At 38.2% G+C, this 288,358-nt stretch overlaps 2 protein-coding genes across 8 annotated transcripts; one reads left to right on the plus strand and one right to left on the minus strand.

The window, feature by feature from the left end:
- Window positions 1-4,340: 4,340 nt before the first annotated feature.
- On the minus strand, window positions 4,341-79,067 carry Rb1cc1 (RB1 inducible coiled-coil 1). Of its 5 annotated transcripts, none has more exons than XM_046428613.2 (24): window positions 78,902-79,067; window positions 52,519-52,630; window positions 51,196-51,317; window positions 48,703-48,829; window positions 48,374-48,544; window positions 44,029-44,231; window positions 42,006-42,432; window positions 36,538-36,708; window positions 33,310-33,494; window positions 32,901-33,087; window positions 32,739-32,820; window positions 32,398-32,459; window positions 30,465-30,568; window positions 29,897-30,023; window positions 27,912-29,812; window positions 17,249-17,414; window positions 15,714-15,822; window positions 15,384-15,624; window positions 13,919-13,973; window positions 12,964-13,011; window positions 11,144-11,202; window positions 8,899-9,035; window positions 6,181-6,251; window positions 4,341-5,720 (listed from the first exon to the last, which is right to left on the minus strand). In XM_046428613.2, exons 3-24 carry the CDS (start codon window positions 51,264-51,266, stop codon window positions 5,643-5,645), a joined length of 4,782 nt encoding a protein of 1,593 aa, XP_046284569.1. In that variant the 5' UTR covers window positions 51,267-51,317; window positions 52,519-52,630; window positions 78,902-79,067; the 3' UTR covers window positions 4,341-5,642. The 5 variants fall into 5 exon arrangements, with proteins under 5 accessions (XP_046284569.1, XP_046284573.1, XP_046284572.1 ...); XM_046428617.2 differs by lacking the exon at window positions 78,902-79,067 and adding an exon at window positions 78,107-78,247 and having other exon boundaries at window positions 17,249-17,393; XM_046428616.2 differs by lacking the exon at window positions 78,902-79,067 and adding an exon at window positions 78,107-78,247 and having other exon boundaries at window positions 8,908-9,035.
- On the plus strand, window positions 77,735-147,922 carry LOC124082149 (translation initiation factor IF-2). 3 transcript variants are annotated; one of them, XM_058573998.1, is made up of 3 exons: window positions 77,735-78,696; window positions 107,456-107,629; window positions 146,104-147,922. In XM_058573998.1, exon 1 carries the CDS (start codon window positions 77,735-77,737, stop codon window positions 78,566-78,568), a length of 834 nt encoding a protein of 277 aa, XP_058429981.1. In that variant the 3' UTR covers window positions 78,569-78,696; window positions 107,456-107,629; window positions 146,104-147,922. The 3 variants fall into 3 exon arrangements, with proteins under 3 accessions (XP_058429981.1, XP_046284575.1, XP_046284574.1); XM_046428619.2 differs by lacking the exon at window positions 146,104-147,922 and adding an exon at window positions 133,321-134,721; XM_046428618.2 differs by lacking the exons at window positions 107,456-107,629; window positions 146,104-147,922 and adding an exon at window positions 84,035-84,444.
- Window positions 147,923-288,358: the final 140,436 nt, after the last annotated feature.

Below are 288,358 nucleotides of genomic sequence, written 5' to 3' on the forward strand. Positions count from 1 at the left end.
TTCTCAAACAGGTTGGGTGCAGACATAACTTCTAATATATGATGGCAGAAACTGCTGAGAATGTAGACATGGCTTATGCCTATAAGACTTTACACTTTTTGAGGAGTGAAGTTTAAGAACCCCTTTAAGAAACTAAGCATTCATGTTAGAAGCCTGAACTGGTTAAGGAAACACTGGCAGAACAGAATTCCAGAGAGATTACAAGTGACACCTACATTAACTTCTCACTGAGTAATATTGCTACTATGAATGTTCAAGGAATTAAAAATTATGACATTTCTAAAGCAGTGTAAAGGGAATTACAACATCAATTTGGAATTACACTATCAGAATTATCTTTGCCACTAGGTTCCACAAACCTAAACAAATAATTCTAAAACTGAACATTTGTAAAAATAGCTAAAAGTGTTGGGAATTCCTAAAACTATCAACACTAAATGTTAGTTTAATATAGTTGGAAGGATTCCTGTTTCTGACAGGCCTAGCACCCAACCCTGAACGAAAAGAAAAGGTTGCCATCCATTAAAATGGTTTAAGAGCCGGGTGTGGTGGTGCACATCTGTAATCCCAGTGGCTCGGAGGCTGAGGCAGGATGATTCCAAGTTCAAAGCCAGTTTTAGCAACTTAATGAGACCTCTCTGAATATAAAAAATAAAAAGGGCTAGGGCTGGGATATGCTCCATAGTTAAGCACCTCTCGGTTTAATCCCTGGTTTTAAAAAAAAAAATAGTAGTATTTCATCGTCCTAGGCAGACCTAGGGTGTATTCCTTTAAATAAATAAACAAACAAACAAACAGAATACTAGGTTTCATTGTGGCATACTAGTACATGCAAGTAACATATTTAGATCATACTGAATCTCATTTCTCCCCCTTATGTTCCCCTCCCTCTTCTCCAATAGTCTTCCTAGTATTCTTACACGTCTATTATTGCTTCTATTAAAGGAGTACATGGAACACTAAACTTGCATTTTATCTTGAGGGTTGCTAATCTTTCCTTCTAACATTAGAACTGGTATTGCCTCTAAGCTTTATTTTAAATTGGGAATGAAACAAACAGGTAGAGCTTACTCAAATGGTTTCCAAGTCTGAGACACCTAAAAAGTATGTAAACCAAATAGCTTAAAGCTTACCATTCAGTCTCATTACCACTGTTAGGATTGTTTGAAAAAATTTCCATCTTACCCATAAAGATTATAAATTATACAAATTTTTTTTTTAAAAATTTTGACTAAGGACAACTTGTTTATGTCCTAAGAGTATGACACAAGAGCTATCAATTAGTGGACTGAAGCAATTTTAACTGCTTCCTAGTAATCACTATCAAGATAAATTTGTGAAAATTTGATTTTCATTACCAACTTTGGTTGACATTAGACATCCTTACACCAAATACTTTTTTCTTTTAATCCCTGAGAACATCTATAAACCTGTATTTAAATCTTAAAGGATAATAGTCATTTTAGACCTTCATAAAGAAATGTGATGAATTTTAATCTGGCTTTTCTCTGTGATTTATTTTCACCAAAGCAAGGTAGAAGTGCTATGATTCCCAACCCCCTGATTTCTGTTGTCACTTTTTAGAATGCCCTTGCCATTGCATAAGAATTTTTTGGTGGCACTAGAGATTAAGCCCAGGGGTGTTTTACCACTGAGCCACAATTTAGCAAAAATATGGGAGTCGAGACTGGTTGGTTGGATTGGGTCTCTCCATCAAACATATGGAATTGAATCGGGGCCCCTAAAACAAAAACAACCTTGGAAAAGAACAAAGATGGGGGACTGTTACTCCCAGATTGATCATTATGAACAGATTTTAAAATTTATTACTAAACTCTAGTAATTAGGCACTGTAGTACTGTCTTCAGGTGGCACTGGAATTACTGAATATTTGCATGCAAAAGAATATGGACCTGTACCTCAAACCATATTAAAAAGAATTTACTCAAAAGGAACAAGCTGAATGTGTGCATATCACCCTGGTACATTCCTGTAATCACAGCTACTTGGAGGGCAAGGGAGAAAGATCACAAGCTCAGTGCTAGACTACCTAGTATGACCCCCATCTCTCAAAACAAAAGTTTGCAGAAACTCCCAGAAAGACTGCAATACCAATTAAATAAAAAATAGGAGATAACACAAGAAATGAAATTCTAAAAGCCTGCACTTTTAACAGAATTCTGAGTTTAAGAACAACAACAACAACAACAAAAAGAAAACATGAAATAAAAATAAATTCCCTTTGTTTTACAGGGTATGCATCCCTGGATAAAAAGGTTTCACTGATCACCTAGAAGGTATGATTAGGGTTGGGAACTACAGTGCGCTATCATGCAATTTCCTAGTTCAGGGACTAAAAAGAAACTCCTAAAAATTGCTGGGGAGAAAAGAGGAGGGGTAGAAAACAGTATGTCAAAGCGTACAAATGGAATGGCATCAGATTTCTCAATAACCTGGATGACAGAAGACAATGGAGTGACAACGGAGAAATGCCTGCAAAAAACTGTCCTGCTAATCAACCAATCAAATAAAAGCCTACTGTAATTACAGATTCAGAAAATTCTTTTTACTGATTCTTTCCTAAGAGAAGAGAGAGACCCCATGAAATTGTGTCTAACAAAAAATTTTAAGAAGGTCCTAAAATATAGGAAGCTACAAAGTGTTGGAAGTAGAACTAGTATTTTTCTAAAATGAAGTTCTTAGAGAAAAATGTGAGTTGATAAAATATGAGAAAGCATTTGAAAGTATTAAAGTTACAATAATTATAACAGCACAAGAAGGAAAAAGCAGAAAAACTTCAAATAAAATTCATAAGCTGTACAAGAAAGGAAATGTATTCATAGTTTGGTATTTTGCAGAGAATATTCATCATGTCATTCTTAGTAAACTAACTAGAAAAATAACACACCATATAGGAAAGATAAAAGTGCAGAGGATTGAGGCTATGAAAGAATTAAATTCTCATTATCATGTAAGAGAGTAAATTAAAATATAAACTGTCTTATAGTAGTATAGCCATGTAATTTAGCATACCACATAAAAGTGGTCCCCCCAAGTAAAATTACACTTTGGAAGCAAAACCAAGAAATAGAGGTTTTTTTTCTGGTATATACATATGTAATATGTATGTTTATATGTATACATATATATGTATATAGTTATATATGCATGTTTTTACATGTAGATTTTATACCTTGACAATTTTTTCACATCAATAATATAAGTCTATATGCTTTTTGTCCACTATATTTAGAATCCAATCTATATAATATACATACGCTTGAAAGTTTATTTGAAGTCAATGTGATTTAACATCAGTCATTTAATAAAGCTACACTTGGTGTATTAAGAATTATAATGCAAAAAAATAAATTAAAAAAATATATAACCTCCCCCCAAAAAAACACACACAAAAAAATAAAGCTACACTTGTATTTGAGACCACTTGTATTGTACACTTGTATTGTATAAATAGCCTACATGTACTGAGTGCTTAGTATATGCCTGAAACTGATAAAATTATTTAACATTTATAATTCTCATTGAATATGCAAAATGAACTCATGAAGTAGGTCCAATTATTACCTCCTTTTAAACATGAGACAAATGAGATTACAAAATTTATGCAACTCAGATTACACTACAATGCCTGTAATCCTAGTGACTTGAGAGGCTGAGGCAGGAGGATAGGAAGTTCAAGGCCAACACAGGTGACTCAGTGGGATGAATAAATAAAATTACATTTGAAACTCAAAGCCAGGCATTTGGATGTCAAAGCTCAAGGGGTTGCTTTTAATTTCCCAAAACTAACAACTCAATTCATGAATTAGATTCCTGTCTTACTCTTTTTAAACTAGTAAAATCATTTCAGCTTTTTTTTTTTTTTTTTTTGCAGGGGGGTATATATAAACATTGATATTATGTAAAACAGGACACTAGAAAAACAAGTAACAACATCCAACATTAATGGTACTGGAGGTTGAACCCAGAGGAGCTTAACTGAACCACATCTCCAGTCCTTTTTCAGGATCTAGATGAGGTGCTTAGGGCCTCACTAAGTTGCTGAGACTGGCTTTGAACTCATGATCCTCCTGCCTCAACCTCCCAAGCTGCTGGGATAACAGCTATGCACCATGGTGCCTGGCAAGAGTATTGCAATGACCTATTTTTACAGCATACCACAATGCTGCAGCACAATGGCGCACGTAAAAGAGGCCTACCTAGCAGATTCATTTAGATCCAACCAAACCTGCTTAACAAAAACCACTGTATACAAAGTAAATTTATTGCTTTAGTATTCTTTGCATAAAGATGTCATGGAAGGACTGAATAGAAACATATGAAATCATTTGTTCATTTATTCATTAATATGTTGTCAAATTCAGTTTTCTATACACTATGATGTTTATTCCATTTTTTGTACTATTAGATATACATACTTAAAAAAATATTTAACTTAAAAATTAAATATTTTCTGAAAAAGAATCATTTTGTTACTGTTCTCTAGCAACAAACCTGAAACAACTCTCATTCAACTCAACTAACTCATTTAAATACCTTTACTCAATGGCAACTCCTCTGAAGGTCTAGTTTACACAGTTCTAGTCTACATAACACTGTTTTACCCTGTTACACAGTAAAGAACATTTTCATAATAAACATGTTTCTCTTTGATATAATACATAACAATTTTTCACACTTCCCAACAATCACTCAAATATATTAAAAATGTATCCTTCTTTAAAAGGCACACACATTTACAGGTTCAAATCTTTATTGTTTTAAAATTGTACAGGTCTTTTACAATATGATATTTTGTTATTTAAATGACCTCTAAATGGTTAATGTACAATGAATATCTTTTTCTGAAACTCAACCATGAATTACGATTTCATCAATATGATTATTCCAAACAGTCCAAGACGTTGGGAAGGTTTGAGTGCTGCATTCAAAAATGTCAACGGCGCAGACCCCTCCCTTTAGAACCCAGATGACCTATCTGTTGAAAGTGCTTTTGAAGATTGCTGATTATTTATGGCTGATCTTAAAATCAGTCGAAATACAAAGTTCCTTTTTTGTTTTTGAAACATCAAAGGGCATTTAAAAAAATAAATGAAAGAATTTGCTTTAGTAATCTACTGAGGCAAACTCAAAATTATGATTATCTGCATGCAATAACACCCCTCTTTAAATAGTTTTTTAGAATTTATACATTTTATAAAGAATGTGTTAAAGAGTGCAAGTATTCTGATATTGATTTCACAAAAGGACAAATGCTGGTAATAATAACTAACATTTAACATCTAAGTTCAAGCTAATGTATATTTAACAGGCAATTAATATGGCTAATCATAAGCCACAATGCACAGGGTATGCCCTTTGAGAAAATGAACAGTTTGGTCCGCATTTCTAGAGTTATCCGGGTAAAAAACAAAAACCAAAACCATTTTAATTCAGCCAAGGGTTTTGATGAATTTATTGTTCCTAAAATGTAGCCAGTTAAAAAGTAAATGATGCACACCAATGAAGTATACTGTCATTATGACTTTTGTATCAAAAGATGACCTGCTGTTTCTGGAGTGATTAATGAGCACTGTAGGACAAATTAGAAATGACACAGAACGAAGTATTTCTTCCATAAGCTATACTTTCTTATTCCACGACACAGCTTTCACTCTGTAAAATTTTGTCCCCAAAGGAACTTTAAATCTGTTTTGTGCCTGAAAAGAAAAAAGGAAATCACTTGAATAATTAAACCAAATTACACAAGTACCCCAACATGCCTAGCCATAGATCTATTTTTAAGCCACCAAATACTTTACACTAGCTTTCCTCAATGGGAGTAGGGCATGAAAATAACTGAACATCAACTCCTATGTACAAACATAATTCATGGTTGTCAACAGTTATACAATGTGTAGAAGTAATATAGTGTAGAAGTAACATTAGTAATTTAATAGACACTATAGTAGTTTTCCTTTATAGGTTGGTAAGATTGTTGGTGGATCTACCTTTACCTAAAGACCAATAATATAAATACTTCTAAAATTGTTGTCTTAAGCTAAATCTAATTAAATTCAAGCTCTACTTGAAGTAAGTTAAAAGGTCAAGAACAGCACCATCAATAAATTTCTATATAAATAAAATTCCTAGTTTTATATTATAGAACATAGTTTTTACCTTTTTGGCTTGACAGTATTCCTTTTCCATTACTTTTCCAAGTACCCAGGGTCTTCTAGATGCACCTGAAGCTAATGAATCAAATTGTTATTCTCTTTTTGAAAGTACAGTTATAATTATTCATGAAAACAGAAATGCCAGAATCAAAAGCCTAATGAAGTTTGCATGACTAAAAGAATATGTAAGGTTTGAAAAGTACTGAAATCACTAAATGGTTAATAATCGATAAAACTGAATTCATGTTTCTTTTCAACCAATGACACATAGCTTTTTAAACTCATTTCCTAAATGAACATTCATGGCACATCAAATCACATAACTCACATAGTTTGGGGAACTGATAAATCTTAAGTATGAATAACGAACAAATAAATCTAAAAACTCTAGGCTAACTCAACACTGCCACCTATCAAAAGAACAAATATGATCTGGATCTTTGATCTTCCTAAGATCAAAGCAAAGAACTGCTTTTGAGGAGTATTAATTTTAATAGCATTGGCAGAAAGGGCAGAATCTACACCTTTCTCACACCTATAGTCACAATGTCTGACACAGCAGTGTGACTATAGTTTTTGCTCAATAAATAACTGTTAAAAAAACAAACTGAGTCTAGAAGGATAGTTCTTGTATAAGGGGATAAGTCTAGAAGGGTAGTTCTCATGTAAGGGGAGACTGAAAATGGTGACGGGATGAGAAAGGTATTCCTCATTTAGATAAAGCCAGAGAATCTAATTAATTTAATTCATTTCAAAAGTAGCTGTCACAGTAAAGTTGACATTAAAGGTATTCAGACAATAAAATATTTTATTTATGTTAAAGTCCTGTAATCCCCATCAGAGGACATAACTGTTACTTATTCCACGAAAATAATTTGGCAAGATATGCCTGAAAGATATCCTAAATAAATCATGAGAAATTGAACTATAAAAGGGTTCTATCACATGATAAGATGATAAAGTATCTGGAGAGCCGAATATGGAAAATATTTTGAAGAGTAAAATAGTGCTTCACATCTAATTCATAGCGTCATAGAAAAGAATCATCTAAAACTAAATCCCTTTGTGCCAGAAGAGTAATGAGTGCCACTATCACAGACGCAAAAATACTCTGGTAATCCATGCTCCCCTTCCACTCTTTTGCCAACCACACAGAGATAGTATGACACCAATTGGCATTCTCTGTCATGTATTTCTCAAAGGAAAAAGGTAGGGGGGCTGGGAATATAGTTTAGTTGGTAGAGGGCTTGCCTTCCAGCACAAGGCCCTGGGTTCAATCCCCAGTACCACAAAAGAATGTGGGAGGGGTGGGCTCATTATGACTTAATGTTGTTAAATTGTTTTCTGAAAGCCTTGTGAGAGTCTTTATAATATGGTAGTGTAAATTTTAAAAAAATGTAGTGTTTCCTAAATTTAAACACAGAAATATTTAATGGCAAAGAACCATCATGTAGCAATGTATGGTTCTGAGAATGAAACAAATGCATGTACACATTTTTGTGTATTTGCTTATTTGTATATTTAGAAATACACACATACAATGCAAATGGAGCAAAAATGTTAATATGTGAAATCTGGACAAATGCATACATGTTTGGCTATAACAAATTTTAGCAAATTTAAAATCACTTTCAAATACGAAGTTTAAAAAATGAAAAACAAAAGAATAACAACCAAAAAAACCACACACACATAAAGAAAAATCAACAAAATCATTATTTCAAAGTGAAAAAATAGAAAAATTGTAAGGTTATCTTCTCATTTTTCACGGTACATGACTATTTTAAGAGTGTACTATCAATAGCCATGATGGAGATGTCGATATTGGCTTAGTCCAGCGACTCAATTCACAGGTCTCTCCAAAGAGAAATACCAATTTACATGGGTACATTTTTGTTTTCTTTTCTAAATAATGCTTCTTTGACTAAGTGTACCAAGTTATCTATTTTCTTCTTTTTGAGTTCTTTTTTTTTTTTTTGAGAAAGAGAGAGAGAGAGAGAGAGAGAGAGAAAGAGAGAGAAATTTTTAATATTTATATTTTTAGTTTTTGGCAGACACAACATCTTTGTTTGTGTGTGGTGCTGAGGATCGAACCCGGGCCGCACGCATGCCAGGCGAGCGCGCTACCGCTTGAGCCACATCCCCAGCCCCTTTTTGACTTCTTTAAAGATCAAATAGATGATGGACATTGTTGTTTAGAATATCTTAACAAAGCTTAATGCCCTCTCCCCTTTCAAAAGTATTAACTAGTATAATAAAAAACAAGATAGGAAAAAAATCAAATGTAGCAAAAATGTTAATATGTGAAATCTGGACAAATATATATGTATGTGTGTGTGTAATATATATAATATATATATTATATATATATATATTGACTATAACAAATTTTTACAAAAAATTCAAGACAGAAAAGATAACTTATAAATTTAAGTAATATTTTTTTTGCCAAAAATTGGTAATGTCTTTGTAAACAAATGAACATGCATCAGCAATATAATTCTGCAATCACTAGGCTATGAAATGTGTGAATCCTCATATATTCTGATACTCCACAAGCTATATTGTAAAATATCTGGATACAGCAATTTTATAAAAAAACAAATGAGGTAGAGTTCCTCTAAGTGACAATTTTTATATGATTATATAATAGGGGAAAAATCTTTTAAAATTTATTTCCTCTACTATATACTATTATTTCAGTCATGGATGTGACACTTACCACCCTCACCTGGTTTGAGATCCAGGGCAGGCAAAGACTCTGAATGCAGAAAATATAAAGTAGGACTAACAGTAAATAATACATAATTGTCATGACGTTCATCTAGGATGATGAGTACCAAATCTCCCACCTGAAAACTAAATAAAGGAAAGTAATTTTACTGTCCCAAAGAGAGAGTTACCATCAAGCCTCTTATTTTGAATATTTCAGTATATACAATTAGACCTCTGCAATTGGGGGATTTTACATCCTCTGCAAATTCAACCAACCATGAACCAAAAATATTTGGTGAAAAAACTGCACATCTATTCAACATATAGACTTTTTTCCTTTTCATTATTCCATAAACATCACAGTACATTTTTTTTTACAAAGTATTTACATTGTATTAAGTATCATAAGCAATCTACAGATGACATTTACACATTCTTTTGTATTTTGCTCAGCTCCAAAAGGGAGGGTTGGTCATATACAGATGTTCAAACCATGATGCCAGCAACTATCAAAGACAAAAAATTTCCTTAAGATTTCTGTGATATGTTTATAGAAAGGAAAAAAAAAAAAACGACGACGCTCGGACAGGAGTACAAAAACACCCATCAGTTTATCCACTCATAGAAGGATTTTCCCCCTAATTATTTATTATATACCAAAAAACAAATTCAAAGAGAGAGATCTGTTATAGTCAGTGTCAAAGAACTGATCCAATTTCCAAGTGTAGTAGTCTCAATTTCAAATAAAAAGAAATTGAGCTAAGCCCAGGTACTGCTTACTTCAGTCAAAATAAGTCAAGGGATATTACTGGCTTGAGATACAGTCTGAAGAAATGGAACAAGGTAACAACAAAAAAGTAAGTACAACTGCCTATGTGCTTATTATGCGTCTGTCCCTTTAAAGCTTTTATAGATTTGCTGTTCAAAAACATCAATGTATTTTTTTTTCTTAATTATTTTTGGAACCAGGGAATGAATCCAGGGGTGCTTAATCACTGAGCAATATCGCCAGACCTTTTTTTATTTAGTTTTACTTTTTGGGTACCGGGAATTGAACTTAGGGGCACTAGACCACTGAGCCTCATCTCCATCCCTATTTTGTATTTTATTTAGAGACAGGGTCTCATTGAGTTGCTTAGCACCTCGCTTTTGCTGAGGCTGGCTTTCAACTCGCAATCCTCCTGCACCGGCCTCCTGAGCAGCTGGGATTACAGTTTTACACCAGCACACCAGGCTTAGTTTTTTTTATTTTTATAACTAAGGCTTCACTAAATTCCTTAGGGTCTCCCTAAGTTGTTGAGGCTGACCTCAAACTTGCTATCCTTCTGTCTCAGCCTCCCAAACCACTGGGATTATAGGTATATACTACCACATCCGGTATAACAGGTTTTTTGTACAGCTCATCTCTCTAATCTTCAAAAGACCATAAATAAACAATCCATTGATTTGATAAATAGTGAATAAAGTCAGTTACAATTCTGCTGTTTCAAATCACATGAAAAAAAACAAAAAACCTCAAATGAGACATGAAATGTCAGAAACACAAATATCTGACAACCAAAAATTTAGTAAACAGTTTAAATAAAGGGTCTTTAAAAATATTTAACTAAGTAATTTCTGCATTTATCCCATCAGCTATAAAAGACAGATCATTATACATGTGTTGCTACCAATGCACAGCTCCTTTCATATAGCTCAAGTAAAAGAACAATTATCGGGCTGGGCTCAGTGGCAGAGTGCTTGCCTAGCATGTGTGAGGCACTGGGTTCAATCCTCAGCATCATATAAAAATGAATAAATCAAATAAAGGTGCTGTGTCCATAAACTATTTCTCTGACTTATCTAGGAAAATTGTTACATTATTCAACTGAAATATTTTATAGTGTATTATGAATTTGTGGCATATCAATAAAAATAAAAATGAGGAAAATCAAGTCTTTCCAATATAAAATTAAAAGGACATATAGGAGATTTAAGAAGTGTAACCAGCTGAACTGCTAACTATAGCCAAACGGGCTTCAAGAATATTTGTGTGATTGAGGATACCATAATAGCAATAATTTGGGAAGTAATTCTAATGGTTCCAGGATAACAATTTAGAAAAACCTCGCTTTCTAATTTTCTTTTACTACCTTCAAGTACAAAGCATTTGGCTCAAAGAGCATAGACTGGAGTGACCATTAGGACTAAAATAAAATATAAATTTTTTTCACAGGAAAAAAAAAAACATGAAATAAAAATAAAATACTTACTCTCTAATTGCTATCTTTTCAGAGTGCCGTGAAGATACTGAAGACATGCTCTGTGACATCTAAAAAAAAAATAGTTTATGAACCCTTTATATTTACAGCATCAAATGTGTTCATTGCAAAAATGTTTCCAACATTAATCATATTTAAGTCTGTATCCCAGCTTGAAAGAATCCAAACTAGCACAGTACTCATGTTCAATAACACAATTATTTTATTAGTTTTATTAGGCAAATTTACCTTCATTTTTTAATTTATGTAGTTATTTTTACAAATTTGGTTGAATGAAAAAACTGATACTAGAATCACATATTTTTTACATTGGAGAGACATAGTTTTTAAGTTTTACAATTCTATTATGTTAGTTTTTAAATATTTCATTTTTGAAAAATCAAAATCCAAAATTATCTTTAAAAATATCTTACTCAAAATACTTAAACACAACTCTGATTGAAATGGGATGGGATGAGGAGGAACACAACATTCTAAGAGCTAGGAATTTCTCACACCTTTTGAGTCCTGAGATGCCTCAGTTTTTATTTTTTATTTTTTTTTATTGGTTGTTCAAAACATTACAAAGCTCATGACATATCATCTTTCATACATTTGATTCAAGTGGGTTATGAACTCCCATTATTTTTTTAAAACCCAGAGGCCGGCGGGGGAAAGATTGGGTCTTGCTAAGTTGCCGAGGCTAATCTTGAACTTGTGATGCTCTATCTCAGCCTCCTACTTGCACCACTGTGCAGAACCAGATGACTATTTTAAATAATCAACAAAAAATGAAACAAGTGGTAGCAACTCATTTTTTTCTTCTTCTGATGAAATAGAAATGGTACTTTCTAACTGATATGCAGATGCCATAGCTCAGCTGGGACTGTTCCACTCTTCAATTCATTTATTACATCATCTTGTGATAACCTCGGGCCTGTGTTCCAAGGTCTGTGGGCCTAAAGGAATTGCAAGAATGCCTCTCTTTTCTAAGCAAAGCAGGCCCAAAGCATAACCACAAAAACTAATTTTGATGCTATCACAATGGTATAAGAAAGAAAGCAGATATTTTTTTGTAAGATATTTAAAAAGCTTAATTCTGAAAAGTAACTCAAAACTTTTCAAAGTACTGAACCTAAGCCTTGAACTGTTTCTATTTCCTTATAAAAATCATAATTACTAGAATTTGAAAAAACGAAGCAAGTTCCTGGCTGTAAAGTACAAGTGACTGGCTGTAAAATGGGCAGCTGGAGTAACTGGTTAAAAACAACAACAAAAATCACAGGTTAGAGAATAGCCAAAGTAGGTCAAAAGACCATACAGAGAATTTTGTCTTTTAGACATCCGTATTTACAAGATTCAAGAAAAGATATAATGTATGAAAATTATGCACATCCGGGAAAATGGCATGTTAATTTTCAACAGGTTTATGAGGCATAGCTCTAATTTTTTACTTGCTGACTGAAATAAGAATCATTACTAAGATCCCAAACACAAATATTCATGAAATTCTAAAAAATTAGTTTTCATAAGAGTCAAATACTACTATTTTCAATTTTTTCAAAGTTATCTTAGGAAGGTAGTTCACTTGGTCAGTTCTAATCTTAATTTTCACCAATACATATTTGTCTTTAAGCCATGAAAAAGTATGAATCCACAGTTACAACTCTGACCTGACTTTATTACTCTAATCAATAGTAATCACTGACCAACATGGTTCATCAAATACTAATAGTAAAGTATATATTCTTCACATGGTATGTTTTTTTTAATGAAATATAATGTAAATAATTTTAAAATGTTAAGATCAAATCTTCTAAGAAAAAACTTACCAATCTTTGATTTAATCGCTTATTTTCTTCTTCCTTCAACTGCAGTGTCTACAGGTGGAAAAAAAAGAGACCTGTGGTTTACCCTTATAACTATTTAAATATAAATAGAATGATTGTCAAAAATCTCTTATATTCAAACAAATGTATGGTCCTGGTACAAAAAGTTAATGGGGATGTTATTTTTCATGAACTCTTTCCAACTGTTTTAATTTTATTTAGCACTTTAATGCAAATGAGAACAATTTTAGATACATTTACATAAGCCAAACACTATTCAACTTTATATATATTAGGCATGGAGTCTGGAAATAGGTAGTAATTGAGACCTATTCTCCAAAGAACTTGCTTAAGGTCTCATGTAGGTGGAGAATCTTGCATTTATATTATGTCTTTAATAACAAAAGCATAGAAGCTGTATTTGAACAAAGTTGTACGATTTTGACAATGGATTTTTACCAAACAAGCTTGTTGTAAGCAAAAGATATTGTTGAAGATCTTAAAGGATTGGCCAAATGTGTTCAATTTTGTATACAACTGGAGGAAACCCCTATTGCCAATTTTCTCCTGTTCATTTCAATTAATCTTTATTGAAAACATATTTCATTATCTTTCTTTATATTTTTGCAGATTTACAAACATTATTTTTGAAATAAATGTGTATAACTCATATTTATGTTATTTTGATGAATTCTGCACTGATGAGTAAAACCGTTATTTCATATATTTATTTTATTAAAACTACCTACCTTTTTCTTTTATACAGAAAAAATTCTTTGGAAAACTATGAAAATGAAAGGCCTGAAATACTGACAATTTTTAGCCAGTAGGATCACAAATGAGAAGACTTCTAAAAAAGAGGTAGTCTATAACCTATATTTCAAAATAAAGTTATTTAAATGCTTTCCCAAAGTGGACACATTCAACATGGTATTTCATGAAGAGAATTTTTACTTACTCGTTCTAAGAGCATTATCCTCTGTTTTTCTTCAGACAGCATAGGGACATTTTCTCTGTAAGTAAAAGAATAATTTGTTATTAGTTGTAGCCTTCTGAAATTTTGAACTTCACATTCTTCAATAAGGTTTTGGAAATGTAAATATAAATGCAGACCACATTTCAATATTGTCTATTCTGTATATTAGACCTAGATCTATAAATTTTTTGAAATTACAAGCAAAACTTGTTATATATATTTAGGGGCAATGTCTTCAAATTTCTGTTTTCCCCAGATAATAAGAACTGCTCTTTCTCCTACAAGAGTGAATTCATTTTTGAAATAAATGTACTTGAGGCTATATATTTTTCCCACACCATCACTTGTCACATTTATGTTTTTGACACTTTAGTTTGGAATAATTCAATACTAAAAAGAAATATCCATGTCTAGCCATTAGGTATTCAAATTTCCAAACATAAAGACTTTTACCTTATTGTTTCTTGTGAGAGAAGTACCCTAAACTGTCAATTTTGAAAGTTCACATTCTATTTTTAAAGTATTTTTGGCTTGTAGAAGTTTATCAAAGACACATTTAATGGCAGGTGTGGTGGAGCACACCTGTAACCCAGCGGCTTGGGAGGCTGAGACAGGAGAGTTCAAAGCCAGTCTCAGCAACAGCGAGGCGCTAAGCAACTCAGTGAGACCCTGTCTCTAAATAAAATACAAAATAGGGCTGGGGATGTGGCTCAGTGGTTGAGTGACCCAAGTTCAATCCCTGGTACTGAAAAGGAAAAAAAAAAAAAAAAAAACAACTTTTAATTAACAACTAACCACATTTTCGTGAAAACCTAGTCTTTAAAATCTCGTCCTTAGGTGCATGGGGGCAGGAAAAATGGTGGGATGAGATGGACATCATGTAAGACTGCACATATGGTATGACGCTACATTGTGTACAACCATAGAAATGTAAAGTTGTGCTGCAGTTGTGTACAATCAATCAAAATAATTCTGCTGTTATATATACCTAATTAAAATAAGTAAATTTTTTAAAAAGTATAGTAGTAATCAGCTACCCAGTTATTCAACAGGAAATAATAAAATCTCTTCCTTAGCTTTTTAAAGCTTTGTTTTTAAATTCTAAAATTTGTTTCATTATCACTTTTTTCGATATTTTTCTATCACATTATACTCACCTTTTTTGCATCATTTTGCTTTAGCTGCCTCTCTTACACACAGAATGTAGCTATCTTATATTTTTGCCCTGAGAGGTTTTTTTAATACGATTTATTTGTCATTCATATAGTAGTCTATTACAAGTTCTCCCGACATGTTTATGCTTTGCATTTTTGAATTACACTTTATATGGATTGTGAGCCATCAGTAAAGTTAAAAAATACTCCCTTTCCAAGTTTTATAACTTACAAAATGGCACTACAAACTTAAAAAGCCTTAAAATAATACTGTATAAGACTGACATACTTACTGAACAGACATCATGCTTGTCTCCATTGCTGAATCCACTCTTCCTTCATCTGTTGTTTCCATGGCTGACCTTTCAGTTTCACCTGGGAGTTCAGGGGCACAAGCTCCATAAAGTTCTGGGGCTGTTGTTACATACGGTGAAGGAACAAAACTGCTACTACGCAACTTACTGACTTCTTCTTCAAGCTTTTTCTTTTCCTCAAGCAAACGAGCTCGATCTTCAGAAAGTGACTCTATCAAATCTGAAAGACCCCCAAATTGAAATAAGCATTGAGAAAATACTTCACGTGAATTTTCATTAAAAAAACTCATATTACAAAACAGTACTGACCTTTATCCCGTTCTTGTTGCTGCATTGTAGTTTTTAACTTATCACTAAGATCATTTATTATGTTTTCTTTTCTCAATTTTTCTCTTGTTAAAACAGTATTAAAGTTGGTCTGAAATAATGAAATAATAGCTATTTAAATTATCTGAATACACTTAGCAACTACAGCTAAGAAACTAAACTTGCAAATATTTTTTCTATAACATCTGTGTATGAAAAAGATCATGGGATTCACTAATGTATATTTAAAAATAAAAATACAATGTAATCTGGTAAAAAATATATTTTCTTGGCCACAATTTAATAACTTGAAAGTGAATTCAATTTTTTCATTATTGTCCATATATTTACAATTAGAGGAAAAGCACTAGCAAATTATTTTTATATTTTGGAGAAAGAAGTAAAATGATCTATAATAAGAGTGTTGTTACACAAATTTTTTTTTTTTGCTTTGAGTAATCTTCCTGCCTCTGAATCTTCCTTTTGTTTTTAGCTAAGTCTTGATTATTATACAAACCTTTGAGAGCTAACTTTATTCGGTTTTTCTTAGTTGGATATTTGTAATAAGCATGGGATCTGTTTATTGGCTAGATTAATCACTACCCAACACTTTCACACTTTCTTACTACAACATTCATATATCCAAGTGCTTTGGTGGATCACATAGGTGGCAATTTAAACTGCAGAATTTCTTCTAAAAGGACTGAATTTATTAAGAATTTCATCTAAAAAATTTCAAATGTTCTTGAAGCACAACAGAAATAGATGACTTATGAAATGATCTAAAATAATTCTTTTCATCTGCCTAGTCTTTCCAGTTTCAAAAATCTAAGAGCTTTTTGTTTCTTGAATCAACAAATAATGACAATAATGTTGGCAGCAATAGGAAAACTTAACAGGAAAATAACTTAGTATTTTTAGATGAAGACCTAGTATAAACTCATTAATTAATTTATAATCAGTAAGCACACATGAGCTGTCAGAAAGGAATACTTATAAAACAGCTTTGTATGAAACCATTTGTTTTTATTATTTACATATAGAAAAGTAGTATACATTTATAAAAGCAGTTAAATGATTTTATTTTATGCACTTTCAAAAGAATATCATTAGGTACCTTAGAAGTCATCTCTCAATGCTATTTCATAAATATTTAAAGAAGTTTTAAAATATGAAGAAGTCAATTAGATGGCTGTCAATTTTATACTTCTGATTTTAATCAGTTAATTCATTTAATTCATTTTAGAAGTCCAAAATTATATATGTACTCACAAAACAACTTGGAGAATGCAAGAGAAAGCTCAATTGCATTTACAATGAATCATAAAAGAATCTATAAAGAATAAATTCTTAAAAACAGGAGTTGTCACTCAAGTAATAATTCTTACATAGAACTACTGGTTACTCATCTCCCTGAATACTTACTTTCCTTGGCTTGTCATGGGACATATTACTGTTTAAAATTATTAAATACAAGCCCTTTTCATAACATTTATCTTTATATTTCATATAAATGTAATGAAGACAGGGGCACATACTTGTTGTTCAGCAATCAAAGATGTTCGAACATTTTGCATTTCTTCATTTTTTCTTTTTTCTTGCTCTTCAAGTTGTTCTAGAAACTTAGCTTTTTCAACCTGAAGCTTTTCTTGAAGTTCAGCAACTAAGCTTGAAGAATCCTCTCTGGTAGAATCAATAGCAGGACTTAAAAATTGAATACAGCATTAATTTTAAAAAACTATGCAATCATAAATATAACAAATATCATATTGATGCTATTATTGACCATAAATGAATATAGCAAGAAAGATATCTGTATGAACTCTCTGCCTTTATGACTAAAAAGTTAATAGAAACTAGCAAGAGTTTAATACTGTCTTCCAGTAACATGGCTGATTATATCAGATAAATTCAGCATGCTCTATAGCTTTTATTGGAATATGAGAAATTCTATGAATTTCAAGGTCATCTTCAAATTTTAGTAGTCCTACAACTCTAATTTATGTGACAACTGAAGAAAAATTAAACACACACCTCAAGATTTCTTTTGTTGAAAAGCTCTAATATCTATTATGTAGATTTTAGTTAATTTTTCTAGGTGATGAATACTACAAAACTAAAATGGAACTTATGTGTTTTCACAAAGCAAGCCTACACATTATTGAACTCATTCATGTTTGTCAGAATCTCTTAGCAGTTGCCAAGATTCAGAGAAAAGGGAAAAAAACCACATTTTAATGATTATTTTCTGGTATATGTTAATTATTATTATTTACTTTTAACCTAATAATCCTTTTCATTAAAAAAAAAATCTGTCCAAGAAATAACAAATCAAAAGTGTTAAAATATGCTATATCAAAACAAAGGTGCTGCTGTGTTGTTAATTCCCTAGCTACTTTCATTACTAGTAACTTATTGTTTTCAATGTGCATTCACTTGGTTTTAAATGGTATTTTAATATTTTCAGAATCATGGTACATTTTATGATCAATGTATTTAAAATGTTTGTTTTTCCCCATGTAATCTCCTATCTAGTTACATAACAGAAATGTACAATCAGTAATGTTAACAACTGATAATCACATTGAAAATGGAGATTCTTTTATCCGTAGTTCCAAATTTTCTGACCAAATCTACTAACTTGAATAAACTTGATACTCAAATTTTGATCCTGAGGGACAGATTTAAATGGCCAAAGACAGACTATGTAATTTGAAATGATACCCATTTTCAAAGTATGAGACTTCTGAATGACAAATAGGCTGGAACAGAAAATCCCAATTCCATAACACAATTAAAAGGACAAGGTAAAAGATTTGTTTTCAAAGTTTCTCCTTTGGGGTATAGGAGAGGGAAATATCCAAGTTAAAAATCTATGGCAGGGCTAAAACATTGGCAGGCTACATAAATGGAAATGTTAATGAGAAATTAGAATTTCAAAAAGGACTAGTACTACTAATACTTAAGTGTTCCAGGTTAGAGTAGGCTTAAAAAATCCTGTTCAGCTAATGTCTTCCTTGAAGAATTATCCCTACAGGTAGAAAGTAAACTGGAAGTGTTGTAAGCACAAGGCAATAACAAAAGCTGAGCACTGTAAGAAATCAGACTGCAGAATTAGGAGGAAGACAGACCACAGTAAACGTTTGGAATTTTATTGTAAATGCAATGTAAAGGCATTAAATATTTTCATCTAGAAAGAATGAGTGTGAATTTAAATTTTTATTTGGGAGAGGGAGCAGGGATTGAATCTGGAGGTGTTTAACCATTGAGCCGCAGCCTCAGCCTTTTTTTTTTCTTTTTAAAATATATTATTTAGAGACAGGACCTCGATAAGTTGCTGAAGCTGGCTCTGAACTCAAGATCCATTAGGCTCCCAAGCTGCCGAGAGGACAGGCGTGCATCACTGTGCCCAGTGAATTAGGTTTTGAAAAGATTATACTATAAAGATGGATACTGGTAAGAAATCAGAGCAAAGCAAACAAGGCTGAAGGAGAGAAGGATGATATTAGGTTTATATTACAATGAAATGGTTTCGTTCAAATTGTGGGGGTATATGAATGGGGAGATGTAACAAGATGAGCACTCTATAATTTCTAGGAGTCTTGCATCTTTGAATTGCCTAGTGCATGCACGCACTCTATTCCAGGGTCAATGCTGTGCTGGGATGACATAGGTAGAAGAAATGGCTCCATGCACAGAAACAATTGTCTTCTTTGAAGACACCATATCAATCCTACTCCAACAAGAATAAGCCACACTAAATGATTAGCATAAGGTATATTATATGATTATTGGTAAGACAGCAAACTTTTGATTGTAAGAAATGCAAAGAAGGAGGGCTTAACGTGGAAAATCAGTAATCATCCACTGCTGGGGCCTGGAATTTCTTATTGGTTCTTCAGTCTGGCAAAAAGTATATCTCAGGGAATACTGTTTCAAGCCCTCATTAGAAAATGTTCAAAATGACTGTCAGCTAAGAATTCTTCCTTATTTTACATTACGCTAGGACCTAAAATGGCCTGGCTTCAGGAAGAATTAACTCTAGCAATGAACAGCTAAAAATTGTGGTCTTTACTAGCACCATGGCCTAGCTGTCTTTGGGGATCTAAGGAGGTGTATTTTGGGGCCAAGAAAGGCATGAAGAAAAGATTATATTACAATTTAGTTGTAAAAATATTTTGATTCAAATACCACAGAAATCTAAGAAATTTATCTTAAAAGTTGCACCACCATCCTATCAATATTCACATAATTCTTTTTTAATACATATATCCCCTAAACAAACCTTGAAATTAAAATCAAGGAAGAATAAACATTTGTTATCAGTTAGTAAGTGTAATACCGTTACACAGAACTTGACAGTGGGTTAGATAGTCCCACCCACTATCACTAATTAAATTCTAGCAAAAACTTCTGTTGTTGTATGCAAATATTTCTAGTAAGCAGAAAATGTGCATTGAATATGAAGTAGTCTAGATGTTTGAACACTCTCAACATGGATTACTGATTATATTAAATTCAGGTCTAATAAATTTAATATTATTTACTGGGTTTCTAAAAACCTTTGAGATTAAACAATGAAATTAAGACAAATTAAAATGCTCCCACCCATACTCACTGATATCCACATCACTATTTCCTGGAAGCAAGATAAGCTTCCAGACATAGCAAATTAACCTCACATGCATACTGCACTAATTTCTTTTTCCATAGGTATGTGAAAGCCCTTTCTCTTATAGTCTCAAAAACAATGTAAACTATTGATTTAATATTGCCCAATCTGATTTTAACTTTATATTTCCTCAATCCCAAGTAGACTGGACAGCTACTCCCTTACTGATCATTTGATATTTCCTCTTCAGACTACCTATTCATGTCCTCTGGCCATTTTTCTCATGAACTATATGTACCCTTTTCTTATTGACTTGTAGAAGATCTTTGACATAACAGGTAAAAAATACCCTTATTTATTTCTTGCAAATGTTTCTCCATGGAGGTTAGTTACTCTGTGTTGTTTCTGGCATATCTAGTAATCAAGTAGCAGAAGGCTTGGGAGAGGTGCTTGATCATGTGTCTTCACATTAGCATCATTCTACTTTTCAAAGGATATTAATGTAAAGGTTATGAAAAATAAATCCAAAATGCAAAAAAAAAAAAAAAAATCCACGGAGAGTTTCATATTCCACAAAAACTAACGCTTAAGGAATTACCACTTATAGAATTTTAATTTAGTAATAAAGAATATCCACAATTTTATGAAACAGCTATTTAAATATTCATCTTTTCTCAATTATACATCACTGTAAAGTTGGATTATTTTTTCCCTTATATTTCAATCAAAGAATGCTGTAATGGAGCAGATGCGGAGGCAAATAGGAAAACCCATAAGTCAAACACCAAAGTGATTTGCAAATATGTAAAATGTCACTCTTCTCACTAACTTTCATTTTAGAAAATAGTTCAAAAATCTTAATTTATGTTAACATGCTACTATACTACCTTTTAAATTTGTTTCGACTTTTAGTACAGAAAATACTGACAGATACAACCCATATAAATAAGATCACTTTTGAGTTCTCAATTCTATGACAGTAAAAGGACTCTTAAGACCAAAGTTAAGAGAACTAATGCTTTTGGTTTTCAAATATTCGGTTGAGGCAGGATGATTACCAAGTTCCAGGTCACCCGGGGAAACTTATTAAAACCTTGTATCAAAAACAAAATGGGGGGTGGAGGTATATATTCAAACAAAAGTAACACACAGAATATAACTGAGAGTGCATATGTCCTGCAAATTGTAAAATACCACCAGGTCCTTAAGAAAACAAGTTTTCCAACCCCTGATCAAAAGGCAGGCATCTAAAGGCTGGAATGGTGGAAAGGATATATCATATGCACCTTGAAAGTCCAGAATATATTCCTTCACCAATATTTTGAGAAAAACAAGTATAAATGGGCTCTACAATGGTGCTCTACAGGACAGGGATAAAATCTGACATTCAATGAATGTAATGGGAATGACAGGATTGTACTATGGCAGAGGCCAATGGGTGACACAAAACCATCATAAACATGATGAAGCTCCACCATTGTAGGCAGGAGAGCCAGAGCAGTAAGCAGAAAATCTGTCCCATAAAAATCTTCCCAAGTGGTTTTGTCCCTTAGGCTTTAATAAAATGGGCTGTTTAAAGGCTCATTAAGACCGTAAAAAAAAACAAAAACAACAACAACAACAACAACAAAAAAAAAACACAACTGACTCTAGTATTCAAAAAATGCTAACATAAGAGAATCTTCTAGCTCACTCTCCAAGGTCTGTGCCAGTAATCAACTATCTGTGAGAGGGATCTGTGGCCTTTTCCAGATGACTACTTTGGCTCATCCTAAAGCCACTCAGACCACCAGGAGAAGGACAATATTAATACTCAGGTATGAAGAGTCTGGGCCCTGTGGGTCTCTACAGGTATACCATTATGTCTGGAATCTGTAGTGCAATAAAAATAAAAGCAATCTGGCATAATCCCTACATTGGGAACATAAAGAAACCCTTTACTGAAGGAACCTCAAGTAATGAGGACTACTACTGGTATAAAAGTTCAAGTAAAATCTCTAAATTTCATAAGAGAAAGGGGAGATTTCTATCAAATTCTCACTTAACCTACACAGGTCCTAGCCAGAAGATAAATGGAGACTAGTAATGGATCATCATAAATTTAATCAGGGACTGACTCCAATTAGACTATTGTTTCAAATATGATCTCTTTGCTTGATCCAAACAAGGCCCCCACTACCTGAGAAACCTAGCTATTAACTTGGTAACCTACACCTCTACTGTAGGTCAAAATCCTATCATTATAGGAACAGGTGTAAACATTTTGTTTTAATGAGGCAGACAATGAAAATAGTACCCGAATGATCTCTAGTATAATTACTCAAGTATCAACAAAGGCAAACACAGGCAGCAGATAATCAATAGACATGGCTTATAGTCTAATAAAACTGTACCACATTCCTCCCCCCCTTATCTGTGGGAAATTTCAAAACTTCTTGGTATATACCTGAAACCAATACATACATACTCACCCACGACAAAGTTAAATGTATAAATTAGGCACAGTAAAGGGAACAATAAGATAATTAAAACAATAAAAAGGGATGTGAGTGGGGTCTCAAAATATCCTACTGTAGTGTACTCACCCTTCTTGTGATGAGCGATGATAATGTCTACGTGATGAGATGATGTGAGGTAAATGTAGTAGCCACTGTAATATAGCACCAAGCTACTAGTGACTTTGTGATGAAACATCAGAAGGTGAATCACAGAGCCTTAACAATGCTGGCTGACTACAGGTTAACAGGTTAAGTAAAGTCATGGATAAGGGGAGGGAATGGGACTACTACATTTACAAATTGTCTTTACATATTAAGGATGGCCTTGTAAGGTAGTTAGCAGTTTAGACATAAGTCTGATTGACATGAACAAATTCAATGCTTATACCTATTTATCTTGGAATATCACTAAAATGAATGTGAGAAAGATATTCATATTTATTAAAATATAATTCTTCTGGGGAAAAAACTGATGTTGTGAATCCTCAGGTCATCATACTGACCTAACACATTTGATAGTGATGTGCTGCTCAGAACTAGTACAAAGGAACTAGTGAATACCTGAACTATGGGGCTACATGCATGCCAAGTGGGCAATGAAGCCCATGAAAATTCAGTCAGGAAACACATTAAAATTTCTAAGTGTCCAGTGGTCCAGAGCATGTGATATCACCTCTAACATGAAAGAACAAGACACTGCTGGGTGATACTCTCTGAATCAGCATACAGCACATTTGTGCATGCTATTCTAAGCCACTTACCAATAACTTATAATACTGCCTATCTGTGTAGGACCCAGAATCAAGATGCCCTGAAACAGGCCCAGATAAACATGTTAGCTTCTCTAATATCACAATTCCTAGTAGTTGTTTAATGTGTTTGTAGCAGAAATGGATGGTATATAGATTCTTTTAACAGTTATAGGACAAATCACAATTTAAGACCCCTAGGATTTTGGCGCAGATAACTATTTTTCTTTCATAAAACAGCTTTAGGCTTGCTACTGGGTCCTTGTAGATACTGGAAAACAATGGGCTAAGTTACCATGAGACATTAGCTGCCCAATACAAAGTACTGTATCTACCCTATCAAGCCATGAAGATAGATATGCATAGCAGCACTGCTTTAGTAAGTAGATATGACATATATAAAACCTAGGTCAAACAAGTTGTGAAAGCTATAAGGAAGGTACAGGAGCTTCAGTGTCCTGCTACATTGCCTCTTTTATATATAACTATGGCACTCACTCTGAAGGGGAAAAAACGGCAGGCATAACTCCTGATGATTCTGCACAATGCTGAAATTCGTCAAAAGTGCAGGACAAGCCTTGGTGCCACACTGATGGGTACGCCCTGAAGAACAGGACCGAAGGGAAATCTTCCCAGGAGAACAGTGATAATATATATCTGAAATTGCCATAAAGAGAAATGGCCAGGGGTACAGATCTACAATGATTCACAGAGACTAGGTAAAAGGCTTACTTGGGCACTGCAGAAATGAAAAGAAAGTGAACTGAACTATTTAGTGAAGAAATTTGTGGAAAAGGAATATGGATGGACCTCTTAAAATGGGAATAAAATGTGAAGATCTTTGAGTCCTCTGATAACATTATACCCACTACAAGAAACCCATGTTACTAATCACATGATGAGGACGAATGTTTCAGTGGCTACCAATTAACTTCTTCCTCTACTCACATCTCTTGCACAGACCAATGAAAAATGTCCACAGAAGCAAACATGAGTTTATGCATGGACTCAGTACCATGTGATTGCCCACATCAAACAACAAAACAAACTCCTCGTATGCCAATATTCCCTAGGGAGACAGTCAGCCAGCCACTTGACAGCAGGCTGATTATATAGGACCGCAGGCTGTTTTCAAAAGATTAGTTTCTCTCTATGGAATGAAATGCCATGCTTCTAATATTTATGTCAAAACTATAATTCCAGAACTTAATGATTCAGTTACTAGAATTGCTTCTGAATAAGGTAGTTTACCATAAAAGATATAGAGCCATGATCTCATGCTCACAGAAGTCATCAGTTTTGCCACACATGCCACTGTCTATAGCAATTTGACCTGTTAAAGCTTTAGACCAATCTACTCAAGATACACAGTACCAGCTGTGACATTTCACACTCCAAAGTTAATGTCCGATGTAGTACACACTCTGTAACACATCTGATAGTGATGTGCTAGTCAGAACTAGTACAAACTCTGAACCAGAGACTACTATGCAATATCAATTTTTCCCACCGTCAGAAAGAAGTGGTTAGAGAAACAGAAAGGAAAATTGTAACAATCTAGTGACAGATAAGGGAAAATTTATGATTCTGGGTCATGCTGACTTAGAAAGATAATTTAAAGAAATTAACTAGGAGATAAAACCAGGGTCCCAATGAACTGGAAGAAGCTTACACTATTACTTGTCCACCTAGGGCTCCTCATGATACTGAACATGCAAAAAACAAACAAAAAAAGGCTGTCATTTTGATGACTGATCTTCATTATCAATGGAAATAAGTTATTCCTATACAATGAAGGCAGAGAAGAATATTAATGGAATCCTGGGGCATTTTCTTTGGGTGTTTCTTGGCACTACCATGCACTGAAAAGAAAAATAACGGAAAAACTACAGCAACTTTGTTATACAAGTATCATTAATGGCAGTATCTTCAGAAACAAAGATTAGAATCATACTATTAGGTAAAGAACTAAGATCAGAGGAGGCAATAGCTAAGGTAATAAGTGAAGTATTAATGGAAGGAAATAGCAAATACCTACTAAAGTTGCAAAACTGTTTAAAAATTTATAGCCTACACATATTAATCCAATTTTAATCTTTAACCCTTCTCCCACTTACTAATTTGTGAAATCAGGTTTGATGATGGTAGTTAATTTTATATGTCAGCATTTAACTGACAAAATACCAGACCTATGACAAGGCAGAAAACGAAATAAACATTAAGTCTTCATCCTAAAAGGGCTAGAGTGACATCAGTTGGAATCTTACCTTTTAAAGAGAAGGTAATGATATGTTACAAGGACATATGGTACATCATGTCAAACAAACAAGTTACTGAAGTGTCTTTATTTGGAAGTTCAATACCGGGCAAAAGAGATATATGCCTAAAAGGGTATACAGTGCTGGATTGTGGTGTCCCCTCAGCACTGCCCTTATCCCTTCTGTAATCTTTTAACATGCTACAAAGCACAGATTGTACATTTCCCAGAATCCCCTGTACAGTTCAAGTTTGCCATGGGAAAAAACACCCGCATGGTTTGGAAGGTGGAAGAAAAGCCCAGACTCATTTTCCAGAGGTGGTTGTAGTCATACTTTCATAGAAGGTTCCTGGCAAGTAACTGAAATGCCCAATTTATGCTGGACACCTGTGCTTTGAAGAGATTCTTGAACATTGCATCAGATTGTCAATGAGGCAGAAGAACCAACCATCAGTTTTGCTGAGTGCTTCAGTTTTTGTTTTCCTGATACTTCCCTTAGAGCTTGATAAAAAGACTCTCAAGAGTAAACTTCAGCCAGGCTCTTCTAGGCCCTCTAGGGTTCAACTTTGGTTGGCAACTGTTCTTGTCTGGTCTGTGTTGTCCAGTCGTAGCAAGAAGCTTGGTAGTCAGTTTAGACAGAACTCCTCACCCTTAATATCTATTTTTCCTCAATATCTAATCAAATTCCTCATTCCCTCAGCATCCTAGGCTGCCTTCAGTAAGAATCCTATTAGGTCAGTTTGGCCAGAATCCCCAACTCCTGATTTCTTCTTTATGAAACTGTGGATTGAATAAGAAGCCTTGCACATACAAGGTAAGCACTTTACCACTGTATCACACCCCCAAACTTTTAAAATTTTATTTTAAGAGAGCATCTCACTAAGTTGTTGGCCTCAAAACTTCTAATTCTCCTGCCTTAGCTTTCCAAGTAGCTGGGATTACAGGGTGACACCACTGAGCCTTGACCTGATGTTTTCTCTTAGTAATTGTCTATTCACTAATTCCCACCCTACTCCTTGGCTGTAAGCTTCAACTTGTTCATGTTGTATTCAGAATTATATCCAGTTGTATTCTGAGATCTCTTTTCCCCTACTGCAATAGGTCTGAAATATAATCTGTTCTTACCACTTTAATTACTGTCTAGCTCTGGTTCTTTGACAAGATTTCCCATTGGCTTTTTTGCCCCCAGCTCTGTTAACATTCATGCAAGCCCTAATTCTTTTGTTAATCCTTCTGATCTCCCTAGACTACATGAAGAGGTCCATTTTCAAACCAGAGAGGAGATTTAATTGTACAACACTAAAGAAGTATTACAAAGAAGTCAAATGGAGGTTGTTCAAAAAGTGCTAAGGCAAGAAACAGAGGTTAAAATATAAAATATATATCAATATATTTACCTTGAGAATCAATGATGGAACTAATTGTTACATTGATTATATTCTAGAAACTCTTTATTGGGCCACAAAATTCCATCACAAATTCTCAAAAGTACCAAAAACCATCCTCTGTGATCACAGGGCAGTAACAGACAGTAATAATAAGAAGAATGTAAAAACAAAAAACCAACCCACAACTATGGCATCAAATCTGAAATTTCAAAACATTATCTTTCCAACCAAAGAGAAAATAACATTGTAATATATCAAGAAATAACAACAAAAACATATTCAGTCTATGATTTAGCCTTTACTAGACAATTCTCAGATAAAATTAATACTCTCATACTAAACAGAAAGCCAAAATAAATGAAATGAAGAATTTAGTAAAAACCGAAAATAAAAATAAATAAAAAATGGTAAGAGAAGGGAAGCTCCTCAAAACATTTCAAATTTTCAAGAAAGCATCTCTGAAAAATCTGAAATACTAGGTTATTTTTTTAAAGCCACTAATGGATTTATATAGTCTGTTATGTATAATATTTGGAAGAAACCTATTTTTAAAGTATAAAATTTTACTTCATAAAAATATCCCAATTGCTACATTTTACCTATGGTAACAGGTAAATCAAGGTTCTATGATTACATGCACAATATCCGAATCACTGGTACTTTAATTTTATAATTACAGACTAAACTTAATTCTTACCTTTGTGCTATTTGATTCTCAAGATGTTTAACTTTTTCTAATAACTCTTTCTCAAGAACTTCTCTCTCCAATTTAAATTCTTTCAGGGCAGCCTGAATAGCTTCATCTTTTTCACAATTAAGCTTCTGAATTAACTGTTCTCTGTCTTGATCGTGGCTCATGACCAATCTCTCTTTGTCTTTCTCAAGGTTCTGGATAATAGCTTCATATTTCTCTTCTTGTTGGGTGATTTTTTCTTCTTTTTGTTTTTCAAGAGCACTCAATTCTGAGTCCAATTTACTCTGTAGTTCAACTATTTGTTCTTTTAAGTTTTTTTCTATTTCGAATGCTTGGTGATGCAAAGATGTTACTTTGGCTAATTCGGCTTTCAGAATATCAGATTCTTCTTCGTGTCTACTAATTAACTCTGAAATGCACTGATCTTTTTCAATTGTCATTAAAGTTCTTAGCTCAGCTAAGCCCACCTGATAATTTTCATTATTATCTTGAATCTTTTGGTTTAATTTGCTTATTTCTGTTCTCAAATTTTCTGTCTCTTGTTCAAGGAGAGATTTCAAGGTCTCCTTCTGCTGCGTTCTGCTTTCTTCCAGCAAAATTTTTATCTCATCAGTTTCTGCTTCCTTCAATGCAAGTTCAACCTCTAACTTGCATCTCATGTCTGACAAATCAGAAACCTTGACTTTTAATTCCTGCAGTTGCTGTTCTTTTTCCTGGATAATCATGGCATGAGACTCTTGTATCTGAACAATTCTTTGTTGATTTTCTTCTTTCAATTTCTCCAAAGAAACTCGGTGGTCTGTCATAACTTTCTCAAACTCTTGTGTATGCCTGACATGCAGTGTGTCCTCTAATTCTTTCAGATGACTTTGTTCTAAGCACTGAAGTTCTGTCCTCAATAACTGTATCTTCTCATCATTTTCAACATGGAGCTTTTTCAAGTCTTCTAAAACTACCTCTCGTGATTGTTTCAGCTCTCTGATTTCACAATTTTGTGTGTGCATTATATTTTCCATCTCCAACAACTTCTGATCCTTTTCATTCTGTAGGCAAATAACAGCTTCTTTTTCATGTTTAACCAAAGCAAATTCATTGTCTTTATTTTGTAAAACTTCCTCAAGGCATACTAGGTCTCCTTTCAATTTTTTTATTTTGTTTTCATTTTCTTCACTTTCCTTTATTAGTGCATTGAGCTTACCTTCATATTCACTTTTTAAAGACTGTAGTTCTTTTTGATGTTTTTCTTTTAGTGTTATTTCCAGGGAACATTTTACTTTTTCAATAATGTTTCTTATTTCCAAAGCTGTACATTTTAAAGAATTTGAGAAGTCACACTGTTCTTTTTGTACAAATGTTCGGAAGTGGCAAAGGTCTTCCTTGATGGTTTGTATACTGCAGTGAGAGTCCTGGGCAACAACTCTACATTTTTCCAGTTGAACATTCAGAGAAGCATGATCTCCAAAATCCTCTTTACCACATGTGTTTGTACCCTGCATACGTCTACTATCTATTGCATTGATAACTGATGAATAAAGTGATTCCACCATCATCTCTGGACTCTGAGGATCACTTATAGGATTAGGAGAAGATAAATTTTCTTCTATCACAAACTCATTCACCGCAGACATAAAATCTGATTCAGGACTCTCTGCCAATGAATCCAAGTCTAAAGAAACTTGGTGTATAGTCTGTTCTATGTTTGGATGGGGGATAGTTTCAAAATCAAATGTATGTGCATCAATGCTATCCGGAGATAATTCTTCCAAGGGACATACTGCAGGACATAAGGGGTCCTGAACAGCAAGTGGAGGAGGAGTTCTCGGTGAGGTAGTAGTTGCAATTCCTGTTGCACTTTCTATCCGTGGGGAAGAAGTAGACTGTGGGGATGCCTGACTCACAGATGCCTGGAAGACAAAGAGAAAGGCTTAAAGAGCTATAGCAACACAAACATTTACACTAAGAGAAGTATTTGAAAGAACTTCTTTTGCCTTTTGTTCATTCAGTAGATCTGTAATGGTCTGTGACATTTCATCCAAACTTTGTGCTGCCTTTACCAAATTATGTAGGGCAAGTACATGCTGGTGTAGAGGTTCAAAGTCACAAAGTAAAGGGACCCTGAAACAGAATGCAAGCAAATTAGAGTTCTGATTTCTTAACCAAATGATGGGTGACTGCATACAATTTATTTCATGTCAAAAAAAAAAACTATAACCTAATCATTCCTTTTTAATCAATACCAGGAGAATTGGCAGAACCCTGAGTTATTATCAGTAAAATGGTAAGTTACAAACCTCCTAACGTTATGACAAGTCAGAGTAACAGCAAGAAAGAAATAAACTGCATGTGAGAGGTAAAACTTTCATCTATTTTATCTTCATTTTCTGAATGTTTATTTTTTCTCCCAGAAATTTCCTAAGGAGTCATAGGAGAACCAAACTATCATAAAACATCTATTCTGGCACCTTCTTAAGAATACTGGTGCTATTTTCAACATTTCTAAATCAATGAAAACATTTTAAGGTTATAATTCAATTTAAAAATAGTAATGACATTTACCTGAGGAATGGCTGAACTTCTGAGGGACAAAATGATTGAAGAAACTGTAAATCTTTTAATGAAATATCTGGAAGTTCACAGTCAAACTTTCGAGGCTTCTGAGTCTGCATAAAAAAAAAAAAATTCTTTTTATCAAAAGTGGTTTCTTAGTGTATTTGAACTCAATAACAAACTGACCAAAAAAAAAAGTATACTCATATCCACAATGAAGAGGATAAAATAAAAATAAAAGACTAAAGAAGACATGGCACACTACTTTTAGGAATCTTTAATAGACTTGGCATACATATTAGCAATCAACTGATAAGGCCTATTCTTCCCATTTGCCTTAAATGGCAGTTTACAAGAATGCTAATACTCAAACCAATATTTTTTTTTTTTTAGTATTTATTTTTTTAGGTGTAGATGGACACAACACAATATTTTTACGTGGTGCTGAGGATCGAACCCGGGTCCCACCCATGCTAGGTGAGCGCTCTACAGCTGAGCCACAATCCCAGCCCTCCAGTCAATATTAAAGGAAACCACTCATGGTCCTAGTCATAGGCTATTCTCTACGTTTTACTATAGCTCTAGTATGATCATGAAAGACCAACCTAGCCCTCTATCTATTCTTATATCCTGTTATAATGCCTTTCTGCTATAATATAGTTTAAAAGTATTCTGTGTAATACCGCCTTGCTATTCCCTTGACCTTTCCATCACAATCTCTTTATAAACTCGTGGTCAATTTCAACTTAAAATCAAAACAAAACTGGAAAACCTACCATTTCTTTCTTTACAATATAGGTAAGAATGGAGTGTTTTAAAATAACCAGAATTGTTTTTCTGTCACTATTCAAACAAACTTAGGGATTTTAAGATGTTCTTTATTAAAAAGTATTTTGGGATAAGTGAGTGTGGCAATGCCTTCCTATTATTTCATCTATTTGTAGATATTTAAAAATATATACATTTTTAAGCTGAGTGGGGTGGTGCATGCCTATACTCTCAGCTACTTGAGAGGCTGACCCAGAAGGACTGCAAGTTTCAAGGTCAAAACAGTGAGACCCCGTCACAAAATAAAAGGGGCTAAGGATATATAGCCAAGTGGTAAAGCACCCTTGGGTTCATTCCCCAGTACCACAAGAAAGTTTTAAAGCCACAGGTATGTGCACTATAGAAACATGCTTAAAGCGAAGGGGTTAACATGGGAGTGGTGGGACCTAGCATCTTACAAATTTCATTGTTCAATCCAAATGTTCTTTTGTTTCTTATTAAAACAAAAAGACCTATGTGGGGCTGGGGTGGTGGCTCAGTGGTAGAGTGCTTCCCTAGCATATGTGAGGCACTGGGTTCTGTTCTCAGCACCGCATATAAATAAAGGTCTATTAACAACTAAAAAAAGTACATTTAAAAAAAAAAAAAGACCTTGGAACATGGGCTTGCTTAGTAATATACCAAACTAATTTTTCATGGGTTATTTTTCAGGAATTACTGAAGAGACAGTCCCTGTCCCCCATTCTGATTTGTCAAGGCACTAAAAGGGAGGAACTACAGGCGGAGAAAGGAGGAAGTAGATATCAGAAAAGGCAAAAAAAAAAAAAAAAGTTGGGGGAGGGAAAGAGGAGGGGAATGGAAGGGCAGAAGAAAGAAGGAAGACGAGGGGAGGGAAGAAAAGAAAGGAAAGAAAAAGTAACAATAATAAACAAGATTATTCTATTCCTACTAATTCTAACAGTATAATATGAGGTATCCTCCTATGTGATAAAAACTCTTAATCAAAATTATAAATATATCCTAAAGCTTTATGCTGACTTTCAAAGCCAAATACAATTTTACATTGATTATAAAAAATTGTAACAATTTCTGTTTCTGATAAGTGCTGCTACTTCTAGGAAAAAAAGATTTTAGAATGTACAACTGTACTCATGGTTAGAAAATAAATACATACACAAAAAGAAGGAGGCCAGGAGTCTAGTCCCCGAAACAGACGGTTTCTTAAAAAAGACTTCCCTGTAATAAAGAAATTATACAATATGGTTATTCTGGAGCATTAACTTAAGGTTTAAAAAAATCTAGTTTTTAAAATGGTAAATTAAAACTAGGTAATACTTCAGATTTAAAACTTTACAACGGATTCAACTCTACAAATAAAGGAGAATATTTCTCTAGATTTCAATAATATCACCTACATACAGGTCAATGCTACAGATAATTTATATCTATGAAATAAATTAAGACTTCCTTTTTCCTTTAAAAAAGTAAATAAAGTTGTGAATGAAGAACACTTACTAAATAATTTCCCAAAGGATTCCCTTTTAGACTTCTCAGCTTCATATAATCGCTTTCCATCTTTGACTAAAGCACCAGCCCACTGCAAGAGGAAAGCTAATGTCAATAACATAAATGCTTAAATAATATTAAATACAATTAAAAAGAAATCAAATTGCATACCTCCCTGTAGTGTTTAATGAACATTTTTCTCCTCACAACCTCAACAACAGCTAAGCAGTACATCTGAGGAACTGTACTAAGAGCTTCAACAATTTTGACTCTTTCTAACAGCTCTATTACAAGACGGAGCAAAGCTTGCAATTTCTCTCCATCTTGATCAGCATGTAGCATCACAAAGCAACACCACCTGGAGAATAAAATCCATTATTGTCAACAGCCACAAAAGTTTGCTAAAAATAATGTCTTTTTGGATGGGCTAAGGAAATCATGACAATGTGCTATAAAAACAGACTACCCCAAGACTAACCAATATTCAAAAACAGTGGTAGGGAAATAACTACTTTTATCTCTGGGGAGAAATACATTTCAACTCAAAAGATCCTAAATTAGTTATGACAGAATCACTTACTTTAGTCTGACATGCAGATTATTTGCTAGTTCTTGTTTGGCAGTGGTACACTTCTGTTTAATATCCAACAGTTTTCTATGATTTTGCAACATAATCATCAACTGATTTGCATGACTCAGGCACAAATCAGGTAATACAGATGCATCCTTCAAGTTTTCAGCTCTCATCTGATTAGCTAAAAATCCCTTTGAGAAAAGATATTTTAAAGGGCATTTTAATTTTGTTTCAAGAATGGTGTGAACATTCAGTTAAGAGAAAAATCTCTATTACTTATGAATTGCTCTAACTTCAAACAAAGTATTTGTTTTGGTGGTGCTAGGAATTGAACCCAGGACCTCACGAATGCCAGCAAATGCTTTACCACTAAGCTCTATTCAGTCCTCAAACAGGATTTTAAAAATCTGGCATTTTTCTGAATGTAATAAATGCATTCATAACAATACTTAGAATTAAGAAATTTTTGCCCAGTTAAGTTTGTTGCATTTTTCAAATCAGAAGAAAACAAGAAGATCCAGAAGATGTAATTTATCTAAGACATACTTAACAGCTGAATTGAAATACAACGGGGGGGCTGGGGATGTGACTCAAGCAGTAACATGCTCGCCTGGCATGCATGGGGTGCTGGGTTCGATCCTCAGCACCACATACAAATAAAAAAATAAAAATGTTGTGTCCACCGAAAACTAAATAATAAGTATTAAAAAATTCTTTCTCTCTCTCTTTAAAAAAAAAAAAGAAAAGAAGGAAAGAAATACAACCAATACAATAGACAAAGGATTATCCAGATATGACAAAATTCATTTTTTTCCTTTTGTTTAAACTGAGAATTGAATTCAAGGGCATTCTATCCCAGAGCTATATCCCAGCCTGTTTTTAACTTTTCTTTTAAGAAAGGATCCATCCAGGCACCATGGCACATGCCTGTAATCACAGCACCTTGAGAAACTGAGACAGGAGGATAGTGAGTTCAAAGCAAATCTCGGTAATTTAGTGAGGCCCTAAGCAACTCCGTGAGACCCTGTCCCTAAACAAAAATATTAAAAAGGGTTGGAGATGTGACTCAGTGGGTAAGTATCTCTGGGAGGGAGGGAGGGAAGGAGGTAAGGAGGGAGGGAAGGAGGGAGGGAGGAAGGAAGGATGGATGGATGGATAGATGGATGGATGGATCTCACTAAGTTGCCCAGGCTGGTATTGAACTTGCAAGCCTCCTGAGTAGTTGGGATTATAGATAGGTGTGCACCACCATGCCTGGCTCAGTTATGATAAAGTCTTATAAAAGTATTAACATAAAACAAAGTTTGCAAATGGCAATTCAAAGAAAATACATTGATAAAGAAAAATTACTTTTATTTACTGAATATGCTAACTGATTTTGGTTTTGCCTCTTTGCAAGGCATTACACATCATGAATATTTAAAAGGCACAAACACCTTAGTCTAGCCATTTTGAGACTGTGACTGAAAAAAATATTAGAATATGGACATAAAAATATATATTGGAATATTTAAACAATATTTGTAATAAGAAAAATTTACATAGCCCAAATGATCAAAGGAAGAATGGTTAAATAATGACTGATTCTAGGCAGGGTTAAAAATGAATGATCCAGGAGAAACAGTAAAAGATCAGGAATGTAAAGTTTTCTGTCCAGTAACAGTAGGCTATGACTATATGTATACAAGATCTAGGAGAACAAAAGAACATAATATTCTTTGGTTTTTCTTTAAAAAATAATCAAGAACATGAAAAGGCAAGACTCAGCAATCAAAACTAATAAACAAAAAATATAAACAGACACAGGTAATAAAGTTAACAGATAAAAAATTTTTTTAAATACTGTGTGCTAAAATGTGATCATAGAGATAATGGATAAGACAGATTATTTTCAAAGAAAATTTGAACAATATACACCTTTAGAATTGGAAAATGAACAACAAAAATAAGACATTAACAAATGGTTAACCAAAGCTAGTCATCATTCCAACAAAAACTTATAACTGGAATCACCGAAGGAAAAGGCAAAGTGAGTAAGGCAAAAAGCAAGAGAAACTGACTAGGAAATTTCCTAAATGACATAAGTCATTAAGCCAAAGGCAGATTAAAGAAGCTCTGCAAGCCCAATGCAGGATCAATAAGAAAAAAGCCACACCTTATTACATCATTGCAAAACTGCTAAAAACCAAACCAAATGCTGAGAAAGTCCCTATAACAAATAGTTAAACATCCTAGAATTCCATACCAAGTGAAACTATCCTTCAGAAATTAAGGTGACTTAGCCATATGTGGTGGCATATCCCTATAATCCCAGCTGCACAGGAAGCTAAGACAGATCCCAAGTTCCAGGCTGGCGTTGGCAGCTTAGTGAGATCCTGTCTCCAAAACAACAAACAAGTAAGCAAACAAACTGGGGTTGTAGCTCTGAGGCACTATGCTTCTGGTCTCAATTCCAAATAACCCCATGACCCCAGTCCTGGCCTATCAGCAAAAGGTAATTTAAAGAGATTTGAAAAGGACAAAATTAAATCTGACACTAAAAACTAGTAAAGGACAATCTAATTTCTGTCATACTGTACTACATCAGTATGTAGTACAAGTTTTACTTTGGGGGAAAAAAAAAGGAAAAAGCTAATATGGGGGATATGATTGTTTATATTTTTTAATCAAAGAGAATATCCAGAAAATACTAGCAAAGGAAAGTTAAGGTAGAAAAGAGCAAGCATTAGAATCTGATTACAAAATGCAACTATTTGGCTTGGGGCTGTGCTTGCCATAGTACTTGCTGTATTGGAGGACAGGCGGCCAAAAATGAAATATTAACCAATTCTTCAAGATTTCTTACTTTTCTTCTGTTCTTTTAAGAATTTCATTTCTTGCCCTTTTATTTATTTTTTTGTTTCTTTTTTTGGGGGGTGGGGGAGCCAGAGATACTCAAATGTTTATAATACAATGACTACTTTTATCATATTAAAAAATGTTGAACTTCTCCCTTTCCTCCAGCTGTGATAAGTACATTCATGGTTTATATTTCAACTTTCAACTAAAGTACACTAAAGTCAATTTATTTAATCAAAGACAGCCATTAGAAATATGCCTTGTTGTTTATTACATTGAAACAACAATAATACATTACCAATACTCAACGAAAGTGAAAATACGGTGCTCACCAAATTGATTCTACACAGAAACTAACTACAAAATCTTTTTTCCTAAGAAGTCAGAAATAGGTACCTGAGCGAGCTCTTTCTGTTCATTAACCAGCCGGCCACAGCTAGCAATCATCTGGTCCAGAGCATATAGCCGATCTTCAAGCCCTTTAATGGCTTTCATATTCTGATTATCAAGTTTGGCAATTGTTTGATGGCATTCAACTATAAATGGGCGAATAATCTTTGGATCAAGCTAAAGGACAAGGAAACATATGAATAAAAATTTTCAGCAAAAAACTTTAAATACATTTCTATTTTGATGTATAACCTCAGAGAAATAAAAGCGATACAGAAAGATAAAAGAAGAACAAAGCACTGGAAATCTAAGTTATTTATTCACAGAAATTCAACAGAATGCATATAATCCAAAACAAGTGATAAGGAATATACTATCATACTTAACTAAGAAAATACAGTTCTAAAAGTCACATATTTCAATTCAGTGCCATAGGTTCAATCAATTCTTAATATCCATAAGAAAATTTATTATTAAGCTTTTACAAGTATGGCAGGATTCAGGTCTCAAAAACTCATTGCTTGATCAATAATAACCCATTCCAACTTCTCTCCAATATATATTAATTTATTTAGTTAGTGTTACCTCTCCATCTTAGAAACAAAGTAAAACTTTATTCTTCTCTATCTCCTCAAGGATTTGGTTTGATATACTATACTTTTTTACTTTTTAATTTCTCCTGTTTTCTAGCTTAATTCTATAAATTTGATGGAATTCATGGAACCTTAAAAAAAAAATCTTCCCTGTTCCCTTTCCCCTGAAAGATTATTTTACTCTGGTTACCTTTTTGTCTGGATTTTCCATTAAAACTGCTTGGTTGAAGATCATCAAAAGACACTGCTTCTTTTGAGGCTCTTAAACATTCAGCATAGCAGGCAAACTTTTTTAAACTCTTCAAGTTTGGGAACATTTCCTCTGGTGGCTCCTTAATAGCATTTTTCATTAGTTACTTTTTCTCTGTCTAATCATTATATACGGGAGATCCATCTGGACACGGTCTTTACTCATTCTAACCCTTCTATGATTTTAACAATAAGCATAACTACTAATGAAGGTAACTCCTACAGCTATTTTAATCCCAATCTGGTCCATAAATTCTCAGATGACTTCTGAATGCCTACTAATATCTACATGTGGATATTAACCATGTTAATTATATTACTGACTTACCATAGTTTTCTTCCAATATAAACCACAATAAGCCTTTTTCTGCCCATAAATAACATGCAATAAATGTAGTATATAGTTAATGCTTCAGTGATCTGATAGTAGTAAATCTTCCTAGGCCTGTCACCATTTCAAACTAAATTACCTATTACTTCAAAAACAAAACAAACAAAAAGCCTAGGCTTTTCTACCTCTGACCTTTCTTAATATCACTTATATTAGCTCACTGTTTTACCCTATCTCTCCCTGTGGAAAGATCCTAGTCAAATATCAGCATCTCCTTCATGCTGTCTTTTGAGCTCTACAGTCAAAAGAACTGACTTCACAAGGCTCTGGTTCAATTCCCAGCACAACCAAAAAAAAAAAAAAAAAAAGACTATGAACTTTATTTTATGTATAGCATGCCCTATATACAAAGAGCAGACAAAAGTAGTTAAACCGAACAATTATTTCATTATTATCATTATCAGTAATGCAGCATATTAATAAGGGACTGCACTGTCGATGGTGGTACTAGGGTACTAGGGATTGAACCCATGGACAATCTACCACTGAGCTATGTCCCCACCCCTTTTTATTTATTTATTTTTGGTTTTGAGACAAGTTATCAAGATTAGTCTGGAGCTTGTAATACATCTGTCCTAGTCACCAAGACACCAAGATTATTTGTGTTTGCTATTGTAGCCAGCAAAGAGAGATATTTCTAATAACACTAAAAAGTTAACAGAACCATTGTTAATTAATACTGCACACTCACTTCACAATACTAGTATTTGTCCATGTTTTCTCAAACTTGTGATAATAACATCTTTCATTAGTACATATATTTCCATGCTGTGATATTAGGAAGACCAAAGACTAGCTATAGATTATTAGGGAGAGAAAAGAACTGAATATGATTAAATGAAAAAATGATTAAATTTGGTTCAAATTACAATTTGGACCAAATTATAGCTACAGGTAAATTATAACAGCAAAAACTTCAGGAAGATAAAGTAACTCAAAACCCAAGGTTACTCATGTTTCTATACTTCATAATTCACCTGAAAGTACAATATAACTACATTCAGAAATATGTAAGAGATTGATAGTTTATATAAAATAATTTTATTCCACTTGTTCATAGGTAATGATAATGAAAATAGTCTTTGGTGTACATTTAAACCACAGAATCATATTAATAATTAGCTAGCAAACTTTCAATACTTAACACTACTGCTACATTACACTGATTTTTACTCTTGGATTCTTTCTTGACATCTACATCATACACACTCAACATCACTGCCTTAAAAAAATTGTAAAAAATGAAAGTATCTCTACCCTCCCGATCCTCCCCTGTACTAGGATTTGAACACTGAACTATGCCTCAGCACCCACCTTTATATTTTTTTAAAATTTGTCCTATTTAGTTACACATGACAGTAGAATGTATTGGCAATTGATACATACATAGAGTATGACTTATAATTAGGATCTTATGCTTGGGGTCATATATGATGCAAAGTTACCCTAGTTGTATATTTAAATACAAGGCTAGGAAAATGTCTGATTAATTCTACTGTCCTTCCTATTCCTCCTCCCCTAATTCCCTTCACTTCCTTTTGTCTAATGCAATGAATTTCTATTCTGGCCCCCCCGCCCCGTCCCTTGTTGTGGTTTGCCATCCATATATCAGAAAGAACATTCAGACTTTGTTTTTTTAGAATTGCCTTTTTTTTACTTAGCGTGATATTCTCCAGTTCCACTTACTGTCAAATTTATTTATTTTGAGAGAAGGTCCCGCTTGATGAGCAGGTCTTGAATTTGTGGTCAGACCTTCCTGCCTCAGCTTCAAGTATTATAGGTGTGGGATTATAGCTGTGTACCACAGAATCTAGCCAAATAAGACAGTTTCCTACCCACTCTTATTCTTAACTATTCTGCCTTCAAATCTGCCTCCTCCATGAGGGCAAATAAACATATTCCCGAAGAGCTGGGCATGGTGGCGAAAGTCTACAATCCCAGAAACTCAGGATTCTGAGGCAGGAGGATCGCAAGTTCAAAGCCAGCCTCAGCAATTTAGTGATATGCTGTCTCAAAATAAAAAAAGTTGGGCGGGGGTGAGGTGGGGATGTGGCTCAGTGGTTAAGTGCAAGCATAAGATCACAAGTTTGCAGAAAGAAAGAAGAGACATTAATGTGGGCTGCTTACAAACAAGTTATGTGCACAATACTCCCAGGGATTACTTTTCCTGTTATGATATAATATGAAACAAAACATCTAACAGTCATTCTACTGACAACACAGTCTAAGATAACATGGATCTACAAAATAAAGGAACAATTATAAAATATTACTGATAGATGAAAATTGTGGGACAAATTAATAATTCACAAAACCTGCATCCATCAATACACATAAATATAAAACTGGAAATGCAAATTGTCAAGTGACTTACAATGGACGACAGGAGTAATAAATGAGTGCCAGAGCTGGGATGTGAGCCTCTGTGAATTCAAATTCTAAATTCCAAAACATCTATGTCTCAACTAATTTTCTAGGAAAGGTATACGAATTTGACAACTGAAAGTATACATCGAAAATACAGTTACAAACACTGTTGCAAATGGGATTGGTCTCTGAAACCGAAGGCAGAATTCGCTTTTAGAGGAAGAACTTTTTTTTCTAAAATTACTTCAGTAGCACAGTACTAGTGCTGCCATATATATCAAGTTAGTTAGTTTTTTTGAACAACTACTTTAAAAATGTGTATAAAATGGAAGCATCTCCAGTGAAGTGAAATCCTATATTCAGATCCATCTTATAGAAAAACGTCATTGATGATATCATGAAATTACTAAGAGAAAAATATTAAGTAAATAAAAACATCGTGGCAAAATGCCTTCTTTATGCAATATAGATCAGATGTTGTATAAAATACAAGAGATTATCATACAAAATGGGTTTTCACTGCTTGAGAACAAAAATTATTTTTATCCTAAAATGCATATTCGATTGAAGAGTGGTGCACTATAGCAAACTCATGTTAAATAATTTTACAGAAAACAAGTATAATTAAATGAAAATTTACTTTTGCTTTCACAGTAGTAAACTTTCATTTAATTATAATTATAAAATATCACAAAGACTTCAGTTTACAAGTAAGCACTAACCTGAGAAGTCAATAAGGTTAATATTTTTTGTTAATAACAGTATAGCTAATTTCCCATTTTCTGTAGATATCAGTAGATGTGACATTAAGAAAGAAGACTATCATTCCTTTTCTCATATAAAGTAAATAAAATCTATGACTACTAGATTTTGCACTGAAACATGGAAACTCAAAAGCCATTTTCAGGTTTTTCTCAGAGTCTATAGCATTGTTTTGACTTCTGGCACAGTTTTCTGTTTTTGCTTTTTTAAAATATATATTTCTTAGTTGTAGGTGGACACAATACCTAATTTTATTTTTATGTAGTGCTCAGGTTTGAGCCAGAGCCTCACACGTGCTAGGTGAGTGCTTTACTACTGAGCCACAACCCAGCCCCCTGGCACAGTTTTAATTATTAAAGAAAGGAAGAAAAAAAGACTTCAATTATCCAGATCACAATCATATGGTTGAGTGGTGGGGATGTAGCTCAGTGACAGAGTGCTTGCCCAGCATCCCCAGCCCCATAGAACCAACCAAACAAAACCACAAAACAAAGAAAAACAATCAAAGGTTGATTATCCATAATCATAAATAGAATATTTAGTTTACTAAGATGACAATAGTTCAAGCAGGAACATTAAATTAGCCTGTCCTTTGTTCATTTATGGCAGTAATCAATGCCAAATGTATTACAATATTGGCTGGATCATCTAACATCTTTTTTTAAAATACTATTTTTTTTAGTTGTAGATAAACACAATGCCTTTATTTATTTTATGTGGTGCTGAGGATCGAACCCAGTGCCTCATACATGTGAGGCAAGTACTCCATCACTGAACCAAAACCCTAGCCCTCATCTAACATCTTAATTGACTGAAATACCTACCCTACTGCATGTCATCAAGGAAACAGATACTGAAAAGAATTAGGAAACCTAGATGTTTAAGTCTTCCATTGTACTATGTCTTATAATTTCAATAAAAAATGCACGTGCTATTTTCTAGGCAACCTAGTCAATATAATAAAATTACAAGTGAAATAATTTTTTATTCAACCTAGGAAAATCCAATCTAAGGCACACTGTTTCCACTACAAGATAATACCCATTCTTCCATTACATAATAAGTAATATAAAGTTAATTGATATACAAAGTGTCAAGCTAACATTACTTACCCTGCTCATAGAATCAAAGCACTTCCTGACCAAAGATTCCACATCGTTAGGTCTATCTTGAACATTAATCCAGTCTAACAAAGAAACATTAAAAAAAGGCAGATCACCGTCTTTAGTATCTACTGAAGTTTCATCTTGCTGGACAGTACTTTGACAAGATTCCCTAATTTCTTTGCCACTTTCATCGTCTGTGGTATCTGGAGCTACATGCTCCACTGACTTGTGAAATGAGGTTAACAAGGATGTGTTAGTTGTTCTAGGCATATCAGGAGAAAGCACCAGTTCAGTGGATCTTTTCATCTCAGCCTTTTCTGAGCCTTCATTTTCATTTAAAGAATCCAGTCTTCCCAAACATTCCCTGTAACTATGTCTGGTTAGGCACTCCAACAGTGGAATCTTGGCCATTACTGAAACCGCAGTTCCTAAACTTAAAATACAAAAGATCTGTCAGTAAAACAATTAGATTGCTCTGATTAGCATATTTGAACAAAATCACATTTATTATCACACACAAATCTCAGTAACCCTTACATTATACATAAACTAGTTATAAGCTATCTGTCCACAATAAGAAGCCTAGCAGAGAGGTTATTATTAATGCTAATATTCCAATCTAAAGTAAAACAAGACGGAGTATACTACAAGTAGACATTTGGCTTTTATCAAACCTGAGGCCTACAAATTCAAATTTAGAGCTTTACCAGAGCAGTCCCTCAGAGTACAATAGTTTGTCTTTAAGTAAATCAGAAATATTTAAAATACTGAAAGCACAAACAAAAATTAACAAACGTAATCTCAAAATAACTCTTGTATCACACCTCCAAAAGACAGAGAGATTAATGCTATCAAAAGGAATGGGGAAAATGAAATCGTGATAACTTCACGAAACCATATGTAAAATAGTGCTGGTTCCTACACTAAATTAACAGTTAATACAACTTTCCAAAAATATAATTACTTGAAAAGGTTATTATATAAGCTTTTAAAAGATCTTCTAGTATTAATTTATTCATTCTCCTTCCACGATTTTCTTTCAAGTTAAGGCTGAAACCTGTCTAAAAACATTCATACCACAAAATAGAGACACCTAAGAGAAGATAAGGTGAGAGGTAGAAAGCAAGTAAGAGGAACATGCATGCTACTTGCCTCTAATTCAAGGTCAAGGCAATAAAAAAACTACCAGACCAACATGAACACAAAATCTTGAAAATGTACATATATGCCCCTGAACACAAGTGTTATGTTTCATTATTGTTCTAGTTTTACATTAATTATAGACCTTTTTTTAAAATAAAAAAAATCATATTGTATGTGCTTCTATGCAAAGAACAAGAAGGCTATCTAAATGAGAGTGAAAACAATGGCTTCTGTCTTAACTCTACACCAAGATGTCAATACTTAAAAAGGAACTTAACTTTTTCCTGGCTCCTTCATTTTCTACTAACTTTTGCATTTCTATTAGATGAACTACATCTTGACTTTTCTTTTTATTGGAAAGAAGAAATGAGCAAAGATTCTCCGCTTCATAAATGATTTCAAAAGTATTTTAAGCTTTTTAATAATTAAAATAACTCAAGAAAAATATGGGAGACTCTATATAGAGTAAAAGAAAATAAACCATAAATTTAAAATTATAAATTTATAAACCTATAAATATATAAAAACTATAATGTATAAAGCATTATCCAAAAAGATTCAAAACAGGCAGGCACAGTGGCACATGCCTGTAATTACAGAAGCTCAGGAGGTTGAGGCAGGAGGATCATAAGTTCAAGGCCAGCCTCAGCAACTTAGTGAGGTTCTAAGCAATTTGGTGAGACCCTGTCACTAAATAAAATATAAAAAGGGTTCAGGATGTGGCTCAGTGGTTAAGTGCCCCCTGGGTTCAATCCCAGGTACAAAAAAACCCTCAAAACAATGAACTTCAAATATATGGCATACAGAAAACATACAGTAATTAAATCTACTGATAAATTCTCAAAGCATTTTACATATTTTATTATCCATTTAATGGTAAACATACTGAGTAAGTTTTAACTTGATGTCTTCTATGGATTGCAGATAATTTGAATAAATACTTTCAAATTTGAAAAGTAGCTTTTGGTATGAATTTGAACAGTCCTCCAGATTGGCCATGATTGCAGCCCAGCCTTGGTGTTGAAGATGTTCATCATGGACAAGACCTTCGCAAAAAGAACAAAGTTTCTTGGCAACTTCATACATTTCCTATAATGAAGAAGAAAAAGAACACAATAAAAAAAGGTAATGGTTCACATGCACATATTTGCATGTCTATGAACATAGTTTCATGAATACATAAGCACATTTTAAAGAATTGTTTTAAAAAGCTGTTTTATTGTGTTTCTGAGCAGATATCCTAAGAAAAGGATTCCAGAAGATGTTGCTTCTGGAAAATAAAACACTGGGGGTCCCCAAAAATTTGATAACTAATGTGTATCATCTCTAACCTTACTGTCATCTTTAAAGATGCATACTTCTTAAAAATACATTATCAACTTCTAGAATAATGTAACATATTGCATAATTTAATGGGATTCCTAAAACTATTTTATGTAAATAGTACAATTAAAGAAGTCCTCTGTCCCTGAAGATTTTAGCTTACTAGGAAACAAAAGTGGCGTTTTTTCTAAGAAGACTGGTGACTTTCGTAAGAAGATATTGAAAAGTCAAGAGACACAGACAAATGAAAACATTCTGAAGATGAAAGCATTTTACGTAAGAATTGAGGTATGAAAAGAATATGAACAAAAGCAAGGAAAGAAGAATTTCAAAACTGGAAGAGAACATAGGGGCTAAGTAAAGAAAATAAACCCTTGTGGACAGGAATAAATAGTGTGGAGGAAAAGAAAATGGAGAGACCAAAAGGTGAAACATTTGGAAATACTAAGGGAAGAACAGAGTTGGACTTTCCTGAGAAAACAATGACCTTCTGAAGAGTTCTTTAACAGGGAAAAGCATAAATAAAGACTCAAACCTGGTATGGTATACAGCTATGATCCTAATCATTCTGGAGGTTGAGGGAGAAGGATCACTAATTCAAGTCTAGCCTCACTTAGAGAGGCACTAAGCAACTTCAAGAGGTGCTTTCTCAAAAAAAAAAAAAAGGGGGGGGGAGGGGCTGGGGATGCTGCTCAGTTGTAAAGTGCCCCTGGGTTCAATTCCCAGTACTCCACCCCCCGAAAAGACTGACAACTTGGGAAAAGCTTAAAAAGTAGAATGGGAAACAGATAAAGAATGGATATAAAATGATAACTTCAAATTGTCACAGGCAAATTGCTATAAATGTAGCCACAGTTCACTTGTATCAAAATAGACCAAAAAAATAACAATATCTCTTAGACAGTTTAGGATGTCAATAAAATGCTTTTGTGTCATGTCAGATGCCTGGCATAGTTTATAGAGAAATGCAAATAAATGTGCACTTAACAATGTACAAAGCATATTCACAGCAAATTTAGTCACATAAGTCCCAAATTCAAAACAATCTCACTATTCAACAGTAGTTAAATAAACTGTGAGGTGTCATTATTTGTATAATGGAATACTAGACAGCAATAAATATGTACTTAATAGTATGAATGAATCTCAGGAAGATAATGTTGAATAAAAGAAATCAGACATTAAAAAATGAAAAATGTATAGGATTCCAGCATGTTGCATTGGTGACACCTCTAATCTCAGCTACTTGAGAAGCTTCGGCAGGAGGATCACAAGTTTGAGGCCAGCCTGGACTACTTAGAGAAACCCAATCTCAAAAACTAGAAAGGGCCAACGATGTAACTCAGTTGCAAAGCATCCTGGGTTCAATCTGCAGGACTGCATTACCTCCCCAAAATAAATTATTCCATTTGCATAAAGTCCAATAAGAAGCAACAAATAGTTTAAAAGGAGAGATTTGTTAAATATTTTATATTTTATGTTTAATATTTAATTTATTGTTTCTATTATTTTATTTTAAATTTTGCTAGATTAATGAAATTGTTATTCCTAGTTCTTCTATCTTCTTTTACAAGCCTCAAGAGAATTAGGTCTTCCTACCACTCTGATCTTTTACTCTTCCTACATCCATGCCCAGATGAAATCCTTTTTTAATTTTGGTACTGGATTGAACTCAGCGGCGCTTAACCACTTAGCCATATCCTTAGGCTTTTTATTTTTCATTTTGAGACAGGGTCTTGCTAAGTTACTTCAAGGCTCATTAAATTGCTGTATTCAGCTTTGAACTTTCTGTCCTCCCGCCTTAGCCTCCCGAGTCACTGGGATTACAGGCATGAACCACTGTGCCTGGGACAAATGAAATCTTTAGAATGCTTCTTTACATGCAACTCTGTACCAACAAATGTTGTCAGGAGATAGTTTATGTCTGTGTTTTGTACTGCCACAACTCCTCCATTTCAATAATTCTTTTTATGAAGTATCTTACTATTCCCATTATTGTGTGTCCTGTGGAAAGGCTTTCATTAGACACTGATTTTTGGTACAAGATATCTCAGGTTTATCTTGTATTTTCCCTGCCCCAGATGTGCAATCAACTTCTTGAAGGAGTGATCTATTGTAATTAGGAAATGGTATTTAGAATACGTGGCACTTGTATGTATCTGTACCACATGAATCTCAGATAGACAAGAAAGTATTTTAGTAGCAATGTCCCTCTTACTTGTCTTTTCTGTTTAAGTTTTTCAGTTTAAAAATATCATGAATTGAGAAATCATGCCAGTTCCTATTTAAGGACTTCTGGATACATGAATATATTTCTGCCATTTTATCTTTTCTTTGTGTAATATTTTCTGGCTATTTCATGCCCTTGTTGACTTAAATTTTATTTGCTTTTTTCTCTAATCATTTGACAATTATATATCCACCCATATTTCATACTACATATTTTCTAGCAGAATGCTGTATCCATATTTTTCAACCAAATAAGCCTAACGAATGCTACTGTTTAGCTAGGTGTGGTGGTACATGCCTGTAATCCCAGCACCTTGGGAGGCTGAGACAAGAGGATTCAGTTCAAAGCTAACCCCAGCAATTTAGCAAAGCCCAGAGAAACTCAGTGAGACCCAGTCTCTAAATAAAATACAAAAAAGGGCTGGGGATGTGGTTCAGTGGTTCAGAGCTTAAATGCCCCTGAGTTCAATCCCCAATACCAAAGGGGGGCGGGTAACAGGATTCTAATGTATAAATTCAGCTTAGAGAATAGTTTTTTTTTTTTTTAAACATACTCTCCAAAGTACTTTTGGACTCTTTTGTTTATTTGAACATATTTGAGAAAGATGAGATTAGTTCCCTTTTTTATTGTACACTGTGTGGAAATGAGGTCATTTCACAAATGCATATACTACATTACCACAAGTTTCTATCAGTTTTACTAACTAAAGCAAACATCTAGTAAATGTTACCAGTTTATTTTTACAAAAGGTAGTACTGTTATTTCATTAGTTTTAAAGCATTTTTTTCATATCTGAAAGCAAAATATGACTAACAGTTTGGAATAAATAACTTCACTGAAGGTAAATATCAAATTAAAAAGGAAAATCAATGTCTGGTAAATACTCTCTAGAAACTTGCAAGTAGCAGTATAAAAGGTATATAATGGAAAGAATATCGTTTCTCTGGACACTAAACATGAAAAGTGAAAAAAGAATTATAATTTTATCAGACTATGGTGACATATGCCTGTAATCCAGCAACTTGGGAGGCCGAGGCAAAAGGATCACAAGTCCAAGGCTAGCCTCAGCAACTCAGTGAGACCCTGTCTCAAAATAAAATAAAAGGGCTGGGGATGTAGCTCAGCAATAATGTATCCCTGGCTTTAATCCCCAGTACATACCCCAACACCCGAAAAAAGGAACAAAAATCATTGCATTTTTAGAATTATTTGATGAGTTCTATCTATGTCTATTTTAACATAGGTACTTCATCAATTAAAGAATGTTCAAAAGAGGAGCTGAGAATGTGGCCCAGTAGTAAAGTGCTTGCCTAACATGAACAAGGCCCTAGGTTCAATCCTTAGTGCTCACTATCATCAAAAACAAAACAAACAAAATTAAACACAGATAAATATTCAATAACAATTATCTGTATATCATTATTACCCAGGAGAGAAGTTGGCCAAATCAATTTCAGACAGCTTATACACTCATTCTCATGTACATTAACTAGTGACTGACTAGGGGCCTGAAAATTAACAAATAGATTAACCACAAAACACGTTTTCATAAAACTTTGGTATTTTGCATGCTTGCCATCTAATTTAGACACTCTGTTCCTAAAAGCCTTCAGTCTAAATAGCCATCAGTTAAATCTTCGTACTTGTTTAAAAATCTTTGTACTTGTTTATATCTTACCACTGCAAGTTGTGTCCTTGAAGCAACAGTATGAAAAACTGCAGGCATCATAAGAGACTCTTCAACTTTTATTTCCATGTCATTTTCTGTTGAAAAGGTCGTTTTAGGAATAGCAGGTGCACGGTCACATAAGATCATTTCTTTGTTAAAAAGAAAAATTGGATTTGTGTCCTATGTTTAAAAAAATGCATAAAATGTTACATATAGGGAACTTGCACACCACCCTCAATAAATGAAGCAAATAAACCTTACTTTTCAATAATGCGTCCCAGCTTCCTTTCTGATGTGAAGGTGGACTATCCTGGTACAAAAGGGCCTTGGATACCTACCGTCCCAGCGCTGTAGGTGCATACTCTTCGATCTGCAGCCATGCATTCTCCTCCATTGACCACAAGTACCTGATGCTGAATAGCAATCTTGTATTTGCTTTGAATGGCATGTTTAAGGTCTGCCACACTTCCATGAAAAAAAAAAAAATTATATTTACTGAATGATTTTATCATTTAAGTATGACTTCATAAGTGTATGTGTGTATACACACACACACACACACACACACACACTAGATTAATGAATTTCATTTAAAAACTTTCCCCAAAAAACAGTAGTTAAAATTCATAAGTTTACCAATTTCTTGAACTGGACTCCAAAATCAATTGGTTGATGTTAAGTGAATAAATCATCCATTTTGTCTTAACAAAAAGTAAGTCTAAGAACTACAAGTAGTAACCACATTATTTCCTATAACAGGGAGCTGTATAAACATAGGAATATGCTCAAATTGGCATCAGTTCTATTAAATTCCTCTAAACCCAAGAGTTGTGTTAAAATCTTCATATCACATTACATAAACTAAATGAAGCCTAAACCGTAAAAAAAATTCCTTTCTTTTTTCAAATAATTATTTTCTTTCAATTTCCTTTCTTTCTTTCAAATAATTATTTTCTTTCAAATAATAATTAATAATTATTAAATACGGTACAGCTGCATTTAATAAAAAGTCTTATCTATTTGAAAATAACATAAACCCATTAAAACTACTATAAGATACCATCTCACTCCAATAAGAATGGCAGCCATTATGAAGTCAAACAACAATAAGTGCTGGCATCCTCGCCAGCGGGAAAAAGGTACACTCATACATTGCTGGTGGGACTGCAAATTGGTGCAGCCAATTTGGAAAGCAGTATGGAGATTCCTTGGAAAGCTGAGAATGGAACCACCATTTGACCCAGCTATTCCCCTTCTCGGACTATACCCAAAAGACCTAAAAAGAGCATACTACGGGGACACAGCCACATAAATGTTTATAGCAGCACAATTCACAATAGCTAGAATGTGGAACCAACCTAGATGCCCTTCAATAGATGAATGGATTAAAAAATGTGGCATTTATACACAATGGAATATTACTCAGCACTAAAAAATAACAAGATCATGGCATTTGCAGGGAAATGGATGGCATTAGAGCAGATTATGCTAAGTGAAGTTAGCCAATCCATAAAAAACAAATGCCGAACGTCTTCTCTGATATAAGGGGGGTGACTCAAAATGGGATAGGGAGGAAGAGCATGAGAAGAAGACTACCACTAAATAGGGAAGAGAGGTGGGAGGGAAAAAGAGGGAGAAGGGGAGTTGCACGGAAGATGGAAGGAGAACCTCATTGTTATACAGAATATATATATATACGATGTTGTGGAAAAAAAGAAGTGTGTCACATTAGATTGGATAGAGAGAAATGATGGGAGAGGAGGGAAGGAGTAGGGGGGATAGGAAGGGCAGCAGAATAGAATAGATATTATGATTGATGTATGTACATTCCATGTATGTATTATATGTCAAAATACATTCTGTCACGTATGACTAAAAAAAATAAAAATAAATCATATGGCAAAAAGAAAAAGAAAGAAAATAACATAAACCCTATATATAACCCTATATAAAGCAAAGATTATTATTGATCAAACAACTTATAATGATTTCTGTATCAGTCATGTATGGGGAGTTTGTAGTCTCAGCAACTTGGTAGGCTGGGACTAGAAGACTGCATATGCCCAGGAGTTCAAGGCCAGCTTGGACAGCACACTGAGTGTGACCCCGGCTCAAAAGAAAGAAAGAAAAACAAGCAATTTCAGTAGCAGATTCATTTATTCTTCATTGCAATCAAGTCTTTGCTATTATGGCCCTTACAGAAATATAAGCAGGTTTGGAAATCTTTACTACTTCTGTTTCCTTCCTGATTTGGCCTCAGAATATATTCTTCCTGCTCCGAAAACTCTCCCCATTTTTTGGTAAGCATTGGAGGGCATTCAGTCAAATATCTGAAACCGCTGCAAAGTTGGAAAATGATTACACAGGAACCACACTGATTTGACAACAAATTTTAAAACTTACTTTATTCTCTCTAAAACAAACCTATCAACTTTATTCACACAGGGGAATAAAAACCAATGACCTTTTTGTTCTTTCAACACTGACACAAAATCCTTTACAAAGCTAACAATAATTCTCTTAATGTCCTGTGAAACTGGTTAAAAGTACTTATAAAGATAGCATCAGTTTGAAATCAGATTGGTTGTGGTCAAGTTTGTTTATTGTGAATATTATATTCATGTAAATAGAACAAAATGTGATTTTAAAGAATTTAGTATTTCAGAGAATGACAATTATATATATATAATATGTTCAGGTAAAAGATTTCATAAGACTTACTATCTTGCTACTTATTTAAAAAATGGATTTCTCAAAATGAAAAAAGTTTTTAACTATTTGCATACAAACCAAAATGCAAAACTGAAAAGAATAAATGAAATAGAACTCACGTTTGTACTGTGAGTTCAGTATCAAATGTTAGAGTAGTTCCAGTATTAACCAGAAACACATATAACTTCATGATGATTTCTCCGGATTCTGTGAGCTTGCACCTCACCCTCTGATATGGTTTCTAAAAGAAACAAAGAACAGTGATCCATTTTACGAACACAAGTACAAATACTTTAATCATTAAGACATAGCATAGTCTTACTGTTTAAATAAAAATCAAAATATGTTTTCACGTCTACAATGATTACTTGGACAATTCAGTAAATTCTATGCTTAAAAATAAACAATGTGAGATTAGTGAAAAGGAAAGCATAACTGTTCTACCTTGAAAAAGCTTGTTTTTGGGAAAAAAATAGGGTAAAAGTTAGAAAAACGTTGACATATACATTTTATACTGTTTTCTACATTAAGAATAAGATATTCACCCAAGCAGGGTGGTGCACACTTATAATTCCAGCCACTCCAGGGGCTTACGGCTGGCGTATCTCAAGTTACAGGCTAGCCTGGGCAAATTAAGCCAAGACCCTGTATCAAAATAAAAACAGATGGGGCTGGGGATGCTAGAACACTTGCCTACCATGTATGAGGACCTGGGTTAAATTGCCAGGAAGGAAAGGAGAAAAGGAGGGGAGGGGAGAGAAGGAGAAGGGAGAAGACAAAGAAAATATCTAGACAAACATCCCCAAAAGTCCTTCTCCCACTAGTACTTCTCCCTTAAAACAATTAAAAATAGATTAGACTTTAGGTTAAAGTTAATAATGAATAGGAATAGCCATTACTAGCAGGTTAGGGAAAATAAGTCCCTATTCTGTCCACCAGCTGCCTCTTAATCTGTGTTCCACCTTCACACTGAGCTGAAAATACTCCAAGAAATTCTGGACCCCAAAAACTAAAAATGAAAAACCAAAACCAAACCAAACAAAAAACCTTCTGGCCTTAACCATTATGTCATTTTCTGCAACAGTACAAAGAGCACAGGTCTGGAAACCACAATACTTAAAACACTCTGACATTAACTTGTCCAAGTTACCTCATTTATAAAATAAAGCTTCCCCATGTATAAAAGAAACAGATTTCAAGATCTAGTAGTTTTATCAAATGGGAGGGAATAATACTATAGAATAATTAAGATGTTTAAATACAACTATAAATAATTTCTCAGAAATATGTAGGCACTCCCCCGTCCCAAACAGGCTCTTTCTGCAAGAACCGTAGAGTAAAATTATCAGCAGAAAAAAGCAAATAAAGCTTAAACTAGGGTTTCCAAAATCATTGTTTTAAATATATTATATAAAAAACTGAAGGTAAGAACAGTGACTTACCAACAGGCACTGGGAAAAGTACTACCACTCTTCTTAAGCAGATTAAAACTGGCTTATGTTTCCTTTGCTTGATATTGGCAACTGAATGGCATTACTGGTTAAACTCAGAGAACTGGAAAATAAAAAATTGAGTTAATATAGAAACAAGTCAATATATAACAACATATGGTCCTTTTCTCTTTTTCCCTTTAAAAATTATCTTTTGTTAAAAGTATTCTCTACTTAGTCCTTTTTCCTACCTGCATATTCACTGAAACCACAACCATGACCATGATGCACATCACTCCATTCAAAGACAAACAAGTCAGCAATGAATTCTTCCAAATTGTTGTTTCTACAGTAATTTCTCAGTCATAAAAGTATAATGGTAGAGTGTCCAGGCTGTGGAGTCAGACAGCTTGAGTTTGGGCCTGGATCTGCAACCAGGTCAAGTTACTTAACTGTTTTCAGTTTCCTCTTTTATAAAAAGGAATCAAAATACCTATCATAGACAACCTTTCAAGACAGCACCAATTATCTGTGCCACTTACACTTACTTCCTGGTATCTACTAGAGCAAAATTTCTTCCTGACCAAGTGTAGGCTGCACCTTTAATCTAGTTCTATTCAATAAAAACAGCAAAAGTGATAGGATGTCATGTCTGTCTGTGACTGTTACTTAAGATTATAACTTCCATTTTATCAGTTGGCTCTCTCCTTGCCAGCTTCGTTAAGTAAGTGGCCATATGGACAGTTACACTTGGTAAGAAACTCAAGGTGACCTCTGCTCAACAGCCAGCAAGAAGCTAAGAACCTCAGTCTGACAATCCTCAAGGAACTGATCTTGACAAAACTACAAGAGCCTGTAAGCAGATCCTTTCCAGGTTCAACCTCACAAGACAGCAGACCTGGATAGAACCTTGATGACAGTTTTGTGAGAGACCTTGAAGCAGATGATCCAACCACACCATGCCCAGAATCTGTGCAATAACACATTCATGTTGTTTTAAAGAGCCAGAGTATGATAATTTCTTACTTAGATAATTAATATAGTTCACCATCATTAGAGGGCTATTACAAGGATATGAAAGAAAAATGAGAGAATGGTGTTTGGCCAACTAAGCCAACTCAATGATGTTTGAATAAGATCTCAGACCTTTTTAAAGCTCACTTACTCACAGCTATAGATACCACCATGGTTGACTGCTGACTGAGCCTACTTCTCTCCATTTTACAATTATCCATCTAACCCCTCTAAACTCAACAAATCTAAATTAGTTTTCTATATACATTTCTTCAATATTGTTACTTCTAAAACTGTACTCCTTATTTTCTCTGTTCCCTGTACTCTGGCTTTTCATTTCTCTCTGTTGATCGAATCTACAATTATCATCACGTCACCCTAACTCTGACATAGAAACATCAGCAAATCTGTCTAGTCAAATCTAATATTTTCCAACAGCTTCTCAACCTGCTCCATATCTCAATCCCTAGTCTACCATCTTCCACATGGCCTTCAAAGAGATCATACTAAATGCTAGGCAAAATCAAGTTTTTCTGCTATTTAAATCTCAAAATTATATTGATTTGTATGGTACCAGGTATCATTTTGTTAATGTTTACTACTGCCTAGTAGACTATATAATTTCTTAAAGGAAATGTTTTCACTTGATCCTCACAATAAAAAAAGTCCTGTAATATAGATAAGCATCATCATTTTATGCTAAGGAAACTAAGAATTAAGGAGTTAGTGACACTGGTTATGACTCTTGTTATTATTCAAATCTGGGCAAACTGCTGTTTCTTGCCTTTAACCATTAGGATAACATCCAAGCCAACAAACAATATGGCTTCTTACTCTCCCCCCCACAATTTCCCACCCTCTTCCTTCCATCAGTTCCCAACTTTTTCAATCCTAAATACCAGACTGCTTAAAACCCCATAATAAAACAGTTGCTAAAAGTCTCAGCCTTTTTGAGGGCACTACTACTTCCTGCTTAGAATTCTCCCTCCCCTATTATCATCCTTTCTTCCCATCCTACCCTCACTCACATTTTCTTTCATATGGAACTAATCACTTCATTAGCTGTGCTAGGTACTCTACATGTGCTTGCATGCACATCAAAAAACTATGCATTCCTTGGTACTGGCTCTTATACTTTATAATAAAATAAACGAATAATCCAACACTAGCAAAGACTTATTCTACATCCCTAGTAAGCATGTGTGTGACATCTACTCCAGGATTTCTTCAGTTTGTTCTTTAAGGAAAATCTTTAGATTTCAGAATATCATCATCTCTATGACAACAGTAAGGCTCTACCTCATCCATCACCATCACATGTTGTCTTCCATTACTATTTATGGGTAATGTAGGGACTCTACAAATACAGCCCCCAGGGTTTGGGCTGACATAAACACATAATACAGTTCTACCTAAGAGAGACTAAAATTTATTTTCTATCATAATATAGAGTCGTACCAAATCTTTTAATAAAAGAAAGAATGTAACTAGGAAGCCAAGAAATTAAATTGACAAGTGGTTGGCAGAGCTTTCAAGTACAGAGCTGGGTTCCTGAGTTTAAGATGAACACGGTTCCCCAGTAATTCCTATAGACCATTAAGTGTGTGAAAGAAAAACACTTTAAATTGCTAAAATTCCAGGCACAGTGGCAGATTCCTGTAATCCAAATTACTTGGGAAGCAGAAGGAAGATTCCAAGTCAGCCTAAGCAATTTAGCAAGACCTGTCTCAAAAAAGAAAAAAAAAAACAGGGCTGGGCATTAGCTCAGAGGTTTGCTTGGCACGTGCAAGGTTTGATCCCTGTACAACAACCATAACAAAAATCTTAAAAATTTTCAGGACTTCACACCGCAGTATTATTATGTTTATTCTGGCTCATGTAATTACTTTTTCTTCATTTAATCGTGTTTTGCATTATTACAAATGCTTCATAATCATCAACATTAATAAAGGCTGAAAAAGCATTTCGACTTGTGAATTCACCATAGCTTATTTTCTCACTTGCTCCCTGGTTTTAGTCTGGTTGTATACAAAAATCATTCTAATATTTCAAAAATCATTCCAATATTTCAATTTTGTATGCTACTAAAGTGTATCTCTTTAACAATTTGTACTCCTCACCCAATATACCAGTAAACCAGAAACAAGGCCACTATATCCTTGCTAGTGCTGTATTATTATTATTATTAGTAGTAGTAATATGTAGTACCAGTGCTAATTCTAGTACTGGTGATTGAGCCCAGGAGTGCTTAATCATTGAGCCACATCCCCAGCCCTTTTTATTTTTGATTTTGAGAAGGGGTCCTGCTAAGTTTCTGAGGCTGGCATTGAATGTATGATCCTTCTGCCTCAGCCTACCAAGTTATGGGATTACAGGCATACAGCCACCATGCCCAGCCCAGCGCTGTATTTTTAAATGCTTGCCAAGAATACTTCACAATTTTATAACTGCATGATATCTTTGACTAGTAATGAATTTGTTGTTCATTTACAGATCATTATGTGCCAGACACTAGCTAGACATGAAATGTAGCAGTGAACAAGATAACACAGTCCCTAAACTACTATAAACCTCAATCACTAGAATAACTCATCTTATAGGACCAGCTTAAAGATTAGGCAAGATTATGCATGCACAAACACATGTAAGACACATAATGCCTAAGAAAAACTCAACTAATGTACTCAGATTTTATATACACAAGTGCCAGGCATTTGTCCTTCAGCTAATTTCTTACAGATCCTAAGAGATTTTAACAATAGTATCACTGCAACTCCTGACCTACTCTGATACAACATCCCATGTATTTATCCATTGTTTACAGCCTATAAAATCTGGCAGCTTTAATCAGAAGCTCCCATGTAAATCTTCACTTTTACATACTCATTAACTGCTAGCTACTATCAAAGACCTCACAAGAAAAGCACAAGAAAAACAGAAGTACATGGTAAGATCAGGTACCACTTCTCCAAGGGTCTACCTGCACTGTAATTCTGTGAGTCAATGTAAGATTCATGATTTTCACATCCACAAATGCTCTTTATTTATTCCACATATCTAAGTACATAGCATATAAAATTAATAATCATTGTTAACACTTGTTATTCATTATATACCAGTCACTACAATGAATAGTTTTATACGCATTACCTCATATACACAAGGCATTATTTCTGTTTCCATTTGCAGATGAGGAAAAAGATTCAGAAGTTATTCAACCCGCCTAAGGGCAGAAACTTAGTAAATAAAAAATCTAGGGGCTTGGGCTGGGGATGTGGCTCAAGCGGTAGCGAGCTCGCCTGGCATGTGTGCGGCCCGGGTTCGATCCTCAGCACCACATACAAAAAACAAAGATGTTGTGTCTGCCGAAAACTAAAAAATAAATATTAAAAAAAAAATCTCTCTCTCTCTCTCTCACTAAAAAAAAAAATCTAGGAGCTTGAACTCAGGAGAGTTTGCTATATTCGTTCAATAAAACAACACTTGAGAACCTAGTATGCAGTAGGCATTTTTTAGTTTTGTAAACATTAGTAAAACTTCCTACTTTTTGTAAAGTCTAATAGTTAGAAACACAAAAATTTTCCGTGTATACACATATAAACATCTACTCTCAGGAAACGTTATTTAAAGACATTTATTTTTAAGTACAAAAAAAAATTAAAGTCCAAAATATGTACCTTCTACTTTACTGTCTTTTTTTCTTTAGACATAATGATATTGCCGGCACAGCAATAGCGACCACAAATTAGAACCGTGAAGGAAAGACTACATGGAGTATATGGCTGCTTCACAACTATTGCTGTGAGAACGATTAGTCTTATTCATTATTCAAAAGACAAAATTGCAGCTCAAAGAAATTCAGTTATTTCCCCAAAGTCACATAGTAAGAACTATGGGCCAAAATCCATTGGCTAAATCAAGATGAAGAAAACAACATAAATGTACTATATTATAATTCCTTACACGAGATGTATTACATTCTATGCCTTAGCAATTTTCTGTTCCTTTAGAAATCCTTTTTGTCCCCAATTTTATCCCTCAATCATTTTTAAATACCAATTTTTCTAAAGCAAAATTAAAAAACCTTCTAACATTAAGTAGGAGTGGGATGGCATGACACTTGGAAATATGACAAGGTACAGTCTGACTGTAAGTCATCATCAAGAAATGAAATGGACCCGAGTTCTGAAAAAATAAGATTTCCATGGGTCCATAATCAAGAAGTGATTCTTGGCATGAGAGACTAAAATTATTATTAATTGGTCGTCCTGAAAATGTGAAATTCTGGGAGATTCTCTAGAATGTATACACTAAGCCATCATTATCAAAAGAAATAACAGAGGGATTGGAATACAGCTCAATGATAGAGTACTTTATCTGGCATGCATAAGACCCTGGGTTTGATGCCCAGTATCACACAAAAAAATTTTTTAAAAAAAAGGAAGAAAAGAAGAAAGAAATATACAAGGACTGGGATGTGGCTCAGAGGTAGAATGATTGTCTACCATGTAATGGACACCCTAGGTTCAATCCCTAGTACTTCAATAATAATGATGATGATGATGATAACAATAATAAGGAACCCTAGAGAATGGGGTTGAGGGTGAAACTGACCAAGGTCTCCCCTTTGCATCCTACTCCCAGTGCTACCTACTGCTCTCCAGGGCATACACTGACACCACCTACACATAAGTGACTCCACTGCTACTGTCAGCAACTGAAAGGTAGCAAAGACTAGAATTTGAGCCCCCAAGTGGAAGACCCAATAGGCCACCTGGCCTCACACCAGGCTTTTCGGAAGAAGAGAAGGGTGATTCCGTATCTGGAAGCCTCTGGGCAAAAAGTAAAACAGTAGTCCATTTTCTGTTACTATAAAGAAATACTTGAGGCTGGGTACTTTATAAAGAAGAGGGCATGACACTGGCATCAGCTTGGCTCTGCTAAAGGCCTCATGGTGGCTGGCACACAATGAGACAGGAGAGATTAAATAGAAGGACAGGAAGCCAGAGCAAGAGGAGGAGTCACATTTATTATATCTCAAGACAATACTAAGAACTATCTTAATCTTTCCCAGGGGTAGCATCCCCAATTGCCTACCGCTAGTCCACAACCAAAGGTTCCATCTCCTTAAACACACCATACTGAGGACCAAGCCTCCAACAGTTGAGCTTTTGGGAGATACACTCAAAATCATATCCAAACTGCAAAATCCTAGAATCACAGATTGCCAGGTCCATCCTCCTCAGGGAAAAGTCTCCAACTACTGACAACTGAGCAAAAAGCATGGACCATCCCAAACAAATGGGACAGAGCAGGTTTTTTCCCCTCATTATTCAGCCTCAGTTTTGCCTGTTGGCCAGTGAAGCCTAAAATACTTATCTGGTCCTTCACAGAGAAAGTATGCAAACTCCTGCTCTAAAACTTGAGCACCAGCAGCCATTCACAAGAGCTTCACAAGTATCAGTTACTACCAGGCATCTCACAGTCAAGAACTGAAGGTCCCGTAAACCCAACACATCTGCAACAATAATGGCAAATGCAAGTGACAGCAACAATAGCAACAGGACCAATTTCCTGGTTTTTGTTTTTTTTTTTGTTTTTTTTTTAAACAGATGGTAGATTCAAGAGTGATCACAGAAATAACTGGTTCTTACTTGTATGGAAAGGGGAAAGGAAAGAGAACAAACAATAAAGGGTAGTTGTTTCTATTGGCTCCTCAAAACTGATAATCATTTATGATAATATTGTCATATCTCATTAAGTATTGTAAGTCCCCCCACCCTTTATTTGGTGCTGAGGATTGAACAGGGATGGTTAACACTGAGCTACATACCCAGTCATTTATTTTGTAGTTGGACACAATATCTTTATTTATTTTTATGTAGTGCTGAGGATTGAACCCAGGGCCTCATATGTGCTAGGCGAGGGCTCTACCGCTGAGCCACAACCCCAGCCCCCCAGTCTTTTATTATTTATTATTTTAAAACAGTGTCTTCCTAACTTGCTTATAGTCTTGTTAATTGCTGAAGCTGGCCTTGAACTTGTGAATCTTCTTGCTTTAACTTCCTGAGATGCTGGGATTACAGGCATGTGCTATCATGCCCAGTTCTAATGAATTAATAAGACTGTCACGAAGCACCAAAAGAGTGGCTTGGGTGGCCTTGTATGGTCATGGAGTTGTGTGCTGCCTGGCAACAAGGGTGTCATTCCATAGACTATGGAGTGAGTGCCATTCTTTAGAACTGGGCAGTGCACAGTCCACATGGCACATGTGACAGGCTCAAGAGTAGCATTGTTCCAGTTTTGGTACACCCACACATTGACCCGATTTATTTATATATATATATACACTATGATAAAGATTAAAAACTGTAAAATATTTTGGAAATATTAGTATAAGCAAAGAATTTCTCCTTTCATAATATATATTTTCCATTTGTCCACTTGGAGGGGGGACAACCATTGAGCTAAAAATATCCACAGAATTTAGTATAAGTAAGATTTAACCTTACCCTAAACAGAATATATCCTTTGCCTTTGGTAACAGTGAGGTAATCTCTAGGTCCTTGGGATGTCCTGTCTGATAGGATTCCTTGTTTGCCTGGAGGCTTCAAGCTACCCAACAGTACAACAATGTAATTTATAATGGGGCTTTCTGACTACCATAGGAACTGGAGACTGAAGACATTAGTTGGAAGTCCAGATGGGGCTAAGTTCAGGCAAGTATACATTATATAACTAAGCCTGAATAAAAACTCTGGACAAAGACTCAGGTGAAATTTTTGTAATTAGCACAGTGTCACACACTAGGGCAAGGAGGTTACACTATTTGTGACTCCAATAGAAAAGATAACCAGAAGGTCTCAGTTTGGACTCCTTCCAGATTCTGCCCTCTGCATATCTTACTTCACCTGTCTTTAACTTCTACTCTTTTGTTATAATAATTTGGGGGGGGAAGGTTATTGGGGATTGAATCACTGGTTACTGGGTGCTTAATCACTGAGTCACATCCCCACCCCTTTTTATGTTTGATTTTGTGACAGGGTCTTGCTAAACTGCTTAGGACCTTGCTAAATTGCTGAGGCTGGCCTTGAACCTGCAATCCTCCTGCCTTAGCCTCCTGAGCTATTGGGATTATAGGTGTGTGCCATCACACCTGGCAAAACTTTTAATTTTAAGTAGTGTTTTCCTAAATTCTGTGAGCTGTTTCATAGTAACTGTAATTCTCCGACCTGAGGAATTCTCCAACATGAAGTTGATCATGAGGACCTAGCTGGTCTAAATGAGGGTAGTCTTGTGGAGACTATCAAATCACTGAATACCCATATTGTGGTTTCTAAAAGGAACATTTGGAACAATTACAAATAACTGAATAGCGTCCTAGCTTCCGGTCATAAAAATTCATGTGTTCATAATAGTACTCAAAAAAAATAAAATAAAATAAAAAGCCTCAGTGAGCTAGGTTTAGAATCTATTATAAAACCTGGGAAAAAGGTAAGAAACTAAGCACTTATTTTGTCTTCCTTACATGAGATGTACTTCAGGATAACCAAATCATTGAGGAAAAGTACATTTATATTTGAAAAATTCCAGCTAACAGTTTAGATGAAATACAGAAGATAATCATTTGCAATGAAATAATGGATCTAGGCATTAGTAGATGTTAAAAGATTTAGGAGAAATATACCAGATACATTTATAACAAATAAATTAGGCTAACATGAGCACAAACTGATCACTTGTGTCTCCACTCTAAGTAAGGCACTCTGACAATTATCTCCTTAAGTGATTCAACTGGACATAGTCCATCTGCTCCCCTCCACCCCAATTATTCAAACCTCTAAATTTATCCAAAATTTCCAGTTTACAGAAAATTTACAGCACAGAGAAAAACTTATCAATATTATAAGAAAAAAATTAGTGCCAGATGTGGTGGCAGACGCCTATAATTCCAGCAACTCCAGAGGCTGAGGCAAAAGAATCACCAAATTCAAGGCCACCTCAGCTACTTAGCTAGGCTCTAAGCAACTTAGTAAGACCTTATCCCAAAACAGGCTGGAGATGTGGCTCAGTATATAAGCACTCCTGGGTTTACTCCTTAGTACAAAAAAAAAAAAAAAAAAAAAGGCAAAATAGGGAATTATGAGCAATGGACAGAATAATAACCTGGTTTATTAAACAAATACATGTCTTCAAAACTACTACAAAAGACACCGAAATAAATGTGATAATCCTAATATGAACTAAGTTATAACAAATTATTATTTTTGTTTCGATCTAATATGTAAAATGATGCCTGATACTTGTTTTAAATTAGCCCAAGAAAAACAACTAAAAAAGGAAGACTGGAGGGAAGAATAAAATAAATCGGGTGGTAGATAATATAATCAACAGGATCCATGCAATGGTGCAAACTTGCAATCCCAGTGCCTCACCTGTAATCCCAGTGGTTCATGAGGCTGAAGCAGGAGGACTGCAAGTTTGAGGCCATCCTCAAGTTTGAGATACTGAGACCCTATCTCAAAACAAGAAATTAAAAGTGCCTGGGATGTAGTTCAGTGGTAGAGAGCCCCCTGGGCTCAATCCCTGAAATGGAGAGGGGGCAGGACCTACAAAATGTTGAACTATACTCCATGGCAAGTGAAGATGGGTTTATTAGTTTGTTTTAATATTCCCTCTACTTTATGTCTATAAATTTCCATAACAGAAAAATATAAAAATCATCATATTATTTTAATAATATTCAACATACTTCTTTTAGGTGAGAATGTGCTATAAATAATAAAGACTTTTCTATAAAGCAGAGTATTCATGGTGATAGGTAAGCAAAGGTTTTACAAATTTATATCTCCAGTAATCCAAGAACTATACCATAAAAACCCACCATAACAATTTTTGAAACACAGTTAAAATATACAGAAGATACTTCATTACATGTTTTTATATATATTTATATATTGGGGGGATCTGGGGATTGAATCCAGGGGTGTTTACCCACTGAGCTATATATCTCCAGCCCCTTTCATTTTCACCTAGGGCCACCCCTTAAGTTGCTGAGGCTGGCCTCAAACTTGTAATGCTCTTGACTTAACCTCCAGAGTCACTGGGATTACAGGCATGGGTCACTGAGTCCAATTTACTAATTAATTTTTGACTATTCATTCTTTTATTCATATTGAAAAACTGGATTTTAAACATTATGGAAGGGCATGGGAAGAATGGAGGAACTTTGGATTGGGCAAAAGGAAGGGTGGGGAGGGTTATGAGGGTAGGAAAGAAGGTGGAATGAGATGGACATCATTACCCTAGGTACACGTACGACTGCATGGATGGTATCTCTCTACACCATGTAAACTAGAGAATTGAAATGTTGCACTCCATTTGTGTATAATGAATGGAAATGTATTTCTGCTGTCATGTACAACTAAGTAAAACACATAATAAAAACCCACTATGGAACCATTTTTAATAAGGACTACAATGCTAAGTAAGAATAATACATACAATATGATCACAAATGTGTAAAAAGAATGTGGAGAAAAATGATTAGAGGAAAAATATGCAGAAATGTTCATAAGTACCGCCAGGTATTGGGTTAGTAATAATTTAGGAAAACATTGAGCTACTGCCAGAATACACCACTTCCTTGGGTTATAATCTGTCTTAAACAGAAGAAAAAACAATTGACTTTAAATTAAAAACAATTTACTTTAAATTAAGCTTAAAATATCTGGTTCACTTTGAATTCCAAGGAAACCCAGGCAGTATTCTTAGCCTGGGTACTTGACCATGCCTTTGCCTGCAAAAAAGTAACATGAGGGCAATTTCTAAGCACAGGGAAAACTGCATAATGTTTAACTCCACACCGACTCCATCTCTAGCCCAGCCCCCAGCATTGTCTCTCTATAAATATTAACACCACACACCAAGGTGTGGTTCTCTCCCCCTGGCAGGGGGAGCTATATTCTCCCTTGAGGTACATTCCTAGCTTTACCCCCTCACTCAAGATAGCAGGCATTCTCCCTTGAATGTGTGTTTCTGACTTTGCCCCAAGAGACTTTTTTCCCTTGAGATAGCCCAAATTTTCTCTAGAAAGTATTCTCTCCCTGAATGCTTTACTAAATAAATCTGTCTCTGGGAAGGGGAGGAAAAAAAAAAAAAGATCTGGTTGAAGTCCTTATTCTGCCTCTTAGCAGCTGGTGATTTGAGAAAAGAAACATTCTTAAAAATCAACCTTCTTCTCAAAAGTAGAAATAACATTTTCTTTACAAAGCTATTGTAGGGGTATCTAGCCTCAAAATTTACATGACAAGTCAGGCAAAGTAGTCCATGCCTGTAAAACCAGTGACTGGGGGGCTAAGACAGAAGGACTGCAAATTCAAGGCCAGTCTCAGCAAATTAGCTAGACTCTGTCTCAAAAAATAAAAAGAACTGGGTGGGGTCAGGTATGGTGGGTGCATGTCTATAATTCCCGCAACTCAGGAGGATGAGGCAAGAGGATCACAAGTTTGAGTCCAGCCTCAGCAATTTAGTGATAACCTAAGCAACTTATGGAGATCCTGCCTCAAAAAATAAAAAGGGCTGGAGATGTAGCTCAATGGGAAAGTGCCTGCCTGGAATGGGCAAGGCACTGTTTTCAATCCCCATTACCAGTACTAACAACAAAACATTATAGAACCAAAATAATAAAAGAAAGGGAGGTGGTTGGAAGTACAGTTAAAAGAAGACTGAATCTAGCATGCTACATACCTGTTATCCTAGCTACTTGGAAGGTTGAGACAGGAGAATCTTGCTTAAGGCCAGCTTTGGCAACTTAGCAAGAACTTGTCTTAAATAAAAAATAAAAAGGGTTGGAGATGTAGTAGATGTAGATGAAGAGCACCCCTGAGTTAAACCTCCACTAAAGTAAAACAAATGAATGAAGGAATGAATTAACAAATAAGACTGCCATGAGGTAACTACTAAAACAAAATCATAGGTTCTGACTCATTTTTCTCTTGCCCATTTCTGGTTTCTATAGGAAGAAATAATTATAAAAATATAAAAACAAAACATAAAGAACAATTCCAGAGGTTCCCCACACTTAGGGGACAAAGTCATATCAAGGTTTGATCAATAAACTGACTTTTCAGATTGCTTGACAATGCCAAAGAAGCTATTTCACAAAAGGGAGTCCATTTTATAAAAGACTGTTATAGAAAAATGCATCTACTGATACCTACCCTACTAGCACTGTATCTATAGAAGAACAAAAACATAAATAATGTATAGCCCCCTTCCATTATTCATACTGGACACAAATCGAATTTCCCCCCAAACCTATAGATTATCCTTTCTCATGTTAATGGATAGAATACTCTAAAAGTAGTCTTTCATGTCTGTAAGACCAGGTTATAAAATTCTTTGCCATAATATCTCAAAAACAATCATTAACATGCACTAAGCATATCATATCATTTCTCACCATGCTATTTGCCCCCAAATCATGAATGAGAATATGCAAAAAATGATAATACTGCATGATGTACATGACCACCCTGTTTTCACTGCAAGGCATAAATACTAAATATACTTTACTAAATAAAGATGAATAAATGAACATCAATATTTGAAGATATAATATAGTAAGGCACAGTGGTACACACTTGTCATCCCTCAGGAAGCTGAGGCAGAAGAATCACAAATTTGAGACCAACCTCAGCAACTTATCAAGACCCTCATCAAATCAGTGAGACCCTAACTGAAAATAAATAGACAAGTAAATAGGCTAGGGATGGAGATCAGTTGGTATAGTATCTTCAATCTCCAGTATCAAAAAAAAAAAAAAAAAAAAAAAGGAAAGAAAAAAGAAAAGTAAGAAAACTACTGAAAACATATATTTTAAAAAAATCACAGCTTTCTAAAAGTAAGCATATACAGAAATATATAGATCACAACTTCCATTGTATTCCAATACCTAACCAATATAAAGGATATTCAAGATTCTCATTTTCAGACTAACCATTCAGCCTTATGGTTCAATAAAAACTCTAAAATTAATGAAAAAATGAAATATTTACCTAAGTTTCCCTGGACCAATCCTTGCATTAAGAGGATAGCTGACTGAGATGACACCCAATGGGCCTACATAATTTAGATTCTATAAGGTAAACTGTATATATAAGGCACTCCAGCCACATATTTACAGAAACACACAAAACTCATTCTCTGTCTTGAAGATCTGTATTTTATTTTTTAACAGTACTAAGGATTGAACCCACTAGATTATACATGCTTAGTTCCCTGTACAATCTTATTTGGCCCACCTTCTGCTCCCATAGACACCACTTTTCCATCACCTGAATGTCTTCATAAAGCTGCCTAACTGCAATGCAAGTACTCTCTTTACCTTAGCTCTCAGACTCCTACAGTCTTCTTTACAAAAACTATTTCTGGGCTGGGATGTAGTTCAGTGGTAGAGAGCTTTGTTATCATGTGCAAGGCCCTGGGTTCAACCCCCAACACCAAAAAACATAAAACAAGACAAAACAAAAACTATCTCAACCTGTTATTTCACTCCAGAACACTAATTTTTAGGTGGTCACACCATAGCTTAGAAGCAAGGTTTTATGAGTTGTTTTTTCATATTTCACAGATTAGATACAATAAAGGAATGGGAATGGAAATATAAATTTTGTGTATGTAAAATAAAAACCTACAGGTTTTACTGAATACATTTATTCATGCTGATTTAAATTCTCCTACTAAAAGAAATGTTGGGTTGGGGATGTGGCCCAATGGCAGAGTGCTTGCTGAACATGAGCAAGACCTTGGATTCCATCCTTATAACCAAACACACACACACACAAAAATCATAAGACCTTCATAAAGGCCAATTCTGTATAATCTTAAGTCACAGCTATAAAATTTATTGATCTTCACCTTCCTCAGCTAGTCCATAACTTGCTTGGCTTTATTATTTGGAGAAAGGGGATGACAACCTTCCTCATTAGTACACACTGATTTAAATTTCTATTCCTTAATCTATAAACAGGAATGCTATAAAACCTACCTCATATAAGTAATGTAGAAAACAAGTACTTCATTTAATAGAGATTATTTAGCACAAACCAAACTTTTCAGTAAATAATCCAAAAATGTTATTTAGGGACAGGAAGTTAACTGTCACATAATACCAAGTGCTCAAAAGCATCTGTTGAAAGAAGAGACAACTGCACTCTTGGATAGTATTAGCAAACTCTACATAAAGAAAAAAGCTGAGTTAAAAAAAAAAAAAAAAGGTAAGTGGGGTACAACACTTATTTGCCTCCCATATGAGAGGCCATGGGTTCAATGCCAAGCACTGCAAAAAAATAACTGAGAAAGATCCATTTAATTAGCTGATCTCTGGCAGTTTATTTATTAGACAATGTGGTCCCAGGATCTTACAGTTTAAAAAAAAAAAAAGTAACCTACTTGTCTTAATATCATTATGTGAATAAATACTGCTTGGTTCCACCACTAACAATCCTGAATTTTATGTACCCTCTATTATACTTTATTACCATGAAGTTATCAAGGCATTGCTTAGTACTACATACCTGGGAGTTCTGACAATTACCTGAGCTGCTTCTACTTGCAGACCCCATTTGAAATCCATCCTAGAGGACAACACCAACAAAACAAACTTAGGTCCTATTTGGATGCCCCTTTACTTCTCCCCAAACTAAAGTGCTTCAGAACATCTATTCAAACACTCTTTAGACTGACATTCCACCATTACCTTTCTATGGCTCATTACATGGAGCACCACACCATTTAAAATGATCTCTTGACATGAGATGAATAAACCTTGATTTTCCATGCCTTTACTCATGTCATTCCACATCTTTCACACAGTCTCCTGGCTGTGAATGGTCTGTTCCTTAGGCACTTAAAGCCCAGCTTCAAATTCTAACATAAATGATGGCCCTGCAACACCTTTTGTGCTACTTGCCTAATACCTTACAATGTCCAAGCTGATTGTAAATGGTTGCAGGAAACACGGTCATACCTTACACCTTTCTTTAAACATTACAGTATATAATATAATACCTAGAAATGGTGGAAAATAAATAAATGTTTGAGGCAAACACCATGGATAAGAACTACAACAAGAACCCAAACAGAAATTAGAAAGCCAGTGGATCAAAGAGAATCCACAGTAGTTATTAAAAGATGATCCAACAAAGCTGAACTCCCTCCTTGTTAGAGGGAATTTAACTGTTAATGGCTCAGCAAAAAGGGATATATATAACCAAGCACATATCTGGTTACCCTAAAATAAAAGATACTCAGGCAGAAGGGTTTGAGTCCTGGTTTCAGAGCTTTACTCCCATGACCCTGACGGCAAATAACTTGATTTCTCCATATCTGTTTCTTCATCCAAAAAAGGCATGAGGTGAACTAGACGATTCCTCCAATGTTCCAAAAATGCCATACAATAAGATTATATTCTAAACCAGTACTAATGTATGGTCATTGAAAAAAAAATACTAAATTAAAAAAAAAAGTCTTCCAGTCAGAGATAAAAAGTACATTCTATCTACCTTCCAAAACTTCACTGCAGGAAATGAACAGCATAACATAGTGTAATATGAAATATTATGAAGGACAGTATACCAAAGTTTTATTAAGAAGGAATGGCCAGGCCCGGTGGTGCACACCTGTCATCCCAGCAGCTTGGGAGGGTGAGTCAGGAGGACTGCAAGTTCAAAGCCAGCCTCAGAAAAAAAGTGAGGTGCTAAGCAACTCAGTAAGACTCTCTCTCTAAATAAAATAGAAAATAGGGCTGGAGATGTAGCTCAGTGGTCAAGTGCCCCTGAGTTCAATCCCTGGTACCTACTCACCCCCCAAAAAGAAGGAATGGACAAAAATTTAAATAAAGAAGGTAACATTAAAAAAAGGGGGGGATTTGTGAAATCAAGATCCAATTAGAAAAACAATTTTCCCTCACTAATCATCACACATCACTAAAACTTAAGAGGATAAGTTTAAACCACTGGCTTCTTGACCCCCCCCCCCCAAACTGGCTTCTTTTTAAGAAAACACTCATTAAAAAGTGAATCCTCTTATAAACTTGTAACTTTGGGATTGTTCATTATGCACATTTTCATTAAGTAAAATCCATTAAATTCCATAAGTGGGTTAAATCTACATGATCTAGAAGTAATTTACTGTACATAATTATCAGGTATTAGCATAAAATCAACTTCAGATGAAGGAATAAAAAATTAAAACTCAAAATATACAAGACTAGTAGTTAAGTATTATATATTCAGTCATCCGATATTCCACAGGGCCTAGTCTCAGGATTCTCCAGATACCAAAATCTGCAGAAAGTCTCTTACAAAAAAAAAAAGGGGGGGGGGTAAGTATCATATCTCTAGAGTATGATACTTACCACAGTGTAAATAGCTGTTACACTGAATTGTTGATGGCTAGAAAAGTTTGTACGTTTAGTACAAACAATATTTTTTAAGTATTTTCAATACAAGGTTAGTTAAATCTGTCGATTTCGAACCCATGGGTATGGAGGGTCAGCTGAATTACTTTTCACCAACACTTTCCAAAATCTGAAATCATGCTGATTTTATATAAAAATTCTTTCTAATTTTTATAAAATTAAATCACATAATACTTGGCCTTCTGCCCACTGTCCTTAGTGTCTGTTCATTTAGGAACAATTATATTAAGTGTCTACTATATAAACTGTACTAAGACATCACAAGAGAGAACTGTCAAAATACATCTATTATATTCTTAAACTCACAACAATTAACTTTGTGAGATTGTGATAGATAACATACCAAACAGAACAGATCCAGTTAAATGTTTAGATACACACACAGAAATACACAATAAAGGTAAAATTTTCAAAAGGGTAAAAGAGTGGAGTTTTCAAGCAATAGTATTATGACCAGTGGCTATTCATAACATGGGGAAAAATATACTATCTAAATGTACATGCTCACTTAAAAATGAGAATAAAGTTACACAGTATACCATTTTTTATCCTTTGTAATATCAATATTGATTAAAATGCTACTAAGTGTTGACAAGATAACAGTGAGAGCACACGTGCACATCTCTGACAAGAATATAAATCTGTGTAACTTCTGAGGAAATCTAATCAGCAATGTGCATCAAAAATGTACAAACTGGAAATTCTGTGTAAATATACTGGAAGTAAATAAGACAAATGTACAAAGGTATATAAACCCATCGGTTTTCCTTACACCATTATTATCAACAATAAAAAATTAGGAAACGGACTACCATTAAAGTGTGGTTTACATAAATTATGACTCATATCACATGATTTCAGATTGTGAATTTTATTTTTATTTTATAACTAATGCAAAGGAGTGTGTGTGTGTTTGTATACAAGCATCAAAAAAGTCTGCAACTAGCCTGGTGCAGTGGTACATGCCTGTAGTCCCATAGGAAGCTGAGATGGAAAGATCACAGTTCAAAGCCAGATTCGGCCTCAGTGAGGCACTAAACAAGTCAGTGAGCCCCTGTCTCTAAATAAAATACGAAATAGGGCTGGGAATGTGGATCGTGGTTGAGTGTCCCTGAGTTCAATCCCCGGTACCAACCTCCCACACCAAAAAGTCTGCAACTATTTAGCCAGGAGTGGTAGCACACACCAGTAATCCCAACTTGGGAGGCTGAGGCAGAAGGATTGTGAGTTCAAAGTCTCAGCAATTTAGGGAGGCCCTAAGCAACTCACTGAGACTCTGTCTCTAAATAAAATGCAGAAAAGGGTTGCGGGTGTGGCTCAATGATTGGGTGTCCCTTGGTTCATTCCCCAGTACCAAAAAAAAAAAAACAGAGGCAGGGTGCTGGGGATGTGGCTCAGTGTTTAAGTGCCCTGCACCCTGGGTTCAATTCCTGGACACACACATCAAAAACAAAAACAACAACAACAACAAAAAAAAAACTGGAACTATTTACCACAAATCTTTTCAACACTGGCTATATCTCTAGGCCTTTCACTTTCTCCGATTTCTTTCTTTTTATGAAAAAAAAAAATCACATTTATAATCAATAGAATAAAACTTATTTCTGTTTTTAGAAAGAAAAAGAATACTCTATGTATTACACAGTAACCTTCACTTTTTGTCCTAGAACTAAGAGTGCAAGACAAAGTTCCCAGTTTTCCTCATTTCAGCATTCAATGTGAGATCCCAGTGGAGTTCTGCCCCACACCATTCTAAATTCCTGATCATTCCACCAATTATATAAAAAGAGAGAGACCAGAATTGTGAAAAGAATTGAGATGTGGAACCACAAGACCTACATTGAAGTAGTACTCCTACTAATTATGTACCTTTGATTGAATCCATCTTACAAGTTTTTATTTAATTACAAAAAGAAAGAAATGACTTATCTTACAGGGCATGGTGCACAAACCTATAATTCCAGGGACTGGAAAGGCTGAGGCAGGATGATCAGGTTCAAGGCCAGAAACTTAGTGAGGCCCTAAGCAACTTGGCAAGACTATTTCAGTTGCAAGACTATTTCCAAAGGGGCTGGAGATGTGGCTCAATGATTAAATGGCCATGGGTTCAATCCCTGAGGACATGCTTCCCTCCCCCGCAAAAAAAAAAAAAAAATTACTTATCTTAGGATAATTTTTGAGGCTTTAAGGAATAATGTTCACATATATGAGTTGTGCAAACTATAACGTACAATACAAGCATCAGCTAATGTCATTAATGAATCCAGAATTCTTGTCACGAGGTCAGGACTAGCACTACCTGATGTGAAATATTTCCAATTATAAATCCTATAATTAACTCTAACAATGTATCTAAACTTATGCCACACCTTGATGCTGAACTGAACACAGCATGCTAAGTAGAAGCTATACTCCCAACCCAACATGCCTAGATTTCAATTCAGTGCTTTTTGTTTAAAATTATTCCCAAACTTCATTGTACACAAAACTATCATTCTGCTACCCTCAACTTTTTCTGTCTAAATCCTATGTATTTTTTCCTTTATAACTAAACCCTTGTTTTCCCATGTCATACCCTTAACTAAAGTAGTAAGCCTGCAAATTCTCTCTGCCTTTTAAATCCCTATCCTCAGGGCTGGGGATGTAGCTCAGTAGTAACAGCATCCCTGGATTCAATTTTCAGCACTGAAGGAGAAAAATGATAATGTTGAAAGTAAAACTGAAATCAAGCCAGGGACAAACCAGTGATCCCAATGTCTTGGGAGGTGTCTCTGGAAGCTCAGGCATTTTGATTGCAAGTTCAAGGCCAACCTGGGCAACTTAGAAGATCTTGAACATAGCTCAGTGGTAGAGCACCACTGGGGGTTCAATCCACAGTAGTACAATCAATCATATAAATCTATTATAGTCAGGCTGCTTCCCTCCTCAGCTGTCTTCCCTAGAGAGCCTTCCAACTGCCTACAGAAAGGTACAAATGGCCCAACATGCTGTGGTTTATTTGCAGCTACCTTTCCTGTGACCTCTGGCTCAGTACCCAGATGATTTCATTTAATTTCATTATCTGCCAACCCCTTTAAGTATGTGAAGATATCAACTCTGATATAGGCTTAAGTAACTTTCAAATGGTAGTAGTCTTTGGAATAAGATTTATCTGTATTTAAATCCATCCATCCAGTGTCTGCATATCAATATGATCTATAAACTAAAAGCATACCTTTTATATTTTTTATATATATATTTTTTAATTTTTAATATTTATTTTTCAGTTTTCGGCGGACACAACATCTTTGTTTGTATGTGGTGCTGAGGATCGAACCCAGGCTGCACGCATGCCAGGCAAGCGCGCTACCGCTTGAGCCACATCCCCAGCCCAAAGCATACCTTTTATAGAGTAGGTGAGATAGGAATAATGTACTTCAGACTCAGTGCCAGGAAAATACTAAAAATTTCAAAAATAATGGCAATTATGGGTCTAGTTAAACTTCAGCATTCAATAGCTTCATAATTACCCATCTCTCTACAAGTAGTCTGTACATGAAACCTATTTTCACTCTACATATTCCTGCCAGGTAAAATTCCCATATCTGTTTTTCTAAAATTTAAAGTCCTATTGCAATTTCTGGTAAGTGTTACCTGGCCACAAGTGACCCAAGGTGTTATTTTTCCCTCTTCTCAATTTATAGAGCTCCTAACTAAGTATACATAATGTAGTATGAATTATGTAGGTTTAAAAAAAAATCACATCATGAAAGGACAATTTGTTCTTCTTAAATCCTTCCCCTTGGCTCTAAGTAAGAGGAAAAAGGGAAGGGATATTTAAAAAATTATGGACTCTACTACATTTATTTCCAGATGTGTCAGAGTAACAACTGAACTTATATGCCCACACATAAAAGAAGCAAAAGGCATCTCATAAAACACTGTCCATCCAATTTAACAACTGGAGATTAATATTGTGAGATTACAACCATGATGACTAGCCAATCATTCCAGCCCACTGCAAGTTTTAATGTAGTCAAAACTTAGAATTAGCACCTTTATATGAAGAGATGAAAAGGAGAAAATTGTGAAGATGAATTCTGACCTTCAATACTAAACATTCATTCATTATTCACCAAATAATTTGGGAGTTTCTAAGTATGCCAGATATTGTACCAGGGGCTAGGACTACAAATACTTTAAAGCTGCTTTCAAGCTGAATAGAACACATGAGATGTGGATGTTATCAGATAAGGCAAACTAAATGCTTTATAAAGAAAAGATAAATCAGAATAATTTTGCCAGTGTCCTAACTCTGCGAACTGCAATTCTTAGCAATTCGATGTAACTGAAGGTTTACCAGTTACAGAAGCAATGAAAATAATGCTTCTACAAATGGAGTGACTAGGTTGCCCAAGGACTGAAAACTGGGCACTAGCCTCTCCAAAAAAGATGTATTCCCTTTTCTCTGCCAAGAGGAAAAGAGGAGAAAAAAGGCAAGAAGAATAAATCATACATCTTCCTCACATTCTCCAAAAGAAAACTATCTTCATAAAGGTCTAGGGTCTCCCAAATGTATGTCTGCAACTAGCCAAGCTGCCTCATGTAAGGACAGCACCAAATTAGAAGGCAGCATTTGAAAGTTAGTGCCCAAAGACAGCAAACAGGAAAGCAAAAATTGCAGACCAAAAATGTATTTAACAACAAAAATGAAAAAGTTTAGAGTTTATATCCCAGACTTATTCCCTAAATATATAGGAGACATAGAGATACATATTTATTTGGTTTTATAAAAATGAGATGGTGCTATACATGAATCTATGTACCTTGCTTGAATCATATAAATCTATCTGCATCAGTACAAACACATCATCCATTTGTGTCCTATCATTCATTAAAAAAAAAAAAGATAAAGTGCATGACTTGAGTGAAAATAATCTGTTTGCATGTTTTTTAATATATATTTTAAAAGTAAAAGTTTTTTAAATTACCTATGACAAATATTAAAATTAGCTTGTATTAAACCGAGACTACCTGTAAACAGCAATATCAAAAAAGCATGTGCTACTGGGTGCAGTGGTGCACACCTGTAATCTCAGCAACTCAGGAGGCTGAGGCAGGAGGATTCCAAGTTCAAGACCAGCCTCAGCAACTTAGTGAGACCCTTAGAAACCTAGTGATATCCTGTTTTGAAACAAAAAAAATGGGCTGGAGATGTGGCTCAGGGGTTGAGTGCCCCTGGGTTAAATCCCCAGCATCACCCCCACTCTGCAAAAAAGAAGCATATGCAAATCTGTCATCTTCAGTAAAATAGTTACCAAAGGCCATGGAGATAAGTAGTATGGTACTGAATTAAAATTTCAACAGATGTGCTGGACAGTTACTGACCAACTGTTAGATGTAGATTATGAAGAGAAAGACTACCTGGATAATTGAGTCAGTAACAAAACAAATAGATCAATTATTTCCATATCAGCATAATTATAAACCAACAAAGCATAAAAATTTGAAAAGCAAAATCATGGATGAAGGAAAAAATTGTTATTCCACAATCCTTAGGGCACTCACTGAATAGCTGTGAAAGCAAAAACTAACCAATAAAAGAAAGGATGCCATTAACACTCAAGTACTGCATGTACTTGCAAAAACTAATTTATCAGAACCTTAATTTTACAGAGAGATGGAAAGAAAAGCCATGGTCTCAGGGCCATGGACAATGGAGGTTCAATTTATAGGCAAATCAGGTTTCCTAAGTCCAATATGAAGAATCAGAAAAATGTAATAACCTTTACATTCTTTTATCTGACAGTGAGTACACACTCTTCAACCTAGAACTCCACAATCTGCTAGTCTTCTATCCATCCTACCACCTCAAAGCAATCTACATTTGTCATTTTACACAAATTTCCAATGATTCACTATTTCCTATAAATATACATACACAACTAGTCCCTCTAGTCCACTGGCACATTACTGGAGCTGTGTGTTGCAGGAATTTTCGGAAAGGAATGAATTTGATTCCAACTGCTTTCCAAATCTTGCTGGGTTTCCTGGAACCCACCTCTGGGCCTTTATACATGCAGCCTGTAGAGTATATTACAGTTTCCTTACTGTGACTTAATTATTTGTACAATCCCATTTTTCTACTCTTCCCCCTCACTCATGCCAGTCCATCTTCAGAAACCTCTTCATTTTTCCTTATACATGCCTTGAATCTCCAGAGCCTTCACACTTACAATTCCTTGTGTCAAAAATATTCCTTTTCCCAGATGGACAAGCATCTAACCCCCCCTTAATTCTCTTGGGTCTTTACTCAAAAGCCAGTCACTCAGGCCTTCACTGGCCATAGTATCTAAAGTTTCAAATCCATTCCTCAATCCTCCCATCCCTTCCTTTTCTCCTTAGCAATTATTGTACTGTCCATTTTATTTTTAATGAAGACAGGGATTTGGGTTTGTTCACTGCTGCATCCCCATCTTCTGGAGCAGTATCTAGTAGGTACACAATAAGTGTAAGTCACAACTCTGAAATAGCTAGGAATTTTTAAATAGAGACAAAGAGACTTATCCATGTTACCTTATGCTTTTTCCTCCCCCAAATCTCCTCCTAAACCCTACAGAAGCTCAAATTCCTTGATGTTCCAATAATGCCCATAGTTGTTTTTATACATGACTCCAATTTTACTTTTCAAAGGAACAACTCTTCTTCTTGTTTCAGTGCTGCAGTTTCATAGCCCATAAAAAATTCTAACATTCCAGAGTTAATAATTGAGTCTCTTCACTGTGGTAAGTAAATAACAAAAAGGATCATGAGTGTTTGTGAAGATCATGAATACTGGTAGAAAGGAATTGCTAGATTTTCATTTATGCTTCCTCAGCCAGTATTTCTGACAAAACAGTGTAATTGGGGCAAGAGAATATTATTACCTGAATGAAAAAATTTTACTACCCTTTCTTCTAGAAACTAAAATAATCCCAGCAACTCAGACAGCTGACAGGAGGATCACAAGTTTGAGACCAGCCTCTGTAATTCAGCAAGGCTCTTGGTGTATCCCTACCCCCCCACCTCTCACCATATATATATTAGTATTAAAAGGGTGGGGACACTGTGGATGTAAATAAAGAGCCTCTGGGTTCAACCCCGAATACCAAAAAAATAATCAAGTGATATACGTGTACAAGGTAAAGCATACAGTCCTCAAATACATGCTAAATGTAAATAAAATTTTAAAGAGAATTCCTAAATTAGAAGCCAAATAAAAAATCTTTCAAACTTACATATAATTTAAGTTTAACACTATGGCATTCAAAAGAGGTCTTGGGGCTGGGATGTGGCTCAGTGGTAAAGTGGGTGCCTAGCATGTGAGAGGCCCTGGGTTGGATCCCCTGCTCAAAAAAAAAAAAAAAGGCAAAACAAAACATAACTCTGCCTTTTTGGCCTTCATGAATTTAATTTGTAAAGTCAATCTGCTATGCATTCTGACCTGCTGTTTGTCAGCAAGGCCCAGAAAAACTTTTAAAGCCAAGAGTACTGTTCACTGTCTTCACTGACATCCTGATCAGGCCCAAAAATACTATTCAATTTGATTAACATTAAAGATTTAAAACAAGACTAAATGATTTTAAAACACAGCCTGAAGCCAGGTGCAGTGCCTCAAGCCTAAGACCATCTTCAGCAACTTAATGAGACCTTGTTTCAAAAGAAAAAGAAAAAGGGCTTGGGATGTAGCTCAGTGGTAAAGCACACGTGGATTTAATCCCCAGTACCTAAATAAATAAACAAAGACACAGCCTGAAAAAAAAATCAAATAAAACATGGCCTAAGCCCATATCAAATATCCATCAGAGATTTATCAACAAACATACCTAAAGCATCCATTAAATAAAACTATCTAGTGTTTTGTAGACAATCATAAACATTAAAAAAAGACAGGCATATTACTGAGAAAATATGTTTATTCAAGCCACGTTGTCAACAACACTAAATACAAAAAAGTATTTCACACTCGTAGTTATGGTCCTCTTACAGATCCAATAACCCAAATAATAAAATCAGCCAACTTCCTTCAGAATTCCCTTTCACTTCTCATCTGACCACAAGTGCAAGGACTTTTTATCACTTACAATAAGTGATAACATTCTTGATTGAACACTCAAGCCTTTTTAAAAGTCTTTTTAAAACTGCTAACTTTCCAAGCCTTCACATAAATGACACAAACGCATCAATACAAAAACTTCTAAACTACACTTAAAAAAAAGGTTAGTAAAACGGGTGCTTTTTAATGTTCATAGCAGACGAGAACATTACCATGTCCCGTAGTGACTTTTTCAATGGTAAGCACATTAGTGTTCCTTGGCATCCAGGCCTACCTATACCACTTCATGATATGACCACACTTAGGAGTCACATCGGAGAAGCCTAGATTACGAAACCATAAACAGAAAACACAGCACATCCACGGGCCGGCGGAAGAAACTATTGCCACTCCACTCAGAAGCTGCCTCTTCTCTTGTTAGTAAATGTATTTTTGTTTCTACCAAAGTTGTGAAATCCGCACACACACCCCATCCCAAATCTATCAGTGAGGCGGGCGGAGGCTGAGTCATTCCTAGGAGTAACTTTACACCGATCCTCGCACTCCGGGGGGTCGGACAAAAACCTCATCTCTAGGTTCCTCCCATTTTGCGCCTCGACCCAATCCCACTCTCCCGTTTCTTTAGCCCAACACACCTCTAGAGCTGAGCACTGGCTATGGTGACCAGGGTGAGGCTGCATCCCCGTGGGTTCGGGCTTCTCTTGCCCTCGGCCACTCCCGTAATTTCACCAGGTGTTGAACAGCAGCGCTCTCAAGAAGTGGCCCTGGGGACCTTCGGTGAGGAAGCCACAGGCAGCCCCATACACCCCGCGGCCCCGTGGAGCATCGACTCGAACCGCTTTTGTCTCCGAGAGCTGACGCGGGGAAGGCGGCCTCTGTGCAACACCTGCGGGGGCCGGAATCCCGGCACCATGGCGAACACACCTGCGCGGCCGGGACCCAGCGCCCCCGACCCACACTGCCAAGGACCGCCGAGCGGCAGTGGTGTCCAGATGGGGGAAGGGGATGCGGGCGGCGGCGACACTTACCCGGCAGCGCCTTCTCCTCCGCCGGCGACAGCAGAGCCGGCGGCCCCCGGCACCATCTTCCGCCACCGCCTCGTCCTCAGCGGCGGCTACCAACCGCCCATTCGGCACTGCCAACCGACACAACCGCCGGTGTCCCGGGCGCCCGCCCTCCCGCCGCGGCCCCGAACTACTGGTAGAAGGGAGGGGTCAGGGCGTAAAAGGACGCAGTCAGGCCCCTCGGCTCTGGTTAGAGGACCGGGAATCAGCGGGACCGCGGCCAGTCAGAGCCGAGGGGCCCGGGCAACCCGAGGACCCCGAAACAGTGCCGAGGGCTTGGCAGGGCCGCCGACACGGCCGCGGCTGGGTTTGTTATTGTCGACTCCGACTCTTCCTCCGCGGAGCACGCCGGGAAACGGCCAGCTGCGGGGGAGGGGCGCACCGGGAGGCGTAGGTTATCGTTTGCGCAGGACCGGAAGTCCGTAGGCTGCCGGGAAAGGGGCGGCTCCGCCTCCGGTGGCGTTGGGCTTGCCTGGCAACTTAGCTGTCCTGCCCTGACCTGGGAAGATTTTGCTGGTGTGTGCTAGTCGCTGTCCTGGCGCGACTTCCCCAAGGTGAGTTTGACCTTCCTTTGGTACAGCGAGTAGGCCCGAGCTAGGGCAGACCCCCCCCGCTGAATTTTGGATCAGTCCCAGCTAAAAAAAGTTATTTCCCTCACCTATGGCGGGCGGGGAGCGAGACCACCCAGAGTTTGGGGGCCCCCATAGTCTTGTTTTCAGGATAGCCCTAGGGTGGGATAAAGGCGACAGCATGAGTTACCTGGAGGTCTGTGCCCTTGTGGAGTAATTCTGCCACCAGGGCCCCCAACCGCTGGAACTGTGCCTTAGTGTCTTCTCAAGGGTCCGGTGGCATCCTTTTGTTCAGACCTGATAAGGCAAAGAAAACATCCCAGAGGGAATTAACACTAGGTCGATTGGAATGGAATTGTAAGCGCTACCATTACCGGTTTTCAGCTTTGTAAGTACTGAGTACTTCAGTAGGTTAATGGTTAACGAGAACACTCAAGGACGGGAGAGAGTTTCAGGGGAATCCTGGCTCTGTGAACATAATCAGTCCCAAGCAGTGACTGGAAGCCACCCACAGAGCTCGCGTTTTAAAATCTGAAGAGTGAATGTTAAGCGTAGAATAATTATATAATACTTTTAAAATTCCTGTAATATCCAGGAATATCTGGTTAATGTAAAAAAGTTCAGAGGTCAGACCTTTATGTCACCAGAACTTAAGAGTTGTCTAGCAGTAAAAGGACACCAAATTAAGCAGGGATTGCTGTCTTTTACATTTATGGTGGATAGTGAGAACCACTGACTGGTAAGCATTAGTGATTCCCAGTTCCCACCACACTGACCAGGTGTCTGAAAGTTAATAAAGCTAGGCTGTGTTTACCACTGTGTTTTTAAATTTGCAGTACTACATATAAAATGTCTGCAGAGAAATCTCTATGATCTTTGGCGTGTCATGTTGCTTGTTCAGTTTTTTAAAGCTGGAATTGTATCTCACCACTCCAGCAAAATAGAGCAGCAGTGAAAATTAAGCATTAAATTGCTATTATTCCTTAGGGAAAGGTGTAAACTGGCAAGTCTGAAGAAATCAGTCACAGCATAGTAATTAGCACATAGAAAATACTTCATAAGGATGATTTGGGCCATATATCAACCATGGGAAACAACGATGTAAAACCTCTAAAGAACATATTGGTACTTGTTCTTCCTCTTAGTTTATCAGTGACATTCCTCATTACAAATACAATCCAACTTAAGATGTGAAAATTTTACTTACACCCATGACAATCTATTAAATAATAAAATGTTTACTTGGTCTGAGTTCTATGAAAAAAAGTTAATCTCAATTTTCTCTTAGTCATAGGATAGGCAAAAAAAAAAAAAAAAAATTACCAGAAATGACTGATTCACACCTTATTTTACACCTCCATTGTAAATGTTTAGGTTGTATATGTCGGAAATTCTTTCCTAGAGATAAGTTAAAATGTGTTAATATTGATTCTGTTATATAAGTGTAAATATCTTAAGGAAATGTTGTTTTATTTGTTTTGGTACTAGGGAGTGAATCCAGGGGCACTCAACCACTGAACCACATCCCAAGCCCTTTTTTGTATTTTATTTAGAGACAGGGTCTCGCTGAGTTACTTAGTACCTCATTAAGTTGCTGAGGCTGGCTTTGAACTCACAATCCTTCTGCCCCAGCCTCCCTAGCTGCTGGGATTACAGACGTGTGCCTCCACACCAGGCTAGAAATACGTTATTAATAGTGAGTACATGTGTCCATAGTATAAATCCATGTTTATTTTCCTTCATACCAAGCATGCTGAATGCCCTCTGTCCTCTCCCTTAATAAACAAGGAAGGGAGCATCACATAACTAAATGAAGAGTGCTAAAACTGTTTTGAATTTTCTAAGTCATTTGCCATTATATCAGTCTCATATCTCTCCCTTCCCTTCGAAGCTGTATCTCCTTTTGTTCTATATCCCTTTTGGGTGCTCCTATGTCCTTGTCCATTTATTTGGTTCTCTTCCAAGTTCTTAGGTAATTGTAACACACTGTGAATAATGCAAAGATAAGGTGCTGGGTGAGATGAGAAAAAAGACACTTGGCATCTTTGCATAAGTATTCTTCTAATTAGTCATTTTAGATATTTTGGTATAATTTTAGTAAGAGCAAAAGAAGAAATTTCTTTAAGAGGAATCTGGAGGGATTATATAGGGCCCACTGATAAATACCCAAAGTACTTCAAATCAATTCAAATCTTTAAAATCCTATTTTTTCTTCAGGCCTCAACTTCAGTGTTGAATTGTCTTTCCCTGACATGCCTGCAATCTCAAGAAACTCACATTTAATCTTTTGAGTGCCTGAACTGCTGACTATAAGCTATTTTTAAAAGATGAACTGTTTCTGCAATACCTGGTTCTACAGTGGTGTACATTCTATTAATAAGCATTTGTTGGCAGTGCCCCACGTCTTATTCAGGTCCTCAATTTGTACCTGTACTGACCCCCTGCTAGTCTCCATTATTTACTCCATCCAAGACTACTGTAACCCTGCCTCTTTCCTTCCTAACAGTCTTCACTTCCTTTTGGGTACTAGATACAATTTAAACCTCTTAGTGGCACAGAAAATGTCCATGATTAGGCCCTAGTCCATTTCTACAATTTTATCTCTTGGTATCTTTCTCCTTTATACATGCCTTATGTAAATTTGCCTGCCTGGAAATGTTCTTGCCCACTTACTTTCTAAGTCATCCTTTAAAACAGCTTGGGCATTGGCAGCTTCCAACTTCTAAACAGACTGGTAATCATTAATCCTACTGTTCCATATCACACAACTGTAAATTTTTTATCTCCCTTAAATTCATGAAAATTTAAGATTAGGAATTCCCCCACACCCAATATTGGTGCTAGAACTCAGGCCCTCACATGTGCCAGGTAAGCACAATACCACTGAACTACATCACCAGCCCTTTTTGTTTTGATTTTGAGACAAGGTAAGTTCTTGCTAACTTGCCTACGCAGCCATGAAGTTGTGGTACTCCTGCTTCAGCCTCCCCAGGTAACTAGGATTACAGGCATGTGCCACCACACTGATGAAATGATTCATTATTAACTTAAATTCCTAGAACATTTTGGGGAGCTTGCTACAGTTGACAGAAGTATTTGTTGAGCCCACTGTGATGCCACACGCTTATAATCCCAGTGGCTTGAGAGGCTGAGACAGGAGGATCACAGGTTCAAAGCCAGCTTCAGCAACATTGGGAGGCTCTAAACAACATGATGACACTCTTTCATAAAATAAAAAAAGAAAAAGGGCTGGGGATGTGTCAAGCACCCATGGCTTCAATCCCTGGTTACTGTCCCCCACAAAATTCTAGAATGTAATAAGTACTGCAAATATTTATATTGAAGGCCACTAAATAAGTTACTGTGGGAAATTCTTGCCTTCAAATACCATAAAGGCTAGTACAGGGACCATTCAACAAAATTTAGAGGCAAGTTTATGTGGCATTAATCCTTTACCAAAATACATTTAGGATATTAGGAAGATCGTAATACACCTCTTAAATTTTGCCAACTGTTCGATTTTTTTTTAATTTCATTTAGCATGTGCGTTAGATATTTCTCTAACAACTTGGTGTCATTACACTCATTTTCTTTCAGGTTATATTCAAAGCAGCAATCACAAGTCATGTAATTTTGCTTTATTCAAAGTATGAATCATAATTATTATGCATTTTTAAAGGATTAACAAGATGTACTGTTTCAGACTTTGTTTTTAAAATCAGAACTAATTTGGTGTACATGATCATGTGCTATTTAGAGGCTGTGAGCTCTATGATTATTAAGTTAATATTTACAGTACCTTAAAGCTGCCCTACGCAGTTGGTCTGTTGGTACTCACACATATTAAGGATAATGATGATAGTTAATTTATGCATGACTGTTTTAAAAGCTAGTGAGCATCACTGTTTCAAATGCTACAAGAAAACGTTTCAAAAAATTTAATGCAATAGGTTGAGACAAAACATTTACAAACATTTTACACGTTGAAAGAGATATCTCCTTAGCATCATTTTATTAGGTTCCTATTTTTCATTATTTAAGAGTTTAGCAAAGTGTCCCACAGTAAGCTGGACATGGTGTTGAAAACCTGTAATCCCAGCAACTCACTAGGCTGAGGCAGGAGAATGACAAGCTCCAAGGCCAGCCTGAGAATTATTAGTTGGCAAGACCCTCAGTAACTTAGTCACTGCACCACTGCACCCAGCTCTGACCTTAGTTCTTTATGACTTCTTTAAGGAAATACTTACTGATCATTCTTTGAATGTATTTTGCTTTTATTTTCCTTTTAACGTTTGTACAAGAGCAATATGATAAAAATGTATGAATGAGGGGCTGGAGTTGTGGCTCAGTGGTAGAGCACTTGCCCAGCATGTGTGAGGTCCTGGGTTTGATTCTCAGCACCCATATAAATAAATGAATAAAATAAAGATCCATCAACATCTAAAAAAATATTTTTAAAAAATGGATGAATGAAGCCTACCAATTTAGCAAGACCTCAGTTACAGCTTGTCTCAAAAGTAAAAAAGGATTGGAGAGATGTAGCTCAGTGGGAGAAAGTCCCTGGGTTCAATCCCCAGATCCATCCCCCAAAACAATTTTTTTTCCCAAAGTAGAGCTGACACTACTTTTGGAGTGTCTTAAGGAGAAATACAGATACAGATGTCGAACTGACATCCAGGTGCTTCCTGGACTACAAACTTCTTTGAAGTCTACATTACAAAATACTTTTAGTATTTAATCAAGTACACACAGACAGGCCTCTATAGTAATGAAACATTTCAGAAGAAAAATACTTGCTGCTTGCGGCTGATTTTTTTCCACTCTCCCCACCCCACCCCTGCCCCCTTACTAGTCTTGACCCACTGTTAATTTTACTGCCAACTAATAATTCAAAAGATATTTGATTTAACGACACAGGCCCCAGATCTTGAGATTCTTGGCTATTGTTTTTTCAAAATAATAACTTGTTATTTTGATTGCATCTCAATAGTGGAGGGCATAGTTATTAAAAACAAAAACAAACAAAAAAACAATACTACCTTACTGAAGCTTATAAAACACTTTTCATGGTGTCTTACATGCCTGATGTGGGCTTTAGATTGATAAACCTGTTTTGCTATCCTAACAACCCTACTCAGTTTCTGTAAGCCTCTTCCAGTTTTACAGGTGAAGAAGTGAGGTATGGAGAGGTTATTACTGATTCATTGTATTTCCTTTAAGTTAATATTTTGTTGTTGTTTTTGATACCAGGGATTGATTGAACCCATGGATGCTGAACCACTGAGCTACACCTAACCCTTTTTATTTTATCTTTTTGAGACAGGGTCTCACTAAGTTGCTTAGGGCCTTGCAGAGTTGCTGAGCTGGCCTCAAACTTGGGATCCTCCTGCCTTGGCCTCGAAAGTCACTGAGATTATAAGCAAGCACCACTGCACCCAGCTCTGACCGTGGTTCTTTATGACTTCTTTAAGGAAATATTTGCTGATCATTCTTTGAATGTATATTGCTTTTACTTTCCTTTTAATGTTTGTACAAGAGCAATATGATAAAAATGTATGAATGAAGCCTATCAAAGCTTTTTAAATACATACAAAATAAAAAGTTATGTGATTTTTTTTCCTTTGTGTGTACATTGTCTGCATTTTTACCACTACATCTTTGAAAATGTATCATCATTTGTAACTTAAAATGGCTTCTGTTATTTATCATACACAATTAAAGATTCTTACCCAATTTGCTTGTCTGTTTATTTTAGTAGCATCAGTTTTTACTTTGCTTCCTCAGATGATCCCTTTGTTTTAGTCAATCCTACCTGATGTCCATGCATGTGATATTCTTTTCCCAGTAGTCATTTTTCCTCCCAGTACTGGAGATTGGATCCACAGCCCTCTGCATGCTAGGCCAGTGCTCTACCACTGAGCTACATTCCTAGCCCTTTTTGATTTTTGAGACAGGGACTTGCTAAATTGCCCAGGCTACCCTCCAACTTGTGATTGTTCTATCTCAGCTTTCCAAGTAGCTAAGATTAAAGATGTGCACTGTGCCTGTGATTCATTGTTAATATGGTTTATTTAAAGTGGCACTAACAGTGCTTGGTGGCTCACACTTGTAATCCCAGTGACCCAAAGATACAAGAGCAGGAAGATTGCAAGTTCAAGGCTAACCTCTGCAACTTAGGAAAATCCTGTGTAAAATTTTTTAAGGGCTGGAGAGGTAGCTCAGTATTAAAACATCCCTGAGTTCAATCCCCACTATTGCAAAAACTGCAAAAACCACAGATTTGAATGTCTGGAAACCTGGATTCTAATCCGACGTCAGCATTCTATGTTATGTTTCCTTAGTAGTCCATTCTTTCATCCTCTTTCCCATCAAATTGCACTATTCTCAAATCTCTACACTTCCCAATTCTCTCCTTGGTAAGTAATCTCATTTCCAACATCACTGAGAAAATAGAATTTATGAGAAGAACTCGCTTACTTTTCTGCTGTGCAATCTATAACTCAACCTAAATCTATTCTCCCACCAGTCCCTATTCTGTTCCTGTACTTAAGGTATTCGTGAGCTTTTGACACATTTTGCCATCTCATTTTGCCATTTTCTGGAACAATTTGTTAAGTGTAAGATTTAGTTCACATGTATGAAATGTGTTACAAAATATAAATATCTTTAAAAGTGAAAGCTGCACATGCCCCATATCTGATTTTGGGGAGGTTGGGATTGCAGGATTCCCAACAGACCAGATTTGGCCACCTGCTACCTCAAGAAGCCAGAGGGATGAGTGGTGGTAAAGTAGGAAAGGAATTATTTCAGTATGGCTGTTCCAGAGAGTATTGTATATTCTCTCATATGTGACAGCTAAAAAAAAGAAAAAAAAAAGTAGACTGGAGCCACGCACAGTAGCAAAGGCCTGTAATTCCAGCAATTTTGGAAACTAAGGCAGGAGGATTGCAAGTTCAAGGCCATCCTTAGCAATTAGCAGAGCCCTGTCTGAAAACAAAAAGTAAAAAGTAGGAATGTGGCTTAGTGTCCTAAATCCTGTCTTTGAAGGTACTGACAAAAGCTCCAGGTTTATATAGAGGAAAGACACAGTTGTGTGGGAGAGGGATAAGCAGTATGCATAGTCAGCAATCTTGGTCAGACTGACCTCTGGTTGATCATTACCTCAGGTCAGCTCTGGGGATATGCTGCCTGTGAAATTGTAACTGCTTGAGGGGATAGTTGGGGTCCCATCATGAGATGATCTGCCTGCAAGGCTCAGTGTTCCTGGAACTTGAGATAAACTGGAAAAATAACCCAGAACAAGGCAGAGGGGCAAAACAGAATCAGTCCTGGGTTCTCTTAAATCTCCCATTTTAAAGAGTCCATGTTACAATAGGACCACCCAAAGCACGGGAAACAAGCAAAAATTGATAAGTGGGATTACATTCAACAAAAAGCTGCACACCAAAAAAAAGCAATCACAGTGAAAAGACAATGTATAGAATGGGAGAAAATACTTGCCAACTACTTTGGGTTAATACCCAGAATATATGAAGACCTCAAAAAATCCAAGTAATCCCATTTAAAAAATGAGCAAATGATCTGAATAGGCACCTTTTAATTTTTTAGAGATAGGGTCTCACTGAGTTGCTTAGGGTCTTGCTGTTGCTGAGGCTGGCTTGGGATTACAGGTGTGTGCCACCACTCCTGGCTGAATAGGCACTTCTTAAGAAATCCAAATGGCCAACATATACTTGAAAATGGGAAATATTATTGCTACCAGGGAAATGTAAATCAACTTTAGTGAGATACAACCTCACGCCATTTAAAATGGCTATTATAAAAAATAAATGTTAGTGAGGATGTAGAGAAAAAGAACTCTTAAACACTCTAGGTGAGGGGCTGGGGATGTGGCTCAGGCGGTAGTAGCGAACTCGCCTGGCATGCATGCGGCCCGGGTTCGATCCTCAGCACCACATACAAACAAAGATTTTGTGTCCGCCAAAAACTAAGAAAAAATAAATATTAAAAAAAAAAAAAACACTCTAGGTGAGATGTAAAAATCATTATGGAAAACAGTATGGAAGTTTTTCAAAAAGCTGACAATTGATCTGCCACATGATCTAGCTTTCCCACTTTGGGGAATGTACCAAAGGAAATGGCATGGGTAAAACAGATACCTGCACACCCATGCTTATTTTATTATTCACAATAGTCCCTTATAGGCAGGTATATGGTAAAATAAAATGTGGTATGTATAAATAGTAGAGTAGTTATAAAGAATGATATGCTGTCATTTGCAACAAAATGGATAGAACTGGAGGACATGCCAAGTGAAGTAAACCAGACAGTCTCATATGGGGCAGCTAAAAAAAAAAGTGAACTTGAGACTAGTGCAGTAGCAAAGACCTGAAATCCCAGCAACTCAGGTGGCTAAGGCAGCTCAGCCAAAAGTTTAAGACCAGCCTCAGCAATTTAGCAAGCCCTCAGCAACTTAGCAGGACTGTGACTCAAAACAAATAAATAAAAAGAATTAGGGATGTAGTTCAGTGATAAAGAACCCCTGGATTTAATCATTAGTACACCACTTCCAAAAGTGCACCCAAATAGAATTGTGATTAATAGTGATTGGGGAAGTTGTGGGGAGGTAGAGAGGGTCGATAAAGGGATGTTGGATTTGATCAGTACACAGTTGTGTGTATGTGTGGAAACATCATACTGAACCCCATTTATATGTACAATTAACATGTCAATCAGAAATAATTTTTTAAGAAATTACTTACTAAAAGAAAAATCTGCACCCAGTGTCCAATATGCTAGAACACCACTGATTCAGGAAAAGAAGATAAAATACACTAAGATGGAAAAGAAGAGAAATATAGGAGGTGGCATGATAGAAGCTCAGGAATTTGAAATGAGATAGGGAAATTACAGAGTGGGGCCAGAAGGGAAAACTGCCAACCTCTGGAACGAGATTAATTAGTTATATTTGTCACATTCTGCTTTTATTTCCTTGATGTGTGTTTTGCATTAGGCTAAGATTTGGAAATTTATTACTTGTTCTTACCACACATTTGAAAGTTGCCAAGTAATGACTATTCTTTATTTATTTGTCTATTGGTACTATGGATTGAACCCCAGGATACTTTACCATTAGAGCTACATCCTCAGTCCTTTTTATTCTTTATTATTAGACAGGGTCTCACTATGTTGTTGAGGTTGCCCTTAAACTTGTGATCCTCCTACCTGAGCCTCCCTAGTCACTGTGATCAGGGGCATGGTCCACCAGACAGGAATTTTAAATTCTTCAAATGCTCCATAGCTTCAGCTGTGCCTTGTTCTTATCCCCACGGACACAGAGCAACCTATTCTTCAGTGCCTTTTATACCTTATTTATCTATCACAACAAATTGCTATTTTCCATGAGAAAGCTGAAGCTCAGGCTTGTTTTGTTTCGTTTTGTTTTTTGTTTGTTTGTTTGAGATATGGTTTTACTGGGTTTCCCAGGCTGGTTTTGAACTTGTGGGTTTGAGTGCTCCTCTTGTTTCAGTCTCTCCAATAGCTGGTTCTTTTCTTTGTTAAACTCTCAAATTTTAAAATTCTCAGTGGTACAATGAAAAAAGATAAGAACCTCTCCCATCAAAGTAAAATTCTCAGTAGCACAGATAATTTTTACTGCTCTCAAAACCCAAACCCCCAGTGTGATGGCACACACCTGTAATGCCTGTAATCCCAGAAGAGGCTTAGGAGGCTGAGGCAGGAGGATCTCAAGTTCAAGGCAGCCTTAGCAATCTAGCAAAACCTTCAGCAACTTAGAAAGCCCCTGTCTCAAAATAAAAAAAGGGTCTGGGGAGGTAGCTTAGTGGTAGGCAACACCCCCCCACTCACCCTGGGTTCAATCCCTAGTGGACTGCCTCTTTGTTATAATATATGAACTTGAAACTGAGCCTTAAATTATTGGTATTTTAACAAAACAGCCTGGCCAAATTTATTCTCAACTCAGTGTAAATATTAGATGGGGTGTGGTGGCCTTTAACTAGATGAAGCATCTCTGCAATTGAAAAGATGACTGAGCAGGTACTGTTTACATTTCTAACTAGAAACATCAGCCTTGATATATACTGTTCCTTCAACTAGTGATCAAGGCTCTAAATTATGAAAAAATAGCCAGAATTTAAAAGCAGCGAAAGACTATTCTTTCCAACCAATCCATTTACCTCTCAGTTCTTGAAATGACAGCCAAGATAGGGGTCGGATTTCTCCTTGTACAACAACTCCATCTTTCCCAAAACACTTCAGTTAGTAGTAAGCATATTAACTACAGTACACACCCAGATATTTGGCATGCCTTGCAATCAGTGTCCTACTCATTGATTTGCTAGTTTATTTACTCAGCAAACATCTACCATGAATCAGGCACTCTGACAAGGTTCTTTGTCTATTATCCCCTATTGTCCTCACAACTAATTATATTATATACATGTAGTATCCTTTCTCACATAGCCCATAATCCCTTTATGCTCGTCTCAAACATATCATAACTCTTGAATAGAGAACATACCTAGTTCATCTCTGTAAACCAGGGCCTGACCTCAAGCTTTTTTTTTTTTTAAAGAGAGAGGGGGAGGGAGAGAGAGAGACAGAGAGAATTTTTTAATATTTATTTTTTAGTTATTGGTGGACACAACATCTTTGTTTGTATGTGGTGCTGAGGATCGAACCCGGGCCGCACGCATGCCAGGCGAGCGCGCTACCCCTTGAGCCACATCCCCAGCCCCCTGACCTCAAGCTTTTAAAATAGTATTGCTGGGAACAGTGGCACACAAATATGATCTTGAGTGGCTCTGGAGACTGAGGCAGGAGGATTTTAAATTCAAGGCCAGTCTGGGCAATGTAGGGATACCCTATCTCAAAAAAATAAATAAAAAGCTGGGATGTAGCAAAGTGGTACCACAGCCCAGTGTTCAATTCCCAGTAACCACTCCCCCGAAAAAAGTGTCAGTGTCAAAGACAAGCTTTATTGTCCATCAGTAGGTGTGTAGATAAGTATGATAATTTACACAATTCAGTGGCATGCAGTAATTTTTAAAAGAAATCTCTGAACTAGAGCCACATGTGTTAACAGATATTTAAACAGCATAGTATTTTAAAAATCTAGACATTTCATGATATGCAGAATCAGAGTGTGAGAAAAGAGCCATGGAGCTGGGGATCAGCTCAGTTGGTAGAGTGCTTGCCTACCACCATGCACAAGGACCTGGGTTCAATCCCCAGCACCACCAAAAAAAAAAACAAAACAAAAACAAGAGAGCCGTGTGTGTGTGTGTGTGTGTGTGTGTGTAATTTACTTATTTAATTTTGGTACTGAGAATTGAAATTAGGGGCACTCTACCACTGAGATATATCCCCAGCCCTTTTTATTTTTTATTTTGAGACAAGGTCTCCCTAAATTGCCCAGGCTGTCCTTAATCTTGTGATTCTTCTGCCTCAGCCTCCTGGGTAGCTGGGATTATAGGCATGCACCACTACACTGGGCACATGCTCTCCATTCTGGCTGGTCCATGAGCTGTACTCATCTCCTTATCACTGCTGGGCTTATGTAAGGTTTATCCCAAGCTACCTACATGGTGGTGGTCTACTTTACAGTTATATACAACCTGACAGTTCCTCAGGCATGCTCTCAGTTCATATCAAATTAATGCAAAACCTGATTAAAGAAACTCCAGTTCAAAATGCTACCCCATCCACCTGATTCTTAACACATTGGTAAGGAAACAGACAAAAAAATAAAAAGCTCTGGGACTGTAGCTTAGTAGCAGAGCACCCTTTGAGTTTAATTTCTAGTGAGAGAGAGAGAGAGAGAGAGAGAAACAGAGATGAATTAGCATGCTGTATGTTTTTCAGAATAACACCAGGGGTCACTGTAAGCTAGAAACCTTCAAACACATTTTAAAATATTCAGTTTAAATATCAGTCACAAGATTTATTTCAATACTTGTTTAGTGGTAAGATTATTTTTAAAAACCGTAGTTTTCTAATAGCCATACTGCCTTTAATTGTTTATATTTTCCAATTTTAATTCAATTAAAAAATACAATTCTTCATTTAGCATTTTAAGCACTGTCTCAGACAAAGTGGTATACTTTCAGGTATCTTTGGGAATTCCTGTTTCCAGCAAAAATTAGACCATATTTCACATTTCAGTAGATGAAACCAGACTTGAAATCCTAGAAGATGAATTCTTGAGTTTGCTGCATGTAATTTGATCTTTCTGCCTGGGTACAATCCCCAGCACCACCAAAAAAAAAAAAAAAAGACCAAGAGAGCCATTTTTGTTTAGAGATGGGCCTTGGGAGAAGCCTGAGCTAGACCTAGGAGTATTAGAGATACAAATCTTGGGTTGCAAGACCACAGAGGATGAACCTAAGCTCTTTCCTTGAAAAAAGCCAAATCTAATAGCCTTGTCTAATGCATCTCTTAAGACAAACTGTAAGGGTAAAAGAAATTGAAGTTAAAGCATAAAAGTTAAAGGGTAAAAGACTGGGTGTTGTAAAAGTTTCTAAGCTGCAAGGTCTGAGTTAAAATGTAAAGGAGGTATTGTTAGGTTTCTATGTTACCTGCAAAACCTGAAATTTCTGTAGCTGTTAAGACAATGCTTAGAACCGCCCAGTAAACATTTCCCCTGATTGTCTGGTTGTTTAATAACTGAAGGGGTCTGTGTGGTTGCACGTAGGCCTTGCAGGGCCTGAACCAATCAGTTTGAATGTGTACTCTCCTTAGGAATGACCTATTACTCCAGCCTGACCTGTTCCCGCCAATGAATGAACTAATCATGTTTAGGAGTTGTTGTTCAATTTTCCCGCGCCTCATGATGATTTGTTCTGATGTATACAAAGCCCTCTGCCCTCCCCAAAAAGTGTACTTAAGCAGTGCTCAGCCCCTGCTCGGGGCTCTGGGCTGCTTTCCCTTCTTGAGTGGGCACGGAGCCCCAGCATGCTGGTTCAATAAATCCCCTTCTGCCAATTGCATGAGTGGTCACTTGGTGGTCTCTTTCTCCGACGTTTCGCGGGACCCTTACAAAACGTTTGCACTGGTTCATCAGTGGCCACTTATTTCTATACTACATAACTCCTTCTCATAATGAGATCCTGCTTCCCCCTCCCCCCAAAGCTCCCTCAGACACACCCAAAGACAAACAACTGAACTCAATGAACCATTTCTCCCTTTCAGCCTTGTCCTCACACTCTTCCAACCTTAAATATTTGCTGAAGCCAGTCCCACTCCCCAGACTGCTCACCTTTTATACATTACTAAATTATGTTTCATGTTAGAGTGTCGTCTCCTCAGGAAGCAGTGGTTCATACCTCCACATCCTATTCCCAAGGCATTCCCGTGTCATGTGAAAACTCATAGTACTTACTGTAGCACCATTGAGTCAGTGCTGCTTATCTTCCCACTCATTCCTTGGAATGCAGTGGTAATATGCAAGATTATCTCTGTTCAGTAAATTTTCCCCCCTTTTTTTGGCACAGGGGATCAAACTCAGTGGTGCTTAACCACTGAGCCACATCTCCAGCACTTTTTGATATTTTATTTAGAGACAGGGTTTTGCTGAGTTGCTTAGGGTCTTCCAAGTTGCTGATGCCGTCTTTGAACTTCCAGTCCTCCTGCCTCAGCCTCCAGAGCCACTGGGATTACAGAGGTACCTGCAGCTCTTGGCTCCAATAAATTCTTTAAACTTTCATGAAAGGGAATCAAATTGCATACTACAGTGGAGTCCCTCATTCAGTACCCTAGCCTAGAATTTTCAGTGGATCAGTAACTGACACTGGAAGACAGAATAGAATATTCTGTATTGATCTCATAGGATTCCTCTATAATCTTGTGGGTGGGTCACTGAATGTATCCATGTCAGCACTTCCTATATTTTTTTCACCACATCTGATAACCTCAGTGCAACTTATTCAAGCTGTTTACTTCTTTGGTGTTAATCTCATAAATCCAACAGTTCCCATTTTTACGGATGTTTAATGACCTTATTAAGTAAACAGAAAGTCTGTGCCTTGTCATACACTGGACTCTTATACTCTTTATTTTATATATATTATATACTCTTAAAATATACTCTTTATTCATAGAGATCACTGTCAGTTTTCCAATGAAGATTTCTTCTTAGTTTAAAAAAAATGTACTGGGGGGCTGGGGATGTGGCTCAAGCGGTAGCACGCTCGCCTGGCATGCGTGCGGCCCGGGTTCGATCCTCAGCACCACATACAAATAAAGATGTTGTGTCTGCCGAAAACTAAAAAATAAATATTAAAATTCTCTCTCTCTCTCTCTCAAAAAAAAAAAAAAAACAATACTGGGGGCCCAGCATCATGGCACATGTCTATAATCCCAGAGTCTCAGGAAGCTGAGGAAGGAGGATCACAAGTTGAGGACAGCCTTAGCAACTTAAAAAGACCCAGTCTCAAAATGAAAAAAACATATTTTTAATTATTTTTTAATATTTATTTTTTAGTTGTAGTTGGACACAATACCTTTATTTTTATGTGGTCCTGAAGATCGAACCCAGGGCCCTACACTTGCTAGGCGAGCGCTCTATGGCTGAGCTACAACCCTAGCCCTCAAAATGAAAACATTAAGAGAAAAAAAAAAGACTGGGAATGTGGCTCAGTTGTTAAAAGTTCTCTAATTGCTAATAAATAGAATTTTTTACATGATTTTATTACATGAAAGACATAAAGAAACTACTGTTTGGCTGTTTAATGTTAAATATTTGTTTGTGCTGAAATAAGATCAGTTTTTCCTGAAGCCTTGTAGCCTATTGGCAAATTAGCTTGGAGACCACATTTATAAGCAAGTCAGTATAGAAGCTTATATACATGGGGAAAAAAAGTGTCTCTTTCTGAAGCTATGTTAATTTTCATGCTTCACTGACTCATATTGTGACTTTGATAGGGAAAGCCATTTTACTCACTTTTCAATTTATACAAAGTAGCTGTGATACAATAGGACAGCAAAAAATAAATAAATAGAGGGAAAGAGAAGATATTGTTATGTAAAACTTACATGAGGACATTATTTTGGACTAAGTTTCTGCACTTGGCCCCAAAAGACCCAACTAAAAACCAAAATGGAATCACTCATGTTAATGTTCCATGTCACCAGGTAAGACTAAATGAATATTTGACCCTAAGTGAAGGAAAGTGATCATGACACTTGGAGCAACCAAGAGATCTTTATTGCGGTGGTGTCTGATTGACAGGGAAGGAAGAGAAAAAAGAGAAAGAAAGCAAGAGAGAGTGGGGAAAGAGAAGGAGAGAGCAAAGCAAGAGGGAGAGAGAAAGCGAAAGCGTGGAGGGCAAAGAGAGAGCAAAAGTGAGAGGGCGAAGAAAGGCGGGAGGGAGAGCAAAGTGCAAGAGAGAGAGAAGAGAGAGTTCTGGCAGGAGAGAGTTTTTTTAGCCAAAATCTAATGGGGTCTCTGGGTCTGCAAGCTGCCTTGTTGGCGTACAGTGATTGGGTGAAACAGGAGTTGCTAAGGGTGTCATCTTCTGCCCTCAGGCAGACCAGGCAGGGGCCAGTTGCGGTTTCCGTTGCACCAAATGGGTGGGGGTTGAGTATTCAGCCTTGAGGCAAACAAGAGATAAGGAACCAGAAGTTGGGGGTTCAGTGTTTAGCCCACCCTGCAGCTAACATTTATTCAGCCTGCCCTACAGCTAACACTAAGAAATCGGGAGAGAGAAATAATAGCCATATTTCCCAATCACAAAGTTTCATTGGCATGATAAATTTCCTCTCCTTTAATTCTTTTTTTTTTTCATTTTAAGTTGTGTTTTATTATTTTTTTAAATTATTGGTTGTTCAAAACATTACAAAGCTCTTGACATATCATATTTCATACATTTGATTCAAGTGGGTTATGAACTCCCATTTTTACCCCGTACACAGATTGCAGAACCACATAGGTTACACATCCATGTTTTTACACATCCTTTAATTCTTCAACAAAATAACCTAAGGTTAGGGCTGTAGCTCAGTGGTAGAGTGCTTGGTTAGCATGGTGTGAGGCACTGGATTCAATCCTCAGCACCACCTTAAAAAAATAAAGTTGTAAAAATTTATATATTTTTTAAAAAAACTAAGGTTAAACAACCAATTATTTTTCAGTTCTGTCATCTTATTTCCACCTTTTTAGGAAAGTAAACTTAAAAGAACCATTCTGCTTTTTGTTGTTTGTTTCTGCTTTCTTTGGCCCTTCTGTCTATAAATCCAACCTCCTTTGCTCAGCCCATCAGAATATTTATTCTATCTTATGGGATGAGCTGTTACCTGATTCCAGAATTGCCAAAAAAAAGCTAATTAAGGTTTTCTTTATATTTTCTATCATGTCAAGGATTGAATTCAGGGCCGCTCTACCACTCAGCTACACCCCTCCCCGCTTTTATTTTATTTTGAGGCAGGTTCTCACTAACTTGCTCAAACTGACCTTGAGTTTGAGATCCTCTTGCCTTAACCAGAGTAGCTGGGATTATGGGTGTGCATCACCACATTCCACTTCAATTAAGATCTTTAAATTTTTGTTAATTGTGTCTTTAGATGGGAGAAAAAATATTCAAGCTGGGCATGGTGGCATACATCTATAAACCCAGCTCCCCAGGAGGTTGAAGGAGGAGGATCACAAATTGGAGGCCAGCTGAAGCCATTTAGCAAGACTCTGGAAGAAAGGGAAAGGAGGGGGATAGGGGAATAGGTAGAAGAGGAAAAATAAAAAAGGGCTGGGAACATAGCTTAGTGACAGAGCACTTGGCCTAGAATGAGAGACACTGGGTTTAATCCCCAGCATCACACACAATGCCAACATAGACCGATATACACTTAAAAGTGATTAGTGATAGGCAAGGTAGCACATGTTTCTAATCCCAGCTAGTTAGGGGACTGAAAAGAGGATGGCAAATTGTCTCAAAATTTAAAAGGGCTGGGGATGGGGAACAGCATCTAGAGGCACTCAGAATAGTCCAGCATTTGATATACCTTCATAGGCTATCTTACAATTCAACATTTAACAAAACTAGGTCGTCCCTAACCACTGGTAATAGTGTCATTTACATTTATGCAAAAAGTTTGGGAAAGCACCAAAATCTGCATTTGGTGTGTACCCAGGAAGAATTCAAGGGGTTCATGCTGTGAGACCTTAAGTCATTATAAGATTGTCAGCAGGGCCTATGGTGATTCCATGTGTGCCTAATGTGTCCAGAACAGGATCAAACATGCTTTCCTTTTTGAGGAACAGAAAATCATTGTGCAAATGTGGAAGGCACAATCAGAGTCAGAAAGTTAAATTAAAGGGGCTGGGGATGTGGCTCAAGCGATAGCGCGCTTACCTGGCATGCGTGCGGCCCGGGTTCGATCCTCAGCACCACATACAAACAAAGATGTTGTGTCCGCCGAAAACTAAAAAATAAATATATATATAAAAAAAAGAAAGTTAAATTAAAGAAAAAGAAAAAGAAGGACTAGAGATTTAACTAGGTGGTAGAGGCCTTGCCTAGCATGTGTAAAGCTCAGCTCAATTTATTTATTTATTTATTGGTACTGGGGATTGAACCTAGGGGTGCTTAACTACTAAGGCATATCTCCATCTCCACTGTATTTTTAATTTGGAGTCAGGTCTTGCTAAATTGCTGAGACTGGCCTCAAACTTGCAATTCTCCTGCCTCAGCCTCCTGAGTCCCTGGGATACAAGTATTCACTATCAAGCCTGGCCCTTATTATTGAATTTAAACATGTTAAATATTAACTAAACAACTGGGAAATAATGCAAAGAAAAATAAACAAACACTACTTATTATTTGCCAGTCTCTATAATAGCTTATCAAAAATTCTCATCATAAACCAGGCACAATGGCATCTGTCTGCGTGCTATCTCAGCCACATGGGTTCAGTCTCACCAGTATGGAAAAAAAATTCTCATTGAGACTGAAAGAATTCCCCACGCAAAGACACTTCGCCGGGAGAATTCCAATTTTATTGCAAAAATCAGTGTGCTTATATAGAACTAAGGGGGAGATGGTAGGGCTTAGATAAATGGCAGGCAACCCGTTTATTGGCAAGTTCTTTCAGATATCAGCTCCGGAGCCCAGGAATTAGTTCTCATTGGGGCTAAGGTTCCCAGCCAGCGAGATTTGAAATTGGCGCCAGCGGGAGAGTTCACACGGGCGGGAACTTTTCGCGCCACTGCAGAAAAGAAGAAGGTAGGAAGAAGAGGTGCTTAGGCGCCATGTTGGGGTTTTTTCTCTGGGGTATGGCTGCCATTTATACTTTTCCCACCAGAGACAACTATGTTAATCCTTATTTCTCAAAGGAACTCAAAGGAACAGAAAAGAATACCTAAGATTACTTGCTAAAACATGGCAAAAAATGGATTTCCAGCTAAAGTTTGGCTCTGCCATTTTTCCATATTGTTACCTGCATTGTATTTGTCATGATTTTTTATTTTAATCATTCTTGTAGGAATGCACTGATATTTGATTTTACCTTAATTTGTATTTCCATAATGACTAATGTAATGGAACATTTTCTCCGGTGGCATATTTTCTGTCATCTGTGTATGCTGTCATATTCTTTGCTTTTTTGTCTAATTTGAATTTTGGTTGTTTAATGTTGGGTTGAGAGTTCTATTTTATCTATTGATTGATTTATTGCAGTATAGGGTATAGAACCCAGGGGTTCTTTATCAGTGAGCTACATTCCTACATCTCCCATCCTTCTATTTTTTATCTTGCTAAATTCCTGAAGCTGGCTCTGAATTTTCAAGCTTCCCACCTCAGCTTCCCAAGTTGCTGGGGTTCAGGTGTGCACCACCACACCCAGTTGGAGAGTTCTTTATATAATCCAGATAGTAGACCTTTTGTTGAATATATGAATCACAAATATTCTCAATCCTTTCTTTTGAAGGTTTTTTTTTTTTTTTAACAGTACTTGTGGTTGAACCCAGGAGCACAGTGCCATATAGCTACATCCCCAATCCTATTTATTTATTTATTTATTTATTGTAGTACTGGTAATTCAACCCAGGAGTACTCCATTGAACTACATCCCCATTCCTTTTTATCTTTTATTTAGAGACAGGTTGCTAAGCTGCCCACACTGGTCAAACTTGCCCATCCTCCTGCCTGAGACTCCCAAGGAAATAGGATTAGAGGAGTGCACATCTGTGATTGCTTTTTACATTTTCAGTATATTTCACCAAATGTGGTGGTATGCCTCTGTAGTGCCAGCTACTGAGGAGGCTAAAGCAGGAGAATCCTTGAATCCAGGAGTTAGAGGGCAGCAGCCTGGGCAACATAGACCCCCACAATAAAAAAAAAAAAAAAAACAAATACACTTCATATGCTCAAAAAGGTTAGAGAAAAACATGGGTATTATGATAAAAGAATTAGGAAATGTAAAAACAGCCAAATCAAACTTCTTGAGATAAAAAAAAAACACAGTGTCTTAGATGAAAAACACATAGGATGAGACAAATAGGCAAGGCAGAGTACAGACTTGTGCAGTTGAAGACAAAGCAATGGAAACGCCAAAATGAAATTCAGAAAAGATCTGGAAATTTTATGGAGCAACTAAGTGGCCTAAATAACATATAAAGTAGAGTCTCAGATAGGAGGGGGGTAAGGATTCAGACCAAAAATATTTAATGAAATAATGACTATTTATGAAATATGAAGAAAACTGTAAACCATCTGATCAAAGAAACAACAAATTACAAATAAAATAATCACAGCTTAGCATATCATACTTAGAAGTAGATGACAAATTAGTATATTAAAAGATGTTCATGATTATTCAGCAGGGGAATGCAAATTAAAATAACATAAATGCTAAACAAAGATACAAAGCAACTATAATTCTCATATGTGTCTGGTATGAAAGCCGCTTTGGAGTGTAACAGTTTTTGAAGAAGTTAAATTCTTATCATGCACTTTAGCAGTTCTAGTCTTCTATTTTGTCACCAAAGAATAAATTCATGTCCTTACAGACTACTACAGAAGATCTCTAAAGCAGCTTTACTCACAGCTGAAATCCAGCAACAACCCAATGCCTATCAATAACACAGGCTAGTAAATATATGCCAGCATAGCCATTTAATGGATTTGGCATTATCAAAGTACCAAACTACAGATTCAGATAAAAATCACATGTTTTCAAAGTGGTACGGCCATAGACCCAAAGTACATATTCAAGTAGAAGTGCAGGACTATCCCAAAAGCATTGTGTTGAGTGAAAGAAATCAAACATTAAGTGTTCCCCTCACCCTACTCCCACCTCTGCATAAAAGATTACATACTGAGCCGAGCATGGTGGCACATGCCTATAATCCCAGCAGTTCAGGAGGCTGAGACAGTAGGATTGCAAGTTCAAAATCAGCCTCAGCAACTTAGTGAGGCCCTAGGTAATTTAGCAAGACCTTTTATCAAATAAAAAATAAAAAGGGCTGGGGGTGTGGCTCAGTGTTTGAGCACCCCTCCAGTCAGCCCTGGGGGTGAGTGGAATAATTACATACTGTATGATTCCACTTACATAGAATTCTATAAAAACAAAAGCCATGGTAATAGAAAGCATATAAGTGGGTTCTAGGCATTGGGAAGGTACTAACTTCAAAGGGAGCATGATGCAACTTTTTGGATTAATGGTAATACTTTTATTTATTCATTTATTTATTTATTGGCACTTTACCCCACTGAGCAACATCCCCCCAGCCCTTTTTTTTTTTTAAGACAAGTTCTTGCCATGTTGCTAAGGCTGGCCTTAAACTTTCAGGCCTCCTGCCTCAGCCTACCGAGTTCCTGGGATTACAAATATGGACTACATCCACCTTAAAATTTTATATCTTGTAAATTGTGGCTGGGCTGACCAAAGAGAATGAGAGAGGATATTCTGGAAACTATGATCTGAGCAGTAATATAGAGAAAGCCAACCGAGGAGCCTGAGATCTATGGTAAGAACTGCTCAGAAATGAACAGTGAGTCACCGCTTTGACTCAAAATGAGATAATGAGGGAGGGATTGTTAATTTGAGGTTGTAAGTTTGCTTTCAAGGGTGGCAGGGTGGAGTTTGTTTTCTTCTACCCAAGATTAGCAGAGTTCCTTAATTCATCAAGAGATAAAAGAACTGTTAGAACTGTAAGTAGATGATGACAATAAAGCTAATTTATGAAGAAAAAGCAGATACAAAAAGCTGAAATTCTATAATGTGAAGTAGTACATACTTGGACTGCTAGGTATGGCACATTTCCTCCACCCTCACACTTATTAGTATTCACAATCATTTGAACCAAAATATTCAGATTAAAACTTTGAAAATAATGTTTGAATAAACAAACCACCTTGCTTAAGACAGTAGGGAGTTAGTAATTTCAGGGTTTATTTAATATGTTATTTATAGAAAATTAGAATTTCTTTTAAGAACCGTGAATAACTAAGAATTCTAAGGTTAACTGCTTTTGGCAAATTGGAAATGTAACAACAGGAATAGCTCCCTTTCATACAATTCTCCTAAGTGTTGATTTTTGCAAACAACTTTCCTAATCAGATAATGATTATTTCTACCCAGACACAATAAGAGTAGGAAATCAAACTGCCCTGGACAATGAAAGCAACTTGAGAAAACTTCAAGTATTAAAACCATGAACTCCAATCACAAAATTTTTTTAAAATATCAGAAATTTTCATTTCTTGGCTGGAGATGTATGTAGTTTCATGACAATATCTGCCTAGCATGGGCAAGACATAGGGTTCCATACCCAGCACTGCAAAAACAAATAAAGGAAAAAACTGTTCACTTTATGAAGGAAAATTCAACTTTGCTTTACTGCCAGTGTTTCTGCCCCCCTCCCTTTATGTGTGTGTGTGGTGGGGGGGCGGTACTAGGGATTGAACCCAGGACACTCTACCTCTGCACTAGATCCCCAACACTTGTTATTTGCCCAGGCAGACCTCAAACTTTGATGGTCCTGCCTCAGGCTCTCCAGCCTCTGGAATTACAGGTGTGCAACTCGGAGCCTGGTTTCTTCAGGTTTGTACAAAGATGTTACAAGTTAACTTTAGTGTTACAGCACTTTTGGTTCCACTGTGCTTTAATCTAAGGCTTAGTTGAAGGGGAATAAGGCTTAGCTTTCATATTAAACAAGTTTTTTTGAAGGTGATCTTAATAGAAAGTTCATCGAGAAATAACTCAAGATATCAACAGATTATTATGGTTTAAAATTCCCCTCAAATTGGATCCTCACATTTATTCTACATGTGAATTAGGTTGTTTCAAAAATAAAGATTTGATTTTGTCACACACACACACACACACACACACAAAGTTTTATTTGAAAATTATCTTAATTCTTGCCAGAAGGGTGATGCCCATCTGTAATGCCAGCAATTTGGAAGGCTGAGGCAGGAGTATGGCAAGTTTAAGGTCAGTCTCAGGAATTTAGTAATTTAGACATTGTCTCAAAAAACAAAAAGGTATGGGGATATAGTCCAGTGATAGAGCACTCCTGGGTTCAATCCCCAGGAACCATTCCCTCCACACAAAAAAAAAAGAAAGAGAAAGAAAAAAGAAAAAGAAAATCACTTCTTCTCTTAAAGAGAGAGAGGAGAGAGAGAAAGAGAGAGAGAAATTTTAATATTTATTTTTTAGTTTTTCGGCGACACAACATCTTTGTATGTGGTGTTGAGGATCCAACCCAGGCAGCACGCATGCCAGGCGAGCGCACTACCGCTTGAACCACATCCCCAGCCAGAAAATCACTTCTCAATTAAAAAGAACAATTTACAAGACAAATGTTTTAAAAGACATTTTAAAAACTCATTTGCTGTAATAGTAAATTTAAATGCCCAAACAATACCAAACCATTTTTTGTATTTTATTAGTTGTTGATGAATTTTTTAATTTATTTATTTATTGGTATGTGGTGCTGAGAATCATTCCCAGTGCCTCTCACATACTAGGCAAGTGCTCTACCACTGAGCCACAATTCCAGCCCGATAACCATTTTTACTATTTTATGTCGGCAAGAAATAAATTTCATACTTTCCATTTACATATGAAATATGTGGCAGTTGGTGAAAATGTCTGGTTACACTGTAAAAGTCTAATTCTTACTTACCCTCTCTCAGTTAAGATGTTAAGCGGCAGAGGAAATCCACTGGTTGTATTAGTTCTAAATTCAAAGAACTTCTTTGAGTCTTCTTTTGGCTATTTATACTAACAGCCCTCCTCTCATCGTCTGATATAAATTTAAAAGGTAAAAGATCCTTTCCAAGCTCTACTTCTTCAGGTGGAAGTTACTTCTGCCCCTGAAAAAATGGGAGATAGATTTAATCCAGGAGTTTAACCTACCAGGTGACACTTGTTTAAGGGTTTCATTAAGCTGTATGCTGGGTTCAATCAAGGCATATTAAATGATTCAGCAAATAGTTGTTGAGTCCCTCCTGTGCTCCAGGCAATATTAGACAATAGATAATGTTAAAGGGGAAAAATCCAATCAGACTGTCACTGGAGAAGACATCTCTGAAGTAGGTTTCAAGGAGTTCCCAGAGGGAAGAGAAAATATAACTCAGGACCAGGGGGTTTCTTGCATATGTGATGGAAAAGAATTACAGCATGTGCCAGTCAAAGGCTTAGAGAGAGGTTTATTTAGGAAAGTAGATTCAATATTCAAGGAAAAATGGGGGCAATCTCAAGAGAGATGCCTCTGGGATAAAGCAAGGACTACACATTCACGAGAGAAGGCAGGCTGGCTCCAGAGAGAGAGACAGCAACCCCTGTGGTGTAGGGTGCTACTATTTATAGAAGGACAGTTGCTAAGGCTGGCTGGAGGTGGAGCTACACAATTTTGCCAGTATTTCCTGTGCTTGAGCACTGCCCTCAGGTTACAAGGGCATGGGTTAAGGGTGAGGGCTCAGTACTTATAATTTTAGTGGGTGTTTCCTGCATTTCAATGAATTCCGGGCAATTCCTTTGAGACACAGTATCTTTCTTTTTATTTCCAAATTCCTATCTCTAGACCATGTCTTATCTTCTAAGAACTTGCAATCTTGTGGAGGAGAGAATGCTAACCTGGAGGTCAACTAAGTGATTACAAATCAGTATAAGCATGGTAGCCCTGGAGAGCTGTGTGATCTTAGGAGGGACATCCACATGCTCTTTTTTATTTTTATTTTTTGGGAGGAGTACCACGGATTGAACTCAGGGACACTCAACCACTGAGCCTCAACCCCAACCCTATTTTGTATTTTATGTAGAGATAGGGTCTCACTGAGTTGCTTAGTGCCTAACTTTTTGCTGAGGCTGGCTTTGAACTTGCGGTCCTCCCTAGTCACTGGGATTGCAGGCATGGGCCACTGTGCCAGGCTTCCACATGTTCTTTAAGGTTTGAAAAAAAAAATAGGGAGGTGCAAAGTGGATAAGGGGTTTGGGGAATGTGTGCTGCAGAGTCCTGTAAATAAACTGAAAGATAAGTCAGAGAATCTGGCTTAGATAGAGGAAAGGCCCTTTCTTCTTTACCCTCTCCAGTTTCCAAGAGCCAGTGTTTGTAAAAGCCCAAGGCCAGCAAGTAACAGAATGTTACCATTGGAATTGAAAGTTCTGTACCTAGAGGATATGGTATTGTGACTATCCTGGGTCCTAATACGAATTTCTAATTTTAATAATTGATAACTAATTCTATAAAGGATTATTTATTATCGTAAGATTAATTAAGATTTTCATTTGTTGGGCTGGGGTGTAGTTCATTGGTAGAGTACTTGTGTGTAGGAGACCTGGGTTCCATTTCCGACAACAACAAAAATACTTTCACTGGTTTTATGTAAGTGTTGACTTTCTTACCCTCAGGGACGTTCTTACCACTGAATTACCCCCTCAGCTCAGCTTATTTTATTTTATTTTATGTTTTGGAAGTGGGGATTTAACCCAGAGCTGCATCACCACTGAGCTATATCCCAGCCTTTTTAAATTTTATTATTTTTGAGACAGGGTCTTGCTAAATTGTTTAGGGCCTCACTAAATTGCTGAGGTCAGCCTCAAAGTTGCTGAGGCTGGCTTTGGACTTCTTTTTCTTTTTTCTCAAAACCGTGTCCTCATTATTAGATTGGCATTGGGGATCAGGACAGAGCCTTCAGTAACAGGATTACAGGCATGTGCCATCACACCTGCCACATTTTCTTTCTTGAAAACTAGCCGGGTGTGGTGGGCACGACCCTGTAGTCCTAGTGGCTCAGGAGGCTGAGGCAGGAAGATCGAAATTCAAAGCCAGCCTCAGTAATTTAATGAGGCCCTAAACAACTCAGCAAGACCCTGCCTCTACATAAATATTTTTTAAAACAAGGGATGGGGATGTGGCTCAGTGGTTAAGTGCCTCTGGGTTCAATCCCTGGTACCAAAAAAAAAAAAAAAAAAAAAAAAAAAATCCAAACATGAATCTGATGGAAATTATAGAAACTCTAATCTTCAGTGGAGCTTGCCAGAAAGAAATTATCTGACTGGCATTTTCATAAGATTCCCACCATTTCAGAGGGAATGCCCTAAATATATACCCATACCTCTATTGCACAGAGAGGTCAAGGGAAACCTGGACAGGCCTTATTGGAATTCCCCACTCAGTCTATTAGATGTTATACCCAAACACAATCCACAGGATTGTCTATGCTTCATTCAGTCATGTCTATGAAAAGAAGTCTCTATAAAACCCCAAAAGGGCTTGGTGCTGTGGCACACACCTGTATTCCCAGCAGCTTGAGAGGCTGAAGCAGGAGGAACCCAAGTTCAAAGCTAGCCTCAGCTACTTAAGGAGTCCCTAAGCAACTTGGTAAGACCCTGTCTCAAAATAAAAAGGGCTGGGGATATGGCTTGGTGGTTAAATGTCTCTGGGTTCAATCCCTGGTACCAAAAATAAATAAATAAATAATGATAATAAAAATAAAACGCAAAAAGTCAGAGTTTGGAGAGCTTCCAGGAAGTTGGAACACATGGAAGTTTTTTTTTTGTTTTTTTGTTTTTTTAAGAGAGAGAGTGAAAGAGGGAGAGAGAGAGACAGAGAATTTTAATATTTATTTTTTAGTTATTGGCGGACACAACATCTTTGTTTTGTATGTGGTGCTGAGGATCGAACCCGGGCCGCACGCATGCCAGGCAAGCGCGCTACCACTTGAGCCACATCCCCAGCCCCACATGGAAGTTCTTGAGTGTGGCATGCCCAAAGTGGGAATGGTCACTCGCACCTTCTTTTCACAGACCCATGCATCTCTCTGTTTCCTTTGTAATATTCTTTCAATAAACGATTAAATTAAGTGTTTCTCTGGGTTCTGTGAGCTTCTGTGCAATCTAATGGAACTTGAATGGGTTGTGAGAACCCTGACTTTTAGGTGGTCATTAGAAAACACAGGTAAAACAACCTGGGGTTTGTGATAGTCATTTAAAGGGTGACCCAGTCTTGGGAACTGAGCCCTCAACCTCTGATGCTGTCTCCAGGTAGATAGTGTCAGAACTTGATTGGATTAGGGGATGCCCAGCTGGTGCCCAATGCTGCAATGTTGCTTGCTTGATAAATGTGAAGAAAATCCAAACAGGTCAGAAGCCTGCCATGGGAATAGTAGAAACTGAATTTGAGTTTGTCCCCCCACCCTATATCTGCACAATGTGCTTCAAAGTCTGTTTATTCCTTTTCCTTTTCCTTTTCTTTCTTCTATTTTTTTTTTTTTTGGTAGGTACTAAGGATTGAACCCAGGGAAACTCGACCACTGAGCCACATCCTCAGTGTGTTTTACTTTTTGAGACAGGGTCTCGCTAGGTTGCTTAGGACCTCTTAAGACTGGCCTCCAATTTGTCATCCTCCTGCCTCAGCCTCCCAAGCTACTGAAATTACAGGCATGTACCACTGCACATGGCAGGGAAGGAAACCCTTTGAAGTAAAGACCAAGAACAGCTTTTTTAGCCACCTGTACACCTTATTGCTATCTCCCTTTCTGTAGACAGGATAGCAGTTTGGGACTGGGGTATTGAAGAAGATGGTTGGCAGTGCGACTTATTCTCTTACTATATCAGTAAGCAAAGTGAGTCATTGACTGGCCTAGGCAACGGTCCGAACTTAGAATGTGGGGTCCTAGTGACAACTCCAGAGCAACCACAGCATACATGCCTATTAAAATAGTGAGCTTTATAGTGATTTCTGTTCTGGGTCTGTGTTGCTGAAGCCTCCACATGGCACAATAGGAGGAATGTGCTTAGATGTGAGCCTCAGCCTGCATTTTCAGTTGAAAAATAAATGTGCATGGAGCTGAGTATCTACATCAAATCCTGTCTAAGACAAAGTAATACATGCATGATTCATTATATATCCACACTTATTTTCCCTATATGTGCCTAAATTGATGGAAAAGAGACAAAAATTATTATGGCTAATTTCGCTCCCTTCTCCTGTGTCAATGCCAAGCAATTACACAGAAACCACAATACAAATAAACACGAGTAATCCTATACATAAGTACATTCATCTTCCTGACTGTTTATTTAACTTTATTTACACTATATACATGATCATTCTAAAAATATTTTCTCCGGCATTCACAAAGCTGAGAGTTTGTCTTCCAAAGGATTAGCAGATTATTCTGCAGTGAGCAGATGAGAAAAAGTCAAATAGACTCCAGGCTACTGTGGGCTTCGTGACTGAGCCCTGGACAGACATGGAGTTAAGGTTGTTGGGATGCAGAGCCTTGTGCTTCCTTAGCTGCACAGGGAGAAGTGGACAAGGTTTCTGTTGTCAGCATAATTGCTCAATGAGAAATTACTTTCCTCTTTTTTGATACTGGGGATTGAACCCAGAGGTAATTTACTATTGAACTACATCCCCAGCCCTTTTTATTTATTTTTTTTTAATTTAGGATCTCGCTGAGTTCTTTAGGGCCTCACTAAATTGCTGAGGCTGGTCTGGAACTTGTGATCCTCCTGCTTTTGTCTCCCTTCCTCCCTCTTTCTCTCTCTCCCTTTCCTCTCCCTTTCTTTCTTTCTTGAAACTGAGGATTAAACCCATGAGCCCATCCACAGTCCTTTTTATTTTTTTATTTTGAGACAAGGCCTCCATAAATTGCTTAGGATCCTTGCTAAATAGCTGAGGCTGGTTACAAATTCGCAATTGTCCTGTCGAAGTCTCCTGAGTCACTGGGATTACAGGCATGCACCACAGTACCAAACTATCTTAACCTCTTAATTCATTGTCTGTACATGTGTAAATTGACCCAGTCAGAAAACAAAGAAAATTTCACATAGGTGATTAATTTTTAAAAGCCACTTTTATAGGTGGACACAGTGGCTCACACTGTAATCCCCATGAGTCTGGAGGCAAGAGGATAGCAAGTTTGAGGCTAGCCTCTTCAATTTAGTGAGAGGGATGGGGATGTGGTTCAGTGGTACATGGGAGGGATGGGGATGTAGCTCAGTGGTAAAGCACCCCTGAGTTTAATCCCCAGTACTGCAGAGGATAAATAAATAAGTACCACTTTTATTAACAACTGTAAAAAACAAATAGGTTGCAGAATGCAACACAGTAGTAGAGCACTTCACTGGCATGTGCAAGGTCTTGGGTTCCATCCCAGAACAGCAAAACAAAGAACACAAATAGTTTGAAAGTAACTTTTGCTTACTAGAAAGCTTAGTCATAAATTATTAAGAGTTTTTGCTTTAATGACCTTTTTTTTTTTTTTCTTTTTCTTTGCAGTACAGAGGATGGAACCCAAGGCATCAAGCATTCAAGGGAAGAGCTCTACTACTGATCTACATGCCCAGACCTTTTAAAATTGTTTTGAAACAGGATCTCACTAAACTGCCCAGACTGACTTCGAATTTTGGAATCCTCCTGCCTCAACTCTTGAGTAGCTGGGATTACATGCAGGTGCCACCACACCTGGCTCCTTCTTTGTTTTCTTTTGTTTTAAATTTTGTTTGTTTTGTTACTGGGGATGTTATAGTCTAGGGGTATTGGGTTCCTTGTCTTCATTCAGCAAAGAATTGAAGAACACAAAGACAGCAAGCAAACTGCAGGTTTATTGCAAAAGTGACAGACTTCTCCTAAGAGAAGGGGTCCTTGAGCAGGGAGTTCAGTGGGAAGTTTTGGTTTATTCTTTTTATGGTTATCTTCCTTTTCTTGTCTCCTCCCCTGTCCATGCTCTCCCCACTATCAATTATTGTTACCATCGGGGTCCAAGTCTATTTTATTTTTTTTATTGGATCCTCCACTTAGGACTATGAGTACGGAAGTGTCTGTCAGATTGGGTCTCTCCACTGTGCCCAGTAGTGCTTTCTCCCAGCAGAAAGTTGACCACATCAGAAGACCCATTCCATGTTCCTTTGTTCTGCTCTACTCAATCCCCACCTTGCCCTGACTTGCCCTTTTACATTTCCCTCAGTGATTGCCCCCAGAGATATTTAACTACTGAGTTAACAGCACCAGCCCTTTTTATTTTGAGACAGGGTCTTGATAAGTTGATTAGGGTCCCATTAAATTGCAGGGTGCAGGCCTCAAACTTGTGATCCTCCTGCCTCAGACTCCCAAGTTGCTGGAATTACAGCTGTGTGCCACTGTGCCCAGCTTCTTATTTGTCTGTTTGTTTTTGTACCAGATTGAACCCAGAGGTGCCTAACCACTGAGCCACATCCTGAGCCCATTTTATTTTTATTTTGGGAGACAGGGTCTTGTTAAATTGCTCAAGGGCTTGCTAAATTGCTGAGGCTGACCTTGAATTTAAGATCCTCCTGCCTCAGCCTCCTGAACTGCTGGGATTACAAGCCTGTGCCACTGAGTTTTCTTTCTTGGTTTTGAGGACCTTAAAAGTTTTTGAGGAATCCTGATCAAGTATTTTGAAGAATATTTCTCTCTCTGTCTCTGTCTTTTTCCTAGAATATGTCTTAATTAGAATTTGTTGTTTTCCTGATATTCTTTTTTTTTTTTTTTGGTACTGGGGATTGAACCCTGGGGCTTTATACCACTGACCTACATCCCCAGCCCTTTCTATTTTTTATTTTGATACAGGGTTTCACCAAACTGTTGAGGATCTTGCTAAAGTGTTGAGGCTGGCCTCAAACTTGCAATTCTCCTGCCTCAGTCTACCAAATTGTTTGGATTACAGGTGTACAGCTCAATGCCCAGCTGATATATATATTTTATTACTTATTTATTATTAGCTGATATATATATATATATATATATAATATACATATATTTTATTAAGAAAATATATTTATTAAGAAAATTACGGCCGCCCCCCACCCCCCGCGCCTGCCAGGTAGGGGAACTGTGACCACGGACAGAAAAGGCCCAGCGGCCCTTGGCGGGACAGAGCTTCCAATCACTCCTGCAAGGTAGGCGGACCTGCGACCCACCAGCAGAGGAGGAGCAGCGACCTGCTGAGAGGCAGAGCCGCCCCCTCCCCCTGCACCGGCAAGGTAGAGGGAACTGTGACCATGCACAGAGCAGGCCCAGCGGCCTGCTGAGGGGCAGAGCCGCCCCCCACCCCTCGCGCCTGCCAGGTAGGGGAACTGTGACCACGGACAGAAAAGGCCCAGTGGCCCGCGGCGGGGCAGAGCTTCCAATCACTCCTGCAAGGTAGGCGGGCCTGAGACCCACCTGCAGAAGAGGAGCAGCGACCTGCTGAGAGGCAGAGCCGCCCCCTCCCCCTGCACCGGCAAGGTAGAGGGAACTGTGACCACGAACAGAGCAGGCCCAGCGGCCTGCTGAGGGGCAGAGCCGCCCCCCACCCCCCGCGCCTGCCAGGTAGGGGAACTGTGACCACGGACAGAAAAGGCCCAGTGGCCCGCGGCGGGACAGAGCTTCCAATCACTCCTGCAAGGTAGGCGGGCCTGCGACCCACCGGCAGAGGAGGAGCAGCGACCTGCTGAGAGGCAGAGTCGCCCCCTCCCCCTGCGCCGGCAAAGTAGAGGGAACTGTGACCACGCACAGAGCAGGCCCAGCGGCCTGCTGAGGGGCAGAGCCACCCCCCATCCCCCGCCCCTGCCAGGTGACCACCGACAGAAAAGGCCGAGTGTCCCGCGGCAGGACAGAGCTTCCAATCACTCCTGCAAGGTAGGCGGGCCTGCGACCCACTGGCAGAAGAGGAGCAGCGACCTGCTGAGAGGCAGAGCCGCCCCCCCCCCCTGCACCGGCAAGGTAGAGGGAACTGTGACCACGCACAGAGCAGGCCCAGCGGCCTGCTGAGGGGCAGAGCCGCCCCCCACCCCTCGCGCCTGCCAGGTAGGGGAACTGTGATCATGGACAGAGCAGGCCCAGCGGCCTGCTGAGGGGCAGAGCCACCCCCCACCCCACGCCCCTGCCAGGTGACCACCGACAGAAAAGGCCCAGTGGCCCGCGGTGGGACAGAGCTTCCAATCACTCCTGCAAGGTAGGCAGGCCTGCGACCCACCTGCAGAAGAGGAGCAGCGGCCTGCTGAGAGGCAGATCCGCCCCCTCCCCCTGCACCGGCAAGGTAGAGGGAACTGTGACCACGCACAGAGCAGGCCCAGCGGCCTGCTGAGGGGCAGAGCCGCCCCCCACCCCTCGCGCCTGCCAGGTAGGGGAACTGTGACCACGGACAGAAAAGGCCCAGTGGCCCGCGGCGGGACAGAGCTTCCAATCACTCCTGCAAGGTAGGCGGGCCTGCGACCCACCTGCAGAAGAGGAGCAGCGACCTGCTGAGAGGCAGAGCCGCCCCCTCCCCCTGCACCTGCAAGGTAGAAGGAACTGTGACCACGCACAGAGCAGGCCCAGCGGCCTGCTGAGGGGCAGAGCCACCCACCACCCCCCGCCCCTGCCAGGTGACCACCGACAGAAAAGGCCCAGTGGCCCGCGGCGGGACAGAGCTTCCAATCACTCCTGCAAGGTAGGCGGGCCTGCGACCCACTGGCAGAAGAGGAGCAGCGGCCTGCTGAGAGGCAGAGCCGCCCCCTCCCCCTGCACCGGCAAGGTAGAGGGAACTGTGACCACGCACAGAGCAGGCCCAGCGGCCTGCTGAGGGGCAGAGCCACCCCCCACCCCCCGCGCCTGCCAGGTAGGTGGAACTGTGACCACCGACAGAAAAAGGCCGAGTGGCCCGCGGCAGGACAGAGCTTCCAATCACTCCTGCAAGGTAGGCGGGCCTGCGACCCACTGGCAGAAGAGGAGCAGCGGCCTGCTGGGAGGCAGAGCCGCCCCCTCCCCCTGCACCGGCAAGGTAGAGGGAACTGTGACCACGCACAGAGCAGGCCCAGGGGCCTGCTGGGGGGCAGAGCCGCCCCCCACCCCCCGCGCCTGCCAGGTAGGTGGAACTGTGACCACCATCAAAACAGGCCAGACCTGCAACCGAGAGACAGAACAGGCCCAGTGGCCTGAGGAAGGGTAGAGCCGCCCCCCTCCCCCCCGCACCTGCAAGGTAGGCGGACCTGCGACCCACTGGCAGTACAGCCCCAGAGGCCTGCAGAGGGGCAGTGCCGCTGCCTGCACCTGCAAAGTAGACAGAACTGTGACCACCCACAGAAGAAGCCTAGCGGCCCGCAGTGGGACAGAGCCGCCGCCCGCGCCTGCGAGGGAGACTTTGCAACTATACAAGACCAATATAAATATATAGGGGGAAAATTCAATAACACAACAGTTTCACTAAGTAGAAAGGAACGCAAACAGTATGAAGAGACAAGGAAAGAAAGGACCACAAGCAATGCAGGTCAACTCAACATTAGAAGAGGTAATAGCTGCAGCAGATGGAATGTCAGATAAAGAATTCAGGATATACATGCTTCAGATGATCTGGAGTCTCAAGGAAGACATCAGACAGCAAAATCAGACAATGAAAGATCACTTCAACAATGAATTACATAAACAAATCCAAGAAGCAAAAGATCAACTACACAGGGAAATAGAGGTTATAAAAAACAAACAAACAGAAATCCTAGAAATGCAGGAAGCAATAAGCCAGCTTAAAAACTCAATTGAGAATACTACCAGCAGAGTAGAACACTTAGAAGACAGAACATCAGACAATGAAGATAAAGTATTTCAACTTGAAAAGAACATAGACAGCTCAGCAAGACTGTTAAGAAACCATGAGCAGAACATCCAAGAAATATGGGATAACATCAAGAGACCAAATTTAAGAGTCATTGGGATACAGGAAGGGACAGAGTTTCAAACCAAAGGATTGAGCAATCTATTCAATGAAATAATACGAGAAAACTTCCCAGACTTAAAGAATGAGACAGAACCCCAAATCCTAGAAGCCTACAGGACGCCGAATGTGCAAAATCATAAGAGACCCACACCTAGACACATTATAATGAAGATGCCCAACATACAGAATAAGGAGAGAATTTTAAAAGCTACAAGAGAAAGGAAGCAGATCACATTTAGGGGTAAGCCAATCAGGATAACAGCTGATCTTTCAACACAGACTCTGAAAGCTAGAAGATCCTGGAATAACATATTTCAAACACTGAAAGAAAATGGGTTCCAACCAAGAATTGTGTTTCCAGCGAAATTAAGCTTCAGGATGGAAGATGAAATTAAAACCTTCCACGATAAACAAAAGTTAAAAGAATTTGCAGCTAGAAAACCATCTCTTCAAAACATCCTGGGCAAAACATTACAGGAAGAGGAAATGGAAAATAACAATGAAAACCAACAGTGGGAGGTAGGACACTAAAGGGGGGAAAATAATCAAAGAGGAAAACAAACCATGTTTAGTAACATAAATAAACAAATATGGCTGGAAGAACAACCCATATCTCAATAATAACCCTAAATGTTAATGGCTTAAACTCACCAATCAAGAGACACAGGCTAGTAGAATGGGTCACAAAACAAGACCCAACAATATGCTGCCTACAGGAGACGCATTTGATAGGAAAAGACATACATAGGCTGAAGGTGAAAGGTTGGGAAAAATCATATCACTCATATGGACTTCGGAAACAAGCAGGAGTATCCATACTCATATCAAATAAAATAGATTTCAAGCCAAAGTTAATCAAAAGGGATAAAGAGGGATACTACATACTGCTCAAGGGAACCATACACCAACAAGACATAACAATCATAAATATATATGCCCCAAACAATGGTGCAGCTATGTTCATCAAACAAACTCTTCTCAAGTTCAAGAGTCTAATAGACCACCATACAATAATCATGGGAGACTTCAACACACCTCTATCACCACTGGACAGATCTTCCAAACAAAAGTTGAATAAGGAAACTATAGATCTCAATAACACAATTAATAACCTAGACTTAATTGACATATATAGAGTATACCACCCAACATCAAGCAGTTACACTTTTTTCTCAGCAGCACATGGATCCTTCTCAAAAATAGATCATATATTATGTCACAGGGAAACTCTTAGACAATATAAAGGAGTAGAGATAATACCATGCATCCTATCTGATCATAATGGAATGGAACTGAAAATCAACGATAAAAGAAGGAAGGGAAAAGAATACATCACTTGGAGAATGAACAATAGGTTACTGAATGATCAATGGGTTATAGAAGACATCAAGGAAGAAATTAAAAAATTCTTAGAGATTAATGAAAACACAGACACAACATATCGGAATCTATGGGACACATTGAAAGCAGTTCTAAGAGGAAAATTCATTGCTTGGAGTTCATTCCTTAAAAAAAGAAAAAACCAACAAATAAATGATCTCATACTTCATCTCAAAATCCTAGAAAAAGAAGAGCAAAACAACAGCAAAAGAAGTAGAAGGCAAGAAATAATTAAAATCAGAGCTGAAATTAATGAAATCGAAACAAAAGAAACAATTGAAAAAATTGACAAAACTAAAAGTTGGTTCTTTGAAAAAATAAACAAAATCGACAGACCCTTAGCCATGCTAGCGAAGAGAAGAAGAGAGAGAACTCAAATTACTAACATACGGGATGAAAGAGGCAATATCACAACAGACACTTCAGAAATACAGAAGATAATCAAAAATTATTTTGAATCCTTATACTCCAATAAATTAGAAGATAGTGAAGGCATAGATAAATTTCTTAAGTCATATGATCTGCCCAGATTGAGTCAGGAGGATATAGACAACCTAAACAGACCAATATCAATTGAGGAAATAGAAGAAACCATCAAAAGACTACCAACTAAGAAAAGCCCAGGACCAGATGGGTATACAGCAGAGTTTTACAAAACCTTTAAAGAGGAACTAATACCAATACTTTTCAAGCTACTTCGGGAAATAGAAAAAGAGGGAGAACTTCCAAATTCATTCTACGAGGCCAACATCACCCTGATACCTAAACCAGACAAAGACACTTCAAAGAAAGAAAACTACAGACCAATATCTCTAATGAACCTAGATGCAAAAATCCTCAATAAAATTCTGGCCACTCGGATACAAAAACTTATCAAAAAAATTGTGCACCATGATCAAGTAGGATTCATCCCTGGGATGCAAGGCTGGTTCAATATACGGAAATCAATAAATGTTATTCACCACATCAATAGACTTAAAAATAAGAATCATATGATCATCTCGATAGATGCGGAAAAAGCATTTGACAAAGTACAGCATCCCTTTATGTTCAAAACTCTAGAAAAACTAGGGATAACAGGAACATACCTCAATATTGTAAAAGCAATCTATGCTAAGCCTCAGGCTAGCATCATTCTGAATGGAGAAAAATTGAAAGCATTCCCTCTAAAATCTGGAACAAGACAGGGATGCCCTCTCTCTCCACTTCTGTTCAACATAGTTCTCGAAACACTGGCCAGAGCAATTAGACAGACGAAAGAAATTAAAGGCATCAAAATAGGAAAAGAAGAACTTAAATTATCACTATTTGCAGATGACATGATTCTATACCTAGCAGACCCAAAAGGGTCTACAAAGAAACTATTAGAGCTAATAAATGAATTCAGCAAAGTGGCAGGATATAAAATCAACACGCATAAATCAAAGGCATTCCTGTATATCAGCGACAAATCCTCTGAAATGGAAATGAGGACAACCACTCCATTCACAATATCTTCAAAAAAAATAAAATACTTGGGAATCAACCTAACAAAAGAGGTGAAAGACTTATACAATGAAAACTACAGAACCCTAAAGAGAGAAATAGAAGAAGATCTTAGAAGATGGAAAAATATACCCTGTTCATGGATAGGCAGAACTAACATCATCAAAATGGCGATATTACCAAAAGTTCTCTACAGGTTTAATGCAATGCCAATCAAAATCCCAACGGCATTTCTTGTAGAAATAGAGAAAGCAATCATGAAATTCATAGGGAAAAACAAAAGGCCCAGAATAGCAAAAACAATGCTAAGCAGGAAGGGTGAATCAGGCGGTATAGCGATACCAGACTTCAAACTATACTACAGAGCAATAGTAACAAAAACAGCATGGTACTGGTACCAAAACAGGCGGGTGGACCAATGGTACAGAATAGAGGACACAGAAACCAATCCACAAAACTACAACTACCTTATATTTGATAAAGGGGCTAAAAGCATGCAATGGAGGAAGGATAGCATCTTCAACAAATGGTGCTGGGAAAACTGGAAATCCATATGCAACAAAATGAAACTGAATCCCTTTCTCTCGCCATGCACAAAAGTGAATTCAAAATGGATCAAGGAGCTTGATATCAAATCAGAGACACGCCGTCTGATAGAAGAAAAAGTTGGCTACGATCTACATACTGTGGGGTCGGGCTCCAAATTCCTCAATAGGACACCCATAGCACAAAAGTTAATAACTAGAATCAACAAATGGGACTTACTCAAACTAAAAAGTTTTTTCTCAGCAAAAGAAACAATAAGAGAGGTAAATAGAGAGCCTACATCCTGGGAACAAATCTTTACTCCTCACACTTCAGATAGAGCCCTAATATCCAGAGTATACAAAGAACTCAAAAAATTAGACAATAAGAGAACAAACAACCCAATCAACAAATGGGCCAAGGACCTGAACAGACACTTCTCAGAGGAGGACATACAATCAATCAACAAGTACATGAAAAAATGCTCACCATCTCTAGCAGTCAGAGAAATGCAAATCAAAACCACCCTAAGATACCATCTCACTCCAGTTAGATTGGCAGCCATTATGAAGTCAAACAACAACAAGTGCTGGCGAGGATGTGGGGAAAAGGGTACACTTGTACATTGCTGGTGGGACTGCAAATTGGTGCAGCCAATTTGGAAAGCAGTATGGAGATTTCTTGGAAAGCTGGGAATGGAGCCACCATTTGACCCAGCTATTCCCCTTCTTGGTCTATTCCCTAAAGACCTAAAAAGAGCATGCTACAGGGACACTGCTACATCTATGTTCATAGCAGCACAATTCACAATAGCTAGACTGTGGAACCAACCTAGATGCCCTTCAATGGATGAATGGATAAAAAAAATGTGGCATTTATACACAATGGAGTATTACTCTGCATTAAAAAATGACAAAATCATAGAATTTACAGGGAAATGGATGGCATTAGAGCAGATTATGCTAAGTGAAGCTAGCCAATCCCTAAAAAACAAATGCCAAATGTCTTCTTTGATATAAGGAGAGTAACTAAGAACAGAGTAGGGTCGAAGAGCAGGAGAAGAAGATTAACATTAAACAGGGATGAGAGGTGGGAGGGAAAGGGAGAGAGAAGGGAAAATGCATGGAAATGGAAGGAGACCCTCAGAGTTATACAAAAGTACATACAAGAGGAAGTGAGGGGAAGGGGAAAAATAATATAAGGGGGACAAACGAATGTCAGTAGAGGGAGCAGAGAGAGAAGAGGGGAGGGGAGGGGAGGGGAGGGGAGGGGAGGGGAGGGGAGGGGGGGAGGGGAGGGGGGATAGTAGAGGATAGGAAAGGCAGCAGAATACAACAGACACTAGTATGGCAATATGTAAATCAATGGATGTGTAACTGATGTGATTCTGCAATCTGTATATGGGGTAAAAATGGGAGCTCATAACCCACTTGAATCAAATTGTGAAATATGATATATCAAGAACTATGTAATGTTTTGAACAGCCAACAATAAAAAAAAAAAAAAAAAAAAAAAAGAAAATTACCATATAATTTTGTATCATGGAGTGTAGAGTCTGGTGGGTTGTTTGTCTTGTGAATTCAAAGAATGAGATTCACAGATAGGAGAGGATATAAAATGTATATATTTTACATATTTATTTATGTATTTTATATATTTATATTTATAAATTTATGTATTTTATATATTTATAAAGCAAAGTATAAGATTTTATTAAAGCAAAGTGTAGCAAATCTCTGGCACCTGGGAGGGATCCCAGAGGATTACCGGTTGGTAGCTATTGTCTAGAGGTTTGTATGGACCTATAGCTTTAAGGGAGTCAGTCCTGGCCCAATCCTGAATAGGATATTCAATGTCCAGGAGGCATTCATGCTGCCTTTAGTCCAGTCAAAATATTGATCCGGCATTTTTTCTTCTGTTTGAAGCTGTGGACTCCAGGTCACTTATGTTCCATTTTTCCATGGACTCTAGGTCACATGTGTCCTGATTTTAAAATAACCTTTTTGCAAGTTTCTCAGCAAAAGCCTGCAGCTGCTGTTTGTGCTCTGCTGCTCAGGAAGTCAACAAGGGCTTATTTCCCTATCTGCTTAACTTTATCTCTTCCTCCTGACCTCAATATCATAGGTGCATAGCAACAGGATTTATCACTATCAATGATGACCTTTATCAATTAACAGATTTTATAAGGTTTTTGTTTTGTTTTGTTTTATGCTGGTGATTGAACCAAGAGGCACTTTACCACTGAGCTACCTCCCCAGCCCTTTTGATTTTTTATTTTGAGACAGGGTCTTATTAAGTTGCTTAGGACCTCCCTAAGTTGCTGAGGATGGCTTTGAACTTGGGATCCTCCTGCCTCAGTCTCCCGAGTTGCTGGAATTACAGGCATGCAACATCATGCTCTGCTGTAAAATTTGCTGTTCCCCACCTTTCATTACTTTATATTTTTGGAAATCTGTATGAACAGCCAACACTTAAAGAATGGGGGAGTTAGCCAGGCACAGTGGCACACACACCGTTTTCCCAGCAGCTCAGTAGACTGAGGCAGGAAGATAGTGAATTCAAAGCCAGCCTCAGCAATTTAGCGAGGCCCTATGCAACTCAGTAGAACCCTGTCTCTAAATAAAATACAAAAAGGGCTGGGGGTGTGGCTTTTTGGTTGAGGCCCCTGAGTTCAATCCCTGGTATCAAAGAAACAAAGAGTGGGAAGTGGAGTTAAACTAGGTGTGGTGGTACAGGCCTATAATCCCAGTGACTCAGAAGAAGAATGGGGAGTTAATACTTCACTTCCTTGACAGCAGATATCAGATTGTCACAGGAAGGTGTGTGTGTGGGGGGGAGGGGACAGTTTAAAGCCAAACCTTTGTTTTTGTGTTCCAGTGAAAGAAAATTATTTAACTTCAGACACCAAAAGCTATGCAAGAAAACTTTTTTTTTATAGGTGAAAGTGAAGTAAAAGCAAAGCGAAGCTTAAGCAGAGAGCACTTTCAAGAGAGAGTGGGCCATCTCAGAGCAGAGAACATCAAAGGAGACAATCCTGTCTCCAAATTTGATTAGTGTTTGAGGCTTACCAGAACTGGGGACCACCTTCTGTACTCTTTGCCGATCAGGTGTTCGACTCCTCCTTCACATTGGGTGGTGAAGTTTTTGACCTTAGTTGGCCCTCTCCAGAACTGTCATGGTGACCATCCTATTTAGGGGTCTTCATCTACAAGTCAATTGCATGTTCATGTGGGCACTGGGCCAATGGCTGGTCAGAAGTTACCTTAGTATGCCTGCATTGCTAAAGGAATCTTCCTTCTCAGACAATTGGAGACATTTATAGCTGTAATTCCTAGCTTTACATCAACACCAATGGACCCTGTCAAGAGTTAGTCCCATTAATCCTTTTCTCTTGATGTGATTTCCAACTAGCTCCCCTGCTTCTGTTTATTTATTTTACTAATTGACTACCAACTTTGCTTTCTCATCAACCTTGGAAGTTATTTAAAGAAGACCCTAAATTAATTTAAAGAACACTTGTGACCTTGCCTGCATTTCACTACTCATTGCTAGCTACTACCTACCAAATCCCATGTTAATGTGGGCACCTGATTCAGTAGCTGGTCAGAAGTATCTTAGTGCACCTGCTCTATTAAAAGAATCTTCCTTCCCAAACAAATGGAGATACCTATAGCCATAATTCCTAGCTTCACATCAACCTCGGTGGCCCTGTCAAGAGTGGTCCCATTATTCCTTTTGTCATTAGCTTTTTTGCTTCTGTTTTCTACAAATTAACTACCACTCTTTGCTTTCTCATCCTCCTTTAAAGTACTGTTAAAAGAAGACTCTAAAGTAACTTAACACTTGTGATCTTGCCATACATTTCACTGGTCATTGCTAGCTACTACCTAACAAGTTATCTGCATAAATTATTTGTAATTCTTCATAAGAGACTTCTGATTGTGTCCAGTTTTAAAATTAATTTTGTTATTAATTCATTTATTTATTTGGTACCAGGGATTGAACTCAGGGGCACTTGACCACCAAGCCACATCCTCAGCCCTATTTTGTATTTTACTTAGAGACAGGGTCTCACTGAGTTGCTTATTGCCTCAACATTGCTGAGGCTGGCTTTGAACTCACAATCCCCCTGTCTCAGCCTCCCAAACCGCTGGAATTACAGGTGTGTGCCAATGCGCCTGGCTCATTTTGTCATTTATTGATGGTGGCATGAACTCATACATATTTTGTTTTTGCTTTGGGCCATGATTTAATACTCCTTTATTTTGTTGGTTGAATTATTCCTGCTTTGAAAAAAGCTAATTATTTCAATGTTGACCACAATATTAGTTGATTCCTGTGTCACCATCTTCATTTATGTGTGTGAGGATATGTTTTGTGTTTTAAGCACTTTCTCAATTTATGGGACTCAAGATAATCTTTTTAAAAGTTTAATCTCCTATCTTATCTCAGATATCTCCTGCCCCAACCCCATAAACAGCCATTTCTCTAAGGATTCCTGGTTGTTTTATTGGAGAGTAGTATTAGAAACTAAGATCTGGGCGCTAGACTTGCTTATTGCTACTGGGGTGTTGTTGCTTCTAGGTTCTTTGAGTTGACAGGGCAAGGAGACATATGTATAGATACTAACCTATGTACATGCATATCTACAAGTATTTCCATATACAAGCATCTCTATATTATATTAAACTATCAATGAGTTCATACTGATGCCTTCAACAGGGGTCATATTAGCTTCCTTTCCTTGTTTATCTGTAATCCCCATCCAACAGTAAGAACCAGGCTCCCACTGTTGGAAATACTGAGGTGCCACAAGAAATAAAACACATGTTTGAAAGTCCATGGGCCAGTCAATCTTCTATGTCTGACAGAAGGGCATGCTAACAGACTGGGCTAGCCAAGCATACTGGGTGGCAGACTGCCAGTTTATATATCTATTTATTTATTTATTTTCAAAGGACACAACATCTTTGTTTGTATGTGGTGCTGAGGATCGAACCCGGGCCGCACGCATGCCAGGCGAGCGCGCTACCGCTTGAGCCACATCCCCAGCCCCCAGTTTATATATCTAATGTAGTGCTCCCTTCACCCTGATTGGAGGACCCAGGTTCAATTTATGCAACTAATTTTAAAATTAGAGTGGGCAAAGGGAAGGGTTATGGGGTTTTTTGTTTGTTTTGTTTTGTTTCTCCTGGTACTGGGGATTGAACCCAGGGGTACCTAACCACTAAGCTACATTCCCAGCCCTTTAAAAAAAAAGTATTTTTATTTAGAGACACAGTCTCCCTGAATTTCTTAGGGCCTAGCTAACTTAGCTAGTTGCTAAGGCTGGCTTTGAACTTGCTGTCCTCCTGCCTCAGCTTCCCAAGCCACTGGGATAAATAAATTAAGTTCTTATTTGGCATTGACTTATCTGTGTCATCACTCATAACCTCCCTAAATTAAAATCCTGTAAGTACAAATGAGATAGTTGTGTGTTTGAGAAATCTATAATATGCTGGCATATAGATAGTAGTTCTGTCTATCTATGTATATCTATCTGGACTGGGTTCGGGAGACAGAGAGTGAGAAAAAAGAGAGATGGCAAGAGAAAATATGAGTATAAAGCTATGAGGCTGAATTTATCTTTATTTTCAAGTTTGGAAGAATTTAGCTATTATCAAAGAAATAAAAAGTGCCCACCAAAAATTTTGATATATAAAATTAGTATTTTTGAATAACCCAATAGGAAAAAGAGACCATTAAAACATTTTTTTGCACAGACCTTTATTGTTTTCTAGGCTACTGCTTAAAAGACAGAAGAAACTCAATGTTATTGGTAAAGGTTAAATCTAGAATAGAAAGTATAAAGAAAGAAAATGTGTTTGTGTGTGCATGTGTATTTTATTTTAGAAAGGCTTATTTTCAAAGAACTGCAAATGAATCATAATTATACTTTTTTTTTTTTTTAAATAAAGCAGTCATAGGGATTAAACCCAGGGCTGCTCTATCATTGAACCACATTCTCAGCCCTTCTTATTTTTTATTTTGAGACAGGATCTCACTAAGTTGCTGAGGCTGGCCTCAAACTTTCCACTTCCTGTCTCAGCCTCTGGAGCCACTGAGATTACAGGTGTGCTGCACCACCTAGACATAGTGCTCACCACTCTATCTTTGATGTGGTGGTATGATAGTGCCTAAGGGCTGGAGTTTAGTTTGCAGTTGAAAATTTTACAGATTATCTACTATGATTATTTGTCATGGAATATGTTTTCATAAGACATTTTAAATTTAACATCTTTTCTTTTCCTCCCTCCCTTCCTTTCGTTCTTTTGTTCTTTTACTGGGTATTGAACCCAGAAGCACTTTACCATGGAGCTATAAACCCTAATCCTTTGTATATATTTTTTGAGACAGGATCTTGCCAAGTTTCTGAGGCAGGTCTGGAATTTGTGGTCCTCCTGCCTCAGCCTTCCAAGTTGCTGAAATTATACTTGCCTAATTATTAATGTCACTTCCTTTCACTCTCAAAAGTGTGCCAATTTGGATAGAAAATTATGACAACTTGCACATTCACCTCACTTCTCATAGGACAGATTGTTATTATTCATTATTATTATTATTATTATTATTATTATTATTTTGATATCAGAGTTGAACCCAAGAGCCCTTTACCACTGAGTGCCGCAACCTGCATAGTGGTTAGTTTAGAATCTGGGTGACAGGTAATGGGGGATTAGAAAAGACAAAAAAGACACACATAGAAAGAAAGCTGAGGCCAGATGGGACATTACACCCTGATGGAGATGTAATGACCCAGAACTAGCTTGACATGTTATATAGGCTTTAACTTCAAAAGGGTTTTGTGTGAGAAAGTGCTGGGTTTCAGTTCTCGAGACTAAAAGGCTCAGGGGTCACTCCAGTTAAACTGGGCTAACTGGGCTGCACAAAATAACCACACAAGAGACAGAGATACCTTTTTCTTTGGGGTGGCTGTGACGGCTCCTCTGACCTTAAGGGTCCACAGAAAGAGAGAGAGCGAGAGCATGCGCTGACCCCTTTTATTGAGGAGAAGCTATTCAAATGAGGCAAGGGGTCAGGTTTCAGGGGGCTGAGTCTATCTTCATGATGTCCACTGTCAGCAGGTTGACTAACACCTGGGTAGGCTAGACCCAAGGGCACAGTAAGAGAAGGGGACACACACAAGGCCCTTCCATGGAAGATTCTATCCTAAACAGGGCAAGGGGTTATATTACAAAGGAACAGGTGAGCATAGCTTCACTCCTGGAGCTGTAGGAAGAGACACCCATGCACAAGAGACACCGACCCTGGAACCCAAGAAGGGTGGGGAAAGCTCTGCCACATTTCTGTGACTGAGCGCCTCAACACCCAGCCGGGGAGTGTGACCCAGTCACATGCAAGGTTGGTATTCTTCAAAGGATACAGAACCAAGGTCAAAGTTCTGAGAAGCCAATAATTATTATCTTTTTTTGCTGATAATAATTCTCTACCCATGGTAGCTGATGTCTGAATTTAAGGTCAAGTTTGACAGTCCTGTGGCAAGCAGAGAATCTCCTCTGAACAGGGTGTCACCATAGCAACTGGGCAGTCTCAACTGCATCTTTGTACCAGGAGTTCCTAGTTCAGGCATGTTCCTGTCATGGGAGAGTTCAAAGACGGTCGGTCATTCAAATTACCACTCCTGACAACTGAGCCACATCCCCAGCTCTTTTTTTTATGTTTTATTTTGAGGCAGGGTCTTGCTAAATCCTTAGGGCCTCACTAAGTTTCTGAAGTTGATCTCAAACATGTGATGCTCCTTCCTCAGTCTCCTGAGTGCTGGAATTATAGGTGCTCACCACTGTGCCCAGCCAGAATTGTTTTAGTACATTATTAGTAGACATGAACAGAAAGAATATTGATATATAATGTTTGCTCTGAAAGATCTATGGTAAGTCTTATTTTAATCAGTGTAATCAGTGGGGTTTGTTTGTTTGTTTGTTTTTTGCTGCAGTGACCAAAAGACCTGACAAGAACAAATTTTGAGAAGGAAAAGTTTATTTGTGGAATCACAGTTTCCTGTCACATAATCAAGATTTATTTTTCTTGTTTCTTTTTTGTTTTTGTAATACTGGGGCTTGAATCCTGGGGTGCTCTGCTAGTGAGCCACATCCCCATCCCTTTTTATTTTACATTTTGACACAGGCTTTTACTTAGTTGCTGGGAATGGCCTTGAACTTATGGTTTGCATTGTTCTTTTTTTTTTTTTTTTTGGTATTGGGGATTGAACCCAGGAGTGCTTATTAGTGAGCCACATCCCAGCCCTTTCATTTTTTATTTTGGCACAGGGTCTTGCTAAATTGCTGAGGCTGGGTTAAAACTTACAATCCTCCTATTTCAGCCTCCTGAGTCATTGGGATTACAGGCTTTCTCTGCCGTGCCCAGCAAGAAATGTACATTTTTCTCTCCCACCCCCTCTTTGGTACCAGGCACTGAATCCAGGGGCACTTAATCACTGAGCCACATCCCCAGCCCCTTTTTGTGGGGAGTCGGGGTTGGGTACTGGGGATTGAACTCAGGAGCACTGAACTACTGAGCCACATCCCCAGCCCTATTTTGTATTTTATTTAGAGACAGGGTCTCACTGAGTTGCTTAGCACCTCGCTTTTGCTGAGACTGGCTTTGAACCCTGGATGCTTCTGTCTCAGCCTCCCAAGCTGGCATTACAGGTGTGCACCACCACACCCGGCTCTAGCCCTTTTTTATATTTTATTTTGAGACAGGGTCTTGCTAAGTTGCTTAGGGCCTTGTTAAGTTGTTGATGCTGGCTTTTGAACTTGTGATCCTCCTGCTTCAACCTCCCTAGCCACTGGAATTACAGACATGTGCCACCATGCCCCCCAAAATGTGCCTTTTTTGAAAGCTTGACCTTACTGCATCCATCTTGAGTTGAAACTGCCATGATTGTCCCTGATTAACCATAATCTGTTTTCCCCACATAGTTTCCCAGCAAATTATAAATAAGCACAACCGTAAGAGTGGTATGTGCATCTTTACAATTGCCTGAGGACTTGATATTAGCTAGAGCTAAACATGTACATTCTGGCTGGGATAAAATCACTTTTGTCCTGATCACTATATATTCCCCTCCTTCTGATCAAATTGCAAAGAATTTACTGGTCTTGCTGCTATCTAGGATAATGCTTCTGTAAGCAAGTCCACCAATAAACTACACTCAATATTTCTGCCTCTTTTTTGGGGGGTGGGGGGAGTACCAGGGATTGAATCCAGGGCTGCTTAACCACTGAGTTACTTCCCCAGCCCTTTCAAAAATATTTTATTAGACACAGGATCTCACTGAGTTGCTTAGGGCTTCACTAAATTTCTGAGGATGGCTTTGAACTTGCAATCCCCCTGCCTCAGCCCCCTGAGCTGCTGGGATTATAGGCACACACCACCAAACCTGGCTTGGTGCAATGCAACCTTTATTTTATTTATATATGGTGTTGAAAATCGAACCCAGTCACTCACACATGCCAGGCAAGTGCTCTACCACTGAGCCACAACCCCAGCCCCATTTCTGCCTTTCTTCCATCTCACAGCACCTGGGGGCTTGTTCTCCTACAGAGGGACCAGATTGTTCTGGAGCACCATCCACATAGTAAGAAGCCAAGATGAAAGAACTAGTCTTTGGACTTAAAGCTCCATGTTCCTTTCCCTACATTTTAATTCTTACATTAAATTTCTATATTCAAACTGTGTTCTTGTTCACAAGGTTAGTAGATTCTGGCAATGAGATAGAGAAAGGAAAGTGTATGCTGTGTGTGAATTCTAACAGGTAACTATTGGAAATATGGCAGGGAAACCAGTTTTTTTTTGGGGGGGGGTTACTGGGTGCTCAACCGTTGAGCCCTATCCCCAACCCTTTTATTTATTTATTTATTTATTTATTTTGAGGCAGGGTCTTGCTAAGTTGTTAGGTCCATGCTAAATTGCTGAGGCTAGCTTTGAACTTGCAATCCCTCTGCCTCAGCCTCTGAGTTGCTGGGATTATAGGTATGTGCTACTGCATCCAGTAAGGACACAATTTCTAAGGTTAAAAGTGAACATTATCACCAGGTCTGGTGGTACACACCAGTAACTCAGAAGGCTAGGCAAGGGTTTCACAAATTGGAAGCCAGCCTCAGTAACTTAGACCCTCAGCAATTCAACAAGGCCCTGTCTAAAAATAAAAAGAACTGGAGCTGTAGCTCAGTGGTTAAATATCTCTGGGTTCAATCCCCAGTATAAAAACAAACAAAACAAAACAAAAACATGAAAGTAAGAGATGGCCTGAGATCACAAGCGTGTTGAAAACTATATTTTAACTAAGGTTGCAGTTGAAAGAAAAAAGAACCAAAGATAAAGATAGTGGTGAGATCATTCATTCTTGAGAATTGACTTGAAAAAAAAATATCAAAAGAACCACAGGTGTGTTGCAGGCCCTCTAGCAAAGACTTGGCTAGGTGCTATTATTCTAGTTACTGTCACCTGGTTGGAGGATCCTGGGCTGTCAATAACATGCTGGCACTATTGGCAGACAGGGCTCTGAATTCTCATTCAAAAATATCTTTGAAAGATCAGAAGGAGGTAGAAGTTTTGGATCTTTTGAGATGTGCTAGTTTTTAGTAAGATAATATTTTAACATTATAGAATTATAGAAAATATTATTACTAAATTGAAAAGATCACAGTAGTAATTTAATTCTCTTTTGTTATTCTACTCTCTCCTATTCTCCTGAGTCATTATCTATACCCATAACTATTCATCCAAGAGTCCTTGATGGTATCTGGCAGTTGGCATTCAGATTATTTGGTTCCTTCAAATGATAGCCTTAGAGGGCTGACAGATACCCAGGCTTCTACACAAGTCCTGCTGTCTTATAAGATGATTAAGTAAATATATTCCTGTAAAACATTATTTCTCCAAATGACCATCGAAATAATATTGGTATTGTCTAAATGAGTCACTTTAAGGCAAACTCTCTCCTAATCCATACACTTTTTCTTTCTAAAATGAGATTTAACAAATTAACAAATAAAAAAATAAAAGCAAAATCAATAAAACCATCCCTTCATCAAAAAAAAAAAAATGAGATTTAACATAACTGAAATCAGTGGGGATTAACTGGAAAGGATTTAGTGAAATCAGAAGACCTGAATTTCTCTCCTGGTTTTACCTAATTGTGATTCCAGAAGCAAACCATATAATAGTCTCATTAGAAGACTCTGTTGAGAAGAGCAGGAGCTGGGAGCCATCTGGTATATAAGGTGCCTGCTGGCTGAAAAAGTTATGGGGCTAAAAATAATCTCCATATGATGGCTGTAGAAATTAGGCACCAGGGCAAATAAACTGGCTATTGACCAACCAACAAGGCTGCTCATTTTCTTATCCTTTTCCAGGGATCAGAGATAAATAGCCTTGGGAAAACTACCAAACCTGGTTTGGTTGTGAGGGTGGAGGTTGAGAAGCATGTAGTTTCAAAAAGATCATAAAGATAGAAGCACCATCAAAAATTACCATGATGCCTCACCACAGATTTGAATATAGTATAGTGTACATGGAAGGAGATGAAATATGTAAACATGAAGAGGTGCAGCTGGCTAGAAGCATGATTGGCAATGCCAAAAGTGGCCAAGGATGTGTACATAGATTTGACATGTAGACATTCCCAGACAAATGCAAAAAACATTGCCAGGCATGGTGGTGCACACCTGTAATCTCAGCGATTTGGAAGGATCACAACTTTGAGGCCAGCCTCGGCAATTTAGTGAGTCCCTCAGTAACTTAGCAAGACCTTGTCTCAAAATAAAAAAATATTAAAAGAGCTGGGGAAGTGGCCCAGTGGTTAAGTGTCCTGGGGTTCAATTTCTGGTACCCCCAAAATTCTGATAATGTTAATATAGTGCTATATTATTTCTAAATTTAAAGAAGCATATAAGACTCAGGAAATTGAAAAAGGAGGATGGCAAGTTTAAGGTCAGCCTGGGCAACTCATCAAGATCTTGTATCAAAATCAAAATAAAAAGGGCTGGATATGTAACTCAGTAATAGATTGCCCCTCGATTCAATCTCTAGTGCCCAAAGGGAGTGAGAAGCATATAATTCATGTTCACTTTTTCCATATTATGAAAAATTTTAAACATGAAGTTGAAAGAATTTTACTTGTATGCTCATGACCTAGATTTCACCATTACATTTTGTCATAGTTGCCTTATTGAATATCTTGTCACTCTATCTATCCCCTATCATCCATCCATATCTTGTTTATTTTTGAGGCAGTGGGGATTGAACCCAGAGGCACTCTACTACTGAGCTACCCTAGTTTTTTATTTTATTTTTAGACAGGGTCTCTCTGAATTACCCAGTTTGGCCTCAAACTTGGGTTTCTCTTGTCATGCTTTTCAAAGTAAGCTATAGAAATTAGTATGCTTATCCTTAAACTTAATATTATTTGTACTTTTCAATTTTTTTTTTTTAATACTGGGGATAGAAAGGCAAGTGACTCACCTGAGATGGAGATTCAACCAAGAGCTTTACTGGGGGGCTGCCTGAAGGGGAAGAAAAGGAGAGGAAAGAGCAGAGATAGGAGAGGAGGAGGGAAGAGAGAAAGAGCAGAGAGCAGAGGAAGAGAGCAGAGAGAAAGAGAGTAGAGAGATGAGAGAAAGAAGAGGAAGAGAGCAGACAGGAAGAGGGCAGAGGCATTTTGCGTAGGCAATATGGCGGGTGCTGATTGGCAGGGTGACTCAGGAATGGCAAGCGGATACTGTGTCCCACGGGGGTTGGTCGAGAAAACTTTTGATTTGGTGGTCTTCAGCTTGGCGCCCTTTGGAGAGGAGGGGGAGCGGTAAGGGATTAGTGTTGTTCTCCTAAGACTGAAACTTAACTTCAGCCAGGACTCTTCCACACACCCAACAGGGATGACATTCAGGCCTCCTGCATGCTAGGCAACTTTTCTACCCCTAAGCTACTTTCCCAGTCCTGCAGTTTTAAATTTTAATATAACATTTAAAATCAAACTGATGAATGTAAAGTCTAATATTCCGTGAGGGTTTGTGTGTGTGTAGTACTGGGGATAAAACCCAAGGGTGCTTTACAACTGAAATACATCTCTAGTTCTTTTAATTTTTTTTTTTCCTTTTTAAGATGAATTCTCACTAAATTGCTGGTCTTGAACTTGTGATCCTTCTGACCCAGGCTTCCCAGTAGCTGAGATTACAGGTGTGCTCCATGATGTCAAGTTGTTTCCATGAGTTTTGACAAATGCATACACCTGTGTTTCCTAACCCTCTATCAAGATTTAAAACATCTTTATCTCATAAAGATCTCTTCAGCTCATTTGCAGACAGAGGAGTCTCTCTGTGCATTTCTACCTCAAGTGAGTTTTTCCTGTTTCAAAACTTCATAGAGGTAGAGTCACACAACATGTACACTTTTGTTTGTTGGACTTTGGACTGTTACTCAGCATAATGCTTTTCATTTTTTATTTTTTCTGCTGCTAGGGATTAAACCCAAAGTGTCATGCATGCTAAAATGAACTTTGCCTCTGAGCTACCACCCCAGCCCAGCATGATGTTTTTTCAGATTGCCCTGAATTTATTTTGTGTATTAGCATTCATTTTTTAAAAAATGAATTTTGATGCCAAAGGCTGGATCCTTTTTCCTTTTGGAATTGTGGAACAAATAATAAGACTGAGCACCAATTGAGCAGTGAAAACTTTAATTCTTGTACAACAATAGAAGTGGGAAATAAACTAACAAAACACTTTCTGCCTCTTGGGGGAGTCAGGATTTATATATATAGGGCAAAAGAAATAATAGGATGGGATAGGGTAATGAAAGGGAGAAATCTACAAGTACTTTAATATAGTGAAGGTAGAGGTTGTCAGCTGTCACTCTGGTGGCCATGTTAGATGGAAGAGGTTTTGAGTGTGTGTGTTTGCTAGGGATTGAACCCAGGGGTGCTTAACCACTGAGGCACATCCCAGTCCTTTTTTTATATTTTTTTTAGAAACAGGGTCTCATTGAGTTGCTTTGGGCTTTGCTAAGTTGCTGAACCTTGCTTTGAATTTGAATTCCTCCGGCCTCAGCCTTCCAAATCCTGAGATTACAGCATGCACCATGCTGACCTGGAACCAATTTTGACTAGCTCAACTGAAGAGGAATATCTGGCCTGTAGGCATTTTGTGCTCAAAGACAAGTAAGAATGGGGTGGGACAAAATTCAGCTGAGCCATCTAGGCAGTATAAGACCAGGGAGGGGTAATGATTTCTTCATTTTTATATATGTATGTATATATGTATTTTGTGCAGAACTGGGTATTGGATTCAGGGGCTCTCCACCACTGAACTATATCTCCAGCCATTTTAAAAGAAATGTTTTATTTTTTGAATTAGATCTCCATAAATTGCCCAGGCTGGTCTCAAACTTGAGATCTTCCTATTTCAGCCTCCCAAGCCACTGGGATATTTACTTGTTTTTTAAAGTTTCTTTTTCCTTTATTCTTTAAAATATATATTTTAAAATTGTTGGTTAGTGTTCTATTTCATGAATATACTACAACTTGTTTACACATTTTAAGAATGGGTAATGGACTGTTTCCAATTTTTGTTCATCAGGAATAAGCTGTTATGAACTTTTAAAATTTATTTTTCTACTTTTATTGGTACATTAAAATTATACATAATATTGGGATTATACATAAATCGAGATTACATATTCATTCATGCACACAACATAACTATATAAATTGGCCAATATCAATCTTCAGTACTTCCTTCCCCTTCTCTCTTGACACCTTTCCTCTAATATTATGAACATTATTTTGGCCTTGTTTGTTTGTTTTGTTTTGCAGTGCTGAGGATTGAACCCAGGGCTTCACACATGCCAAACAAATATTCTACTGTAACAGTGGTCTACGTTATGCTTTAAACACTACCAATGTGTCATATCCCTTGCACATTATGAACATTTTTATAGAAATATTTGGAGACATGCATTTTCATTGAGAAATATGTGGAAGTAGTAAGAAGTAGAAATGCTGAAGTAGGTGTACATGTTAACTTTAAAAGAAATTGTGAAGTCATTTTACAAAGTGGTTGTGTTTCTAAAACCTTGGTCCTTGTCCCTGATGCCAACCCACTAATAAGAACACAGTTTTGAGAAAAAAGAAAATGAAGGCTTATTGTTTGGGCTAGCAAAGGAGAAACACAGGGGACTCCTGTACCAAAGGCTGTGATTCCCCCCATCAGCAGGAACAGGAGGTTTTTAAAGAGTGACTCAAAGGCTACATTCCATGTGTTCTCTGTTGGAGTTGTGATCCACTTGTTAATTTGGGAGATAGTCATTTCTGAGATCTTCTGGTACCATCCCCAAAGTCTGGATTACTTTGTTTCTATGGTGGGTTTGTACTCAGGTACAGATATTTCTGCCTGGGATAGGGAAGAAAGTTAATCCTGTTTTATTAAGGATGGGGAGAGATTAGGAAGGAGCTGGGAGAGAAGAAGAGAATGAAAACATGTCCATTTAAAAAATCAGTTGCAGTGGCAGAACAACAAAGGTTGTATTCAAAGCATAAAGTGGGCCATGGTTTGTTGAGAGCCACAGACAAGTCAAGATGGCGCCTGGCACTTTGCCAGGAGGAGTGGTTTGAGAAGTAGCGAGCCATTAAGATGATGGAGATTCCTTAATGACTGTATCTAGATGATGTTAATTAAGTTAAGCTGTGTGTAATTAGTAAGATGATGAGGATTCCTTAATGACTAATTGATGTATCTAGATGATGTTAATTGAAACAAGCTGTGTATAATGAGTTAGGTATAAATACCTCTGCTGTCCTGCAATAAAGGGGCTCCCGCTGTTTCAATCTTCACAAGTTGCTTGTCACCCCCCACCCCCGTTATTTTGCCCAGGCAGACTGCAGCAATGGTTACTTTTTTCCACTGTCAATTTTTTCCTACATCCCATTTCTATGGGAAAGTGAGTGATGCCATCTCTTCCTGCTGAAAGGGATTGAAGTTGGGGGAAGTAACCCAAAGTCCTTGTTCTCTGTCAGATGGAACATGAACAGTTAAGGGCAGTCAGCCTCAGAGCAGTCCATAGAGCCACAATGGCACATGACAGGTTACTGGACAAGGCACACATAGAGCAGAGATCATGCTAAGACAACAATAAAGTCAGCGAAGCAATACTTTTTTGTAAATACTTAGCAGAAAAATAATTAGTATTTCAGCCAGTTTCAGAAAACCACGAGGACAGTAACTCATAATTTTATCAATAAAAAACAGATCAAGTTAATCAATTCAGGAGGTTAGAAAGATTTGTAGGTCTATAAAATCAGACTCAAATTAATTCAGGACAAATTGTGACTCTTGTAGTCATTGTTATTAGGCATTCTCACACAAGAACATTTTCTTTATAATCTCCAGTTTTACTTACTTTTGGTAGGTCTGACACAATGTACATCTCTCTCTCTCTCTCTCTCAGTATTTATTTTTTAGTTGTAGGTGGACTCACAATATCTTTATTTCATTTTTATGTGGTGCTGAGCATCGAACCCAGTGCCTCACACATGCTAGGTGAGCACTCTAACACTGAGCCCCAGCCCCAGTCCCCACAAGTGCACATCTTAAATTACATTAAAAATATATTATTTTTCCTTTCAAATGTCCATGGAGGACTGAGCTTTTAGGCTATACTCTCCTGTCAGGTGTTCAAGGCCAAGTTGGTCAAAACAAGTGCTCCACCACTTAGTTACATCTAAAGCCCCATTTTTTGTTTTGGTTTTGAGGCAAGGTCTTGCTCTTTAACCTGTGATCCTCATGCCTCATTTCTGGAGTAGTTGGATTTACAGGTGTGTGCCACCATGTCCTGGAAGAGTGTATCTTTAAAAAACATTTTTGGTACTGGGGATCTAATCCAAGGGCACCTTACTAATGAGGTACAACCCCAGATCTTTTTATTTTAACACATGGTCACAGGTTTATGAGGGTCTCACTTAATTTCTGAGGACCTTGAACTTGGGATCTTCCTGCCTCAGACTCCCAAGTTGCTGGGTTTACAGGTGTGCACCACTGCCCCTGGCTAGGTCCAATATATCTTGACGTTTGGTAGTCTGATTTCGCCAACTTTAGCCTTCTTCAAGATTTGTTTGCATAATCTTTTTGCTTTGTTTTTCTTTTAAGAATCAACTGATAGATTCCTATAAAAAAAAAAGAATGCTGGGATTATAATTGGATTTGCAATGAATCTCATTTATTTTTGAATACAGAAAATGGTGGACTAAAGTATTTTTTTATTTTTTTGACCATGCTTTTAAGAGAAACAAAACAAAATAAAAGGAAATAAGATGAAGGAGTATCAAAATGACTAAGTGGCTTTAAACTAGGAGCAAGTGCAAGGTGGTAAGAATGACTGGGATTGTTTCAAAATGAGGCATTCCCCACCCCCTAAATTTCCTAGTATTTTATTTATTGCTTGGTGATTCTTATGTGTATTATATATGGTGTAAAACCACATAGCTCATTCTGACTTTGTGTCTTAAATCATTTACCAATTGCACTAATGGTTCTTACACTAGGAATGATAATAGAAGGTGTAGCTACCTGACTTAAACATAAACAGGAAATTCTACCCTGGGTTGAAGTTTAACCTCAAGATTTTTATCCCAGTGCTGGATGCTGTGGCGCACACCTATAATTCCAGCTACTCAGGATACTGATGCAGGAAGATTGCAAATTTGAGGCCAGCCTCTGCAATTTAGTGAGACTCTCAAAGTAAAAAATAAAAAGGGCTGGGGATATAGCTCAGTGGTAGAGCACCCCTGGGTTCAATGCCCAGTACTGCAAAACAACGCAAAACAAAACAACTCTACCCCATCCTTGACTGTCAACTTTCCTGAGTAAATGTGAGAAATTTCTTCTATTGTTATGTGTCTTTCTCTTCTGTTTTTTTTTTGGTTGGGGGAGGGGTACCGGGGATTGAAATCAGGGGCACTGACCACTGAGTAACATTCCAAGCCCTATTTTGTATTTTATTTGTAAAGGTCAGGCGAACATCGTGGTCATCGTCGGAGGAGGAGGAGGAGGAGGAAAAGACCACCAAGAGACTGTCTCATGCAACAGCAAAGTGTTTATTGGGGGTCCAGCATGCTGGGGCTCCAAGCCTACCTCGAAGAGGTAAAGAGCAAAGAGCCCCGAGAACAGCTTGAGCAGAGCTTATATACATTCTTTGAAAAGGGCAGGGACTTCACATACAGCATAACAAATCACCTCACGCCACGGGAAAATCAAACAACAACTCTAAAACATGATTAGCACATTCACTGGCTGGAACAAGTTAGGTAGGGGTGATTGGTCAGTACAAAAGGGGTATTCGTTTGAACTGATTGGTTTAAGCCAAGAGGGGTGTACGTGCTGAACTACATGGTTTCCCAACATGTTATCAACTGCCATAAACTACTGGGAGGGTTATCTGGCATCCCAGGTATTTCCCTGTCTCATGCTGATTGGTGGCTGCTAGGGGGCTGCTATGGATCCCCACCTAGCCTGACTGAGTCAGGGACACCTGGCACAGCAGATCTCTCCTGTTATTTGTAGATAAACAACTTAGCAGGGTGGGAATGTGCCTAGGAGTGCTCTATGGGTTTTTCCAAGGACAAAGGCCATGTCCCTTCCTTGGACAGCTTTGCTCTGAGATAGAGGCTGGTTTTTCATTCCCCCCTTTCTCTGGAAACTTGAGAATCAATCATGGTTCCCTCAGTTGTGGGCCTATTTGGGCAGGCTCTACATCTTGGTAAACAGTAATGCTCAGGGGACAGTCTTCAACTTCCCAGACTTACTTAAAATTGGCCTCCTAGATCCAACCTGACTCGATTTACCTATCTACACTGCCTATCCATTTTTGGCTTTGTTCCCCCCCTAATTTTAGAAACTTTATTGCTGTGTGGAGAAGGGGCGACAACTCATTCTGGCTGCTTCAGAGCTGAAAAAGGGGTATCGAACATGAGGGGGCTTGAAGACGTGGGGGGCGACGTGGGGGACATGAGTTCCCTTTTAGAAGTCAGTTCCATTTGAAGTCTGGTTGGGGAAAAACAGGTTGTCATCTGGGGATGGGTGCTTCTATGAGAGAAACAAACCATTATTACTGAATAAGTGTTGCAACAGCTGGAACATGTCACTGCACAGAAGTTCCCTCACCAGGCTTTAACATTTCCAGTTACCAGGACTGTAAACATGACATTTAACTTTTAGGGTTACAGATGTCCTTCCCCTTAAGACACAGTTTAATAATTTAATGTCATCTGATCTTGCAAAATCCTTTTACTAGTATGACCTGTGTCTAATAGAGAAATCTTTAATTCTGTTACTTAGGGCTAGATAACCATACTAGCAAACATTAAGCCTACCTGTGTTGGTTAGAAATAAAGGCCTTAAACTAAAAACTACTCTGGCAGTTCCTTTTGATACTTATCAGGCATTCCTGTCTGAGAATCTCTTTTTCAACCTCCACTTATTTATGGAATAACTATTATTATCATTTAAAATGCCCAGGAATAGCTGTGTTTTAGCTTTGACTGTCTTTGTTAAGTGTTTAAGATGAAGCAAGTCAAACTGACTTTTGTTTCTATCTATTGTTAACAGTCAGCTGAGTTTCCCTGGGAGTCCTCCGGGAACTTACAGCAGCTTCTCAGTTCTGCTAGTGCCATTTGCGCTAGGATGGGTCCAGGCCTTGCTTGACCATGTGGCTTCCCTTGGAAGCATCAGGGATGCCTCCCTTTTCTGATGACCCTCCTCTTCACAGCAAATGCACTGATTGGCTTTCTGTCCTCCACTGGTCTCATTAATCTCCCTGATTGGGGGGTTATGTGGCCCAGAGTTGCAAAGCTCTTTGGAGAAGTCCCCTATTCCCTGATTCAGACTGACTCAGAGGGCAAGAGCCAAATATTGGTTTTCTTGGCCCTTTAATTTAACTAATTTTAAAACTTAATCTTAAACATCCAGCAAATAAGTTTCAACAGCCTTATATTAAGAGTACTGGGCTTTAATGTCTATCTCTCTATCCTGTAGGTGAACTCCTTATCTTAAATTAACCCAGGTTGTGTGTTCTTAAATCAGTACCTCTGCAAAACATTAGCAGGGCAATCTTTAGAACATTTATAAGGAAAGTATAAAATAAAATTAACAAGAGTAAAAACATATTTAGTTCATGTAATAGCTACCTAGAATTTTGGCAGAGTTATACATTATAATCCCCTGTTTGAGATCCTGGTAATCGTGACAAAAAACCAACTTTTGGACACAACTTTAACTGTACTGAAATCTGGCCTACTTCTTCCATAGTCACTTTCACATGTAGTGAGATGGGACATAGAGCCTTATCTCAGGTAAGGCGGGGTTCTTCATAAATCTTAAGTACTGTAGTTCTGAAGCTGATCTTTGCTTTTTAGACATAATTTTATAAAGCCTACATAAATTGTTGCTCAAGTTCACATGAATATTAGCTAACACAATATAATATCACATCTAAAACATGAATTAAAGAAAGGCTTAAAGCTTTTAACATTTTTTAGAAAAGTAGCAAAGTATTTTTGTGTTTTACAATAAAACCTTCACACAGATTAGGCTCTCATTAACTTAAAAATACATTTAAATTGTATCTCAGTGTAAAAAGTAACATAGAACTTTACATATCTTATTGATAACAAGTCCAGTTATAGAACACAAGTGATATAAATAAATCTACAACATGTTTTTCTTTTAAGCCTAAAATTACCATACAACTTTAGAACACCAGCTTGATATAATGCTCTTTTGTAGCTTCTACCTTACAGACTTGTATACCTGGAAGATATGAACACATTAATGGCACCACAATTACATTGATGTTTTTATATTAACCAAATTTAGCTTTTAAAGAAATAACATAGCACAATTCTCTAAAACAACACCACTTGTTTAACCAGCTGTTTAATTTCTTTAAGATTACAACCAACTTACACAGACCTTCTTTATATCACTTACTTAAACCTTCTTACTTAATCATATAGACTCTTATCCAGTAACACATTTTCTCTCAATTAAATCCATACCTAGAACCTTTTAGTTTCTCTTTTTCATCTGTTAACCTCCTTCTGTTCACATTTTGAAACAATACTTGTAAATTTTTGAATTTAAGCAGATTATTTCATAGACAACATTTTATTAGGTTTTTTTTTGAGCACCTAGAAAAACTTATAAGCTTAATTTTAGAGACATCTTTACTTTTATCTGTTTACCCAATTTAAATTGAACCATTTGAATCACGTGAATCAAAGATATTTGGATCCATTTTTTTTAATTTTTCATGAGCGCTCCTCATATATCTGCCAACTGTCATATAATTGCATGATATATGGACATATACATACAGACATACAGACATACAACACATAACACAAGTGTGCACACATAAACAAGGCCTTGTAGCTGTTTTTTTCAGGTGAAATCTCCATTGCAATGTTTAAAAACTCCACAGTTGATCAAAAATAGAACTGATCAGAAAACATTAACTTGTCTGTAGGATCAAAATCATGAGCTCAAAAAAAATACAGAATCTAAGAAAAAGCAAGAGTCCTAAAAAAGATGACCGGCCAGTAATTAGTAAATATCATACAATTTACTTTTTGGTTTGGTCTAGTTTGAGTTCAGGTAAAAAGATACTTTTACTTTTTTTTTTTCCCTTGGGCCTCAGATCTGTCTCCTGAGCTCCAGGCTTCTTCTATTTGCATATCAACTTAAGTCCTGGCTGAGGTCTGGAAGGAACTGGGAAAACTGGAATTCTGAGCAGAAACCTCATGCCTAAGGCATTTTAACTATAAGTCACAATTTTCAGGTTTGGATGTTGAAAATTATGATACAAGTTTAAGATGCAATTCTCAAAATTTTATATCTTTATATCTTTCTACACTAGAAAAACTTGCTCACACAAAACTGAAAATAGGATCTTTCTTGATAATATAAAAGCCACCATCAGAAGAAGTTCCTTCAGGATCATTAAGCTACTTTCTTTGTTCTGAAGTTCCTAAAGTAGTATTAAGTTACATTAAATCACCTAAAAAAATTTTTAAAAGAGAACCACACACTACCATGTATATCCAAAATTAAGCTTTGAAAATTCCCAGGACTGTTGCTAATTAATGTCATTTCAATAAGCCAGACCAACGTTTTAATTTAACACTTTTTTTTCCTGAATCTTACACACTGAGGGGAACAGATATCATATCATAATTTATTATCCTTGCCCAAGTTAATGTACTGATATACCTAGTGAAATCTTTTCAGGCTACCCAGTTCAAAAATTGATGAAAAAACAAAACTAAATGATTGGGTGTTACTTGCCAACTTGGAAGTAGAGTTCTTTAATTTTCCATCCTAAGTATTTAAGTTTTCTAGCATGAACTATCTGAAATCACAAACTAAACAATTACTTAAACCCAACTTTTAACTGCAAGATTGTGCAATGCTTTAGAAACCCATTCAGATACCAGATTGTTACAATAAAAAATCATCTTTTAGATACACATTCAGCCAAGATCACCCCCAAGAAATAATCTATAATATCAACACATTACTGCATTCATTGTCCCTTTTTTTAAGTAGACAGAGGTGGAGTAATCCTTAAAGTGCAGGTAAGGAAGAGGGAGTTCCCCAAAGCAAAATGGTTTTGGCAGCTGCTGGGAGTCCCTTAGTCCCACCTTTTACTTACAGGATTAGTTCCTCTGGTTTGGTCTGACCCCAGGCACCAGGCATTTTCCACATCTCCTAACTTTTCAGTAGTCAGCTCCCAAAAAGTTCATCCTCTGCTTGCAGTTGTTTCGAGTGCTAGGCTTCCCCAAGAAGGCAGAGTGGGGACTCCTCTAAAGTCCCCTCTGGGGTGCCAAAATTTATGACTGAAAGTTCGGTTCCTATCCTCAAAGCCAATTAATGCCAATTTAATAATGAGGACAGGGTTTTGAGAAAAGTTAAAGCGAGATATCAAAGTTCTTAGATCCCCAGCAGGCATTTCCCTCTGCAGTGGGTGCACTCAAGCCAACTACGGGAAGAAAAGAAAACACTGCTTCCCTAATCTCGCTTAACAAAGGGGAGTAAAGTTTATCAAAGTTCTTTAAAACACAGCTAAAAGGGGTGTAAAAGGTGAGAACAGAAAAGCTGGCGGTTCTATTGACTTTTAGTCCCTTACAGGAGAAGCATACTAGGGACAATTTAGGCTAAAATTTAGCTAAAGTTACCTCCACACATCTAAGGCAGATTGGAACTTGGGACTCTGCATCAGTCCAAAGTAAAACAATGCCATCACACTTAACAGAGACACAGACAAAGACACACAAAGACATAGATTCCCTTTTCAGATTGTCAAAAAAAAAAAAAAAAAAAAACAAAGTGGGTGCTGGCCCCAAGCCAACTGGGGCCTTCCCTTCAGACAAACGGATTGGGGGAGCATCCCCTTCAGATTGGGTCTGACGACCCCAGATTGGGAGATTAGATACACAAACACTGAAAGTGACGACACAGACAATAAACACAGACAGTAAACGTTCAACACGAGTTTGAGACAGAGATCAGAACTGAGTAGCCGGCAAAACCTGATGGGCTCGCAAACCAAATCCGAAACAGAATACAACTGAGTCAAGGAAACTACCGTTCCTTGATTTTCCTAGTCCTCTGGAGCATCCCCCAGGGACGTGGCCTGTGGCTCTGTGACACGTCTGTCATCCACCACCGGAGAGAGCTCACGCTCTTCACCGACAGCCACTTTGCCAAGCCCTAACCTGAAACCCGAAACCAGAAAGAGGCGCCTTACTTACCCCTAGAGGAGTTCGTTGGGGTCTTTCGTCCGCCGCTGCCGGATCTCCCTGGGGCCTCCAGATGTAAAGGTCAGGTGAACGACGGAGGAAAAGACCACCAAGAGACTGTCTCATGCAACAGCAAAGTGTTTATTGGGGGTCCAGCATGCTGGGGCTCCAAGCCTACCTCGAGGAGGTAAAGAGCAAAGAGCCCCGAGAACAGCTTGAGCAGAGCTTATATACATTCTTTGAAAAGGGCAGGGACTTCACATACAGCGTAACAAATCACCTCACGCCACGGGAAAATCAAACAACAACTCTAAAACATGATTAGCACAATCACTGGCGGGAACAAGTTGGGTAGGGGTGATTGGTCAGTACAAAAGGGGTATTCGTTTGAACTGATTGGTTTAAGTCAAGAGGGGTGTACGTGCTGAACTACATGGTTTCCCAACATGTTATCAACTACCATAAACTACTGGGAGGGTTATCTGGCATCCCAGGTATTTCCCTGTCTCATGCTGATTGGTGGCTGCTAGGGGGCTGCTATGGATCCCCACCTAGCCTGACTGAGTCAGGGACACCTGGCACAGCAGATCTCTCCTGTTATTTGTAGATGAACAACTTAGCAGGGTGGGAATGTGCCTAGGAGTGCTCTATGGGTTTTTCCAAGGACAAAGGCCATGTCCCTTCCTTGGACAGCTTTGCTCTGAGATAGAGGCTGGTTTTTCATATTTAGAGACAGGGTATCACTTAATTGCTTAGCACCTCACCTTTGCTGAGGCTGGCTTTGAACTCTCGATCGGATCCTCCTGCCTCATCCTCCTGCGCCACTGGGATTACAGGTGTGGGCCACCATGCATCCAAGCTCTCTTCTGTTTTTGTTCTTGCCCCTAAGTTCAGGAATATAGAACATTATCTGCATGACTTAATTTTAGAATGCAAATAGAAGGATATGATAAACCATGGAAGGGAACTAGTTTACTTCTTTAATTCCATTTTGATGCAGCTTTTATAAAATAAAAAACTTCTAAATCAGGAAATATTTGTATTCAAATTATGCAAACTACAGGGATACATACAAGACAGGAATTGATTTGCCCTAGACTAGTAGAGCAATTAACTACAGTTCTATTTATTTATTTATTTATGTGGTGCTAGAGATTAAACCCAGAGCCTTGTGTATGTTGGGCAATATCTCTACCACTGAGCTACAGCTCAGCCTGACTACAGAAAGCTAATTTGTTTTACAGAAAACATTCCCTTAGTGTGTTCAAATGAAGTTCTATTTGAAAGGAGATATGTGTATCAAGCATTTTGTGAAAGACAAGTGGTTTAAAGTTTGATTCTATTTGAATCTTCTATTTGTTTGCCTTGTCCACTGGGGACAAAATCCTGTGTCACCAATATTCTGATAAAAGAGGTCATCACTGGGTTTTCTCTGCTTAGAAACAGAATAAGGAATCAGGGAGGGACAACTTGGCCAATGATTAGTAAATGGAAACATAGTTTACTGTCTGATATGTAGAATCATCTTCCCTTTGTGTCCACTCATCTGTGTTTTCTTACTCTCTACCTTGGTGTCCAGATCATTATTAAGTAATTGTTAAATTGCTATGCATCTCTAGGTTCTTTCCTGTTTGGGCTGAAATACAAGGAAATTCGTTGATGACCATTCTAGATTCTTGTGTAGCTCACCATTCTGATTTTAACATTCATGTCAATTCCCTAATAGTTGATCTCTCCCCACTTTTCTTTTTTGAAACCAGAGATTGAACCCAGGGCTTTGTGCAGGAAAGGCAAATGCTTTATCCCAGTCCATGAATACATGAGCCTGCCTGCCTAGAGGGTCCTCTTCGTGCAGTTCACACTTCTGTGCCAAAGTGCTCTGTGCAAATGGAATTGACTACTACTACTACTACTGCTTCAAGGCTGGGTCATGGGAGGAGTCTTGGTGGTGAGCACGTGGAGGCAAGTGTCGAGTGGAAAGTAGAAGCTTTATTAAAGGACAGCAGAAAAGAATTCTCCCGGAGGAAGAAGGGGACCCAAAAGGCAGAATCCATGGAAGGGGGAGGTCTTCCCTCTTTTATAGCTAAGGTCTTCTCTTTTAGTTTTCCTACATTCGTGTCTTCCTCTTTTTTGTTTCCCTTTATCTTGCAGTGATAGAATGCAGGTGGGAAGGTCCAAAAGGTGGGAGATGGGTGGGCTGAAGGAGTAATCTGGGCAGGAAGGGCCTGGGGCGGCTTTTGATTAGCACTTCCTCTTTTGCTGGGAGCTGCTTCATTAATAGTTCCTTAGGATGGGTTCTGGGCCTAGGGGACATTAACATTTCAATTTCTCCAAGTGCTGCTCTGCTTTCCTGGACTCCATTCCCTATAATGGCCTCCATTTTCTTTATTTTACTCAATATTAGACCTGATTTACCTAACTACACTAATTACCTATCTTTAAATCTGGCTTCATTGTATCATTTAGGGGAGGTAGATAACCATATCCTTCTGGGATGCAACCCAGGAGTGCTCCAGGGCTGAGATATATTTCCAGTCCTTTTTGTAAAAAAAAAAAAAAAAAAAAAAAAAAAAACAAAAAACGATTATTATTTTTTATTTTGAGGCTCTCACTAAGTTACTGAGCCTGGCCTCAAGCTTGGGATCCTCCCGAGTCTCCAGGATTACAGACTTGCTCCACTGCACCTGGCCTAGGGATTTTCATATATATTTGCTTCATTTGATCTCCAGAGCAACATGCTGCAGTCTGTATGCTTATAATTTCCATTTTCCATACAAATAGAAAACTATGTTTCAAAGAAATGAAATGATCTACTCTTGGAATTTTAATCTGAACCTGTTTGACTTCAAAGCCCTACCAATCTCCATGTTGTTACCCAATCCAGAGGGGTTATGTTCATAAAATGTCCTTATTTCACAATATTATAGGAAGCATTCTTAGCCTGGTTTCTTCCAAGTTTCCAGAGCTCCTGATTTACTTTCAGTGCCCAAAGCAAGAGGCAACTCCCTTCAGAGATTTCAAAAGAGTTAAATGATAATTTCTCCTGCTTCTCATCACAGCATCCTTTTTCTTTTTAAACTGCCTGCATCGGGGCTTAGTGACAATAGATGAAAAACGAAAAAGGATGCCAGACAATGGCAACCTTCAGGGTAGCAAGAATGCCTTTTTTAGTAGGCAGCTTCTAAGGTCTCAGTACAATGAGTGCTGTTGGCCTGGATCACCCAGTCAGGAGGGTAAATTGGCAGTGCAATTTCTGCCTCCTGCCCAGAGGCGCCTATTGTCTTCACACTGGTCCTTGGCACCCTAGGGCATCCCTCATCCCTGCACTGTGGTGTCCCAATTAGGCTTACTCTGTGTGGCTGGCACCCATCAACCAAAATTATTCCTCTCTGTTCAGCTACAGAATTGTCATCTCTATTTCCAACTGGCAACAGCTTGTCACCCATCTGAGATATATTTCCATCTAAACAAAGCTCTATGCCAGCCCTTTGCATAAAAATGTTCAATGTTTTCCCATTGTAGCCAGAATAAAACCCAAACTCCTTGCCTTGGCCTCTGAGGCCTTCTATGGTCTGGCCCAGTCTAGCACATCATGCGCTATTACTTCCCTTCTTACTAATGGGACAACCCAGTTATATTCCTTCATTTTTCACAAATACTCCAAAATCATTTTCGTTTTCTTTTTCTGCAATCTGGCTTCTTCTCCTCACACAGGGCTTACCTCGGTTGAAAACTAGAGAGTCTTTGCTCACCCATCAACCTTCTACATCTTCCTTCTCACTCACCTGACTTTGCTTTATTCATTTTCTATTTTTGATACTGGGCGTCAGATCCAGAGACTTGCACATGCCAGGCAGCAGCTCTACCACAGAGCTACATCACCAGCCTGACCTCACTCTAATCACCTCACCCTTTTTTTTTTGGTACTGGGGACTGAACTCAGGGGCACTTAACCACTGAGCCACATTCCCAGCCCTTTTTTGTATTTTATTTAGAAATAGGGTCTCACTGAGTTGCTTAGGGTCTCACTAATTTGCTGAGGCTGGCTTTGACCTTGAGATCTTCCTGCCTCAGCCTCCTGAACTGTTGGGATTACAGGCACATGCCATTATGCCCGGCTCTATTTTTTTTTAAAGAAAAAAAATTTAAAAATAAAGTTTCAGCCATAGTGGTACAAATCTCTAATTCCAACTACTAGGGAGACTGAGGCAGGAGGATCACAAGTTTGAGGCCAACTTCAACACTTTGTGATACCCTCACCAAAATAAAAAATGAAAAGGACTGAGGATGTAACTTAGTGGTAAAGTTCTCCTGGGTTGAATCCCCAATACTATACCCCCACCTTACCCTACCCCCCCCATAAAAAAAGAAAGAAAGAAAAAAGAAATTGTTTTATTGTCAGAGTCATATTTTAGATTTGTGTGTTAATTTTGTTTTGTGACTCTCTCCATTGTTAGAACCTAAGGTCTGTTTGTAAGGAGCTATCTCTGTTTTATGCATAGAACCAAACATACTTGGTAAATATTGATCAAATGAGAGCAACATATTTATATTGATGAATGGCTGACCATCATTGGAATTCCAACTACTGTGATAATCAGAAAAAAAGAAAAATTTGCATAGAAACTGGTGGTGGGGGCAGGTGGTAGTGGTGAAGAGGTGGAGGGTGGGGGGATGAGTAGGAGGTGGGAATCAGGTCCTACTGTATTCCTAAGATTCCTCATAATTATTACTATATATGTCATAAACAAACATAAGTCATTGTTCTACATTGTTCCAATATCACAAATTTCAGTTACCATAGTTTAGTTTAATAAGCAAGTCCTCCAACAATATAGTTAAATTTTCTATTACTCACGGCTGCATTAATTGTAATTGAATAAAGTTCAAACATTACTACCAGTTCTAGTCCACTAATAACTACGGGAATAACAGATGCACACTTAGAACACTGACCAATCACATCATTTCTTTCAAAGTCTGTGTGCACTTGTTTTGCCTCCTTGTACCTCAGTGTTGAACTCTTTTTTTCTTTTGGTACTGAGGATTAAACCCTGGGGCTTTAAAACACTGAACCACACTCCCCAACCCTTTTTATTTTTTATTTTGAGACATAGTCTCATCAAGTTGGTTAGGGCCTCACTACGTTGCTGAGGCTGGCTTTGAACTCCAGATCCTCCTGCCTCAGCCTCTCGAGCCACTGGGATTACAGAAGTGCACCACTCTGCCCATTTTAGTGATGATTTCTTTTAATATTTTGAGAAAATAGATACTTGAAAGAGAATTGACCAACAGAGATAAAAGTGCAGCAAAGAGCTTGGTGCCCTGATGTACACCTGTTAATCCCAGTGGCTCCTGCTGAGGGCCATTGCTAAGTAAGAATGATGCATGGCATGACCCAGGTCATTTGCAGTGTCATTGCATGTAAGGTGACCTTGCTCAAGGACCAGGGCGGATCCGGGTTTAGGGCGGATGGGGTTTAGGGTGTTCCCAGTTTAGGACAATCCGGGGGTTTAGGGCGGTTCCAGGTTTAAGGTGTACCCTTCTGGGAATAGGGCGTATCCTGTTGCCTCAGGCGCGCCTGCTCTTTGAGTTCCCGTTGAGTTCTCATTGAGTTCTTGTGGGATTCAGAGAGTATTTGGGATTTTGCCCAGAACGTGATTTGGGCCCAGAACGTGAATTCCCCCAGAACGTGTGTGTAAGTGCCAGTGACAGTTCGAGAATAAAAAGTTGCTGTTTGAATCTACAAGGTGTGTGGTGGCTCGTGATTTTGTGCCCAGCCAGACTGCGGCAGCTCCAGCGGCCAAGGCAGGAGGACCATGAGTCTGTAAGGGTAAAAGAAATTGAAGTTAAAGCGTAAAAGTTAAAGGGTAAAAGACCGGGTGTTGTAAAGTTTTTAAGCTGCAAGGTCTGAGTTAAAATGTAAAGGATGAGGTATTGTTAGGTTTCTATGCTACCTGCAAAACCTGAAATTTCTGTAGCTGTTAAGACAATGCTTGGAACTGCCCAGTAAATATTTCCCCTGAATACTTGGTTGTTTAATGACTGAAGGGCTCTGTGTAACTGGTCACGTAGTCATTTAGGCCCTAAAACCAATCAGTTTGAATGTAACCCCCTCCTTAGGAATGACCTATCATTCCAGCCTGACCTGTTCCCGCCAATGAATGAACTAATCATGTTTAGGAGTTGTTGTTCAATTTTCCCGCGCCTCATGATGATTTGTTCTGATGAATACAAAGCCCTCCACCCTCCCCAAAAAGTGTACTTAAGCAGTGCTTAGCCCCTGCCCGGGGCTCTGGGCTGCTTTCCCTTCTTGAGTGGGCATGGAGCCCCAGCATGCTGGTTCAATAAATCCCCTTATGCCAATTGCATGAGTGGTCACTTGGTGGTCTCTTTCTCCGACGTTTCACGGGACCCTTACAAGTTCAAAGCCAACCTCAGCAAAAGTGAGGCACTAAGCAACTCAGTGAGACCCTGTCTCCAAATAGAAAAACAAACAAACAAATAAAAAAACAAAACAAAACAAAATAGGGCTGGGGATGTGGCTTAGTGGTTGAGTGCCCCTGAGTTCAATGAGGGTACATCGTATCCCAGCCCCTTTCCTCCCCCAAAAAGTGCAGCAAATAACTAGGTGTAGTGGGTGCACCTGTAATCCCAGCCATTTAGAAAGCTAAAGCAGGAGGAGCACAAGTTCAAGTCCATCCCGGGCAACTTAGAAAAGTCTTGCCTCAAAAAATAAAATAAAATAAAAAGGACTGGGGATATAGATCAGAGGTAGATCACCCTGGGTTCAAGCCCCAGTACTGGAAAAAAAAATTGGAATCAAAGGTAAATGAAATTGTAGAAGAACTACTACTTAATCTGTAATCACATTTAGGAAAACATTTAAAAACAATTTATATCCCAACAGAATTGCTGTGCCATCCATAATTTATCATAATTATAATTCATAATTTACCTTGCAAACTTTATTTATTTATTTATTTATTTTTTGAGATGGTTTCTTCTCTCTATGTTGCCCAGGCTGGTGTGGAACTCCTGGGCTTGTTATGCTCGAATTCAGGACCCCCAAAGACCACCTGAGACCCAAGATCGATGTAAGCAGCAAAGAGGTGTTTATTGTGAGCTAGATCCGTCCTCTGCGCATACACACAGCAACTGCTGATGCTGAGAGGCCCCGAGCCCAGGGTTTGCACCATTTTTATACATTCTTTGGAGAGGGCAGGGACTTCACATACATCATAGCCTCTTTTAGCAAATCATCACACACCACGAGAAAATCAAATAACAACTCTAAAACATGATTAGCACATTCACTGGCAGGAACAAGTTGGGTAGGGGTGATTGGTCAGTACAAAAGGGGTATTCATTTGAACTGATTGGTTTAAGCCAAGAGGGGTGTACTTGCTGAACTACATGGTTTCCCAACTTGTTATCAACCACCATAAACTACTGGGAGGGTTATCTGGCATCCCAGGTATTTCCCTGTTTCATGCTAATTGGCTGCTAGGGGGTTGCTATGGGTCCCCACCTAGCCTGACTGAGTCAGGGACACCTGGCACAGCAGATCTCTCCTGTTATTTGTAGATAAACAACTTAGCAGGGTGGGAATGTGCCTAGGAGTGCTCTGTGGGTTTTTCCAAGGGCAAAGGCCATATCCCTTCCTTGGATAGGCTTTGCTCTGAGATAGAGGCTGGTTTTTCAGGCTCAAGTGGCCCTCTTGCCTCAGCCTCCCAAGTGTTGGGACTGCAGACATGCACTACCATGCTTGGCACGAGCTCACTTTTTGACCATTTCTCTTATGTGAGTATCAACACAACCAGAGCCCATGCCTTTCATTTACCGGCCTCAAGCCATTCAATTGCTTGCTAAATGTTTCTTTTTCCTTCCAATCTTGCCCCAAAAGCAAATGAACACCTGGCATCTTGGATATTTATTTGAGATCTCAGCCATACAAATTTCCCAAGCACTGTCTTTTCAAATAAGTTGTGTGTCAGAACAAGAGCACATTTTTGCCACTGACCTCAGCTCGGGGCTCCAACCTGGCAGGAGTTCTGTTTCAGGGCTTCTCACAGGTAGGGGCTATTGCTGTGGCTTATGCAAAATAGGCATTTAAAGCCTGAGTCCACACTCACAGAGCAGGAAGGAACTCCTTGCTGTGACTGTGATGAACACCTAATGTGAGCACTAGGAGGCCACATCTGTGAGTCTTTAATTAGTCCCCCCTGCAGGTTCCCCTACCAGGGCAATAGGAGGGCACCATTAACAACACCTGGCAGAGATGCTCAATTCTAACCCTATGAGCCTTGGTTACCACCTCAAATGTGAAACCTGCCATGCTACTTCTTCCACATTTACCTTGATACTTCTTGCTGCTGGGTTTCTGGTAAATCCTAAAACCCTATCTAGTGGAATGGCTGCCCCATTGTAAACAACGCCCCTGTACCCATGGACTGTTTTCAGAATATGTGCTTCTCACCTCTTTGCCATGGCTGCAGCTACCCCATAATTGAATCTTCTCACCCATTTCCTGTTCTGTTTATGAAGGAATCTGAACCCCAATGAGTGCCTGGTCTGGTGAACTGCCTTTTAATCCTTATAAATCATTTTACAAAATGCTAGAAACAGTTTAAAAACGATAGGCCCAGTGGTGGTTTATTTTTGCCAATAAGTATTTTCTGAAAACTAATGAGAATTCAAAAGCCAACATGTTCTTTCTTCAGATTTTTATGACACTAGAATGCTGATTTCCATTTTTTGTCATATATTGTTTCCTTGATCCTATTTTATGCAGAAAGTAAAGGTGTAGAAACCATGCATCTGTGTTTTGTTATTCTTTCTGGAAGGCAAAATACCTTCCTCTAACCCTTGCCTTTCACCTGTAATGAGTTTTGTGTTTCATTTTGATTTGATTTTCTTTCAGTTATGCTACATCAATAGACAAAGCTTGAAATATTATATTTTAGATCCATTTTGCTGGAAGAGCAAACTAAACATTTCATTTAGTGCTATAGCCCCTGGAGGCCCCAAGAGGAAAATGTCACTATTTTCATGCTTGGGATAGTTGAGAACAATCACTTCTTGTTATTACTAAATCTTCAGAATTAACTGGTTCTGGGGAAGAAGAGCAAAGCATAAATATTTGAGTATTTCCTGCATGTATCAATCCAATGGGTCACATCAGTCCAGGACCTATATGAGTTAGTCTATTTGCATGAGGAATAGGTGTCCCAGAAATAAAGCTATGAGTAATGTCAGGCTTGAGTGTAAGAATGATATTCTGAGATTTAAAAATGTATATAAGAATGGAGTTCACTCACACATAACCTCAAAGATTGCTCTGAATGAAAATAGTGTTATTATGCTGGTATAGAATTATGGAGATTTAAACTGGGAGCTCTATTTTTATTCTCTCATTTTAGGCATGAAGAAATGGAGGCCGAGGAAGGCCAAGAGACTGTCAAAGTTCAGGCAGCTTGTGGCAAAGAAATGCACAAATATAGACTATGAGAACTGTGGCCTAGCTTTCCTCAAATTAAGGATGGCTTTTCATGATTGTTGATTATCACCTTAGGGATTACTCAGGGCTACTGCTTTTCATCCTTAGATTGTTCCTGCCTCTATTTTAAAACATTTTTCTGATTGCAAATCCTCAGTCAGCCAATTTTTGTATTCTGTAGAAGATTTAATGGGAATGAGTATTTTTTAAAAGATAAAAATACGGGATTGGGTATGTAATCAGTGGTAGGGCACTCACTTGCCTAGCATGTGTAAGGAATTGGGTTTAATCCCCCAACACCACACACACACACACACACACACACACAGGTAAACCCGAACTTTTATAAGCTTCTCTTATTTTCATCTATGGCCCCAAGTTAATTAAAATTATTTTAATGCATATGTATCTCTTCTTTATTATCAACAAAGATGCATATCATTATGTTACAAAAAATGTTATTCCAGATAATTCTATCTATTAATGTACTTCATCCCATGGCATTAGAAAGTAGTTTGCAATTTGATTTGGTAGTCATACTTGGACTGCAATAAATAAGGTATATTATAAGGTATTGGAATAAATACTACATTATTTGTAATGGAATCAGAAGAAAGTTGAAGTTGTTGATGGGATAGGAATCATTGTGGATTGTGGCAAAGGTTAGACTAATGCAGGAGAGAGGTTCCAAATACAATCTGGAAATTTTTCTGTTGAGTGAAATTGTTTGAATTTTATCATATGTTGTACAGTAGAGGCAACTACAAAAATTTTTTCCAGTTTTACATTCACATCTTTTATTTTTATTTTTTATGATGCTTGGGATGGATCCCAGGGGTGCTCTACCACTGAGCTACATTCCCAGCCCTTTTTGTTTTTTGAGACAGGGTCTTGCTAATTTGTCCAGGATGGCCTTATGCTTGGGATCCTCCTGCATCAGCCTCCAGAGTCTCTGAGATTACAGAAGTGTATCACCACACATGGCCCAACATTATTCTTATGTATTTATTTATTTAGTATTGGGGATTAAACCCAGGGGTGCTCTACCTCTACATTACACTCCAAGCCTTTTTATTTAAAAAATATTTCACTTTGAGAGAGGTTTTTACTAAGTTGCCCAGGCTGGTTTCACACTTGCCATCCTCTTGACAGCCTTCCTGAGTCACTGGGATTATAGGCATGTGACACTACATCTGGCACCAACATTATTCTTGATTCCTTCCAAGTCACCTCATTTTCCAAATTCAATCATTAGAAAGTCCTCTTGGCTCTACTTTCAAAATATTCTGAATCTATACTTGGCACCCACTGTGGATTGGATATGGTTTGATTGTGTCCTCCAAAGGCTCATGTACTAGAAAAGCTTGGCCTCAGTGTGGCAGGTTCAAGCTGGTGGGAACTTTCAGAAGTGAGATGTAGTGGAAAATAATAAGGTTATGGCATAGCTGGTCTCATGGATTAAGTTTCCTAAAGAATGGATTGTTAAAGTCAGGCATGGGGAGGGGATCCAAGATGGTGGGCCAGAGGGAGGCAGCATCTTGTGTCACTCCATGATGGGGTCTCAACTAGTGCGAATACTGCTTTGCTGAGAGTGATAGAGGACCCCTCCATAGCTGATCCCGCATAGGCCCCTGGCCTCAGTGTTAGAAAAGGACTCCCGACTACTTGCCCATGCAGGTCTCAAGGGTGCCTTAGTGGGACCACTGGCATTAGGACTGTGCAGAATTAGGTGCAGAATTCCCAGATGCCACTCCTACGAAGGACACTCAGCTGCTACCCACGTGCAGGAATCCTGGCTGGCACTCCCTTGTGGACCCCCAACTACCAATGTAGGGTTCCCCTGGTCGCCTCCATCTTGGTACTCGGCAGCTACTACCATAGTCCCCTACTTGCAGTAGCCTGCCAGCACCTGGGGACATCACAGACTCTGAAGAAAGCCAACAGCCACAACACGGCAGTGCTCATCTCTGAACATATCACATAATGCCATTACCTGGCTCCTGTCACCCAACCTGACACCCCATTATTGAAAATAGCTGCCTGTTGGGTGCAGAGCAGGATGAACTGTGTTGTCTGCAGGGCAGGCTGAACAGATGTTGGCTGCAAGATAGCCCACGCACTCAAACCCCCCTCTATCTGGTCCTTTATCACCTGTTTGTGTCAAGTCTGAACATTCAACCACGCCCAAGGCTGAACACTTAACCCCCCTTGTGCCAACAAGGCAGCTTGCAGACCCAGAGGCCCCATTAGATTTGGGCTATAAAAACTCCCTCCTGCCAGGCCCCCCTCTCTCTTGCTCTCTCTCTCTCTTGCTCTCTTTGTCTTTCTTGCGCACGCTCTTTGTCTCTTGCTCTTGCTCTCTCCCTCTTCGTCTCTCCTCTCCTCTTCTTTTCTCTTCTCTCTCTCTTTCTTTCTCTCTTTGTCTTTCTTGTGTGTGCTCTGTCTCTCTCTCTTGCTCTCTCCCTCTTCATCTCTCCTCCCCTCTCTCTCTCTCTCTCTCTCTCTCTCTCCTTCTTTCCTTCTTTCTTTTCTCTTTGTTGCACTGCTGCAATAAAGATGTTTTGGTTGCTCCGAGTGTTGTGGTCACTTTTCTTTCACTGCCTCCATCTTGGAGTCACCTCCATCACCATCTTTAGTGGGGCGAACTACCAGTTTGGAATGCTGGATAGCCAGGTACCCCTAGTTTATCTAATTCCCCCCAATCCCAGCAGCCACTAACTCGACAGAGTGACTGCCCAATTCAAAAGAGCCCTCCATGACAATTGGCAGCCACCAAAATGCAACACACAAGACCCCTAGAGAGAAAGGTTCCTGATTAGGAAGAAGAAAGGGAGAGGGTGAGGACATACACTTTAGGGACTAATTTGCAGGAACTGTGAGGTCTTCAGGCAAGATGAGGAGATAAGACCAGGCACCCGCATCACAGGAGCAGACCCCAAAGATGATTCTTGCGGTGCAGTCTCCAAACGGGACCTACAGGTGCCATACTCCACTTCCAGGTGCCCAGTGCCCAAGACCAACCTTCACACCCTGGTAACTCCCACCATCCTGAGGGTGGAGATACCAACTAAGAACAGACAACCCCACCAATTGGGTGAGAAGGGAATCAGGAAAGATACTGATCTCCACAAAAAACAATCCTTGTTTCTTCTTTGAGATTTTTTTTTCTTTCTTCTCCCTCTTTATTCTCCCACCCTTACATCCCCAACATATGTGAAACCAAATACTTTGCATGAATTAGGATATTGAGGACTGAGACGACTGAATAGTATATCATAGTAGTGTTGTATATTCTACTTTTTTTTCTTTTTTGTTTTTTTTCTCTCCCATTTTTACTATTTTAACATTTTTTATTTTTCTTTATATATGTGTGTGTTTGTCTTATGTACTCTACTGTATTTCCTCTTACTTGTCTACCTAAAATTACTACCTCTCTATTCTCCTGCTACTAACCTTCTTCTTTAAATTTCTCTTTCACACTTCCTAAGATATAATAACTTTATATTCTCATGTACTGGAAAAGGTTGGCCTCAGTGATCAAACTGTAAACATCTTGGTAACAACTATTTGTTTTTAGGTGGTATTTTGTTTATATTGGAATTTGTTAACATTGTCCTTCCCCTCAAAGGAGAGGTATTGGAACCCTACAGAGGCACTATAAGTCTATAGGGCAAAAATAATAATGCCTCGAATCCACAGAGCTAGAAAGGAAGACACACGAGCAACATGAAAAGACAAGGGAAGAACATGCCCCAAACAAATCAAGATACCACATTAAGAGAATCCATGGCCAGCACAGCAGATAAAATGACAGAAGTGGAGTTCAGGATGTACATAATTAAAATGTTCTGTGAATTAAAGGATGATATAAGAGAGCAAATATAGGCAACAAAAGATTTTGACAAAGAGCTACATAAGTAAATACAGGAAGCAAGAGATTACTTCAATAGGAAGATAGAGGTTCTTTTTTTTTTTTTAAAGAGAGAGAGAGAGAGAGGATTTTAATATTTATTTTTTAGTTTTTGGTGGACACAACATCTTTGTTTGTATGTGGTGCTGAGGATCGAACCCGGGCCGCACGCATGCCAGGCGAGTGCGCTACCGCTTGAGCCACATCCCCAGCCCCGATAGAGGTTCTTAAGAAAAAGAAAACAGAGATCCTTGAAATGAAAGAAACAATAAACCAAATTAAAAGCTGAATACAAATCATCACCAATAGATGAGGCTACTTGGAAGACAGGACCTCAGACAATGAAGACAAAATACATAATCTTGAAAAGAATGTAGATAACACAGTGAAACCATGAGCAGAATGTTCAGGAAATATGGCTAGCATAAAAAGACCAAATTTAAGAGTTTTTGGGATAGAGAAAGGCATAGAGTACCAAACCAAAGGAATGAACAATCTATTCAACAAAATAATATCAGAAAATTTTCTAAACATGAAGAAGAAATTGGAAAAACCAAATTCAAGGGACTTATAGGACACAAAATGTACAAATCACAACAGATTCACCTCAATTCATATTATAATGAAAATGCCTAATGTACAGAATAAGGAGAGAATATTAAAAGCCACAAGAGAAAGGAATCAGGTTACGTAGAGGGGGAAACCAATTAGGTTATGTACAGGTTTTTCAATCCAGACCCTGAAAGCTAGAGATCCTGGAAAAACATATATCAAGCTCTGAAAGAAAATGGATGCCAACCAAGAATTTTGTATCCAGAAAAATTAAGCTTTAGATTTGATGATGAAATAAAAACCTTCCACGAGAAACAAAAGTTAAAAGAATTTACAGCTAGAAAACCTGCATTACAGAACATCCTTGGCAAAATATTCTAAGAAGAGGAAATGAAAAACAACAATGAAAATCACCAGAGGAAGGTATTACACTAAAGGAAAAGCTAATCAAAGGAGAAACCAGGTCAAGATAAATAACAAAATAAACAAAAATGGCTGGGAATACAAATCATGTCTCAATAATAACCCTGAATGTTAATGGCCTAAACTGACCAATCAAAAGACATAAGATAGCTGTTTGGATTAAAAAAAAAAAAAAAGACCCAACAATATGCTGCCTCCAAGACATTCATCTCATAGGAAAAGACATCCACATACTGAAGGTGAAAGGGTAAAAGTCATAGACTCTACATAGACTGTGGAAGCAAGCAGGAGTTTCCATCCTCATATCAAATAAAGTAGACTTTAAACTAACATTAATCAAAAAAGGACAAAGAAGGACATCTCATACTGCTCAAGGGAACTAAACACTAAAAAGACATAACAATTATAAATATATATTCCCCAAACTTTGGAACAGCTATGTTCATCAAACTCAAGTTCAAGAGTCAAATTGACCACAACACAAGAGTCAAATTGACCACAAAAATTCTGGGTGACTTCAACACACCTCTTTCACCACTGGATAGATCTTATTAACAAAAGCTGAACAAAGAAACTATAGAACTCAATAATACAATCAATAACTTAGACTTAACTGACATATATAGAATAATGTCGCGTCCCCTCTCCAGCAAGGAAGACACGACACAGGATTCTTCTTTCAGCAGTTTATTCAGGAACCTTGGAGTAAGACGAAGAAGCAGTAGCAGAAGAGAACAAAGAAAGAGCCCAGAGCAGCCGGTCTGCCCTGGCTAAAATCTCTTGCACAGCCAATGTCCTTGTGCCACGTGGAAAAAGCTGATAGATACACAAATGCGGAAACAAGTCAGAGCCCAGCTCCACAGCCTTACAAGGAGTTGTTTACTTCCACAACTCTAACTGCCAAGAAAGCAGAGGCAGGAAACCAGCGCCATATTCAGGGTGCGGTCGCCGGCTCCCTACAGCTCCCCCTATTCTGTTTACAAGCAACAGGTAAAAGTAGAGGTTTTATCTCCATTGTGCAAAATGGCCGTAATTAATGGCACTCTCCTGAGGGGCGCCTCCCCAGGCGAATCACCATTCCGACCGATGTCTTTTTCATGGAGGTGGGACGAGTGGCATCAAACCCACATGCAATAGGACATGCTTTTTTGGGGACTCAAACCTAGAGCTCCCAAGTGCAGTGCCTTGTCTCGCACCCTGTGCTGTGTCGATCACTTGAGCATGGCGAGCCATGCTTGAGGAGACTGTCCCGCTTCCAATGCAGCAAAGGCTTGTACAAGCATAAGATTCTGTACCCGTTGCCGCCTGTGCATACGAAACAGATACCACAGGCACAAGACAATGGTAAGTGCTAGGACCACAGCCAGTGCACCTATACCTGCCCATTGTTTTAAGAGACCAAAAGATTTAGATAACCATGAGATTACATCTTTCATGGGAGCAATATGGACTCGTGTATTATTTACTTTAACAATCTCTTGTCTCAACAGCATAGTCAAGTTATCAAACTCTGCTGACCAGACCCCTGTAAGCATAGATCCCAGCTGTCTAGACAAGTTAGCGGCCCTAGTCAAATTATTAAAAGCTAAGGGAGTAATACATAACCCATCCATGGGTAGTAAACACCCATGGGCGAGTACTTGACTCAAAATGTCCACTTGATCTTGTAGCAGATCCACCCGCTGATTTAGAAGCACAATACCACGGTGCAGTTGGTGATTTATCATAGTCTGAGTCGTCATGGCTGTTGCAGCAGTACCCGCAATCTTGTTCACAGCATCAACAGTAGGCACAGCAGTAGCGAGCGCCGAGGCGGCAGTGGCCGCCGCAACGGCAGAAGCTGCAACGGCCGCCACAATGGCTGCAGTTATACCAAAGTCTCTTTTGTTTCTTTGTAATAATACAGGCAAATCATCATCATCAATAGACACAGGTAAAGGCAAATAAGAGGGCACACGCACTACCACAACAGAGTCCTCCAAAGAGGCATTCCAGCATTGTACAAGCCTACACGTCTGGTTAGAACAGTTGAGTAAAGGAGATGAATAATTAAACACCAATAACATGAATGGGGGCCATACACACACAGGTGTCGGTGCAAACCTGAATAGGTCACTGCAATTGACTTTCACTTGCTCTTCGAAAGTACCAGCAGAAGCATTGTAAGTGTAGTTACACTTTTGAACACTACCTCCATCAACAAACCCGAGGGCATTAAGTTGTGAACAGGCACCCAAACGAGTGCATAATACCCAGGAGTCAAAAGGATTAGAGAAGGCAGCTTGAGTAGGATTATTATAAGTAAAATTGAACCCTAGAAAAGTAGCATTCTCGTAAGTGGTCATTAAAGAAAAGGTAAAGGTTTTGTTAGAGTTAATAAACTGAGGGGTCAGGGAGCCCTGACATCCAGTCCAAGCTGGTGAACCAGTTTTTATGGCTTTACAACGGGGCAACAATGCCGGTTGTTGAGGAATAGAAATATTAGCTTTCAATACTTTAGCAGGAAATACACCATTAATTACAGTAGCATTGTCATTTGAGCCCCGGGAACCATTACTACTAAACCACCCCAAAGATTGATTGGTTAACATAATACAAGGTATGGAATCAGAATAATTAACATGTACAGAGAAACACAATGTGTCAAATAATGAAACAGTAGAAAAGTTATCAACAGCTGCTACAGTATCCATAGGCTAGGTCGGCCAATCCATAGTAGCAGAACCATTAGTAGTGAAGAAAAATGGAAGTACACCAGCCTGAGAGGTAACGGGCAACGGATATGGCCACGTCTTTACCACCGCCCAGAGGAGTCGTTCTGTAGTCCAGACGACCTCATGTCTGACCATCATCATCAGGAGAAATATCAGGCACTTCATCTTGTTCAAGTTCATTCTTCCTTTCTGACGAAGCTTGAGGAGCTTTCCGCACGAGACGCTCTGGCACCCACAACGGTTCCGTTCGGTCCTGTGGAAAAACACAAACAGAACCTCGTGCCCATGCCAGCACGGGATCAGGCCCATACCATTGTCCAGAAAGTACATCTTTCCACTTAACGTGCCCGAAATTCGGGGCAGAGGGCGAACAGTGCCTAGCCGCAGCAGAGCGCCCTTGGATGTCCAAATTCAAAAAATTAATAGTGAATAAAGCCAAGGAGAGGTGCTCTTTCGGGGTGTGGCCAAAGCCAATTCCCCCTTTTTGTTTTATTAGCATTTTTTTTAGAGTCTTATGAGCGTGCTCTACAATACCCTGACCCTGTGGATTGTAGGGTAAACCATGGACAAGCTGGATACCCATCTGATTGCAAAAGGAAGAAAATTGTCGTCCAGTATACGTTGGGCCATTGTCCGTCTTAATGGTCTGTGGTAATCCCCAGGCTGCCCAGGCTTTCAAACAATGCGTGATAACATTTTTAGTCTTTTTACGGGACAAAGCAGAAGCATGTATAATGTCAGAACAAGTATCCACAGACACATGGACATATTTAAGTTTGTCAAAGTCGGGAACATGAGTAACATCCATTGGCCATATAGTTAAAGGCCGCAAACCGAGAGGATTTACGCCCACAGAAGGGGGGTGATGTAAAATAATACAATTAGGACAATCCAACACAATCTGTCGAGCATCAGCACGGGAGATAGCAAAGCGTTTTTGGAGTGTTCGTGCATTGACATGAAATTTACTATGAAAGTTTTTAGCTTGATCTAAGGAGGAAACAGGGAACATCCAAAAAGGACGAGTAGCAAGATCAGCTTGGGCATTGCCAGCAGAAAGAGCACCCGGTAAACCTGTGTGGGCTCGAATATGTAGGGGGTGAAAACAGGCGGAGCGATTTTAAATCAATTTTTGAAGGTGTAGAAAAAGGGAAGACATCACTTTTGATGTGTGTATGGGACCCACAGCTTTCAACACTTTTAAAGCTTGAACTACATAGACAGAATCTGAGATCAAATTAAAAGGAAACGGACATTGTTCAAAAACTTTTATGACAATTTGTAGTTCCACCCATTGTGGATTGCCAGGAGCAAACTGATGTTGGATAGGAGGTTGATCATTTATCACATAAGCCCCAATACCAGTTTTAGATCCATCTGTAAAGATATTAGCCGCTCCTGGGATAGGCGTAGAAGAAGTGATTTTAGGGAAAATGATAGGATGTTTTTTAACGAATGTAATAAGAGGGTGTGAAGGATAGTGATTATCTATCTCTCCTAGAAAAGAGCATCGTAATATAGCCCAATTATCCAGGTTAGCACACAAAACTTGAATTTGTTGACATGTATAAGGGACAATCACAGACGTTGGGGGAAAACCAAAAAATTGCATGCTTTGTTGTATCCCTAACATAGCTAAAGAGGCAACTGTATCAGGATAGTACTCAAGGGATTTTTCAGGGGATATACGTGGATGTATCTACAACAAAGGACCATCTTGTCACAAAACTTCAGTAGGTTGTCGTACAGTGGCAAGCACACATAATTGAAGAGGCTTATCCTCTTGAAGCCGGCAAAGGCTAGCATGTTGTATAGTCTCTTCCACCTTAAGCAACGCTGACCTGGCTTTTTCAGTAAGATGTCGAGGGGAAGTAAGATCTGAATCACCTTTAAGAATATCATACAAGGGTTTTAACTCAGCATTGGGAATATGTAAGTAGCCCCTAATCCAATTTATGTCACCCAATAATTTTTGAAAATCATTTAAAGTATGTAAATCATTAGTCCTAAGAGTTACCTTTTGGGGTGTAATAGTTTTACAAGAGATACTAGCACCAAGATAATCAATAGATTTTTTTGTCTGTACTTTATCAGGTGAAATAAGTAAACCTTTTAATTGTAGTAAATGTAGTAAATCAGTGTAAGCCGCTTTTAACGTACATTTGGTCTTGGCTGCCAGCAAAATGTCATCTATATAATGTATATACTTTAGTAATGGATATTTTTGTCTGAGTGGAGCAATGGTCGCCCCCACAAACATTTGACACATTGTAGGACTATTAGCCATGCCTTGAGGCAAAACCACCCATTTAAACCTCAGATTAGGCTCCTCATGATTGTGCGAAGGCAAAGTAAAGGCAAAACGTTTGGAATCTTGAGGATGTAACGGAATGGAGAAGAAGCAATCTTTAATATCTATGCATATTACTGGCCAATGTGTGGGAATGGTTGAAAGTAAAGGCAAACCTCTCTGAATGGGCCCCATGAGCTGTATTTGAGCATTAATGGCCCGTAGATCATGTAATAATCGCCACTTTTTAGATTTTTTTTTTTAATAACAAATATGGGTGTATTCCATGGAGAAGTGGAGGGTTTTATATGTCCCAACTTTAATTGTTCTTGTACTAAAGTATGAGCCACAGTCAATTTTTCAGAGGAGAGTGGCCACTGAGGCACCCACACCGGCTCCCCTGACTTCCAGGTAATGGGCACCTGATCTTTAGCGGCCCCTAAGAAAAACCCAGCCCATGTCTATTAAAATTTTGTTGAAGTTTTAATGGATGTCTACGTCCTTGTAATTTTTTTTCTAATCCTAAACCTGGCCTATATCCCATGTCTTGCATTATCTTTTGGGCAACTATCGAGTATTTATTACTAAGTTGAAACCCCATGTCTTTCATAAGATCACGGCCCCATAGGGAGATTGGGAGATCAAGCACGTATGGTTGAAAAGTGCCAGAGTGCCCTTCAGAATCCTTCCATGATAAATGTCTACAACTGACTTGTGGAGCTTGAGCATATCCTAAACCTCTTAGGGATTGATCTGAGAGCTGTACCGGCCACCCTTTTGACCAGTCTTTTTGTGCAATTATACTACGATTTGTTTCAGTATCTAGTAGCCCTAAAATTGTTTTTTTTATTTTTTATTTTTTATAATTAGCTTTAAAATAGGACGGTCACTCATATCCAAGGACAAATAAACACAATTCTCTCCGGTGGCTCCAATCTCATCACTTGTCCGTAAAAAAGAGTCTGTAGGAAAACGGGTATGTAAACTGGGTAAAACTAACAATTGAGCAATCCGGTCCCCTGGGGAAATGGATACAATATCTTTTGGAGCTTCCACCATAACCTTTACTGTTCCTACCGTATCCGGATTAATAATCCCAGGGAAAATGTGAAGACCTTGTAGAACAGAGGAGGCATGCCCAATCAACAAACCCACAGTGCCAGGTGGCAAAGGTCCTTTAAAGTCAGTTTCCACCAGTTGAACTTCCATTTTAGGTGTTAATACGAGTCTGGAGGTGGAACAGAGGTCCAATCCCGCGGCACCTGTAGTGGCTCTTTGCGAATTTTGGGATGGCGCAGGGACGGCCATGACTCGTTTTCCATTGTCCCATATATTTGCGGGCCCTGGGGTCGAGGGCCCCCCCGGCCGTTTTTTGACATGTTTCTATCTTGTAGGGGCTGACCATGTATGTCTTTAACAGATCTACACTCATTAGCCCAGTGCTTTCCTTTTTTGCATCTAGGGCACAAGCCGGGCTGACGGCTAGCAGAATTGGGCTCAATTCTAGATGCTCCCCTTTTATTAGGACATTTTTGCTTAAAATGTCCTTTTTGACCGTATTTAAAACACTTTTTGGCAATAGGGCTGGACTTACGAGAGAGTTGAAGAACAGCAGCAGCAAGGCCTGCATTAGTTAACGGCCCACCTATCTCTCTACATACTTTCATCCAAGCCTCTATACCTTTATTTTTATAGGGAGTGATAGCTGCCTTACATTTTTTAGTACATCGTTCAAAAACAAGTTGTTTAATTAAGGGCATAGCTCTATCGGGATCACCAAAGATTTTCCCCGCAGCATCCACCATCCTAGCAACAAAGTCTGAGAAAGGTTCTGTAGGGCCCTGTATTATTTTAGTCAGATTGTCAGACACTTTTCCTCTATTTGGGAGTGATTTTCATGCACGGATACAAATGTTATTAATCTGTTCATATACTTTAGGAGGATATCCCGTTTGTTGATTGGCAAATCTGCCTTGCCCCCAAAGCATATCTTTATCCCAGGCGGGGCGTCCCGCCGCATGATTTTGTGCAGCCTGCTCTACCGCGCCCTCTAGCATAAATGTTCTCCAGTCCAAGTATTTGCCTGGGGAGACACAAGCGCGCACCAGACTAGCCCAATCTGAGGGGGTCATGCAAAATCTAGTAAGCCCCTCTACCTGAGTGAGAGTGAAAGCAGCATCTACGCCATAAGTGCAAACGGATTCTGCCAGGGTTTTAACTATTTTAAAATCCAAAGGCTCATGGTATCTTTTCCTATTAGCATCCTGAAAAACCGGGTAAGCTAGTCCCATGTCTGTACTGACTGTTCTCCAAACTTGTGTATGAAAAGTTCTCTCGGAGCTTTGGACACCCCCCACATATAGGGGCGGTGCAACAGGCAGTGCATCTTTTTCTAAAATCTCAACCTCCTCTTCAAAATTAGATTTATCCCCCTCCTCACAATAGGTTTTTATGCTTTGTGCCTCCTTTTTTTTAATTTTTACTTTTATTTTGCGCAGTTGCTGTAACAATATGTCAAGGTCCTCGGAGCTTTTTGAGCCGCTTGTGTCCTCAGGCGTTTTTAATTCAGCCAAATCTGGATAGAGCCTTCTCCTATTTTTATTTTCAGGCTCTCCTGCCTTTTCACTACTCTTGCTTTTAATGCTCTCCGCCACTTCGCTATGTGACCCCTCAGATTTTTCCTCATGTAATTGTTCAAGAACTGTCTGACCCTCACCCACAGCCTCCTGGCATTTACTGTCTGTTATGCATCCTCGAACCAACTTCCAAAGTGGTATAACACCACCCTTTAAAGTACCTTGCTCATAAGCAAAATCCAGATCTTTCCCTAATTTGTCCCAGCTAGGAATCCTAAGACTCCCTGAAAAGGCAAACCATGGAGCCGCTGTATCAGCTTCTCTTAAAAACGTCTGCAGAGTGCTCTGCTTTACCTTAAGTCCTTTTGAACGTAACAACCCATCCAGGGCCAACAAAATTGGGCTTGAAGAGGTAGCGCCCATAATGTCTCCAAAGATATAATGAAAGTGAAAGTACAAAAATCCCCGCTCTCTCCCTTTCTACAGAGGAGCGTCCCGTTCTATGAAATCCCCACTCTCTCTTTTTCTACAGAGGAGCGTCCCGCTACTTACTTGCGGATTTCCACTTACCTGGGAACTTACTGGTGCACCACCCTGGCTGCCGAAAGTTCTGAATCCTGGGTTCGAGGAATATTAATTCCCCGTACGGGCCACCAATTGTCGCGTCCCCTCGCCAGCAAGGAAGACACGACACAGGATTCTTCTTTCAGCAGTTTATTCAGGAACCTTGGAGTAAGACGAAGAAGAAGCAGCAGAAGAGAACAAAGAAAGAGCCCAGAGCAGCCGGTCTGCCCTGGCTAAAATCTCTTGCACAGCCAATGTCCTTGTGCCACGTGGAAAAAGCTGATAGATACACAAATGCGGAAACAAGTCAGAGCCCAGCTCCACAGCCTTACAAGGAGTTGTTTACTTCCACAACTCTAACTGCCAAGAAAGCAGAAGCAGGAAACCAGCACCATATTCAGGGTGCGGTCGCCGGCTCCCTACAGAATAATTCATCCTTCAATGAGTGAATACACTTTCTTCTCAGCAGCACATGGATCCTTCTCTAAAGTAGACCATAAACTATGCCACAAAGCAACTCTTAGCAAATACAAAAAAGTAGAGATACTACCCTGCATTCTGTCAGATCATAATGGAATAAAATTAGAAATCAATGATAAAATAAAAAAAATTAAAACTATTCCCACACCTGGAGACTAAATAATATGCTTCTGAATGAACAATGGGTTGCAAAAGACATCAAGGAGGAGATTAAAAAATTCTTAGGGGTAAATGAGAACACTGATACAAAATCTCTAGGACACTACCAAGGCAGTACTAAAAGGAAAGTTCATTGCATGGAGTTCATTGCTTAAAAGAAGAAAAAGTCAACAAATAAATGACCTAACATTACATCTCAAAGGCCTAGAAAAAGAACAGATCAACACCAAAAGCAGTAGAAGACAGGAAATAATTAAAATCAAAGCTGAAATCAATAAAATTGAAACAAAAAAAATTGAAAAACTTGACAAAACATAAAGTTGGCTTTTCAAAAAAATAAATAAAATTGACAAACACTTAGCCATGGTAAAAAAGAGAAGGAGAGAGCAAACATGTGATGAAAAAGGAAATATCACAACAGACACTACAGAAATACAGAAGATAATTAGAAGTTATTTTGAAAACTTGTACTCTAATAAAATAGAGAATATCGAAGGCATTGACAAATTTCTAGAGGCAAATGAGTAGCCCAAATTGAATCAGGTTGATATACACAATTTAAACAGATCAATTTCAAGCAAGGAAACAGAAGACACCATCAGAAGCCTACCAACCAAGAAAAGCCCAGGACCAGATGGATACACAGCTGAGTTCTATAAGACCTATAAAGAAAAACTAGTGCCAATACTCTACAAATCATTTTGTGAAATAGAAAAAGAGGGAGTACTTCCAAACACATTCTATGAGGCCAGTATCACCCTGATCCCCAAACCAGACAAAGACACATCAAATAAAGAAAACTTCAGACCAATATCTCTAATGAACACAAATGCAAAATTCTCAATAAAATTCTGGCAAATCACATACAAAAACATATCAAAAAGATAGTGCAACATGATCAAGTGGGATTCATCTCAGGGATGCAAGGTTGGTTCAACAAATGGAAATCAATAAATGTAATTTATCACATCAATAGACTTAAAGATAAGAATCATATGGATAAGAAGCATCTGACAAAATATAACACCTCTTCATGTTCAAAACACTAGAAAAACTAGGGATAACAGGAACATATCTCAACATCATAAAAGGTATCTATGCTAAGCCCCAAGCCAACATCTCTAAATGGAGAAAAATTGAAAGCATTCCCTCTAATAACTGGAACAAGACAGGGATGCCCTCTCTCACCACTTCTATTTAACATAGTTCTTGAAACACTGGCCAGAGCAATTAGACAGATGAAATAAATTAAAGGGATATGTATAGGAAAAGAAGAACTCAAATTAGCATTATTTGCCAATGATATGATTTTATACCTAGAAGACCCAAAAAATTCCACAAGAAAACTTCTAGAACTAGTAAATGAATTCAAAAAGGTAGCAGGACACAAAATCAACATACCTAAATCAAACGCACTTCTGTATATCAGTGACAAATCCTCTGAAAGGGAAACAAGGAAAACTACTCCATTTATAAAAGCCTAAAAAAAAATAATAAAATACTTGGGAATCAACCTAATGAAAGAGGTGAAAGACCTCTACAACGAAAATTACAGAATGCTAAAGAAAGAAATTAAAGAAGACCTTAGCAGATGAAAAGATCTCCCTTGTTCTTGGATAGGCAGAATTAATATTGTCAAAATGACCATACTACCAAAAGCACTATACAGATTTAATGCAACTCCAATCAAAATCCCAATGACATTCCTCATAGAAATAAAAAAATCAGTCATGAAATTCATTTGGAAAAATAGGAGACCCAGAATAGCTAAAGCAATCTTTAGTAAGAAGAGTGAAGCAGGTACCATCACTATATTAGAACTTAAACTGTACTATAGAGCAATAGTAACAAAAACATCATGGTATTGGCACCAAAACAGACTGGTAGACCAATGGTACAGAATAGAGGACACAGAGACCCACCCACATAATTACAGTTATCTTATATTAGACAAAGGCGCCCAAACCATACATTGGAGAAAAGATAGCCTCTTCAACAAATGGTGCTGGGAAAACTGGAAATCCATATGCAACAAAATGGAATTAAACCTCTATCTCTCACCATGTACAAAACTCAACTCAAAATGGATCAAGAACCTAGGAATTAAACCAGAGACACTGTACCTATTACAAGAAAAAGTAGGCCCAAATCTCCGTGTTGGATTAGGCCCCAACTTCCTTAATCAGACTCCTTATAGCACAAGAATTAAAATCAAGAATCAATAAATGGGATAGATTCAATCTAAAAATCTTCTCAGCAAAAGAAACACTCAGTGAGGTGAACAGAGAGCCTACATTTTGGGAGCAAATTTTTACTACTTGCACATCAGATAGAGCACTATCTCTAGGGTATATAAAGAACTCAAAATGCTAAACACCAAAATAACAAATAGCCCAATCAATAAATGGGTCAAGGAACTGACCAGACACCTCTCAGAAGATAATATACAATCAATCAACAAATATATGAAAAAAATATTCAACATCTCTAGCAATTAGAGAAATGCAAATCAAAACTACTGTAAGGTTTCATTTCACTCCAGTCAGAATGGCAGCTATTAAGAACACAAACAACAAAAACTGTTGGCGAGGGTGTGGGGAATAAGGCACACTCATACACTGCTAGTGGGACTGCAAATTGGTGCAGTCGATATGGAAAGCAGTACGGAGATTCCTTGGAAAGCTGGGAATGGAACCACCATTTAACCCAGCTATCCCACTCCTTGGTCTATACCCAAAGGACTTAAAAACAGCGTTCTACAGGGACACAATCACATCAATGTTTATAGCAGCACAATTCACAATAGCTAAACTGTGGAACCAACCCAGATGCCCCTTAGTAGCTGAATGTATTTTTAAAATGTGGTATATACACACAATGGAATATTACTCAGCATTAAAAGAGAATAAAATCATGGCATTTGCAACAAGGAATTGGAGAATAGAATGCTAAGTGAAGTTAGCCAATCCCAAAAAACAAATGCCAAATGTTTTCTCTGATATAAGGAGGCTGATTCATAGTAGGGTTGGGAGTGGGAGCATGGGAGGATTAGATGAACTCTAGATAGGGCAGAGGGGTGGAAGGGGAAGGGAGGGGACATGGAGGTAAAAAAGATGGTGGAATGAGATGGATATCATTACCCTATATACATGTATGAAGACATGAATGGTGTGAATATACTTTATATACAACCAGAGATATGAAAAATTGTGTTCTATATGTGTAAAATGAAATGTAACGCATTCTGTTGTCATATATAACAAATTAGAAAAAAGATTCATAAATTTAAAAAAAGTCAGGCATGGTTGGACACACCTGTAATGCCAGCTACTTAGTAGGCTGAATTAGGATCAAAAGTTCATGGCCAGCCTGGGCAACTTATTGAGGCCCTGTCTCAAAAATAAAGTATTAAAAACAGGGGTAGGGATGTAGCTCAGTGGTACACTGCTTGCCTAACATGTTTGAGACCCTGGGTTCAATTCCCAGTACTGCAAATAAATAATTAAAAATAAAAAGGGAATGGCCCTTCCCTGGCTTTTCTTCTCACTATCTCTTCTGCACTTACTTCTGCCACTAGACCCTCACCAGAGCTGAGCAGATGTCAGTACCATGCTCTTGAACCTTCAGGGGTCATGAGCTATATAAACCTCTTTTCTAAGTACCCAGCTCCAGGTATTTTGTTATAGCAACAGAAAATGGACTCCACTCCTATGCCCTGGTCTAAACCACCATCATCTCCAAGATTATTTTAATAGATGTTTACTATGGCTATTTGCTTTCTTGCCCCCTTCTACCTTCTACAATCTATTGTCAACACAGCAAACTGAGGGTCATTTAAAAACAGAATTTGTTCATGTTGTTCCTCTGCTTTGACCCTCCAGAAACAGGCAATGTTGGGGCAGAAGCTTCTCTGACTTCCCTGCTGCTTGTCTCCTTTTCTGAGGTGTTTTTGTGATCCTTCATCACTAGGCATGTTTTCACTTCAGTGCCATAACACTGGTCCTATTGTGCAGCAGGAATTGCTATTCCTCTACATGTCCTCATTACCTTCTCACTGAATCTCCAAGTCTCACCTTCGTAGCCTTCCGGTTACCCATGGAATCTCTCATCCAGCATCACGATGGCATGGAACATGTCAGCCCTCCGGGTCACCACTCCGGCCTCCTGATGCTGTGAGGCTCAGGCAAGAACGCCCCGCTTCTGAGGATGCCAAGCCCACTTCCCCAGACCTTTTTTTTTTTCTTTTTGAGACAGGTCTCACTAAATTGACCTCATGATCCTTCTGCCTTAGCCTCCCAAGTCGCTGTAATTACAGGTGTGTACCACTATGCCCAGCTCAGGTGGCAGCTTTGTGACCAAAGCCTTCTCAGATCATCTTCTCTAAAGTTGCTGCCTATATAACCAGTGGCATCGGCTCTTCCCCTTTATTTTTTCTCCCAAGCATTTCTCCTCTAATAACACACTATTTATTTTTCTTGTTTTTATGTTTCTTACCTGTTCTTCCTTAGCTAGATTATAAATGCTACTAAAGCAAGAATCTTTGCCTGTTTTGTTCCCTGTGTCTCAATCCACTTCTTGAGCATCTTCTGTCACACTAAAATGTTTGTTTGGTGGATGTGTGAATGGGCTTTGGGGTTTGTAAGCCTGATGAGAATTCTGCATGTGTAACCTAAGGTAGGTAAGTGCACTTCTTTGGGGTGAAGCTTATTGATTTGTATATACATATATATTGTGATTAATATATATTAATATATATTAAGAGTTATTGTGTGTTGAGGAATAAATTACATAATTTTACATATTTAATATTTTTTCTTTTCTTTCTTTTTTTTTTTTTTGTATCTGGGATTGAACCAGGGGTACTTAATCGCTGAGCCACAACCCCAGCCCTTTTTTGTATTTTATTTAGAGACAGGGTCTTTATAAGTTGCTGAGGGCCTTGCTAAGCTGCTGAGGCTGGCTTTGAACTCATGATCCTCCTACCTCAGCCTCCCAAGCCTCTGGGATTACCGACATGCCCCACCATGCCCAGCTTCTAATTGTATATAAAGTACATAGTATTGAGTTCACAAATTGTAGTTATATGTTTTTCACTTACCCATCTGAATCTTTGTTTAATATTATTTTCACATATCCTATAGATTTATTTCTTTATTTGCAGCACTGGGGATTGAACCCAGGGCAGGTGCCCCTCCACTAAGCAACATCTCTATTCCTTTTTATTTATTTTTTTTTTTTTATTTTTTTTTTTTAAAGAGAGAGTGAGAGAGGGAGGGAGAGAGAGAGAGAGAGAGAATTTTTAATATTTATTTTTTAGTTATTGGCGGACACAACATCTTTGTTTGTATGTGGTGCTGAGGATCGAACCCTGGCCGCACGCATGCCAGGCGAGCGCGCTACCGTTTGAGCCACATTCCCAGCCCTATTTTTATTTTTTTTAATATTTATTTTTTAGTTGTAGGTGGACACAATGATTTTATTTTATTTTTAGATCGTTCTTAAGATCAAACCCAGTGCCTTAGGCATCTAGGTGAGCCATAACCCCAGGATTTATTTTTATTTTTTAAAATTCATGGTTACACTATTTTGCCCAGGCTGGCCTCAAACTTGAAATTCTCCTGCCTCAGCATCCTAACAAGCTGAAATTATAGGTATGTGCCACGGTGCCTGGATTAATGTGTATTTCTTTTTTCTTTTTCTTTTTGGTATAGGGGATTTAACCCAGGGGCCCTTTACCACTTGAGCCACATCTTCAACCCTTTTAATGTTTTTTTTTTTTTTTTTTTTGAGGCAGGGTCTCACTGAGTTGCTTAGGGCCTCACTAAGTTGCTGAGGCTGGCTTTGAACTCACAATCCTCCTGCCTCAGCCTCCCTACTCACTGGGATTATAGGCATGTACCAACGCATCTGGCTCTATGTGTATTTTCAAGTTTTTTTCCTCCTAGAAAATGTTATCACTGTTCACAATTAAATATCTGTAGTCTGTAAAAATTCTGACATTTCAACCAAAGTTGCTTTGGGCTAAACAAAGTATGTTTCATTTCCTCATATGAGTCATAACAAAGGTAATTTTTAGAAAATTAATTGCTTTTGATGTTTAATATTAGTGAAAAAAGGTAAACATCATTAATTTTGGATGTTCTCTCCCTTTACTGCTAAGACTGATGGCAGCTTTGAACCTTAAAATAAAATTAGTTTTCTCCACACCAGTTGATATTCTAACCATTAGTCAGGAATGCATTAACATTCATGCTGTTGCTCATACCCGTTTTGCCTCAAATTTTAAAAACAAGCTTTATTGTGAATAATAAAGGTTTTGGGGAGCATAGTGCTATTCTAGTGCTGTAGAGTGCTCCAAAATAATATGCTCAAATTTAAAATAATTCGTTTCATTTATATTTCCATATACTTTTGATAAAATTCTCCTGATACCTCAAAATAAATAAAGAGTAAAAAGGGTTGGGAATGGCCGGGCATGGTGGCACACGCCTGTAATCCCGGTGGCTTGGGAGGCTGAGGAAGGAGGATCGTGAGTTAAAAGCCAGCCTCAGCAATGGCAAGGCATTAGGCAACTCAGTGAGATCCTGTCTCTAAATAAAATACAAAATAGGACTGGGAATGTGGCTCAGTGGTTGAGTGCCCCTGAGTTCAATCTCCAGCACCAAAACCAAAACCAAAACCAAAACAAAACAACCACCCCCACCTCAAAACAACAACAACAACAAAAACAAACAAACAAACAAAAAACAGTTGAGGATAAAAAACATAAATCTGAAGGCATATTTCTTCTGAACAGCATCCTTCCCTGTGTTCCTTATCTCAACTAAGGGCATGGTTATAAAGTTGGCAGCTAGTGATCAACTGGAGGTGCTCTTCCTCTCTCTCCATCTTGTGGACAATTGGTCAAGAAGAACAATTGATATTTACCATGAAAATATCTCTTAGGCAAATTCCATTTGTTATTTCCTATGAAAACCAGATTGAAGACAATCTGGTCATTGACCCTCTAGCTTTGATCCCTTGCAATCTGTTCTCCACTCTGTGATCTGTGTGTTTTGGGCTATTCAGACACCCAGTTGTTATATACTCTAGTTCAAGTTCCTTAATACAGTTTGGACTATCTGATGTACCATCCAATTAGATGAGGAACCAAGAGAAAAGGCCTTATCCAGTGCAGAGAAATCACCAGTGCCACTTCCAGGGTCGCTGCATGGTTAGAATAAAGGTGACTGTTCCCAAAGGACAAGTTACCTGGGGACAAGTCAAGGTTTGGTCAGGTAGAGGGTGGGATCATACAAAGCCAGAACAGGATGAACAAAACAAACAAACAAAAAAAACCAAAGACAGTGTTAAGAAGGAGACAAGAGGAGATACTCCTGATAAACTTGGCTCCTTTAAACATTTCCTTTTTGGGTCAGGCACAGTGATGCACACCTGCGATCCCAGCATCTTGAGAGGCTGAGGCAGGAGGATACCAGGTGGCTCTGTGATAAAGCACCTCTGGGTCAATCCCCAGTATCCAATTTTTTCCTTTTGGGGGCATATAATACATACATATAATGTAATTTGTCAAATTATAGTGAAGGAAAGGGTTGCATAGGGATCATGTCTCTCTCTCTTTTCTAAATAAATAAGGTGTTTTCCCTGAACCCAGGTACCAGCCTTCCAAGTGCTAGTTATACCAAAACCAACCTGCTCAGATGTCTTTTTGTGTGGATGTGAGCTGTTCTCTCTGCCAGGGTGCTCTGAGGAGTTGCCTTCTTCTGACTGAGGCTTAAGGCTAACGCTTTCTGTGAAGGATGCTCTGCGCCTCCCACAACCCTTTATTTCCCAAATGGAAAATCACTCATACTTCTGTGAACACACACCCGTCTGTCACGGCCTGTCACCTGATTTGCCTCCTTGCACTGTGGCTTTCTTTCTACTGACAGCCTCACTGCATAACATCCTGGAAGGCTTTTTGCCTATCTCCTTGCATAGGGTCTGATATGTAGTAGATGTTTACAAATGCAAATTTGTAAGATCCTTACAAATTTTCAGTGCACTTAAAAGTCAAATATATCCTTAATTTATATTAACCAAATTAATATATTAATTTACAAGTTAAATGTAACCTTAATTTATATTAAACAAATACAACCAAATTTAACCTTAATTTTTCTTCATGTGATGAAATGGAAGAGAAGAGAGTGAGTCCCTCTAAAGGCTTCTGTGAAAAAATATATAAATTGATTTTACACAAAAAGTGATTTTTTGTTTGTTTGTTTTATATTTTGGGTACTGGGGATTCCACCACTGAGCTCCCTATCCAACCCTTTTAATTTTTTTATTTTGAGACAGGGTCTTACTAAGTTGCTGAAGCTGGCTTCAAACTTGTGATCCTCCTGCCTCAGCCTCCCAAATTGCTGTGATTACAGATGGGCCCACCAAGCCCAGCCCTATGTTTTCTTTTAGGATTTTAAAATTTTAGCTCATACCTTTCATTCTTTGATCCATGTTTGAGTTAATTTTTGCAGATGGTATAAGGCAATGAACCCCATTTAGTTTCTTACTTGTGGTTATTTCGTTTTCCCAGGATGATTTATCTAAAAAACTTTGCTCTCTCCATTGAATTGTCTTGGTATCCTTGTAAAAATCCATTGGCCATGTATTTGAGGATTTATGTCTAGGATTCCTATTCTATGACGCCAGGTCTCTTTATCTAGTGCTACAACGTTTTGAGTACTGTAGCTTTGTGGTCAGTTTTATAATCAGAAGATGTGAGTCTCTGATTTTGTTCCTTTTCATGATTCTTTTTTGCCTGTTTGGGGTTCATGTGAATTTTAGAACTGTTTCTCCTTCTATTTATACAATGAAAACCATTTGGGTTTTCATGTGGATTGCATTCAATCTGTATATATTGCTTTGCGTAGTATTGTCATTTTTTTTTTTTAGAATTGTCACTTTAACAATCTTTTTTTAAAAAATATTTATTTATTTTTTAGTTTTTTGGCAGACACAACATCTTTGTTTGTATGTGGGGCTGAGGATCAAACCTGGGCCGCACGCATGCCAGGCAAGCACGCTACCGCTTGAGCCACATCCCCAGCCCTTAACAATCTTAAGTCTTCCAATCCATGAACACAGGATGTCTTTCTGCTTATTTATGTCTTTTAAAATTTCACTTAGTAAAGTTTTATAGTGTACAGTGTTTGGTCTTTCATTTCCTTGGTTAAATTTACTCCTAAATATTTTATTCTTTTGATTTCATTGTAAATGGAATTACATTTTAGATTTCCTTGTCAGATTACGCATTGTTGGTATATAGAAATGCAACTGATTATTGTGCATTGATTTTGTATTCTGCAACATTGACCTGTTGTATGTATCCTCTTTTATTTACTAGTGTATTCAGATAATTTGTATTTTGCTTTTTAATGTTATTTTATTATTTTTCTCTCTTCCCTGTTCCCCCCCCCCGCCTTTTTTTTGCGTTTTTCTCCCTTCTTTTGAGTTATTTGAACATTTGTAGCATTTATTTTAAGTTATGTATTGTATTTTTATTATATTATACTTCAAATTTATCTTTAATTATTGGTTGAGGGATTACAAGGTACTTATTTAGGTTGGGTGTGGTGGCACATACCTAAAATCTCAGCTACATGGGAGGCTGAGACAAGATGATTGAAAGTTATATGTCAGCCTCTGTAATTTAGTGAAACCTGTCTCAAAATAAAAAACTAAAAAGGCTGAAAATATAGCTTAGTGGTAGAGCACCCCTGGATTCAGTTTCTAGTACTGCACATACACAAAAAGGTACATATTTAATTTTGGCAATCTACTTGAAACAGTATTTTACCAATCCAAGTGAAATGGAGAAACTTTGTCAGTATTTAAGTCTCTTTATTCTCTCTGATTTTTGTTTCATTTATTTTATGTATTGTATCTATATACACTAAAAGAACTATCAATAATTTTACATATATTTTTTTCAACGAGTAAACATCTTTTAAGGGCTGGGGTTGTAGCGAAGTGGTACAGTATGTGCCTGGCATGCAAAGGCCCTGGGTTTGATCTCTAGCACTGGAAAAAAAGAAAACATAGTTTTAAAATTTTAGAGAGAAGAATAGTGTATTATATTTGCCTAGATAATTATTATTTCCATTGATTTCCCTTCTTCTATTGTATTTTGCTTATTATGTACCTTATTATGGGTTTCTTTGGGCTTATTTTGTTTGGAGTTTGATAAACTCTTGAATCTGTAAGCTTATTCTTTTCATCAGATTTGAGAAGTTTTCATCTATAATTTCTTCAGATAATTTTTCTTCTGTACCAAACTCTTTTTCATTTCCTTCTCAGGCTCTGGTGACATAATTGTCAGATATTTATTCTTGTCTCACAGGTCCCTGAGTCTCTGTTCATCATTCTTTGATCTTTATTCTTTCTGTTGTTCAGATTTGATAATTTCTATTGAATATACCTTTTAATCACTGACTTCTCTTTCTACTTTTTATTATTGAGCTCAGGCCGTTATTTATGTTATGTTATTGTATTTTTAAGTTCTAAAATCTCCATCCATTTCTTCTTTATATCTTGTGTTTCTTTGAGAGAGACCTTCTATCTTTTTATTCATTTCAAGAATATTTGTCTTTTTTTCCTCCTCCTCCTCCTTCTCTTCTTTCTTCTCCTCCGCACCCCCTTCTTCTCCTTCTTCTTGGTACTGAAGATTGAAGCTTGGGGTACTTTACCACTAAGCCACTTCCCAGTCTTCTTTATTTTAAATTTTGAGATAGGATCTTTCAAAGTTGCTTAGGACCTCACTAAGTTGCTCAGGCTGACCTTGAATTTGGAATCCTCCTGCCTCTGTCTCTCGAGTCTCTGGGATTACAGGTGTATGCCACCACGCCCATTTTGTCCTTACTTCTTTTTGGTACCAGAGATTGAATCCAGGGGCGCTTAACCACTGAGATACATCACCAGTCCTTTTTATATTTTATTTAGAGACAGGGTCTCACTGAGTTACTTAGGGCCTCGCTAAGTTGCTGAATCTGGCTTTGAACTCACGATCCTCCTGACTCAGCCTCCCAAGCTACTGGGATTGTCCTTACTTTTTGAAGCATTTTAAAATAGTGCTTTGGGCTGGGGATGTGGCTCAAGCGGTAGCGCGCTCGCCTGGCGTGCGTTCGGCCCGCCTGGCGTGCGTTCGGCCCGGGTTCCATCCTCAGCACCACATACAAACAAAGATGTTGTGTCTGCTGAAAACGAAAAAATAAATACTAAAAATTCTCTCTCTCTCTTCTAAAAAATAAAATAAAATAAAATAGTGCTTTACTGTCTTCATCACATAATGATTACATGTGTAATATTTCAGCGTTAATACCTACAGAATGTCTTTTTTCCATGTAAACTGAGACTTTTATTATTTTTTTCTTATGTCAAAGACATTTTGTATATTTTGTTATAAAGCTTTTTGCTTGTTTGTTGAAACTTATGGAATATATATATATATATATATATATATATATATATATATATATATAATTTTAGCAGGCAATTGAAGTGAATGGATATTTGGGTACCTATTTTTACGAGTTTCTTGTGGGTTTTGGTTTCAAAGTTAACTCTATTTTTGTGGATTTTGCTGTGTTGTCATATTTGTTCTTTGTATACATCACCCAACAGCCTATAGTCCATTCAGTAAGTCAGTTCTCAAGGTCCTTGGTATGCCGTTTCACATTTGATCCACACATGGATACTTTGGGCACATCGTGTGTAAAATTGTATAAACATGTTGATGGAGTTTCTAACTCATGCTCATCTTTCTCTGAAATTTCCTCAGAACTTTCTGGTTTTCTGGTGTCCTTTTTAGATCATCCTGTTGGAAAACTGTGCATCTCTTTACCTCCCTTTGCTGCAACCTTCCAGCTACCATGCCTGTGTTCAAGGTCTGGTCATAAGAGGAGAGAGAGAGGAGAGAGAGAGAGAGAGAGAGAGAGAGAGAGAGAGAAACAACAACAACAAAGGGCTTTGCCCCCATATCTTCTGTCCTTATCTTTCTGAAGTTGCCTGTCCTTCAGAATTTCAGGCATTGGTGAGTCCCTGCACTTGACACAGTCACTACCACTGTCATGTGGGATTGCCTGTGGCCTGGGACATGAGGTATTTTTCTCTTACTTGTCTGAGTATTAAGATATTTGTTTCTCACTCCTTGAACCAGAACTTGAGGGCTGCTTCTGGAGTTTTTTCTATCTCCACCCAGTGTCCTCTTCTAGTTTGGGGCTGCCTTAGTCTCTAGGTAAGGGTAGAAGAGAGGAAAAACAGGAAACTCACCATTGGTTTGCAGTGGGAGAGAAAGAGTGGAGTGGATCTGTTCCATCTTACCCAGAGCTAGGTCTTTCTTCCTTCATGGTGATTATTTATCATGGCTTGTAGAAAAATGCATGATGAAGAAAGTTTGGGCTGGGGCTGTGGCTCAGCAGTAGAGCGCTTGCCTAGCATGTGCGAGGCCCTGGGTTTGATCCTCAGCACCACATAAAAATAAATTAATAAAATAAAAGGTATTGTGTCCAACTACAACTGAAAATAAAGTTAAAAAAGAGAAAGTTTTCAAGAAAGCATTTATAAAGTAGAAAACATTTAAAAATTTTATATTATATTAATAATTCTCCTTATAATAATCAGTATAGATCAGCCTCAAATTTTTTTTAAAATCAGACTTTCCCATTTCAGTCACCTTTTCCGTTTCGTTATGGACTGAATATTATGTCTTCCTCGCCTCCTCAAATTCATATGTTGTAAGCCTAGCCCCCACCATGTGAATAGTATTAGGAGGTGTGGCCTTTGGGAGCTCACTAGGAGAATGGAATTCTCATATATTGCATTAATGTCCTTTTAAAAGAACCACAGAGAGCTTTTTGGCCTTTTGTCTGCCTCATCAGTGTACATTAAGAATTGAGCAGTCTGCAACAAGAGGGCCCTCACCAGAACCTGACCATGCTAGAACACTGATCTAGGAATTTTCAACTTCCCAAACTGTAAGAAAATAAATTTCTACTGTTTATAAGCCATTGAGTCTATATAGCAGTGATATAGCCCCCCCCCCCCCAACGGGTAAAGTCTCCTTCATAGAAGTTACTTCTCTAAAGAGCTCCCTGCCCCCACCCATCTCTCAGTGATATGTCTTAAAGCTTAGCCATATTAATCCATTAGATGTACCATGCCTTTAACTTATTCACTGTATATTGTGGTTTTGATTTATCTCAGCTTATTAGGCTATTTTCCTGTTTATATACTTAGATGTATAAAATGCAAATCATGTTTTCTCAGAATGAATATTAACATTTGTGTTTTAATTGTCATTGAACCTGCAGCTTCAAATAGTCTGGAGTTTTAATGGTATTTGTTGAGATTCTTAATTTGGTTGCTACATTCTCATATGCTGTGTTTTTGAGGGTTAAAAACCACAATCAAAATGCTGGTAAGGCAAGTGTCAAATCTCTTTGCTCAAAAACAATATGTTAAATCAGATGCAGGTGGAAATTACTTTTAATTGAATTCCAATAGCTTTCCCAAGAGTATATTTAAAATAATTGGATACATACACACACACACACATACACACACAAATGTCTAGAATAATTCAGTGTTTCCTACAGCATTGATTTCTATGTAAAAATGTGTCTGCCACACTATAAATCTTTACTTAAGATATTTTCCCATACAGTGGTTCACTTCTTAGATTGTCAAGAATGCACTTTATTGGGCTCCAGTGTAGCCCTACAGGTATTCTCTAGAATCTCGTACATGGAATACTTAATAGGTAGATAAGAGAGATAAGCCAAACATGTTTGGAAGAACAAATGAAAGAACAGCAACTACTTAGCAACTGAGAGCCATGAAGGAAGAGTGTATAGATGGGGGCGGGGAGACAGACCCCAGAAAAATCTCTGAGTGCCATGGTGAATGCCTATAATCCCAGTGACTCAGGAGGCTGAGGCAGGAAGAGGATTGCAAATTTGAGGCCAGCCTCAGCAATATAGCAAGAACCCATCTCAAAATAAAACAGGGCCAAGGACGTCAACATAAAAATAATAGAGAAAATAAAGAAGGGCTGGGGAGGTAGTTTAGTGGTAGAGCACTCCTGGGAGAAAACTCCAGTGTTACACAAAAAATAACCCCAGAAAATCTGGGGAGATGAGAGCATAGTGAGAGGGCTGGCAGGACTGAAAAATCTTTTAAATCAGCCTAACTCCCACCTCTTCTTCCTTAGATCGTGTTCCTTAGATCTCTCCTCCACCCCCCTCAGAATACTATGGAGTCCCTCCCTGGAATACTGAACAGGAGGCTCTGGACCAGGGTCCGGTGAGGCACTGCATTAAGAAGTGGAAAAGCTAAAACTGAAATGCTGCAGAAGAATCCTCTAGCGGCCTCCACGGCTCTTTCCCTGAAGTCTGTTGCCTGGGTTTACACTCTGTGAGTGAGCTTGCCCAGCTGCTCTCTGGAGGACGTGGTCCCCTAAAAAGCTTCGCAGATTATGGCAACAATTGATCTCCTGATGGAATGAAAATGTCACCTCCCAGTCACTCTAAATAAAGCTCAAAATCAATATGTGTGTCCAAGCACTTAGAAGCTCCAATAATCTTTTCAGTGCCTTGCTCTTTAAAAAAAAATTTTTTTTTTCAGGACTGGGATGGAACTCAGGGACTATCTACCCCTGAGTGAAATCCCCAGCCCTTTTTTATTTTATTATTTTGAGACAGGGGCTTGCTAAATTGCCCAGGTTGGCTTCAAACTTGTGATCCTTCTGCATCAGCGCCCTGAGTAGCTGGGATTACAGGTGTATGGTATAGTGCCTGGCTAGTTCATCGTTCTTAAGTATGAATAAATGGCATAAAAATCCCAATACAGTTGAGGAAAATGAACAAAAGCAGAGAACTCCCAAAACAGACATCAAGAAAGAATAATGTCAGCGATGCAGGGAAGGAAAGAAAATGGTAACTTAAAAACAATTATAGTGACCTCAGGGAGATTATAAATATTGCATGTGTGAAAGAAGAACAAGGATTATAAAAAGAAGAAGTAGGCACAAGGACCGACACACAAGGCTGTAATCCCAGTAATTTGAGAGGGTGAGGCAGGAGGATTCCAAACTCCAGGCTAATTTTAGCAACTTAGCAAGAACTTGTCTCAAAATTTAAAAAATAAAAATAAAAATAGCTGAGGATATGGTTCTGGGTTCAATCCCCAGTACTAGAAAAAGAAAAAGAAAAAAGAGAGAGAAGGTATTCTGAGAATGATTCAATCTGATGTTACAGATGAAAAAAATATCAATACGTATTGGGATATAGCCGAAGAAATCTCATAAGATATTTAAGGAGATGTAAGAACACCTCTGTAAGTTTTATTCATAAAACCAAGGAGAGAGAGCTGTTGGTTATGCAGTGGGCCGGCCTAAACTATTCCCTCTTGCTTTTAAAAAGATCACTAAGACCATTTTCTGTTGCAAATGCCTGACTTTGGTCATGCAGAGATAGTTTCACAAATGAAAGATGATTAAAGTTCTTACGGGAGCTTATCAGCTCTCTCTAACCTTCAAATTAGCTTACTTACTTTTTGGCAGGAATATCCTGATACAGGGATCAGAAGGAACCTTAGATGTAGTTACCTAGCAACGTGTTTTATATTATAATGAGGTTAAGTAAGTTTGCCCAGAAACCAAACTATATCAAGAACAGACACCTGGCTGGGATTAAGCAAGATTCATTAACTTAAAAGATCCCATAAATCAAGGTTGTCTTCTTAGGTGTAAATAACTATAAGACTTCAGAGAAGATAAATACTGCTGATGATTTGAGCCTTGACTGTATTTGAAACCCTCTCCATGGCTGACTGTGTTTGCTGTTTTCTCATTATATTTGATTCATCTGTTGTTCACTCCTGTCTTTTCTCTTCAGATACATGTGCTAGATTGCAAACTCTACTCCTAAATATCTCTGGCTTGCTGGTCTGTGCTTGCCTTTGCCTTCTTCTGACTCATGGTACCATCGATTCTCATTTACCATATTCTTCTCCATATCCTTAATATGACTGGGATGTTTAATTAAAAAAATAAGTCCACAGGCTGGGACTGTAGTTTGTTGGCAGAGCACCTGCCAGGTCCTGGCTTCAGTCCCCAGCATGGCAAAAAGAAAAAAAAATTAGTCCACGAAGATAAAATGTGAACTACTCTAAATTGGCTTAGGCTTTTATGTTCCCATTTCTTTGGACTCTCCTGTGAAACATACTTCTCAAATTATTAAAGTTTAGTGTAAGACAAGTGTGTAGCCAGGAGGTTAAGTCTGATAAATTGGGAAGGATTCTGGGACTGGGGTTGTGGCTCAGTGGTAGACTGCCTAGCACATGTGAGGCACAGGTTTGATCCTAAGCACCACATAAAAATTAATAAATAAAAATAATAGCAGATGGAGGATTCATTAAGGAAGTGGTGATCTTTTATTTATTTAGGTACTGGGGATTGAACCCAGGGGCGCTCGACCACTGAGCCACATCCCCAGCTCTATTTTGTATTTTATTTAGAGACAGGGTCTAACTGAGTTGCTTAGTGCCTCACTTTTGCTGAGGCTGGCTTTGAATTTATAATCCTCCTGCTTCAGCCTCCCGAGCTGCTGAAATTACAGGTGTGTGCTACCTCACCTGGCTAGCTCCAGCCCTTTTTATTTATTTATTTTTTAATTTTAGACAGAAACTCACTAAGTTTCTTAGGACTTTACCAGTTTGCTGAGGCTGGTTTTGAATTTGCAATCCTTTTGAACCATGTGGCAGCAATGATGATCTTGTTCATCATCTATGTGCCCTGGAACACGTATTTCCTGTGCATGGTTGAGGAAGGATTCTCCCCTCTGGTTTAGCTGTCAGGACTGTCTTGTCTACACAGCCAGGCAGGAGCAGCCTGTAGTTTGCCTTTTTCTCTGTCATTCTCACACCAATTGGAGCAATCAGTTGTTCCATGTTTGAGAGACTAGGTGGAGGACATGGCCATGTACACTTGCTGAAAATAAAAAATTTGGGTCATTATTTGATCATTTTCAGTGATCTAATATTTTTACTAATGGAATGATCTAGTGTGCTTATTATGAAGTGTTTTTTTTTTTTTTTTTTTTTTTTTAGTGCTAGTAGGGATTGAACCCAGGACCTTGTTCATGGTAAGCAAACACTGTGTGAGATCAGGAAAGGCCAGCAGAGACCAAAGGAGGCAGTTTTAAAAAGGCCGCCAAACGAGGCTTTATTTGAGAGATCACTCCCAGTTGGAACTCAATCAGACCTACAGAGTGGACAGGAGAAGGGTCTGAGGAGAAACCACGTGGGAGCTCCACCGGACTGAACTTTTATGGGACTTAGGCAGGAAGGGAAGGGCTTGGGACAGGAAAAAGTGTTTTTAGGGTCCCTTGTCCCACTGGAGTTGGTCGGGGGAGCTGGCTGAAATCCAGGATTTGTCAGAAGACTTTGCTGACTGAAAGGCGTTAGCCAGGAGATCCCACTGATTGACAGGTGTTTCCAGCGGCACCAGATTGACATTTCTTTCCCACCCGGGCTGCTTTGTTATAAGTCACCCACCGCCACCGACCTGACACACTGTACTACAGAGCTACATCCCCAGTCCTAATGTTGACTTCTTAATCAGAAATTTTATTGAGATTGAAATAATATATACCAAAAAGTTAAGAATAGTTTATTCTGATGACTATAATTATATGTCACATATATATGTAAAAGATATGTCATATATATTTTATGTTTTACACACACAAACACACACCCACAGCCACACCCATATATATATATATATATATATATATATATATATCTATATATATATACGATTACTGTCATAAAGAGCACATATTATGATTATTATTATTTTCAGTATAGGGGATTGAACCCAGGGGTACTCTGTCACTAAGCTACATCCCCAGCCCTTTTTTAAAAAAATAATAATTAATTTTATAGTAGAATGCATTTTGACATATAGTACACAAAGGGAGCACAATTTCTCATTCCTCTGGCATCCCCAGGCCTTTTTATTTTTTGTTTTGAGAAAGGATCTCACTAAATTACCCAAGTTGTACCACTGATCCCAGAATGTTTTTGACCAAAAAAAAAAAAAGCATATTAGAAAAATAAGTGTTCGATTTTTTTTTTCACTTTTTACTTGGAAATATTTCCAGACATTCAAAAACGTTGAAAAAATATTACAAAAGATTTGAGTATATTATCAGATTCTCTCGCCTTCTTCCACCCATAGTAATAGTGCTACATGTTTCTCAGAATCATTTTGAGACTTGTTGTAGACATTGTTAGATAGATTAGGAAATTGAAAAACCCCAAGATCGTGCAGCCTGGGAAAAAGGACTGAAAAAGAAAGCCATACATTGATAGCTTTCATCTCTTTCAAGATAAATCCTTTTTAAAGATGCTGGCCACAGATGGGAAGAAAGTGCTTCATCAAACCTAGAATGATAGTCTCTGGGAAACATCAATCTCTTCCGAGATAAATCCTCTCCAGGTGCTGGCCACTGACCCCCAAACCAAAACCAAAACCAAAACAAACAAACGAAACCCCCCCAATTCCTAAGTGCCTGATACTCACTATACCTCTCAGTATAACTTATATAAGCCCAAACTCCTCCTTTGGCCAATGGCTCATTTTCTACCAGGAGAGTAGGTCCATTCCCGTGGGTATAATCCTGTTTCTGAATAAGAGGCTGAGATGATCTGTGAAGTTTGCATCCAGCCTGGTCCCTTTGTGCTAAAGACATAATGCCCCTTTACTTTAAAGCACTTCAGTGCATGTTACGTACATACTCCTGCGTGAGTGAGGAATAGACATAAACATCAGGAAATCAACTCTGACTCAGTGCTGCCTTTCAACCCACAGACCTCTTCAAATACCTCTAGTTGCCCTGAGGATGTTCTTTGTGATCTTCTCTAGGATCTCATGTTGCATTTAGCTGTCACCTCCTTTTATTTTCCTTTTACACAGGGCAGTTACATTTTCCTTGTCATTTTTGAGGAATAGAAGCTGGTTGCTGATGCTGCCTCATTGATTGGGTTGAGGTGACACATCACAGAGGGGACATTTTAGGTACAGGTGTTGCCTGTTCATTTTGCTTTGCACCTTAGCTTTAAAGTCTGCTTAGATGTGAGCAGTGCTTCTGAGAGGGTGAGATGGGCAGTTCCTGTCCCCTTCTCCCCATTCTTCCACCCTGGGGCGAAAGTGAGAGGTGAATTTGGAAGGAGAATGTGGGGCAGATAGTGTGTGCCATTTGGTAGGATGGGACCAAATTTGAATTTGAATTTTGGCAGGTGAAATGGAAGTGACTCAAGGGAAGTAGGAGTGCCATCCATGAAAGGTCCTGGGTTAGGGTGAAGCTCATCAGCATACAAGGGATAGTGGCATGATAGTGCATTAGTTCTTATTAGTTCTCATTGATTTTTGATAAATTAAAAGTTAATGCATCTTGGTGGCCTGACATCTACTTTTTCAAAAGTTCCTATTCAATAGCACAAAAAACATCTTTCACCACTTTGCTTATCAGAGGCTCCCCTGTGAAGCAAAAACCTGACATCCTTTCTTTTATTTGCAGCACTGAGGATCCAGGCCAGGGATTGAGTGCACTACCACTGAGCTACATGCCAGTCCTTTCCATTTTTGTTTTTTTTTTTAAATTTTGAGACAGGGTCTTGCTAAGTTGTTCAGGTTGGACTTGAACTTGTGATCCTAATGTCTCAACCTCCCCAGTTGCTTGGAATTAAAGATGTACATGACTGAGCCTGGCTAACATCCTCTGTTTAAATGCAAGAATTCCAGCCAAACTAGCTAAATAAGAATTAGTATTTTAACAAGCTTCCCAGATGACTCATGCACATTCAACTTTAAGAAGCACTGCTCTGAGAACATAAAACCTCATTTTATTCATTCATTCATTAAAAAAAAATATGAATGCCTACCACGTGGGAGCCTAGGAGAGAAGGAGTTTGCTTTTTTATTTTTATTTTCTAGTCTTGGGTGGTACATATTTGATTTTTTTTTTTGTACTAGGGTTTTAACCCAAGATTGCTTTACCATAGAGCTATATGCCCAGTCCTTTTTATTTATTTTTATTCTGAGAATGTTGTAGGGACAAACGAGGCAAGGCACCGAAGACAGCAGGAAGCAGTTTTATTTGGCTGCAGCCAGGTTCAGAGGGTACAGATTTTGCTGTAATCAATCAATCCCCTGAACCCTGAGTTCAGGGAATTTCAGAGTTTTATACCCAGCGTGTAAGGGGAGGGGCTCAGAAGTTCACAGTCTGCAGAAGTTCACATAAAAGCATCTTTTTCTTTCACTGTTCTGGGCAGGTTAACTCTTCAAGGACAACACCTGAGAAGGGGAGAGCTTCTTCTTCCCTTTCTGTCTTCCCCCTGCCAGCTGTTACCATGGAGCCCATTTGTAACTTATCTTAAAAATGTAGACATCTCTGTGAAGCCCCAGCTCAAGGCCAGAGGCCTTGTTTGCACATTTCTACAAACTACTATACTGGGTACATGTTTGTAAAAAACTAGTAAGGGGGTGTTCAGCAAGTGGAGTGCTGGTATCTTCCTGGCCAGTGGCCAAGTAAAACAGGGTGACACGAAAATAGGAAGTTTATCTACATTGGACTCTTTCACAAAGACTTTTTTGCTGACAGTCCTAAAATCAGCCATGGTGAAGAGGGCTTTTCTGTGGAGAAAGGGGGTACCACTTCAAGACTGGGTCTCACAAAGTTGTTGAGAGTCTTGCTAAGTTGCTGAGGCTGTCTTTGGACTTGTGATCCTCCTACTTGAGCCTCATGAGTCACTGGGATTACAGAAATGTGCCACTGTTCCTGTATTTAAATTTTGATCACATTTTATATTTGTCTTTTAATTTTTTAAATTTTTTGGTACCTGTGATTGAACCCAGGGGTACTTAAACACTGAGCCGCATCCCTAGCCCTTTTTTAAAAAACTTATTTTTTGTGACAGGGTCTTGCTAAATTTTTAGGCCCTCTGACTTAGAATTTGTCATCCTCCTGCCTCAGCCTCCTTTAAACTCTAAATGGAAATCCTCAACCTCAAAGACTCTAATTCAACTGGTCTAGTAGTGGTAGCCACATCCCCAGCTCTTTTTATATTTAATTTTGAGCAAGATCTCAATAAGTTGCTTAGGGCCTTGCTAAATTGCTGAGACGGGCTTTGAACTCACCATCCTCCTGCCTCAGCCTCCTGAGCTGCTGGGATTGCAGGCTTGTACCACCACATCCAGTATGGCCTCTTTCTTCCAAAACTCTTCTGTCTGTCATCCTAAAAAGAAACTCGGAGAGACAGCTTATCCAGAACAAATGATTTATTGAAGAATAACAGGGGATCGCAATATGGGCTGTGTGTGCTATGATGGATGAGAGGCATATGTGAGTGAACTGGGAGAAAAGTGAGATTTTTAAAGGTGAGAAGTACACATAGACTTTTTTGAGCAAATCATTGGCTTCAAGGGCATTAGTTTGTTAGTGGAGATGCCGCTACTAGGTAAGTGTCCTTGTATAGTATGGTTATCTGGCATGAGGAATTTCCTTTGTTAAGTCCTATTCCAGGTACCTGTGCAGGATGTGTGGAAATTTCTTGCTTTGATGCCCCTTGTAGGCATTTGTGCATGAGGACTCCTTCTTCATGGCCCCTCCATTTGTTAGGGATTGACATAAGTGACTTTATTTTGGTACCAGCCACTTTCACATCACTGTTTTATTCCCATTCCCACACCCTTGCCATGGATAAGAAATACGACCTTTTCAAGTCCTAATTTGAAATATTCACTTTCTGACCATCAGCTCCTGTCCTGGGCTCATACTCTGTGGCATGTGAGCTCCAGCAGTCCTGTGACCTCATGGGAAACTCATCCTCTAGTTCTACCACATTTTCACTTTCCTTAAATCCTCTCATTGCCTGCCTTACCCAACTTACATTTCAGGGTTTATCATCATAATCCTTCTGTGCAGATACCCCTGATTCCTTGCCTACTTGCTTACTTCCCACCACTTGCTTGGTGAACCCCAAACCTGGTTAAATGCCCACCTTCTCTTGGCTCACACTGGACCCATGGGTATAAAACAGGGAAGAAGGAAGGAAAGAAGCAAATAAATATCCCATGTCACGTTGATCCACTGGTCTCACTTAGAGTCTAGCAGATGCTATCTAGCAGCCCCAGCCCCATTTTCCTAGTCAATACCTTACCCCCTGGGCTGGGTGGTTATATCACGTTTCCATTGTTCTCAGACTTACATTTATTCCATCTTGTCCCTACTTTCAGTGATAACTCTTTCATATTCCTCCAGAAAAAAAAGATAAACAGATGGAAAAATAAGTGGGGTTGAATTTGGTGGTGCTCTACCACTGACTGAACAACACCACCAACAGACATTTATTTATTTATTTTGAGATGGGACCTCATAAGTTTCTCAGTCTGACCTTGAACTTGTGATCCTGTCCTAGCCTCTCAAGTAGCTGGTATTGTAGAGTCACGTGGCCACGCCTGGCTACCTCGTAATACTTAAATTGCTTTTTTTCATCTTCAGGATGCCACTCTTCTGGTTATACCCCGTGTACCTTCTCACACTCCTTTGCTGATGTCTCCTTTTTCCTCTACAATGTCATGTTAAAATGTCCAGGACTTATTCCTTGTTCCTCCTTTCTTCTCTATTTGGTACTCCACAGGTTTAAAGACCTTTGGATACTGTTAACCCTCACTTCACCTCCCACCCCCATTGCTAACTGGGCTCCTGCCATTGATGGTCTGGGCTGTCCCTGTCACATGCAGGCTACTTCCTCCTCAAACCTATGTGTTTCTGGTCCTCTCCTGGAATCTTCTTCCTCCAGAGTGCATGGGCCTTGCTTTGTGGCCTCCTTCAAGTCTTTACTTCCTTATGGCGCCTTCTTTGATGTCTCTTTTTAAATTGATAACCAACCTTTCCTTTCCTGAACTCTCTCTCCCTTTATTGGTTGATTTTCCTTCAAGCTTATATTGTGCTCTATAATTTACCTGTTTTTTAAGTTGTATTCTATTTCTCCCAATGATAACTAAAGGTTCCAGAGGGGCAAGATTTATTTTTCCATTTTGCTTGTTATTAGGATATAAGGGTGATTTGGCTGTGACATCTGCCACCCAGCTGATTGCCAGGGGTGATTTGGCTGATCTGGCTGGCTAGACGGGTGTCCCCTTCTGCCTCCCACTCAGTGTGCATCCCTCTAAAACTGCATGCTCAGTCGAAGAAGACAACCTTTCTCTATAGAGGAGGACCATTCTCCCACAGGGTATGTGAGTAGCTACGCTCCCCTGCTAGAACCTACAAACAAGCTCTCGAGGTCCATTTTTGCTTGTTATTATATCCCCTGACCTTAAAAAAAGTGCCTGACAACAAGTAAATACTTGTTAAATGAGTGAATTCCAGAACAGATCTCTAATTAGATACCTAGTTACATCTTGGAAACCAAAATGAGCAGAATTTAATGTGCAATGCTCTCTGTCTCTCCTTTAATCTAGCTTCCTAGTCTCCCTCCACATACCATTCTCTTCCATGGTACATGTGGCAAAACGGATTCAGAAGTGTTAGGTAGCTTTTCTAAAAGTCTTAAAGCTGATACATAAAAGAGCTGGCATTGGATTTCTTGTTTGGCCATACAGACAAATTCTTTCTATTAATCCAGAATTTCCCCAAGTGCTGTTCCATGAATTGAATTTAGATCTTCCTTGAGAAATTGGTCTTCTAACCACTGGGGTGATGAGAACCCCTGGCTTGGTAGCCTCTGGCTATGTGCTGACAAAGGGCTCTTTGGAAGATAATCCTACTAGATAGAGCAGGGTCTGATGATGAACTACTCTGCTACTGGGTGGTGACATGATGAACATCACATGAAGCTCATAAGCCATGACAAACTGAGCATGACCAATGAGGATCTCTGCCACCTGGACATGTGCATGGGTCCTCTCTATTCAGCTTTTGTAGAAGGCACCCATACATAGGTGGATAAAGATGTAGCTGCTAGAAAGGTCTGCAGGTATTTAAGAACACAGGGTGCAGCTGGGCATGGTGGTACATGCTGCTAGCCCAGTGGCTCGGGTGGTTGAGGCAGAAGGATCCCAAGTTCAAAGCCAGTCTCAGAAACTTAGCAAGGCCCTGTATCAAAATAAAAAATAAAAGGGTTGGGGATGTGGCCCAGTGGTTAAGCATGCCTGGGTTCACTCCCTGTGACCAAAAAAAAAAAAAGGAAAGAAAGAAAAAGAGAAAAGAAAAAATAAATGCCTACAGTACATGTATTGATTTAAGAAAAAGAGCTTTGCGGCTGAGTGTGGTAGCACATACCTATAATCTTAGCTACTTTGGAGGCTAAAGCAAGTTCAAGGGTAGCCTTGCTGAGGCTGTCTTAAAATAACAAATAAAATATGGCTTATTGGTAGAATGTCCCTGCAGTCCCCAATACCACAATAACTAACTAAATAAATAAGTAATAAATAAGGCTAAGTATTTGCCTAGTATGTGCAAAATACTGGGTTCTATCCCCAGTACCGCCAAAAAGAAAAAAAAAAAAGAAGCAGCTATTAGATCCTTGAAAGATAATGTTGACTCTTATAAGTCATTGTCAGCTTTTATAAAAATTTTAATATTTTTATCGATAACTAATGAAAGTTGCTTATTGATAATGACCATTAAGTGTTTAAAGAGATGACAGCTCTTGGTTAGGGGTTGTGTGTGGTTATTTTAAGAAAGTATCTGTTAGTAAAACCTAATTCAAATTTTAAATTATGAAGTGGAACAGATTTTATTAGAAAGTTTTATTTTTCCTTATCATTATATGTAATAATTTAGGTCTGGATACCCTCAAAGTCTTGTGTATTAAAGGCTTGGTTTCCATTGCAGTAATGTTCATTGATTAATAAAAAAAAAAAAAGTGGGAAGTGACTGGATCATGAGGACTTTGATCCAGTGGATTAACCCATTAGTGGACTCATAGCTGATGGAATTATTGGGAGATGGCAGAAAGTCCAGGAGCCTAGTTGGAGGAGGTAGATCAGTAGTGGCATGATCTGGAAGAGTATTTCCTGTTCTGACCCCTTTCCCTCTCTCTTTCTTTGCTTCCTAACCATCATGAGGTGAGCAGCACTGTTCTACCATGTCTTCTCTGCCAACGAAGCTCTGCCTCATCCCAGGCTCAGAGTAATGGAACCATAGACCTCGGACCAAAATCTCTCACTCCATGAGTCAAAATAAATTATTTCTCCTTTAAGTAGTTTCTCTCAGTTATTTTGCCACAGTGATGAAAATCGGACTAACACATTATGTAAATAAATAGTCCTTTTTTTTTGTCCTGGGCATTGAACCCAGAGGCAGTTAATCAGTGAGCTATATCCCCAGATCTTTTTATCTTTTTATTTTGAGACGGGGTCTCACTCAGTTGCTGAGGCTACATTTGCAATCTGCCTGCCTCAGCCTCCCAAGTTGCTGGGGTTACAGGTGTGTGCCACCATGCCTGGCAATCCAATTTTTTTTTTCAGTGCTTCCTAAGACTGTCCCTGAATTATCTGGAAGTCTGAACAAAGGATAATTTTCTACATGTACTATGCTGCGAACAATGTTAGGCAAAATAGTATTTTAACCCTCTCAGGGTTGAGTTACAAGAACCAGTGGTATCAAAGTGAAAAGTGGAGGCATGGTCATCAGTGCAGTGCCCAGTAGAGCACTAGGGTAAATGTTAATTACATATCTAGCAGGTTGCTGAGCAACCTCTCAAATGGGCACTTGGGCAACCTGAAATAAACTACAATAATATTTAAGTGTCGATTAAAGTCCTTCTGTTCTTTGGTTCATTTATATTAGTGGTTTGTTTTGAGCAATGGAATATCTTGCACATCTTAGTTGACAATGTGTTTTCTTTTAAACTTTTTTTGTAGTTGTAGATGGACAGAATGCCTTTATTTTATTTGTTTATTTTTATGTGGTGCTAAGGATTGAATTCAGTGCCTCACACATGCAAAGCAAGCACTTTGCCACTGAGCTACAGCCCCAGCCCCACAGTGTGTTTTGTAATACCAACAGCCAATTGTCTGATTCTGCAGATACCTACCATATGGCTGTCCAACATTTAAATAAATTCAGCTCTGACACTAATTAATTAGAGTTAGCATCAGATTCCACAATTTAAAGTCTCAGACTACCCCTAAGTTAGATGCCGATCACAAGTCTGAAGCCACTTGTGGTTCTGACTAACTGGCTATAAGTTGGGGGTCTCCATAACACCCTCCTTGTGAAATAATTTGCTAAAATGGTGTTCAACCCCAGGGCTACAAATGCCTTGAGCATAGAGCATACTGTTTATCCATCTCAAAGGAAGACATTGGAGGACTCAACAGAGTTTTTTTGGGGTGATGGTGGGTACTAGGAATTGAACTCAGGGGCACTTGACCACTGAGCCACATCTCAGCCCTATTTTGTATTTTTTTTTTAGAGACAGGGTCTCTTAGCGCCTTGCTGTTGCTGAGGCTGGCTTTGAACTCATGATCCTCCTGCCTCAGTTTCCCAAGCAGCTGGGATTACTGGTGTGTGCCACTGACCCTAGCAACAGAGAGATTCTGAACATTTATATCTCACTCACTTCATAGCAGCTGGCTGGGGTACATGGAGGGAAGCTCCACAATCCACAAGCAGCAGGAATATATAGGAAGGCTGCATGCCCACTACACAGATCATTTTCTTGAGGTGTTTTTCTTTTTCTTTTCTTTTCTTTTTTCATTTTGGTACTGAAAATGGAATTCAAAGGGGCACTTTACCACTGAGCTCCACACTCAGTTCTTTTTTCTTGCTAAATTGCTTAGGGCCTTGCTGAATTGCTGAGGTTGGCCTTGGGCTTGTGATCCTCCTCTGCCTCCCAAGCAGCTGGGATTAGAGGCATGCACTACCACGCCCAGCTATTCCTTCAGAAGGTTTAAGAGTACATTCCTTTACTTTACTATCAAGGTCACTCTGTTTAGAGCTTCTCTTAAAGACTGAAGATAAGCAAAGTGATCAGCTTCCCCATTCCTTTCCCCACATTACCACATTCTTTGAGAAAACTTTTTTTTATATTAGTATTTTTTAAAAATTTTTATTATTGGTTGTTCAAAACATTACATAGTTCTTGACACATCATATTTCATACATTTGATTCAAGTGGGTTATGAACTCCCATTTTTACCCCGTATACAGATTGCAGAGTCACATAGAACTTTTTATCTCACTGCCAGTTTTCCTAGGCACTGATTAGTGTTTAAACCAACACTCCAACCCTTCAGTGCCTCAGAAGCCCGTTCATGTCCCATGTGTTACACACAGCCCTCGGGACAGGGCTTCTGAGACTCACTGCACCCATATCTTACAATAGCAGTACCAAGAGCAAGAACCTATCAGCAAGCATGTTAAGGTAATTAAGATAGCATTTATTTGTGTAGGTACTTGGGTTAAAACATGAGAGAGATTGTGTTCTAGTCTAGTTCTGTTTTATCCAAGCTCATTCATTTGTGGGTTGGACTCCCCGGGAAAGTCCTTGTGCTGCAGTCACAGGGAGTTTTGAGCAGATCCAACCGTCAGTCTGGTTGGCATGATATGCAATTTTCTGTTGCCCAGTTCAGGAATAGGTTACTTGTTGCTACCTATGAAGACTATGGCAAATGTTTAATAGACACTGATGACGGCAAATCAGCTCCATGAGGCAGTATACAGGTTACAGTATGATCTTATGTTAGTAAAATAGCCTGCACAATAGGCTAGCTTGGGCAAGTGCACCATGCCACTCTATCTGTACTTCAGGGACATAGAAAGAATAAGACACCTCAGGAATATATAACTGATACAAAGTGTGAACAGCACCTTTTAGAGCCAGGTTCCTTACACAGTAGACTTTATGTATAAGTTTAGGCATTCTTGGTTTCCCCAAGGGGTCAGCAGGGCAAACCATCGGACTTACTTGTACAGTTTATGGCCAAGTAATGCTCCTTGTCTCCAATATGCTGTCTTGAGGATCCAGAAGTGGTAAGTTGTTGCCTGTGTCCCAGGACAGTCTAAGAAAATGCTCAGTGGAAGTGTCCATTTTCTGTAACCTTACCGATGTTGGCCATGGGTGAGATAACATAGAAATGGCTGCAGGACCCTGATGTCTGGGTTTCTCATTTAGTGTCCTTAATGCCTCAGGCAGTTGAGCAGTCTACCCCTTCCTAGAGTTCATCTCAGTTCTTAAAGTTTGTTTCAGAAGGCCATTCATTCTTTCAGTTAATATGGCTACTGTTGGAATGTAAGACAGGTGGAAAAATCCATAATATGTCCTGGTCTGGAGCCCACTGTTATATGTCATGGCCTGTGGAATGGGTTCCTTGGTCACTTTCGATAACCTGTGGTGTGCCACTGGATGCAACTGGATCAGTCTCTTCTTTCTCTTTGATACCTGCCCTTTTAATTAATTTATTTATTTTTAACTTTGAGACAGGTTCTTGCTAAGTTGCTTAGGGCCTCGATAAATTGCTGAGGCTGGCCTTGAACTTGTGATCCTCCTGCCTCAGCCTCCTAAACTGCTGAGATTACAGGTGTCTGTCATTGCTGCTGGCTTTGGATCAGTCTCTTCAAAGCTACCTTCCGATGGTCTCTTTTGTTGAGGAAGGCTTGCATCAAGCCTACCTGTGTTCACACAAGTCAAAGCATTTTTGTCCCCTTTTGATAAGGGGCCCATATAGTCTATCTGCCATCACTGAAGAGAAATGTAACCTTCTGTTGGGGACCACAGATCAAGTCAAGATGGCGCCTGGCAGTTTGCCAGGAGGAGTGGTTTGTGAAGCAATGCCAGCAAGCCATTAAGTTGGTGGAGATTCCTTATTGGCTGATTGCCATAACTGGATGATGCTAATTGAGTCAAGCTGTGTAATCAGTTAGGTATATATACCTCTGCTGTTTTGCAATAAGGCGGCTCCTGCTACCTTGGGTTCCCGCTGCTACCTTGAGTTCCTATTCAGTTCCTGCTGAGTTTCCCCGCAATAAAGTAGTTCCTGCTTCAAACTTCAAGTAGCTTGTTACCTCCCAGTTATTTTGCCCAGCCGGACTGCAGCAACCTTCAGTAGCATCCAGTTGTGTGAGTAGCACTGAGAGCAGGCAAGGTAGTTCTGGCATGTAGTAATGGCATCAGACATCTTTATGGGCAGCCCCAGTGTGTCACGTGTGTCTACATAGTCTGTTGTCCTGTAGGTTTTAATATATGATGTAGACAAGTGGCAACTTAGTTTTATTTATTTATTTTTGCTGGGGCTTTCTCCAGTCATCCTATTTTCACCAGCTGACTGATGCTTTTTGATCATGGGCCCTAGGACAAGAAGGACAGCATAAATGGCACACAGGTGTCTTTCCAACAAACTTTCACATTCTTCTGCCCCCTTTCATAACTGTGACCAAAATCGAATGGGGGCATGACGTCCCTTAATCTGCTGCCATAAGCCCCATCCAAAGCCATCTGGAGTGACATGAAGCTCAGCAGATTTTTTTTTTTCTTTTTGGTACCGGAGATTGAACTTAGGGGCACTCAACCACTGAGTCACATTCCAGCACTATTTTGTATTTTATTTAGAGACAGGGTCTCACTGAGTTGCTTAATGCTTTGCTTTTACTGAGTCTGGCTTTGAACTCGTGATCCTCCTGCCTCAGCTCCCGAGCTGCTGGATTTATAGGCATGCCCCACGGCACCCAACTTGCTCAGCTGGTTTGGATGTGTCTGTATTACCACAGTTCTGAGCCCCATTTGTTGTTTGTTTGGCTCAGTATGCAAGTCAGTCCAGTCCCATACTGTACCCTTCCTACACAAGTTATATAGGAGTTGTAATAACTGACCAGATAAGGGATGAAAGCTCTCCATAACCCAGTAGCCCAATAATTATTGCATTTGCTTTAATGTGTTGAGAAGTGGAAATGCCTGAACTTTATCTATCACAGTCTGTCTTACCTTTGTCTTATCACAGTCTGTATCACCTTTGTCTTACCTAACCCAACAATACCCAAGAATTTTATCAACAAGCCAGGCCCTGCATTTTGTTAGGGTTTATATTCCATCCTCTTGCTTGCTAAACAGTCAAAATATGTAAATACCCTTGGTGAAACACTGAAAGAAAATCAAATGTGATCATTATGTAAATATTTTTATCAGCAGAGGTAGATACCAGGTTTGTTACCATTCCATGACACATTGTGGGGCAATGGAGATATCGATGATACACCACCATAAACATTTACTGAAGGCCTCTCTGCATGAAGGCGAATTGGTGTGTGTGGGGGTGCCCTGAACAGGTGCTATGCACACACCTTTACGTCCTGAGTAAAGAGGTACCTGGTATTGCACCCTGCAATGCAAGTGGACTTTACCTCCCCTCAGATAAGAAAGGTGCAGCTCTCGAAGTGGGCATTACCCGATGGGGTTGAATTATAGCCACCTGTTTGTTGTAATCCTACCCTTTTGCTCTTTTTTTGGATAGAATTTTCCATGTATTAGTTCCTCACATTAATAAAACCCAGGTTCGAGGCACACTTCCTCTCCTTCTTGCCTGCCTCACCTCTTTTGTGGGAGCTGGGTCAGAGGGGCCATCACAGAACCTGAAGAAAAAGGTATTTCTCTGTCTTTGTGTCATTATTTTATGCCAGCCCAGTTCACCCAGAGTGACCCTGACTGGTTTAGTCATGGGATGCAACAAATTGGTCTTGACTTTTTTCTCAAGGACATTATCTATGATAAAGAAGGCATTAGTGGTTGGGCGTGGTGGCGCATCCCTGTAATCCCAGAGACTCAGGAGGCTGAGACTGGAGCATTTCGACATCAAATCCAGCCTCAGCAATTTAGTGAGGCCCTAAGCAATTCAGTACGATACTGTCTCTAATAAAATATAAAAAAAAGGGTTAGGGATGTGGCTCAGTAGTGGTTAAGTGTCCCTGGGTTCAATCCCTGGTGCCATTAAAAAAAAAAAAAAGAAAGAAAGAAAAAGAAGAAGAAAGAATTAACACCAGGTACAGTGGCACACACTTGTACCCCAGTGGCTTGAGAGGCTGAAGGAGGAGGATCACAAGTTCAAAGCCAGCTTCAGCAACTTAGCGAGCCCCTGTCTCAAAATAAAAAATAAAAATGATTAGGAACTTGGCTCAATGGTTAAGCCAAGCATCTTTGGGCTCAATCCCTGGTAGATACCAAAAAAATAAAAAAATAAAAAAATTTAAAAAAGGCATTATCAAGATTCAGCATACTTCAATAGCTCCTTCAGAATAGTGGAAATGTTGGAAATGGCTGCATAAAGTGGAGCAATCACTTATTTAATTTTCTCTACTCCACTGTCATGTGCTAGATTCCATCCTGCTTTTTTACTGGCCAGACAGGGGACTTAAAAGTACTGTGGGTTGGGCAAGTTAATTTACTTCAGTCAATTCATGTATAGCCTTTCTTATCTCTTGTTGGCCACCAGGGAGCCAATATTGTTTGATGGCAACAATTTGGAGAGGTGAAGGCGAAACAACGCGGGGTGTTTAGCAAGCCCTCCTGACATTGGCTTTACAGCTGATGATACACACTGAATCTCTAAGCAACATAAATGGACTCCCCCACAGTGGTCTGTAGGCATTTATCCCACATGATATTAATATTCAGGAATGGAGGCTATAAACCAGGTAGGGATTGGCTGGCAGGTGTCCAAGCCACAGAGTCAACATTATGGCTCAGACTCTCACTGTTTTTGCCCCATATCCATCAATAGCAGTTAACCTGCCTGAGAACTCGTCAGGATTACCATCTATCAATGCAAGTTCAGCACCCATGTCCACCAATGCTGTCACTCTCTGAATGTTCATTGAAGACCAACGCATTGCCAGTTCTGTATATGGCCTCTGCTCCAGAGACATGGCACACACCCTAACCCCTAAACCTTGACCTTTTCCCTAGTCATCCCACACCCAAGGGCTCAAAGACTCCTGAGGGGGAGCTGTGAGCCCTGCTGTCCTTACATCTCCTAATAGGAGAGGCTTGTCTCTCTCTTTTTGGCGTATCCCATTCTTCCCTTTTGATGGCCTCCCCTTTCATTTCCTTATTGAGATGTAATGGCTGAAACTTTTAGTCCTTTGGCAATTGCTTCCGTAACTGTACCAGGGTGGCATTAGGTTGTTTATCTATTTTCCTTTCATCTACTCCTCATTCTTGTTTTAACTCTCCCTGTCCTTTAAGGAGCTGAGCCTGTGTGGTTCCCAGTCTGTGGCTAACTTCAATGCACACAGCAGGAGCCTTTTGGCCACTGCAGCCACTCTGTTTGTTTCCTTTCACTTTCCTGTGATTACTTTGGATTCTTTGCACTTTCCCAAGACTGCTTTGGGTGCTGCTTGCAACACTTGCAATACCCTTTGGAGTCTTCAGGATGTCTTCATACTCAGAAGATGTCCCCACTCCTCCAATAGGGGAGCTGCCTCAAATCCCATCCAGGCTTATGGCCTGCCTAGAATTTCCTCTGCATACTTCATGCCCTTTCCCAGCTCCAGAGTCCATTCAACAAGTTTCCCTCTGGGATTTTGCCAACTATGCCAAGTCTTCAACCCTAGGGCTACAAACACTGAAGCATGCTATTTACTGATCTCAAAGGAAGAACTTGGAAGACTCAACAGAGAGGTTTCAGACATTACTCATTCCTTGGTGGCAGCAGGCCAGGATATAAGGGAGGGCTGCCCTGCACCCGCAGGCACAGGGAATTGATAGTAAATGGCATGTCCTCTGCACAGGTGGATTTCCTTAGATGCTTTATGAATCCGTTCCTCTACTTTACAACCAAGATCACGGTTAGATCCTATCCTACAGATTGGTAAGTGGCCAGTTCTCCCTCTTCATTTCCCTCCTGTTCACATTCTTTTAGCAACCTTCTTATCCCATCACAAACTTTTCCAGGTGCTGATTAGTGGCTCAATGCACTCAGGGTAGCTCTTCATAACCCTTTAGCTACAGGTTTCCCATTAGTAGAAACAAACAAATAAGATGGAAAAAAATGTCTCTGTACCAAACATGTATAGATTCTTTTGTTCTTGTTACTATTACATAAATAATGTGGGATAACAACTCTTTTTTGACATTTATATTGTTTCTGATATTGTTAAGTAATATGGAGATAAAAAGTAGACAGGAGGTCATAGGCAAATATTGCATCATTTTATATAAGGGACTTGAGTGACTATGGTTTTTAGTATTCCAGGCCCCTAGAATCAGTTCCTTGTTGATACTGAGATAAGAATATGCTTACATTTACTCATTTGACACAAAGAACACAATATGGGACCAGCCAGATGGAAGAGACACACAGGGTAAAGATGGATGGTGGTAGTGCAGGGAGCTCTTGTGTGCTCTCTGGGGGAACCATCCTCCCAGTCCTTCCTTGTTCTCACTAATCCAGGAACTCTCTGCCTCCTTCAAGACTTTTTATAGGTTTCTATCACCAACCCCCACGTCCCCTTCCCTGAGTTCAGTGGATGAGCTGAAAGTTTCAGCCCCTGATTACTAGATGTTTCTGGTGACCAGCCCAATCCTGAACCTTTTAGGGCTTTTACCTTAAGAAAATGTATCATCCTTAAAAAAAGAGTGGGGGGGGGGACAGTAAAATGTCACGCCCCTGAATGCCACCTTTTTGTTTCCAAAAACCTAACCAAGTTTAGGGAACAAGGAGAGCAAGCCTGGGTGGGCATGTCTAGAAACATATTATCAGAAAGGATATTGGTCTTCTTCCTCTCTCTCTCTCTTTTGTACAAGGTATTAAACCAGGGAGTGCCTTCTGATATAAGTAGCTTTCATTCATATTAATTAATTTCAGTCCTAGACATATGTTTTTCTGGAATATAGTTTCTGGTTAGATTTTTTCCATCCCAAGTCTATTTTTAATTGCCTACCTTCTAAATGGGTTCCTGGCAGTTCTCTCATTCTCAGTACCAAATTATGTTATTTGCATGTATGAATATATCACCATGAATCACATTATAATGTGTAATTGTAGTATAACAATAAAAGATTAATTAAACATGGAATAGTTTCATGGAACTGTTTCCTTCTTGCTTTTTAACCCCAGAGATTATTACTTTTAATAAATCACATTTTTTTTTCCAGTACTGGAGTTTGAACCCTGGGCCTCATGCATGTTGGGAATGTGCTCTATCTCAGAGCTACACCTCCAGTCCCATAGCAAATGTTTTTATTTATCAGGCAGTGATTCTGTCTGCACATTGTATATTCTGTCTTCTTCTCCTTACACTCTTTCCCTACGGTACTGGGGACTGAATCTAGTGCCTCATGCATGCTAGGCTAGTGCTTTACCTTTGAGCTATATCCCCAGCCATTGTTTATTTTTTAATTTTTTAAATTTGAGATAGGGTTTCACTAAGTTGTTGAAACTGGTCTCCAAGTTGCAATCCTCCTGGCTCAGCCTCCCAAGTAGCTGCAATTACAGGTGAGCACTACCATGCCTGGTCACATATTCCAGTTGTTCCTGTGTCAGATAACTTGAATCTGGCCCCAGAATGTTGACTATGAGCAGCATGGTTAATTCAGTTTTTCCTACATTAATATTTCATTCTCAGAAGCTGGAATTTATTTATTTATTGATTTTGATACCAGGGAATGAACCCAAGGGTGCTTAACCACTGAGCTACCTCCGTGCCCCTCCTCCCCCTTTTCTATGTACTTTTTTTTTTAAAAGAGAGAGAGAGAGAGAGAGAGAGAGAGAGAGAGAGAGAGAGAGAGAGAGAGAGAGAATTATTTAATATTTATTTTCTAGTTTTTGGCGGACACAACATCTTTGTTTGTATGTGTTGCTGAGGATTGAACCCGGGCTGCACGCATGCCAGGTGAGCGCGCTACCGCTTGAGCCACATTCCCCAGCCTTCCTCCCCTTTTTATTAAAAAAAAATTGAGGCAGGAGCTCACTAAGTTGCTGAGGCTGGCTTTGAGCTTGTGATCCTTTTGCCTCAGCCTCCTGAGTCACTGGGATTATAGGCATGTACCACTAAGGTGGGCATGGATTTTTTTTTGTGTGTGTGTGTGTGTGGTGCTGGGGATTGAACCCAGGGCCTTAAACATGCAAGGCAAGCACTCTACCAACTGAGCTATATCCCCAGCCCTGGGCATGGATTTTTTTAAAAATTTAATTTGTTCTAATTAGTTATACATGACAATATAATGAGTTTTGACACATCATACATAAATGAAGTATAACGTCTCATTCTTCTGGTTGTACATGATTTAGAGTTACACCAGTCATGTAATCATATATTCACATGGGATCATAATGTCTGATTCATTCTACTATCTTTCCTATCCCCTACCCCATCCCCTCCCTTCACTCCCCTCTGTCTAATCCAAAGTACTTCTATTCTTCCCTAGCCACCCCAGCTCCCCCTTATTGTGAATTAGCATTTGAATATCAGAGAGAACATTCTACCTTTGGTTGTTTGAGATTGGCTTATTTTGCTTAGTATGATATTTTCTAGTTCTATCCATTTACCTGAAGATGCCATAATTTCATTCTTCTTTAAGGTTGAGTAATATTCCATTGTGTATACATACCATGTTTTCTTTAACTATTCATTTGGTGAAGGGCACCTAGGCTGGTTCCATAGTTTAGCTATTGTGAATTGAGCTGCTATAAACATTGAAGTGGCTGTGTCACTGTAGTATGCTGATTTTAAGTCCTTTGGGTATAAACAGAGGAGTCAGGTAATTGGGTCAAATGATGGTTCCATCCCAAGTTTTCTGAGAATCTCCATAGTGATTGCACTAATTTTTAGTCCCACCAGCAATGTATGAGTGTACCTTTTCCCCCAAATCCTTGTCAACATTCATTGTTGTCTGTATTCTTGATGATTGCCATTCTGACTGCAGTAAGATGGAATCTTAGTGAAGTTTGATTTGCATTTCTCTAATTGCTAGAGATATTACATTTTTTTCTTATATTTTTTGATCAATTGTATTTCTTCTTCTGTGAAGTGTCTGTTTAGATCCTTAGCCCATTTATTGATTGGGTTATTTGTTCCTTTGGTATTAAGTTCTTTGAGTTCATTATATATCCTGTAGATTAATTCTGTATCTGAGATTCATGTGGTAAAGATTTTCTCCCATTATGTAGGCTCTCTCTTCACATTATTGATTGCTTCCTTTGCTGTGAAGAAGCTTTTTAGTTTGATTCCATCCCATTTATTGATTCTTGATTTTACTTCTTGTGCTTTAGGGGTCTTGTTAAGGAAGTCAGTTCCTAAGCAGACACAGTGAAATTTTAGTTCACTTTTTCTTCTATTAGATGCAGGGTCTCTGTTCTAGTATCTAAGCCCTTGATCCACTTCGAGTTGAGTTTTGTGCAGGGTGAGAGATAAGGGCTTTTAATTTCATCTTGCCACATATGGGTTTCCAGTTTTCCCAGCCCCATTTGTTGAAAAGGGTCCTTTTTTTTTTTTCCAATGTATGTTTTTGGTGATTTTGTCCAGTATGAGATAACTGTATTTATGTGAGTTTGTCTCTGTGTTTTCTATTCTGTACTATTGGTCTACACGTCTGTTTTGGTGCCAATACCATGCCATTTTTCTTACTATGGCTCTGTGTATAATTTAAGGTCTGGTAGTGTGATGCCTCCTGCTTCACTTTTCTCACTAAGGATTGCTTTGGCTATTCTGGGACCCTTATTTTTCCAAATGAGTTTCACAGTTGCTTTTGTAGTACAGCCATTTTGACAATGTTAATTCTTTTTCTTTTTTTAAAATAATTTTTTAGTTGTAGATGGACACAATATCCTTATTTATTTATTTTTATGCGGTGCTGAGGATCGAACCCAGTGCCTCACACGTGCAAGGCAAGTGCTCTGCCACTGAGCTACAGCCCCAGCCCCGACAATGTTAATTCTGCTTATCCAAGAGCATGAGAGATCTTTCCCTCTTCTGAGGTTTCCTTCTATTTGTCCTGTAGTTTTCTTTGTAGAAGTATTTCAACCTCTTTTGTTAGATTGATTCCCAAATATGTTATTTTTTTTTTGAGGCTATTTTGAATGGGGTAGTTTTCCTAATTTTTCTTTCAGTGGATTCATCGCTGATATGTAGTAACGCAGTTGATTTATGGTGTTAATTTTATATTCTGCTACTTATTAGCTCTAGAAATTTTCTGGTGGAATTTTTGGATCTTCTAAATATTGAATCATCAGCAAATAGTGATAGTTTGAGTTCTTTTCCTATTTGTATCCCTTTAATTTCTTCCTTCTATGCTCTAATTTCAAGGACAATGTTGAACAAAAGTATTGAAAGAGGGCATCCTTGTCTTGTTCCAGTTCTTACAGGGAATGCTTTCAATTTTTCTCCATTTATAATGATGTTGGCCTTGGGTTTAGCATAGATAGTTTTTATAATGTTGAGGTATGTTCCTACTAACCCTAATTTTTCTAGTGTTTTGAGCATGAAGGAGTGCTGTATTTTGCTTAAAGCCATTTTCCCTAACTAAATTAGAAAAGACCATGTTAAGTATTACCCACTGCTGCCAAGATAAAGGTAAACTGGTTCTCAAGCTTCCTTGGTGATTTCACAAATTCACACAAATTTCTGGAGATGTAGTTCAGCAGCCCTGGGTTTTCCCAGAAAATGTCATAACTGTATGTTGCTATCATGGGGAAAGATAAAAATTCAAAACTTGAAGTGCCGTTTCTATTGAATATATATAGTTTTTGCACCATTGTAAAGCTGAAAAATGACAAGTTGAATAATAAGTCAAGCACTGTCTGTAGCAATTTATTTTTCTGTAAGTAGATTGTTATTCTTTCTTGTTTGTTTTGTTTTTGAGACAGAATCTTACAATCTTACAGATTGACAAAAAACTCAGGATCTTCCAGCTTCAGCTGTTTAATAAATGGAATTTCAGGCATTTACTGTCACAAAGAGCCACAAGTAAGCTGTTACAATCCCATTTCCCCTGCCTGATACTGGGGATTGAACCAGGTGTTGCACTACCACTGAGCTATATCCTCAGAGACTTTTATTTAGAAACAGGTGTCTGTCATTTAAGTTGCCAAGGCTGGCCTCAAACTTGTGATCCCTCTGCCTCAGCTTCCTCATGGCTAGCATTCGTGGCCTGGCTAGGTCATTACAGTTGCGGTTGGTTAGGCCTGCTTTATTGTCAGTCCTCATTGAGACACCTTTTACCAGTCAGATGGGTGTATGGTACTATCTCACTGCAGTTTCATTTTAATTTTCCTTTTTAAAAAATACAGTTGGGCTGTTTTTCTTTTTCTTTTCTTTCTTTCTTTCTTTTGTGTGTGTCTTATTTTTTTAATATTTAATTGATTTTATTTTTAAAATACACGACAGTGGAGTACATTACAATTCATATTACACATTCAGAGCACAATTTTTCATATCCGTGTATATAAAGTATGTTCACACCAATTCATATATTCATGCATGTACTTTGGATAATGATGTCTATCACATTCCAACATTTTTGCTAACCCCCTGCCCCATCCCTTCCCCTCCCACCCCTCTGCCCTATCTAGAGTTCATCTAATCCTCCCATGCTCCCCTTCCCAACCCAACTATGAGTCAGCCTCCTTATATCAGAGAAAACATTCGGCATTTGTTTTTTTGGGATTAGCTAACTTCACTCAGCATTATTTTCTCCAACACCATCCATTTACCTGCAAATGCCGTGATTTTATTCTCTTTTATTGCTGAGTAATATTCCATTGTGTATATAGGCCACATTTTTAAAATTCATTCATCTACTGAGAGGCATCTGGGTTGGTTCCACAGTTTAGCTCTTGTAAATTGTGCTGCTATAAACATTGATGTGACTGTGTCCCTTAAATTACTTTTAAGTCTTTTGGATATAAACCAAGGAGTGGGATAGCTGTGTCAAATGGTGATTCCATTCCCAGTTTTCCAAGGAATCTCCATACTGCTTTTCATATCGGCTGCACCAATTTGCAGTTCCACCAGCAGTGTATGAGCGTGCCTTTTCACCACATCCTTGCCAACATTTATGGTTGACTTCATAATAGCTGCCATTCTGACTGGAGTGAGATGATATCTTAGAGTAGTTTGGGTTTGTATTTCTCTAATTGTGAGAGGTGATGAGCATTTTTTCATATATTTGTTAATTGATTGTATATCATCTTCTGAGAAGTGTCTGTTCATGTTCTTGGCCCATTTGTTGATTGGGTTATTTGTTTTTTTGGTGTTTAGCTTTTTGAGTTCTTTATATACCCTAGAGATTAGTGCTCTATCTGATGTGTGAGGGGTAAAGATTTGCTCCCGGGGGCTGGGATGTGGCTCAAGCGGTAGCGCGCTCGCCTGGCATGCGTGCGGCCCGGGTTCGATCCTCAGCACCACATACAAACAAAGATGTTGTGTCCGCCAAATACTAAAAAATAAATATTGAAAAGTTCTCTCCCTCTCTACCTCTATCTCTCTCACTCTCTCTTAAAAAAAATAAATAAAATAAAAAAAAAATTTAAAAAAAAAAAAAAAAAAAAAGATTTGCTCCCAAGATGTAGGCTCTCTGTTCACCTCACAGATGGTTTCTTTTGCTGAGAAGAAACTTTTTAGTTTGAGGCCATCCCATATATTTATTGGTCATTGGAACTTTCTTTTTGTCAAGTACATGAGACTTTTTATTTTTTCTTTTTTAAAAAATATATTCAGGGGTGGGTATGGGAAGAATGGAGGAATTTTAGATAGAGCAAAGGGGAGGGAAGGGAAGAGAGGGGGCAGGGGGTAGGAAAGGTGGTGGAATGAGATGGACATCATTATATGTATGAAGACATGAAGGGTGTGACTCTGTGTTCAACTAGAGACATGAAAAATTGTGCTTTATATGTATAATATGAATTGAAATGCATTCTGCTGTCATTTATAACAAATTAGAGTAAATAAATAAATTTTTAAAAATTAAAAAATATATATTCCTTTAAAATATTTTCATTTTTTATAGATATATTTTCAAATATATATCCTTAAAAATATATTCTGCCTATGAAATATTTTTGTAGCTTTGCATTGCAAATATCTTCTGTTTTATCAGGTATCCTTTTCACTCTTATGGAATATTTATTTGAAATTTTTTTCCCCCCTTAGGAATTCTTTTCCTACTAGAAGATCTTGAAAATATTCTCCTAAACATTTTTTTTTCTAGTTTTATCTTTCAGATTTTTTTTTTTTTTTGCAGCAAGGATTGAACCCAGGAGTGCTTAACTACTGAGCAACATTCCCAGACCTTTTTTATATTTTATTTTGAGACAGGGTCTCACAAAGTTGCTTAAGGCCTTGCTAAATTGCTGAGGCTGGCTCTGAACCTGTGACCTTCCTGCCTCAGCCTCCTGAGCCACTGGGATTACAGTTGTGTATCATAGTGCCTCGATCACATTTGGGTAATTAATCCTTATTACATGGACTTCTGATATAAAAGTAATGTAGGAATCAAATCTTTTTTTCCATATGTGGATACCTAGTTGTTCCAGAATCTTTCCTTGAAAGATCCGTCCTTCCGCTATTGCTCTGCTTTGTTGTAAATTACTTGTCTGTCTGAGTACTCTATTTTAAATCTGTTTCTATCCATGTACTAACTCCATGCTGTCTCAAATATAGCTTCATAATGAGCTTGTATCTGCTGTACAGCAAGTCTTTCTGCCTTGTTCCCCTCCGGAGTCTCTTCATTATTCCCTTTGCTTTTCTATTTGCATTTTAGAATTACTTCATCAGATTATATGCATATGCATATACTCAGACTTGTGCACATACACACATTCACACACACAAACTCTTGAGGTTTTGATTGGGATTGCATAAACTAATAAGCTAATTTAAAACTCACAGTGTTAAGCAGGGAGCAGTGGCACATGCCAGTAATTGCAGCCACTTGGGAGGCTGAGGCAGAAGGATTGGAAATTAGAGACTAGCCTAAAACACTTGGTAAGAGCCTGTCTTAAAAAAAAAAAGCCATTATCCATATAATGTAATTCTATTGTTGTAGCTTCTGATGCTGGTGCTTTTATTCTTAGTCTAAATAAACCTTTGCTTCATATTGATCTAATAGTTAAGCAGTGGTGTTAGAAATTGGCACTGATTAATCATTATGATCTGAATATAGTGGTAATTAAGAAGCCACCTCTTCCCCACTGTACAGATTGGATTATCAATAATATTAGTTTTGGGAGTAAGTGACATGTTACCTAACCAAGTGTGGCCTAATAATTTGTCTCACTATTAAATTTTACACAATAAGAATAAAAGATGCAGGCAATTCTAAGACTGGTTAATTCAATTCCTCAATGATGTCAGAGCTTCTGCCTCCATCTTTCCTTCTGGCCATTGTTAACTTGCAATATAACTCATGTAGGGGTTTACTAGGCCTGACAAGAAAGAAAAAGGCCAACTAAAAGGAGCTGCCAGTCCTAGTCAGCATGTAATTGGGAAGTACTCTGGGGGTATCTAGTAAAGACAGCCAGAACATTAGATAGAGAGGGGAGAGTTCATTGTTTGGGTCACACTCTCCTGAGATACTAGATTGAACACTGTTATCGTCCGTATCTGAAATGCTCAAATTTACCAATGTCTTAAGTAACACACTAGCAAAAAAAAAAAAAAAATCATTAAAATATTTGGTGTCAGCTCTCTAAAAGCCATGGGTAATTGGGAAGAAGGTCATTACAAAACCAGCCTCACCAATAACAAAGGGAATAATAGAACCCTGAAACAATTGAGGCCAGTGGTAAGATTTAGCCTCCTTGAACTGGATGTTCACAACCAAAACAAGAGGCAGGTTAAGACAGGTGGCCAACAAGGGAAGAATTGTAGAGATGAGTAATCAAATCCTCATGTTCAAGGACAAAGCAGATGTGTTCTGCTTGTTTTATACTCACAGAAGAAATCAAGGATGGGTGGCTGGGGGCTGAGAACAAATACTCCATAAAATCATACTTGCTCACCTGGTTTTGGGACCTGCACATATTTTAGTTCTTGGGACCCACTGACTAATGAGGTTGAATTCCCAGAAGGCAGGACTTTGTGACATCAGAGACAATATAGCTGAGAATGAGCTCCATAGTCCTTCCCCAAAGGGATGGATGGTGATTTACTTAGGAAACTGTTCACTGGAAAAAGGGAAATCTTTGAGCAGTTTCTAACTGCTTCTTGGCTCAGAACATCTGCATTCTTAGATATAGTTATTCAGAATAATATACAGGTTTCAGGGATCCTGGAAGCTTCTTAGGGCTGGTTAAAAAAAAAAAAGTCAAGTCAAAGCATTCTGCGTGGGATGCAAAAAGAGTCAGCCAAAATATAGAAAGAAAGCAAAAAGAGAAAGGCAGAAAGAATATTAGATTATCTAGATTTTAAACTAGCTGAACCAGTAGGAAAGAAATAGAACAACAAGTATAATTATATTTTCCTGTTGTTTGGGTTAAAGAGTAACAGGTGGTATGTTAAATGTTTTCTTGAGTATTTTGATAGAGAAATTGTAGTAGGCATAGTTTAAACCACTTTATTTAGTAAAGATGGATTAAAGTATATGGGAAAATATACATAGTCTATATGCCATTTTATATAATAGACTTGAGTGTCTGAAGATTTTGTTATCTGAGAAGGTTCTTGAGCCAAATCCCTCCAGGATATGAGGGACAACTGTATGTTTATATAAACATTGACAATGTAAATATGTTATTATATATCCATAAACATATATGTATATATAGAGAAATATATGTAGAGATTAATATATATCTCCTTAAATATATTTTATACATATATATATAAAATTCAGAGGCAAAATATGCAAGAAACCATTCATTGATGGTAGCTTCCTATGGAGAGTGGAATGAGTTTGGGGAGGACATTTTTACTTTTCATTTCATTGTTTTCTCTACTGTTTTAATTTTTACTATGTTTATTACTATTGTATCAACTACTTTCCTAATTTTTTTTTTCTATTGGGGATTGAACCCTGGCATAATTTACCACTAAGGTACATCTTCAGCCCTTTTTATTTTTTACTTAAGATACGGTCTTGCTAAATTGCTGAGGCTGGCTGGCCTTAAACTGTGATCTCTCTTTCTTTCTTGCCTTCCTTCTTTCTTTCTTTTTCTTTTTCTTTTTTTTTTTGTACCAGGGATTGAACCCAGGGGTACTTAACTACTGAGCTAGATCCCCAGTCATTTTTCTTATATTGTATTTAAAGACAGGGTCTTGCTAAGTTGCTTAGGGCTTTGATAAATTGCTGAGGTTGACTTTCAACTCATGATTCCCCTGCCTTAGCCTCCTGAGCCACTGGGATTATAGGCATGCTCCACCATGCCCAGCTTGTGATCCTTCTTCCTTAGCCTTCTGAGTGGCTGGGATTATAGGTGTGAGCCACTGAATCCAGCTCAATTCTTCATATTAATGTTAAGGTCTGTAAACAAATCAGGATGGCGCCTGGCATTTTGCCAGAGGGAGTGGTTTGTGAAGTAATGCCAGCGAGCCATTAAGTGTGGAGATTCCTTATTGGTTGACTGATGTATCTAGTTTATGCTAATTAGATAAGCTGTGTGGAATGTATAAATATCGCTCCTGTCCTACAATAAACGGCTTCCACTCCTGCTGTATCGATCTACACAAGTCGTTCGTCACCCCCCGGTTATTTTGCCCAGCCAGCCGGGCTGCGGCATATTAACCCAGCTTGTCCGTCTCCACAGTAAGTCCCATAATATGTATATTTTGTTTCAGCATCAAAGACAGTCTTTTCCTAGTGCCAGAGAGAAATTAGCATCTTCAAAGAGCAAACGAAACCGAGGGAGGCAGATCAATAACACAGATGACACAGAGCAGTGTTCACAGAGCTAGAGATTTGTTTTGAAGAAGCTGCAATAAAATTTACCTGCATGTAGATTTTGGGAAGTGGCTAGATATTTATTTTTTTAAGAATATTTTTTTATTAGTTACAAAAGACAGTACAATGATCTTGACATTTCACACATTGGAATCAAATGGGGTATCATTTCTCATTTTTCTGATTGTACAGGTTGCAGAATCACATTGGTCATACAGTCACATATATACATACAGCAATAATAATGTCTATTTTATTCTGCTGCCCTTCCTATTCCCTTTCCCCGCCCCTCCCCTCCCATCACTTCTCTTTATCCAATCTAATGTGACAAATCTTTTAAAAAATATTATATTAATGTTTTTATTTTGACTTTTAAAATTTACCAAAAAGACACAAATATACTACAAAGAACTTGTGTATATCTATTGCTTAGATGTACTGTTTACATTTGCCCTATTTGCTTTACACACCAAACACACACACACACACACGCAAAATGAGTTGCTGAGGTTGTGCTTCTTTATCCCTCAATACTTCAGTGTTCAGTTTCTGAGATATATGACTCCAGTACAGTTATTCAAATCAGAAATGATAACATTGTTATAAAGCTATTATTTATTTATTTGTTTTTGGCACTAGGGATTGAATCCAGTGGTGCTTTACCACTGTGCTGTACATCTCAACCTCTTTTTTTGTTATTATTTTGAGATGATGTCTTGCCAAGTGGCTGAGGCTGGCTTGAACTTGAGGTTCTCCTGTCCCTCAGACTCCCAAATTTCTGGGAATATAGGTGTGTGTTGCCAAAGATGTATTCAATCTATACTCTATGCTTAAAATGATTTTTAAAAAAGTATTTTTTTTTGGTACTGGAAATTGAACCCAGAGATGCTGTGCCACTGAGATATATCCCCAGTATTTTTTACTTTTTATTTTATGAGAAGAACTCATTAAGGTATAAGGCTGGTCTTGAACTTGCAACCCTCCTGCCTCAGCCTCCTGAGTCCTTGACATTACAGGTGTCACCACTGAATCTGGTCACATTTACATTTTGATAATTTCACCCTTGTGATTGTACCCTTGTGTTATTTTACTCTGTCTTCTGCAGAACTGAAGAGACTGATGCTTATTACAATGTCGTACTAAGTCATTTAGGCATGTATGAGGTTTAATCCTTATGATAACACATAGCATTAGCTGTGGAAACTTTTCTCTACAAGAGAGTAGAGACTAAGGGAAGTTAAGAAACTTCTTTGGGCCACCCAAAATGGAATGATATCCCTGGGCTCTCTGCAAAGCCCTTAATTTTCTTCTATACATATGTTGCCTCTTAACCTAACTCCTTACTTTGTGAATTCAACAACTATTTTCTTATTTATTTAATTTTTGATATTTAAAAATTTTAATTGTATAATTTTAAAGATATAATTATTGAATATGTTTATGGAATAACAATGGGATATTTCTATGCATGAATACAATGTGTAACAATATTAACATATTTATGGAAAAATGATGTGATATCTCAATATATGTATGAAACATAGCAAATTTGTATATATTTACAGAATAACTGTGATATATCAATACATTTATGCAATAAATGTATAATAATCAGATCAGGGTAATTGGCATATCCATCACCTCATTTATCATTTTTATTCAACAACTGTTTTCTGAGTCCTGCACATGCCAGTGTATGCCAGGATTGATTAAATGAACTTGTCAACACTTGTCAACTTTGTTGGTTTCTTTAGCATTTCAGAAAAAATTTAAATTATACTTGCATTATAATAGAAAAGTGCTGAAGAAAAATAAAATCACTCTGAGACAGAGCTCTTGTACTCAAAATAATTATAAGCAAACTATTTGACATTCAAAATGGTTAGCTGATTTATTTTTTATTTTTTTGATACTGGGGATTGAAGCCAGGGGTGCTTAACCACTGAGTCACATTCCCAGCCCCTTTTAATATTTTAGATTCAGGGTCTTGCTAAGATGCTTAGGCCTTGCTAAATTGTTGAGTCTGGCTTTGAACTTGCGATCATCCTGCCTCAGCTTCTGAGCTGCTGGGATTACAGATGTGTACCACCATGTCCAGCTGTTAGCTGATTCTCTAGAGAAACAAGTAAATGGTAGCCAGGAATGGTGGCACATGTCTGTAATCCCAGCGGCTCAGGAAGCTGAGGCAGAAGGATCCCAAGTTTGAAGCCAGCCTCAGCAATTTAGCAAGGCCCTAACCAACTTAGTGAGAGCCTGTGTCTAAAGAAAATATTTAAAAAGTCTGAAGATGTGGCTCAGGGGTTGACTGTCATTTACTACCTGCTTCCCCCAAAAGTACATGGCAATATTTATTTATTTTTCCTTTCAATTTTTTATTTGTTCATTGTAGGTATATGTGACAGTAGAGTATATTTTGACACATTGTACATACTTGAAGTATAACTTATTCTAGTTAGGATCTCATACTTGTGGTTGTACATGATGTGGAGTTACACTGGTCATGTGTTCATATATGAACACAGGAAAGTTTTGAATGATTCATTCTACTGTCTTTCCTATTCCCACCTCCTCTCCCTATCTTTCATTCCCATTTGTCTAATCCAGTGAACTTGTATCACCCCAACCCTTGTTGTGTGTTAATGTTCACATAGCAGAGAGGACATCTGACCTATGGTTTTTTGGGATTGGCTTATTTCAGTTAGCATGGTATTCTCCAGTTCCATCCACTGACTGGCAAAAGTCATAACATTATTATGGATGAGAAATATTCCACTGGGTGTATATGTACTACATTTTCTTTATCCATTCATCTGGTGAAAGGCATCTAGGTTGGTTCCATAGCTTAGCTATTGTGAATTGAGCTGCTATAAACATTGATGTGGCTGTGGCACTGTAGAATGCTGATTTTAAGTCCTTTGGGTATATAGTGAGGAGTGGCATAACTTGGCCAAATGGTGGTTCCATTCTAAGTTTTCTGAGGAATCTCCATATTGCTTTCCAAAGTGGTTGCACCAATTTGCAGTCCCACCAGCAATGTATGAGTGTGCCTTTTCCCTGACATCCTTGCATGGCAGTATTTATAAATACTTATTGTCAAATGTTTACTGTATTATTTCAGTCCAAATTTCTCAGAGATGGCCCCTTAGAAAGTTTATTTGGAATGGTCTAACCCAATTGTTAACATGATTCAATCAAATAAGTATGACATATGTACAATTATTGATATTTGAATAATTATTTAAAACTAACGACCAAAACATAAATATGAATTAATGAGCAAGGTGCTTTATGCCATTGGAAACAGGATAAGCAAACCCCGAGCTGTGCTCGCTCCTTGACTCTGTCAAACCTGATGGAGACATCTGGTGTCATTCTGTGCTGTTAGGTGAGTGAGTCAGAGTCCAGCACACGATGGGTGATTGGGTTTTGGAGGTGCTGGGATGCTCTGTGGGCAAGCCTTTTCTCGGAGAACTTCACAAGACCTGACAGTTTCTGCCCTGAGAGGCATGACTAAATCTCAGAAACACATTGTTTCAAGTTCAGACATTCGGGGCCCAAGTGCTTTAGTCCTTGTTAAATCCTCATCAGAAATGAAAGGCTTTTCCTACCTCTTTCTTCAGCCAGCAAAGGAAAGGCACGAGCATTTATTCAAAGTGCCAGATCTTATGCCAGCGGCACTTTGCACATTTTATTATATCAACTTTATAATAACCCAGGGAAATTATTTTAACTGTCCCCATTGTGCATGTTGGAAATGGGCTCAGAGAAGTTAATGTGAGCAGGATCACAGCTGATAAAGGGCACAGACTACGTTCAATGTCTTTGACTCAGCTTAGACCTTTGAAATCTATAACAGCCTCCTAGGGAGCCCTCCACACCATACCGTCTCAGCACTGGAAATGTTGCTTTGGTCCATTATTTGTAAGGGGTGCTTACATTCAAGTGCATGTATATTTGTTATTTTATATCAAACACATATATCATAATATCATAGAAATCTTACTGACTTTGATATTTGCTATAAACAATAAGTATGAGCTTGAATTGCTGCAAGAATCACATATTTTCAGTATGTAAAGCACTTTCTGGAGGAAATAATATATCTGTGGCAAAATCTGTCATGCCCCTACTGATGAAATGGACTTTTGTTGGTAAGGATTTTAATATCCAATATAAATATGATCAGTATAAAACAACACTTTTATGCAATCATGTATTACATTTATTCCACTTTTTGTTAATAAATATTAGCAATAATGAAAAATATGTAAAAATATTTTTATTTTTTACCAAATTGAACAAACTTTTGTGTATTAGAAAGGGTATTATTATTCCTGCACTGACTAATTTTGAATAAGTATAATATAGATTGTTCTCAGAATGGGTTACAGGGAGTGCATGTGTGTTCATGGGACCTCATATGTGTGTATCTAACAGGGTTCCACTTCATGCTTTAAATATGACCCTTGCTGCTCTGCCACTGCAGCTTATTTTGAAACTGACTCCATCCCTCCCCACCCTCCTTCTTCTCTTCTAACCACAGAGAAGCAAGATTAAACTTCTTCGAGTCCTAAGCTGAGTTATCTGTCCTTTGGCTCATGGACTACAGGAATGAAGGAATCCTGATTTCGGGGCTGGCACCCCTGGTCTGAGAAACAGCTTTCTTTCAAGGCTACAAATGAATTATGACTCCTTACAGGGAATGAAGGCTTTATATCCCCTCTTTAAAACCCCACTATTCCTTCTGACAGTTGACTCACAGTCTTTGGGACAGAAATCCCCTGTGTTTCTTCTTTGCTAGCAAAGCAATAAAACTTCTTTTTCTTTTCTCTCCAAACCTTGTCTTCATTATTGGATCAGCACTGGGGACAAGGATGGAGATTTTTGGTATCATGTATGTGGATACAACTGCTCATGCTTATGTGGGTAAGCGCATGTACTTTTTTTGTACTCAACTTCTCTTCCTGATTTGTTCTTCTTATCACATCTAATATTTGGATGATTTTTTTTTTTCATGGAAAAACTAGGGATTGAATTTAAGGTCTTGTACATGCTAGGCAAGTAAATACCACTGAGTTATATCCTCAGCTCTTTTTAGTTTACTTTGAGACAAGTTCTGGCTAAGTTGCCCAGGATGGCTTTGGCCTTGGGATCCTCCTGCCTCTATCTCTTGAGTACCTGGGATTTTAGGCATGTGCCAACATGCCTGATTTGAATGGTTCTCAATACATCACAATAGCAAAGTGCTGTTATACTGATATTAAATATTACTATTTTCATCTATTAGTGATATTTTTTGTTGTTGTTGCTGTGACCAGAACACCTGACAGAAACAACTTAGAAGAGGAAATGTATATTTTGGCTCACAGTTTCAGAGGTCTTAGTCCATGGTCAATTGACTGCATTGCTCTGGGCCCACAGTGGTGGTGGAAGGGAACGGCAGAGGGAACCTGCTCAGCTTGTGGTGGCCAGAAAGTAGAGAGACAGGGAAGAAATAGAGGTACAGGATATAATTCCCAAGGGCACACCCCCAATAACCTATTCCTGCAGCTCCACCCCATCTACCTACAGTTACCACCCATTTAGTCCATTAACCCATCAAATGAACTATTATTGATCCATCAAATTAACTACTTCACTATTTAGATGACAGTTCTCATAATTCAGTCATTTTACTTCCTGTGCTGCTCATGCATAATATGTGGGTATGTGCATGTATGTTTTTGTTTTTTGACACAGGAACTGTTGGGGAACACCTCAATCCAAAAATACATCCATCCCTATGAAATGAAATGTAAAGGAGATTTTTTTTTAAAAAAAAATTGGAATAACTTGCCTTGATTTGGACTCAGATTTCAAACAAGTAGATCACATAGTATCACTCTAAGTAGTTACTGAAATCATTTCTCACAATATGTTGCCAATGGAAACCTTTCTTCCTGTGCTGTGTCTGTGTTATGGTGCCCTATCTCTCCATTACGTTGTTGTTTGCTCTTTCAGTTCTTTACCTCCATGTCCAACTCCAGTTCTGTACCTTTTTTTTAATATTTATTTTTTAGCTGTAGTTGGACACAATATCTTTACTTTACTTATTTATATTTATGTGGTGCTGAGGATAGAACCCAGGGCCTCACACATGCTAGGCGAGCGCTCTACCACTGAGCCACAATCCCAGCCCCCAGTTCTATATCTTAAACCATTGCTCATCTAGTGGATAAATTATCATCTCATAATAAAAAACCTGTTTTTTTATTGTAATTTTGGCAGGTTTTCTAGGCCAGCACTTCCATCTAGTATGTACTCTTCAGTCTTTGAACCAACAACTTGATTAAGACCATCTACAACCTTCCGCAGGACTGATGGCGCTGACAGTCATCCCCACCGAATGACAGAGATAAAATTTCAGCAAACACAGGGCTGGCGTGTATAGTTTGGCCACTGAAGGTCTTTAAATCTTTCTGTTTTTTTTTCTGTCGTTAAAAAATTTGGTTTTTACTCATCATGACTTTTTTGCATTAATTTTGATTTGTAAAATACTTCACTAAAGCATTATTTATTTATTTATTTTTCTTTTTGGTACCGGGGATTGAACCCAGGTGTGCTTAACCACTGAATCACATCTCCAGCCTTTTTTATTTTTTATTTTGAGGCAGGGTCTCACTAAGTGCTTAGGGCCTTACTAAGTTGCTGAGGATGACTCTGAACAACACATAAGACTCTGCCTCACTCTCCCTAGTGGCTGTGATAACAGGCATGAGCCCTGTGCTGGGCAAAATATTATTTATCTTGGTGACTAGTTGTTTTTTTTTACAACCTCCTTCTAAGTTTTATGCCTTCTTTGCTACAGTCTGGTTCAAGCCTTGTCTGGAGTTATTCTAGAGGTAAGCTACTATCTTACTGGTCTCAGATTTTCTGATTCTGTGACCCTCCCTGGAGGGTCTCAACTCATCTACTCCTTGTTGACTTTTTTTTTTACTTTGGACTTCCTGCTTTCATTGTTCTGGATTTTACTTTGACATGCCACTAGTACCTTGGGTGTCCTTGCTGTGACCACAGGAAAGGGACATCCATGACCTACTCTCATCCTTAGTCCCTGTAGTACCAGCTGGGGTTCAAACAGAAAGATAAAACCAGTAGGAGATAAATGTATTAAAATATTTCTTGAGGTCAATTGACTTATGTGACTGTGGAAGTTTATTACACAAGTCCAAATTCCTAGGGCAGGCTATGAAGAAGGCAGCTGGGCAGGTGCGGTAGTACAAGCCTGTTATCCCAAATACTCGGGAGGCTGAGCCAAGAGGATTGCAAGTTTGAGGCCAGCCTAGGCAATTTAGTGAGACACTGCTTCAAAGTAAAAAATATGAAAAAGTTGGGGATGTAGTTTGGTGGTAGTATCCCTGCTCAAGTTTTAATTCCCAGTGTCCCCCACCCCTAACACTCACACAGAACAGCAGCTGGACTCTGGACATGGAATAATGATGTGATGTGCTGTCCGCAGGCAGAATTCCTTTTTTCCTCAGTCCTGAACTTCCAGTGTAATGCCAGATTCGTGGGACCCTAATAGACCTCCAGGAGCTGAATCCGATGCAATCACACAAGAGTCTTTATTGCAAGCTCGAGCCTGGACTCACAACCACTTCCGACACAGCGGTTCCAAGGAGTGAGTCCCGGTCCTTTGTCCAGTGAGATTTTATAGGTTTTGGGGGATATTCTATACGTCACAACATCACATAGTAAATCATTCTATACCGTGGGAAAAATCAAACAACAACTCTTAACATTGATTAGTACATTCAGTGGCGGGAACAAGTTGGGTAAAGGTGATTGGTTAGTACAAGAGGGGGATTCCTTTGAACTGACTGGTTTAAGCCAAGAGGGGTGTATGTGCTAAACTACATGGTTTCCCAACATGTTATCAACCACCATAAACTACTGGGGGGTCATCTAACATCCCAGGTATTTTCCCTGTCTCATGCTGATTGGTGGTTACTAGGGGGTTGCTATGGGTCCTCACCTAGCCTAACTGAGTCAGGGACACCTGGGGCAGCAGATCTCTCGTGTTATTTGCAGACAAACAACTCATCAGGGTGGCTACCTGCCTAGGAGTGCTCTGTGGGTTTTTCCAAGGACAAGGGTCACACCCCCTTCCTTGGACAGGCTTTGAGGTAGAAGCTGTTTTCAAAAATGGAGTCACATCAGTTTCTCACCAGTTGTTTAAAATAGTCCCCGTCAGGTGATTTAAGACAATCTCCCTCACTTGTATTCAATTAATATTAGCCTGAGACATCACATCTGCAGAACAACTTCACAGCAACACCTCCATGTGGGTTGGAATGGCTGAGGATAACTTAGCCAAGTTGATTAAGGTAACTGTGCAAGTCCTCATGGGTTTCTGCTTAGGCTGTGTCTCGTGTGGGTTCACTGGAAAAGCAGTCACTCATAAAATTCAGTATAAATTATCAAAAAATAAAGTTTTTTTTTTTTTTTTTTTTTTAAGGAAGGGGATGTACTGTGTACAGACTTTAAATCTTATGGAAGAAGCTTAGGTATATATATTTTTTCTTAACAGTGCAAGGAAATTTGGAACAACTTCTCACATGGAAGAAGAAGGAGGGGGGGGGGGGGAAACCAACCAGAAAGTAAAGGTAAGTTTTAAAATGCACTTGGTAGATGATATCACCAAATTTTTTCCTGGGCTAGGGAACAAGATGAAGAAAAGATGAGTGTATAAGTTAACTTTTTGTCACTGTGATAAAAATACCAGGCAAGAACAATTAAGAGAAGTTTATTTTGATTCACATTTTCAGAGGTTTTAATCCATGATTTATATACTCCATCCCTCTGAGTCCAAGGTGAGGCAGAACGTCATGGTGGATGGGCAGAGTGAAGCTGCTCAGCTCAGGCATCAGCAGCCAGGGATCAGAGGGCAGCTATAGCCCAAGGACAGGGACAGATATAGCCCAAGGCCATGCCTACAGTGGCCTACTTCTTCTATGCCCCACCTGCCAACAGTTACCACCCAGTAGTCCATTCAGCTATCAATGGGTTAATCCAGGCAATTAATTAATTCGGCAAATGGATTAATCCACTGTTGAGGAGAGGTCTAATCAAAAGTCCCACCTCTGAATTTTGCTGCACTGAGAATCATGCTTTCAACACACAAGATTTACAGAGGACATTTGCAAACCAAAACAGTGAAAGTTCTGTCCCCGCTCTTTGTTTGGACTCATCACAGGCTAAATTTCAAACATGTTTCAAGTAGCTTTCTTCACCCTTTCTGCACCTGTTCCTCCTACCTTGCAACCATTCTCAGGCAACCCTGGTCTCCTGCTGTGGCAGGTCTTCCATTGTTGTGGCTGGTCCCTATACTGCCATTAGGGCACAGACTTCAGCCCTGTGCATGCCCTGTCCCAAACTCACCTTTAGCTGGGGGCACCTGGGGCAGGGCTTCTAAGTGTGTCTGGGATTCTCACATTTCCCCATTGCATGATCTCCTTCCTGCCTCCTAATATATTCCGGGTACCCCACATTGCCTCCTCTCTGGCACAAAGGTTCAGCATTCCAATTCCCTTCCTTCTCTGTGTCCTCCCTGATATTTGGCTATTTGGGGTGAATCTCAGCCCACTTGACCTGCCTGAGAGGGTAACTGTCACACCAGACCTTTGACCTTGTACATGAAGAAGGCAGAGCCTATTGAATTCTCACTGAGAACTGGAATTACTGTAGCAACAGGTACTCCCAGCTCATACCAAAGTCTGGGCAAATTTGAAAAGCACTCTGCCTGTTCCTTGCTTTGGGCTTTTTCTTTATGGGTGCTGACACCATGGTTAGTGCAGGCAATGTATATCACCCAGTGCCTCTGTGGGCCTGAGGGACAGTAAGTGACACCTCCAGAGGTGGGGGACTCAAATACATACCAAACCACTGGATTTTAGTTAATATTCCATATGATTCATGATATGTTAAATTTTGAAATAGTAATTTGTACTGGCCAAGCATTTTATAGTTGTTTCCATAATTATATATGGCATCATCTAGGAACAGGTACAAAATATAATCCAATTTCTAGAAATCCCAATTCGTCATCTTTTCTTTAAAAACAACACTTTTTTTTTTCCTTTTTTCTTTTTCCAATGTCAGGGATCAAACCCAGGGATCAAACTCATGCATGCTAAACGCACTCTGCCCCTGAGCTACACCCCAGTCCTATCAGGTCCTCTTTTTTTTTTAAACTAAGGACTATATCCTATTTGAACAGCTATGTCCACATTCTCTCCTCAGTAACCCTAGAGCCCACCCTCATGTGATCTGAGCCATGCTTAAGCACCTGGACGCACTAGCGGGCATAAGCCCTGAGCTGTTATCACCCAGAAGGCAAGGGCAGAGCAAGGCTGAGCAAGCGTAGCACTGAGAATAAGAGACCAGAACCCAATTCTGCAACCCCAGAGAACATATGTAGGGTCAGGACATAGCTTTGGAGTCACACAGATCTAGGTTCTGATTCTCAACTGTGCCATGGGGGCAGAGTGTGACCACTGGAAACTGGCTGAGAAGGTTTCTGTTGGGTGTGTAGGGGTGGTTTTCAATCTGTAAGATGGGGATAACACTGTGTACCTCACAGAATTGTTTTAAGGATTAAGCAAAATGCCCCATTTGGAACATCTGCTTTAGAAGGGTATTTCATAAATGATAACTTCCATTGTTATGAATATTGGTATAGGGTTAAAGTTCTCAGAGTATGCAAAGTTCTTGGTGAATATTCAATAAGTGATTGAGATTGCTTTTATTGGTAGAATCAATAACACTACTATACTCCTTGGACTACTAATATAGTGTTCAAGGAAGAAATTCAAGGATAAAATGTGCCACTCATGTTTATGAGTCATGTGGAGAAGCAAGCAACTGATTTGGTTAGAGATATACTTTCACTAGTCTAAGACATGGGCTTTGAGGTGATTGTGGAACCTGCACTGAGTAAGGAAAGCTTGGGACCCATCAAGGACACAGATGAGCTGAGATCTGTTGCCTGAGTTCTCAACCTCTCTTCAAGGTTTATCGAAGACCTCGGTTGCAGAGTTTCTTAAAATTCTTTTTTGTGATATTAGGAGTTGAACCCAGGACCTTACACATGCCAGGAAAGATCTCTACTATTGAGCTACATCATCAGACCTTTTCATTTTTTTTTAAATTTTAAGACAGGGTCTTGCTGAGTTGCCCAGGCTGGTCTTGAACTTGTAATGCTCCTGCTTCAGCCTACCATCAAGCAGCTAAGATTATAGGCATGTGCCATGGCACCTGGTAAGTTCCTTAAAATTCTTATAAATTATTATTTTTTCTCCCAGTTGGTTTACAAAACCAACAACGCAACAGCCATTTTAATGATTGAGCTCTGTAGAGGCAGCTCTGGGGAAAGTGAACTAGATGGACACTAGATGACTGTGCCTCACTGACTGAGAAAAAAAAAATAATTGAACGTGGGCAAAGGAGACCCTAAAAAGCCAAGAAGAAAAACATTATCCTATCAATTCTTTGTACACACTCATCAGGAGGAGCACATAAAGAAGTACCCGGATGCTTGAGTCAGCTTCTCAAAGTTTTCCAAGAAATTCTCAGAGAGGATGATCATGTCTGCTAAAGAAAAAGTAAAATTTGAGGACATGGCCAAGTCAGACAAGGCCCATTATGAAAGAGAAAATCAAAATCTGTATTCTTCTGCATGGAGAAACAAAAAAGAAGTTCAAGGATCCCGATGTACCCACAAGGCCTCCGCTGACTTTATTCTTGTTCTGTTCTGAATATTGCCCCCAAATTAGAGGAGAACCACCTGGCCTATCCATTGGTGATGTTGCAGAGGAGCTTGGAGAGATGTGGAATAACACTGATGCAGGTGACAAGCAGCCCTGTGCAAAGAAAGCTGCTGAGCTGAAGGCAGCACACAAAAGGGACGTGGCTGGCTCCCAAGCTCAGGAAAACCTGATGCAATAGAAAAGGGCATCATCAAGGGAGAACGAAATAAGAAAAATTGGGAGGAGGAGGACAGCAAGGGAAGGATGAAGGATGACGAAAGATGAAGAGGGTAACAAGGAGGAGGAAGATGAAGAAGATGATGATAAATCAGTTGGTTCTAATACAGTTTTTTGTTGTTTTTTTTTTTTTGTCTATAAAGCATCTAGCCCCCTGTACTCCATTCACGCCTTTTATTTTTTATTTTATTTTTATTTTTGGGAACAGGGATTGAACTCAGGGGCCTTAACCATTGAGCGACATCCCTAGCCTTTAAAAAAAATTATTTAGAGAAAGAGTCTCACTGAGTTGCTTAGAGCCTCGCTAAATTGCTGAGGCTGGCTTTGAACTCATTATCCTTCTGCCTCAGCCTTCTGAGCCACTGGGATTATAGGCATGTGACACCGCGGTTGGCCTACTTTGTCATTTTGAGAGAGAGAAAAAAAATGTTGCAGCTGTTTTGTTGACATTCTGACTGCTTTTCAGTACATATGACTTTTTTATTACTTAAAAAAATAAAAGAAAAAGAAAAACACTCTGACATTTTCAGAATATGGGGCAAAGCTACAACAAAGACATGAGGCTGTTGGTATATCTGAGAAGGGCCTGTTAGAGAAGGGATGCGTTTGCAAAGGATTTGGTGCAGCAAAACAAAAATGCAAGGTTTTGAAAAGACCCCAAAGGAAAAGTGCTGAAATTGATGCCATATGTAAATAGATTAAACCTGGTGTGACCTTAAGCAGAACTTGCTCATCACAGTATCTACCTGGATGCGTGTGTCCGTGGTTGCAGGGGGTGGTGGGTGAATGGGCAGCTGGGGGAAATTAGTTCCACTTTTAAGTGAATCAATCTGGAACCTGGTAAGGACACACGGTTACTCCAAGATCTCTCATACAGGGAGCAGCGTGGCCCGGGCATGATCACTGGATCCTGAAATGCTGTATAATTACTGAGCAAAAGCACCCTTTAGTGATATGAACTCCTTTTGCTGGATAGTACCCATTTGCATAGATGCATTTTTACACAGGCCCCCCTATGTAGCTTGACTCCCAAAGCCACACCCCATCACTTCCCATGTGCTGTTCACCATCACCCTCCCCTCTACCTTCATTTCCTCCTGATCCTTATGGTGATTTCTGTTGCTAAGGACTCCACATGGCCTGTGGACATCTAGGCAATATCATTCTGGATTAAAAGGAAGAATTGGGAGGCTAATTTTGGGTCAGCAAGAATCACCCGATGCCCATGAGTTGCTTCCAACTGTAGCACAATCTCTCATCTGTGGAGCCTAGTACCTGTGCAACCTTGTTTTTACTTTGAAGATGCAAGTGACCCACCCGTGTTTCTCTCTCTCTTCCCCCAGAAATCATCTTCTTTGACTTCTTTATAGCCTCTGGATATTTCCTACTGGATACCTGTTTATTAGGTTCTGCATGTGACTTAAATCTAATTCCCCTAATTCTCCACATCTCTTGTACCCTTCCTTCTGTCTGCTCTTTGAAGTCAGGTGTGAGGCGCACAAGGTCCTGTTCTTACCTACAGTGCTTCTTGTCAATTGCTGCCCCTCATAGGGAAAGTACTCCTTATAGGAACTAACCCTCCCAGAGCTGACTTCACACCTTCCCACGCTCCTTTGCATTCAGAGGCCTTCTCTTGTTGTAGATGCTCATGTCTGAAACACAACATGTGGTTTCCTTCCCTAATCAACTCCAGGGCTCTTTCTCTTTCTGAATTCTCTGTTAGTACAGCCAGTATCAGCATTAAAATTCCCCAACCTTAAGCCTCTTCTCTCTGCCACCTCTTCCCCCTTGCCTCTAACCCTGAGTCTACTCAAGCCTTCTAAGAAATTGGCCTTTTCTCAACACACTCTCCCTTTCCATTTCCAGTGGTTTCCATAACGACAGCTCATGCTTGAGTGTCCTGTCAAGTGCCCTGCCTCTAGGCTCTCTCCCTTCCACCCAAACACGGAAGGTGTGGCTCATACACACTGCAGAGACCCTACCTCATGCCACGATTCCTTCTTCACTCAGCACAATGCCTTTTGAAACATAGGCACTCGACAAGTGTTTGTGTAATGAATGAGCCAAAAGAGGTGTATGGGAGGTTGCCACTTCTGAGGCACAAGTGGCAACCGAGATAGGAAAAGATTGCAATTGCAATTTACAAATGCCCCTCTGCTGAAAAGAAAAAAAGAAGTTTAAGCTATAAATATTCTTCCTGGATAATTAAACAGAATAAAAGGTAATAATAGTTCGCATAAAATGCAATCACATTTTAATGGATTCTGAAAATTAAGTGGGCTTTCTGACAATAAATCTTAACACATTTCCATTACCCATATTAGAGAATCATAATTTCTGGTGACTCAGAAATGGCCCAGACCTTTGAATTACACTGAAGTTATTATCATGGAGCCTGAAAATTGTATTCTTGGTAATAAAGAATTAAACATAGTCACTCTAAAATGGCAGATGTTGTTGGATCTGGGGTTTGATTTTATCCAACTTGCTAAGCTTGTAAGTTATCCTGTTAGTGTATTATGACTCTTGCAGAAGACATAAGATTCTTGAGTTGGAGCAAAGGATTTAATAATACAGAGCAGTGTCATGATTGTCACTAGTTTTCTTGTTCTCTAAGACCTAAAGGAAGAAACAGCCCAGATGGATGACTGCGAGTGGGTGAGTTGAGTTACAGAAGAGGGGCATCCCTCTGAAGAGTCTGCTCTGTGATCCACGGGGAGGCAGAGATTCAAGATTGTCCACTGCAAACACAACCCAGAAAAATGACTTGGGTAAAGAGTGTCAGAGACTTGCATTCTTTTTTTTTTTTTTTTTTTTTTTTTTTTTTTTTTTTGTATGTATACATCTTTGACTTGATTTATTAATTATGTTCATCAAATTTCTACAAAGTAAAATAATCGATTGCCCTAGTTTTCCTGAGACTTTCAACATTTATCGAAGGAAGACTCATATCCTAGCAAATCTATCAGTCCCTGGTAAACTTAGGATGTTTGCTCACTCTATTACGAATATAAAGATGAATAAAAATAGACTTAAGTAACATCTAAGTTAATGTGGGAATGCTATTTATTCTAAAGTTGTTGTATCTTAAATGTCTCATTTACTAGTAATTTTCATATTATTGTATAATTTTTCAGTAGTACTTTTATAACAGTAAACTTCCATAGAATGAATCTAAAACCAGTTATAAATCTATTCCTTTAGCTTAGAATTTCAAATTATCTACTTTCTCTATTATAAACAAAAGTGAACCTCTCTGATTACAACTTTTTTGATTTTTATCATTTCTTCAATATAAAGTCTCAACATATAAAATTTCTGAGATTGAGTATACATTTGTTGTCTTTAGAATATGCTATCAAGTTGTTCTCCAAAGAGACTTGATATGTTTGCATTTCCATCTGATGTACATTTCAAACATGGCAGGTTCTCTTTTTCTCAGACAAACACATTATTTATGAGGGATAGTTTTCATAAATTGGTCAAACAGTATTCTCTCAGGTATTCTGAGAAAGCATTCTGTGCTGTGTCAGGCGGGCAGCAAATATGTTTACAATTCCATGTGAGAGTTTCAGATAATGTTAACAACTTATTGAACACTTATTGGAACCAAGTGTCAATACTAATAATAGACCTGGAAAGAGCCTATAGGGATGCTGAGAGCCATGGTGAATTGTCTCTGCCAAGATGTCAGATGAAAATTTATATTCAAAGTAACATTCATTCTTAGCTTTCTGATTTAGGGCATAGACAATTAGGATTAGTCGATGATTGACTTTTATCCAAAAATAAACTTGGTGCTCATAAAAATTAAAAATTAATAATTAGTAACTAATTATGGGCTGGGGATGTGGCTCAAATGGTAGCGTGCTTGCCTATCATGCATGAGGCACTGAGTTTGGTTCTCAGCACCACATTAAAAAAAATAAAATAAAGATATTGGGTCCACCTAAAACAAATATATATATATATATATATATATATATATATATATATATATATATTTATTTTTTAATTTTCGGTGGACACAACACTTTTGTTTGTATGTGGTGCTGAGGATCGAACCCGGGCCACACGCATGCCAGGCGAGCACGCTACCGCTTGAGCCACATCCCCAGCCACCTAAAAAATAAATATTAAAAAAATAATTAGTAACTAATTAATTAACAATTAATAATGCATTAAATATATAGTGTGAGGAAAGATATAAAGATTATAACTTGGCATTTTACCTCAAGAAGTATAAGTGAAATTTTCATACTTTACCACAAGATTTGAAACCTTTGGGGAAAAAGATCATACTGTATTAGTCAGCTTTCAATCACTGTGACAAAATACCTAAACTAACCAATTAATAAGAAGGAAAGGTTTATTTTGGTTCTCAGTTTCAGAAATTTCAGTGCATTGTCACTTGGCCCTGTTGCGTTGGACCTGTAGCAGAACAGTACATCAGGTGAAGGAGGCCTGATCACTTCATGGTATCTGGGAAACAAGGTAACATGAAGGGTCCAGGGTTTCAATACCTCCTTCAAGAGCATGGCCTCATTGACATAGCTTCCTTCCAGTGGGCCTCACCTCCTAAAGATTTCCCTGTCTCCCCAAAGCTCCATGAGCTGGGGACCAAGTCTTCAACACATGAGCCTTTGGGAGACATTCAGGATCCAAAGTGTAATGCTTGCTGTGTATGATTATTCTTTAAAGCCTGTGACTATTATACCATAGCAGAATCTGATATGATCCTGATTATTTTCCTGATGGCATTTATTTATTGAGCACTTTACTATAGGGGCACCTCATGTTAGTGATGCACATTCAAAAAAGGCAGAATAGTGCTTTTCCACGAAAGAGAGAAAACTGAGTTTGTTATCGCCATTTGCCACAGGTCTTAACCATCTACTCTGGTACATTTGAGCAAAAAGGAATATATTAAAGCATATTCATGGTTCATGAAATCTCTGATGGCCCTCAAACCAGGCAGAGATGCTGCATCTCCAGAAAATATGCAGTGTGGAGAAATCACACCGCGGAGCAGTCTGGTAGAAATTATACTGCAGCCATAGTTTCATGGCTTGTCACTATAGTGCTCAGAACCAGACTCCAGACCCCAAGAAAACCATTAGCCTGGGCCACCTTGGCTGCCGGAAGAATCTTCCCATTGCAACTACCTCTTCCTTCATTTGCTCATTGCTGCTTCTAGGTCGCACATTGTGCAGCAGGATTATAGAAGCTGGATCTCATACAGAACCTGGCAACAAAGGACTCAGGGGCACTGACATTTAGCTTTATGATCTGTGTAATTTGGGAATGTAGGCTAACAGGGTGGTTGGAATAGGTGAACCAGTCTTTAGTCTCTGCCATCAGCCGTACAGATAGGGTATACACAAATAGTAAATAGTAGGTGGTTAGTAAACAATTGCTAAAAGGATTGCAGTAATGTGTACTAGCTTACACTTAAGATGAGTGTAGATGTCATCACTATTGTGTGGAAATATGATGTGAACCATGAATGTGAGCTGCATATGTGATTTTTACATTTTATAGTAATCACAGGACAAAAGTAAAAGGAGCTGGATAAGGTGGTGCACACCTGTAATCTGGAGGACTACAAGTTTGGGGATAGCCTGAGCAACTTAGTGGGAACCTCAGCAACTTAACAAAACTGGGGATTTGGCTCAGTGCAGAACGCTGGGTTTCAATGCCAATACAAAAGTGAAAAAGGAACAGGTTATATTACTTTTATTATTATAATATGTCTTAGTTAGCTTTTTCACTGTTGTGACCAAAAGACCTGACAAGAACAATTTGAGGAGGAAAATTTTATTTTGGGGGGCCTCACGGTTTTAGAGATCTGTCCATTGATGGCTGACTCCAGTTCCTCCAGGTCTGAGATGAGGCAGAACATCACAGTTGGAAGGGAGTGGCAGAGGAAAGCGGAGCTGGGAAGATGGCACCAGAAAGGACAGAGAGGGAGAGAGAGAGAGAGAGAGAGAGAGAGACTGAGACTCTTCACCAAGGACAAAATATATGCCCCAAAGGCATGCCCCAGTGACCTGCTCCTCCAGCCAGGCCCTACCTGCCTACATTTACCACCCAGTTAATCCCTATCAGGGCAGTAATGCATTGATTAGGTTAAATGGTCACAACCCAATCATTTCACCTCTATGCTTTCTTCCATTGTCTTACACATGAACTTTTGGGGGAACACCTCACATTGAAATCGTAACATACTTAACCCAATATATCCAGAAGTCAACAGAACATTGAAGTCAGTTAACATGAAGTCAATAAAAAAATAAATAAGATATTTTACATTTCCTTTTCTCATTCTAAATTTTCAATATGGTGTATATTTTCCCTTTACAGGGTCTCTCCATTCACATTAGCACATTTGAAGCGCTCCACAGCCTCACGGGGCTGGTGGCCACTATGTACATGAAGAATGCTAAAGGAATTCAAAGAGGAACAAGTGAGCTCTGGGGTAGATGAGCAGAGCTTCTAGGAAGAATGAGACTTGAGGGGCTGAGGATGTGGCTCAGCAGTAAAGTACTTGCCTAGCATGCGTGAGGCACTGGGTTCAATCTCTGGCACCACATAAAAATGAATAGATAAAATAAAAGCATTGTGTCCACCTACAACTAAAAAATATTTTTTTTTAAAAAAAAAGAATGGGACTTGAACTATGTTTAAAATAGTAATAGACCTTAGAAAAGTTTGAACGTGGAAAACAATATGGCAAATACATTTGGGTGTCATGAGACCTTCCCAAAGGCTTCACATACCTGTTTTCCTTGCTGCATTTGTCATGGTTTCAATCCAACTCAGAAACCTAACTGTGTCAATACACTGAATTCTTTTCATGGAAGAAAACACTTAGTTGTTCACAAGCCTCAGGATGTGGATATATGAAATCCAAGGGCCAATTCTTAAATTAAGATTTTAAATTATGAGATAATTATGGATTGAAAATTTATGGAGTGATCCATGTACCCTTTGGTAACATTTTCACCCAATGGTAACATCTTGCAAAACTGCAGGACAAAAATCACAAGCAGGATATTGACACCCAGGCAGTCAAGGTACAGAATAAATTGTTCCATCCTCACAGGATCCCCCTGCCATCCTTTTAGAGACACACTCACCACCCTCCTGCTTCTTCCTCCCACTTTGTAAAATGCCTGGCAACCCCAATCAGTTTTCATTTCTATAGTTTTGTCATTGCACATACATTATATAAATGAAATCATATAGCATGCAAGATTTTGTGATCGACTTTTTACAATCCGAATAATTCTCTGGAGATTCATCCAAGTTCTTGCATCTACCAATAGTGTGTTCCTTGTTTTGCTGTTATTTCCATTGTGTAGATGTACCATTCTTTTACTCATTGAAGGATGTCTTGGCTGTTTCTAGGTTTTGGCAATTGCAAATATAACTCCTCCAAACATTTATGTACAGACATTTGCATAAACATAAGTTTCCATTTCTCTGGAATAAATACCTAGGAATACAAATCTGGTTGTGACATGTTTATCATTTAAAGAAACTGCCAAACTGTTTTCCAAAATGGCTGTACTAATTTACATTTCCACCAGCAATGTACGAACAGCCTGGATTCTCCACATCCCTGTCAACATTTGGTGTTGTCATTATTATTTATTTTAGCCATTCTCTATGGTGTGCAGTGATATCTCATTGCGATTTTAATTTGCATTTCCCTAATGGCTAAAGATGTTGAACACAATTTCATGTGATTATCTGCCATCTGCATATTCTCTTCAGTGAAATGTCTCTTGATGTCTTTCAAACACTTTCTAATTAGATTGTTTGTTTATTTTACTGTTGAGTTTTGAGAGTTCTTCACATAATCCAGATACTTATCCTTTCTTTTCTTTCTTTTTTTTTTGTTTTGGTGGCAGGGATCAAATCCAGGGGTGCTTAACCCCTGAGCCACATCCCAAGCACTTTTTATGTTTTATTTTGAGACAGGGTCTTGCTAAGTTGATGAGGCGGACTTTGAACTTATGATCCTCTTGCCTCAGCCTCTGGAATCCTTGGGATTTCAGGTGTGTACCTCTTCTCCCACTTGTCCTTTTCTTTTTTGATACATAATAAATAAATACTTTCTCCCCATCTGTAGAAAGCTTGACTTTTCCTTATCTTTCATAGAGCACACTTTGTAATTTTGTTGAAGTCCAATTTATTAATTTTTCTTTTTATGGATCAACCATGCTTTGGGTGTCCAAGAAATCTTCTTTCTAATACTAGATCCCAAGACTTTTTCTGATGATTTTTTTTCCCCTGGAAGTTTATAGTCTTATGTTTTATATTTAAATCAGTGACCAGTTTTGAATTCATTTTTGTATAAGGTGTGAAATTTGGATAAAAATTCATCATCTTTTGCTTGTTCCCATGCCGTGCATTGAAAATCTGTCTTTATGTGCTGCCATTTACTCCTTTGAATTGATTTTGAATTTTTTTCAAAATGTTGAGCACTTCTGTATTGGTCTACTTCTGAGTTCACTGTTCTGCTGATTTATGTACATATCACTCTGCTGATACCTCACAGTTTTGGTTGCAATAGCCGAATAATATGTCTTGAAATTGATTGATTCTTCCTACTTTATCATTTTTTTTTCCAAAATGGGTTTAATTATCTTTCTTTCTTGTATTTTGATAAGTTTTTAATTATTCAACGAATCATCATTTTTTTTTTTTTTTGCATGATGCTGAGGATCGAACTCAGGGCCTGGTGCATGCTAGGATGGTGCAGTATCACTGAGCTACGCCCCCAGCTCTCACTAAACTTTTATGTTGGTTTGGGGAGAACTGAATTCTTTATTATGCTTAGCTTTACAATCCATGGGTATAGTAGTCTCTCCATATTTACATCTTCTTTTATTATTATAATAATAATCATTTTATTGTACTAGAGACTGAACCAATGAATGTCTACCTCTGAGCTACACCCCCACCACTTGATAAAATTTTATTTAGAGACACAGTGTCACTAAATTGACTAGGCAGACCATGAACTCCTGATCCTCCTGCCTCACTTCCTGAATCACTGGGCTTACAAGTGTATGCCACGGTACTTGGAAATATTGTCTACTTTTAAGGGCACCAGTCCTGTAAATGCTTTGTTAGCTTCATGTCTAAGTATTTCCTGTTTTTGAGCAATTGTAAATCGCATTGTATTTTAAACTGTGATGTCTTTGTGTTCATTATGGAGTGTATATAAGTACAACTGCTTTTTTTGTGTATTTTTATCTTGTGTCCTGTGACTTTGTAAAATATTCTTAGTTTTGGAGGTTTTTTTATGGATTCTTGGAATATTTTAATAGACAGTTACATCATCTACAAATAGAGGCAGTGACTCACATGGTTACTTCTTCCATCTGATCTATATTCCTTTTCTTGCTTTGTTACACTTGACACAACTCCTAACACTGTTGAGTGGCATGGTGAGAGCAGACATCCTTGCCTTGACCTTGTTCTCAGCCAAAAAGCTTTTACTCTTTAGGACTGTTTTAGATGTAGGCTTTATGTAGGTGCTGTTGGGCAAGTTGAAGTTTCTTTCTATTCTCGTTTTATTAGGATTTTTGTTGTGAAAGATGCTGAATTCTGTCAAATACTGTTTCTGCACCCACTAATTGATCATGGCTGTTTTCTTCTTTAGCCTCTTAATATGAAGTGGACTATATGCATCAGCTTCCAAGTACTGAGCAAGCCTTGTAGCCTTTTGATAAATATATACATCATAGCCAGTGAGTTATGATTATATAAAGTCGTGGTGAAAATCATAACCAAATTTGCCATCTTTTTTTTAATGCTTTTTTTTTTTTTTAGTTGTAGGTAGACACAATAACTTTTTATTTTATTAATGTGGTGGTGAGGATCGAACCCAGGGCCTCACACATGTAAGACAGATGCTCTACTGCTAAGCCCCAGCCCCAGCCCCAGCCCCCAAATTTGCCATCTTAATAATGTCTATTATATATTTATTTATTTGGTACTGGGGATTGAACCCAGGGATGATTTACCACTGAGCTACATCCTCAGTCCTCATGTACATCATGAGGTTTCTCCTTAAAATAATAAAATCCTCTAGAGATTTTATTATTTTATGTCTCATGTGTACGCTTTAATCTATTTTGAGGTAATTTTTGTTGCAGTGGGTGACAGGATTTTCTTCCAGCTTTATTGAGATATAATTGACAAGACCTGTGTATGTTTAAGGTGTACAATTTGGTGTTTTGATATCTGTATATTGGGAAATGATCACCACCATCAAGTTAATTATCATATCCATTAACTCACATGGTTACTATTTCCTGTTCTTGTTGGTGACAACACCAAAGATCTTCCCTCTTTGCTTCTTTTCTGGCTGGGATTGGACAAGATACCAAAGAGAAGAAAAGGAAGTTCCTGCAGTGCCAGAAACTCTTAAGGGAAAGCAAAGAAATTTCTCAGGGCTGAAGATACAGCACCCGAGAAAGAAATGTCCCCCAAAGACGCTCTACAAGGCCAGGATGAAGCTTAGAAAAATGTCTACTAAAGTTCTTTGTTCATTTTGTAACTGGGCTATTTGATTTTTTGTTGTTGAATTGCAGAAGTTCTTAAGACATTGTAGATATTAACCATCTACTCGATACCTAATTTGCAAATATTTTCTATTTTGCCTTTTCATTCTATAGTTTGTGAACTTTGATGAGCAAAATCTTTTAGTTTTGATTTTGTCTCATTTGTCTATTTTTGTTTTTATTGCCTGTACTAGACACCTGCTATGGTGTCTAGGAAATCATTACCAAGCACATCATGAGGTTTCTCCCTGTTTTCCTCTAGATGTTTTATTATTTTATGTCTTATGTGTATGATAGACCCAACCTGATCTTTTCTTAAAATTGGGCATCTCGCCACAAAGCCATGAAAAGATAATTTCGGCTTTACTATAAATTACTGCAAATTCTGAACCTGCTTGGAATGCCTGCCCGTGCCTTGAACTCACCCATGCCTGGCTCTCTGACCAGATAGCAGCCCTCTCTGAAACTTTAGTGACGCCTCACAAATCTTGGCCTTCCCTGGTCAGACAACGACCCTCTCTGAGGCTCTAATGGTCCTCATAAATTCTGATGTTGGGGCCAGCAAAAAAATGTAAACTACCATTAGTGTGATGCTTATCAGAGTTCTGTTATCTGTAACCCCCCTTTGTGTAACTTTATGGGCTATAAAGCTGGGCTGAAGGAAAGCTGGGGTGCTGTCTTGTTCCCACCGTTTTGGGAGGGAGAGGCAGCCTGGCTGGTCGAAATAATAAGCTTGCTTTAATTTGATTTTAATTGGAGTCAGTCGTCTTTTCTTGCATCCTGGTCTAACATGTACATCTTTAATCTATTTTGAGGTAATTTTTGTATGTGATATGAGGGGCCCCTTTATTCTTTTGCATGTGAAAATAATTCTTTATATTTTTGAATTTTCTTTGCTAATAATTTGTTAAGGATTTTTTTATGTCTATATTTTTAAGGAGTATTGGTCTGTATTTTTCTATTATCTGTATATGCTTTTTATGTGAGTACTGATAATTGTAAAACTTTAATTGAGAGGTGTTGATTTCTATTTTTTAGTTAGTTCCCAAAGCCATATATTGATTAAGGTTAATTCTCCTTTTACATTTTAGTAGAATTCTCCAGTGAAACCATTCGGGTTACTGAGCCCGACCTCTGAGTTTTTAACTTCAATTACTATGTTTTTCATTGATAAAATTTCTGTTTGGTTCTTCTTTATTTCTTTGATGAGACTTTCTATGTTTTCATTCATGTATTTCAAGCTCCTTGAAGCATTTTTAACATGGCTGCTTTAAAATTTTTTTCTGGGGGATATGGTTCGGTGCCGTAGTCTGGCTGGGCACAAATCACGAGCCACTTGAAGATTCAAGCAGGAACGAACTTTATTTTTAGAACTCACGCTGCACGCTGACCACGCGAACTCTCCAGGAACTCCCTGAGAGCCCAACCAGAACTCAACCAACCCATGCGAACTCTCTGGAATTCAAATCGGCTGCTGTTCTCCCTGTGGAAACACACAAACAGACCCCCTACTCCAGATAATCACTGGGTCAGGACCTTTCCATTGTCCTGTTAGAATATCCTTCCAAAGTACCTTGGGCTTATGTACATTTTTTGGACACATATGCCTTTCCGCAGCACTAAGCCCTGATGAATCCAAATTTAAAAAGTTTAGAATAAAAAGGGTTATTTTAAGTTTATCTTTGGGGGATATATACCCCTTCCCAGTTCAGTGGTAGTGTTTGCCTAGCATGCCCAAGACCCTGGGTTCAATCTCCACAACCACAATGAATGAAGGAATAAATGAATAAACACATACATCAATAAATACAATACTTGTCAGTTAATTCTAACATCTGTTCTGTCAGGGTTGACATTTACTGATGGCTCCTCTGCATTCAGGTGTGATTTGTTTTGTTTCTTGGTAGGATTGACGTGTTAATTGCAACATAGGCATTTTGTTTCGTATGCTATGAGGTTCTGGATTTTATTGAAACCCATACTTAAGCTGCTTCCTCCGGCACTGTATTTCTCCCCAAGGGGTGTATCACCCCTAAAGCAAAGGGCGATGTTGAACACTGTGCCCCTGAATGCGCCCTCTCTGTTCCCCTAAACCGAATCAAGTTAAAAAAGCAAAGAGAACAAGGGTGGGCTAGAATTTCCAGATTTGTATTATCTTACAGGACAGTGGCTTTCTCTTGTGCACAAGGCACTAGGGCAAGGTAGTGTTATCTGTAGGAAGCTACTTCCCTGCATGCACACCAGGACAGTTGCTCCTGGGGATCCTGGTGAGACAAACAAACTTCATAAGCTGATGTGATGAGGTCACTGCTTCTATGGCCTAATATACAAACCCCTCTCTAAGTGGGAACTAGTACAGAACTGAGGGTGCTGGGGGAAGGATATGTTTCACTCATCCATCCAGTTGCCACTGGACAAAACACCACTGGACAAAACCCCACGAGGGTTGGGGGTGCTGTCAGTCTGTCACCATGGAACTCTTCTTGAAGCAGTTTCTGATCCCTTGTAAGCTTTCCTCCAATAAACCACCTGTCTTTCATGCCACATCTGGGCACTTTCTCTGGCCTTTCAGCAACCTACCCCACTGCCCTGGCACAACTGGGCTGTGAATGAAATAAGGGGGCACCACCTTGTAGCGCCACATGGGAACAGAGACACAGACTCCCCTCCCAGCCTGGTGTTGATAGCTGAGGTGGGGTTCATTGTGCCTGGTAGGTGCACATGGGAGCTCTGGCTCCCCACAAAGCTTCCACGTATGTCCCCCTGGGTGTGGGGGGCAGGAATGCCTTTTTGCTTCTTCCCTCGGGGCCTCCCCTGGCTCCACTGTGAGGTGGGTGGCCTCATTACCACTGAGTGGTGCTGAAAGTCTGGAGCTTCCACCAGGCCTTTTCTGATACCATCCCCAGGAAGGGGGCAGGTACTCCATGGAATGAAAGTCCTAGCTCCCTACTGAGCATTCTCTGATTCCATTCTTGCAGGGGTTGGAGGCACACTGTTGCTGTCTGGTGAGGGGGACATCCAAGATACCTGCTGGTGGGTGGATGCAACCACCATTCTTCTTCTGATGCTTGACTGCAGTAGCACATCCTTGTAATCCTGGTGACTTGGGAGGCTGAGGTAGGAGGATCACAAGTTCAAGGCCTGCAAGATTCTATCTCAACATAAAATAAATAAGGGCCGGGATAAAGCTCAGTGTTAGAGGATCCTGTGTTCAATCCTGGGGTCGGGGGGGGGGGAGAGGGAGGGAGGGTTGGAGAGAGAGAGAGAGGAGAGAAGAAGAAGGGAGGAGGAGGAGGAGGAGGAAGAGGAGGAGGGAGGAGGGGTGGGGAGGGGAGGAGAGAAGAGAGAGAACTTTGTCTTGAAGCATTTCTTCCCTGTATCCATTGGCATTTTGGGGTTGCCCGCTTCTCTGATGTTCAGTCTGAGATTGATGAGGAAAAAGAAAATGCAGGGAACTCACTATCACATTTTCCATCAGGTCCCAATATATCTCATTAACCTGTTTTTTTCTATCTTTCAGGGCCTTATGTTTATTTTACATGATGTCCAAAGTTTTCAGTCATGTTTGATAGGAGGGAGAGGGAAAAGTGAATTTATTTTATCTTCCAGAATAAAAGGCTATTTAAAAAAAAATCTGACAAAAACGTAATTGTCATAGAGAAGAGATATCTATTTTGTAACATCAGTGATAGTGCAGTCTTTTCCTGTAGTGCATCTTATGTGGGAAGACAGATTACAATTAGGAGGTTTTTTGGGTGAGTTCTAAATCAGGACATAGATTAGCAGCTAAAGTTCAAAGGCACCAGACTAACGCAGCCTGACCCAACCAACTCTTCAACAAAGGCTGTGTTGCCAGCTTCACATCATCCTCTGTACACACGAAGAGACAATAACAACATGGAGAATGAAAGTGTGAACTGGGGCCACACTCTCTGTTACGGTTTGGATATGAGGTATTGCCACAGTCTGGCTGGGCACAATTCAGGAGCCACTTGTCAAAAGAAATGAACTTTATTTTTAGAACCACACACTGCACCACACACTCTTCAGGGAAAACCCTCAGAGCCCAACTGCGACCCCTGGCTTCCCACAAGCCTCTCCACCTCCCCTCCTCCTCCTGCTCTTGAGGCCGATTGGCTGGGTCACGTGGGCAGAGCCAAAAAAAAGTCCCCCAATGAGCAGCTCTGTGGTCTGAAAGGGCGGGGAAATAGCCCAATGAGCATCACCGCAGAGGAGCCAATCAGCTGGCAGCTGGAAGTTTGCTGGCAGCTGGAAGTTTGCTGGGGCCCCTTTGGCTGTGGCTCTCAACAAGGTATCCGCCTAAAACTCCTATGTCAATGCAGGAATGTTCAGAGGTGAAATGATTGGATGATGAGAGCTGTAACCTAATTGGCCCATCCTAGTTTCATTGAACTGGGTGGTAACTGCAGGCCAGGAGGTATGACTTAAGGAGGTGGTTCATGGGGAGTATGTTCTGGAAGGTTCATCTTCCCTGTGACCCCTTCCCTCTCTCTGCTTCCTGCCCACCATGTCCTGAGCAGCTTCCCTCCAACACATCCTTCTACCATGATGTGCTGTCTCACTTGTGCCTACAGCAATGGAGCTACCTTATCATGGACTAAATCTCTGCAACCATGAGCCAAAATAGACTTTTCCTCCTCCAAGAAAACCCATTCTTGTCAGATATTTTGGCCACAGCAACACAAAGCTGATTAACACACATTCTATGGTCTTGGGAAGGTCATTTAGCTTTTGTCTCATTATTTATAAAATAAATACAGTGACCCAAGTACCTGCTTCATGATTTTGCTCTACAAGTAAAATAGTTAAGCTGGGAGTAGTGGTATATACCTGTAGTCTCAGTGACCCAGGAGGCTGAGGCAGGAGGATCACAAGTTCAAGGTCATCCTGGGCAACTCAGGAGACTTATCTCAAAACAAAAAATAATAAGGGCTGGGGACATATTTCAATGATAGACCACCCCTGGGTTCAATCACTAGTACCACATACATGAAAAAAATCAATATAGTTAAAACTTATAAGTCATTCAGGGAAGTCTCTAGTATGTGCAAAACATTTAGTAAATGTCTCATTAATGCTTACCAAGCTTCCTGAAATATCTGATCTTTTATTAAATATGTTAATAGAATCACATGGTGGTCAAGCCTCATAGCACTTTAGGATGTCTTTGCCCCTTGCTTCTGTTTCACTTATGATGATTTCATGGTTCAGTGCTCAGAACGCTGACCATCTGCCCTCACTGACAAGTCCTTACATTATTGTGGTCAGGAGGCTCCTATGCACTAACAATAGTGCTTGGAGACTAGCTGAGGGAGTTTTGTGTGAGACAGCTATATCAGAGGGCATTTCATGGGAGAGTGACTGAAAGAGGTCACGGCAGGGTATGGGCTGGCTGTGGCAGGTGGTCACGCACACTTGAAGGTCACCACTCGTTATTCACAGCAGAATGGATTGCTTTGTTGTGAATAATGAAAAAGTGTGAGATAGGAAGGACCAGATTATCAGAAATCTTAAAAATTTCAGTTAAGAAATTGGAGTTTTGCTTTTGTAACAATTGGAAAAATTGGGTAAATTGGTCTAGAGCAGAACTCAATATTTTTGCATGTCATTATTCCCTTTGACATTCTGATAAAGTTCATAGACTCCTTCTTAAAATAATGTCTTAAATGCATAAAAGGAAATACATAGAAATACAAAAGAAGTGAATTATAGTGAAATATAGTTTTAAATATTAAAAGATAAACATGGTAAAGTAATATATGTGCCTTTTATGACAACAAGATCTATTAACTACTTTATTTTCATTAAGTATTAAATTCAGTTAACTATTATAATTTCCTTCCTTCCATCCATTCTTCCTTTTTTCCTTCCTTTCTTCTGCATAAGGAATTGAACTCTACCACTGAACTATATCTCCAGTTCTTCTTATTTTTTATTTTGAGACAGGATCTCACTAAATTGCCTAGGCTAGCCTTGAACTTGTGATCCTCCTGTCTCAGCCTCCTAAGTATCTGGGATTACAGGTATGCCTCACCATGTCCAGCTAACTATACTTTCAATATACTGAGATATATAAACAGTGTCAGAGACACAACAATTAAATGTGTCATGAAAACATCAGTGATTGCTGCTGGTGGCAAAGCTGTAAGTGCTGATAATACTTCTGTGATTTCTTGCTGACATTTGTTACTGAATGAAATGCTCAATCTGTTACAGGGTGGTGAAGATGGAGTTTTCTCTCTTTCCTCCCCGCCGTCTACATTTATGACTGCATATCCGATCATGGAGTTCTTGCTCTTCTGTGTACCTCAGGTTAAAGACTCTGGCCCCTAGGCAATTTGGTTTGACATTTTATGGTTCATTAAGCCAGAGACACAGCAAAGATCTGCCGAGATCAATATCTGCCATATTGTCATCTCAGAGCTATCCCATTACCTTGCAAGTAGGAGAGCCAAGAAACATAAAAAGAGAAGACAATGCCATCTCTGATTTGGATGTAAGCAGGCTATGAATCATAATTAAGTAGCAAATTCCACAGGTGATATTTTTTGATAATTTTGTTAGGCACTCACGTCTTTAGCTTTTTAAGCAGGTCAAATTTAAAGGACAAAAGGATAAAGCTACATGACTCAGAAAGCAGCACTAAAGCATGCAAGCTATTTATATGAGAACTAAAATAAACTCATCAATAATATCTGTTAACTCTATGCTTGTCACTTGGAGAGGAGGGGAATAAAGTTATATTCTGAAACACAGATGGAGCAAATACATTATTGAATAATTCACAGTTAAGTTGACATCCCTAGCTGTTGCCTGGACACAGGATTCTAAATTGATGTTGACCATCCCCTGGTGACACAAAAATCTTAAATAAAAACAGAATCCAGCAAATTCAGCCAAATTCACGTTACATTTTCTCCTAAAAGTTCAGTGATTTGTTTAAGACATTAATTCGCTGACTCTATCTTCCTCATCTAGAAAGCTAAATTCCTAGTTGAAGCAGCAAGAGCTAAGTATATTTAGAAGAATAAAACAGTCTAATACAGCTGGTCATAGTGACACACTCCTATAATTCCAGCAACTCAGGAGGCTGAGGCAGGAAGATCACAAGCTCAAGACTAGGCTGGGCAACTTAGTGGGATCCTATCTCAAAATAAACACAAAAAGGGGTATAACTCATTAGTAGAGGATCCTGAGGTTCAATTCCTGGTTCAAAAAAATTGTTTAATACAGTGGTATATGCATATATGTATGTGTTATTTATATAGCTTACAGGTTTTATCATGAATGTGGGTATTGTTGAGGGGCTTTTCTGTAGGGAATATTTCATGTGTATGTTCAGAAATAAGTATAAGTTTTCACTGTAGCATATAGGTTTCTAAATATTTAGTTGGATTCCCACTGTTAGCCAGTGTTGACTGAATACTTAATACTGTTTTAGAGACTTCACAGAAAAATGACTTATTTGACTCTCTCAGTAATGTTAATATTATCATCCTATTTTACAAAGAAGAATTTAGAAAGCAAATGGGTTCAGTAACCTGCTGTACACAGCTGGTAAGAAGTAGAACTGGGTTTAAAACCCAGATTCCAGAGTTTGTGTATCCATATAATCGTATAACCATTGTATTTACACACTCTCTCTCAGTCTTACTATATTGCCCAGACTGCTCTTACACTCCTTGGCTAAGTGATACCCCATCTTAGCCTCTTGAGCTGGAATTACAGATAATGGCCAATTACAGGTAATTACCCAACTCCACAGAGCTCTCTTGTCTTCTAGGAAGAATTTGAAACTAGACACAGACTAGTTTCTATGGGTTTCTATAATATATTAACTTGTGAAGCTGTAAATAGTACTTAGATACCAGTGGGTAAGGACACTGAGAAATATTTAAATATTTTTCCTAGAAAATTAAGTTCCAAAGGGAATTAAGATGGGAGCTCTAAATGATAGAAACAGAAATACAAAAAGTGGTTCATGTGTAAACTACAAGTTTACACTTAGTATTGTTTTATTCTCAGCTAAAACATTTATTACCCACAGAGTCACAACCAGAAAGTCAGAGATGAAGGAAGAACAAGAGTTAGGTAAAAGTCTAGGTAAATATAAAGGACTTGTTTGATCTGAGAATCTTGCTAAAATATTTGAGTTCTGTCAAGCTGAGCATTTTATCTAGCAGCAATGATCAGCATTTGAGAACTTCAACTTCTTGTTTTCTTGTTTATTGCTTTGTAATCTTGTGGAACAGAGTTCAGTTAATAATACCCAGTTTGTGGGACAGTATTGTCGTCTATTTGTGCAGTTTGCTTTGATGCTGTTTAATAGATTTCTCCCTTTTATGCCTGGCGTACTCCCTCAGCCTCTCCTGTGGGCACAGGCTCCCATGTGCTTAGTGCTGGTGGACTTGCATGTATACTTGAAACAGAAACACCCTTGTCTGATGTACAGGTTTTGACTTGCATGTAAAATATGGCACTCATGTTCGTCTCTCTGTACTGCTATAATAAAATATCACAGATGGATAATTGATTAAAAAAAACTGGAATCTATTTCTTACAGTTCTGGAGGCCAGGGAGTCCAATATGAAGACCTGACATTGCTGTCTGGGAGGCTGCTCTGTTCTTCCAAGAAAGCACCTATTACTACATCTTTTTATACCTCTTTTTCTTTCTGCATTTTTTATACTTCATTTATAAAAGCCTTAATCCCATTCACACAACAGCTCCACCCTCATGGCTTAATCATCTCCAAAAAGGCCCCACCTCTTAATGCTACCACATTTGGCAATTGTGTCAACATAGGAATTATAGAATGGACCTAAACATTCAAACCATGACAGTATTGTAGATCTCTATTACAAGTTTTTCACCTAACACTATAGTTTCACACAACTTAACTATTGTTAAGATCTATTAATGTTGTCAAGTGAACATCTGGATTATTGTTTTAGACTGTAGCATTCCATACGACTATGTGTATAATGTTAGTACCCATCTGGATAATTAGGTTGCTTCATATCCTTATTCCCCCAAACAATACTGCAATGAATAACCTTATACATGTTCACTTATTAGCTAATTTCTCCTGGTTACATACTCACGGGTGAGATGTCTGGGTTCCACTGAGTACTGCCAAATTGCCTTTCAGAATTAACTGAATTTACACTTACATCATTGGTACATGTGAATTTAATTTCTTCTCATTATTATCAACACTTGGTTTCAGTTTATGTTAGTCAGCTTTCCATTGCTGTGACAAAATATCTGAGAAAATCGACTTAAAAGGAGGAAAGGTTTATTTTGGATCATGGTTTCAGCTCAAGGTCAGTTTACTCTGTTGTAGTTGGGCATGTGGTGAGGAGCATCATGTGTGGCAGGGAGCATGTGGAAGAGCAAAATGTCACCTGATGGCATCCAGAAAGTGAAGAGAGAGGAAGGAGATGGAGTCCCAATTCTCGCTTCAAGTGCACATCCCCAGTGACCAAACTTCCTTCCACCAAACAATTCCTGCTTAAAGGTTCCAACACCTTCCAACAGCACCACAGGTGGAAACCAAGTCTGTAAGACATGGGCCTCTGGGGGACACTTCTGAATCATTACTAAATTTCTAATTTTTACCAATTTGCCAGGCAAAATCACACGGTTGTTTTAATTTTTCTTTGTATGATTAGCAGCAAAGTGGAGAGTATCCACATTTCTCTTCTATGAATCAACTTTTATCTTTTGTTGATATTTCTATTGTTCTAAAATATTTTTCTCTTTTATTTGCAGAAAGGCTTTTAACTATATATTTATTTATTTTTCACATTTTAAAATAAGCTGCTTATTAATATTGGTGGTCTTTTTAAGTATAATTTCTGTGAACACATTTTACTGTTTTCCATTAACACACAGTTTTGAAATGTAGCTTTTGTTGTTTTTTGTTGTTGTTGTTTTGTGGTGCTGGAGATTGAACCCAGGGGTTTGTGCATGCTAGGCAAGCACTCTACCAACTGAGATATATCCCCAGCTCTAAATATAGCTTTTGAATTAATTTAATTCCTAATAGTCCCAAATTAACTACTGACATAGCATCCATGTCTGATAGTCATGATTTTCCAAGAGACAGTGTTTTTTTAGGAATAATATAATTTTTGAAAATTTTATTTAGTGAACCACAAATGAATAAACATTTTCAATTTCTTCTATCACAAATCTCATTACATGTATACTATATATATATATTTAATAAAAATGAACTGTGTAACTTGAATTCATTTTCAAAATATAGCAAATGTGTATATAAGTTCATCTGTAGGAAATATATTAGACTTTTTACATAACAGGTTTACTGAGATAAAATTTGCATATTACACAAAAAATATATCTATGCTCCCATATGGGAAAAGTGCCAGCTAGAAAATATTGTAATGAGCCGGCTATTCAACAACACCAGGTAAAGGTACTCTGCAAGATTTGAGTATAAATGAGTTCCTTGAAGCTTCTTTAACTTGGAACATAAGAAGACACAAAAAAATACTGACGTGCAGATTTTTAAAATAGCTTAATGTTTAAACCTACTAACTGTTTGCTTTCTACTCTCCCCCTTTGAAAGAAGTGCTCTCTCTCTCCAGCACCATAAAATAGTCATTTATATTTTCTTCTAGTTTATTTATAAGTTTGATGTTTGTATTTACTCCCTAATTTCTTTTTAAAAAGCCATTTACAAAATATTTATTGAGGTTTTAATGAGCTATAGGGTCATTTAGACATTTCAGGTTTAAATCTTCTTGGTTATGCACATAAATACAACTGAATTAGATATAGATTCTTGATCACAATTTTTTTTTAGAATTATTTCGACTGAGATACATTTTCTTCTTTGATTTATCATTGATGAGAAAGAAGGGTGGACAATCAACTTGATTATTGCATCTGTTTTATCTGCCTGGATTCAGATTTTTTTTCTTACATCTTTGAAGTGACAATAAAAGACAGAAAGACAAGCAAGTCTCTTACATTGATTTTGCTCTGTGCATAGTGAGGACTTTGGATCTTGTAAACACAGATATTTTGACTTTGGTAATTGCTTCTCTAATCACTCTTAAATTGTGTGACAGATGGGGTGAGGCAAAGACCCAGCTTTTTGGAGGGAATTATTTGAGGAGGACAAAAACAACATGTAGTAAGCAGTATTCATGTTTACTAGTGATAAAATGGGCATAAAAACATATAAATTATGTCTGTTTACCAATGATAAGCATAAGCAAATAAACATCTGTGATGAGTAAAAATTTTATGACTGTCAATTTATGACTGAAAATTTTATGAATGTCAATGATTTTATGACTGTCAATTTATCTTTAATAAAGATTTCTTCAGCCATAAGTACATTTCTCATCAGGGTCTTTGTCTTCCATTTCTGCGTTGAGTCTTACCTATTCTACTTTTATTTAGGAGCTCTCTGAGTATCTTTATGCTAGTTTAGTAATCAGAGCAAATTTCCTCTGCTAAGTTGTTGGCAATTTTGCTTAATTCCTTTTTCATAAACTAACTTAAAAAACATGAATTGAATTCCTACTGTATGCTTTTAGTAGAGTAAAGTACTTGGCTCTCAAAGAATACACAGCTTGATCAGAAAGCCAGATATGTAAACATGTCACTTTATATTTGGTGGTATCATCCAGACATCAAAGAAGAATAGTGTGGGAGACGGACAATTTCCTGCCAGAACAGAAACATCTTTGACCTTACAAACTTATGTGTTGTACTACCTGATTCATTCAGTCACTTGTTTAATCATTTATGTAGCACATGGTTTTCAGGAAAAGTCACTGGAAGTTTATACCACTAGGAACAATGGGAATTTTTCTCATTCCATACCATAGGCCCAAAGACAACAGAGTCAAGTGACCATGGACTGAACATCTCAAACTCGGAGCCTAAATAAACCTTTACTCCTTATAAGTTGTTTATCTTGGGTATTTTATTATAGTAACAGAGGACTGACTAACACAACCTTAATTATATCTGAAGGCAGGCTTCCAATGATCCAAAAGTTTCCCACAAGCCTCCATCTCTCAAGGTACCATAGCACCTAGTAATATCATCATCATGGGAACTAAGTTTCCAACACACAGACTCTTGGGGAACAAACCACATCCAAAGTGCAGCACTACTTTCAACCAAATTGGTGTTTTTCTATTTGGTTTAGGAAAAGTAGAGAATTAACATAATGATTTAGGTAGATAAAATTCATATATATATATATATATATATATATATATATAATTTTTTTTTTGAGGACTTTGGATCTGTAAACACAGATATATATATATATATATATATATATATATATAATATTTCAATCTAGAACTTGTAGAATTATCTTGTGAATACAATTTCAGAGCAAGAGGAAATTAGAAGAGAAAAAAATGGGAGGAAACTGGAAGAAAATGTTCTATTAATTTTCTCAACTATATTCAAGTGTCTACACTTCCTGAGGCTCCTAAAATTCTTAGAGCATAAAAGTGACACTGCCTCCCTTCAGACCCCAGACCTTGTCCCTCTGGAACCCCAAGGACTGACCTCCCTGGGCTGCACCCATAGCCTGGATGTCTATGAATCAGAAAGCAGGACCTCCACCAACACAGAATCTGCTAATGCATTGACCTTGAACTTCCCAGCCTCCAGAACTGATAGAAATCACCATTTGTTGTTTATATACCACCATAATACTATGGTATTCTTTGATAGCAGCTCAAATGGCCTAAGACAATGGCTAAAAGTGGAATGGATTCAGTCTGAGATGACTGTGAGCTATCTAACAGTCAGACATAGAAAAGGACTGGAAAGCCAGTGTCACTTGGCTCAGAGTATCCCTTTCTAGGTAGATACTGCAGTGTGGCATTAGGGCTGAGCAAATTAACATTTCTCACCTGGAGTTCAAAGTCTGGTCCTAAGATGATGGGTGGTAGAGGGAGGAGAAACACTTGACATTAGTTGTCAAAACTGAGCTCCACATTTTATTCATTTTTGGGGGGGAGGGGGTGGGGAGTGCTGCTAGGGATTGAATCCTGGGCTTTGTTCATTCCAGGCAAGTGCTCTCTGTCACAGAGCCACATCCCCAGCTTGAGCTCAACCATTTTAAAACCAATGTCTGTTTCCTTTACAATGATTATTGTGACGTTTAATTTGAAATTTTCAAATATAAAATTCTATTTGATGAAATAAGTCACCTTTCCAATGAAGACTCAATTTAGGAAGTCTAATCAACAAAAGGAGAAATTTATTATAATTTATTTGGACTGTTATGCCTCCCTATGAATAAACGTCACACTGATTTTTTATTTTGATGACTCCAAAACGATTTCCAAAATTATCCTTTTTACTTTGAAAACTGAACTTACGAAATTTGTATAACATGACTTTCTTTTTAATGTAAGGAGAGTACAGTGTTTAGTAAAATTAAAGATTAGTTTCAGATTACAGGGTCACAATTTTCAGCTTTTTTTGGTTCCTAATCCCACCCCCAGCACACATTCCCTTCCTTTCCCTGTTTCTGTTTGTGCTCAGGATGAACCCAGCGCCTCTCATTTGCTAGGCAACTGCTCTAATACTGACCTCCGTTCCCAGCCCTTTGAAAGACTTTTTAATTTTGGGACAGGGTCTTGCTAAATTTCCCAGTATGGCCTTGAATTTGTGATTCCCCCTGCCTCAGTCTCCTGAGTCACTGGGATTACAGGCATGAGCCAGAACTGATAGAAATCAACCACAAAGTTTATACAATCCAGTGGGAGGTTTTTATTTTTTTATTTGTTCCCCTATGATTTGTTAGTGCTATTTCTATCTTAGTGGTGACCAAACAAAAATTAAAATAGTGCATTGTGGAGACTACATGTGGATGAACACATCAAGCAGTGGGAACAGAAGAGAGGGTGACAGAAGAGGAAAACTGAAAAACATTTTAGAGTTCATCTCCCGCTGGGCACAATTTTAGAAAATAGAAAAATCCTGAAAATGTAGGCTTAAGAAATTGGATTGTCACCATCAGCAATGAAGATATGGGGAAGAAAAAAATATATTCAACGAGAAAGAGCAGCAGTTTGGTTTGGTGTTTTGCATTGTAAGTGACATAGAGCATTCAAATAGAATTAAAATAGTGACATAGAGCAGTCAAATAAAATTAAAATGTTGCATTGTGATGGGCTGGGGTTGTGACTCAGTGGTAGAGCACTTGCCTAGCATGTGTGAGGCACTGGGTTCAATTCTCAGCACCACATATAAATAAATAAAATAAAGGTTCATTGACGACTTAAAAAAAAAGATACTACATTGCAGAGACTGCACATGAATAGAGAACTTAAGCTCTTAAGACCTTAAGAGACCTTAAGCTCTCTTGCCAAAAAATTGAAATTCCTAAAAATCCAGGATTATGCAAGTAAATGGGTATCAAACCAATCTTGCACACAATTTTCTAAAACAGGTACCAACATCTCATAGATGGGGAGAAAAAAATAAAATGACTTTTTATTTTACTTTGGTTTTGAAAAACAGGTCAGTGCAATATTTCAGAGAAGTTGGTCGATGTTGGACACTGATTTATATCACAAATCAAAAATATCGATAGTTTGACTCTACCTATGAAAAGAGTGTACCTGTTTTCCAGCAACTTAATTTATACATTCAAGAAAATATTTGACAATACCAAGAATTAAAATGTTTGGTGAAACTGCACAAACAAAACCCTAATGGCTTATAATTCTTTTTAGTATATTCCTTCTTAATGAGTGTTAAAGGAAAATGGTCATGACCACAAAGTTTATACAAATTGTAAGTGATACTTTTGTTCAGGGAGGATGGAATATAAATTAATTGATAAACTAATTGATTAATACAGAAGAAATCATGAACTCTGCTGGTAGTTGAGGATACAGAGTTGCCAAGACAAGATCTGGTCCTTGCCATCAGGGAGTGCCCATCTCTCCTGGGATTGGATGGCATAAATTTGTACTAGCAATGTCAATTGTTTCAGAGTGGAAATAAGAGCATATTCCAAATACATTATTATTACTATTGTGTGGTTATTAGGGAATGACCCTTGTACTGTAAGCACTCTACCATTGAACTACCTTCCAAGCCCTTTTTATTTTATTTTGAAATAGGGTCTCAGAAAATATCTCAGGCTGGCTTCAAACTTGAGATCCTCCTTCCTCAGCCTCCCATGTAACTGAGATTACCGGCATACGTCACTGTGCCTGGCTTCCAAATATTTATATCGTCACACAAATTTTCTTTTTGTTATATTTCCAAAGCTATTTGTTTCTTTAAAAAGGCAGTCTATATGGATGTATTAGCATCCACAGATTCAAAGAGACTGGGATCAAAAATCTTCTGAAAAGAAGCTAAATCTCTTGAATGGGTATAGACTTTTGTTTCCTTGTCATTATTTCACAAACAATACAGTGTGACAACTGCTTACAGAGCATTGATATTGCATCAGGTATTATAGGTAATCTAGAGAAAATATAAAGTACATGAGAGGATCTTGGTGTAATGGCACATGTCGATAATCCCAGCTACTTGGAATAGGCAGGAGGATCACAAGGTCAAGGCCATCCTCCACAATTTAGTGAGATCCTGTCTGAAAAAAAGAAAAAAAAAGACTGGTGATGTAGGTCAAAAGTAGAGCGTAGAATGCTCCTGAGTTCAATTATCAGTAATAAAAAGAAACAAAAATATCTGCAAGGATTTGTATAGGTTAATGAAAATACTATGCTATTTTATATATACTTTGGCTTGATGTGTCCATTGGTGGTCTGCATGTGTGTAATCAATCTTCACAGCTCTTCACTGGATTCAAATCCAGAAAATGGCAGCATTTGTGTGATCCGAGGGTGGGATTATTAGCCCTCTGATGCCAAAAGGTCACCCACTGGACTTGCGCTCAAATTGAAATGAAGAGTCAGTGGATTTAACAAAAGCATCCTTCAAGTCCCTGAAAAGTTACCGGGGCAACCATTTCACTATAGTCAACATGTCAGAGGTGTGGTCTATGGCAGAGCTAGTGGAAGACTAATAACATATTGTTTAACTCTGTCGTCGCCCAAATTACTGGTTTTAAAAATCAGCTGAAAGCAAGTAACTAAAAGCAAGTGAAGCTACAAACCAAACCCCATTCAAAAGGTCTACAGCACCTCCCAGTAGTGCCACCCTGGGGACCAAGGCTACAGCACACAGACCTTTGGAGGATGGACTTCCAACATCTAAACAATATCAGGACTTAGTACATGGACAAAAGTTGAAACTATGAGAGTAAGAGAGAGTTCAGGGTAAGCGTGAATGGTGAGAAGTCGGCTGATGTTATAACAGCTAAGCTGGAGAAACAGATTGCCTGGGCCAGAAGAAGGTAGTGAGTGCTCAATAAATGTTTGATGACTCAAATTAAATTATAAGTGAGAAATCCAGTTTTTCTTTTCTTTTCTTTTTTTTTTGTGTGTATTTGTGTGTGTCCATGTTGAATTAAAAACTATTAAGGGAGAGGGCTGCATAGGCCAAAATGTGACCATTAAAACTAAGCACTTCCAGGAAGATTTGATCAAATTAATGGTGAGATGTTCTAGCTAACACACCTTTAAAGTAAATGTCAAGATACTTGCAAAAATGTAGCTGCTTAACAGATCAGAGATGAAAATACTGCTTGATATATTCTCCCCGAATGCTTCAAAACTATTCAGAAGGTCAACAGACAACCAGTCCAAATTCTTTCTGATGAAGAAAGCACATTACCTTTAACGGTCCTTGCACAGGGCCGGTAGATTGTCATGAAACTGACAAATAGTCTCAATTTCCCTTACCAGGATCAGCAGATGGACTCATTAACTTTATTTTTAAGAACTTTTTTTCCCTTTGTAACCTTCAGAGAAATGTCAGCAATTATAGAAAAGGCAAACCCACAGGCCAAGCAAGTTGAAGAGCATTAACCATTGCACTCTTGATAGCTTTGGTAGCATAAAATCTATCACAAAGTTAATATAAAAATTTAAATATATTTTAATGTAAATCATATTCTATGAATTTTTCTAATGACTTTCAAACTCACAATGTCAGTTTCAGTAGCCTTCTTACGAAAGTCAAATTTTAAAATATGAAATCACTTGCCAAACCTAAAATTATTCAACCATAACTGAATACATTGATCACTTTGACAAATCATGCACTAAACACTAAACTGCTTTTTTTTTTTTTGGCTTTTATGAAATAAAGTACTGTTTAACCAGTGAGACCATTAGAAATTTATTCATTTTTACAAATGTAGTTTGAATTACTTACTTGCATTATTTCTTGGGAAAGCACATGGAAGAAAAAATATTCAGGTGAAATATTCTATATGCTCACAGGTTTCAGCATTAAAATGAACCCTCATACTAATAATTTCACGTCTTCTTTCTTTTTTCTTGCTTTCTTTCTCTCTTTCGTTTTATTTTTCTGTCTTTCCTTCCTTCCTGATTTTGGTACTGGGGACTGAATCCAGGGGCTTTTTACCACTGAGCGAACACCAGCCCTTTTTTATTTTGAGACAGGGTCTCACTAAGTTGTAAAGGCTGCCCTTGAACTTGTGATCTTCCTGCCTCAGCCTCTCCGGTTGCTGAGATTACAGGTGTGCACCACTGTGCCAGTCTTTTCAACACTTAAAATAAACATGATATAAAAGTTATAAGAGTAGAACATTGAGTAACCACGAAAATTCTAATTTTAAATAATGATTTGTTATAAAATGCAATTTTATCTCTCTCACATGTAGAATGTAGAATGGTGGTTAGTAAAGTCTGGAGAGAAGAGAGGGGAAGGAGAGGAAGGAGGAGATTAGACAGTGAGTGCAGAGTTACATATGATAGAAATAAGTTCTAGAGTTGTATGGCACAGTAGGGTCAACGTTATTAGCAATAATTTATAATGTATTTCAAAATAGCCAGAAGAGAAGATTTTGAATATTCCCACCAAACAGAAATGATAATGGTGGATGTGATGAATATACTAATTACTCAAATTTTATATTTAGATATTGTATATATGCAAGGAAACATCACACTCTATCCCATAACTACGTACAGTTATTATGTGTCAATTAAAGGATGATAGCATTTTAAAAATACTTATTTTTAGTTATAACAATATCTTTTATTTTTATTTTTATTTTTTATTTTTTTTTTTTATTTTTTTTTTTTTTTTTTAGTATTGGTATTAATTCTTCCTTAAAGGTTTTGTAAAACTCCGCTGTATACCCATCCGGTCCTGGGCTTTTCTTGGTTGGAAGTCTTTTGATTGCTTCTTCTATTTCATCTATTGTTATTGGTCTGTTTAAGTTGTGAGTATCCTCCTGACTCAGTCTGGGCAAATCATATGACTTAAGGAATTTATCAATGTCTTCACTATCTTCTATTTTATTGGAATATAGGTTTTCAAAATAATTTCTAATTGTCTTCTGTATTTCTGTAGTGTCTGTTGTGATATTGCCTTTTTCATCCCGTATGTTAGTGATTTGAGTTCTCTCTCTTCTTCTCTTCGTTAGCATGGCTAAGGGTCTGTCGATCTTATTTATTTTTTCAAAGAACCAACTTTTAGTTTTGTTAATTTTTTCAATAGTTTCTTTTGTTTCAATTTCATTGATTTCCGCTCTGATTTTAATTATTTCTTGCCTTCTGCTACATTTGCTGTTGTTTTGCTCTTCCTTTTCTAGGGCTTTGAGATGAAGTGTGAGCTCATTTATTTGTTGGTTTTTCCTTTTTTTCAGGAATGACCTCCAAGCGATGAATTTCCCTCTTAAAACTGCTTTCATTGTGTCCCATAGATTCCGATATGTTGTGTCTGTATTTTCATTTATCTCTAAGAATTTTTGATTTCTTCCTTTATGTCTTCTGTAACCCATTGATCATTTTGTTTTGCATTGCTAGGGATAGAAGCCAGGGCTTCATGTACACTTGGCAAGCACTCTACCATTGAGCCACACCCCCAAACCTGCATGGTTCTTCTTAACATAGAGTGATTTCCTTTAAAGGCACTATTTACAAAGAGAAGAGAATTCAGAGGGAAAAGAAGTTTTTGGTGGTGTGGGAGTTGTGTGCTTAGGGAACAAGAAATTGGCCACATTGAAAAAGCACCTGCATTTGGCCTAAGAACCATTGCTATGACTATATAAAAAAAATGTAAAATATAGCTCTGGAATGCCGTCCATATTTTTATTTTTATGTCATGCTGAAGATCGAACCCAGTGCCTCATGCATGGTAGGCGAGCGCTCTACCTCTGAGCCACAACCCCAGCCCGACAATAGCATTTTTTTTTTTTTTTGAGAGAGAGAGAGAGAGAGAGAGAGAGAGAGATAATTTTTTTAATATTTATTTTTCAGTTTCCGCGGACACAACATCTTTCTTTTTATGTGGTGCTGAGGATCGAACCCAGCGCCCCACGCATGCCAGGTGAGCGGGTTAGGGCTTGAGCCACATCCCCAGCCCCCACAATAGCATTTTTAAACTGATAAAAAAATTAATGCCAGATGATATTTTGTAAGGTGTTTAAAATTCTCTCCTAACTTTATGATAAAATTAAAAACTTGATCAAATTCATACCACTGGTTAGTATGTAAATCAAGACTCAAAACTTGAACCCTTATCCTCTGAATTTGTTATTTTTCCACAGTGGATTTTGTCTCAGTATGATCTCTGCATCTCATTCTCAAACACATGTGTGAAGGGCTACTTCTTCAAAAACTGTAAATGCCTTCCTTTGGCCTAATGACCACTTGCTGCCTTATAGATGCAATCGGAAAGGACCTTGAAGGAGGCTGCTCATCTTCTAGCCTTCCTCTGCTTGTCCTGGTCTCCTCTCTTCTCTCTCTTATTGGTATTGCTGCTCTCCAGTCATACCAAATTCTATCCAATATCTTGCACATCCATACTCTCTCTTGCCTTGACACATTTTGTTCCCTATGCAAATAATGCCTCTTCCTCTTCCTCTCTTTCCATTTCTAAGAGATGTCTTCTTCTGCTTTATGCTCCCACCATGATTACTACATTGCCACAATCCCCAAAAGTAATGGGCCAATAGACCATAAAATGAGATCTCAAAAACTGTAAATCAAAATAAACCTTTTTCTCTTCTTAAGTTTATTATCTCAGGTATTTTGTTATAGTAATGAAAAGCTAACATAATGAGCTCCAACACCAGGCTCTCATTTCTTCCTATTTGTTTAATCCTGTGTATGTGGGTGTATGAAAGTTTGTGCACATCCATCTTTGCATTTAAAAAAAATCAAGAAAAAGTCAGCTTTGCCCTGTCCCTGTATATCAGGAAATGTCTTCACTGAAAAGTTCAAGAACTTTCATTTAACATGTATAACTCTCTAATGAGGCTGGCACTCTTAGGTCCATTTTAAGGATGAGGGAACTGAGTCCCTACTGATTTTATTTTTGGCTCATTCTCTCTCACAATGTTATAATTTTCTTTCTACCTTGGCTGAAGAATTTATTAAGCAGGAGGAAGTTCAAGGTCAAAAAGTAGATTCTAGATCACAAAAGTTAAATAAGGAAAAAGCAGTGACTCATTAAGTTCTTATTAAGTTCAATTTGTTGATTCCTTGTACATATAGTTTGCTTTCTGGATAAGCACAAGTCATTTGCTCAGATGACATTTGAGGTGGAGCAAAGCCTTTTCTCAGAGTCACTCATGATGTGTGGTGTGGTTGCATGGTTCATTTCGTGCCTGCACCAGACATGACAAAACTCTCTAAGCTTCAAATGATTTTTGCTTGGCTGTAGCCAAGGGGTTGGAAAGAAAAACTACACAATTATAAGCAAAATGCCTTTTCCCTCCCCTGCTCCCAAGCTGAAGTCCTGCTGTTGAAGCCTTGGCAGGGCTGGTGGGCTGCCGGTTGCTTGTCTTCAGGTTGCTAGATGATAAAAGCAGAAAAAGAATCAAACCTGAGTCCCTTCTTTTTGCCTTTTAAAATTTACATTTGAATATATGATTTTCCTCCCTCTTCTACTTATCACAATAACCTGTGATTTGGAGATTTGGAGAGATTTGGGGTACCCTCTTTTGTTGTGTGATGGGTGATTTTTACCTCCCCAGCAAATTCGTGTGTTGAAGTCTTAACCCTGCTACCTTACGATGTGACTATAATTGGATTTGAAAGGAGTCATAGGGTTGGCTTATTCTATACAACCAGTGTTCTTAACTAAGAGGAGATTAGGACACAGACATAACATACCAAGGGAGAAGGTTAGCCAGCTTTTCATTGCTGGGACCAGAATACCTAACAGTAACAACTTAGAAGCCGGGTGCTATGGTGCATGCCTGTAATCCCAGTGACACCAAAGGCTGACACAGGAGGACTGCAAGTTCAAAGCCAGTCTCAGCAATTTAGCAAGGTCATAAGCAACTCATGGAGACCCTGTCTCAAAATTAAAAAAAAAAAAATTTAAAAGGCTGGGGACGTAGCTCAGTAGTTAAGTGCCCATGGGTTTGATCTCCATCACCAAAAACAACAAAACAAAACAAACAAGCAAAACAAGTTAAAAGAGGAATGATTGACTTTGTCTCACAGTATCAGAAGCTTCAATTCATGCCTGGCTGAATTTTTGTTGCAAAAACCTCACAGCATATTGGCTTGCATTGTGAAGAATGGAAGGATCATAACAAAATCAATCTTTTGAGATGTGTGTGAAGACTGTGGCAGAGACCAGGTGGTGTCAGAGTGGGTGTCACAGAATTGTGGGGAGAGTGGGCTTTGTCACAAGTGCCCTCCGATGAAATCCTCGTCTGCCACTCTTGGTGCATATGGACCTCAGGAAACATGACCTCCAATCCTCCCTGCTGAAAACTGCAGGTAACAAATTCTTTAATGAATTCTTCACAGGGCTGTTGTGTGTAGAAATGAAGGGAACACACGTGAAAGCTTCAGTGTGACCCCAATTTCACTTAAAATGAGGTTAGAAAAGTGGAAGGAAATTCAATAGCAACAGCACAGAGTTATATTATTGCAAGTAGAAAAAGGTAGAAGCAAAGGTTTACACAGATGATGTTAAGATATTAGTAGGTGAATTTGGGTTTGACAAATTCTCAAAACAGCAAAAACACACTGCTGGGATGAATGATAAGGAGTGGAATTGAAACACTCCATGAGCATGGTAACACAGTGTCTTGCCAACACTTAGTGTATCTAGTACGCTAGATGTTGCAGCTTAAGATATAGGGACTATTTCCAGTTTAAGTAAAATAAAAATTTAAAGAACAATTAGTAGAACAAGCTATGAAGACAGGAGCACTGTGGTAAATTAAAGATTTATGATTTTTATCTGCAATGATACTGCCCTGTGTTTGGTCACGTTGAGTTTTATATATAAGAATATAATGAGTGGGAAGATCTATCAACCAAGAAGTAGTAAACTGTGTGTCGATCAGCATCTGACACTAGATGGTCCTTTGTTTGGGATGCAGCTTCTAATAATCCCTGTTTCCTGTGCCTGAAGCAAATGGATACTTTGGCTTCAGATTCTAAATACCTAAAGTCACCCTCCCTGGACTCCTGGTCCATCAGACCCGCCTCCACATCCAGCTAGGTTTCCAAGTTTAAAGATTTTTTTTATTATAAAGCCCTACCCCCCCTCCAAATTATGGCCCATATAGCTCCTCTCCCAAATATAAACATGGAAATTCCCTGAGGTACCCCACTTCTCTGTCTTAAAATGTTTCTTCAATCTGTTCTCTGAAAGGCTCATTATATTTTTGAGATGCTATTTCTCTTTTGAGTATCAAGTTGAAATCTGGATCTTCCAGGAGGTTCTAGATCCCTCCAAAACAAATCTGTTCATTCCCTACATGTTGCTGGGGGTTCTGTTAAGCTGTTTATCATAGCATTCATCCTTCTATGTTTCTAACTGCCAGGGAGCAAGTAACCATTGTTATCTCATAAAGCTTAATAAAATATTTTCTACACTTTTTGTCATATTTAATATTGATAATTATAAAGCTAAGAATAATTAATAAATATTATTTTCTAGAAATACAAACAGACCATGTCAGATATTCACCATTCCTCTGTGTAGACCTATCTTTTTTTTGAATATTTTTGGGGACAATGTAGGTTATTTCTTTAGAGTGGCAATAAGTCACTTTCAGATGTATGCGTATAATTCAATGAACATTAGCTGAAATATTTGGTGACACATAGATAACTTGAATGAACTATGAAATAGGAAGAGGTAAGGAGAACATGAAGTCCTTTTACTGTCCAAATATTTTATCTGTTTTGGCTGCTAATCATAACCAACATAGATTTACAACAATTAATTTCTCACTTCTCTACAGTTAATTGACCTGGTACTTTTCAGAACATTGTAGTGATGTGTATACCATTAAATTGATTACACATCTATAATCCATGATATAGATTTAAAATATAATTAAATTGATCAGGGTAGGGTATACAATTGGCCCTCCATATCCATGGGTTCCACATCTTCGAATTTAACCAATCACAAGTCAAAAATATTTTGAAAAATAATCTGTATCTATACTGAGCATGTATAAACTTTTCTGGTCCTTAGTCCCTAAACATACAGTTTAACAATTATTTCCATTGTTTTCAGTATTATAAGTAACTTATACATGATTTAAAGAGAATGAGTCCAGGTTATAGCAACTACTACGCCATTTTATATGAGACTTGAGCACCTCTGGATTTTGGTATCTGAAGGCAGTCCTAGAACTAATCTCCAATGGATATCAAGGGACGACTGTAATGTGTTGGGATGACAATCTCCACATGTCAGAGGCTTAACTAAACATTATTTATTGCTTATTTGACTTAGGCCTAAGCTACTCTTCATCTCTTCAGAGTCACTGAGCGCCACATGATGACACTGTGGTCCAGGGGCTTTGATCTTCTGGCTTCTGCATATAAGCATGAACCCACTGCATGATCCTCCCCACGACAACAGGAAAGACAGTATGGAGAACTGGTGTTTTTTGCCACATCACTCTCAGTATAGCTCTTTGGCCAGATCTGCTCATGTGGTCCCGCCTAACTACAGGGAGGATAGGAAAGGTAGGGTTCCTGGGACTAAGTGATCTGCCTCACCAGCGGGTGTTAGGGGAGCATTAATATGGTCTACCTTGGTTTGCTCTCCTGGGCATAAATATTTAATTCATGCTTCTTTCCCCATGTGGAATACACTCCCTCTCCCTCCAGAGAGACAACTCAAAGTCAGCTCAGAGTCCAGGACTGCTAAGTGACATAAGGAAGTCGTCTCTGCATTCAGTCTAAGCATTGCTGAATGCTGAATTAAAAAGACATGTTATCAACCCCTTCCCCCAAAACACATGCAGTGTGCAATAGGTGGAGAGGTATAGGATAGCCACCATAAACATTCAAGGAAGAAAAGAATGAAAAATAAAGGGCAATTACTGCTTCTTGGCAAGAATGAAATTTCATGGAGAAGACAATGCAATGGCCCATCACCTCTCTTGATTGGGCTCTTACTGTGCTTACGTGACTTTCTTGTGACCACTGTCTTTTGTGGGTGAGGCTCTACTCTCTGACAGGCTCCCCCTATACCCTTTGGGTCAACTTAGTGGTAGACATTGTGTACATGCTTTCCTTGGGAGCCTCCAAATTTTTATAGAATGTTACATTTTGGGTTGGGTGTGTGGCTCAGGGGTAGAAAGTTTGCCTAGTGTGTGGGAAGCCCTGAGTTCAACCCCTAGCACCATGAGGGTGGGGGAGAAGTTATATTTTAATAATCACCATAACAATAGTAGTAGTTGCCATTTATCTAACATATCCTTTAAAGCACTGAATAATATGTTTATTCTCTCCATCACCCACCAAAATTATTATAATCACCATTAGTACATGAAATAATTGACCGATCAGGGAGATTGTACCACAGTCTCTCAGTTTCTGTAGGAGGGGAGGATCCTAACCTTTTCACTCACACTCTCTCACCTAGTGTGCCTTGCTCAGAGTAGTACAGCCACCTCCTGTCATGAAAATTGACTTTTAATATGGGTTAGGCCATTAGCAAACACAGATGGCCGTGTTTTCACTCCCCCACCCCAGCCCTTAATTTCTCTTACACTTTGCTTCAGTAGAGTTGAATTCAGTCTGGTATATGACTTATCTTCCCTATTGCAGTATTCTTGAACAAAGTCTTCCTTGTCTATATTTAAAAAAAAAATAAAGGAAAGAAAAAGAAATAAATCATATTAATTTAAACATAAGTTGTATATTCTTTCCATTATATTTTTTGTTTTAAAATGGTTTTTAAATTAAGCTTTTTAATAATGAGATAATTGTAGAATTACATACTGTTATGAGAAGTGATGCAGAGAAATTTTATGTACTCTCTACAAAGCTTTCCCTAGTGGTAACATCTTGTAAAACCATAGCGTATCAACCAGGATATTGACACTGACGTGGTTGAGATGCAGAATGGTTCTGTCATCACAAAGATCCTCATGCTCCCTTTGATACCCGTGATCACTTCCCTCCTGCCCAAGTGGTCTCCTTAGCTCCTGGTAACCACTAATCTGTTCTCCTGTTATACAATTTTTCATTTCAAATATATTATATAAAAGAATCATATGGTGTATAACCCTCTAAGATTTTTTTTTCATTTAGCAACCTTTCCCCAGAATTTGTGGGCTGATTAATCCAGTCGGTCCATATATCCATCATTTATTCCTTCTGTTGCTGAGTCATTTCCCACATTGTGAATGTCCTGCATCTGCTTTTGCCCTCCAGCCGCTAAAGGACATCTAAATTGTCTTCAGTTTTTGACTGGTACGAATAAAGCTGCTCTAAAAATTTGTGTACAGGCCTTTGTGCAACTATAAGTTTATTTTCTCAGGAATAAATATCCAAAATGCAATTTCTAGTTTTATGATTTACTGAAAATTTTATTTTAAGAAGCTGCCAAACTGTCTTCCAGAGTGGCTGTATTATTTTATATTTACCCCGAAAAGCACAAATGATCCAGTTTTCTCTGCATTTTCTCTAGCATTTGGTGTTGACATGATGTTTAATTTTACCATTCTGATAGGTATGCAGTTATGTATCATTGGACTATCAATTTATATGTTTCTAATGGCTAATATTGAACACATATGCTTACAAGTAATCTGTATATGCTTTTGCTGAATTGTATCTTTATATCTTTTACTCATTTTGCTGTTTGCTTTTCACTGCTGAATTTTAAGACTGTAGCTTGTTTTCTTGTTATCATTAAAGGTCTTCCAGAAAACTTTTAAAAACGTTTTTAATTTTGATGAAGTTCAATTGATCAATTCTTACTTTTATGGGTCATACTTTTGTTATCAAGTATAAAAATCATTCTCAGATCTCGATTTGGAAGATTTTCTCCTGTTTTTCCAAAAATTACTTAATTTTGTGTTTTCATTTAAGTCTATGATCTACTTGTCCGGCATGGTGGTGCACACCTGTAATCCCAGCAGCTTGGGAGGCTGAGACAGGAGGATTGCAAGTTCAAAGCCAGCCTCAGCAATTTAGTGAGGCCCTAAGCAACTCAGTGAGACCCTGTTTTCTAAGTAAAACACAACATAAGGATGGTGATGTGGCTCAGTAGTCGAGTGCCCCTGAGTTCAATCCCTGGTGCCCTCCCTCAAAAAAAAAAAAAAAAGAAAAAGAAATAAACTCAATTTCAGACTATGATCTACTGTGAGTTAAATGTGTAAAATGTGAGATTAGATTGAAGTTTTTGTTTTTCTTTACCTATGATGTCAACTGCTCTGTCACCACTGGTTGAAGGCTCTCTTTCTCCATTGAATTATTTGTTCACATTTCTAAAATCAGTTGTACCCATTTGTGTGAGTTTGTTTCTGGGTTTTCTGTTACATTGATTCATATGTCTGTTACTCTACCAATACTACACATTTTTAATTGCTCTAGCTATATAGTATCTTGAAATGGAATTTGATTTCTCCACTTTATTCTTCTTTTTCAAAAATGTTCTCATTATATTAGTTTTGTTGCATTTCTATAGAAATTTTAAATAGTCCTCTTGATAGCTATAAAGTTTCTTGCTGTGATTTTGGTGGGAATTTCATCAAACCTATATATAAATTTGGGGAGAATTGACATCATTACTATATTGGGTCTTTCAATTCATGAACATTGTTATGCCTTTCTGTTAACATGATATTCTTTTGTTTCTTTCATTACTGTTGAATAATTTTTAGCATATAGTCCTATAAATATTTTGTTAAATTTACAAGCAAATATTTCTTTTAAAAAAATAATTGTAATTAGTATTGCATTTAAATTTGATATCTATGCATCTATTGCTAGTATACAGAAAAATAATTGGCATTGATGTTATTGGTGTTTGTCTTATATCATGAGATCTTGCATGGCTAACATATTCTGAGTCTTATTTTTTAAAAATTCTTTGGGATTTTTCTACTTAGACAATTATGTTATCCATAAACAGGGAAGGCATTTTTTAAATTCATTTCTTACTTATATGCCTTTTATTTCCTTTTCTTGCTTTGTAGCATTCCTTAGAACTCCAGCCCTATGCTGAATAGGATGCCGGAGGGACCATCCTTGTCTTGCACTTGATCTTAGGGTGAAAGCTTTCAGGCTCTAATGATCAAGCCTGATAATGACTGTGAGATGTGATAGAGCCTTTTGGTCAAGTTGAAGAAATTCTCTTGCATCTCATTTTTCTGAAATTTTTAAAATTTATAAATTTTTAAAAGAAAAAGTGTAAATTTTATCAAATGTTATTTCTGTATCAGTTGATAGGATCCCAGCATTTTTCTTCTTTAGCTTGTTAATATGATTACATTGACCTATTGTTTATTTTTTGTTACTAGGAATTGAATCCAGAGGCTCTTTGCCACTAAAGCACATCTCCAGCCCCCCTTTTTAATTAAATTATTTATTTATTCTAATTTATTATATATGATGGCAGAATGCAGTTTATTTCCTATTACACATATACAGCACAATTTTTCAAGTCACTGGTTGTACATAAATTATTCTCACACCATTCAAGTCTTCATACAGTACTTAGGGTAATGATGTCTAACTCATTCTGCTGTCTTTCCTACCCCCATTCTCACTCCCTTCCCCTTCCTCCCCTTTGCCCTACTAAAGTTCCTCCATTCCTCCCATGCTCCCCATCCACTCCGTCACCAGTATGAGTCATCATTCTCATATTAAAGAAAACATTCGACCTTTGGTTTTGGGGGATTGGCTTGCTGTGCCTAGCATTATATTCTCCAACTCATCCATTTACCTGCAAATGCCATGGTTTTATTCTCTTTTTATGCTGGGTCATGTTCCATTGTGTGTATATATACCACATTTTCTTTATCCATTCATCTACTGAAGGGCATCTAGGTTGGTTCCACAGTTTAGGCATTGTGAATTGTGCTACTGTAAATATTGATGTGGCTGTGTCCCTGTAGTGTGCTGTTTTTAAGTCCTTTGGGTATAGACCAAGGAGAGGGATAGCTGGGTCAAATGGTGGTTCCATTCTCAGCTTTCCAAGGAATCTCCATACTGCTTTCCATATCGACTGCACCAATTTGCAGTCCCACAAGCAATGTATGAGTGTGCCTTTTCCCCCACATTCTCACCAACACTTTTTTGTTGTTTGTATTGTTGATGGCTGCCATTCTGACTGGAGTGAGATTAAATCTTAGAGTAGTTTTGATTTGCATTTTTCTAATTATGTCTCCAGCCCTTTTTATTTTTTATTTTGGACATGGTTGGACTAAGTTGCTCAGGCTGGCCTCAAACTTGCAATCCCCTTGCCACCGCCTCTAAGCCACTGGGATTATAAGCATGTGCCACTGACTTATTTCAAACCTTATTTGGTCATGGTGTATAATTAATTTTCATATGGCTGAATTCTGTTTGTTAAGGATTTCTTTGTTGTTGTTGAGATTGATGAAGAATCTTGGTCTATTATTTTCTTGTTGAGCTGAGTGTTTTTTCCTGTATTTATTTATTTGTTTGTTTATTGTAAGGGCAACACTAGCTTTGAAACAGTCAAGGCAAGATTCCTTCTCACATCATTCTTTTAGTTTGAGGTCTTCTTGGTTCAAGTAATTTTTCATTGAAACTGGACATTGTTGTATGGTGTTGTCAATCTGTGGATCTTATTTACACTATTTTATCTGCCTTTTTTTTTCTTTTTCCTTGTGATACTGCTCTGACAAGAGAAAGAGGGTCTCCCCTTAAAACTGCCAGCTGGATCTAGCAGTCCAGGTTCCCCACCTGGCCTCACCCACACTTAGGTTTTGGGGGACTCACTTTGTTATTGCTGGGTGAATGGGAGAATTCCACCTGCCTATGCAGCCTTCACTGATACCCTGGGGAGTGACCTCTTTATTTCCTGGTGGTGGTGACAGCATGATGGCACTAACACCATTCAAATGGGGAAGTTGGTACTTTGCTACTTGGATAGGGGTGAAGATCAGGCCTTCCCCTCTGGTCTCTAGTGACTCTGTGGGAGAGAGCCCTGGTTCCCCACTTAGTCTTGTCTGAGAACAGCTCTTTGGGGATGCAGGGGTACCCTGTTACATCCTGATGAGAATGGAAGGCTGGGTTTCTCAGTTTGCCTCTGCTGGTGTCGGTGGGTGGATGGGGTACAGTGCTTTCTGTTGTGTTTGGCTGGAGTAGAGAAGTAATCATCTAAAAACTTTCTGTCCTTATAGGTTGCCACTTCCCTGATCCTTTCATTCATTGGTTTGGTTTTGCACCAGCTTCCAGGTTGCTTGCTTCTTTGGCTTCAAATCTAGGATGTGTATAGTAAGAAGAAAATCCAGGGACTACAGAATGCAACTCACTCGTAGAGTGCTTGCCTAGCGTGCACAAGGCGCCGGGTTGGATCCCCAGCCATGAAACTAAACCAAACCAAATAAAAATCAATGGAAAAAGAAAACTGAGAGAACCCCCTGTTGTTTCTCAAGTCTCAACGCTCCCAGCTGGTGTGTTTCTGTCTACATTTTAAAATTTTCTTATGTTTGTTTTACATGTAATATCCAGGTTTTTTTTTTTTTTTTAATTTAAAGCTGTCTTTAGAACAGTAGGGAAATGTACATTTTCTCCAAGTTGGATTTACCCCTATGGCGGCTGCTTTTGCATTCATTCCCTTTCTCTTCATGGTAGGTGGGGACTCACACTCAATCAGCCACAGGCTCTTACAGTCCCAACTTGTGGTTTCTTGGTGAGGTGGTTGCTGGGAGTGCTGCTTAGAACTCTATGTAGAAGTGATGTACTGCTACTGATGCCAACAGGTAGCCCCCAGCACACCCTCACCCCCGCCCAGATCTTCAAAATGGCCTGAGCTAAAGGCATTCATAACTTGCTCATGGTTATGCACTTCCCTGGGATAGCTCACATCCCAATCTAGTCACTTACAGGGATATACAGCCATTGTCTCTTTCTCCAGTTGGTGAAAACTCTCAACATGTCACCCTGGCTTCAGAGTTGCAAGCTTTGCTGGCACTCCATCAGAATCCAACTTCTCCTCTGTTGAGTCCAGCTTCTGTTTCTTCTCTTCTGCAGTAAGATCTCTAGAACATTCCTGGGAAAACTCCTGCCCACTCATCTCCCTGGGAACCCAACCTGCAGCACCTAGCAGTTGCAACACTCTTTGAAACCTAGCAGACGTTTAATCTACTTGATTCCCATGAGTTCTATTCTCTAGCACCATGCCCACAGTTCTTTGAGAGACTGGTTCAAAGATTCCATTGCTTTCTCAAGCCCAGCCACTTATTTGCAGCTTAAGGTGTATCTTGACTTGCTCTGGCCTCAGTGGGAGACCTACTCTTGAGGTCTTTCCCTGTTTGAGACATTCCACACAATTTAAAAGAACTAATGAGTCTTACAAACTTAGTTTGTTCTTTTGTCTGTTGGCACCTTCATTCATTGTAAGGCTTAATGATAGGTAGAAAGGCAAATCTTTAATTTTATCCTCTCCCCAAGCCTACATTTCAGTGGCTTTTGATGCTTACCATTTTTTTTCCTGGGTTTTATCTCCTAATTGGAATCAAGAAGCAATGGGCTTTTTCAACTCTGCAAGAATCCATTCCTAAAATCCCCATTTCTCTTCATTTCTGCTTGCAAACTGGCTGTCCGTTTCTGGGTTTCTTTCTTATACATTTTTTTGGTCATTTATAGTCAGAAGCATTTAATTTGCATGGCTAAAATTCTGTCTTCCCATCTTGTTCCCTAGAGTTACACATTCATTAGGTACCTCACCTGTAGCTAATGGGTGTTAGTCAGCTTTTCGTCACTGTGACAAATACCTGAGAAAAGCAACTTAGAAGAGGAGAGGTTTATTTTGGCTTATGGTTTCAGTGCATGGTTGGTCTGAGGTGAGGCAGAATGTCATGGCAGAAGGGGAAGGAAAGCTGTTCAGTTTATGACAGCTGGGAAGGAGACAGTGGGTGGGGGCGGAAGAAGGGAGGGGAGGGGAGGGGAGAAGAGAAGAGAGAGAGAGAGAGAGAGAGAGAGAGAGAGAGAGAGAGAGAGAGCGAGCCAAGAAGGAGCCAGGGACAAGGTATAATCCTTAAGGGCATGTACCCAATGACATAGTTCCTCCAGTCATGACCCAGATGCTTATTATAGTCTATTCAAATAATTAAGTCTATTCAAATAATATAGTCTATTCAAATAATCAACCCAACAAACGGATAGATCCACTGATCATTACAGCCCTAATGATTCAATCATTTCCAAAAGCCTCCCTTCCCCCTGCTGCCAGACACATTGCCTTTAGCACATGGGGAGGGAGATACTTCAGATTCAAAACTTAACAAATATTAACTCAGTTTTATCCAATACGTGCCACTGCTTATTATAGTTTCCCACCTTTTGACTACTAATTATTGCTATTCACAATTGAGATCCGTGTCAGAGCAGCACCCAGATATTGCTACAACATTTTTATCAGTCAAGATAAAGTTGATTATGCTTTGGTACAAATACCCCCAAATCTTGGTGGCTTAACACAGCAAATATTTATTTCTTATATACGTGTCATCTATTCTGATTGTGGAGGGGACTCTAAGGCAACACAGTGGCTCAGATTTCAACATTTGTTGGTACTGCCATGTCTCTACTCCATTGTGAAAATTATTCCATGGTAGTGAATCAGAGAGAACAGAAAATGAGGCATCAACTTCTCAGTGCTACTGTTATTGAGTCCTAAACCTCTAAATTAGAGGTTAGACTCTGGGGTCCTTACAAATAGGGTCTGGCCACCTACCTCAAAGACCAAATGAAAAAAGTAATAGTGAAGAACAGAAAAGGAACTATTATCAACATGGCCATTTTGGGAAGGCAAGTGAGATCAAATACTCAACTCTGTCTTCAGAGGTACTGACATAACTTTAGGTTTAAATAGATGAAGAATTGGGGCAGGGGGGTCAAGAGGTAGGCACGATTAAACTGTCAAACCATGGTCTGATTGATCATTACTGAAACACTGGTTCATTAGGGTGGCTCTGGAGAAGTGTAACTTGAGGGGAAAACGTCATTTGTGTCTCAGGATATTTATCTATCAGACCTGCGATCCTGGAGAGGGTGGTGTTTCAGGTCCCATGAAATGACTCCTCCTCTTAGGGGTGTAGTATCATCATGGGGTGCTCTGCTTTCAAGACTGCACCATGTTCCTGGAAGGTGTAAGGCAATGATTAGAGACTTACAGTTTTCATTCCAAGGATCTTGAACAGGGGTTATAAAACTTGGCAGTTGACTATCCCTGAAAACCTTGAAAATACCATACATCACTCTTACCTTACTATTCTGAGTTTTGAATGGTGCAGATGATCAGCTTTAGATGAACGCCCCTTAAATGATCAACATGCCTCTGTGCAGAGATGAGCAGAACTCAGACCCAAACTTTAAGGTAATAAAGGAGATAGAGTTATAATGAAGTCATTGATGCCCAGGTTTTATCCTATTTTTAGTTACCAATCATGGTTCCCTCAGTTGGGGGTCTATTTGTGCAGGCCCTACATCATCTTGATAGGATTCTCCTTCTGGGCCTAGGACTTGATAGTAGGTATGCAGAACCATCATCTGAACTGCATTTACTCTGTCTTTGACAAAAGCCACTAGCCTGTTAAGAATACATGGGCCAAAAGTCAAGTAGAAGTAGTATCACAAGTGGCCCCACTCAAGTTTGACACTAGGGTTGTCAACCAGGGAGTCCTGTTAAACAGTGATTCAAACCATCCCTGAGATTCTTCTCTTTCTCGCTTTCTCTTAGCTAGTCCTTCTTGAACTTTTGCTAGGGAATCTTTAACCACTCCAGAATGATCCAGTCATTAATGTCCCAGCTACTTATGGCCAATCAGCATAGATTGAATTTTAATGCCAGCCAACCTTGACCTCTAGGACTGAGGTGGAGTTGATAACATTCCCAGTTCCTGTATTAATTATTAGACAAGTTAAATTATAGGACCGATGTGGGTTCTGATTCTGTGCTAAAGTCCCACCAGAAAGCATTTCTCTTGCAAAAAAACATGATCATCATTTCTAAAAAGGATAACATGGTGACAAAAACCTTTAGCTAACAGCATCTACTAGAAATCAAGGAGTTAAAATATGGCAACCTAACCTTAAAGGGATTGTCCTTATTTTGACATCTTGCCACTCCGGTTGATCTGGAATGAAGTCCTTCACCATGGTATGGTCCCCATTGCTTTTGAGCCTGTGGCAAGGCAAAACATGAGGGCACTTGGCAGAAAGTTTTCACTGGGAAGAAAGAGAGAACAAGGAAAGGTCTGGGGTTCCACAGTTCCCTTTGAGAACACACTCCTAATGACCTAAATCCCTCCCATTAGGCCACACCTGCTAAGTTCCATTATCTCCCAACAGCATCACAAACCAGGTTTAAGCCTTTTATATATGAGCCTTTGGAGAACATTTAAGACACAAATTATAGCAACGGTCATATTTTATTTAAGTTAGTATAAAATATTTCACAGGATTATGACCACTAGAACGAGTAGAAAAGATATTTAGTTCAACCTCACACTGGTTTGCATTCTTAGAGTATACATTAACTGAACACAGAATAGTGTGGCTGATATTGTCAAGAATCTATCCCACGAAATATAATTGCCTACTGATTAGCTGTACCATGGACAATCTGTGAAATCTTAAGAAGATGATGACTCATGACCAATAAAAGAACATTGTGTGATTTTGAGATACTTAACCAGTAATGGGGATGTATTGCCACTTTTATTCTCTCACTGAATTTATTTCTTAATTATATCGAACCTGTGTCCAAAATTATTTAAGGTAGACTACAATGAGAAACACAGGTAAGGTGACCTTCCACTTCTGGCCATTCAGAAAGCATCTAACTAGCCCTCCTCTATATAGATCTGCAAAACTGGACACTTCTTTTCAAGGTTTGGATGGATACAGTAGCCGACTAGTCTCTCAGGGAAGGTGAACCACATGAGGAAATCCCTTTTCTCCATCTCTGCCAGGGGCAACATCTCCATAGCTCAGAAGGCAGGTGAAAGACAACTAAGCACAGCATTGTGAGGAGCTGAGAGTCAGAGTGGCATTCTGGGTCCCAGAAGTAGGGGAGCAGGTTGGGCAGGTGTTGCTAAAGAGGGAGTGATACACAGGGACCTCCAGCTCACGTTGTCTCTAACAGATTGGATCCCAAAATCACCTGCAAAATTTGATATGAGTCTTTCTTATTGGAGTTTAAATCTGTGAAGTCATGAGTCAATAAGACTTTATTTCAAAGTTTTAGGTTTTTCTTCCACTCCACCTGCTGAGTAACACTGTAATTACATGAATTAGTCATATCCCTGAAATTGTCTTTCAGACAGTAGGTGTTCATCCAATTTCCAAATAAAAGGTCACTTTTTCCTGGGCAATATCCTCCCCTGGACACACTCTCATAAGTTTTACAATCACACTTTTAGAAAGTGACATTACAATATGCTAAAACACTTAATTTGTGATGAAAGTAAGGGAAACATGTTCTTTTTTTGTGGGGGGGTGATGTCATAATTGAACCCAGGGCTCCATATATACTAATTATGTGATACTTCTAAGTTACCCCAGCCTTGTTTTTTTTTTAAAGTTTTATTCTTAAAATTACATTAAAAAATCATTACTCTTCCATCACATATTGACATTTATTAACACTTCTTTAATTTTTCTCTTCTGCCTTTATTCATAAATTTTTCTTATTTTTCAAGTTGCTACTCTGTTATCCTTTCATATGATTCTTTCACTTGCTCTCATATTGATTTATTTCCAAAGACATTGAAAATTGAGGCACTTTGCCCTCTTAGCTGATTATAAGAATCATTATCTGAACTTAGAAAAATGGATCCCAGCAGGTCCAATGAAACAATTCTTCATGGAGGAGCCTGGGGATATATTTTAAATAAGCCCTACAGGTGTACCTTATTATAAGCTGAGTATGGAAGTCGATCTAAATAAAAGTTGGTTTTATGTGCCTTTATTTCCTCCCAACATTGGAGTTTGAACCCTTGAACATGATAGGTATTTCTGCACCACTGAGCTACAGCCTGGTTTTTTTTTTGTTCTTATGAGTTAAATAGCCACAAAGTTAACTGTGTCTTTTCCAACCCTTATCTAACTCAGTATATAGGTCTGGGAGCCCTCGATGACTAAATTGAGATTAAAAAAACATTGTATATTACATTGTAATATAATATCATATTAAATATAAATATGCTATTAAAATGTGGATGCATTTAGCTTTGTTTGGCCTATTACCTGAATGTTTGCCCACTACAATGAAATGGGCTTTTACTAAAAGTTACTTGTTATTTTTTAATTTATGATATAACCTAATAACATCTGATCATAATTCCTGTCTTTAATTGTTATTTTTTAATTTATGATATAACCTAATAACATCTGATCATAATTCCTATCTTTGATGTTTATACTTAGGAGGGAAAGATCCACTTTAGTTGATAAATTCATTCAAAAAATGATGACTGAACCACTACTAGCCTTGTTCTAAGTCATATGATTATAAAAATGAACAAAAGATGTACAAATCCTTATCTTCAGAAAGCTCACCATCCTGTTATTCCATTTCTCATCTACTCATCTGGGCAACTCAAAGACAGGCCACTTTGGATTTCACGTATATTCAGTTTGCTTCAGAATGATTTTAAATTTTCTCAGTTGACAAGAATAAGTATAATCTAACAAATAATTCGGTGACAATAAACCAAGAGAAACTTGGCTTGCTTTCATGAAAAAAGCTAAGTGGATTTAGATACTTTCCCTGAGAATGAATGTTGTTACACACAAAAATGAGTGATAAAGAAATAAGAAGAAACCTCTACTCAGAAACTCAAGACATTTTGATAATGTTTCAAGCAAAAGTCTAAAATTCTTCCTCTTATAATGGGACAGATGAAGACAAATATTCTTGTGATAATTTTTAATAAGGCAATTCTCATTTTAAATATAAATTCATAGCTCTATTTATATATAAGAACCAGTTTCTTTCTTTCCCAAATCTTTTGTTCACTATATACTTCAACTCTATAAACATTAAACGTCATGTTGATTATGCCCATGTTTATTGCAGCACAATTCACAACAAAGAAACCATGGAACCAGCTGAGATGCCTGTCAGTGGATGAATGGATAATGAAAATGTGGCATATATACACAATGGGATTTTTATTCAGCCATAAATAAAAATGAACTCATGTCATTTACAGGAAAATGGATGGAACTAAAGGCCATAATGTCAAGTAAAATAAGTCAAACTTAGAAGGTCAAGAGACTTATGTCTTCATATGTAGAAGCTGGAGAGGAAAAAGGAAGAGAAAGGTGGGGACAGATCTCATGAAAATCAATGGGAGAACAGTAGACCAAAGGGTAGGAGATGAGGAGGGAGGGGGCATGTGTTGAGGAGTGATATTGGCTGAATTATATTGTTACACTGTGTGCATGTATGAATTGTCACAACAATCCCATCATTATGTACAACTATAATTCATCAATAAAAATGTGGAATAAAAATTATATTGATTAAAAATTAGAGTAATAACTCTTAGATGTTTAAGTTGTGGAAACTATTCTTCAAATTGCTATCAGACATAGGATAAAAGTTGTATTTTGCCTTTTAAATGGGTAGGTACTAAAATAGCCATGTCTGACTGGGAATGGAACCACCATTTGACCCAGTTATCCCACTCCTCAGTTTATACTCAAAGGACTTAAAAATAACATACTACAGGGACACAGTCACATCAATGTTTATAGTAGCACAATTCACAATAGCTAAACTGTGGAACCAACCTAGATGCCCTTCAGTAGATGAACATATTTAAAAAAATGTGGTATATATACACAGTGGAATACTACTCAGCATTAAAAGAGAATAAAATCATGGCATTTGCAGGTAAATGAATGGAGTTGGCGAATATAATGCTAAGTAAAGTTAGCCAATCCCCAAAACTAAAGGCCGAATGTTTTCTCTGATATAAGGATGCTAGTATATAATGGGGAATATGGCGGGGGGGAGCATGGGAGGAATGGAGGAACTTTAGATTGGGCAAATGGGAGGGAGGGAAAGGGAAGGGGCATGGGGGTAGGAAAGATGGTGGGATGAGATGGACATCATTACCCTAAAAAGACATGAAGACATGAATGGTGTGACTCTACTTTGTGTACAACCAGAGACATGAAAAATTGTGCTCTATATGTGTAATATGAATTAAAATGTATTCTGCTGTCATACATAACAAATTAGAATAAATAAAAAATAAATTAAATAGCCATTTCTGGGATGGAGGGGTGTAGGTCAGTGGCAGGGTGCTTGACAAGCATGCATGAGACCTTGGGTTCCTGACCCAGCACTGAAAATAATAAAATAAAATAAAATAACCATTTATCTTGTGATCTATGAAACAAAAACTCCAACTCTACAGAAACCACATGCATGGAAGCAGTAGGGGAGGAGAAAAGGGCACAAAATATCTTTAGATTTTTATTTCTTTTTATCCCCCCCCCCCCAGGTATCAGGGACTGAATCCAGGGGCACTTAACCACTGAGTCACATCCCCAGTCCTTTTAGTTTTTATTTTGAGATAGGGTCTCGTAAGTTGTTTAGGACCTTGCTAAGTTGCTGAGGCTGGCTTTGAACTTGCGATTCTCCTGCCTCAGCCTCCCAAGTTGCTGTGATTATAGGTGTGTGCCACCATGCCCTGCATAGATTTTTTACCTCTAGACAAATCTTTCTGAACCTTTTGTAGGACTATTTTTAAAAATATATGAAGAGATTCCTGTAGGTAAACATGCTGCTTTATGGATTAAGCTCTTTATTTAAGTTCAGTTTGCCATATATACACATGTGAAATTCAATGGGTCCTAAGTTTCAAAGAATATGTACTTTAAACTCTGTTGGCAATTATCAGATAATATAAATATTTTGCCTAGCTGATCATTCTTTTCTATGGTATTATTTAACCATGCTATTATATGTTCATAGATACTTTACAATTCCTTGAGTATGTGATATTTCTTTCTTATAAAAGAAAATTAGGTAAATATATGTTTTTTCTTTACTTTTCAGGAAAAGCCTAAAAACACTAATTTATGTTTTAAAAAATGAAAAGTATAAAAAGAGGTAAACACCTTAAAATTTTGTAGGACAAGCCATTGAGGAAAGGATATAAACATTCTTTATCTTATTGTTATAGTCCACAATTACTCAATGATGGCTATTATTTTATGCCTCATCAATATAAAGATACAAAATACTTATGACTTTTGCAATTTAAGAAAGAACAAAATAATTGTTTAGATAAGGAGGCTCCAGCACAACTTTTAACATACTGTGTTTTTTATTATTAGAGTGTTTAGAAATAATTATCATTGTGACATTGGAACACACACAAAAATGGTAGAAACAGACAGGAGAATAGAGAAAAGAAATAATCTAAAGCTCTGTAAGCCTGTCTTCAAAGATAATTTATAATTTTATTTTTAAGTTGAGGGCTCCATTTATGTCTGCTTCCTTATTTTTCCTAATAAAATGGGAAGACGGGCTCAGTATCCACCTTTCCATCTTGAATGCTTCCTGACAACCATGAATATGGTCTATTTTTGGCTAAGCGTGGATACTGGTGATATTTAATGCATTATAACAAGTGAATGTGCTGCTCAGACACCTCTGAAATTCATTTGGGAATTACATAAATTACCACTACATTAGGTTGCCATTAGTAACTTACTTAGAGATCAAATAATTATAATTCCCTTTTAGAATTAATTTTTATCATCTATGTTTCCTATTCCTTTCAAAAATTTTTTTCTTTTAAGAATCTCAAAATGAAATTTAGATATCCAAGACTTTATTTATTTATTTATTTTTTTGGCACTAGAGATTAAACTTAGGAGCACTTGACCACTGATCCATATCCCCAGCTCTATTTCGTATTTTATTTAGAGACAGGGTCTCACTGAGTTGCTTAGCACCTCACTTTTGCTGAGGCTGACTTTGAACTCATGATCCTCCTGCCTCAGCTTCCAGAGTTGCTGGGATTATAGGCATATGCTACCTAGCCCAGCAATCTGAAACTATTTTGTGTAACAAGGCAAATAACCCCAAGCAGGTACACCACTATGTAAGGTACCTTAGACAACTGTCAAAAGCTTAAGGCCCACCATCTTTGGTCCCAGGGTCATCATCTGGGAAATATTATAATGAGTTGGCTACTCAATAAGACCTGGATACTGCTAGATTAAAGTAAAGGTGGATCCTTCAAAGGTTTCTTTAACTTAAGAAAATACCAAAAGAATTTATTTGATACAAAATTTAAAATAGTAGTCAAATTTTCTGATCATTCTTTTGTAATTTCTGCTTCCAAAAGATGTGCTCCAGTTGCTCCTGTTGCATGCAGTAGCACACGCCTGTAATCTCAGTGACTCAGGAGGCTGAGGCCAGAGGATCACAAGTTCAAAGCCATCTGGGCAACTTAGGAAACCCTGTCTCAAAATTAAAAAGATAGGGATTTAGCTCAATAGTGGAGCACCCTGGGTTCAACCACAGTACTGAAAGAAAAAAAAAAAGCACTCCAATTCATCTCCATCAGAATATTCACTTATACTTTATGATTTTAGTGTTTATAGTTAATCTGTATTCTATTTTTTGTTTACCATTCACAAAATATTTTTGAGGTTATTATGAGAGGTAGCACCACATTTAAACATTTCAGATTTAAGTCTTCTTGATTTTGCACATAAATGTGACTTAATTGAGTATAGATTTATGTGTCACATTTCTTCTTCTTCTTTTTTTGTGCCTTTAGAATGCAATCCATTTTCTTCCTGAATTAGCATTGACAAGAAGTGTGCAATTAACCTGATTGATTGTTGCATCTTTTATCTGCCCAAATGCAGGATTTTTATCTTGTATCTCTGAGATGACAGCAAAAGCCAGGAAGACTGGGTAGGTCTGGATGATGATCTTTCATTGATTTTGCTTTGTGTATGGTGATGATCTGTTCTGTCAGGGCTGAAGCATTTGGCCTTACTATTTTATGTGTAGTACAACCCAACTCATTTGTTCCTTCATTTATTTATTTACCTGGTATATAGTTTTCAGGAAATGTTATGGGAAGCCTACATCATAAGATAAAATGGGAATCTTATAATTTTGCACATTCTCTTTTCTCTCTCTCTCTCTCTCTTTAATTGTATTTCAAATACTGACTTTGCTACTTTTACCATTTTAGTGTTTTCCTTCTTGAGAAATATAGAGAATAAACAAAATTAGGCAGGTAAAACAAAATATTATCATATGTGTTTTTCTAATATTTCAACCTAGAAATTGTACAATTATCTTAAATTTGAGTTAATAATTATCTAAAGAGATGGCAGAAAAACTAAGAGATTATTATCCTATCACTTTTCTTAATTAAATTTCGAGTGGTACCACTTCATGTCTTCTTGAAATTTCTAGAGCATCAAAGTAACAGAGAGTCTTTGTGCAGTGTCTTCTGTTCTTGTGTCACACTGTCCTCCTACCCTTCCCCCACTCTAGTCTGACAGTCTAGTCTGTCTGGGTTAAGTAGCAGAACCTCCAAGAGCTGCACCCACCCTCCCTTGCCCTACAGGATAGAGCCCCTGCCTCTTTCTTCTCCTCCCCCCACTCCTCCCTGCTACCTCCATGGTACACTTGTATCTTATTCTTACTTATTTTTCTAAACATTACCTTCACCTTTCACAGTTCTTAAGACTTCTCCGATGACCTCATTTTCAGGTGCTACTGTATTGCCATTAGGGCTGGACATACTCTTAAGTATATTTCAACAAAAGTCTCCAACTGGGCATTATCTGAGGTCTTGAGCAAACTTCAAGTTTCAAGAGCTACATTTCCTAGTTTTAAAGGGTAAAGAATAGACTAATTATAAGAGAGAAATTCTATTTCCTTATAATTTCTCATGTAACAGAATGTATATTTTAATTTCTTTTTAATTTGAAATGAACTTTAATTATTTAGAAGCTTTGTTTGTTAAGAACATAAAATATGAATGTAAAATATTATATCACACTATGTTAATGAGCATTTTTAACTATACCTGACCTATAATAGAATGTCTGGCAGGCAATAAATACTTATTAAATGAATGGATTGTAAAAAAAAAAAGAATGGATTGTAGAGAAGCACATATTATGACTTGAATTAAGTGAATGTATTTATAGACGAAAAAATCCTTTGAAAATTAAATTTGGCTGGAGAATTGAAAATAAACATGATTTTTAAAAAATAGGCTGCCTTTTACTTGAAAATTGTCCCTAGCCTGAGAAGTAAAAAGAAGATAGACAGATGAGTTGGGAAAGAGGCAATTAGAGAACAGCTCCACAGTCTTCTATTATAGTCATTCCTTTGATGATCACAAACTGACTGGAAGTGATCTGGATGCAAAAGGTTTAGTATATTACTGACATTTTAAGTGATATCAAGAACCGATATTTCAAGCAACATTTTAGCTGGTAAACAGACGTGTTTGCAGTCTGGAAAAATATTAAGCAAAAGGGCTGGTTTTATTGAGTCTAATTCTGATGCTTTATTATACAATTGATTTTTTTTTATTTTAAGAATTTCCTCTTGTGTTACTTATTTATAAGGCAATGGGATATCACACATTGTTTTCTGGTTGATGGCAACAACTCAGAGGGAGATGCAGTTTGGAGGAATACTTTGGATCCAGGGTACCGACACCAAATGTCCCGGCTCTGAATTTTCTCTCTTGTGTTTACTGCTTTGTGAACTTAAAAAGGATTCACCTCTCTATGCCTCAATTTCCTCATCCTGGATCTGAGAAATCGATGTCCAGATATAGATAAACCACTTCAATGCCTGGTACTTCATATGTAATCAATAAATATTAGTTATTTTTCTGAGAAGTGATCTTTCTACTGGTCCATCTCCAAGAATACCCCATTTCTACCTGGCTAGAGTAGTAGGTGAAATGAAAATATTAATTGATCAACAGGGAAAATACAAGATTTTATGACTATTTTATTAGAGATGATTTAGTCTTGAAACAAATCAATCTTTAGGAAAAAAAAATAAGCTACCTCCATTCAGTTTTCCAGTATAATTACCATTTGAGAGGACGATGTGGGAGCCCTCAACTCATATGATGTCCTTCTCTTCATATTATCAAGAGCATTTTAGTTTTTCAGAGTGCCTAGTGTACTTCTAGTATGATGTTCTTATGACAACCTACTGTGGTGTCCAACACTCTATAGGTGGTAGTCAGGTCTTGTGTATGTGACACTGTCTTTTTCTTTCTCTTTTTGGTGTTGGAATTGAACCTAAGACCTTGCACATTTGCTAAGCACACACTCTACCATGGGGCTACACCTCCAGTTCTATAATGCTGTCTTTGATTCTCAGAATCTGCACAATATTTTAAAAGGCAAAGGTTGTCGGAGGAGAGCTTACTCAGGAAGCACAGCAGCAGAATTTTCAAATTACAAAGAAAGAAGGGGGGAAAATGTTGCTTAGAGATGCTAAAAGCTGAGTAGTAAATTAACATACAGACACATGGTTGTTAGACTTTTTCTGATTCTCCATATTGTATTCTAAGTATCTTAATAAGAACTTCCACGAGTTATCAATTCTATGTCTGTGTTGCTCACGTAGGGCCATAAAAGAAAGCAGATAAATGACAACAACCTTTTAGTTTTTTATTAAAGTTCTGTGACCTTTAAGTTACAGAAACTTGGGCCATATATAAATTGCCAACAAGCCAAGCTGACATGGTGACAGAGTTAAGCTGTAAAAATGGCCAATTTTAAGGGCAACCTCACAAGTGACTCAGCTGGTCAAGAAAGATGATGGAAAAACCCGGAATAATGACTTGCTACTAAACGTTGACACTTCTAAGTGTGTACACCATGGGCAGCATGCAGAGGGTTTGATTTAAGAGCTGTAGAGGCAGCCTTGCTTACAAATATTTTTCTACTAGCTAGCCTAGTAGCTGAAAATCAGGAATATTTTATTTTATGGTGCTGGGAATCAATCCCAGGGCCTTGTGCATGTTAGGCAAGCAGTCTATCATTAAGCTATATCCTAGTTCAACTTTGAAATATTTTAAACAACAAATATTATCTAAGATTCTTTTAAATTAACTTAGTACATTTTTCGATATATTTATTTGAGTTGGTATATTCATTCAGCAAATGTTTATTGAGCACCCACTATATGGTTTGCATTGAAAATACAGAGATGAAGGCTCCATTCACCACTTTCTGTCAGCATTCAAACCAGGTAGAAACAGGGAAGAAACCAAAAACATTAGACTAGGGTGAGAAAGGCTGTGGAGAAGAGATTCAACTGTCATGAGAGCACAAAGGTTGAGTCTATAGACTTATTAGGGGCTAATTTCTCATTAAAATCTAATTCAATTAAACAATATAATTCAATTGAAATAATACAATTCAGTTCCTTTAAATTAAGGAATAGTGTAATCAGATTTGGACTTGAGTGCTATTCACCCACATAGCAATATCAAGTAATGAATGCGGCCAGAGGGCTGGGGAAGTAGAAACAAGGGAAACAAGAAAACCATCTGTCATGGTTTGAATATGAGGTTCCCCCAAAGCTCCTGTGTTGATTCAAGAATGATGGAGGTAAAGAGCCTGGATTGTAAGGATGGTAACCTATTCAGTCCTTCCTAGTTTGAATGGGGAACTGCAGGCAGGTTGGGCATGGCTGGAGGAGGTGGGTCACTGGGAGCATGTCCTTGGTGATTATATGTTGTCCCCTGGATCCTCCCTCTCTCTTTCTGTCTCCTAAGAAGAGTAAATTTCCTCTCATGGACTCTTTGACCATGGTGATTTTCCTCATGGTGCTTTGGGATGGAATCAGTGGACCATAGACTGAACCTCTGAAACTGTGAGTCAAAACAAACTTTTCTTCCTCTAAGTTGTTCTTGGCAGATATTTTGCTCAGTGATGAAAAGCTAATTAGCACACTATTTTCTGGATGAGATATGATGAAGCACTGAACTTGGCTGGCTCAGTGGGAATTTTAAAAAGAATCTTGATTCAAGAGGTATTTAAGAGTCAGGATCATCAGGAGGGCTGATTAGAAATTTGGGTAAGAGGGGAAGATTCTGGGCACGGTCACTGCATATGCATGATGGTGTCATTCACAAAGCAAATATGATAGGTTTGAGGGATAGAAGGGTGATAGATTAGCTATGGAAAATTGGGTGTCTATGGGTGTGCAAGAGAAGGTGGCCAGTAGGTACTGGACATAGATGCAGGGAGAGATTAGATAGGGAGCTATCAGGGCTCAGTGGCAGATGAGTTCATTACTAACATACAGAGCCAGTTGAGGCTTGGAGTATGGAGTCATTTCCTTTTAAATGTTATATTACCAAAACTGTGATAAAATCTGGGTAGTAAATAAACACAATTGCTACACATAATCACAAACAACCACATATATGCACAGGCAATATCATATTATGGAAATATGAACACACTGTGTTACAATGTTGAACTTATGGGAAATTACATTTTCTATTAAAAAATAAACAAACTGAAGATACCTTCCAAGCAAATAAGACTCAAGATTTGGAGAAAAGAGGTTTATTCTTCAGTAATTAGCAGAAGGGTTTTTTTTTATCACAACTTTGTTAATGACATGTAGAGCTCTTAGAGTTTAATGCTTTATTATAAAGCTCCATATTTGCTTTACTAATAATTATCCTAAGTGATTATGAACTTAATGACTCCCTTAAAAATCACTATATGTTTATTCATGTTCTCAGTAGTCAAGAGGGTGTATGCTTCATCTACCTGTTGTGACTGCTAATGGAAACAGCACCTACCACTTAAAGACTAGGTGTATAATTACATGAGTCATTGATAATGTGCCATCTTTCTTCCTGAGAAGAAGTCCTGTCTCCTAGGGATCCATTAGAAAAATGCTAAAATGGGAAAAGTGCTATTCTACAAAGTTTTGTAAATGCAGAAGTTACAGATTTGACTTTAAGATACTTGTATATTTCTTGAGTATAATCCCGAAGCAAAATATATAAGCAACATGCCCTGAGACAATAATTTTCTTTTAATTATATAGTTCATACATCACAACTTAGTTGGGTCTTAACCAATATGAAAAAAATATGATTTAAAAGGTCTCATCAAATTAGAATATAAAGTTTCTAGAGTGATATTTTTCAACCAAATTCTTTATTTGATAATTATAGGACCCTCCCAGTTAAAATTTGAGATGGGTTATTTACATTGATATTCTGATTAATAGAGCTAGAAATGCACTCCTGTTTTTACTGTGAAGACATCAAATGTTATACAGTTCCCAGAATAATTGTATGAAAGTGCTATTTTCAAAGTTTCTGCATGTAGACTACTTTCTTAAGAGCTGTTTGTTAGTGCTTTCACCATTGTCAATTATCTTCATATATAATAACTGTATATTTCTAAAAAACTGAAGAGCTGAAATGAAATTATTCCAGTAGATATATTACTGAGATACGAAATCATAGAATAATAGAGACTGTCTAAAATTACTCCTTCCAATTGTATAATTTACTTTCCCTCATTCTTATTCATAAAACTATGGGTAACTTTTCTTAAAACCCTAAAGTTAAAAAATTGGAGGTCATATAAATGAAGAGTTGAGATTTATTTGTATGTATGTGTGATGGTTAATATTGGTCATCAAGGGATTGGGGATGTGCTCAGTTGGGGATGTGCTCTTAGTGGCAGAGCACTTGCCTAGCATGAGAAAGGCCCTAAGTTCAGTCATTAGCCCCACTTTTAGTCAGCTTTTTTGCTGCTGTCGCTAAAAGATCTGACCAGAACATTTTTAGGGAAGGAAAATTTATTTGAGGGCTCACAGTTTCAGAGGTCTTAGTGCATAGAAGGTCAGCTCCATTCTTCAAGGCTCAGGGCAGAATATCATGGCAGAAGAGTGTGGCAGAAAGAATCAGCTCGCACGATGATCATAAAGCAGAGAGAGAGAGAGAGATCTCCATTTGCCAGATACAAATATATACCCCCCAAACCACGCCCCCCCAATGCCTCACCTGCCTTCAATTACCACCCAGTTAATCCTATCAGGTGATTAATTCACTGATTGGGTTAAGGCTCTCACAACCCTATCATTTCTCCTCTGAACCCTCACATTGTCTCACATGTGAGCTTCTGGGAGACACCTCATGTCCAAACCATAACAGGCCCTAGGAAAACACACACACACACACACACACACACAGAGGCATGGGAAAATATTGGTTGTTAAATTGACTGGATTGAAGGATGCACAGAAAATTAATAAAAAACAGTTCTGAGTGTCTCTGTGAGAGTTTCCAGAGAAGACTGTCATGTGATTCAGTGAACTGAGTGGTGAAGACCCCTATTCAGTGGTGGTGCCACTCTGAATGAAGGTGGCATCATCCAATCAGCTGAGGACATGGGTGGAGGAGAAAGCAGAAGGGAGAAGATGGCCTGGCTTGCTCAAACCTGGAGTGTGTGTTTTTCAGCTGCTGCCATTTGCAGACATCAGACACCAGATTCTTCAGCCTTTGAATGTGGACTTGTACCAGTGGCTCTACGCAGGGTTTTTAGGACTTCAACCTTGGACTAGAACTGCATCATTGGTCTTTCTGTGCTGAGGCTTCCAGTTCCTTGGACTGAGAATCTACTGATTTCTCAAGGCTCTCTGGGCTGCAGAAGGCCCTTATGGGACTATTCAACCTCTGATCATGTAAGTGAATCTACTAAATCCCTCTTATATTTATATTCATTCATTTGTTTCTCTGGAGACCCTTGACTAATACAACATGTATTTATTTTCCTCTGTGCCATGAATGTACTGTTTATAAAAGGGCCAAGCAATACTACAAAACCACATGTTCATTTTTTTTTTCAATTAGTATCTACCGAAGGCCTATTCCAAGTACTATTCTTGTTGGATGTGCAAGTCTCTGCCCTCTTGGGGGTACATCCTAATGGGTAGAGCAGATAATAAACATACAAACAAAATACAGTATAATAGCCGGTGGTGTTATGAAGGAGAATGGAGAATGAGGTGTTAAAGAGATGTAGGGAAGTGTCACTATAGATTGAATGTTCAGAGAAGGCTTCTTTCAAGAGATGATACTGGAGCCAACCTGAATAAAGTGAGGACATTTTTAGGAAGAGGAAACACCAGGTGCAAATGGCAAGAGTGGGTTTGAGCAAAGGGGAAGAAGGGGAGGGCAAGGTAGGAGATAAAGGGCAGAGAAGGGCTGAGGAGAGTGGTAGGAGAGGAAGTTTTGGAGTGGCAGAGGCCAAACCGCAGGGAGCCTTGTTAATCATGAAGAGGAATTTAAATTTTATTCTTGTTATGAAAGGAGCACTGCAGAAGCTTTTGAGCAGGGAAGACTTTGTACAATTAATGCTTTTAAAGGATTATGCCAGCTGCTATGAAATTCAGATGCTACAACAATGGTTCTCAACCTAGGGTGATTTTGTTCTTCAGGAGACTTTCAATATTGAGATTAATTAGCTAGAAAAATGACTGAATTACTAAAAGTTTTTTTTTTTTTAAGAGAACTCCAAGGAATGTAAAAAATGCATCTGAAAGGAGCAGGTAAATAAGGGTAAATAGGAATGAATGAACAGCTTGGAAGAAACCTCCCCCCACACACTTCTAAGGCTGAGGTCAGGCCTCATTAGAGATGCAATAGCTTCTCTGAGCACATACCACCTTCCAAACATGAAGAAATGTTTTCTGGAGGGGAGAAGCTGCAGTGTCTCCATAGGAGGTGAGTTGCTCAGTGAGTTTGGCAGCTACATCATAGAATGAAGGATAGGAATCAAGATATATCCTTTTCCTTTGGCCTTACACAGAGAGATTTTTCAGCATCTTCCATTGACAAAGTCTAATACTATGTCATGTGACGAGGAGAAATACTTATGGGGTCTAACTACAATATTGCAATACAAGTCAAAGAAGGGTGGATTCGATATCAAGAGGCAATGGATTGATGATTGCCACCAGGTACTCCTTTGGTTACTCAGGTTCTATATGCCCTCTTTCTCAGACATTTAAACATCCATATTATAATTAAATGCTTTTTCTGTTTTCATTTGTTAGGTTGCAGCTATCTTTCCTACAAGTGAGGACATTTTTATCCTTTTCTCCCATAATGATGTGAAGCAGAGTCCCAACCATCATTACATCAGTTGCGGACCATATTGGTAACTCCTCAAATCAGTCTTCTGCCCTGAAAATTCTGTTACTTAAAGGCTAATTTACAAAGTTAACATCCAGGGAAGACAGGTATCTGCCTCCATGGTAGAACACATGCAGTGCAATCTACCTGCACCCAGGCAGTTATTACAAGTTGATTACTCTTGGAGAATCATTCCATCTTTGGGGCTAGAGCATTTCTCTGTTGTTGACAGATCAGGCACTCATCCAAAAGGGCAGCCAGGTCAGCTTTTGTAAAAAGTTCATGCTGTCAAGCACATGAACAGGCTTATCACCATGGGCAGTTTGCTCCAGGATCCATGAAAAAGTACTATGGTACTCTTGGGGGAAAAAGGCCAACTGACATCTACAGAACATGCCATGTGTCCACCTGATTACCGCCAGCCTTCTCTGCAGGGGATGCTCTTTGATGAGTATTCACATGAGATGCTGCAGTAGGCAGTCTGCTAGGATGGTTCTTGATGATTCATGCCCCCAGGTACGTACATGCCTTCCTGTAATTCCCCTCTTGATTAGAGGCTGGACTTCATCTCTTGCTTCTAGGAAATAAAATATGGCAGAAGAGACGGCATGTCACCACTGGAATTAGATTATAAAAGAATCTACCTTCTTTCTTGCTGGCATTCTCTCTGGCTCCTCTTGCATACTTACCCTAATGGAGAGGGAGGGCTGTCTACAAAGGAATAAAGGGTGACCTTTTCTCAGTAGCCAGCAAGGGCCTGCAGTCTTCAGATTCAGAAACTGAAACCTTGCCAGCAATTAAGGGAGTAAGACTGGAAGTGGCTTCTTCCCCAGTACAGCCTTCATTTGAGACTGTAGCCCTGCTTGACCTTGTCACTGTACCTTTTGAGACCATGAATCACAGGACCCAGGTAAGTTATTACTGTGTTATTTTTTTAAGCCACTGAGTTCTAGGGATAATTACTTATATGGAAATAAATAACTAATATCTTTATTAGATAACACAAATATATTTATAGTCTATACCCATTTTCAGAGACCTATTCATACACATCTTTCCCAAACTTTCTTGTCACCAGTCTTCCAATCCTGTCCTTTCCTCCTCTCTTAGCATTCAACCGATCCATTAGCTACTGCCCATGAATTAATGTAAATGATTTCTTCGGACCACACGTCAGTCCAGACAAGGCAGACATCTTTTCTTTCAAATAACACGTATGATGTTTGAAAAATCAGTTAGAATTAAATTTTACTATAGTTTTTGAGGTCTTACTATTTGTGCTGTATGTTAGAAGATGTAAACTTTCATTTTATCCTTAAGACATTTGTGTGTACTAGGATTGTACATTTTATTTTTGCCACTATAAAGATGGTCATGATTTTGATACCTTTATAAATACTTTATAAAGTAACTTGCTTTCTGAGACATACGAATAACTGTTACTAAGGATTGTTCTCTAGTAGGTTACTTTATCTTTTCCCATATTTTTGCATATTGCCTATGGGAGAAGATCAAGTCTTTATTGTCCCTTCAGGGATTCTTTCTAATCATCAGGATTAAATTTCCAGTTTTCTCCTGAAACTTCATCAGGAACTTCTTGATCACAGATTCAACAAGTCCAAAATAATTCTTGACTTCTATTTTCTACATGCTATTTCCTTCATCTTCCAGGTCTTCAGAGTCAAATTGTTCATTTTCCTATCATCAATAAATAGTGCCATTATCCTGGGTTTTTAGAACAGAAACATCAAAATTGCTCTATTTTCATAAAACACCATGCACTTTCATGCCTCCATTTTTTTCTTATACTCTGTCTTTGATAAGGACTTTCAATGTCACTCAGGACTTAGCTACAAAGCCGCACTATCAATAACATCTCCCCTAATTTCTCCGTTTGGCAAGAAAATGCCTTTTACAAGAACTACCTGAACACTCCCTCGTCTTTATCAGAGTGCTTTGTTCTGCACTGCATTTTTAAAAAGTATATTCTGAGGAACACTACTCTTTTGGAAGCACCTACATAAAGAAGTGTTTTTTTTTTTTTTTAAATAAGAAGGTTTTTAGTAAAGAATTTTGCCTACTGATATTTGTCTTAGTACTTACCAATTTTCAGACTCTGAAGGGACCTGTAATAAACAAACCTACACAGCCTTAACTTACTTCGTTTCATAATTTTCTACCTAGTAGTTTGCAGAACATTTCATCTTGCACAGTATCAGCTTTCCCATGGACATTTTTGTATCTTATATGTTGTCTTTAATTTGTATCAGAGTTTCATCAAGATTGTTGGATGAGCTATATGTCCAGATACATTTCAAACAACATTTTGGTGATATTTCCTTGGCAACTCTGCTAGAATTTTAACCAGGCCTTGGAAACTAAAGGAAATAAACTACAAGATTACCACCAGAAGGAACTGATTGGTAAATTAGAAGTGCTGGAGGTTACTATTGGTAGAGGAAGTGAGAAAGATGAATAAACTATACCATAGGATTTTATTTTGTTTAGTTAAAAAAAACTTTTGAAATATTATCACTGGCTTGTTGACAGAAGACATAAAAATAAGAAACTTAATATTTAAACTAAACCTTATAGCATTAGTCAGTCCAGTCAGAGAAGAATTCAACCTTTCAAAGGTGGTAGATTCATTTAGCAACTTGTAATAATGCACAAATTGCCATATTGCCAAGCAAAGATGCTCATGATTTTGATACCTTTATAAAGTAATTTGCTTTCTGGAATATGATTGGGTATAATGGCTTGGTTGGCCATTGTGCCAATGCAATGTAGGTATTAATAGAATTTAAGTCCACCGTTTCATGAATCCACATGCTACAGATCTGCCCTCTCATATGGTGAAAATGTCCCCCTGATAATGTATTAATAGATCCAGTGAACACGTGGTCATTATCCTAGTTTCTTTTAGTGCCTTTTTCAAAAGTACAGTGTGCAGAAAACGGAAAGCAGTATCATCTGCTTGGTGTCATCAAAAGCATTTCATCTTTGAAACAGTAATAAACAAGCAGCTCCAACTGGCTCTATTCCAAAAACATGAACACAGATGAATGTCGCAACTTATTTCATTACGTGAAATGTCTTCTGAAGAACATCTGTGTAAACAAAGCTGCATCATGCACACTTCTTTCCTGCCACTTTGGGATGGATGGTACCTTCATCAACTGCATGAAGACACATTCTGTTGTATTTTGGCCATTTGTGTTCATCATCTTATCTTTGTACAGTTTATAAACAAATGGATACCAGAATGATTTCTTTCATCTGTTTTATCCTCTGCCTTAAATTCTATAAGTGAAAAATGATTTATCAACATTAGGAAAAAAATAACAGTTGATGATCTGGGACTAGTCCCTCAGAAATATAAAAAACTGAAGTTGATTTGCACAGATTTTCTTACAACTGAGAAGTCCTTTCATCTTGAAGCCTTGGTTGGAGATGCTATTAGGTTTAAACCTTGAAGTGAACATAGATTAGCCATCATTAGAATGACAGATACATTTCTTAGAAAAAATGTTTTATTTATTTATTTATTTATTTTTTATTTGGAAAAATGTTTATCTTAAAGTAGCTGGTTCTCTTTCCTTTGGCTGTCCTGAAAGAAACAGATTAGATCTTAATTAAAAGTGTAAAAACTATAGAAATGTATTTCATATTTGAATCTGAATGCTATATATGATAAAGCAGTTAGAAGGATTCAGCTTCCTGAGCCGCTAGGATTACAGGCATGTGCCCCTGCTCATGGCTACATTTGCAGATGTTTGAAAAAGTCTTCCCATTGATTTTTTTCTTCTTTTTTTAACATATTTTTATTTTTGGACCTCTTTAGGTTTACAGAAAAATGGAGCATAAAATACAGAGACTTCTCGTGTCTTTCCTTACCACCAAAATACAGAGAGTTCCCTTACGCTTCTCCCCACTGTGAGAAATAGAAAGTGTAGTGGTTCATTTTCAACATCTAGTATTCAGCCTTAATTGGATTCAATTGTAGCCCTCCCTTTTTGCCGACCTTAATTCTAAAATTAGCTAATAGCATAGATTGTACCCCTGACCTCTTCCTAATAGGAGCAAAGGACAATACCTGGCTAGGGATAAATGTTAGTTAACAGCTGCCCATGTGTGCTTACTTGGATTCTCTTTGGGACCACACTCTTTTTCAGAAGTAAAGGTTTGCCTTGCCCACCTATTTCCAGCACAGTGTATGATTTCTTCTGGGCACCCTGTTATTTCTAACAACATTTTTTTCTATTAAAATATTGAATTAGTAATGTACTTGTTACAATGGGTGAATTGTAATCTATTTTAAATTAGTTTTTATGGCAGGTATAAGGTTTGTGATTAGATTTTTAAAAAATGTGGATATTTGTGTTTAGCAATGTTTAAAGACTGTCTCAATTGAATAGTCTTTGCGCCTTTATCAAAGATAAATTGACCGTATTTATGTAGGTCTATTTTGGTTTCTCTATTCCTTTTGTTGATCTATTTGTATGATATTTACCAATATCACACTCTCATGATTACTGTGTCATTACAGTAGGTCTTGAAGTCAAGTAGTCTGTCTTTTCTTTTGTTTTTCTTCTTCTGTATTATGTTGGTTATTCTGAATCTTCTGCCTTTCCATGAAAACTGTAGTATTGGTTTGTTAATATCTATGAAATAGCTTGCAGGAATTTTATATGGAATTTCATTGAATCTATAGATCAGGTTTAAAAGAACTGATAATCTTAACAATATTGTATTTTCCTATTCATAAACATGGAATGTCTCTCCATTTATTTAGATTTTCTTGGATTTATTTGAAAGGAGCTTTGTGCTTTTCTTCATATAGCTCTTACACATACTGTGCTAGATTTCTGCCTAAGTATTTACTTTTTTGACACCATGTAGATGGTGTTGTTTTTAATTTCAAATTCCAATTGTTCAAATAGCTGGTGTATGGGAACAAAATTGACTTTTTAATATTAATTTATATGCTGCAACCTTGCTATAATTGCTTTTGTTTTGACATTGATTATTAGGGATTTTCCACAGTCATGTCATATATGAACCAAGGCACTTATAATTCTTCCTTATCAATCTATATACTTTTTATCTTTTTTTTCTATTTTATTTCATTACTTAGGATTTACAATACAATGTTACATAGGAGATAAGAATAGTGGGAGAGTTATTCTTGCCTATTTCTCATCTTGGGGGCAAAGCATGTAGTTTCTTCTTATTAAGTATGATATAAACTATAAAATTGGTCTGTTCATTTAGTTTTAGTAAATGTTCCTCATCCAGTTGATGAAGTTCCCCGTTATTCTAAATGTCAGTTAGATCTAGTTGGTTAAGGATGCTGTTCAGTTTATTACATCCTTACTAGTTTTCTGCTTTGTGATTCTGTCAATTAGAAAGAGGGGTTTTGAAGTCTCCAGGTACAACAGTGCATTCGTCTATTTCTTTTTTGCAGTTCTAATTAGTTTCTACATCAAAGAGCTTGACACACTGTTGTTAGATATGCTCATATTGTGGGATGTTTTGTGTTCTTAGAGAACTGATCTTTTTACTATTGTCATCTGATAATTTACCTAAAGTTTGCTTTGTTTGAAATTACCTTGGTTTTGATTAGTACTAAGCAAAATATATCTTTTTCCATGTTTTTACTACTTCACTTTACATAGCCTAAATTATCTTGTGTCTTCATATTTAAATGAGTTTCTAATAGACAAGGCAGATTTGGTTCTTTCTTCCTTTTTCAATATCTTTATTTATTTATTTTTATGTGGTACTGAGGATCAAACCCAGTGCCTTACTCGTGCAAGGCAGGTGCTCTACCACTGAGCTACAGCCCTAGCCCCCTATTTGGTTCTTTTTAAAAAATACACTCTGATGGTTTCTGTGTTTTAATTGATATATTTGGACCATTCACATTGAAAGTGACTATTTGTATTGTATTAATAGCTACTGTATTTGCAGTTGTTTTCTATTTGTTGCTCTTGATCTTTTATCTTTATCTTTTTGTTTTTTAATTTTTCCTGCCTTGAATGTTTTTTGTACTGGGGATTTGTACCAGGGATGCTTTACCACTGAGCTACATTGCCAGACTTTTTCAATTTTTATTTTGGTACATTGCCGGGTTTCTGTTCTCGAAACTAAAAGGCTCAGGGGTCACTCCAGGAAAACTGGGCTAACTGGGCTGCACAAAATAACCACACAAGAGACACAAACACCTTTTTTATTGGGGTCACTGTGATGGCTCCTCTGACCTTAAGGGTCCACAGGAAGAGAGAGAGCACACACATGCTGACCCCTTTTATTAAGGAGAAAGCTATTCAAATGAGGCAAGGGGTCAGGTTTCAGGGGGTCTATCATGAGTCTATCTTCATGATGTCCACTGTCAGCAGGTTGACTGACATCTGGGTAGGCCACACCCAAGGGCACAGTAAGAGAAGGGGACACACACAAGGCACTTCCATGGAAGATTCTATCCTAAACAGGGCAAGGGGTTATATTACAAAGGAACAGGTGAGCATAGCTTCACCCTGGGGCTGTAACAAGACACACCCATGCACTGACCCTGGAACCTAAGAAAGGTGGGGAAAGCTCTGCCATATTTCTCTGACTAAGTGCCTCAGCACCCAGCCGGGGAGTGTGACTCAGTCACGTGCAAGGTTAGTCTCCCACAGTACAGAATATCACTAAGATGCTGACAACGTCACTAAATTGCTGAGGTTGTCCTCAAAATTGCGATCCTCCAAGGCTCCTGTGTTGCTAGGAATACAGGAGTGCACCACTGCACATGGCTGGTTTAATTATACATTTTATTATTCATTTTTATCCCTTCTCTTGACATATCAATTATAGGTTTAAATGTGTTTAGTGGTGCCCTGGAATTTGAAATATAGATTTACAACTAAACCTAAACTCATTTCCAAATCACATTATATCCCTTCAGTGGACATTTTAAATACCTTTTTAACAGAACATTTCCAATCCTTCCATTCTATTCTTCATTATATTTATCATTAATTTTATCTATAATATATAATATATTGCTTTGAACATTGAATATGTTGGATCAAATAAGAAAAAATGAAATGTTTTAACTTCATTTATACCATCTCTAATGTATTTCCTTTACTTATGTAGATCCAACATTCTGACCTATATAAATTTCCTTTTCATTGAAGAACTTTCTTTAGTATTTCTTGAAAGATGGGTGTATGGCAACAAATACCCTCAGTTTTTGTTCATCTGAGAAAGTCTATTTCTTCTTCCACTTTGAAGGACAATTGTGCTGGATATGGAATTCTAGATTGGTGAGATTTTTACTTTCAATAAATTAACTCTTGCTTGCACAGTTTCTGCAAAGAAGTCCAGTATAATGCTTATCCTGTTATTCTACTGCAAAGGTATTTTTTTCCCTCTGGATTTTTTTCAAAAAAATTTTTTTTTCTAAGAAAAGTGTGTGTGTGAGAATTCTATCAAACTAGAAGAAAAATCAGTTGAGGAATGAGACTGAGGAGGAGGGAAGATAAGAATAAGAGAAGAACAGTGGGATGGATATGACCTAACTTTCCTAAGTACATATGTGAATATGTCACAGTGAATCTTGCCACTATGTATATCTACAAAGCACTAATTAAAAAAAATAACTAAAAGCAGAAGGATCAGTAGAGTGGAGGGAAGGGAATAGGGGAGGGAAGAAGAAAGAGAAAGGGGAAGTACTCAGTACTGAATCAGAGCAAATTATATTTCATGCTTTTATACTTGTGTTAAAATGAATGCTAATGTTACCTTTAACTAAAAAGAACCAATAAAAGTATACAAAAACAACAAAAAAGATTTTTATCCTTGTCTTTGATTTTTCTGTATTTTTAACGTTATGGTTTAGATATGAGATGTCCCCCCAGAATCCTGTGTTCACTCAGAAATGTTTGGAGGTAAAAATGATTAGATTACAACTAATGATAGGGAAAATAGAATGGAGAGCAAATAATGTAGTAGGTATGTACCCTGTTCTTAGCCCTTTCAGGTTGCTATGAAAAATACCATAAGTTGACCTAAAAACCACACGAATTTATTTCTTACTGACTGCTGCCCAGTATCTTGAGAGAGTGTATCACACCATGTAGCCTAACAGAAAAATATGAAAAAAATTAAATCTAAACTATAGTCTCTATTGAATGTGTATTGTTTTTGCACCATCATAAAGTTTAAAAAATCATATATCAGTGTCTGTATATTATTATTATTTTTTTTTCGGGAGATACAAACATTCTGGAGGCTGGGACATCCAAGATCAATCTACCTGAAAATTTAGTCTGGTGCTAGTTCACTTTTTAGACAACCATCTTCTTGCTGTAACCTCACAAGGTGGAAGAGAAAAGGGAACCCTCCGGGGCCTCTTATAGAAGGGCATCAATCTCAATTCATGAGGGCCCCATCCTCATGACCTAATTACCTCCCAAAGCCCCCATCTCCGATATTATCAATCGGGAATTAGTTTCTCATAGTTAAATTTTGGAGGGGCACGTTCAGATCACAGCATTCTACTCATGAGTCTCTCTAAATTTTGTCCTTTTCATACACACAACATTTTCGTTCTAATCCAATATACCCCAAATTCTCAAGTCATTCCGGCATCAACTCAAAAGTCTAAAGCCCCAAATCTAATCTACATTTCTAAATTAGATGTGAGTGAGATTCAAAGTACAATTCATTCTAAGGCAAATTGCTCTCCAGCTGTTAAATCCAACATGCTGTGTGCTTCCAAAAATACAGGGGTAGTAGAGGCACAGGATAGGCAAAGAAGAAAGGAGAGTCGGAAATCACACACAGCATACTCATACACATGGCTCTGCTGGTCTGGAGTCAAGGAGTGCCCCACCCCATAGCTCTTCTGTGTATTTGTGGCCCCATGCTTACTGGGGCTTTTGCAGTCTGGGCCTGTGATGGTGGAGGGCACTAACATTTCAGAACAGATGCTCCTCACTTGTGATGGAATTACGTTCTTAAAAGCCTAATATACACTGAAAATTTCGAAAGTCATAAATGTATTTAATCCATCTAACCTACTTAATGTCATAGCTTAGCAATACAGTATACTGTAGAGCATTGGTTGTTGATTGCATGGCTGACTGCTGCCCAGGATCTCGAGAGAGTGTATCATACTAGGTATCTTAGCAGAAAAATATGAAAAAATTAAATCTAAACTATAGTCCCTATTGAATGTATATTGTTTTTGCACCATCATAAAGTTAAAAAATCTTCAGTTAACTATTGTAAGTCAGTAATTGTCTATATATTATTATTTTTTGGGGGGATACAAACATTCAGAAGATGGGACCCTGATATTATCTATAACTGCATGAAATGAATTATGAACTAAATACTCCAATTCAAGGACAAATATTGTTAGGCTGGGCTTAGCAACTTAATAATACATGGAACACACTTTAAACATGAGAACACAGAAAAATTTAAAGTAACAGGATTTTAAAAAAGGATATTCCCTGATAAAAAGAGTGTAGCTATTCTGATATCAAACTAATGGTATATATATATACAGCAAGGAGCAGTGAGTTAAGGAGTTATAGTGATAAAAGAATTCATTTCATGGGAAAATACAACAATCTCAAATTGGTGTGCACCTAATAAAATAGTATCAAATCATGTAGTAAAAACTGACAAATAAAAGCATAAGTAGATAAGTTCACAATTATTGGTGGAGATAAACATATATATTTAGTAATTAAAAAAAACAGGCAAAAATATCAGTAGAGAAAAGATTTGAACAAAACATGAAATTGCAGAGTAGTAAAGTTGATGCAGATACTGATTTTTTTTTTTTTTAAAGAATAGGTAAAGGAAAGCATTTTTATTTTTGAACCTTTAGGTTTCTTCCCCCATCCACTTGAGAATTGTCTCAGGATCTCCTCAGAAATGCATCATAAAGGAAAGAACCTGACATGTTCTGTATTTGAGCTTTGTTTGCTTTTGTAGCAGGAAGTTTATTAGAGAATACAATCTAGTTTTCTATTTGCTGACTCTACCAAAGGGAAAGTGAAGCGGGCAAAAAGGACTTGGAAAGAAAGAATATTTAATTTATTTCATTCCACCCTCAAAGGAACTGGTGGAAGAAACCCAGGTCCAGGGAGATAGCAATATTAATGTCCAACACTGCTTTTGCTCTGCTTCCCTTGGCAACCCCACGCAGACACTGTAAGTAACTCTCATTAGCCTGAGGATTAAAAATGAGTATTTGAAAATCAAGAGAATGTATTGAACAATTTGCAACGTTTTATGAAACATGCATTAAGTCACAGGGTGCCCTAAAAAGATTTTGAAACGGTTTGTCTTTATTAATCAAGTTTCACATGTATTTTTAAAGAATGTGAAACTATCTCAAATAATTTATTTGACACTAACAATGTTTTAACTTTCGAAGACTGTAGTATTAGAAAATGATTTTTTTTTCACTTTAAAATCACATGCACTTTCCCCTACAGTATAGCAATGTGGTATGCAGGCAATTGCAGATTCAAATTACATTATTTCCTTTGGGGCATGGTGTTAAAAACATAGAATGGGAGCCTCAACTGCATTGTCCTCCTTTTAAAACAGTTTATGAACACCTTAACTTTGTTTTTCTTAACCTCAATTCTTAACAGGAAAGCTTTTTATTATTGGAGTGAGGTTACACTTCCAGAAGGAACAAACAAACAAAAAAAATCCCTTATATTTTAGAGGAATGCTGTTTTCTGTTAGTTCCAAGGGA

This window comes from Marmota monax, unplaced genomic scaffold, assembly GCF_021218885.2.
Source record: "Marmota monax isolate L192 unplaced genomic scaffold, Marmota_monax_Labrador192_F-V1.1 WCK01_AAM20220418_F8-fsc00044, whole genome shotgun sequence".
NCBI lineage: Eukaryota > Metazoa > Chordata > Mammalia > Rodentia > Sciuridae > Marmota > Marmota monax.

Excerpts from the sequence above, each read along its gene's own strand:
- LOC124082149 (XM_058573998.1), top strand. The coding sequence starts at position 77,735 with ATGGTGACCAGGGTGAGGCTGCATCCCCGTGGGTTCGGGCTTCTCTTG.
- Rb1cc1 (XM_046428613.2), bottom strand. The coding sequence starts at position 51,266 with ATGAAGTTATATGTGTTTCTGGTTAATACTGGAACTACTCTAACATTT. Across the intron at positions 33,495-36,537 it reads AACAGAAAGAGCTCGCTCAG|GGATTTTTAGCTAATCAGAT; the intron begins GTACCTATTTCT and ends CTTTTCTCAAAG. Across the intron at positions 15,823-17,248 it reads CTTTGATTGCTGAACAACAA|ACCAACTTTAATACTGTTTT; the intron begins GTATGTGCCCCT and ends TCATTATTTCAG.